The sequence below is a fragment of the Pelodiscus sinensis genome, chromosome 7 (assembly GCF_049634645.1).
Source record: "Pelodiscus sinensis isolate JC-2024 chromosome 7, ASM4963464v1, whole genome shotgun sequence".
NCBI classification, from domain to species: Eukaryota; Metazoa; Chordata; order Testudines; family Trionychidae; genus Pelodiscus; species Pelodiscus sinensis.
The window spans coordinates 8,536,514-8,780,306 of NC_134717.1; the positions used below are offsets into that span (position 1 = coordinate 8,536,514).

General features: G+C 44.3%; 2 protein-coding genes across 2 annotated transcripts; one reads left to right on the forward strand and one right to left on the reverse strand.

Annotated features, from left to right (window-relative positions):
- Positions 1-34,685: 34,685 nt before the first annotated feature.
- HSPBAP1 (HSPB1 associated protein 1) lies at positions 34,686-103,715 on the reverse strand. Its single transcript, XM_075933109.1, has 8 exons — positions 103,576-103,715; positions 79,021-79,206; positions 73,171-73,355; positions 68,526-68,662; positions 59,292-59,463; positions 48,063-48,146; positions 39,044-39,154; positions 34,686-38,860 (listed from the first exon to the last, which is right to left on the reverse strand). Exons 1-8 carry the CDS (start codon positions 103,604-103,606, stop codon positions 38,306-38,308), a joined length of 1,461 nt encoding a protein of 486 aa, XP_075789224.1. The 5' UTR covers positions 103,607-103,715; the 3' UTR covers positions 34,686-38,305.
- SLC49A4 (solute carrier family 49 member 4) lies at positions 103,642-228,118 on the forward strand. Its single transcript, XM_075933110.1, has 9 exons — positions 103,642-104,641; positions 130,354-130,447; positions 151,271-151,539; positions 174,013-174,142; positions 183,420-183,528; positions 184,174-184,241; positions 194,747-194,874; positions 220,209-220,391; positions 226,236-228,118. The coding sequence occupies exons 1-9, from the start codon at positions 104,281-104,283 to the stop codon at positions 226,349-226,351; spliced, it is 1,458 nt and encodes a 485-aa protein (XP_075789225.1). The 5' UTR covers positions 103,642-104,280; the 3' UTR covers positions 226,352-228,118.
- The last annotated feature ends 15,675 nt before the right edge of the window (positions 228,119-243,793 follow it).

Genomic DNA, 243,793 nt, shown 5'->3' on the forward strand with positions numbered 1-243,793 from the left:
GTTGTTTTAATAGTGGAGCATCATAGCTAGGGGAAAAAGCTGGTGGCTGTTGTGCTCTTGCATTGAGCATATTTTTGGTTGTCAGACTAAAGCCTTGTCTCCACTTACCAGAGGATTGATGCTCTGGTGATTGATCTTCCAGGATTCGATTTAGTGGGTCTAGTGGGACCTGCTAAATCAAATGCTGAGGGTGCCCGTCCCATTGACCATGGAACTCCTCACTGTCATGAGGAAGGGAAGTCAAGGGCAGTGTTTCATCCTATCAACTTCCCACTGTGGGGCTTTCCCAGAAAATCGATACAAAATACGTCATCTCTAGCTACACAATTCACATAGCTGAAGTTGTGTATCTTGCATTGATTTTTTCTGCCAGTGTAGACCAGGGCTGCGTCTAGACTGGCATGATTTTGCACAAATACTTTTAACGGAAAAGTTTTTCTGTTAAAAGTATTTGCGCAAGCGAGTGTCTACACTGGCACGGATGCTTTTGCACAAAAGCACATATTTTGTGCAAAAGCATCCATGCCAATGTAGATGCTCTTTTACGCAAGAAAGCTCCGATGGCCGTTTTAGCCATCGGGCTTTCTTGCGCAAGAAATTAACGTTGCTGTCTACACTGACCCTCTTGCGCAAGAATACTTGCACAAGAGGGCTTATCCCTGAGCGGGAGCATCAGAATATTTGCACAAGAAACACTGATTTTGGACAGTACAAGTTCAGTGTTCTTGCGCAAATACTCGCAGCCGGTGTAGACAGGTGGCAAGCTTTTACGCAAAAGCAGCCACTTTTGCACAAAATCTTGTCAGTCTAGATACAGCCCAGGTGTTTGACCTAGCTGGAGGACTGGACCAGCATTTGGGGAGTGGTGCTGAATGAGAGGGAGCTGCAGAAAAGACTTAGAGACACCTCTGCTGCTTGGAGCCGCACTAGGAGCATAGGGGCTGGACTGGATTAGAGGATGATGATGGATGTGCTGTTTGAGCCAATTGTAAAGGGTAAACTGTATCTACGACATCCAATTTTTGCTTTAAAATATGGAAATAACCTGTTATTTCTCAGGAAAGAAGGAGAAGTGTCTGCTCTGCTTTTATAACCTCTTGCTCTAAATTGTCTGTCCCGTGACACTTCTAGAAAGAGCAGTCCTAATCACACCTGTTTATAATACATACAAAGGTACCAGATGAAAGGCTACAGGGCCAATAACTCCTCTACTGGGTGCCCTTCCATCTAGCTTGATAAATGGTGATTTAGCACAAGATTTTTTCATGCACTAAAATAGCAACATCAGGCTATTTTCCTTCCTTACAACGTAAAGCAGAAGAGATGTGCTTTTCCATTCCATGGCAGTGGTCTTCATTTCCAGAGCAATCTCAAAGTAGGACAAGTGAGGGGACTGACTACAAAGAAATGGAAAAGAACTTTTACAAGTGGTTTGTGAGTTGCTCCACCCGCTTCTGATGCATCAGTCAAATCACTAGAGTATCAGGAGAACATGCTTACCTCGTTCTCATCTTGTCAGAAATCCTTGGCAAGGTTGTATCAATGGGAAGCACAGCTCCCTGGGAAACCGCTCCAATCTAGCAGGCTGCCAAAAACAAAAAAAAGTAGCCAGTCAATTAGCTGATTCTCTCCGAAGAAAGGATTCCAAACTGCTCTGAAGAGAAAACGTAAAAAGCTCTCGAAGTTTTTAATTTGATAAAGGGTTTGATGCCGTCTGGCCAGTTTAGTATTCTAGAGGCAGTACCACTCTGTGACAGTGGAAAATAGTGCCAGGGGGCTTCGTGTACTTATGGCTTCTCAGTGATTTCCATATGAAACATGCTTGGGATCAGAGTGATGCTCAAAACTGGGCAGTCATTTAACGGGGGCAATACCACGTATGGATCTTTGCTACTCCTTGTTGTAAATCTTTGTAAATCCTACCATCAATCTTGGTCACAGGGCTTGAAAGCAAAAAGAGTGGAGAGCCAGTGGGGAGCTCCGACTCCACGGCAAATACTCTCCTTCTAGTTATGCTCCTGACATGGCCCCCATCTCGATCACTGATTGTTGTGAGGATAACTAATCTCTTTAAGCTAGGCCAATGTTGTTATCCCCATTTTACAGATGGGGAACTGAGGCACTGAGAAGCTAAGTGGCTTGCCCAGGATCATGCTGGATGGAAGGTTGTGACACAGCAAGACCTTAAGCCAAGGTCTTCCAAATCTTAGAAGTCAAGTCACCAGGGCCTGATGAAATCCATCCTAGAATACTTAAGGACCTGATTGAGGAGGTATCTGAGCCATTAGCTATCATTGTTGAAAAGTCATGGAAGACAGGAGAGATTCTGGATGATAATATGGTGATAGATAACAGCGAGCATGGATTTGTAAAGAACAAATCATGTCAAACCAACATGATAGCTTTCTTTGATAGGATAACAAGCCTTGTGGATAAGGGGGGAGTGGTAGATGTGGCATACCTAGACTTCAGTAAAGCATTTGATACAGCTTCACAGGAGCTTCTTATCAATAAACTAGGAAATACAATGTAGATGGGGCTACTATAAGGTAGGTGCTTAACTCAGAGAATAATTATGCTGTAAGGGCATAACAAGTGGGATTTTGGGACCGGTTTTGTTTAATATCTTTATCAATGATTTAGATAGTACTCTTATAAAGTATGCTGATGATACAGTGATTGGAGGGGTTCTTTGGAGGATAGGATTATAATTCAAAATGATCTGGACTAATTGGAGAAACAGGATACAGTTCAATAAGGACAAACTCAAAGTACTCCTCTTAGGGAGGAATAATTCATTTCACACCTACAAAAGGGGGAAGTGACTGTCTAGGAAGGAGTACTATAAAAAAGGGCTAAGGGTCATAGTGGACCACAAGCTAAATATGAGTCAACAATATGTTGCAAAAAAAAAAAAAATTCATCCCAGAATGATGTTGGCTTAACAGGAGTATTGTAAGCAAGACATGAGAAGTAATGCTTCCACTCTGTTCTGTGCTGATAAGGCCTCAACTGAACTATAGTGCCCAGTTCTGGGCCCCACATTTCAGGAAAAATGTGGAGAAATTTGAGAAGGTCCAGAGAAGAGCAAAAAAAAAAAAAAAGATTAAAGATCTAGAAAGCATGACCTATGAGGGAAGACTGAAAGAGTTGGGTTTGTTTAGTCTGGAAAAGAGAAGACTGAGAGGGGACATAACAGTTTTCAAGTACCTAAAAGGTTGCTACAAGGAGGAGAGAGAAAAATTGTTCTCCTTGGCCTCTGATAATAGGACAAGAAACAATGGGCTTGAATTGCAGCAAGGGAGGTTTAGGTTGGACATTAGAAAAACTTCCTGTCAGGGTGGTTGAGCACTGGAATAAATTGCCTAGAGAGGTTGCAGAATCTCCATCACTGGAGAAATTTAAGAGCAGGTTGGATAGACATCTGTCTAGGATGATCTAAATGGTGTTTGGTCCTGCTACAAAGGCAGGTAACTGGACTTGGTGACCTCTCAAAGTTGGTCACCAAGGAAGCATGCAGCAGAGATAAGACTTACATGCAGATTTTCTGAACCCTAGTCTAATGTCTGAAGTACAGAGCCAAGGAGGCATAAATGCAGGCTGTAGATTATGCACAATCCATAGCAGAGCCAGGATCAGAACCCAGATCTCATGCCTTGCTTGAACACAGGAGCTTCCCTTTTCCTCTGACAGTTTCATGGCCCCTGCTGTTGTGCAATGCATTCCCAATGAATCTCAAGCCATCCTCATCTCCTTGGGTGTGTCTAGACTACAGGGTTTTGTCGACAAAAGTGGACTTTTGTCGACAAAACTGTACTTGCGTCCACACTGCCTTTGAGTTATGTCGACATAACGTCGACAAAACTCAGCAGTTTTGTCGACGTATGTAAACCTCATTCTACGAGGAATAACGCCTTTTGTCGACAGAGTTCTGTCAATAGAAGGCATTATTGCATCTACGCTGTCCTTTGCGTCCACACTGTTATGTCGAGAAAGCGGCTTGCTTTGTCGACAGAACTGCATGTAGTCTAGACGCTCTATGTCAACATAAGTTTTGTCAACAAATTCTGTCGACAAAACTTATGTCGACGTAAGCCTGTAGTCTAGACATACCCCTTGTAGGCACTGACAGTACAGTAAAGCCACTCCAGAACCTTCTCTTTGTTGAGCTTAAGTAGACCACTCTGAGTCTTTCACTTCGGTACTTGAGTCTATCACTCGTTAGATTGGATTGCTCAGGTGCCCGGAGCAGTACGAGTGATAGACTGAAGTACTGAAGTGAAAGACTCAGAGAAGTCTACTTAAGCTCTACTGTACTGTCAGAGCCTACAAGGAGAACAAATATTTAACATTGGGCTCTTTGGTCTAGCGGAGAAATGCGCAATGTGATTCAATGGCTAGAAATGGAATTCTGATGGAAATAAAGAACACATTTGAAACAGTGAGGGAAATTCATCTTTGGCACAATCTACCAAAGGTCATGGTGGGTTCTCCATCACCAGCCATATTTAAATCAAGATTGGATGATTTTCTAAAAGATCTGCTCTAGGAATTATGCTGGGGGAAGTTCTCTGGCCTGCATTATACAGGAGGTCAGACTTCATGATCTCCGTGATCCTTCCTGGCCTTGGAATCTATAAATCTTTGAAATCTGATTGCCTGTATCTACTCATGCCTCTGCCCTACAGGCCCTTCTTATGTCTGCTCCACTTCCTGTGTCCCGTATTGCTCCCTTTTACATATAAAACAAATGGGGATGAGCCACTCCTTGAAATAACTTGGATTAACTATCATGCTATATACTTCTATTACTATTTTAACCAAATCCTGGGCTCAGGTCTGAGCATTTGTTTGGCTCATCTTCTGTGATTTTGTTGGTGAGATTTCACATCACCTATTTCTCTGTCCCCTTGCAACATTCCCAGACTTGCTGTGGCTTAAAAAAACTATCCAGTTGCCCACTGAGGGATAAAGAACACAAAACAGTTAGTGGCAAATCAATTATCCTGGCTTGTTTTGCATAGATCTCTGTTGTCTACCTCCCCAGCCCTAAACCAATACACATAGCTATAGCTAAACATTTCCATGTTTCTGGAGTTCTGGGAGGAAAATGTTTTCCACTTCCGTTCTGCTATTTCCAAGCATAATAACTGGAGCATGTCAGCATAAGAGAATTCCAGAAGAGAGATTGGATCCTGAAAAGCTCAGACCCAAAGATCTTCAGAGACAGATCAAAAATCATGCCTGGTAACTTCCCCAGATCCCCCAGAGAAGGAGGCCTCAGGCCCCCAAAGCATCATCATATTATAAAAGCAACTACAATTTATTGGCACAAAAGGAGCAAAGATTATTTAAGTTAGCGATTAGCCAACAAAGCCTCACACCAAGCTGGAGTCTTCAGAAAATGTGTGCTCAGAAGTTTGTTTGCCAAGGTTAATGAAACTCTCTCGTGGCTGTGTGTGCACTCAAGTAGGATTAAATAAAAAACATATATCCCAACGGGACCCCAGGAGGGAAAGCAACAGAAAATTGAAAATATGCAAAACATTGCAAAGCAAAAGGCTGCAAGGGCCTGAACATTCTGCAGTGTTTCATGGCAGAAGATTCTAACTATGCCCTAGGAATTATTTTGTGGGGATTTCAATTCAACACTGAAGGTCAGAGGAGATGATCACAGTGGGCCCTCCTGGCCTTAGAATCAATGCAGCTTTATGGAAGTTAAATTAGAAGCAAGGCACACATTTTGAATAGCGTGGGGTGATTACCATGGGCACAAACTACCAAGTTGTAGATTATCTGTCACTTGAAGTTTTCAGATTAAAACTGGATGCCTTTCTGGAAAATATACTTTGGAACTTCTCTGGCTGCCCATGAGCCTAAGGTCCAACCAGATCCACCAGGGTCCCTTTTCAACTGGGCGTTCCAGTCGAATACCAGATACCTGGCAACCCTAGCTACTGGACTCATCAGAGAAGTAATCAGATGACATTCTAAGGCTTGTGTTATGCAGGAGCTCAGGCTAGATGAGCTAATGGTCCCTGCTGACATTAGACGCTAGTACTCTGGATAGGAGCAGGTCTCTGGTATGGAAAAGGCTGAGAACCACTGATCAGAAAGAAAAACAATCAAAGAATCCCAACAAAGTGTTGACAAGCAGGTCAAGAAGGGACTGCAAGCCAGTGCTACTGGGGTGTAGCCAGTAGTCTGTCACTGACATTCCATATAACTGTGGGCTAATCCATCAACATGACTGTGCTTTAGCTGACCCAGCTGTAAAATGGGAATTGTATTGGGTAACTATGGAGTATGTTGATGAAACTTTGCGAGGAAAATTCTCCCAAAGGGGTTGTATTGGGGCCATAAACCAGCACTGCACATTAATGAGATTTCAGTTTGCCATCACTGACCAGCTATACAAGGCATATTTGAAAATAGCAAAATGAAAACATCGCCTAACCTATTGCATGTCCTAGCCAACTCCAGTGCATGCTAGAGCTTCTTGGAGATGTAGCAGTGCCCCTGACACGGCTCTATATATGGGGAATAAGCCCCACGTCCTCTGGTCCTAAACACACATAGGATTGCCAGCTCACCAGACCAGACAGACCAGAAACCATTGTAGCAAATAATGTCTGGTCCATCCAGTCGAGTTGGAAACCTTCACACAAGTCCCTGCTGCAATGACAGGCAACCTAGGCTAGTGAGTGGGCCGCATGAGTGGCCGTCCTATATCTCAATGGGCTGCAAGACTGTTGTAATCAAGACAGTCTCCCGGGATAGGGTGGTTTTGCCAGCTGCACTTGCACACCTAGAATTTGCAGTGTGCGCTGATTGAACTGTTGCTGCACTTTGGATGGGGCTGGGGGGGAGCACAGTCAGTGCTGGGTGAAATCAGCATGCCGCTCCCTTCACATGCTTTGCTTTTCACTTTCATAATACTGGTAGGGAAAAAAACCTGTGTGGCTGGAAACCGGCAGAATCTGGCAACCCTGCGCATGGACAATGGTCACCAAAATATCTCATGGGCCCCACACAGAGCTCCCATGGGCATCATGTGGCCCGCAGATTGCCCACCAATGCTCTAATGATTGAGGCTCCAGTTTGTAAATGGGGGGCAAAGGGGGCAATAGCACATTGGTTGAGTTCCCCATCACAGTGGTCTAGAGTGCACAGCCTAGTGTAGATGCATGCCTGACTGCAGCTGTATGCTGCATAAGTGTAATCTGTAAAGTCAAAATGACTGAGCGTTTAAAAATTGCATAGTGACCGCTAGTGAACCCGAATGATGCTTCAGCCTGGTGATACTCTGGACAAAAAGAGCTCTCATCATCCTTTTAGCTGTTGCCACTGCTTCACACTGACTTAATGGACATCTTGGGGTGCCGCCAGGTGACAGTCCTGGAATCATCTTCTCTCTAGAGAGGGACTGACGAGGAAATTGCTGGTAGCATTACAACAGTGCTCAGGTAGGGCACATTAAGAGCCTGAGCTATGTAACCGTGGCTATCCACAATGTTGTCAGTCCCTGAAACTTTTAGTTTTCCTGAATGATCTCTTCTGAGGTAACAAGGCAGCCCCAACCCTGGTATTGCTCCCCCTGCACCTCTGGCATTATGCTGCTCATGCAAATGTGATGAAGGAGTTGCCAGTGGTTTCAGTGCCTATAGTGGCTTGGGATGGAGTTTGACCATCACAAAATAAATACTCCTAGCTCAGACTGGACACATTACATGGCTTTCAGGCCTGAGTTATTACAGCATGCAGACAGAGCTTTGGATCCCACCAGCTGTAATTATATGATTTTAGCTCATCCCCTAGAAGTGATACCATTAGCCTGAAACATAGTCAGTTTATAAGGACTTTGGGTACCACACCTTCCCCCCGTGTTTTGTTTTTCCAATCACACCCTACTTGTTTTTTAAAACTTTTTACCCTTGCTATGTGAAAAATCTATGTAAACAACAGGGAAAACTGACTATAAAGAGGCACATTTAAACTGACGGTTCTCAAAGTGCTGTGAAATGCACAAATCAATCAATATGCGGGGTGGGGAGGACAGAAGAGCCAAAGGCCATGTCTCCACTTATCAGAGGATTGACATTCAGACGATCAATCCTCCGGGGTTTGATTTAGCAGGTCTAGTAAACACTCACTAAATCGAACTCTGAGGGCATCTCTGTCATCACCAGAACTCCTTGCTGTCACGAGGGGTAAGAAAACACACTGGGAGCGTTTCTCCCTCCTGCTCTGGGGCCATCCCAGAATATCAGTGCAGGGTACGTTGACTCCAGTTATGCAATTCACGTAGTTGGAGTTGTGTGTCTTGCATTGATTTTCTCCACTAATGTAGACCAGGCCAAATTCTTTTCTCTACCTCTGCACTCTTTCTGCTACACTCATATCAGGCCTTACTTGTATTAAGAGTAGGTAAATCAAATGTGCAGAACAGAGTGTAGTTTTTATTCAGTTTCCTTTAATAAGACATTCATGTAGTTCAGTGTGAGCCCTTCATTAAGCTTGAGAGCTAATAAAGTTAAGTCTAGGGGTGTATGAGGTTACATTCCTGACATACTAAAAAGAGTGGAGAGTCTTGTGGTTAAGGCAACAGCTTGTGAATCAATAGGTTCTGTATTCAATTTTGAGCTCTGACATTTACTTCCTGTGTGAGCTTGGGAACGTAATTTAACCTCCCGGGCCTTAGTTCCACATCTTTTTTTTTAAAAAAAAAAACCCTACCAATAATGCTTTCTTTTGTGCATCTTTTGTGGGTCTTAGAATCTAAATAGACACACTCTTCCAGACAGGGACGGTCTCTTAGTATGTGTCTGTACAGAGCACACCACAATGGGCCCTGAGCTCAATTGCAAATAGAGAATAAATGATAAGAGCGAATACAGGTTCAGAATATAAGAACCGTTCTTCACTAGAAAAGCAGGCCCCTTTTCACAGTGCATTGGAAACAGATGCACCAGCCAAGTGTTTGTACAGAAAGTGAAAACAGATCTGTCCCGCGAGTATCTCTCTTGAGTGCCCTCCAGTTGCATGGTAACTGATGAGTCCCTGACCTAATCATTGATGCCCTAGGAGAACAGTAAAGTTTTATCACTGTTGTGTAAAGGGAATAAGCTGTTACCAGTACCCACTGTGTCTGATTGGTATGCATATTTAATAAACACAAGATGTAAATGAGGACTCGTGCTGGCATGGCCATCTGGGTAATGGCACCTCAGTTTTGAGTAAGTGATGTTAGTCTGTGGTTTCCTCATGATTGTTACTTCCATAATGATTTTCATTTTTCTGCTGCTTTCATTGTGGTAATTTTAACCTGGCCATGGAAATCAAGTTATTTTCTGCTTCGCTAGGCTACCACCAGTGAGCAGATCATGGGACATATTGTACGATTCCAAGGCAGCTGCCGCTAGCCTCAGATTTTCAACTGAAACCAATTTTTTAATGGCAGCAAATTGCTAATTTCACTCAATGGAGTTAGAGCTAAGGAGGTCTAAAACCCCCCAAACAACTGCACTTGTCAGTTTTAAGCTGTTCTGATCCTTGTGCTCCTTGTTGTCGGTTTCGTTTCTCTCTCTTGTCAATTTCACACCCAGGCACCTTGTGTACCTGGCAAAAGGCACATGGGCCTAGGCGTGCCACATAGCACACTGCAGCCCTGGGAGGGGGGCAGGAGAGAAGTACTCCTGGCTTGATGGCATCAAATCAAGAAGTAGAAGCGGACGCTATACAGGCAGTCCCCGGGTTACGTACAAGATAGGGACTGTAGGTTTGTTCTTAAGTTGAATTTGTATGCAAGTCGGAACTGGTACATATTGTAGGGGAAACTCTAGCCAAACATTTCTCCAGAGCTCAGTTTTATTCTCCCACACCTCACTTCCCTCCGTCCTTTATTCTCAAGCTGAGGTGTCTGCTGAGAAAAGCCGCTTCGCATCTCCCTGGTCTGCTGGGGGGAAGCAGCTAGTGCGGGGTTGCCTCACCCCGTTTGTAAGTAGGGATCCGATGTAAGTCGGATCCATGTAACCCGGGGACTGCCTGTATACAGACACAGACACAGATAACGGATATTGCTATTATTTTATGCTGCAGACCTGCAGCCCTAAGCTGTGAGGTACAATATGTCTGGCAAAGTGATTATGTTTGGCTGAGTTTGCCTGAAGGCCTGATCTGGCTCCAAAAGTGTTTCGTGATTAATGCAAAGACTTAATCCAGAAGCAGTTGGTGACGTGTATCATCCACAGGAAGAACTGCGCCTCAGAGAGTTCCCAGGCTGTTTTCTCCCCGACCTCAGGAAGGGTATGAAATGCGTTGCTTGTAACGCCAATAGACCCTGATCAGGCTGGATCAGAACTGGAGTCTCTGGAGCTAAATGAATGAACCTCTACTGCAGTGGTCTCCATTCTTTCATGCCCAAGATCATTTTCTGAATTTAAGGGCAACCCAAGGTCTATCTGCTCTTTCCCGAGGCCTCGCCCCTCCCCTGAAGCCCCACTCTACTTAGTCCATCTGCCCCTCTCTTGTCACTCTCTCTCCCCCACCCTCACTCACTTTTACCAAGCTGGGGATAGGGGATTGGGGTTCAGGATGGGGTGAGGGCTCTGGGCTGGGGTTAAGGGGTTCACAGTGTGGGAGGGTACTCAGGGCTGAGCCTGGAGCAGGGGAAATAGGGTGCAGGAAGTGGTGATGGGTGCAAGCTCCGGATGGGGGTTTGGGTGCAGGAGGGGGGTCTGGGCTGGAGCAGAGTGCTGTGGTGCAGGAGGATGTAGGGATGCTAGCTCTGGGAGGGGTCTGGCTGAGGCTGGGATTTGGGGTGCAGGCTCTGGGAGGGAGCTCAGGGCTTGGGGTTCAGGGTGCAAGGGGTGTGTGAAGGGGTCATGCTGGGGCAGGGGGGTTAGGAAGGGGTGTGGGGTTTTGGCTACAGCAGGGGGCGGTTGGCGTGTGCCCTCCTGCCCGGCAGCACTTATGGCCGGTGTTTCCTGTGCAGCAGAGCAGCAAGGCTATAGCAAGAGTCCTGCCAGCCCCACACCACTTCTGGAAGGGGCCAATATGCCCCTGTGGCCTCAAGGATGGGGAGAAGGCAGGTGACCCCATGAGCTGCCCCCTCTCTGCTGGCACCACCCCTCTTGTCTCATTGGCCATGGTAACCCGTTCCTGGCCAGCTGGAGCTGTGGGGGGTGGTGCTTGCCAGCAGGAGCAGCACACCAAGACACCTGCCTCCTCGGTCCCCTCAGCTCACATGTAGGACTGCATTGGCCACTTCCAGGAATGGTCTGGGGTCATGATCGACATGGAGACTCTCCAGGATCATCCAGTTGACCGTGATTGACCCATTGGTGACCTCAGCAGCACTGCATGAACTTGGCTCTTAAGTAAAGCTGTAGAGCAGCCTCATTGATCTCTCTCTAAGTGGTCTCTGAGCCACTAGATGGGACAGAACACCACTCCCAGGACATGCATGGGTCACGTAGGCCTCAGTTACAGGTTGGCTGTGCTGGCTTATGCATTGCAAGGGGTGGAGCCAAGCTCTGAACACTCCCAGCCCACCTGTTCTTCGGGCATTATTCTTCTGCTTATTGCTGCATGCCTAGACCCAAACACTGGGGAGCACAGATGCATCAGGGTGGAGGGTTTTACTTCCCCAAAGGCAAGAGAAACTCCTTGCACTCCGAGTCACACTTTAGCCCTGTGTCACCAGAGTTATCCCAATCAAATATGTTTTCCAGGAAAAGCCATTGGAAAAGGCACAAAGAATGCACTCTCCAGTGTTTAACTTGCTCAGTGTACTTACTTAGACAATTATAAATACAAGACGGAGTCTCTCACCAGATTTACAGCAGTAGCTTCTCACCCTGACATTGACCTTACAGTCATTTACTTTCCTGCTAATTCCCAGTGCAATCCCCAAAACATAGTCAATCAGTGGCACTGAAGAGCAGCCAGTATTTTCATCTGCACTCCATGAAAGCACTTGTTAATTCTCTATTCCTGCCTTAATTACGTTAATGCAATGACCATTTTATCAGTGCTTTACAACTCTGCAGGTAAATTTACTATTAAGGCAGGAATGCTCCAGCTCAGATATTTTAATTAACATGAGTGATCTCACCTTTGTCTGCACTGGGGTTTTTTAATGTTATTATTCCAGGTAATTGTTAAACTACTCACTGTTTTAGAGAGTTCTCCTCTTTTGCAAAATGTCAGAGCTTTTTGACTCAGGCTTTTTGCTCATTTTTTGTTAATGTAACATTTGCAGATTATTCAAGCTAAATCCAGTTAAATGAAATAAGAACATGGACTGTTTAAAGCAGGGCTGGGCCCAGCCTATGAAATTCTTGTTTGAATCAGAACTTCCTCAAAGTTCCAGCGGTTTTAGCTTTGGGATTTAGGTTCAGGCTCAACCCCAGACCTGGTAGAAGAAAAAGATAAATATATTTAGCAAAATACTTCAAAAGAAATAAATGGTAGTTTTTGTTTGGAATATTTAAATACATTCCATTTTATATGTTTCCTAATAAGTGAAATTGGGTTTGCAGGTAAAACTAAAGAACAAAATTGAAACTTTTAGAACTTTTATCAAAAATTACATTAAATTCTTTTTGTTTTGAAGTTTCAGTGAAAAACAGGAAATTTCAAAGAAATGGACATTCTTTTGTGAAATACTGTGATTTGGGTAAAATACCATTCTTGACCATTTTTTAAATTGAAAAAATATGAAGCAGCTCTACTCCTCTCTAGATCAGGGCAAAATGAAGCATTTTTGTTTGATCTGTTTAGACTTATTAAAATGCTGCTGTTTCTGCGTGCAACTTATGTTGTTGCCTTAAAAACCCATACCTAAGGGACCAATAGCTAGAAACCAATCACTCCCCTTTGCCCCCACCCATACACTTCACACTTTCATTTCCCCTCTGTGCAACCTTCCCCCACACACCGTAGCAATGCCAGAAAAGCAGTCAGGCCATTGAACATGAACTGAAGGTTTCCAAATTCAGTCTGTGATTAAACCAACTGTAGGTGCTCAGATACGATAGCGATGAACTACGTATCTAGGTACTAATAAGCTCTCCACTGTAGTAGCCGAGCACATTCAGGGTGTGTCTACACAGCACACCTACCTCGAAATAAGCTACGCCATTTGCACTATGTAAATTGTGTAGCCTATTTCAATGTAATAGCTTATTTTGAAATTTGGTGCTGTCTATACAGCATCAGATTTCAAAACAGAGCACTATTCCGAAACGTCCCTTATCCCATGTGCAATGAGGTTTACAGGGATGTCGGAATAGCAAGCCCATTGTATTCAGATATAAAGGGCTTGCTCTTAAGACACGGAATAGCTATTTCGAGATACCTCTGGTATCCCGAAATAGTTCCGTTGTATAGACGTAGCCTCAGTGCTTATGGATTAACTTCATAAACATCCCTGTGTGGAAAAGAAGTATTCTGTCACCCCAGTTTACAGATGGAAAAACTAAGCCTATATCTACAATATCGTGTTTGTCAATAAAACTTATGTCGACATCCAGAAGTTGGCAAAACAAAAATAATCAGCAAGTGTTCATGCTTGCTCCCTCTGTCTACAGATCATGTCCACATTGTGTCTGTCCCCTCCCCCTGCAGCTGCAGTTTGTCTGCAGCTGTGATTCTAGTGCAGGGCAGAACAGGAGCGTTCCAATGATTTGCTCTTTGTTTGTTCCAAAAACAGAGCAGCTCACTCAGCTGTCAGATATTTCCCAAAGTTTTGAAAGGGGGCGGGGGCACATGCCTCCAGGACAGCAAAGATCAAAACACTGAGCACAACCATCAGGGCAGGCATTCTGGGATACTGGTGGAAGCCAGTTCTGTAGACAAAACAAGCAGCAGTGTTCACATCGGCTCTTTGTTGATAATAAAGAGAGAAAAAGAAAAAAGTCTCTTGTTGGGGTGGAAGTTTTTGTAGCTGAAACTGGGCATTTTTCCCAACAAAAGTCTCAATGCAGTGTGTGCACTTTCAGAGTTTTTCACCAACCAACTGTAGTAGTATAGACACAGCCTAAGAGTCACGGAAAGATTAAGTGATTTGCTCAAGATTACATGGTTTGTGGCCAAGATGAGTGTTTAATTCAGAGTTTGCAAGCCCGAGCCCAGTGTCTTATCTACCAGAGCTTTCTTCCTGACACCGAGTTTTAGACAACACCGAAGCATGCATTCCAAAGCTGAGGACCTTTTATGGAGAATGTCCTTCCACCAGCCCTCTTTCTGGTTTAAAGAAGGGGGTTCTCAGTTCAGGCACCTTAGCTGATCACAGCTACTGTCTTTTCAGGCACGCTGGCCTCAAACCACTAGGAAAGAGAAAAAGAGGCCAAAATTAGAACTGCATATCTAAAGCCCTTCAAATTTCCAAGGAGCATGTGGCTAAATCTGAGTCCAAGCTGTAGTAAGATGAGGGTCTGTAACAAAAAGATGAGGGACTGGACTTGATCTCTCGAGGTCCCTTCTAGTGATTTAAATCGATTATTCAATTAACTGATATTTTATCAGTTACTTGACTATTCTGTAGTACCCGGGGGTGAGGTCAGCAGCTAGTGCACTCTGGCCCCACTCCTGAGGAGCTCCATGTCACTCCGCTCTGCTGCTTCTGTATCAGAGGCAGCAGCGTTGGGGTGCCAAGCGAGAACTGGTCCGCAAGGGGAGCCAATTTAAAAGCCACCTGCCCTTGCGGACCAGCTTCCTGTCACCCCGTGCTGCTGCCTTTGATACAAAGGCAGCAGAGTGGAGTGGCAAGGATGTGTGAGCTCCCGGACCCAGCACAAGCCGGGCTGCCTGCCTGCCTAGCTCCTCGTACACTTTAAATGCAGAGGTCCTGGACCCAGTGTGAGCCACGACTGAACCTGGCTGCTGGCCAGCCTGCTAAAAAAATTTCTGTTGTGGGGAGGGAGGAGAAATGTGAGTAGTTTATAGCATTAACCTATAAGCTTTTGTTTATGGGTTAAATAGTTAATCGACTGTACGATTACATCTCTAGTCCCTTCCAGTTCTAGTATTCTATGAAAAAATCGGCAGGCCTGAAATCTGGTGAGCAAAACTTTGGCTCAGTGACACTGCAACTTGTTGATAAGGGAGAAGCGGTACATGTGGTATAACTAGATTTCAGTAAGGCATTTGATACAGGCATGACCTTCTTATCAATAAACTAGGCAAATACTACTTAGATGAGGCTATTATAAGGTGGGTGTATAACTGGCTGGATAACTGTGCTCAGTGAGTAGTTATTAATGGTTCACAGTAATGCTGGAAGGGTATAACAAGTACGGTTCCGCAGGGGTCTGTTTTGGGACCGGTTATATTTAATATCGTCATCAATGATTTAGATAATGGCATAGAGAGTACGCTTATTAAGTTTGCAGATGATATGAAGCTGGGATGGGCTGCAAATGCTTTGAAGGAGAGGGTCAATTCAAAATGATATGGACAAAGTGGAGAAATGATGTGAGGTAAATAGTTTAATAAGGACAAATGCAAAGTACTGCACTTAGGAAGGAACAATCAATCTTACACATACAGAATGGGAAATGACTGTCTAGGAAGGAGTACCGCAGAAAGGGATATAGGGGTCATAATGGACCTCAAGCTAAATATGAGTCAACAGTGTAACACTGTTGTACAAAACACAAACATGATTCTGGGATGCATTAACAGGAGTGTTGTGAGCAAGACACGAGAAGTCATTCTTCCGCTCTACTCTGCGCTGATTAGGCCTCAATTGGAGTATTGTGTCCAACTCTGGGCACCACATTTCAAGAAAGATGTGGAGAAATTGGAGAAGGTCCAGAGAAGAGCAACAAAAATGATTAAAGGTCTTGAAAACATGACCTATGAGGGAAGACTGACAGAATTGGGTTTGTTTAGTCTGGAAAAGAGAAGACTGACAGAACATGATAGCAGCTTTCAAGTATAAAAGACTGTTACAAGGAGGAAGGAGAAAAATGGTTTTTACTGGCCTCTGGTGATAGGACAAGAAGCAATGGGCTTAAACTGCAGCAAGGGAGGTTTAGGTTGGACATTAGGAAAAACTTCCTCACTGTCAGGGTGGTTAAGCCCTGCAATAAATTGCCTAGGGAGCTTGTGGAATTTCCATCACTGGAGATATTTAAGAGCAGGTTAGACAGACACCTGTCAGGGATGATTTAGATGGTGCTTGGTCCTGATGTGAAGACAAGGGACTGAACTTGATGACCTAGCCAGGTCCCTTCCAGTTCTAGTGTTCTATGATTATATGAAAACATCATCAAGCCTGAAATCTAGTGAGCAAGACTTTGGCTCAGTGAAACTGCAAGCAAGAAAGAGGCTTGGCTAACAAGGAATAATACAAACAGGATCAAGCATAAAAAATGCCATAAGGTGCCAGGCACAGACCGTAAAACACATTCCAGAGGGGTTATAACAAAACACCTTGGTACCAACTACCACCCCATAAATAACATACTTACCAACCCAGGTTCAGGATCGGGTCTAAATTAACAGCATGATGGATAGTAATGGAAACCCCCCTTCTGTGAGGTAAGGGGGGTGGTAACTAGCTAAGGGTATGTCTACACTTGCACCCTTTTTCGAGAGAGGGATGCAAATGCAGCTGAGCGAAATTGCAAATGAAGTGGCGATTTTAATTTCCCGTGCTTTATTTGCATAATCGCGGACCGCTGCTATTTTGAAATACCCTATTTCGAAATAACAAACGCTGTGTAGACGTGGTTATTTTGAAAGAAACCCCTTCTTTCAAAATAACCCTTACTCCTCAAAAAATGAGGTTTACTGGTTATTTCGAAAGAAGGATTGCTTTCAAAATAACTGTGTCTACACAGTGTTTGTTTTTTCTAAATAGGGTATTTCAAAATAGTGGCGGTCCACGATTATGCAAATGAAGCACGGGAAATTCAAATCCACGCTTCATTTGCAATTTTGCTCAGCTGCATTTGCATTCCTCTCTCGAAAGAGGGTGCAAGTGTAGACATACCCTAACAGAGGTTGGCAACTTGAAACTTCAGGAGTGATGTGTAACTTGTTTGTACCTGTGTATAAAAGTGCACCCCAAAGGGTGGTTGTCAGCTGACCGAGGGGATAATGTTAAAATCCAGAGCGTTGATTGTCATAATGGACACCAAGGACAATCTAAGCAGACAATGGATAAAACAAGAGTGGGTAGTAAAAGCAGCTACAGATTGAAGGTTCAGGTTAGGCCTTGCCCTGTTTTTTATTTCTGTTGGCTTGCTTTGTTTTCGTGTGTTGTGTATGCACTTCTCTTTCCATGAGTTACGTGGATGGGTGGGATAGTGTTATACCAGCCTCCCTGACGAAAATTGTTTCACTTACATTGTAAGCTGATTGGGGCATAGATTGTCTTGTTGGTCTGTGTTTGAACAGCACCTAACACAAAGAGGTCCTAGTCCATGACGGAAACTTCCAGGCCATGTTCCCTCAAAGCTGAGCCCTTGGGCGGTTGAACAGAAGAGATTCAGGTGCCACCTAGCTGATTAACAGAGCTCCCACAGCTGGTAGCATGTGTTGTTGAGGGTGGTGCACATCCACCCAGGCCTTGGAGCACATAACAAAATTTATTCTGCTCATGGATGGAAAAAATTAGAGATAACACTACTCCCAGGTGCTGCCATCATACAAATAATCAATATGAAAGAACACAGGAGGGATGGGCGTCTCAGACAAGCTTGGGACAGGGCTTACAGGCATGAGTGTGGAAGAACATGGTGGTGGCCTTTAGTAATACAGCTGGAGTGTTGAAATCAATAGGACTGTTTGCCGGAGCAGGCCCAATGTAGCGATGCCAAGAACTGTCATTAAGTGGGTTAATCATATTCATGGTGCTAGGAACATTGTGAGTTATGTTAATAGGCGCATCTGGGGAAATTACATCTTCATTAATTGGTCCTGATTGCTTTTCGCTGGATGTGATGTTTTTGGCTTTAACATCCAGCGTAACAATTATTGTAATCAGCCCATGCAATAGATGCACAAACACTAAACCGTCCGCTAGCCAAGCTAATTAATTCTTGCAGGCACTAGACATGGCAAAGGCCTGTTAGGTCATCTTCACTCCTCTCCCTTCTGAGCCAGCCAGTGTTGGGTTGCTTCTGGTGCTGTGTCCTGGAGAGTTTTTAAACATTACCCTGACATTTAAAATGGCAACAGTGTGGCCCACAGCCATAGGGCAGAGGTGATGTCTGATCTCCGAGCCAGGGAGCACCGCGGGATGCTTTTGGGCCCAGATTTTGGTGGCAGTTCTACCTTGGTTCTCTTGGTTCAGTTACAGCAAGAGGGGCTGTATGTGAGCCCTGATTCTGCAAGGCACGCAAAACCCCTTAGCAGGCACTGCGACTGCTACACACCTGGCTAAAGTCAGAAAATACTTGAATAGTTTATGGCCACAAGTGACCATTAGATTATCTAGCCTGATCTCCAGCATATTAGAGATAGGGCTGTAAAATATTAAACAGTTAACTAGTTAGTATTAGCCTTACTGTTAATCCAGCCTAACTATTAGCCCGCTGTGTGTGGGCCTCATACTGGTTCTCTTGCAGCAGAGGCACTGTTTTGGGATGCAGGTAAGAGGTGCCTATGGCAACCAGGAAGGGGCTAACCTGACAGAAACCATTGGGAGCCCAGTCTCCTCCTAAAGGGGCAGGACCAATACTAATGCTCTACCCCGGGGGTTCTTTGCCCCCAGGGCTTTGTGGGGAGGTGGGGGGAGGCAGCCAGATGGGCAGAGGGAGCATGTTTAGGCTAGATTTGCCAGCTCTCCAGTTTTTGACTGGGACATCAAGCGGAAAAGGGACCCCTGTGGCTCCGGTCAGCGCTGCTGACCAGACTGTTAAAAATCCAGTTGGCAGGGCTGGCAAGCTCCCAACCGGGCTCTGCACAGCTCCCCAGAAGCAATGTGAGGAGGAGGGGTGGCCACATGGGTTCCACATGCTGCCCCCACCTCATGCATTGGCTGTGCGGCTCCCACCTGGCTGGGAACCGTGGCAGGTGGAAGCTGCGGAAAGGCAGCATGCTCTGTGCAGAGCCCCCTGGCTGTGCTCCCGCCTCAGAGCCGAGGGATATATCGCTGCTTTCTGGGAGCGGCCTGAGGTAAGCGCTGCCAGGAGCCTGCTCCCTGCACCCACTCCCACACTCCTTCCTATGCCTTAACCCCCTGCCCCAGCCTGGAGACCTCCCCTCCCCCGGACCAAAATTCCCTCCCAAAACTCACACCCTGCAACCGCTCCTGAACCCCAGCCCCCTCCCACACACTGAACCTCTCACTTCTGGCCCACCCGGAGCCCACACCTCCAGCTGCAGCCTTCACTCCCTCTTGCACCACAACCTACAGCCCCAGCCCGGTGAAAATGAGTGAGCGAGTGAGGGTGGGGAGGAGCGAGCGACAGAAGGAGGGGGGACGGAGTGAGCAGGGGCGGGGAAATGGTATTTGGTTTTGTGGGATTAGAAAGTTGGCAACCCAAGTCTAGGACTGGTGAAGCATGGGCTGCGGGCCCAGTGTGTAGGGGGGGTAAAGTAGTCCATGACCTTCCCCCAGTGCCTCTGGAAGGGGCAGGACTGAGGAGGTGGATGGCAGGCTGGTCAGTGAAGGGAAAAGAAGCTCTTTTTGGGGTGGCCTGTAATATCTGCAGAGGCCTCATTGGGACAAACTAGGTACCTGGGGCCCCTCTCCCTTGAATTGGGTGCATGACATGTTTAAATAGGTTGAACGGCTAGCTTTTTCAATGATATCTACATCCCTCATTAGAGCCCACTGAATTTCACCCAGAGCGCCCTATACGAAGCCCTGTGGCTTAAGTCAGTCCCAGGGAGACTAACCTGTTGTGTGCCACAGGCAAGAGCCAGGTAGCCTGCTGTGCCACCAGTGCCCCAAAGCCCTGTGATGGTAGGGAACTGATTAGGTGAGATTTACCCAGTTGATCCATACCCCATGCTGCAGAAGAAGATGAACATCCCCTCCCCCTATATCTTTGCCACCCGGATAAGGGTCAAAATTCCTTCCTAAACACAAATCAAGCAATTGGTTCGAACCTGTGTATATGAGCAAGATATACCAGCTAGTACTCAGGAAGAGGATTTTCTATACCACTGCATGGCCCTGCCCCACCCTGTCTACTGCCCAGCTCCGGCTATGGCAGTCTCTTATGCTTCAGAGGAAGGCAAAACAACCCATCCCCAAACAAAAATACCCAGAATACGTTTGACCAATTTTGCACTGGTGGGGGGTTTCCTTCCTGACCCCTGCAGGTGACCAGTTGAACACCTGCAGCATGAGATTTGATTAAGTCATTATCTTAATCCAGAGCTGCAAGTATTGTGCCTTTTGAAAAGATTCCAGGCAATTCCTTTCCTCCTAAGGCCTATGAAGGCTGGGGTGAACAGGGGATGGGTATGCCTACATTTACAAATGCCGAGGGCAGAAGAGACCACCCTACTCCTCCAACTTGAACCCCTGCAGACATCAGATCTATAATTTCTCCCAGAAGCTGGTTTAAAGCATAGCTTTACAAAAAATCCAATCTCCCCTTACACCTCTTAGAATGATGAGTCGACCACCTCCCTGATAAACTCTTCCCACTGTTAGAATAGTGATAGAAATGTAGCCATGTTAGTCTGGTGTATCTGAATCAAAAAACAGGACTATGTAGCACTTTAAAGACTAACAAGATGGTTTATTAGGTGATGAGCTTCCGTGGGCCAGATCCACTTCCTCAGATCAAAAAAAAAAAAAATCTGGCCCACGAAAGCTCATCACCTAATAAACCATCTTGTTAGTCTTTAAAGTGCTACATAGTCCTGTATTTTGATTCCCACTGTTAATTACACTTATTGCTAGGAAACTGCATCTTCTATCAAGGTGGAAAAACTCCCCACTATCAGATCTTTTTTCCATGTGTAAGTACCTATACTCAGTGATCAAATCACCTCTCAATTTCTTTTTGATAAACTGAATTAGTTGAGCTTCTTAAGCATCACATTATAAGGCTTGTTTTTCAGCCTCTGCTTTGTCTTTGGAACCCCCCCACTCAAATTCACTTCAAAATGTCCACATCCTTCTTGAAGTGTTGAATTGGAACATGGTGTTTTCATGGTGGTTTCACCAGTGTCGGGTCAGAGGCAAAATCACTTCTCGACTTCTGCTTGATAGTTACCTTTTCATACATCAGAAGGATTGCATCAGCTCTTTTGGCCCCAGCATTGCCCTGAGAGCTCATGTTGAGGAGATTGTCTAGGCTAGGGTGAACCCTAAATCCGTTGAGTCGTTGCTTTCCAAGGCAATCTCCCGCTTTGCTGGTATATCCTGCAATCTTAGTTTTCAGGTCTATTTCCTTGCATTTGGCAGTATTAAAACACGTGCTTTAGCACGTGTTTCTGAATTAGTCCAGCCCTGACCATGGTGGTGGGGTAAAGTAGTTCATGATCTCTCCCCAATGCCTGGAAGGGATACGGCTGCAGAGATGGATGGTGCACTGTCATGGCACGGAGTGTCTGTAGAGGCTGCATTGGGACAAATTGTCAGAGTAACTCAAAGGGTACTGACAAAGATTCTTTAAGCCGTTGTGTCCCCCCCGCCCCAGACCGTGTTAGCCCGATGATCTGCAGCTGGCCAGAAGGAGCTCTTTGATACAATGGCAATGATCTATGTACAAAGCAGCGCATGGATCTCAGCAACTGTTTTGCTTTCAATGTAGCTGCAAACACGGAATTAAACTGCATTGCCGGGAACTATTGCTGCCTGGCAGAAAGCCCCGTTTTCAGTGAGGGCAAGGAGACTAATTTCTTCGGGCAAGAGACAAAGCTCAAAGACAACAGCATGCCGGGCAGAGGTAATACATTACCACTCCCAAGGAAATAGGCTAATGCCCACTCAAGGCAGAGCTCCTCATAAGTTTTAAGGCAGATCATTCTGGGCTGGCAGTAAGTTGTCTTATGGCCCTGCTTGCTCTGCCTTTTATTTACACAACATCATTTTTCACTTTTAGTGGTGGTTCTTCAGTCAGCTTTGTAAAGGCTGTTACTAATTGGATTGGATTTGTATGCTTTGCCAGGAATCCGAACAAGGCCTGCATTGGTTAAATGAAAAAGGCAAATTTTGTCATCTAGCAATTCCAAGCATTTTGAATGGTGGTTTTCTGAGCTGAAGAGTGGTGTGGGGGAGACATGCCAAGAGAGAAATTTAGTACAGGAGTTTAACCCATTAGTTGCCCTAGAAATGTAGATATGCCCTATAGTTGTAGTGGTTCAATAGAATACCAGTGTATTAGAGGGTTAAGAAAGAGTAGCAGAAAGAGAGGAACAATACCCTACAGCTTTTTGCAACTACACTTCACAGCCTTCCTGGGGAGGAAAGATCTGCTTTCTTTTTAAGAACATGGGTTTAAAGATCAACATTTTCATTCTTTGGAAAAATGTGATTTTAATTGATTATTGAGGACTGTAATACCTATTGGAACGTCCTATAAAGATCCCCTTTTCCTAGGGCTTTTGGTAAAAAAAAGAACAACAAAGCAAAGTCTACCATCAAATGCTTCAGATTAGGTCGCACCGGGACATCACAGTACTTGTTTCATGTTCCTTTAAACAGGGACCTATCAGCTTATTTACCTGTGAGATGCCCAGTGTCATAGAATTATAGAATCACAGAACACTAAAAATGGATGGGACCTCTGCCCTCATGACAGGACCCAGTACCATCTAGACCATCCCTGATAGATGTCTCCCTAACCTGCTCTTAAGTATCTCACAGATGGAGATTCCACAACCTCTGGAGGCAACTTATTCCAGTGTTTAACCACCCTGACAATTTCTCCACATCTTTCTTGAAATGTGGTGCCCAGAACTGGACAAAATACTCCAACTGAGGCCTAATCAGTGCAGAGTAGAGCAGAAGAATGACTTCTCATGTCTTGCTACAACACTCCTGTAAATGCATCCCAGAATCATGTTTGCTTTTTTTGCAAGAGTGTCACACTGACGACTCATATTTAGCTTGTGGTCCACTATGACCCTTAGATCCCTCTCTGCCGTACTCCTTCCTAGACAGTCGCTTCCCATTCTGTATGTGTGAGATTGATTGTTCCTTCCTAAGTGGAGCACTTTGCATTTGTCCTTATTAAACTTCATCCTATTTACCTTAGACCATTTCTCCAGTTTGTCCAGACTATTTTTAATTATGACCCTATCCTTCAAAGCAGTTGCAGCAACCCCTCCCAGCTTCATATCATCTGCAAACTTAATAAGCGTACTCTCTATGCTAATATCTAAATCATTGATGAAGATATTGAACAGAACCGGTCCCAAAACAGCTCCCTGTGGAACCGCATTTGTTATGTCCTACCAGCAGGATTGTGAACCGTTAATCACTACTCTCTGAGCATGGTTATCCAGCCAGTTATGCACCCACCTAATAGTAGTCCCATCTAAGTTGTATTTGTCTAGTTTATTGATAAGATGATCATGCAAGGCCGTATCAAATGCCTTACTAAAGTCTAGGTATACCCTGTCCACCGCTTCTCCCTTATCCACAAGACTCATTAGCCTAACAAAGAAAGCTATCAGATTGGTTTGACATGATTTGTTCTTTACAAATTCATACTGGCTGTTCCCCATCACCTTATTATCTTTCAAGTATTTGCAGATGAATGCTTTAATTACTTGCTCCACTATGTTTCCTGGCACAGAAGTTAAACTGACTGGTCTGTAGTTTCCTGGGTTGTTCTTATTTCCCTTTTTATAGATGGGCACTAGATTTGCCCTTTTCCAGTCTTCTGGAATCTCTCCTGTCTTCCATGATTTTCCAAAGATGATAGCTAAAGGCTCAGATACCTCCTCTATCATCTCCTTGAGTATTGTAGGATACTTTTCATCAGGCCCTTGTGACTTGCAGATATCTAACTTTTCTAAGTGATTTTAACTTGTTCTTTTTTTATTTTATCTTTTAAACCTAACCCCATCCCACTAGCATTCACTATGTTAGGCGTTCCCTCATCATCAGACTTCTAGGTAAAGCCTGAAACAAAGAAGTAATTAAGCACCTCTGCCATTTCCAAGTTTCTTATTACTATTTCTCCCTCCTCACTGAGCAGTGGGCCTACCCTGTCCTTGGTCTTCCTTTTGCTTCTAATGTATTTATAGAATGTCTTATTGTTTCCTTTTATGTCTGTAGCTAGTTTGAACTCGTTTTGTGCCTTTGCCTTTCTAATCTTGCCCCTTCACACCTGTATTGTTTGCTTATATTCATCCTTTGTAATTTGTCCAGGTTTTCACTTTTTATAGGACTCCTTTTTAATTTTTAGATAATACAAGATCTCCTGGTTAAGCCAAGGTGGTCTTTTGCCATTCTTTCTATCTTTCGTACGCAGTGGAATAGTTTGCTTTTGGGCCCTTAATAATGTCCCTTTGAAAAGCTGCCAACTCTCTTCAGTTGTTTTCCCCTTAGTCTTGCTTCCCATGGGATCTTACCTACCAGCTCTCTGAGTTGACCAGAATCTAGCTTCCTGAAATCCATTGTCTATATTTTGCTGTTCTCCCTTCTACCATTCTTGAGAATCACAAACTCTATGATTTCACGATCACTTTCACCCAAGCTGCCTTCCACTTTCAAATGATCAACTAGTTCCTCCCTATTTGTTAAAATCAAATCTAGAATAGCTCCCCGCAGTAGCTTTTTCAACCTTCTGAAATAAAAAGTTGCCTTCAATGCAGTCCAAGAATTTATTGGATAATCTGTGCCCTGCTGTATTAGTTTCCCAACAGATGTCCGGATAGTTGAAGTCCCCCATCACCACCAAATCATGCGCTTTGGATGATTGTGTTTGTTGAAAAAAAGCCTCATCCGCCTCTTCCACCTGGGTTGGTGGCCTGTAGTAGACCCCTAGCCTGACATCACCCTTGTTTTTTACTCCTTTTTGCCTAACCAAGAGACTCTCAACACATCTGTCTCCTACGTCCTCTCCACCTCAGTCCAAGTGTATATATTTTAATATATAAGGCAACACCTCCTCCCTTTATTCCCTGCTTATCCTTCCTGAGCAAGCTATCCCCTTCTAAACCAATATCCCAATTGTGTGTATTATCCCATCAAGTGTGTGATACCAACAATGTCCTAGTTGTGTTTATTGATTAGACTTCCAGTTCTTCCCGCTTATTCCCCATACTTCTCGCATTCATATAGAGGCATCTCAGATACTGATTTGATCTTGCCTCCCAGTTCTGCCTTGTCCCTCCGTTTTCTTTGCTTTGTCCTCTTTAAATAAGTAAATAAGGGTTCTGAGAGCAGGCATATTAGAAGTTTTAAGAAGTCAGTGTAGGTGTCAGGCAAAGCTAGGTGCCTTAAATAGAGCTGTGAGTCTTTTACCTTACTGCTCAGTTTGAATGCTAGCTCAAAGTGCCCATTAATCTAGTAAACAAGACCTGGTGGCCCTGGGTTCCTAGTTTATCCAAACTAACCAACTCACTCGTGTGATATGGCATCTCATTCCCAGAACAACTTCAGCCCAGCTATTAAACCTCCCAACAGCGATATCACAATTTTAGTTTCATAAGAATAGTGATAGAAATGTAGCCGTGTTAGTCTGGTGTAGCTGAAACAAAAAACAGGACTATGTAGCCCTTTAAAGACTAACAAGATGGTTTATTAGGTGATGATCTTTCGTGGGCCAGACCCACTTCCTCAGATCAAATTGTGGAAGAATATATGGTTGTGACAATTTACCAAAGGATACAATTAAAAAAATGTTTTTAATTTCATAGTTTTAGTTTCATATGGATTGTCAAGACAGGAAAAAGGTTGAAGATAAGATGACTCAGACCTTTTCCCTAGCCCAGGTAAATGGTAATGCTTTTACCTCCATTGATGATTGAGGTCTACCCCAGCTGCCTCACTAGATAGGGTAATTCTCCTTTCATGCCCATTCAGATTTTGGATTCTGTGTTGAGACTGCCAAGGTATAAGCGACAGAAACACATAAGCAACAAATTCAATAAACAGGATGCTAATTTCATGAGGTGGCCCCTAAAAACAGCCCCATATTTTATTGATAACAAGAAGGTTTCTAACAACTATTGCAATGGGTCACACATTGAAAATTATTTCCTTGTGGACCCAGCCACCAAAATAGACTCATCTTATTTCCATTGACTCATCAGACCAAAGACATACTCATGTTCACAGGGGTCTGTGTGGAGCATTGTCTGCCTCTGATTGCAAGACCAGATTCCTAGTTAGAAGAAGACAAAAGTGAGAGGTAGAGAGACATCGTGATCCTTCTGACTAGAAATTCAAATGCAGTAGATGGCTGTGTGCATCACATTTGTGATAGTTTTCTTTTTAAGACAGTGTTGTAAAAAAAAAGGTCAGAAAAAAGCTATAAAGAAAGAGGCTGCCGTTACCATAAGCATACATGAGTCAAGCTTTTTGGTAAGAAACAGAACACATTAGCTTATTAGTAGGCTGGAATTATTGATAGATAGCACTATGTTTATCTTACACAGCAATTAGGGTTGTACAAGCATTCACATCGCCTCATCAATATGCCAAATTCATTAGTTGAAAATTTCAATAGCGGTCTAATGCTGAAGCATAACATATGCTGGAGTTCTTGAGCACAATTGCTTTATGACCTCAAATAAATAAAGATGAAAGTTACAAAAAATACAATGAGAACAAAATTAAAAAACGGGAACTAAGTAATGATGTAAAGTAGAATACTAACTTGTGAAATTATACTTCTGTAATGGAGAAAAAAGTTTACAAGAAGGGAGAAAAAATGCGTAAGAAACCTAATTGCTTCAGGACATTTTTCTCTAAAAGGTGCGACTATTTTTGCAGACATCCTAAATAAATTCAGCTCCCTTGCTGAGAAAATGAGTACTCCTGTGGCATATTAGGGTACGTCTACACTGCACCATTATTTCGGAATAATGGCCACTATTCCAAAATAACAATGTGAGTGTCTACATAGCAATTCTGTTATTTTGAAATATTGGATGGCTTATTCCAACTTCTGTAACCCTCATTCCATGAGGAATGACTCCTCTTCCGAAATAGCTATTTCGAAATAGGGTATGTGTGGATGCTCCACTGCTGCTATTTTGAAATAGCTCCTCCGCAGGGCCATTTTAAGTAATTTCTCCCCAGTGCTTCCTGTGGCTTTAAATCGAGGTAGCATGTCCACATTAGGGGAACTTACCTCGGACTAATTTTGAGCCTTCCCTGTAGCACAGACACTCTATTTCAAAATAACTCTTCTGGAATAGCTTATTCTGAAATAAGTGTGCAGTGTAGATTCACATATATGGTATCATGAGCTTTCATGGGCAAAACTCCCTTCATCAGATGAGCTGCTCATTTGGTGAAGTATGTTTTTGCCCATGAAAGCTCATGATACTACATATATTTGTTAGTCTCTAAGGTGCCACAAGAGTACTTGTTTTTAAAATTAGGGTATGTCTACACTACATTGTTTTTAAAAAAAAAAAACTGCCCTTTTTTTTCAAAAAAACCTGCGCCCGCACTGCAATCACGTTCGTTTGAAACTAAATCAAAAGAACACAGGTTTTTTTTTGACATTGGTAAACCTCACATTACAAGGAAGAACACCTTTTTTGAAAGAGTTCTTTCGAAAAAAGGCGTGTGTGGATGCAGAACAGGGACATTTTTCAAAAGAGGCGGCAATCAAAAAAAGCACAGATGCCTTGGTGGCCATTTTGTGAATAGCAATCAGGGTTTTCTTTCGAGAGAGCGTCCATGCAATCTGGATACCCTCTTTCAAAAAAGCAGATTGCTTTTTCAATCTGGTTTTGAGGTGTGGATGCTCTCTTTCGAAAGTAGCTTGCAGTCTAGATGTACCCTTAGAGACTAACACGGTGACCCATCTGAGACTTTTTCTCTTGCTGAGGTTTGTGTTCGATGACAGAAAGTTACTAGTGCTGGTATAAAGAGCCTGTGAGGGCAATGGGGAAATTTATCTTGCTTTGTTATATGACTTTTCAGCTCCAGCCATCTTGTGGTATGTTGAAAGCTCAATTCTCTCACTTAAGTATACAAAAGTTAGCTTGCGTTTGTCCAGGATTTCCAAAATGGCTTTAACATTGACCGAGCAAAGCTTCTGCATTTGACTGTGGTCAACAAGAGTAAGGAGTAAGAACTTTAATAGTATGGGTCTTTGGAGCCTATGTTTTACTGAAGATCAGTGATACATTCAGGTGTTTACGTGCCTAAGAATGGGATGTAGCCATATGAATCATATAGGACAGTGGTCCCCAACGCGGTGCCCGCAGGCGCCATGGCACCCGCCGGGGCATTCGTGTGCGCCCGCTGACAACCTGGGCCAGCCCCGCCCCCGGCGCACGGGAGGCGCCGGCCCCAGGCACGCGACATGCACTGGTGCTGGGTGCGCGGCGCTCGGGCGGCCCCAGCCCCGGGGCACACGTGGGCGCTCGGGCGCGTGGTGCTCGAGCTGTGCCGGTGCCAGCATCAGCCCCGGGCCCACGGCACAAGGCGCTCGGGTGGCCCCAACCCCGGCCCTAGGGCAGACGCTGGCGCTGGGTGCAAGGGCATCCCAGTCCCCTGGCATGCCCCCGGACACGCGGCCCTACCTCCCGGGCGCCCGGTGCGTGAGTGGCCCCACCTCCCGGGCGCCCAGGAGCCTCTAAAGGTTGGGGACCACTGATATAGGACTTGCAACTCTGAGTGGTGCAACATCTAAATACCTTTATAAATCATGACCTGTGTTCCTTTTGTGAAATCTCACTTCCTTTTACAGATCTTGGCTGTGCACAAAAGATGAAATCCTGCCCCCCAAAAACACAATGGGAGTTTTTGACATTGACTTTAATGGAGTTAGAATCATAGAATACTACGACTGGAAGGGACCTCGAGAGATCATCAAGTCCAGTCCCCTCATGGCAGGATCCAGTACAGTCTAGACCAGTGGTTCTAAACTTGTTTTAGTCCATGGACCACCAGGCCAATCAAAAAATGTTCGTGGACCACCTCCTTTTTGAGACATGATAAAAAAGAGCAGACAACAAACATTTTGGTTTGAAATGTATTTCTTACTAACAGATTTTTGGATTCTCTTCTCACTGACAAGCTTTTCAGTGTTTGGAGTGGTACTTGATAATGCACAACTGCAAGCCGATTCCACTGCAAGCCGATTCCTCTGTTTGGACTTAACGTGCAACAAACACAAAAAGCCAGTCTCACACATATAAGTTGATGCAAATGGCAAAAGAAATCTGACTGCACGTGTGCTGACAGATTTGGGTAACTCCCGGTCACGCTGGCCCAAAATTTCTCTATGGTAGCCTGCTGGTACATGTCTTGAGCTGCAAAATTATTTTTCAGATCCAAGAATTCCTCCTGCAGATCCTCTGGAACACTATTAACATCTGTTGTAAATGGATTCCTGATGAAAGATAATCCATCCCTTGTCCTGTCCACTTCCGGAAAGTATCGTTGGAATTTGGCTCGTAGCTTCTGTAAATGATCGAGAATTTGCTTCCGAATGGCTTCCTTTTCCCCGAGTATGGCATTCACACATGGAAATTGAACCAAATTATTGCCTTTGACTCTTACGATCCAGAGTTTCAATTTGTCAAGAAAAGCTTTGATGATGTTTTGGCGAGAGAACAGATTTGCACCTTTCCCTTGCAGCTGAAGATTCAGTTTGTTCAAGATTCCAAAAATATCGACAAGATACGCAAGATCTATATTTGACTGCGTCAGCACATTTAGGAATTCCTCTTTCCTGTGAGCCTGGAGAAATAAATTCAACTCCTCTCTCAGTTGAAAAACTCTCAGTACATTCCCTGCTGACAACCATCGTACAGAAGTGTAGAATAGCAACACATCAAAGTCGGAACCCATGTGCAGCCAAAATCCTTTGAACAGCCTGGTGTTCAGAGCCGATGATTTGATGTGATTCACCACTTTCACCAACCCTTTGAAAAGGGCATTCAGTTGATCAGGCAATGTTTTTGACACCAAAGCTTCCCTATGAATGAAGCAATGAACTCCGGTTACCATTGGAGCGCGCTGTTTCACCAGTGTTTGGAAGCCCGATCTTGAGCCCAGCATTGCAGGTGCACCATCAGTGGTGACACCCATAAGATTTACCCAATCCAGACCATGTACTTCAAAGAAATTGTTAACAATTTCCATCACATCCTGAGCCTTTGTGGTGGTATCAAGAGTCTTACAAAAAAGAAACTCATCTTTGAAGTCTCCCTCAACCATGTATTGTGCAAACACCAAAAGCTGAGAACACAATGTGACGTTGGTCGATACATCCAATTGTATGGCCAACAATGGAGACTTCTTTATTTCATCCACAACTTGTTCACTGATGTTCTGTGATACTTCATTTATCCGTCTTGATACTGTGTCGTTAGAAACAGATATATCATTCAGCTTCCTTGCTGCTTTCTTGCCAAGAACAAGCTGCACCATCTCTTATGCACAGGGGAGCACAAGTTGCTCTACAGTGGTATGAGGCTTCTTGGCCTGTGCAACTTTGTATGCAACAATGTAGGAAGCGCGCACTGCATTGCTTTCTTATTGTAAAATGCATTTGTTGAGTTGAGGCCCTGGTGTTTCAGACCTGATAACGGGCGCTTAAAACAATCTGCATCCTTTTGCAACGAGTTGAGGTGACACTTTTCAAGATGGAGTTTCAGCTTAACCAGCTTCACTGAGTCATTCCCCAAGACTTTGAAATAAATAACACATTGTGGCAAATCCACGCCACCTTTTTCTTGACAAGTGAAGCTGAATTTGATGTAGTCCTCTGAATACTTGCGCTTGACATTTCTTCCTGTTGTTGCCATTATAAACAAACTACACCACACCTGTAAAACAGCACATGTAGCACAGGACAAATGACACAGCAACCGCTCAGCATGACGGCAGCAGCTACACTGACACTCAGAGCCTCAGACAGAAGTTACTGGCAACACAACGTGTTTGTGTTCTAGATTACGCTATGGATGACATGCTGCATGCTTGTGAACATGGGGTAAAACAGCCTAATGGCGGCGCCTGTTCACACCGTGTGACTTTGGACAATGTTCCTGTGGACCACCGAAAAAGTCAGCATGGACCATCAGTGGTCCATGGACCCAGTTGAGAACCACAGGTCTAGACCATCCCTGATAGACATTTATCTAACCTACTCTTAAATATCTCAGAGATGGAGATTCCACAACCTCCCTAGCCAATTTATTCTATGTTTAACTACCCTGACAGTTAGGAACCTTTTCCTAATGTCCAACCTAAACCTCCCTTTCCAGCAGGATTGTGAACTGTTAATAACTACTCTCTGAGATTGGTTATCCAGCCAGTTATGCACTCACCTAATAGTAGCCCCATCTAAGTTGTATTTGCCTAGTTTATTGATAACAATATCATGCGAGACCGTATCAAATGCCTTACTAAAGTCTAGGTATACCACATCCACTGCTTTTTCCTTATCCACAAGACTCGTTATCCTATTAAAGAAAGCTATCAGATTGGTTTGACATGATTTGTTCTTTACAAATCCATGCTGTCTGTTCCCTATCACCTTATTATCTTCCTAGTGTTTGCAGATGATTTTCTTAATTACTTGCTCCATTATCTTTCCTGGCACAGAAGTTAAACTGACTGGTCTATAGTTTCGTGGTTTGTTCTTATTTCCCTTTTTATAGATTGGTCACTATATTTGCCCTTTTCCAGTCTTCTGGAATCTCCCCTGTCTTCCATGATTTTTGAAAGATGATAGCTAACAGCTCAGATACCTCCTCTATCAGCTCCTTGTGTATTTTATCAGGCCCTGGTGACTTGCAGACATCTAACTTTTCTAAGTGATTTTTAACTTGTTCTTTTTTATTTTATCTTTTAAACCTACCCCCTTTCTATTAGCATTCTCTGTGTTAGGCATTCCTTCATCAGACTTCTGGGTGAAGACCAAAACAAAGAAATCATTAAGCATCTCTGCCATTCCAAGTTTACTATTACTGTTTCTCCCTCCTCACTGAGCAATGGGCCTACCCTGTCCTTGGTCTTCCTCTTGCTTCTAATATATTTATAGAATGTCTTCTTCTTTCCCTTTATGCCTGTAGCTAGTTTGAGCTTGTTTTGTGCCTTTGCCTGTCTAATCTTGCCCCTGCATTCCTGTATTGTTTGCCTATATTCTTCCTTTGTAATTTGTTCTAGTTTCTATTTTTATATGACTCCTTTTTCATTTTTAAATCATGCACGATCTCCTGGTTAAGCCAAGGTGGTCTTTTGCCATATTTTCTATCTTTCCTAAGCAGCAGAATAGCTTGCTTTTAGGCCCTTAATAATGTCCATTTGAAAAACTGCTAACTCTCTTCAGTTGTTTTTCCCCTCAGTCCTCCCATGGGACCTTACTTACCAGCTCTCTGAGCTTACCAAAATCTGCCTTCCTGAAATCCATTGTCTCTAATTTGCTGTTCTCCCTTCTACCATACCATAGAATCACGAACTCTATGATTCCATGATCACTTTCACCCAAGCTGCCTTCCACTTTCAAATTTTGAACAAGTTCCTCCCTATTTGTTAAAATCAAATCTAGAACAGTTTCTACCCAGTAGCTTTTTCAACCTTCTGAAATAAAAAGTTGATTAATTAGGAATTAATGCAAAGTTACATGGACTTAACCAGAATCTATTTTTACATAGATTTAGTTAAATCAGTGCTAAGTCCTGCAAGTCCATTATTAAATTTGATTTCGGCCAGGTTTCCTGGCAATGTAGTGTCAGTTGGTAAGGGATCAAAACAAGCTAAATTGCTAGAAACCAGGCGGCAGTTAAGAGTGTGCATCCAGAAATTGGTATCAATATAAATATAAAAACACCACTTTAGTTACTCTTATGCAGCTTTGTGTGTAGACTGGGCCCTAGCAACATTTATTAAACATTGACCCTTCAGACACCACAGTGGTGTTACTCTTCAGGATACTGGCAGACCTGCTTGTCTGTTTCACTAGGCCAGAAAAGCTTCCATAATAGCTCCATCCTACTAGCCCTTTTTGCTGCTACTTTAGCCTCCCACAACCTACTGTAGTGGGACTGTCCTGCCAGTTTCTCTGACTCCCATCCTTGCAGCCAGCAAAGACTTCCTAGGACCTCCGTACCCCCTGCACCGTATTGGAAAAGTACCGTCTCCCTCCCCCATACTCAGAGAATTGCACCTCTCTATGAGCCTGCTTCCATATGCAGGGAGACATCCTGGCCCCATGCAGTCAAAGATAATGGCTCTAAGTGGGACTAGGCAGCTCGGGACTGGGGGGCTAAAGTGACTTTTTAAACCACTGTTTGTGCCTGCCCAATCCTGGGTTGTTCCAGATAAAGGCCCCTCAGCAGAACTTAGAGAGCCTTGGATCCTCTCTCAATGCTGGCAGCCTCCTTGGACTACCTTGTAGGCTACAGCACTGCTCAGAATCCCCATAATTCTGCACCCATGTCCTTGGTACCAGCCTCCTGCCTTAAAGGCCTGGCATGCTCCCAATGCCAGCGCTTTGTCTCATCGTGCCAGTGCTGAGGGAATTCTCCTCCAGCTGGAAAAAGTGGCTTTCAGAGCCCTTTTTGCTTATCTGGCCCTTCTGCCCAGGGAAAGGCTATAAGGAGTGAGCTCCTAAGTCATTGTCCTAACAGCCTGCCACTAAAGAGGTCAGAACTGTTTGTTTAAACAATCTGAATCTGTAGAAAGCTATCCAAACTCTTCTGTGCAGTGCCTAAAGCACATGCTGAGTCCGAAATCATGGTCTCCTGTATACTCTGAATTGGCTCATAGAACTATAAATTTCCTTCTTATTAGTCCATGGGCCATTTGCTATACATGACTCCATTCATCTGGTAGTAATTTCTCTCTCCATAACCACTTGCATTGAGTATATGACTGATTTTTATAGTATGTCTGTGAAGCACGCAACCCTTCTGGTGTTTTTACACAGCGTTGTAAACAGGTCTGCTTTGGCCTCCCCATCTCCTCAGATAACGATTTCTGGCTGTAACCTCATCTGTTAATCATGGCCCGCACCTGGCCAGATGTAAAAAACGCTACTCTCAGCAGACAGACTGAATGTTTATTTCAATGAGTGATGTCTCTCTCTGGTCTAATTCAGTGTTGTAATCATGGCTGCCTCTGTTATGCAGACTCTCAAAGGTAGGCTTGTGGATACTATAGGAGAAAGCTTGTTAGGATCTTTGAGGAGTCTATAGGCCTTCTCAAGGACAGACATTCTGCAACAGGAAAACTTTCACTGTAATACAAAATGCCCTGGTCTTGTAACATCTAAAGTTATCTTGGCTATAGAAAAAAAGGACGCTAAGCTTAGACTTTGCTGAATGTAGTAGCCCTGTGTCTCAGGATCTGCTTTTCCTTCCTACCCTCTGTGTACGTATCCTCTCCGGCTACGTCTACACTGCCGGCTTCTTGCGCAAGAAGCCTTTTGTGCAAGAGCTTTTGTGCAAAAACTTCTTGTGCAAGAGCATGTCCCCCCTCAAAGCGCATCGGAAAAGCGATGTGCTTTCGTGCAAGAGCGTGTCCACACTGCATGGATGCTTTTGCGCAAGAAAGCTCTGATGGCCACTCACAGAATAGCCATCAGAGCACCTGTGCTTTTTCCCCTGGAGCGTCCACACTTGCCTTTTTACGCAGTAGCTGTAGTGCAAAAGGGAGTTATGCCTCATATAAGGTTTACCTACACCAGCAAAAGTCCTCTCTTCTGCTGTTTTACTGTGATTTACTTGTGCAAAAGCACATTTGAGGTGTGGACGTTCCATACGTTTTTGCGCAAAAACGGCTATTTTTGCACAAAAACCTTGCAGTGTAGACATAGCCTCCTAGATAGCAAAGCTTTCTTCATGAGGATTTCTACTGAGTGTATATTTCAAGGAAACATTTACAGTATCCCTCACCTTATGTAAATATTCCCAGCAGCAGCCTCTGTCTGTGCTTTAACACCTGTGGTCAGGCTGAGAAGATGGCCAACAGAGCAATGGGGAATGACTTTCATTAGAGCATGGTTCCATTCTGAAAACTGACAATGTAAAAATGGTGCCTTCTTACTCTACAGCTCGGCATCTAGGGTGCAGGATGAGTCAGAAAGGCAGCAGATGCAACTACACTGACGTTTCTATTTTTTGCTTATACCCCACCGGCAGGGCACCGCCAAAACAGAGACAGGTAGATGATGTGGTCATTCATCAGTAGAACGATGTACTAACTTCCAGCCTGTCACTCTTGTGCAGTCTTACAGAAGCATAAACCAGATTGTACAGCTGTAACTGATGATTTAAGTTGGCCTGCAATCTTTGTGACTGGTAATGAGGCACAAGAAGAAAAGAACCATCTTGGGTTTGAGGCCATGGTTGAGTGTGCTGGACTGGGAATTAGATAAAGAGAAGTTTACTTGTTAACTGGGCACATTTAGGTCACAGGGAGACAGCAAATATTCCTTCCAGTGCAACAGAACCATATTCCAAACTTCTGAAATTTTCCACTGAGCGTGCTCAGAAGTTACTTTCCTGAACTTCTTATACTTTTATTCTTCATTTTTAATTCCCCCCACCCACCTATGTTAGTACACTAACCTTATTATGTCTCTAGCCAGGGCTGGCTAGCTCCAAGTTCAGACTGGAAAAATGTGGGTGACATATTCCTCTGTACATATTCTCCAGTCTTCTGTATCATTCTCCAGTCCAGTCCCATCAGGGGTTGAGGCCTGGGTTTCCCAAGCTGTGACTCAGAAAAAGGATCCCAATCCTGCAAAACTTTCTCATGTCAGTCGTGACAACTCTGACCCCCTAAATGCCCAGTGAGGACCTTATCTCTGCAACATTTCAACTTCAATTAATTTTTACTCTAACAAAACGGAGTTGATTTTTTGTTCATTTTTTATGACTGGAAAAGTCTCTCACCCAATAGTATTATTAATTATTTACATGGCTATTGCCTGGAACAGGCTTAGAATACAGCACAGATGAAGAGAATCTCTGACCTTACAATTTCCATAATTCAAAGATGGTTGGAAAGTGACTTGTGTGGAAATAGCACTATTGGGAAGAGATCTGGCCAAGAAAAATGTGGGACAAAAGGATGGATGCTTCAGAAAGTAATCAGTGAGTATAACTGGAAACAGATTTGCCATCTTAATAACTACAGATGTTATTAGGTGTCAGCAATAAAATTGTCTATGCAAAGGTTTCAAAAGTGGTCTAAAAAGACTCTGGCTGAAGCTATCATTAATTAGGACAACTGCCATTCTAAAGTTCTGAAGCAGGTAAAGCAAAGACATTAAGAGCATTTCAAGGGACTTTTAAAGTGACTTTCCAACTGTGTTTTATTGTAATGTTCTTGCAAAGATCTTCCAGCTAGACATATCATATCCTGTGGTGAAAACAGCACCGAGTTCACCATGTGTTAATCCCCCAAGACTATGCTTCAGGGATCAATATTGTAGCTTCAAAAAGATTCTGCATAGCTTCCAAACTTGGGAACAGACCCTTGCTGTGGATCAGAGGCTATACAGTATGCTTCTTGCAGGATACACAAAAATGGATTTCCTCCCAACTTGTCTAGCAACCCGCTGAAAACATAAATCAACGAATCAAAAATAGCCCTCTGGATTTGAATTTCCTATTATCTGAACAGCTGCTCAGAGGGTCTGGAGGAAGGACTGCAGAACTTGTAGCACTAACATTTTTTCATATTTCATATGGAGTAGCTGGTTTTCCTCATTGTAAAACTATCTTCTTCGTTATATTTCCATGTGCTACCTATTTCCAAACTACCTGAAGGCCACTTGATCCTCACTGCAGGTTCTTCTCCCACCCCACCACAAAACTACTTATTGTGGAGAAGGGAGGGACATGAATATTGCATTAGGTGTAGAACTTCTAAATTGGTATTAAGTATCTCCAAGTACTTATTTCTGTCTCAAGTGTTCTTTCCTGCTGAGAATATATCAATTTACAGTAGACCATTTGCTTTATATCCAGTTTGCTTAATGGCTTTTCTATATGGCTGTGTACACGGCCCCCAATCCTTTACACTGTGCACTATTATCTGGTAGAGGACAGCTGGTTTTCTTCTGAGATTAATCTTCTCTTCAGGTATAGCTATTGCTGTGTCTGCACAGGTGAATCAAGCCCAATATTCCACAAAATGCTGAAGTGGATTAATGACATCCACTTTGACATCCACTTGACTTTGGTATTAAGTACTAGGTGCTACAGGATCTTAACACCTTTCACAGGATTATGCCTGTTTCAGGTTAGCATGTACAGAAAATCTGTATCCAGGTATGCATCAGTCTCCACTCAAAGGCCAGAAGGGACTATCAGATTATCTAATCTGGCCTCCTGGGTATCACAGTCTACCAGCCTTAAGTATTACAGCCTCCAGGAAACTACAGATTCAACCTCTCAAATCTCAGAACTTTCTGGTCTGGCAACATCGAATTGCTGGGGATCCCCAGTCTAGGGATCCGCAACTGTGTCTAGGGCCTGTGGCAGCTGGGGATCCCCATGGCTGAGGATTCCCGGCTGTGCTGGTATTGGCTGGGGATCCCCAGCGGGGCAGCAGTAGGGACGGGCAGTAAGCTGGGAGGCCAGTGGCAGGGGATCTCCCCTGGTCCAGCAAAATCCCTCATTTGGGACTGGTCAGTTCCCAAGGGTGCCAGACCCGGGAGGTCCAACCTATAGGCTATTATGAGCCACGGGCAGAGAATAGGAGGCACTGAGGTACCCTAGTGGCTACTGTATGATTCATTCTCTCATCGGTCTGTGCATGATTTTGTTTGAACCCCATATAAATGGAGGTTCCACATACCTGTTACGGATTTAAACTAATTATTAGGTTATGGGACACTAAAGATACAAATTGGAACCATGTTGTAATCCAATCAGGGGACAATTGTGTAGTAGCTGAGTACAAGTCTGTTATATTTCTAATGCGGATGGATCCAAAAGGCACTGAGTACACATTCCCTTTGTTTTAGCTCTATTCGTTGATACTGACTATTGTTAGTTAGTTATTCTTGTTTGGGGTATTAATTTTTATACTACCACTTAATCATCTGAAATATGGAGTTGGTCTGGTGCCTTACATGCATTCCCAAGCATACTTGTCATATTTAAATATATGCAGTTTTTTAAAAATAGTAAAATATTCAATTACTAGTGAGTTTAAAAACCCAGAACAATCTTGCCAGTTTCTCTCTTTATTCTAGAAATAAAATAATAAAGTACACTGATATCAAACTTCCTCTCTCTCCAACAAGAGACCAGCCACTAAACTGATGACTTCTGGATTAACCAAACAATCTAGCAAGTCATTTGTAGAAATGGCCATTTGTGAAGAGTTTGCAGTGCTGTCTGATTCAGTTTGATCTGCCAATGTTTCGTAGTCACTGTTCATTACCGATTGCTTCCCAGTGCAGCGTAATTTTCCAAAATGTCGTCCTTCATTTTCACTGAGAAGGTCTCTAAAGTCACTTTCCACTGCTCCTGCTCCCACCATGCTTGCTTCTTGAGGCTGTGGTAATACTGGAAGAAGATGTACCCCGAAAGGTATTTTCTGCAATTTTTGTGCTTTAACCACTGTAAGTCCAGCTTCATGGGTCAATGATTTGCAATCCTCTGGTTTGGTGTTTACTTGCATTTTCCTTTTTTTACTTGAAGATGCCACCTTCTCTATATCACGAGTGCTGGGATCTCTGTCCTCTGATACAGTTGCCTTTTGGTAGTCTAAATATGCAGACGTTGCTTTATTTAAGTATTGAAGATTGGTTTCATGGGATGTTGCCTCAACCTAAACAAGCGAACAAAAATAAACCTAGTGAACAAGCTGTACGTTTCTATTCAGTGCTTATTCTTAGCTGCACGAAAGGCACTTAAAAAATTGTTTCACAGGAAGAAAAGACTCATAATAAGTTTAAAAGAAATGTCAGTAACTCCAGGCTATTGCTGCTAATGGAAACAAGAGGGAGCTTACTTCTGTGGGATTCAGCCAGGCAGCCACATGGCTGGGGTTTTCTGCAGATTTTATGGCACACACTAGCGTTCGAGTTATTGCCTCTTCTACCCGGGCTCTGTGGTCGGCATCCTGTCTCAAGAAAATAAAAGGTAAATGTAAAAAATGTGGCACTTCATATCCTTTAAAAAGCCCATGGACTTTGGAGAGGACCAAACCAACAGTCTTAACTTGAAAATCCTTCTTAACACAAGGATGACAAGCCAATGGGTCTGCTGAGTCCTTGCCATTCCTTACTCATGCAAGTAGTTGTTATTGGAATAGTCATGGGAGCTGACAGCCGTGCCAGGCCTCTGGGTATGTGGGGGGGGGGGGGACGGTGGCTCCGTGGTCACAGAAGGGGCAAGGCCGGGGACAGACAGCCCTGAGAGTGCCACCCAGACCATGGCATGGGCCCCCCCTCCTCTCTAGCCCTCAGGAGCACAGTGCTGGGTGCTCTGGCAGCAATTTAAAGGACCTGGAGCGACCGCTGGTGCAGAATGTGGGCGCCCCAAGCCCTTTAGAATCACCAGTCCTGGGACGACTGCCTCCTTTGCCTGCCCTGTTGACAGGTCTGCATGGGGCTATTCACATGAGGGAAGAGGCTGCAAGAGGGATCTTTTGTTCTTGTTTAAATCTGGTACCTCATCAACTATACAGCATAGGGATCCTGTTGAATTTCTATTGATATACATTTATACAATCCCTTTGATTTAGACAGACCACTATAGCATTTCACAAAATTATACATATAAATATTTTAAACACTTGAAACACAAAGGATTTGAGCACGAGACAGCAAATATCTTGGGGCTACCAAGACACAGGACTAAGTTCTATGAAAATTCAGGAAGCTCATTGTCATCTGACAGTAAAAGAACCTCACTGATGTGGGGTTGCAATTTTAAATAGCAACAGAAGGAAAAAGAAATGTTTCCTTTACTGAAAGATGCTGATATGCTTCTGCTGGAATAAAAAGCCAGTTATTGATAGAGCTTCACAAATGTGAAATAAAATGAAAAAGAACATATAAAGTGACATGCAACAAAACTTGCCACCTGCAGTAGCAACTCCTACTCCATGGGACCACTCCCAAATCTGAGTGGCACTATGGGCCTGTGTGCCAGGTTGCAATGGCTAGAATGGAGCAGGGATGTCAGTGTGTAGACAACTACACAACCCTGGACTTCAGAAAAGCAGACTTTGACTCCCTCAGAGAACTGACGGGCAGGATCTCCTGGGATGCTTACCTGAAGGGGAAAGGAGTCCAGGAGAGCTGGTAGTATTTTAAAGAAGCCTTATTAAAGGCACAGGAAGAAACCATCCCAATGCGCAGCAAGACAAGCAAATATGGTAGGCGACCAGATTGGCTTACTGGGAACATCCATGATGAACTTAAACACAAAAAGGAAGCTTACAAGAAGTGGAAAATTGGACAGATGACTGGGGAGGAGTATAAATATATTGCTCGAGAATGCAGGGGAATTATCAGGAAGGCGAAAGCACAATTGCAATTGCAGCTAGCAAGGGATGTGAAGGATAACAAGAAAGGTTTCTACAGGCATGTTAGCAAGAAGAGGGTGATCAGAGGGTGTACGGCCCTTACTGGATGAGGGAGGTAACATAGGGTACGTCTAAACTACATGCCTCCGTCGACGGAGGCATGTAGATTAGACAGATCGGCAGAGGGAAATGAAGCCGCGATTAAAATAATCGCGGCTTCATTTAAATTTAAATGGCTGCCCCGCTCTGCCGATCAGCTGTTTGTCGGCAGATTGGGGCAGTCTGGACGTGCCGCGTCGACAAAGAAGCCTTTCTTGATTGGCACAGGTATGCCTCGTGAAACCAGGTTTACCTGTGCCAATCAAGAAAGGCTTCTTTGTCGACGCGGCGCGTCCAGACTGCCCCGATCTGCCGACAAACAGCTGATCGGCAGAGCGGGGCAGCCATTTAAATTTAAATGAAGCCGCGATTATTTTAATCGCGGCTTCATTTCCCTCTGCTGATCTGTCTAATCTACATGCCTCCGTCGACAGAGGCATGTAGTCTAGACGCACCCCTAGTGACAGATGATGTGGGAAAAGCTGAAGTACTCAGTGCTTTCTTTGCCTCTGTCTTCATGGACGAGGTCAGCTCCCAGACAAATACACTAGGCAATGCAGTATGGGAAGGAGGTGGACAGCCCTTGGTGGGGAAAGTTCAAGTTAGGAACTATTTTAAAAAGCTAAACATACATAAATCCATGGGCCCAGATTTAATTCATCCAAGGATACTGAGGGAGTTGGCAAATGTCATTGTGGAGCCTTTGGCCATTATCTCTGAAAACTCATGGAGATCGGGAGAGATCCCGGATTATTGGAAAAAGGCAAATGCAGTGCCCATCTTTAAAAACGGGAAGAAGGACAATCCAGGGAGCTACAGACAAGTCAGCCTTACCTCAGTCCCCGGAAAAATCATGGAGGGGATCCTCAAGGAATCCATTTTGAAGCACTTGGAACAGGGGAAAGAGATCAGGAATAGTCAACATGGATTCACGAAGGGCAAGTTGTACCTTACCAATCTGATTAGCGTCTAAGATGAAGTAACTGGTTCTGTGGATATGGGAATGTCAGTGGACATGATATACCTTGACTTTAGTAGAGCTTGTGATATGGTCTCCCACAATATTCTTGCCAGCATGTTAAGGGAGTATGGATTGGATAAATGGACTGTAAGATGGATAGAAAGCTGGCTAGACTGTTGGGCCCAACAGGTAGTGATCAACGGCTCGATGTCAGGTTGGGGGTTGGTTTCTAGAGGAGTGCCCCAAGGATTGGTTCTTGGACTAGTTTTGTTCAACATCTTTATTAATGACCTGGATGAGGGGATGGATTGCACCCTCAACAAGTTTGCAGATGACACTAAGCTAGGGGGAAAGGTAGATACGCTGGAGGGCAGGGATAGGGTCCAGAGTGACCTGGACAGATTAGAGGATTGGGCCAAAAGAAAGCTGATGAGGTTCAACAAGGACAAGTGTAGAGTCCTGCACTTGGGATGGAAGAATCCCAAGCATTGTTACAGGCTGAGGACTGAATGGCTAAGTAGCAGTTCTGCAGAAAAGGACCTGGGGATTACAGTAGATGAGAAGCTGGATATGAGTCAACAGTGTGCCCTTGTAGCCAAGAATGCTAATGGCATATTAGGGTGCATTAGGAGGAGCACTGGCAGCAGATCCAGAGAAGTGATTATTCCCATTTATTTGGCTCTGGTGAGGCTACATCTGGAATATTGTGTCCAGTTCTGGGCCCCCCACTATAGAAAAGATGTGGACACATTGGAGAGTGTCCAGCGGAGGGCAACCAAAATGCTTAGGGGGCTGTAGCGTGTGACCTATGAGGAGAGACTGAGGGCGTTGGGTTTGTTTAGTCTGTAGAAAGAAGAGTGAGGGGGGATTTGATAGCAGCCTTCATCTTCTTGAAGGGAGGTTCCAAAGAGGATGGAGAAAGGCTGTTCACAGTAATGACCAGGGCTCGACAAATAATGCAATCTACTCACCCGTGGAGTAGACAAATAATGCAACCCGGAAGAGCCGGGTTTTGGCGATCTGCGCATGCGCAGAACGATCTGTGCGTGCACAGATCGCCGGACAGCTCGGCTAGAGAGCAGGACTTGCTGCGGTTCAGCAAGCCCTGGTAATGACGGATGGCAGAACAAGGAGCAATGGTCTCAAGTTACAGCAGGAGAGGTCTAGGTTGGATATTAGGAAAAACTATTTCACTAGGAGGGTGGTGGAGCATTGGAATGGGTTACCTAGGGAGGTGGTGGAATCTCCATCCCTAGAGGTTTTTAAGCCTTGGCTTGACAAAGCCCTGGCTTGGTTGATTTAGTTGGGATTGGTCTTGCTTTGGGAAGGGGGCTAGACTTGATGACCTTCTGAGGTCTCTTCCAGCTCTATGATTAATAGATAAGCTTATTGGTTAATCCTGTTGACTACATGCATTCCCCTTGCCCCCCTGCTGCCTCTGTATTAGGGCTGCCTCTTTTAAGCCAGCTCCCTATTAGCACTGGATCCATTTGCCTTCCCCATCCCTGTGCTGCTGCCTCTCATCAGGGGCACCATTTCAGATTGCGGGGGGGAGGGCAACCTATGCACATCAGGATACCAAAGTTCTGTCTAGCCCAGTATCCTGTGTTCCAACAGTGGCCAATGCCAGGTGCTTCAGAAGGAATAAACGGAAGAGGCAATCATCATGACCCATCCTCTGTTGCCCATTCCCAACTTCTGGCAAACAGAAGTAAAGGACACCATGCCTGTCCACTCTGGCTAATAGCCATTGATAGACCTATCCTCCTTGAACTTCTTTTGTACTTACTGTTAGGCTACGTCTAGACTGGCATGATTTTCCGCAAATGCTTTTAATGGAAAAGTTTTCCATTAAAAGCATTTGCGGAAAAGAGCGTCTAGATTGGCACGGATGCTTTTCCGCAAAAGTACTTTTTGCGGAAAAGTGTCCGTGCCAATCTAGACGCGCTTTTGCACAGAAAAGCCCCGATCGCCATTTTCGCAATCAGGGCTTTTTTGCGCAAAACAAATCTGAGCTGTCTACACTGGCCCTTTTGCCAAAAGCTTTGCACAAAAGGACTTTTGCCCGAACGGGAGCAGCGTAGCATTTCCGCAAGAAGCACTGATTTCAGACAGTAGGAAGTCAGTGTTCTTGCGGAAATTCAAGCTGCCAGTGTAGACAGCTGGCAAGTTTTTCCGCAAAAGCAGCTGCTTTTGTGGAAAAACTTGCCAGTCTAGACACAGCCTTATAGTTTGGGCTTTTCCACCATCTCCTGGCAAAGAGTTCCACAAGTCGATTGTAAAAAAAATAATTAATTTTGTTTTTTTTTAAATCTGTTGCCTATAAATTTAATTCCAGCAGCTTCTTGTGTTATGTTAGTGAAAGAATAAATAACATTTCCTTATTCTGCTTTTTTCCCCACCCTGTCCACAATGTTCTAGACATCTAACGTATCTGTGTCAGCAGCCTCTGTCCACAGAGGAAGGGAGGGGTCCAAGTTCTCTGTGGACTCAGGTGCCCCATGGACAGGGACTGCTGCTGCCTCTGATAGAGGCGCATCAGTGTGGAGTGGAAGGGGGCTTCCAGGGGGCTCCCTGTGCGGTTACACGACTATTCAATTACACGCTATCTTACATCCCTAGAATGGAGAGCGGGGCACAGCCCTGAGAGACAGAAGCTGCTGCTGTGAGGTAAGTGCAGGATGGGCTCACTCTGAAACATCGCAGGACCCCTCACTCTCCCAGCAGGCAGGATAACACAAAATAACATGACATTGCCTCAAAATAAAACTATATGAAACAATTCAGTTTCATGGGGCTCTTGTGAGGTACTTCGCTTCTCCCTTTTCCCCTTGGCCAGCTAGACATGGGCTACTTTGGGATTTCAGAACAGAGGAATGCAATTTTGTAACACTCCGTAGTCTTCCACTTTTTATTTAATGAATCACTTAGGGGCAGTGGAACGCAGCTAGAAAGTCAGGAGGCTGATCAGGGTGTGCAGTGTATAGCATTCTGGTATCACAGGGATGAATACACTAGAAATGTAAAGATAATCTAAGAGTCACTCATGCTCTTAGAAAGCAGGGTTTGGAAAAAAGGAAGATGTACAGTGCTCGGGTCTGCCGTGAGAGCAGGGGACTGGACTCGAGGACCTCGCAAGGTCCAGTCCAGTTCTAGGAGTCTGTGATAATAAAGCAGCATGTTCCCAGCCTGCAATCCTATGAGGAGACTTTTATTGCAGTGAGCAGTCCCTTTGCAAAACGATGTACATAAACAGTTAATATTTTTCAAGGTACACTTGAACCTCTTTAATCCAGCAACCCTGTGAAATGGAATGCTAAATTAAATATTTTTCTGGGCCAGAGAGGGTGCTGGGTGTGTGTGTCTTGGCATAAGCGAGATGGGGGTGGAGTGCTTACCTGGCATCCTGCTCCTGGGGACCCATTTGGCTCCTTGCCCCCTCACTCCCAGCCCTCAGCCCCCACTGCTATGGGAGCAGTGGGGAAAAGCCACAGGGGAATCACATCACTGTGCTGCTATTCCCCTAGCTGAGGGGTAGGGGGAGCAGCAGCATGCAGAACCGCTTCCTCCTCCATACTATAGGTGTTCCCAGATTAGGGACACCTGGAATAGGGAGGTTCAAGTATACTGTGATCTTGGGATTGATTTTACAGTGCTAAATCCTGGGGCTGCATTAATCACGTAACTTAGTTTGTTAGGAAGCAAGGTTTGAATCTGTCACATTATGTAGAAAGCAAATTACACTTCTCTTATTCTAAGAAGTTGGCAAAATAATTAATGGTATCACTAGGACAATGCTGGTATGACATGCATCTGTCAAAGTGAAAGCAGCTGGTTACAGCTCCAAGTGAGAGAAATGCTTGAATAGGTAATGGAAATGTTCTCAATATTATATTTTAGTGCCAGTGTCATTCATTATTTTCCTAGATGGATTGCCCACACGTGAAAACAATGTTGCTGTCATCTGCAGGGATAATAGGCTGTAATCAACTGTCACCTGTGCCACAATGATTACATGCAGTCCCTTCTAAGGTTAAACTGCTGTGCAATTTTCTTATTACTAAAGCCATTTATTTTGTTTGTGGGGCTTTTTCATTTCTGATATCTTATTAGGAAAATCCAACAGACTCTATTCAAATAGGACTCCCATTACGTTCAGCCAGAGCTTTACATTAGTAAAGGTTGTAGAATTTGGCTCTTTCTTATTGCAACCATGAACAAAATGAGAACAGAGAGAGGTCACAAAAGAACAATGGGCCCAATTCTGACCTACGTTCCTGAGTGGTGCCGTTCAAGAGGTGAAGCCCAGATAAGTGCTGCGGATGAGGGGAGCTTTAAGTGACCTTTGCATGCTCTGAATTTTAGAACCTGACACAGGCACCTCCAATTGCTGGCACACATCAGAACAGTCTCAGGGTCTGCACAAGTTTATGACAGCTTTGAATGGCTGTTTGTGGGCTGTATGGCTGACCCAGAATGGAGGGAATGCAGTGTGTTCCGAGTTGCCCGCTGTAGCCCTGACATGTTCCTCCCATGACACAGTGCAGGAGTCTGGTGTAAGGCTGCTACACATTGTTCTTATAACGGACTCTCCCTTACAATGAGGATTCTTTAATGGAGGAACCATCCACGTTTGAATCCCTCTGTTCTTCCAGGGTAACATAAAGGTACCAGAAGATGTCGGAGAAAAGGGGCGAGCACTATAATTCTTTGTTTGGATCATTTTAGCTCTCAACCTTCCCAGATTTCTGTCCTAGTAAAGCAAGTTTCTTTCTTTAGCTACTTCAATAGTATTTCATATTAAGATAGTATTAATAATAACGTGATGTGAGTTTGAGAACATCGTGGAGTACAGGTTGGACTTTCTTGGTCCAGCACCCTTGGGACCTGAGCTATCCTGAACCAGGGAAGATCAGTGCTCCCCTGCTGGCTACACTGCTCCCGGGCTCCAGCACAGGCTCTCCACTATGCTGCCCCAGGGTCTCGCAGGGTTCCTGGCAGGACCCTTGGCTGCTGCCAGCCCTGCTGCCACAGAGTGTTCCCCGGGTTACTGGCCGCTGCCAGCTCTGCTGGGGTTCCCCAGCTCGGGCCACCTAGCCATCCCGCCCTGCTGCTAGGGCCGCCCTGCTGCTGCTGGGGATTCCAGCCACCCTGCTTCAGTCAGGAGTGTTCCCCAGCAGAGCTGCCTGGTCACCCCGGCCCCAGTGCCACTGGGGGGTTCCTGGCTGGGGCCACCTGGCTGCCAACAGTCCCACTGTAACTGGAGAGTCCCCAGCTGGGGCTGGAACTCCCCAGTCACCTGGCCCAGCTGGGGTGGGAGCTCCCAGCTTACTGCCTGCCTCACTAATGCCAGGGCTTCCCCAGTTGGGAGGTTCAACCTGTACTGAGACTGTATCACTGAAATTATCACATACCTGTTGGTGAGCACAGTAAAAATCAACGCCTAGAGAAAAGGTAAATTAACAAACTCAAAAAATCCAATACAAGCACAATCTATGTCCTCAGGAAGATATGAATTAAAACATTCCAGGCAGCTCATGTTCTTTGTCATTCATTTTTTGTCTGTCATTTAGGGCCTGATTTAGAAAAGCACTTAAGCAGAGTCTTTGCTAGTCTGAACAGGCAAAGAATCAAGCTCACGCTTAACTTCAAGAAGCTCATAGAATCATAGAGCTGGAAGAGACCTCAGGAGGTCATCAAGTCCAGCCCCCTGCCCAAGGCAGGACCAATCCCAACCTCATACTTAAAATCCATCCATATTCATCAAAGCAATTAAACATGTGCTTAATATTAACCTGTTACTTCAAAGCATATTGCTTTTGTCCCATTGAAACCACAAGTTAACATTAAGCATGTATTTAATTACTTTGCTGAATAAATAGGGTGAATTTAAGGACTTGCTTGAGTTCAAATGCTTTGCTGAATCAGGGCCTGGAATTCTGAGTCTTCAAATCCTTATTCATGGGAAGTCTAACTGATCATGTGGTTAGGAGTAGAGCCTGCTTCCTTCCTTGCCAAACCCTAGACAGAGGACAAGATTAAGGGAGCCTTTATATGGCTTCCTGTAGCCCAGCTGTTTCCTCAAGAGCAGGCAGATGAGAACTCTCTGACCTGGTCAAATTCCCCTCTGTAGCATTAGAGAAGTTATTCTGCTTCCTGATTTTCCTTACTAAAAACATCCAGGCAAACACAAACCATTGTGCAATGTGTTGACCTACGTAGCTACATTCTAGTGATAGGTGATAAACGATCCTTGTTAGTCTCCCTCAGGATGCTATGTAAATATTAAATTATTATTATAAACCACTCTAATGTGGCTCATGATGTCATCAGATATGGGGCAGAATTATTTGTTTTTGGCTACTGAGCCTATCTTATAGGGCATACCTATGCTTTGTACCGTAAGACTTACATAATAATGGCTTAAAAGGAACATACCAGTTCAATCCAAGAGTTTATACTGACTGTGATGGGGTCAACACTTTCTACGTAGTGCCACCAGTGCCTGGGAACAAACAGGACCTGAAATGAAGGGACATTGTCGTTAAAATAGCAGCAGGAACCCCCCTTTTCCAAATATTTTAGCAAATGGTCAACAAAGCCTCTAGTGTAGCAGCAATATATCCTTTTTTTAAATGAAAGTTGGAAGAGTATTCCCAGTTTGAAACACTAAGGCAAAAATGATGATACGGTCTCATTAGCAAAGTACCATACTGTACCCAGAATCATTAAAAGAAAACAAATAGTTACTTGAATATATCGTTCATCCAAAGAGTTTAAACACTGTTACATTTCATCCGTGAGGCAACAGCATGCCTTTTATGTAGATGGGAACAGAGAGGTTAAATGATTAGCCCAAGGTCACATAAGAACACAGCCAGGTCTACAATGCAAGGGGTCTGGTCGGACTTTCATTTCTCCCTCAAGCTCAGCATAGTTCACTGTCTTAAAATATCAGTAGCTATTGTGCATGGCAAGGAATATAATCCTGTATTCTCTCTCATTCAGAGTCCTCTAACAGGGTTGTAACCTATAACTGTCTTAGTTGCAGGAGGTCCTGATGCATAAAAGGCTGCCAGCTGGCTTAGCAGGGCTTTAGAGAAAGCTCTAGCCATACCCTGCTGAGCAAGGACTCTATAGACTCTCCAGTTCAATAGGCTTTCCAGTTTCTTTATAAAGATTGCCAAGCTGGTCTCCCCAGAAAGGTAGTATTCTAATGTTCTTCTAGGTTATTAATAATGTGCAGCTCTAATTCTGGCAAATAACTGTCCTTTATTACACTTGTCAAATTCCGTGGACTATTTTAAAAATAAGCTGCCCTAAAAATCATGACCATCTAGTTTAGAACAGAGCTATATTACAATATTAGTGTTGTATTTTTGACATACAATTGATTTTAAACGTTGGCTTTATGGTACAAAGACATTAACGTTTTGATGATACAGTATTAGCTTATCAAGACCAGCATACAAGACTGCATTTGAATGAGCAAGAAATTGGTTGGGCTACAGAGAAGGTAAGAAGATGGATTCAATAAGGGGAAAAGAAGCAGTAATTTTTATCTGAACTATGGGCAGCTTTTTTCTTGCTAGATACAAATTATTTATAAGAATGTCCTCATCAAGAGAGCAACCTTTTTGGATAATACAATACTAATTTGACTAGAAAACGGTCTGGGAAAAGACCAATATACTATGCTACAAACACTCACACATTTAACTTTATGTACATGAGTTGTTTCCTTTAAGTCATTTAAGACCTACATAAATGAATGAGGTATCAGGGCTCATTGGCCCTGGTTAATTTTGATGATGAGCTGAAATACTGCTCACAAGTTTTTATTTAAGAACATAGAATGGTCATACTAGGTCAGACCAAAGGTTCATCTAGCCTAGTTTCCTGTCTTCTTACAGTGGCCAATGCCCGATGCTTCAGAAGGAATGAACAGAACAGGTAATCACTGTTTAAAGTAAGTGAGAGGCTGTAGATGTTTGAAGGTAAAAAATATTCAGAAAGTAACCATAACCTCATGCAGGAGCAGATCAAATCATAACTACCAGCACAATGTATACTTGCCATTAAACAAACTGAAGCAACTGTTAAATGGTAGGTACAGTGCACAAATCCAGACTCTTCCACCACTTGCTAGAGATGGACTCCAGTGGAGTTAAGTCAGGGAGTTAATTTAATTATTTGCCCTGCATTTTATAGGATATTAAACCAGATAATAATGGTCTGCTCTGGTCTTAGAATCTATAAGTGCAGTTCTCAGTTTTAAGACTTTGAACTTGATCCAACAAAGTCAATGGCAAAATTCTAAGGACTTAATACTCATATACATGAAGGCCCCTTCAATTTATACTTGCATTACACTACCTTGTACGGCATTTTGATTAGCACAATTGGACCAATATAAAATTAACATAGCACACTTTACGTGGATTAAAAGCTGGCTAGCTGACAGGTTTCAAATGTAATTGTAAACAGAAAATCATCACAGCATAGGGACAAATCACAAATACAGAGCTCCCAGTGGGCTGCTGTGCCCCAAAGAGCTAATGCTATTATTGGAAGAATTGCAAGGGAATCTAGCGTAGGAGTAGAGAAGTTATTTTACCCCTGCATTAGGGATGTTCAATATCAGTTAATTGAATAGTTTATTAACCTCGTGAATTCCTATTGGTTACTTGACTATTCTATAGTACCCAGTGGTGGGGTCAGCACCCAGTGCGCTCCGGCCCCACTCCTGAGGAGCCCCATGCCACACTGCTCTGCTGCCTCTGTATCAAAGGCAGCAGCATGGGGGCACCAGGCAGGAGCTGGTCCACAAGGGGAGCCAATTTAGAAGCCAGCTCCCCTTGTGTACCAGCTGCTGTTGCCCCATGCTGCTGCCTCTGATAGAGAGGCGGCAGCAGCACAGGGTGGCAGTAGCCCCTGTCCAGGGGAATGTGAGCTCCTAGACCCAGCGTGAGCAGGGACACCTGCCCGCCTAGCTCTTAATATACTTTCAATGCAGAGCTGCAGCAGCAATAGGTCGTGGACCCAGCATGAGCCAGGATTAAGCCAGGCTGCTGGCCAGCCTGCTAAAAAAAATTTCTAGTGGGGGGGAGGGAGGAGAAACGCGTGTAGTCAATAGCATTAACCTATAAGCTTTTGTTTATCAGTTAAACGGTTATGACTACACTTTTACATCCCTACTCTGTATTAGGCATTGATGTAATGGCTGTTGGAATACTGTGACCAGTTCTTGTGTTCGCAGTTCAAGAAGAATGTTGATAAACTGTAGAGGGTTCAGTGGAGAGATAGGTGCATGACAAAAGGAACAGAAAACATGCCTTATGGTGACAGCCTTGAGGGGCTCCCTCTATTTAGCCTAACAGAGTCCTAAGTACCTATGTGTTGAGCAAAAAAAATGGGGAATGTATAACACAATCCAATGGCTGGGAGCTAAAGCTAAGAAAATTCAGACCACAAAGACATAAATTTGTAATGGTGAGTAATTAACCAGTGAAACAATGTGTCATGGGTTGTGGCAGATGCTCCATCACTAGCAAGATTGGGTGTTTCCCCAAAAGATCCTAATAGGAATTATTTTGGGGAAGTACTATGGCAGCAATAGGCAACCAAGGTTACTGAGTGGGCTGCCTCAGTGGCCCTCCTTTATCTGAGTGGGCCACAAAATTGTTACGACAAAGACAATCTCCTAGGATAGAGCATTTATGCTAATTACGCTTGTGTACCTAGAATCTGTGGGGTGTTGTGACTGAATCCATAGCAGCGCTTTGATTGGCTGCAGAGGCAGAGCACAGCTCACACCGTCAATGTTGTGTGCCATCAGCTTGCAACTCACTTCATGTGCCCTTGTTTTATATGCATGTCACTTACGTAATACTAGTAGGAAAAAACCTATGCAGATGGAAGCCAATGGAATCTGGGAACCCTGCGCATGGGCAATGCTAAACAAAATGTCTCATGGGCCAGACTCTGAGCCCAAATGGGCAACATGAGGTCTGTTCTATGGCCTGTGGTATACAGGCAGTGACACTAGCTGATCACAATGGGTCCTTTAGGCCATTGTGATGTATGGGAAACATTGCTTCCAGTTAGAAGCCTGTTGCACTAGAAGAAAATGGAAGAGGATGAATGCAATACAATGCGGAGGAAGAGGATGGTATCTATAATACTTCTCATGTAGATCTTGAAGTGCTCTTACAAAGGAGGTCAGTCTTCTTATCCTCATTTTACAGATGGGAAAAAGAACCACAGGGTAGTGAAGAGACTTGCCTAATACGGTGTAGCACAGCTACGACTAGAACCCAGCTCTCCTTAGTCCCAAAGAAAGGGTTATGGCAGGGAAGCATAAGCAAGGTAACATAAATTGGTAAGTGCAGAAATGTTAAATGCAAGGTGCCGTTTGGAAAATGAATTCTATGCCAGGAACGGAAGAATGTGCAGGCAGTTTGCCCTTTTGGTGTGGTTGGTCTGTGGTTGCAGGAGCAGAAGAAGGGATTTCACTTGCCATCTCATCAAATGTAATCATTGTAAAGGATGTTTATATCTGGAGCCAGCCCTGTTTCCTTACCAAATGTATAGAACAGCTACAACGCTTTGATAGTAAGAGAAAAACTATGAATCATAAATAAGAAGCAGAGAGACAGCTGAGTTTAGTGAGCATATGATCATTAACATCAGAATTTATTCTAGAAAGAAATGTACAAGTTATCAAAAGGTAAATAGGCAAAGCTTTAGGGAAGTTGCAAGAAACAGAAAAAAAAAAAGACACTGGCACCCAAAAATAATGAGTATGGAGGCGTCCATAGATTACGTAACATTTTTCGAGTATTTTCAAGCCCTATCTACATCTCAGAACACTTCAACACTGAAACACAAAAAATGAAGGCCTACCTACCCCATAATGCAGGGATGCTGAACCTGTAGTCTGCAGGCCATACATAGCCCACCAGATCATTTCTTAAGACCCATAGCCTGCTTCAACACAGTGAACTAACAGCTGATTCATTAGAATTCTCTCATCATTTTCAAATTATTTTAGTTTATACAACTGTATAAACAGACAATACTGTATTTGGGAACAACGTATCTAAATACAAACATAACAAGCAAACAAAATATAAATCAATACAGGTGATTTTAAATCTTATTAAAATGTATGTAGAATCTGTTTGGTACACCCAAAATTGTGCTTAGGGTTATGCGGCTCTTTGGTGTAATAAGGGTGAGCACCACCTGCCCTAATGCGTTTCATAGATTATGGAATGTCCCTAAAAGAACAAAACTGGTTGAACGCTGGGAATATTTCAGGTGAGAGAGAAATGGAGAGGTAGGGATTTTACAGAAAGGAAAGAAAATATTTCATCAGATTGCCAACGGAAACAATAAGGAGTTCAATATGTTTGTGCTCCTTCAAAGTGGAGCATACATATTTAACCACATATGAAATTCAATGAGGAACATGCCAGTAAACCATGGAGAAATTGAAAGAATGGGGTAAAAGTTTAGCATACAGCTCTGTGGATGTTGGTGAAAGGTTATACCAAAAAACAAAGGACAGACAGAATAATTTCAAGCTGAGAAAGAATTCTCTGTTGTCATGCTTTTCATTCAAACCACTTGGTTTCAGAGGCTGGGAAAGAAAGATACAAACTTAAATAACAAATTGTCAGCCAGAAGCATCGTATAATTATATATTTTTGGGTAGTAGATGATAAATATAGCTCATCACGGAAAAAGGCAAACTAAAGCATTTGTAGAAATCTCCTGAAAACAAAATGAAAAGGCAAAACACTAGAGCCCAGATACAGAGGTAACATCTATGGAGTAAATGGAACAATACAGAGGGTTTCTACCTCCAGAGTGACATAATGGGATGAAACTTTCATGGAATACGATAAACTTAAATCTTGCTAAAATAATAAAATGCAAATATATGGTGGTAATAGCCTCGCTTTTTAAAGAAAAGGCTGAGCTTTCTGAGAAGTGAAGTATGTATACCCACGCTTGTCATAAAGAGATGCTCTAGAAAGTGATGCATAGCAGAACTTGAGCAGGGAAAGTGGATGGTGGCAAAAAAAAAAAAAAAAAAAAAAGTCTGCCATCTAATTTAAAAATTCCCAGGCCAGCTCAGCTTGTCACAGGAATCTTAGTTCTCTGTGTGCACCCACTATCACAGCAAACTGTGGCAGATGCTGAGAAGTATCTCATTCTTGCATCCTTTACCAGAGCCTCTAAGAATAGGTCTATACGATAATACAGGTTGAACCTCTTTAATCTGGTACGCTGTTCTGGAAACATCCATGGTCTGACATCATTGGGGACCCCTGGGTGCTCTGAGGTACTCATGGTGAAAATCTGGCACAACGGGACCACAGATGTTGCCACAACAGAGAGCCAGGCTGGCGGCCAGGAGCAGAACCCAGCGGCTGGTGCCCAGCAGCTGTAGGTCAATGGCCAGGATTGGAGCCCGGAGACTGGGAGTGTAGTCTGGAGGCTGGCTGCAGAAGGGCCAACATTGACCTCCCTGGCCTAGCAAACTCCTTGGTTCAGGACTGGTCAGGTCCAAGTGTGGAGGATCAGACATCCAACCTGCAACAGACCAAGGCACGACCACCGCTGACTCAGGGCAGTGGACATTGGCTTGTGGAGCTCAGGCTAAGAGCTAAAAATGGCAGTGTAAATACCTGGGCTGGGGTTTGGGCTCTGAACCTTATGAGGAGGGATGATCTCAACTCTCTACAGAGCTATTATTAGCCCTACCAGGCTCTGAGACTTGGTGCCCTTGGTTTTATTGCAATGTAAATGTACCCTAAGTGCATGTGGGGGCACCACAAAGTTCTACCCTCCCCCACCCACAATAGCTTGTCTTGTCTCCGTTCACTTGCAGCTACTGCAGGACACCTGGACTGCTACCACAGCAGTAGGCAAACAGCTATGAGGTAGGAGAGCCAGGCGCCTCTGTGAAACACCAGAGAGGGGTCAGCATAGTAGGTCAGGTGGTAGTAAGCAAGAGGATGGAAGGATTGAGGAAATGGGAGTACATAGTTTGTGGATTTCCTTTTTTGGTGAGTACAGGAAAAGAGTGGAGCTGATGGACGAGTAATTCAGACAGGGATTTTCACATGTTTTGCTAAGGTGGTAATTTTGTGAGGCAACCTACTTTGGCAGCTCATTGATAATGGCATAAATCCACTACCAGTTTCTCCACCTCATCCAAATGTATTGTACCAGATAGGATTGTTCTGATGTTTAACTGAGCCAACCAGATGCTCCATTGTATTAGCAAGAGCCCATATGACTTGCAGCCAGCCGCACATGCTGCTCCCCCAAGAGAGTTGTTTTATCCATGTTAATCTAATAGTATACTATGCCAGTTCTGACACTTCCGGATTCTTCTTTAGTTTCATTAAAATCCCTTTCGATATTTTAATACACCCTCTGAGCTTGAACATTTTACTGACTTTTCAGAAAAGCTTGAATATATTATGTTTCCTATATCCCTGGCCTGCACTTCATTTTCAAGAGTTTTTATGTCAAGATAGAACTTTTATTTATCAAGAATTTATCTGCTCTTGTTGCTTATTACTGGGGGCCAATCCGTGAAGTGCTAAATTGGTTTAAAAAATTGGTTATTCAGGTAAAATCGGTGGGAGTTTTGCTCTGCCTAAGGGTTGGGTAAGAACAAAGTAAAGGGTTCAAGACCTGGTTCCACTCAAAGTCAGTGTTGTGCTGGATTTTATTTTATTTATATTACAGTGGGGCCTAGGACACCAGTCATGGAGCAGGATTCCATGACGCTAGACACTGTACAAACAGAGAACTAAGACAGTCACTGCCCCACAGAGCTTAGCAGAATTACCAGCTGTGGAATGAGAGGTTGCGGGTGAGGACATGTATATTGTTAGTTTACAATTTTAGCAGGAAGCCAGATAAAGAGAGAAGTTGCAAAAGGTTCTAGGCAGAAGCCCCACAATGAAGCAGAGGGGGGAGAGAGAGAAAGATGAGGAGTTTTTCCTTATCCTGTTTTCCTCATTTCCAACACTGAAAAAGGAGCGTTATGAAAGACAGTGAATTTTTCTGTGATGCTTCCCTATTGATCACGTGACATAGAGGATATAATGACAGGAGCATCACAGCAGGAGGCGGCAGTAATAACAGGGGAGTGGGGTAAAGGGAAACAATGATCAATAATACTTTGCACTTCCATAGCATCTTAATGTATTTTACAGGCATTAAATTAAACCTCTTATTACTCTGGAAGGAGTCCAGGGAAAAGGTAGAGAAAGGCAGAGGAAGAATAGGATATGGCTCTGGCTTTTCTTTTTTTAAGCACATTTTTTGTATTTTTTTGGAAACATTAAATCATCTGTGAATAAAGAAACCAGAACAGCAGTGTTTTGAGTGAAAACATATAGGCTTGCTGAATGAATGCATCAGCAGTCACTCATTCAGTTTCTGGTTTGCCCTTGTGGTTCTCCCCTATCGAACAATCAAGTAGAAGGCTAGGGCCACATTTTTAAACACAGCCTCTCATTTTGCCCCTGACATTTTGTAAGTTTAAATGCAATTGCTTGAGCTTGCAGTTTTGTGATTCCAGTCACTTGCAGATGTACACACTTGATTTGAGACCTCCAGCTATTGGCCCTCTAAACAGCTAGCTGTTTATCATGTGCATCCAAAATGTATTGTGGGTGCAAAATTGGAAGTTGCATTGAGGAATTATTAGAAATTTAGCCCACAGACACAAGTCATGTTTAAATTGCAGTCCTTCTTAAAACGAATGCAGTCTGTATATAGCTAGCTAAATTGGGAATAGAATTCTTTTCTTCCTGTGATAAGTTAAAGAGCACAAACGTTATAATCAAAGCAAACTTAATATATAATGTAGCCTCAACATACTAATGAGGAATAGTGTTAAACTTTGCTATAAGCAATTTTCTATGTTTATTTGTAAACTGATGAAATTAAAGTCTCAGAGGGGCAGCTGTAACTTAGTCTGTAACTTTAAAAACAATGAGTAATCCTGTAGCACGTTAGACACACACACACACACACAGTATTATGAGCTTTCGTGGACAAACCGCACTTCCTCAGATGACCAGAGATGTCTCGGCTCATCTGAGAAAATGGGTTTTGCCCACAAAAGCTCATGATACTATATATATATATTTTTGTTAGTCTTTAAGGTCTACTCGTGATGAAATTAACACACTGGCCAGAAGGTGGCATTAGCAACATTACATTTATTTGATATTCAAAGCTGCACTCAACCTACATGCAATTGCTTTCCTGAATACCCAGAAACACCTTTGTCTTTATTTTTTTCAATCCCGTATTGTTACGTATCAAATACAAACCATTTTGTTCATTCTCGAAGGAGAAGTGGAGATTACTATAAATTACCACAAGATACTGCAAATTCTATTTGCAAAAGACTGCAAATCCTGAAGTAACTGTATTAATTCCCATCTGAAAGAGAGAGACTGAGTGGATATCAGAGTCTTTATTATTTAGGGATCTTCTCCATCACTATTAATGGCATCCTTCTAGGTTATTCCCTCCTTCTCACTGAAACAATAAAAGGTTCCAAGCCAGTAGCTATCATACTTGTGGGTGAGAAATGCTGGATGAGTAATACTGCCCTAAGAGTTGGCTGTTGAATGGCTGGAGGTACATCCTCACTAACCCAAATCACTGTACGGTTCTCTGTGCGTGTGGGGTGTGCGTGCATACACACAAACACACATTTTCTTCATGGCACCGACTACTACTGAACTGACCAAAGACGTTTATTCTTAAAGATTAATTTGTAATTGGTTTAAGCCTAATTAAGATGGTATTATAGAGTACAGGCAGTCCCCGGGTTACGTACAAGATAGGGACTGTAGGTTTGTTCTTAAGTTGAATCTGTATGTAAGTCGGAACTGGTGTCCAGATTCAGCTGCTGCTGAAACTGATCAGTAAGCAGTTATAAATACAGGCAGTCCCCGACTTACGTCAGATCCGCAGTTACGAACGGGGCCCGTCTCCCTGGTCTCCAGCAGACCAGGGAGAGGAAGCAAAGCAGCGCAGTGGACAGCCCAGACGTGTCTGGGCTGTCCGCTGCCCGCGTGCTCCGCCGCTTTGCTCCCCGTCCCCCTGGTCTGCAGACCAGGGAGACGGGGAGCAAAGCAGAGCAAAGCCGCGGAGCACGCGGGCAGCGGACAGCCCAGACGCGTCTGGGCTGTCCGCTGCCCGCGTGCTCCGCCGCTTTGCTTTCTCTCCCTGGTCTGCTGGAGACCAGGGAGACGGGCCCCGTTCGTAAATGCGGATCCGACCTAAGTCGGATCCGCGTAACTCTGGGACTGCCTGTATTTATAACTGCTTACTAAATGATTCAGTATGATAAATCACTATAGCAGTGTGTGGCACTGTGGATAATGGTATGCTAAACAAAACACACAGTTTTACTGATATTAAGGACAAATTAAAAATTTAGTAACACCCCTCCAATGCACTACTGCCCTAAGGCATTCATTCATTTCATTTTTGGCACTTAACGATTAACAGTGTAAACTATCAATATGCTATGCACACAATAAAATTACTTTGAAAAGGTCTAAGCTCTCTCTTTTCAGGAGCACTTTACCAGAATGTGCGTTGCTAAATATGAGAAAATGGATAACGAATGCAATAAATGGCTGAAAGCTGAAGCTAGACAAATTCAGACTGGAAATAAGACATACATTTTTTATGGTGACAAGAATTAACCACTGGAACAATTTCCCAAGGTCGTGATGGATTTTTCATCACTGACCACTTCAAAAAAAATCCAGCCTTGATTTAAAACAATCTGCTCCAGGAATTATTTTGGAGAAGATCTGTGACCTGTGGTATGCAGGAGACCAGATTAAATTATTACAACAGTCCCTTCCGGCAGCAGAATCTAGGAAAATCAGGACCATGTTGTACATACAGGAAAAATCATAGAGCTTAGAGCAAGAGATTAGGAATTGAAACTCATGGATTTTGGTCCTTTTCTGCTACTTACTGGCTGTGCGATATTGAACATCTCTCTTACAACTTGATTTTCAAAGAATCAGTCCATCAGTTCCCTCATCAGTAAAATAGGGTTACTAACACTAGAAAACCTTGTAAAATGCAACACCATCTTTCAATGAAATAAATGCACAATACGTGCAAACAGCATTATAAATGCTCCACTATGAAAGCAACAATTTGGGCAAATGTTTCCACAGTGAAAGTTATTCCTTACCATCATAACAAACATGTTTCCTTGCTAGTTCTGCCTACTCATTAATCAAGTACACTTCACACAACATCCTGGTTTCAGAGGAGAGAGCCTAGAGCACTTCTCTAATAAGTTTCACAACAACTTTTTAAAGAGGATATGTAAGTGTTTGCAAGGACTTTCTATGAAACTAGGCAGCCTTTTGAGCTAGTCCTCAAAGTGTCTGCAGTTCTTAGTTAAATGTCAGGTTGAAAAATGTTACTGAGCAAAGCAAGTTATAATTGTCTGGATACAGCATGAAATTCCAAGAATTGAGGGGGAGGGCAAGGGGAAAACTGATCTGTTGTCTTTTCCTAGCTCATTTTTAGCAGCATAAAGTATTTACAAAACGGTCCAAAGTAAAGTCTAAATGTAGGTGGTACCTGTCCTGGATTCAGTGTAATCACATGGGCGTGGGCTTTCCTGAACATAGGAAAGAGTTTCAGATCAGGGTTGACCACGTTGACTTTGCTGAATATGCTGGATTCTTCATAAGGGATCCTAGTGGGATAAAGGAAAGTGGTATCCCCAGGTGGGAAAAGGTGCCATCTTTTCCTGAAAGGAGAGAGAAGATAAAAGTGGATTCAGTACATGTCTATTATGATGGATGACTGAAAGCAGTCACATGGTTTTCAAATCTGCCTGCTGTTTGAGTCTCCTACACAGTAAGAACACGTGCCGTTCTTACAGTCTGTTCTACTAAAATGGTTTAAGAAAATTCGACAGATTTTTTTTAACCAAAAAGGAAGATTTACAGCTTCTCAACAACTTGTTTTGCAAGGGGAATAGGAAGTCTATAGCTCTTTCATTAGAGCACTTGAATAATCTACAAATACTCCGGGCAACTCTACACTACAAAATTAAGTCAACTTAAAGTATGTCAATGTATAGCCCACTGAAATAATTAAATCAGTTTTGCATGGTCACACTAGCTCCTTCTGTCAGTGGTGCATATCCTAATCGGGAGAGTTTGCACAGATTTAACTGTAATCATGGGGTACTGACAGCCTGAGCCCTGGGCAGTGGGTCTATGGCTGTCAGGTGGAACACTCTGAAGTAAGCAACATAGTGTCTACACAGACACTGCACCAACTACTCCTCCTCTCAGAAAGTGGAATTATTAAGTCAGTGTAGTGGGTGACTTATATTGACGGGAGTAACATTATAGTATAGATGCGTACAGAGTTCTGCCTCAAAATGTTCAATGCCCGATGTTTGTCCTATGAATCATGATCTATGGGTGAAGATTAAATTTTATTAGGAAAATATTTTTTGATTCACTAACTGTCTGCAATATCCCTGCTTGCTATAAGTAGAGGGCACAATACGTATGTGATGTTGATAGTAATACGAGTACAATATTGATATTCTAATATGTGTTGTCTACATTTCTTATATTCTTCTGTTAATCCCACAAAGTTAATTATTTAATTCACTATTCCATAACAACGTGGTACTCATCTACCATAGTTATAAATATGGCATAAAGACCAATAGGTTAGCTAGATATGCAATTAGCAAAACAAGATGGGAGAGGTAATATCTTTTACTGGATCAACATCTATTGCTGAGAGAGACAAGCTTTTAAGCTTCATGGAGCTCTTCTTCAGGTATGGGAAAGCTATACAGTGTCACAGTTAAATGTAAAGTGAAAAGGATTATTTAGCAGAGCTAGTTAGTTAGTTAATACCAGTGAAGTATCTAACTGGCCCTTGGCGGTGCACGAGGGGTCACACCAGGCATAGCGTCCAGCTCTTTATAGAAACGGCAAGTTTTGCATGCAGCACTAGAGCAACTGTTTGCCTCCATCTCTTTAAGGTCTGCCTGCCTCAGCTCCTTTATCTTCGATTTGTACTGCAGCGTATCCTGATCGTAGCCCTTTTAGCACAAGCCTTGAGAAACGTGCTCATAAGCATCCCTATAGGTCAAACGCAGCTGGGACTGCACAGCCTCTTCTCCCAATATACCAATCAGATCCAACAGCTCCACAGTGGTTCAAGCTGGAGAATACTTGGTGTGATAGCCAGATATGGTCACCTGGGAAGATGCAATGGAGGCAGTAAGAAATGGAATTTAAAAATTCCCAGGGCTTGCAAAGGGAGAGGCGGATGGTTGCTTACCTGGCTGCAGGGCAGAGCAGCAGAGTTCAAAGTGCTGACCAGGGAGGCCAGGAAAGGCATTGTGGAACACTTCCTTGAGGTCACATAAAGTGATTAAAGCAGCCATGATGTAGGGATGCGAATGTTTAACTGGTAAGCCCCTCTCTTAATAGGTGAAGTTTACCATTTAAGGAGCAGCTTTGGGCCCTGGCCGGAGCAGCCTCTGTCTGCTTGGTGCCCCGGAGGCAGCAGCTGCGCCAGCCCAGCCAATGCAGCACCTGCTTGTGGCGGGGGGCCAGTCCAGCCCCCCATCTACATCCACCCTTTAATCAGTTAACTGATTAACCAATTAAACAGGATTTACATCCCTAGCATGGGGTCTTCACTGGCTCTTTGTCTCTAAAAAAATGTATAGGAAAAAGACAAAAGTCTCTTGTGGGGGTGGAAGTATTTTGTCGTCAAAACTAGGCATTTTTCCTGACAAAAGTTACATTGCAGTGTGTATGTACTCACTGTTTTATCGCCAAGTATAGACAAAGCTGTACTGTTGTTCTGGTCATTGGGAACTTACTTCTGAAGATGAGCTTGGAGTGATAGTGTGGAGTTGTTTGACGGCCAGAAGAAATGGTTTAGGAAAGACTTATTTCAAGATGGGGGTCACAACTGAATATGGGTTGTAGTTGCTCAATGATACCCTGTATGGGGTGTTGTGTGAGGTGGCAGGTGAAGGCTAGGGGTGTGGTCAAAGGGGTTTTATTTCTGTGTTGAAGTAGATTCTCTCAGGGTAGGTGTTAATGAGACACTCATCCTTGAATGGTTCCTAGTGTGTAATATCTATGCTAAACAATCTTTTCCACTTTGTATTTAGCTGTGACACTCAGAGTATTTTTCTAAGACCTGAAGAAGAGCTCTATGTAGCTCAAAATCTTGTGTCTCCCTTCATCAGAAGCTGGTCCAACAAAAGATAATACCTCACCCCCCTCGTCTCTTTGATATCTCTAATATCTTGGGACCAATACAGCATATGCGATTAGTAGTTAGATCTATATTCAATGTTGTCGGCATAAGTGTCAGACATCTCTAATAGCTAGTTCATGTAGTGGATAAGAGCCTACTTCTGCTCCCAGCTAATGGAGCTAATATATTAACCTGAGTAGTAGAGAACTGTGCTTTGGAGTGCAAAGACCCAAGCTCAATCCCTATCTATGACCAGAGGTACAGGTACTTCTGCACAGCATTGTGCATGCTGATAAAATAACCTAGGAGATCTGAACCATATCCCGAGGAGTTTGCAATCTATTTAAACTGCACATGCTGCACTGAAAAATGTTGAGTTTGCCAGACTTTGGAGCATAAGTTTTATGTATAATATAAATAAATCTTCTTAGCAGGTAATTTCTACATATATTTTTCCATAATGCTGAATGGCTAATATATGAGGCGAAGTAAACAGGCACATAAATAACAATTTGTAAGGAGAGTACATTATGTGATGGAAATAACCAGAGCAGGAGTAATTAAAGTAACAGCCCAAATGGTGAATTTATGAAATGTTTTAAGAGTAGCCAACTAATCAATACAGCAGTGACCCGCATGTTTACTGACACCATGGACTGGAAAAACAGAAGGCAGCGCTATGAAGCAAGGTTAGAACAATCTGTGCTGCTCCCCTCTGACTTCCAGATTCTGGCTGCTTCCCCATTTCTTGCTCCTCTCCTATATTCCTGCTGCTCAGCTCTTACTTGCCTAGTGTATCTGGTTGTGAGTTCTAAGTCACAGATCTGAAAATGAGACATGAAGAAAGCCAAGTGGCACAAAACCAGAAGAGAGGGAAACAGAAAAGAAGCCAGAATGAGAAAGATCAGCACAGATGGGAGTACCACAGGTTGCTGACATTTCTTGGTACAGAAAATAAAAGCTACCGCTAAGCAGCTGGCACCAGAGAGAATTTTCAGTGTAAACAGTTTACCTGTGTCCCAAAACGCAATTACAGCAATATTTTGCACAAGCATAATGCCCTGATAAGGGACAGGAGAGTGAATAGTTTCGGAAGCCATGGGGCTCTATGCAGGAAGACAAGGTTTCTATGAGCAGGACCACAATACAGCAGTAAAGCCTGTTAACCTCTCGAGAAACAGTCTGAAACATATAGGAAGAAGCGTGTGTTAGCAACAAAGGCCCAGGGGAGCTGTGTGTCTGTACGGGAGAGGCAGCAGCACTAACTTCAGTGTAATCCTATTTTGGGAAATGAAGATTGAGTTGTTTGCCAGGGAGTTGAAAAGTTTTACTTTCTCTCTGATCTAAGAAGACAAGGGATTCACAAACTTAACATGCAGCCTATTTGAAAGCTTTAGGCCTTGTCTACACTGGCAAGTTTCAGCATGGTCAGTCAGCTCCCAGTTCTGTAATTCCCAAAGTGTCCACACTGGCAAGGCACTTAGTGTGCACTAACGCCGCAGCTGCAACGCTCTAGAAAAAGCACTTTGATGAGAAGCATACAGCTTTCTGCGCAGGGGCTACAGCACCACAGCGCGAGTGTAGATAGCTGGTCGATGACAGCGCTGTGACTGGCCTCCCAGACATCTCTCACAATGCCCGTTCTTGTCTGGTCATCGGATTAAACTCTACTGCTGTGCCCTCAAGTTGCCAACTGTCACACCCATCCTTTAAATTCCTTGGGAATTTTAAAGTCCTCTTCCTGTTTGCTCAGTGATGTGCTCTCAGCGCATATTTCCGGCTGGCTATGCCTGCTCCATGCACCAGGTGAACCCCTGCTTGGAGCCATGCCGAGGAGCTGGACCTCGTTAACATTTGGGGAGAGAAGGCTGTCTGGTCCTAGCTCTGCTCCAGCCACAGGAATGATGATACCTATGGCCAGATATCAAGAAGCATGATTGAATCAAGCCATGACTGGGATGCAATGCAGGGTCCACATGAAGGAGCTGCGGAACACATATCACAAGACGCGGGAGGCACACTGCTGCTCCAGTGCTGTGCCCACAAATTGCTGGTTTTACAAAGAGCTGGATGCAATACTTGGGAGTAACCACACATGCACTGTGAAGAGCCCTGTGGAAACTGCACCAGCTGAGACTGAGCCAGGAGGAGGAAATTGTGGACAAGGAAGCTGAGAGGGAGGGAGACCCAAAGCCAGAGGATGACTCAGCATCCAGAGTCAGAAGCCCTTTTTACCCTACAGAAGGTTAGCCAGAAACCTGTCAATGGAAGCTGCAAGAGTGTGATGAGGACAGGGGCAGTACACAAAGCCCCCCCCCCCCCCCATCCAGGCTTGCAGCTGTTTACAGAAAAACAGGGCCCTGCAGTCGCCTTTTCTAAGCAATGTGCAGAAGCAGGGCAGACAGGGAGCCTGACTGAGGCTCCCGCTATGCCCACGAGCCAGATCAAGTACCTTGGCAGGCCGGATTTGGCCTGAGACACATATTTTGCCCAGCCCTGCAATAAGGGACAGATAGGGTCTCCTAGCATCACAATGAACATTTTGACTTTCTCTACAATGATCTGCTGGTTCAGGAAGAAAGATTCTGCCTGCAGTTTCCTGAACATGCCTGTGTTCCAAAAGCTGCATGCACCACGCACCTTTCTGGACCAGCTTATTTTAATGTCAGTGAAATCTCCAGAGTGATCCCCAAGCACCTGAAGAACTATGGAAAAATAACCCTTCTAATAGATATACTAAAAGGGTAGGTGATCGGATGCCAGAATTGGAATGTGTGTGCCATCTATTGCCCCTCCACAGTTAGGAAAGCCATATGTGCAAAATGTCACGCACATTACCCAGAGCCATGGTCTTGTATAGCAGGATGCAATTAATGGCCCTGCACACTTACATCAGCATGAATCCAACAGCTGACTTTCTCTCTCTGAACTGATTAGTGACCAATCGGTAGCTGTCAGGAGTAACCAGCTTACTGGGGATGTTAGATATTGGTTAATTGAATAATCATGTAACCACATCACATTTTAGCAGTTACACAACTATTCAATAGTCCCCGGGGATGGAGCTAGCAGCTAGTGCACTCCCAGCCCCACTCCTGAGGAGTCTCCTACCAGCCCACACTGCTGCCTCTCTAACAGTGGCAGTAGTGTGGGGCGGCAGGAGGGAGCCAGTCTGCATCTGTAGCTGGTTATTAAACCAGCTTCCCTTGCAAACTGGCTCCCTCCTGCCACCCAACGCTGCTGCCTCTGATACACAGGGAACAGCACAGGGCAGCAGCAGCCCCTGTCTGTGGGGGGTCCAAGTGGGCAAGAGCTGCACCAGCATCCCACACAGGAGCCTCTGCCTGCAGTGAGCCTGGGCCTGCTTCCAGTAGAGGTTGCTCTGCGGCACCAGCCCCAGTCCACGGGGGAGGGGGGATGAGCTCCCTGTGAAGAGAGGCTGCACCAGTATCCCCTGGAGAAGCCTCTGTCCATAGTGAGCTTGGGCCCACCGTGGACAAAGGCTGCTCCACAGCAGCCTGCCCTGCTCCCCCGTCTCTGTGGGAGGTGGGAGCCTCCAGAGGATCCAGTGCTGTTGGGGAGCCTGTTTAAAAGCCGGTTCCCCTGGGCACCAGCTCCTGCCTCTCCACTCCTTGCTGCTTCTGATACAGAGGCAGCAAGCGGGGGAGAGGGGAAGTGTGTGTAGTCAATAGAATTAACTGATAAGCCCAGGCTTAATGGTTAATCGCATAGTCAACTACAAGTTGACATCCCTACAGCTTACATAGCGCAATCACCACGTGCTTCTCCATAAGCAGGGCAACTCTTGTTCTTGTGTCTTTATGCCACAGGGCAGGGGGCAGGCTCAACACACAGTCCCATGAAAGAGGCTTTCCTCATTCAAAAGTGTGCAGCCACCGCTCATCATCAAGACTTGCATGATGATGTGACCCCCCCCCCCCACTCCGTGCTTGTTTCCCAAGCCCAAAAGTGGCAACTACTGTGGTCAGCACCTCCGTGAGAGCGATAAGCAATCTCGTGGCCTAGCTACTATATGTGGCAAGATCAATCTCCAATCTCTGACTCCTCTTCTTCACTTTGTAGTATAAGGAATAACTCGATGGCCATTTGTGAAGTGTTAGTGAGAGTCACAACATATTCTTCAACAGTGTCCGATCCATGCCTGCAGACCAAAGAGGCAGAGCACACACTACAAAAGTCGTTGAAAGATGGTTCCAAATGTGAACCAAAGCTCAGGGATTGCTAGGATGAAACGTGATGCACTGTGGGGCTTTGGGACAGGACCCAGGATGCCCTATGACTCCCCTCCATTTTTCCACAATCCTCAGTGGCAGAAGAAGAAGAAATGCTCTTTGAGGAAGCTGCCCAGAATGCACTGCTCTGAATGATACTGCAAGTGCCACAAGTGTGGTCACGCTATTGCACTGGCAGGTGTCAGTGTGAGTATACGACAGCAGTTTCCCTGCAGCACTCTCCCAGAAGCACTGACTGCCAGCACTGTACATCTGCCAGTGTAGATAAGGCCTTACGTTCTTGTTCTGAGGAGCAAAACTTTGTCTCCAGCGTGCTTGGAAGTTTTATGTCTATCCTGTCATAGAAAGGAGCATGCAAGCAGAACCAGGGACTTTATTTTACCAGAGATAGAAATTAATTTGGGGAAGGCACACACATCTGCAGACTAAATTCAGAATCCTGTCTAATGCTCTACACTGGAGACTGGAACTCCAAACTGTAAAAGCCATAAGGACAGCTGGGAGGCAATTCTGTGTTGCTGTTGATCCCCCAAATAGGCACAAGTTGAACATCTCCAGTCTGGCATTCTCTGGTCTGGGAACATCCATGGTCTGGCATGATTTTAGTTAGCTGGATGTCCACTTATCATGGGTATAGTCAAATATCCTGCAGTCTCATAAAGTTTCTTTACAGCCACCAGTCCTGTCTCTGTGCTGTTATTTAGCTCTAATTTACCACTAAATGTCTTCTCAGAGCCCAGTAAGCAGTGGAAGTACTGGTAATGCTGCTAGACAATATTGATCTCCTGTGGTTCAGCAAATTCTCTGGTTTGGCACCGGTCAGGTCCAAGGGTGCCAGACTAGAGGCAGTAGCTGTACTAGCTGTTTACGACGGAACATAGTTCCTCTGAAGTCAGTAGGATTATTCATGGTAATAAGGACTATGGTCAATAGTATTTGTTGAACTGGGACCATAATGCCTTCCACATGAGGATCTCAAATTTCTTAACAAACATCCTTGAGCTAAATATAACTAACCTTGTTTAAAAGATGCAGGAACATTGAGGGGAAAAAATGCCTTGCAGCAATGGCAGAGGCAAAAAAGAAGTCTGAACTCCTGATTCCCAGTCCCATACCTTAATCTCAAGACTATCCTTCCCAAAACACAGTGGTTTAGTTAATGACATTAAAATCCACTGGCAAACCATTCTGCCTTACCCTCATAGAATACCAGAATGCCTCGCACAAATATACACAAACTGCTTTGTTAGTGGTGGGTTTCTAACTGATGTTAATAGTATTTTTTTTCTAAAGGAAATTGGAACAGATACCTATAGGGAAGGAAAAGAAGAATTGCATGAAATTTTCAAAAAGGAAGAATGAACAACAAAAAACAGGTCCAAAATTTGAATTTCAAGCCTTGAAGCGTTCCTTTTAATGTTTCTCAGAGCTGGCTGTTAACTGTCCTAATATTTCCTTTGTAAATTAATTCTAAGGGGTTATTAAGCCTAGACCAGTGGCTCTCAACCTCTCCACACCACTCCTTTCACAAGTCCAATTTGTCTCACAAACCTCAAGTTTCACTTCACTTAAAAACGTCTTGTTTACAAAATCAAACATAAAAATATAAAGGTGTCCCAGCACATTATTACTGAAAAACTGCTGACTTTCTTATTTTTATACATACAATTATTAAAAAAAATCAGTTGGAATATAAATACTGTGGTTATATTTCAGGGTATAGTGTAGAGAGCAGTATATGAAATTGTAGTTTGTACTGACTTTGTTAATGCTTTTTAGGTAGCCTGTTGTAAAACTAAGCACGTATATCCATGAGCTGATGCAGCACCTGGAAGACCTCTGTGTATCCCTGATTGAGAACCACTGGCCTGGAGCAGTCTATTTATCCTCACCTCTTTTATTTTTTTAAGAGAACAAAGAAATAAATAAACTTTCCTCTTAACCCCCAATCTGCTCAACTCATAACTATTCATGTTTTAAAATACGTATTTATTTTAGATGTATAAAATAGGCCCAATACAACCTGTTACCTGTATATTTTACAATGACTTTTTAAAGTAGGTAAACAAAGACTCTCCTTCCTTCAACACAACGAAATATAATTTATGAACCAAACATCCAATCAAAGGCTAACCCTCGAACCTTTCATCACTTCCCAAACAAAAACAAGCTCAGCTGTGCTGGCTGGATCTTTGAAGGGTACAGAAAATTAAAATGTGTGAAGAGTGAACAATTAACATAGTAAAGGCTGGTTTATAATAAAAGTCCCCTCTGTAAAATCTGCACAAACATAAATCTTTCTGGTTACCTTCCCTGTATCTGTAGTACTAAATTGCACCCATAGGAATCCAAATGACAAGGAGTGTTTGCTCCTGCTGAGCCAATCCACAATGTGCTCTCCTTTCCATTTCTTCCAGAGAAACCAAAATCAGACCATATTATATCCTGTGGCAGAGACAAAGTTATAGATGTGAGTGAGGACATCTTATTATCCTTTGACTTCTGAGGCCCTGTCCTCTTATGATTCTCTTTTCTCATTACCTTTGTGATCACCCTTTCCTTTTAATGTTTTGCTGTTCCTTCTATTCTGCTCTATATAAGGATCCTACAAACCTAATTCCATGGCCTGCTCCTCTTCTCCCTCTAAATGTTATCCTTGGGTGACCTGCTGTGCCGTGGCTAAGTAGAAGACTCAGAAATCCAGCGCTCCATGCCTGCCCTGTCCCTATATCTAAGGGTACGGCTACACTGTGAGGCTGTGTCCAGACTCAGGGGTTTTTTCGAAAAAAGTAGCCTTTTTTCGAAAAAACCTCACCTGCGTCTAGACTGCAGCCGCGTTCTTTCGAAATTAAATCGAAAGAACGCGGCTTTTCTTTCGATGGCGGTAAACCTCAATTTACGAGGAAGAACGCCTTCTTTCGAAAGTTCCTCTTTCGAAAGAAGGCGTTCTTGAATGTAAATAGGGCTTCTTCGAAAGAGAGCATCCAGACTCACTGGATGCTTTCTTTCGAAAAAGCAAGCTGCTTTTTCGAAAGTTCAACGTGCAGTCTAGACGCTCTCTTTCGAAAGAGGCTCTTTCGAAAGTATCTTTCGAAAGAGCCTCTTTCGAAAGAAGCTTGCAGTCTAGACATAGCCTGAGGGTTGTTTTTGAAGAAGGTATGGAAATTACACTCGCATTTGCATATCTTCCAATTTTTTTTCCGGAAGAGGATTTTCTGATATTTGGCCTATCTACATGGGGCTAAATGTCGGGGGGAAAAACCCCTATTTCGGAAGCCCCCTATACACCTCATTTTACAAGGAATAAGGGGGCTTTCGAAAAAGGGCTTTTTCTGACATTTGGCCCCAAGTAGACAGGCCAGATATCAGAAAATCCTCTTCTAGAAAAAAAAAAAAGGGAAGATATGAAAATGTGAGTGTAATTTCCATACCTTCTTCAAAAACAACCCTCACAGTGTCATCTGAGCTTTTCTTTTCTTCCTATACCCTCATCATCCTCCCATCTCTATTCCACTACCATCTGCTTCGGTTCAGAATTCCTGGTTGAAAGATGTCACAATCTGAAATTTCTACAAAAGAAAGGAACAAAATTGTCATAAAAACTCCACTGTCTTTTTCAACCAGGTCTGATTTGTGTGGCACCTTTGACATCTCTCTTTCTAAACACTGTCATGACTTCCCCCACAACTGCCAGAACATTCAGCCCTTCTTTCTTCTCTCTACCCAAATGACTAATGTTTGTGTGTCCTCAATTTCTGAAATTTCCTCCTTTTTTAAGATAATGGGGATAGTCCTGCTCCTGCTTTTGCAGCCATGGAGTCACCCTTAGCAGCTGACTCAGTGCAGTTCTGCTGCAAAGAAAGATGGGGAAGATGAAAGCATGCTATGGAGGGTGGCACAGGAATCTACAAGTGTTTGGATCCTCCCATCCTTCTTTCTTTGATGCCAAAGGCATATAATGATATACAGTGTGGTAGTGACATACCATGCATGGATGTGGGTGGTTCTAGGGCTGGATTAAGGGAGGGGCTAGCCGGGCAGCTGCCCGGGGCGCCAACATATGGGGGGGGCACCCGATTGAAGTGGTAAGGGGTGCCGCATGCCCGGGGGCGGAGCTGCGCATGCGTTACGCGCCCGGGGCGCAAGTATGGCTCGGTCTGGCACTGGTTGGTTCTCCCTAGTTTGGGGCAAAGTATTCCCATCTACACCCGCACCCTGCCCACCTGAACAAAATGCATCATAAATAGTCTGGCTAGCAGTTGGGTAGAGGATTTGTCCTTTAGAAAATATTTATCTGTAGGCAAGCAATATTGTCTACTGGGTAGAGCCCGAAACTGAGACTTTGGTGATCTGCGTTCTATTCCTAGTTCTGCCACTGGCCTGTTGGATGGTTTTGAGCAAGTCCATGTTCAGTTTCCCCATCTGTAAAATGGGGATAATGATACCTCCTTTGTAAAGTGCTTTGAGTTCTACAGATGAAAATTAATAGAGCTAGATGATTATTATGTAATAATCATTACTGCCATGACTCAATATCTTGAATCTTTCAAAACAAATGAAGTACTGTTAGGCACATCTTGATTTTAGAAATATAATAAAAAAATACAAAAGCTTAATAAACATTTGTCAAAATCAAGAAGAAATCAAAAAGAAAAAAAAATGTTCAGAGCTTTCCACAGTCAGAAAATTTAAAATCCAATGTAACTACTTTAGTGACAAAGTTAAGCATAATAACCTCTCTACACTTTAATCTCACACCTAAATAGTTTTTGTATTTTGTTACAATTTAAATGGAAAGATCAATCAATATTTGATTTAAAAAAACTTTTTGAAAATGCCGCAACTATAGTAAATACTTGAAGTGATTGTGGGTAAAATAGTTTTTAACCAATGACCTGAAAAGAAATTGGTAGGATTATTGAAATCTTGGCACAGTGGTCGTCTTTTTTACAATAAAAAGGCTACAAAAAGACAAAATGCACTCAAAAAGGTGTTCCAACCATAACAGATGGCACATTACTTGTGAATTACATTTATTTCATTTTCTGCCTATAATGAAGTTAATCTGTACCCGTATATCATTTTAAAAGGTCTCATTTCTATTTAAACTTCATGCATATATCTTGCTGCTGATTTATATCTCAAATGTTGTAATAAAATATCAACTGAACAAAAAAAAGTAAGAGGCTAGATACTGCTCAGAGATTAGAATAATGGAATCATTACCTTAACCCACACAACTGTAAATGATAAACAGTGCAATCTAAATTTCAAACAACTTCTAAATGGCCCTATTAATCACTATAAATAACAATGTAGTTAGCCTTCTTTTCCCCTTCAAGTCACCTTAAGCAAATCTAAATAAAATCTAAATGAAAAAGGTGTTATCAAATTCATAAGAGAACAGGAGAAAATTACTACAAATATTACTTTTGGGTGGCACTATAGTGCAGCTGTGGTTGGCAATTCCTGTCAGTCTGTAGCGGATCGCAAGATTTCACTCCCATGCTCGTACCAGAGCATATAAGTAGATAAGATTCTTAAACTCCAAATTATGTATTTGTGTGGGTGGGATGGCAGTTGCTTCCTTCAAGAAAATTTCTTACTGACCCAGTGAAATAGCATCTACTTAAAGATGTTCTGGATGTGGGTTTTTGGTGTTTTGGTTTTTTTTTTTAATTCTCCCGATCTTGTGTCGTAAACGAAGGGTTCATGGGGGCAAAATATACAGAGCCAAAATTTGAGACAGTCATGCGGGGAAAGCCTGAAATAGTGCTGAAGCAGTGTCCTCTGCAAGCTGTGTGCCTCTGCAGCCTCTCAGGCTGATTAGCAGAGCATCCACATCTAGGTTTTGTGTTTCTAGTGGTGATACACAGTCACACATGCCTCGGTGCACATAAAAATTTATTCCACACATGGATGTAAAAGATTAGAGATTGTACTGGAGCTTCAGATCTCATTTTAGCCAGAGAGAATTCCTCTTACGAATCATGCTGACATTTGCCGAGTCAATACCCCAATATTTAGAGCTGTGCAGCTGTATTATTTATTAAGCACTGGCAATGTGTACAACATGGTGCATAACAGATGTTATGAGAATCAAGCAGAGAAGGCCAGGAGAAAATATAAAATATGTCCAAAAACTTTGGCTTGGATGTATGCTCATCCTTGCAAGAGCAGGCAACTCCAGTGTATTCTAGCAATTTCATGGACAGTAAGGGCATAACCTTGCAAAGACTTGTGCATTGGGCATCAAGAATTATTTAAGGAGGAGCTGTGGGCTTCCTGAGCCAGCAAAATGGCAGAAAAATTGTATTATGGTCTGAGTCTATGTAGATGGGATCCTTGGGCCAGTGGAGTTCTATTGATGTTAATGGAGCTGGGTATAACAGCAGCATCCAACAGCAGCATCAGAGCTTATATTTGTAAACTATCATGCATGCCAACTGTTTATAATATTAGTGAGAAAAAAATCAAACCTCATACTCACATCTAAAAATAATAAAGAGTAGAGGTTTTCACTTGTATAAGTCACATAAATGGCAATTTAAGGGCCTAATCCAAAGCCCACAAAAGTGAGCGGAAATCCAAGTACTCAATAACTTCAACTGAGTTGAGATCAGACCCAAAATTATTTGTGGTTGGATGAGGAGGAAGTACAGCTGTTTTAGACAAGTTTTGTAACTCCTGTAGTGCTGTGTTTTTAAACATTTATCACACATTTTTGAAGCTTGAGATGGATGCTCTTTGATGAGAAGATATTTTTTGTTAGACTGAAATAGAAATAAATAAGTCAACAATAAAACTGAAAAATTGGTCAAAGGAATAGAGAAGTGAAAATGCTAGGTGGATTTCAAAAGCTACAATTCACTTAAATAATTAACCAATGCCTTTAGGATATTTTCCTGCATAGTTCTAAGTTTAAGGTAAAAAAGGTAAAGATAACCATTTACCTTGAATTTTTCTCTCTTGTCTTCAAATAGCCTAGCAATATATTTATAATCAGCATAAGCCCAATATTTGGAGGAATCGTAAAAACTGAATGGTCCAGAGAAACAAGTAGGCTGTCCACCACTCCAGGCCAAAAACTCTTCAAGTGTAGCTTCCACATAACTGCACTTGGTTTCAAATTGAGGAGCTGGAGTAATATAAGAAAAGACAACACTGCATGCATACTGAACACAAAGCCATAAAAAATAGATATAGGGTGAAGCAGTTTAGCACAAATCAACAATAACTTTCTGGCTCAGTTTGGACCATTGATTAAATGCAATATAAAACCCAAAGCAAAATTAGTTTGGTTGTCTCAGCCAACACACAACTAAAATAGACCATGCCACCATGCTCATGATTAATTTAACACAACTGATGGTTAATTTGTCCTTTAATTAGTATCCCTCCGTAAAGGTTCTCTCTTTTGCACATTTTCCCCTGCCCTCCCACCTGTATTGAAGTTCCTTTGATTTATGGAGCTGGACTCTATCTTTTCTCCTCTGATCTAAGGGAATAACTAAACCAGCACATAAACAGCAAATAGGGGTGGGGAACCTTTTTTGGGTTGGGGGCTGCTGACACCCAGAAAAATCAGTCCTGGGCCACACATAAGTGAAAAGCAAAAAAACAAAAACAAAAACCCAACCCCACTTTTCACTGACATGGTGCCCGACAGAGGCATTCCCCTTGCACACCAGTGCCTAGGAGGGGTTCAGGCCAGTAGATTTTGTGTGCTCCAGACCTTCAGGAGGGCGCTGATGGGGTGAAAGGGAGCTGGAGTGCTAGTGTGGGTTCCCCAGTGCTGGGTGGGGAGCCCTGAGCCTCAGCGGCCAGAACCAGGCAAGCCAGGGGCTGGATAGATTCCCCACCCCTGAAAGCAGATGCTTATATATGTCTAATAACCCATCTGAAAGGCTGTCACTATTTTTCAGCACTTATGGATAAAGCATCTTGCAGCATCCCTTGCCAGCCATAAAAGATTCACTAGGACAATTATCCCAAATGAAGTGAGCATTCTTTCCTCAGCAATATATTGACAAGATAGCTAATTTTAAATATAATTATCTTATAACTAAGCTCCATTCAGTCCAGCTATCTCCATCTCTGTGCTGGGAGAGAGACTGCACAGCTACATTATCTCGCCATCTCTACACAGGAGTCAAGAAGTGTGGTTGCAGCAGATGCAGACATACTAGGGATGTTATAATGTGGTGTGTGTCAGGAACCGGTTTTTAAGCCAGCTCGTACCTGCCACCCTGTGCTGCTGCCTCTGATACAGAAACAGAAGCGTGGGGCAGTAGTCAGTTTCCTGGGAGCCAGTTTTAAGTCAGTTCCTAGCAAGTATTGGCTCCTGCCTGCTGCCCTGCTCCCAGGGAGCTGGACCAGGAGCTGTGTGTAATCATTTGGAACAAAATACAGGACTATGTAGCACTTTAAAGACTAACAAGATGGTTTATTAGATGATGAGCTTTTGTGGGCCAGACCCACTTCCTCAGATCAAAAAAACCCTTTGGGTAACTGATAAGCACATGTTTATCAGTTACCCATTTAAACAGCTACACCTTTAAATGGCTACCCCTGATTGCAGTGCAGGCATATCCCATCAGAGACTAATCTTTAGCAGCTGCTACCTGCTCACTCCACCTTCCTGTGTAAGTGGCATGCTTTAATGGGTTAATGTCCCTTTCATCCTACACTTCGGGGTGGGGGGGAGCTGTGAATCTGGCTGGAAGCAGGCAGGTGGGCATTTCCTGATCAATAATCCCTCCAGCACCCTTGGTATTTTGTCTCTGGATGATTGTCATTGTTTTATCCTTGCTTCTTCCTGACAGCCTCCTTTTAAAAAAATGTTGTGTAGTCAGACAGAATATCATCAGCAGGTAAATGGAGGCCCCTATCATATTCATACACACAGTACAGATATCGCACTTGCTTTCCACATCTGGACTGTGGAACACAATCAAACCTGGAACCGCTGGAGTTTAGTGCATGAGCCTCTACTGCTTGAGCAAAGAGCCAGCTGGCTCTCAGCTAAAGTTGTAGAGCAGACTCATTCTTCTCTCTGTAAGTGGTCTCAGTGCCACTAGATGGAAAGCACGCTGGCTACTGGCTATTTTATATTAACAGTAAAAGCAAGTGCAGAGCCAGGGCCCGCACGGAGTACACCTTGCCAGCAGCTCCCTTTCTTTTATACTGAATGAATTTCAGTTTGAGGGCTTCCACAAGCTACAGCGTTGACTCTTGGAAGGTAATCGGCAGTCTCAGGTAGGCAGGGCCCAGGCCACTTAGGGCTTTATAGATCAAAATAACCAACTTAAACTCCTGCAAGAAACCAGTAGGCAGCCAGAACCATTTACAGCGATAACACTGTTGGCTTGCAACAAAATCCCCTTAACCATGCAATCTGTCTCACTCTGAGCCAGCTTCTGAACGGTTTTCAGGTGTAACTCCAGATGGAGTGCACAGCAATAGTCTAATCTTGAGACAATGAGCATTAACAAGATCTATATCTGAAATGAATGTTCGCAAGCTCCTACCCAGGCATGGATGGAAAAAGCCATCCTGGCTGCTGTTATCATGACCACTGATAGGATCATCTAACAACACCCTTAAATTGTAAACTCACCTTGACTAATGGCAGGTGAACACAATCAGAGGGGCCAATGTAAACTTTGCAATATCCTCTAGTTCCTTCCTATAATCACTATCAGCACCTCAATTTGTCTGGACAAAGATACTAGCTCTGGATAACAGTGATAGGAAAGAAAGCGCCAAGCACATCCTTCAGAAAAAATGTTAATGCGCAAGACAGCAAACAACCTACGTACATCTAGCAACACACACAGATATATTACATTGTTTTAGGCAGTGGTTTATGCAACAGACTCTTACAACGTAATGCTTTTTGTTAGAACAAGATCCTCATTTAGCGACAGTGCAGCCCCAAAGGCTCTTCTCATTTTCTTGAATACATTTGCAACCTGTATTAGTATAAAATGGTGTGATCCTAGAGACTGGCTGTCTTCAGGGGTGAGCAATGAAGGACAAAACATACAAGGGCTTTAATCTCAAAATATGAAAACTCTAAATGCTTTGAATCTAGTCCATATCCCTGGCGACTGAAAAGTTGTTATATGATGACTTATCAAGTAAGTAGGTGGCATCAGTCCAATTCTTGACAGGTGTTCACACAACTGGAACTCTAATTTCCAAATCTCAAGAAAGATGCTTAAGATTTGATAGACACTGAGGCTAAATTACCCTTTCACTCCTATTGGAGTTTCCTCCATGTTAAGGGGTAAAATGCATTAAGAGAGCATTGAGCTTCACCGCTGTTACATCCACTGGGCTTGTTTTCACTGGTATTGACATAGTACCATCTGTAAAATGAGGATAATTATAATGGCTGCTTATGTAGTGCTTTTTATCCATAGTCTTGAAGAGCTTAATGAAGTCAGTATCATTATCCCCATTTTACACCTGGGGAAACAGAGGCATGGGAGACTGACTTGCTGAAGGTCACCTAGCAGGTGGGCAGCAGAGTCAGGAATAGACTGATATCCAGATCTCCTGGGTATCAGTCCTGTGCTCTCGACATATGAAAAAGGGGCAAAGTGAGGATTGATTAATTCTTGTTTGTAAAATGCTTTGAAAATATAAAAGGCCAAATATTACATATCTGACAATATCTGCATTTCACAATAACCCAACATATACTTTATCAATTCGGTTGTTGTTAGTATCTCATAATACTGTTACATACTTTTATCTTTCTGGTTTTGCTTTGGCACATTCAAAAAAATATTAAATCTTCCTGATTAATTAGTGCACGTGTGTGTGTGAAACTGCCCTCTTCTGGTTAGACTCAGAACTGCATATTCATGTCCTATTGGATCAGATTGTCACCATAGACAGCAGCCTCTAAAGCAGCGATGGGCAACATCATTTACACTTCCTTTGCAATATTAACCCCCGACCAGCCTCTTTTCTGTCTCCTCTCCCAAGTGTAGGCTGTCTCTGCTCCTCCCCCTCTCTCCCAGTGTAACCTACACACCTAGGCTACATCTACACTGCAGGCTTCTTGTGCAAGAACTTTTTGCGCAAGAGTTCTTACGCAAAAGTTCTTGCGCAAGAACACGTCCACACTGCCATTTGCTTTTGTGCAAGAGAAGTGCTTTTGTGCAAGAGCGTCCATGGCACTGTGGAATGCTCTCTTGCGCAAGAAAGCTCTGATGGCCATTTTAGCCATAGGGTTTCTTGCCTTCTTGCACAGAGCTCTTGCACAAGAAGACGTTTCTGTTAAAAGCATTTGCGGAAAATCATGCCGGTCTAGATGTAGCCATGAAGATTGTCTCCATTTCACAGAAGAAGAAAAAGATTGGTTAATGGCATGATTTTCAAATATGATCAGCACCTTTCAATATCTAAATCATCACCTACAATCTAAATTAGTGGTCTCCAACCCTTTTAAGCATGAGGTTGCTTTTTTAATGCAAGTAAAATCCAAGAACTACCTCAAATTCAAATACCCGTGCCCCTTCTCCAAGGCCCTGCCTCTGCTCACTCCATCCTCACACACTTTCACCAGGATGGGGCACAGGGTTAAGGTGCAGGCTCTGGTCTTGGATTAAGGGATCTGGAGTGTGAGCTGCTCTTTGGGCAGGCAGTTGGAGTACAGGAGGGAGTTCTAGGTGCAGGCTTTGGGAGGGTGTTTGGATGCAAGAGTGCTCAGGGCTAGGGCAGGGGCTTGGGGTTCAGGATAGGGTTCATAACTGGGGTAGGATTTTGTGATGTGGGCTCCAGCTGGGCACTGCTTACCTCAGGTGGCTCCTTGGTGGTCGTGCAGTAGGGTAAAAGCAGGCTCACCCCTGCCCTGGCCCACTCCCAAAAGCAGCCAGAAAACTTCCTCTATCCCAAGTTCTGTTGTGCCCCCTCTCTGCTCTGTGAAGAAAGGATACAGAGTGGGAGGGGGCACCATGACATCAGCACCCTTCCTCTTCCTACCCTGCCCTGCACAGAAAGCAGGAGGCTCACGAGGGAGGGGCAGCTCCAAAGCAAAGGGCAAGAGATGCACGGCAATGGGAGGAAGGGCACCTGAAGTGCAAGACCTTGGCTGTGTCTACACTGGCCCCTTCTTTGGAATAGCCATGCTAATTTAGAACTTTGGAATAGGGAAATGCGCGGGGGATTTAAATATCCCCCGCGGGATTTAAATAAACATGGCCGCCGCTTTTTTCCCAGCTTGGGGAAAAGCTGGAAAAGAGCGTCCAGACTGGCGCGATCCTCCGGAATAAAGCTCTTGAAAGTAGGAATAAGAGATCCTCCGGAATAAATCCCCCGCGCATTTCCCTATTCCAAAGTTCTAAATTAGCATGGCTATTCCGAAGAAGGGGCCAGTGTAGACGTAGCCCCTGACAGCCTCTTGGCCAAACCACCTGTCAGAGGCTCCAAGAACTATCAGTAGATCCCAATCTACTGGTTGGTGACCACTGATCTAAATCATTAGGGATGACCTCATAGCAATTATGTAATAGAGCCAGGAAAAGAAACCAGGATTTAAGATGATCAGAAGTTAGCTCTCACTATTAGATTTACTGCTCTAAATGTTAAAAGTGGGAAAAGAGCAAGTGAGAGAGAAAGATGAGACATCACTGGCTAAAATAAACCTCCCATTTCACTCCTCTCACTCAAAGGCTTTGTTAGATGTAATTTACTGTGAAAAGAACATCTGGCATGAAAGCACTGCAGAGGATTAAGGAGGATATTAAACAGAGTTTCTAACTGTAACCTAATACCATCTAAAAACCTACCTGTGTCCTTTTTCTTTATTCCCATTCTAAACTGTATTGTCTTTCCATCCAAAGCCTCAGAAAGATATTTAGCATTCCAATGTAGTACTGGCCAATCGAAAACCATGTTACAAAAGATTGCAGGTTGTTGTAGAGACATCACAATTTCCTTGGCTTTCTCTGGAGTGAAAGGTTTGACAGCTTCACCTTTGGAAAGAAAGAAACAGTTGCAGAGAGATAATTTACAATATGTGAACAGTTATCTATCATCCCGCATATTGTGGAAAATACAAATTACTAATATCTCCCTCAATGATGGTTGATTTTTTTTCTACGTGCTTGCTATATTTGTTTAACGAAAATTCTATTGTAAGTCCAGAGAGGTCATTCCTTATCCTAAATTATAATTTAAAGAGGCACATTAAACATCCAGAATACAATACATTGGTAAATATTTATGATTTTCAGTTCCCTATTGTAGAATGTAGTCCATTGGTTTATAATTACTCTGACAATTAAGAGTTTTGTGATTAATGTTCAAAGTTTAAAGAATATCAATTTTATGACTAACATTGCTTCTGTGCAGGGCTCCTTATGAAAAGTGCAGTATACCATCAGAGATGGCAGACAGAATGCCTAATGCATCTGATTCTAACTAATGAATTAAACATTCCTTCCAGTGTAATCACAAGAGCAAATATATTAAAAGATAGATTTATATCTATTTTAAATTATTTTTGCCTATAGGATTTTAAAAGACAAACATAGTGCCAATACAAGGTCTATGATAATCCCAGATTTCAATTCAGTCTTTAGTTGTGGAGAGATTTATATATCCCACTGAAACTGTCAAGCTGTAACATTGGCAACCTTGAATAAACTCAGCAGTTTTACAACTTCTCTTTAGGGATGTGTTGAGAGGGAAAGCTTAAAAAAATAACTGGGGCAGTGGATTAAATGGATCATAAAAACCGTACGTTCATTATTCTAACCTCTAGTAAACTGTCTCGTGCCCATGCTGCAGAGTGCCTAAGCAGACCAAAAGGTGGCCCATTATTCCCTTGCACCAGTTTTCTCTATCACCACTTGAAGGCCTGATGTACACTAGGACTTTACATTGACTTTAGCACCATACAGTTGCTTTTCTAAGTGATGCATCCACACTACCACAACTACCCATTAGTTAACATCCCTAACAGAGAGACTGGTCTGATTCAGGTAATAAACAAGAGGTCCAGCATACTTACTGTATAACCATTTAGTAGGTGTTTGTAGGCAAGTTTTAAAGTAGAGGTCTGAAGAGGGATAGCAGAGTGGCCCTGGGGATTTTTACAAGGGCAACTCCTATTTGCAAAGTGTGGCCCGAGGAAATGCACAAAGATGCCTGATGGAAAATTTGACCAATAGACAATATAGACAGATATTGCATTACTGTAATTCACACTGAATATAAAGAAAAAATATCCTATCAGAGGCACTGGTACTGAATGATTAACAATAACTGCACAAAATGATAAAATTACATTTTGTAATTTTTACTTGGGAAAGAGAAAAGATTAGCAAAGACCAAGTTTCCGTTCCTTGGGGGATATTAGCAATGTGCAAGCTAACGTGGATCTGACTGATAAAACAAAAAAGGAACATTAAAAATATATTGTTTCCAGTGAAAACTAGGATCTCAAAGAATGCAATCACCTGAATTCAAAGTACAGATTGCGTAATCACCAGCATTAACCAAATGCCAACTTTCCATTTTGAAAATTACACTGCTGTTGGCAAAGACAAGAAAACCATAAATGCATGATGGGTTTAATATTGCAAGGTACTGAACTCACTGGCCCAAGTCAGCAAAGAGCTTAAAGATGTGAATAGTTCTACTGACACCAGTAGGTTTGCCTCCTTGCTTAAAGTTAAAAATGTGCTTAAGTGCTCTGCTGGGCTGGGGCCAGAGTGTTCAGTAGGTTGTAGGATTAAACCTTATATAAAAGCTTCTTTCCCTCATATATTATGCTTAATTTGAAGACTTCCATTCAGTTTCTTTACTCTGTCTAAGAGTTGTCTCTTAGAACAACAACATGGCATAATTTATTTGAGAACAATCAAAAGCCCTTGAACTTCTTAAATGAGCTGCAGAAGGGAACAATGTAATTCGGCTTCAAATCATGTAAAAGTGGAACAACATAAGTAAATATCTGATTTCGTAAGCCACACAATATTTCCATCCAAGAAAACAATGTTCATTAAAGAAAATTCTTCAGCGTATACAACAGTTTTAAAATCAATCTGTGTTTTGGAAAATACAAAATAACTGCAAACTCTAAATTTCTATATTCCTAGATGCTGTGAAAAGCGTAATTTTATCTGAGAAGAAACTGGTGTGTTAATAAAAGGAAGAAAAAACCAGAATGGATTTATTTAAATCAACAAGTAGAAAGCCTTGGAATAATTGATTTAAATCTTTTTCATTTGTGCACTAATTTTTAAATAAAGGTGCATTTTAATTGGTTAATATAACTATTAAAGCATATTGATTTTCAACTAAATAGTTTTCACTATAATAGCCTTTTCACTAGATTGGATACATCTTTTTGCTATCTAAGAGTAAACTGTAACTATATACATTTAGTTATACAATCACATAGCTTAATGTTATAAGACTTTTATTAATTGTACATTTTTAGTATGTTAGAAAATGGTGAATGATATATTGCTTATTTACTAGACAGTTAACTTTTTGCTCATGATGTGAGTCAAGTTGCATTAGGATGGTAACTGAAATTTAATTTAATTAAAAAACTGCATAGATTTTTGTTACACAAAACCACCATAAATGATATGGATACATTAACTTCTCTAATCAACACACATTTCACATTTACAAGTGAATGATTTATTAAACAGAGGGATTAACTGTTGTTAGAGAATTAAACTGATTACTTCAGGTCAGTCTGGGAAAATTTTCAAATAAGCTTAAGTGAAAGTGACAGGAGCTTTAACTTACTACCCAGCTAAGTCTCCGGAAAATGATACAGTATCTTAAATTACTGAGGCTGACCTATTGTAGCATATTTATAAATCTTAACCTCAAAAGTTAGACATTTTCTCTCAATGCTTTCTTTATATAGGAAACAAGGCTTTAATTCAACACTGGATTCAGAGTATTTATTTTTTATATAAATGTTTAAAGAGATAATAAATTTAGGCCTTATCATATTTTGTATTGAATTCAAATCTCATTTTTAACAGATTTATTTTTAAACAAAAAAAATCATGATTTAATTAACAAAATAAAAAAATCCAATTTAAATTTAAAAATCAGATTTTTTTTCTTCAAAAACGTATTTATTTTTGTCCACCTGAAGAAAAACGAATACATTCATTTTCTTCTAATAGAAAAGTTTAGACTAGTGGTTCTCAAACTTTTGTACTGGTGACCACTTTTACATAGCAAAGCCTCTGAATGCATCTAGACTCACTAAATCAAACTCTGGAAGATGAATTGCAGCAGCAACGATCTTCTGTTTAGAGAAGACATGGCCTAAGGGTGTTTGGTCCCTAAACCTCATTGAATTTCAATGAAAGTTGAATTTCTAACTTCATTTAGCTCTTATGAAAATTTCGGCATGTAAAGTTTAAGAATAAACCCGAGGCATCTCTGTTCATACATTTTTACCAAATTCATGGCCATGAAAAATGTGTCTCAGACTCTGAAATCTGGTCTGTTGTGTGCTTTTTTCCCTATTTTATACTGATTTCAAATCGGGGGTTCTGACCCAAATGGGAGTGGCGGCGGGGGGGAGGTCACAAGGCATTTTAGGGGGTTTATATTGCCATCCTTACTTCTGTTCTGCCTTCAAAACTGAATGGCTAAAGAGCTGTGGCTGTTGGCTGAGTGCTCAACTCTGAAGGCAGTGCACTGCTAGCAGCACAGTAGAAGAAAGGTTGGCAATATCTTATCAAGGCACGCTTACTTTTGCACTACTGCCTTCAGAGCTGGGCAGCTGGAGAGTGGGGGCTGCTGATGGCCCAGTTCTGTAGGCAGCAGCGCAGAAGTAAAGGTGACAGTATCATACCAGGCCATCTTTACTTCTGCGCTGCTTCTGGTGGCAACTCTGCCTTCAGAGCTGGGCCTCTGGTCAGCAGCCTCCACCCTCCAGCTGCTAAGCTCAGAAGGCAGCATCACAGCAGCAGTGCTCAAGCAAGGATAGCAGTATTGCAGCACCCATAGAATAACCCTGTGGACCCTCATTTCCCACAGCTCCTTTTTTTGGGTCACAACCCCTACAATTATATCATGGAGGCTACGTCTAGACTACACCCCTTTTTCGTAAAAGGGATGTAAATTAGACATATCGCAATTGCTAATGAAGCGGGGATTTAAATCTCCCCCGCTTCATTAGCATAAAAATGGCTGCCGCTTTTTTTCGGCACTGAGCTTTGCCGGAGAAAAGCGCCAGTCTAGACGCTGATCTTGCGGAAAATAAAGCCTTTTCCGAAAGATCCCTTATTTCATAGAGGGATAAGGGATCTTTCGGAAAAGGCTTTATTTTCCGCAAGATCAGTGTCTAGACTGGCGCTTTTCTCCGGCAAAGCTCAGTGCCGAAAAAAAGCGGCAGCCATTTTTATGCTAATGAAGCGGGGGAGATTTAAATCCCCGCTTCATTAGCAATTGCAATATGTCTAATTTACATCCCTTTTACGAAAAAGGGATGTAGTCTAGACATAGCTTATGAGTTTTCAGATTCAAATAGCTGACATCATGAAATTTACAATTTTTAAAATCTTATGACCATGAAATTGATCGTGGTCTTGGTAGAGCCTTACTCATTTTGAAGGATTAAAAAGTAATATTTTTAAAGCTGGCTGCTATTTCTTAATTCAGGTTTTTATAAGCTCTCCTCTTTTAAGCAGAACAAAACTCAACAACATGGTATTGCTCAGAGAGAGAGAAAAGAGATAAGGTTAAGTCCTGGCTTTCAACCTGACACACTCCATTACATTATACCCAAGCATATGAAGGTCTCATGGGGACCTTGCCATATGTTATCCTTTACCCCAGAGAGCAGCAGCTATGGGTTACCAAGCAGTAAATTTAATATACATGGAAAAAGTCCGTCCGAGAGCAAGACAACAGATACTGGTGTGGTCACAAGAAAGCTGGCTATCTTGTATGATTAACAGATTGCTGCTCAGCATGTTTTGGTGAGACACTAGGTCAAAGATTAAGGGCAAAGCTCAGACAGTGCTGGAGGGACAGACCGAACTCTGGGAGGAGAGACCTTTTAAAAAATTATACCACCCTTCACTGCTAATTCCTAGTGCAATTCATTGTGTTATAGAGCAAAGCTAGCTTTCCATGACTGGGCAGCTGTGCTGGACTTATTTATCTTTTCAGCTTTTCAAACACAGAGTAAAATAAAATTACTGCTAGACAGGCTAAATTTATCCCCCACACAGCTGTTCTTCTGCCTGGCTGGATCTTAAAAAGCTAGCAAAAGCCTGCAACATTTCATTTTTGAGTATAAATTCAAAGAGACGCAAACAATTAGGGCAGTATTCTTCCTTGTTAGATTTTTTTAAAACTGCATTTTAATGTGGAAATATCAGGTGTATTATATAGATTAAGATACTCAACGGTTGGGGGGGGTACTGCAAAAGCCCGTGTCTAGAGACTTTCCCCATAGGGTAAGTGGGAGGAATCATTACAGCATCCATTCAGCCAACTGTTGATTTTGTGTGTAGTTCCAAACTGATTTGTATATATGTCTTGTACTTTAGCAAAGTGTATTTTTTAAAAACCTAATGAATACACTCTTCTAGAAAGCTTGGGGCTTGAGCCAAGAGAGTTTGTGCTCATCTACTATCTATTTGAGAGTGTTTGTGCATCTGACTGCCTGTTCAAAAAGTCCTCCTATATGGTAAGAACTGGGACCACCAAATTCAGTACACCGCTTCCTCTTATCATAACTTAAAGCAAGGTAACGGGTTTGGTTTGCCAGGAAAATGAGATGTGCTTGAAATGGAAACCGTACAGAAAAGAGACAGAGTCACAAAGCATATGAAAAGGGCTGGTTGAAGGTGCTCATCCCGCACATTCGGGACTGCCCCAGACCCAGCTTCCCACCCCCAGGCGTCCTTTAGCTCTCCCACTTCAATTTGTATCGGAACTGGGCTGTTCCCCAGGGATCAAGGGGAAAGTGTATGGTTTGCTGCATTGCTCATTCTGATTAAGGAGTGCAGTGGAGATACAAATATGAACCTGTCCCAGCCAGGGGACATGCACCCCTCCCCTAGCTGTGCTCACTGGAGCTGCAACAGCTAGGGTTACCAGGTGTCTGGTTTTGAACCGGACTGTCCGGTATTTGAGGGTTCTGTCCGGGAAAAAAATTAAGAAAATACCGGACATATAAAATGTCCGGTGTTTTCTAATTAGGTAAGTTTTATTATTATTAGGAGTATCAGTACAGAGTTGCGTACTGCCTGGCTGGTAGACACGCTCAAACAGTGTCTACCAGCCAGGCAGCACGCAACTACGCAAGGGGAGGTGGGGCGGGGTGAGAGGGAATCCCCAGGGCTGGACTCACTCGTCCTTCACCAGGACTGTGCCCGGGATAGGCAGCGCCCCGGGATCTGTGTGCGCCTGGGTCAGTCCTGCTCTATGCTGGCTGCTTCTCCCCACCCCACAGCCAGCCCCGCTTCCCGTCAGCTGGTCCCTACACCACCGGATCTCCCCTGGCCAGCTCTGCTCCCCCTAATCCCCTCCAGGCCAAACCTGATTCCCGCTGGTCAGTCCCCACCCCATCTCCCCCAGCCAGCCCCACTGCCCCCAACCCCAGCCCCCGCCAGCCCTGCTTCCCACCAGCCAGTCCCCCCCCCCACATCCTCCCGACCAGCCTCCCCCCCCCCCATCTGAGATCAAATGTGTCTGACTTTTTTTGAAGCCACCTGGTAACTCTAGCAGCAGCCCCATGAAAAGGTGCTTCTCACCTGGCCCCAAGCTGCTGTGGAGAGAGAGGGCTGGGGGGTAGTCCTCTATCCCCAGGGCAGCCTGTATATTGAACCATTCATTTCCAGCCCCTCCCAGAGCAATGATTAAATGAATAAAAATTGAGTTAAGAACCCAAGCAACACCGGGTAAATCTTCTAGTGCCAAATCATTAAAAATCCTTTTTTATTTCAATTGCTCTAGTTTCTCTTGTGATATCAAAATCAAATATCTCCTCCAGTCACATGGGTGCATTGTATTGCAAATTTAAGTTCCGGTTAACTGGAAGGGGCTGGAACAGCTCCACACCCGCCCCGGGAGGGCTGCTTCAGCCCTGCAGGGATTACAGGAGCAGCCCCAGTTAACAGTGATAGAAATGTAGCCGTGTTAGTCTGGGGTAGTTGAAGCAAAATGCAGGACAATGTAGCACTTTAAAGACTAACAAGATGGTTTATTAGATGATGAAATATGAAAGGACAAATCACATTGCAGAACAGAAGGGGGATGCGGGGGGGGTGGGAAGGGGGAGGAAGGAAGGTAAGTGTCTGTGAATTGCTGATATTAAAGGTAGGGAGAGTGGGATGTTTGTGAGTTAATGGTATTACAGGTGATAATTGGGGAAACTGTCTTGGTAATGGGTGAGAAAGTTCAAAGTCTTGTTAAGTCCTTGTTACAGTTACCTACATGCATCCAGCTCCCATCCAGAACACACCACACGATCCATCGTCTATAGCCAAGCCCTTCGATACAACCGCATCTGCTCTAACCCCACTGACAGAGACCAGAAGCTTCAGGATCTCTACCAAGCATTTATAAATCTCAACTACCCACCCAGAGAAATAAAAAAGCAAATTGAAAGAGCCAGACGAATACCTAGAAACCATCTACTTCAAGACAGACCCAAGAAAACCAACAATAGAACACCACTTGTCATCACCTACAACCCCCAACTTAAACCTGTCCAACACATTATCAATAAACTACAGCCTATATTGGAACAGGATACCATACTCAAAGAGGCTCTGGGAGACAGACCCATAGTCTCCTATAGACAACCACCTAACCTCAAGATGATTCTTACCAACCACCACAGGACATACCACACTAATACCAACCCTGGTACCTTCCCTTGCAACAAACCCCGTTGCCAGCTTTCTCCACATATTCATTCTGCTGATACCATTATTGGACCTAACCAAGTGAGTTATAAGATCAAGAACACATATTCCTGCGCATCCAGAAATATAATCTATGCTATCATGTGCCGAAAGTGTCCGTCTGCTATGTACATTGGACAAACATCTCAGACACTTCGCCAAAGGATTAATGCCCACAAAACAGATATCAGACAAGATCACAAAGAGAAAACAGTTTCTTGCCACTTTAACCAGAAAGGACACTCTCTAAATGACTTAGCCACCTGCATTCTGCTACAAAGACCTTTTACATCTGCACTTGAAAGGGAATCCTCTGAACTGTCATTCATGTTAAAATTCGACACTTGCCAACAAGGACTTAACAAGACTTTGAACTTTCTCACCCATTACCAAGACAGTTTCCCCAATTATCACCTGTAATACCATTAACTCACAAACATCCCACTCTCCCTACCTTTAATATCAGCAATTCACAGACACTTACCTTCCTTCCTCCCCCTTCCCACCCCCCCCGCATCCCCCTTCTGTTCTGCAATGTGATTTGTCCTTTTCATATTTGTTCATTTTTTTTAATTGTATCCTTTGGTATATATGGTTGTGACTACTTTCTTCCACTATTTGATCTGAGGAAGTGGGTCTGGCCCACGAAAGCTCATCATCTAATAAACCATCTTGTTAGTCTTTAAAGTGCTACATTGTCCTGCATTTTGCTTCAACTACCCCAGTTAACACTGCTTCTGCTCCCGGGGAGGCAGTTTCACAGCAGCAGCATAGCCTCCTTCCCTGGAGCTGGCTTTGCTGTCTCCTCTGGAATGGGGCTGGCAGCAGCTTCTGCTGGTCCCACGCCTAGGCAGGCTTTGCTGCTGACTCTGCAATGTAAAGCTTAAACAAGGAGAGCCTGCAGCATGTGTAACTGTAAAACTGCTAGGATGTTTAGCAGTTACACAGTTACCTATTTAACCACATTTTTACATCCCTATTTAGCATCCAGAGACTTGTGTCAATTTGGGCTATAGACTCTCATCATAGCCTTTTTCGACAGATCCCTTATGCCTCCTGCAAGGAAGTTTACAGGAACTGTCGAAAAAGGCTTTCTTTCTCGACAGATCCCCCTCTAGACTGCCGCTTTTTGTTGACAAAGTGCTGAGTCGGCAAAATGCGGTGGCCATGTTTATGCAAATTAGGCACAGGATATTTAAATCCCTGACTCATTTGCAATGTCGACGCTGCCTAATCTGCATCCCTCTGCCAACAGAGAGATGCAATCTAGACATACCCCAATAGTATGAAGAGAAGAAGGAAGGGGAAGGGGAAAAAGCACTTCAGGTTCCAAGGAGCATCTCTGCACGCTCCTGCTCCTTCTCCTTCTATGCAGAAGGAGAAAGAGAGGAGAATGATTCACTAACCCAAGAGGTCTACAACAACACTAGATAATAACTATCTTGAGGAACACTGGATGGGAATGCTGAAAAATGTAATGGAGAATTCTGCTATTCTTTCCTACAAAACAACAGTCCAGTCTCAAGAGGGTACTGATCTGCATGATATAAATACCTCTCTTTTAGTTAGAACTAATATAGTCTCTACTCTCTCATTGCAAAGTTGCTGCCTGGATAGGTACTGAAATACTTTCTCCATTCAGTAACAAAGCAGCCTGTGAACTGTAAATAAGCAATTCTTTAATTAAAACAAACTTCCTACATAATTTTGTCCAAGAGAGAGTAGATGGTGTTTGTTTTTTGGCAAAAGAAAAAAGGCCTCTTTGGGGTGCAGCTTAAAGCTTCAGAGAACAGTCTGGCAGGAAGCCTTCTTCTGTTTAGGTAATTTGTATGATTTGGTAAAATCCAAAGAACAGAGAAATAGTTGTGACAGATACAGCAATTTTCTGCAGGATAGTTGGGAGATTTTACTTTATGTATCATTATGGGCCAGGGATTTTAAGTAGCTCCATGGGAGAAGGGATCCACGGCTTCACTCAGAACAAATTCACTCAGGCTATAACATTCCCCAAGAGATACCCCTAATCTGTACAGGCTCACATATACCGGTTCAAACTGGATTCTCTAGGGAATCAACAGACAAAGAGGACTTTGGGATAAACATCCTGAGTTTAAACTCTGATCTAGCCAAGAGATAGGCTTTCCGTCCAAAGGCCCCAATCCTTCCTGGAAAGAACTCACCTGCTCCTGGGGTGGGAGTTTGTTCTGGGACAAGGTAGTTATGAATTATATAAACACTCCCTGGTGGGATCTGAAGGACTGATCACCTGTCAGAGTCCTTGTTGGAGTTAGACATAACCTCTCTTTAGTTTGTTAGCATGCATGTAGGTGCTCTTCAAGGATTTTAAGTATCAGGAAATTGACCAAATGCATAGTCGATGCATTTTGCATCGACTATTCGATAGGGCGCCTCCGCCTTTGAAGTGTAGCAACAACCCTAGAGCTGTTGCTACACTTCAAAGGCAAAAAAGCATTGTGTGGAGCCTGGGGACAGCTAGCCCCAGGCTCCATGCAGCGCTGCCACTTTGAAATGTCGCAAGGAGCCAAATGCCGGGCTCCCCAGCATTTCAAAGAAGCAGCGCTGCACAGAGCCTGGGATGCCAGGCTCCACATGGCACTGTCTCTTTTAAGAACCCCCTCTTCTTCCCTCTCTTACTGCCTCTGATAGAGACAGCAAAGGGGGGGAGGAGGAAGCAACTAGTCGACTATCCTGTCAACTATCCAATAAGCATGTGCTTATCGGATAGTCGACTAGTCCTTCACATCCCCCCAGTTCTCTTATTGATGTAATATATCTTCTCTGTAACTTTCACCCTATGAATAAATGTGCTTGTTTAGAATACGTCTACACTACCAAGTTTTGTTGACGAAACTTATGTGAATACCCAAACGCGGACAAAAGAAAAATCGCCTGAGGGTGTTCATGCTTGCTCTGTCAACACATCATGTCCACCAGCGGGCACCATCAGAGGAAGTGTGAGCAGTGCACTGTGGGTATGTATCTCACAGTGAGTGTCGTGGGAAGGCACAGTTGATCCCTGTGCATCTTGGGATTCCCTCTAAGTTCTCCCACAGCATCCTCAGCCACTGAGAGCAGCATCCTGAATAGCTCTGTGAGCTCTTGGTCCTGAGGAATGTCAAAGCAGCACACCTTCTATCTCTCTCCTTGTTACCCAAACTAAGCAGCTCACTCAGCTGTCAGAAAGTACCCAGAGCTTTGAAAAGGGAGGGACGCATGTTTGTAGGGCAGCAGAGATCAAAACACAGAGCACAGCCATAAGGACAGGTACTGAGACACACTGCTGAAGCCAGTTCTGTAGACAAAAAACCCAGCAGAGTCTAGACTGTCTGTCGACAATAAAGGGTTGGGAAAAGAAAAAAGTCTCTTGCAGGACTGGAAGTTTTTTGTTGCCAACACTGGGAGTTTTTTCCCGACAAAAGTCACATTACAGTGTGAATGCTTTCAGTGATTTGTCACCAAAAAGCAGTTTTTGGCAACAAAATTCAGTAGTGTAGATGAAGGTATCACGTAGTGACTTATACGAATGGGCAATTATGCTACTGAGAGCCTCTGAGGTGAAGGCACAGCAGCCTCCATAGGTGTTTTTATTTTCTGGGGAATTCAAGGTAGACAGCCTAGAAAAAACCCAGTGAAGTGGGAGAGAGACACAGTCTCTGCCCACAAAATGAGACAGGTGGGGAGCTGGAAGCCTGAAAGTGGGTGCTCTTGGTGGACCACAGAGGAGGAATACTGGTACAATTATCCTGACCTGTGACATTTGCGTCAGGGGTTTTTGAGCGGTCAGTTATTTAGGAAGCTGAGGCTCTTCAGACTCCCTATATTCATCTAGTTCTAGTTTATCATTTTCCAGTATTATATCAGTCTCCTCCACAGCTTTCTAAAGAGTTGTAAGCAATGAAAATTAATAGGAAATAAGTAGTTTTATTTTGCTTCAAATCTTGCATCCTCCTTCCTTCCGCTGGGCTGACTATAGCACTGTCAAGAGGAAAAATGCCCTTTTCTGCACTTCTAAAGGTGCTGTGATAGGATGTGTCAACTTCTTTCCTGTGTAGCTCTTAATCAGGACGAGCTCCCTGGTGTAGTCCTCTTCATACCTCTTGGTAATTAGCAAGCAAAGGAGAATATTCATTTTTCAAAAAGTTCACCTAGGTCGAATTATTTCATTCCTCAAGCAAATTCATGGGCAACACCATGACACATACAGTATGTTAAGAAGGCTATTTAATCCAAGTAGATAATTATCAGTCAATTGCAAATAATATAGCCAGTAAATCCTGGCATAAAATAGAAGGTAAAACTTCCTGAATATTCAGGTCATATCATACCACTTAATAAAACATTTATATCACATTAAACTTTCACACAAAAATGTAATTATGTTTCTGTCATGTGAAAACAGTACAAAAGATCAGTTTTGAAAAGGTATAATTGGATTAATCATGTGCTACTTCATTTAAATTGTTTTATACTTCCAAGTGTATGTCAGTTGTAAACGAATGTCATGGATTTTTTGCTTTATTAACTGTGTGGCTGTGAGCTATGGATAAACACTTCTCTCTCAGAACTTCAGGTATCCAACATGAAATCTTATTCTCACTGCAGTGAAACAAGTCACTCCTCTAAGTTTATATTCTTTATCGCTAAGTAAGTGCAATCCTATAATTCTGTGCTCACATGAGTAAAATTAAGTGTATACTTGTAAGATCAAGGCTTTAGTGATTGTGAATAACTTGTCCAGACTGTAAATTGATGCAGATATGCAATCTGCTGCTTTAAAAAAAAAATTCCTTTCTTCTAATACTCCTGGGTTATCTTCAGTTTTACTTAAGCTCATTCCTAATTACCAAATTCTATACTGATTTATATCCTGTGCAAACTCCCTGTATTGCAGGGAGCAGAGATGCAGGTTCTCATTGAAGAGGAGAAACATTGAGTCTTCTGCTGCCCAGTTGTAATCTGATTTAAAAAGACACATTAGTATTAGCAAACTAATTCTTTCTGTCAGACCCAACAAGTGACGTATCTTCACAGCACAAAAGGCAAACAAATTATTTGTCCTACTTTTTTGACTTTGCACAAGACACACACAGACGCCAACCAAAAATTGTACTTTGTCAAGTTTCAACTCAAATTCTGTTACTGCAAATGATCTGGCACAGATGTTTTGTATTGTTTGGAATGGCACTTCATTGCTGCTACATTTCAAAATAATCTGCTAATTGAAAAGGCAGTCATTTTTAGAAAAGGTGCTTTAATATATGACAATAGATCCAGATTTTAGTACAGGAAGGGAGGTAAAATGTGTAGTGATGATTTCTGACAATCACTTTCCAGTCCTTTTGTGCTGCTAAAAGAAAGATCAATTTTTGATTTCTGATTTAAAAATTATTCTGAATAGTGTGCAGGGTTTGGGAATAGAGAGTTTAACACAGCAGGGAGTCTGCAGAAAAATGGGCTTGATCAAAGTTGTTCAGCAGTTAAATGTACAGTCATTAACGTAGAATAATGTAGCAAATTACAAGAATTCATTAGCGAACAGTAGTTGTCTCCTGCCAATGTATCCTGCTGTTTAAATAATGGAGTTTAATTGAGAGGTTTTAGAATTATTTTCTAAAGGAAGGAGAATAAATCCTATTGAAAATATTTGTAGAATAAGCCTCATTACACTGTTTTCCTTGCAAATGAGTAAGACTTTATTATCCTAAGTTCTTATAAAGAGAAAAAAAATGATAAAGAGTTAAAGGAGAACCCCCGATATTTTGAATACAGTACTGTGGAAGTGCCAATCCATTCAGGTCAAATACCCTCCATCTTCTCATGTGCCTGGCAATGAAGGGAAGGTAGTCAAGGCAGGGGAGCCAAAACCCTGAAAACTGAAAGTAAATGTAATGATGTGGGCAGGAACTTATTCTTAAAAATGTTCTCAATTACACCCAACAAAGAAATTTTTTTTAAATAGTTACCGTAATTTGCGTGTGGTTATACTGGTCTACAAATAACAAAACTACAACCAGTATATTTCATGTCAACAGGAGGCACTTAAATATATTTTGATAAGATTTTAGGGCACTGCATGATATGACTTCTCTGAGCAAGTGATTAAAATTCCACGGATCTCTGCAACTATTGGAGGAGTAGCCATAAAGACAAGAAATGGACCCCACCAACCAGCAGTGCTTTCCTAACATCCTTGAAGAATCCTACTAGCAAAGGGAATGATCAATCTGTAAAGTTATGCTCAAAGCCTGATGAAATAAATCACATTACCTACGGTTTATATTTCTTTCTCTGAAAAGTGATTTAAGTCATCAACTGAGAAGCCAGCATTATGCTCAAGCTGCATTTCATTATTACAAAGGAGAGGATGCAACTCTAGACTTCAGCTGGAGCACACTCTCATTTGGGCTAAAGGACAATATTTAACAGATGTTGGTAATCTTTGTGTATTTCTGTTTATTGGCCTTGGTGTCATGGGACACAGAATGTTTAGAGGATCAAGGGAGAGGTAGATATGCTGGAGGATAGGGATAGGGTCCAGAGTGACCTAGTCAAATTGGAGGATTGGGCCAAATGAAATCTGATGAGGTTCAACAAGGACAAGTGCAGAGTCCTGCACTTGGGATGGAAGAATCCCAAGCATTGTTACAGGCTGGTGATCGACTGGCTAAGAAGCAGTTCATCAGAAAAGGACCTCCGGATTATAGTGGATGAGAAGTTGGATATGAGTCAACAGTGTGCCCTTGTAGCAAGAAGGCTAAAGACATATTAGGGTGCATTAGGAGGAGCATTTCCAGCAGATCTAGAGAAGTTATTATTCCCCTTTATTCAGCATCGGTGAGGCCACATTTTGAGTGGAATCCCCCCACTAGAAAAAGGATGTGGATGCATTGGAGAGGGTCCAGCAGAGGGCAACCAAAATGAATAGGGGGCTGGAGCACATGACCTACAAGGAGAGGCTGAGGGATTTGGGCTTATTTAGTCTGCAGAAGAGAAGAGGGAGGGGGGATTTGATAGCAGCCTTCAACTTCCTGAAGGGAGGTTCCAAAGAGGATGGAGAGAGGCTGTTCTCAATAGTGACGGATGGCAGAACAAGGAGCAATGGTCTCAAGTTACAGTGGGGGAGGTCTAGGCTAGATAGTAGGAAAAAGTATTTCACTAGGAGGGTGGTAAAGTACTGGAATGAGTTATCTAGGGAGGTGGTAGAATCTCTATCCCTAGAGGTTTTTAAGTCCCAGCTTGACAAAGCCCTGACTGGAATGATTTAGTTAGGGTTGGTCCTGCTTTCGGCAGAGGGCTGGTCTTGATGACCTCCTGAGGTCTCTTTCAGCTCTATGATTCTATGATCTACAGAACCACAGGGCTGATGAATATTTGTTTGTTGTAGAGAGAAAAGATGATGGTGTTTGATCAAAAATCTCCAACAGGGCGGTGTACGGGGCGTGTATACGGTTAACACACCCGAGATGCTTTTGCCGCCAAAATCATTATCTGCACACAGTACATGACTGTGTACACTGCACTATGGTGCTGCACACAACACGAAAGTCTGCACCCGACTCTAGTTTTGCACCCAGCACTATGCCCTGCTTTGCACTAGAGACCCTTAGAGTTTTCCCGCCTTGAACTCTATAAAATCTAGAATCCTAAGGAGATCAGGTCAGCAGTTTTCTCGACCATCTTGGAGAAGGAGGTGTCCTGTCACAAGAGAAGACCATGGTGAAGGCCCAGTCTAGCTGACAGACCTACCTGATTCCATTCCTGCCACCCTCAGGGCGCTTCGGCCCACACTGTGGCAATAGCCCAGCATCGTGAGCCTTACCTACCTGATTTCTCCCTGCATCATCGGGACCAAAACAGAGCCTCAAACATTCTTCGGCACCTGCTATGGTGAAGGCCTTCACGGCGCTTAGAACCACTCTTTGCACAAACTGCGCATCTGTCCGTTGTGCAAGCAGAGACTTAACAGCAAACCAAGCGTCTCACCATATCCTCAGGGACGCCTCAGTGTTCCTCCCCGAACAGATACCTTAAGCTAAAGGGTTGAAGGTCCTGAACATCAAAGCTGCCTCTGACGGACTAAGTATAATATTCTGTTGCCAGTTATCTCTCTCCTATCTTCTTTTATTTCAGAGGGTGAGGGGCTGGGTTATCGATTCAGTGTTGTGTTGCTGTTACTTACTTGTTGTATCTTCAATATACCCTTTAACTTTGAATCTGAAACGTGTCCGTGTTTATTTAATGGGACTGGGGGGTAAATCCGACTGTGACAGATACGGTGGTTTCCAGGTCGGACCTCCTTCTGGGGACAAAGGCATTTTAACATCTAATCAGAGCGGGCCCCGTTAAATTTCGTTTACTAGTGCGCCTTTGCTGGTAACAATTTGGTCTAACATAAGGATGTAAAATTTAAATTAATCAGCTAATCGAATAGTTAATGGAATTTCCATCGACTACTCAATTAGTCGATAAAGAATAGGGTGGGGCGTTCGCTATCCCGGCTGCACCTCTGCCTTTTAAATATAGTAAGAGCTGCCCATTCCCTCTGCACCTCCTCTTTCTTTGCAATTTAGCAAGATTCCTGCAGGGCTCTTGCTACATTTAAAAGGCAGAGGCACAGCAGTTGGACTGGTGCAAATGGGGACTGCTTCAGTCCCTGCTGCTCCATTTCCCGCTGTGCCTCTGCCACCCCCTCCCCATGGAGACCAATCCAGCTTCTGCTCCCTCTCCCCTTGCTGCCTCTGACACAGGGGGAAGCGACTAGTCATCTCGACTACCTGATAAGCCTGTGCTTATTGGGTAGTTGACTAGTCGCTTAGGGTATGTCTACACTACCCTCCTAGTTTGAATTTCCCGGGCTTCATTTGCATAAGCGGGGAGCCGCCATTTTTAAAACCCCGCTGGTTCGAACCCCGTGAAATGAGGAGTAACAGTAGTTCGAACTAGGAAGCCTAGTTCGAACTACCTAGTTCGTGCCCCGTGTAGCCGCGCTGCACAGGGTTCGAACCAGCGGGGTTTTAAAAATGGCGGCTCCCCGCTTATGCAAATGAAGCCCGGGAAATTCAAATCCCGGGCTTCATTTGCAAGTGTGGTATGCCTACATTACACCGCTAGTTCGAAAAGCGGGGTAGTGTAGACATACCCTAACATCCCTAGTCTAAAGAGATTACACCCATTAGCTATAGTGTACAGCCTTTAACACACTTTTTGAACCCCTGGGTTGCAACCCACATTTTGAGTTACAACCTTATATAAGAACATAAGAATGGCCGTACTGGGTCAGACCAAAGGTCCACCTAGCCCAGTATCCTGTCTGCCGACAGTGGCCAGCACCACGTGCCCCAGAGGGGGCAGACCGAAGACAATGATCAAGCGATTTGTCTCGTGCCATCCATCTCCAGCCTCTGACAAACATAGGCCAGGGACACCATTCCTATCCCCTGGCTAATAGCCTTTTATGGATCTAATCTCCATGAATTTATCTAGCTTCTCTTTAAACTCTGTTATAGTTCTAGCCTTCACAGCCTCCTCTGGCAAGGAGTTCCACAGGTTGACTATGCGCTGTGTGAAGAAGAACTTTCGCTTATTAGTTTTAAACCTACTACCCATTAATTTCATTTGGTGTCCTCTAGTCCTTATATTATGGGAACTAATGAATAACTTTTCTTTATTCACCCTCTCCACACCACTCGTGATTTTATATACCTCTATCATATCCCCCCTCAATCTCCTCTTTTCCAAACTGAAAAGTCCCAGTCGCTTTAGCCTTTCCTCATATGGGACCCGTTCTAAACCCCTAATCATTTTAGTTGCCCTTTTCTGAACCCTTTCCAAGGCCAAAATATCTTTTTTGAGGTGAGGAGACCACATCTGTACACAGTATTCAAGATGTGGGTATACCATAGTTTTATACAGGGGAAGTAAGATATTCTGTCTTATTTTCTATCCCTTTCTTAATAATTCCTAGCATCCTATTTGCCTTTTTGACCGCCGCTGCACACTGCGTGGAAGTTTCCAGAGAACTATCCACGATAACTCCAAGATCTCTTTCCTGATTTGTCGTAGCCAAATTAGCCCCCACCATACTATATGTATAGTTGGTTTTTTTTCCAATGTGCATTACTTTACACTTATCCACATTAAACTTCATTTGCCATTTTGTTGCCCAATCACTCAGTTTTGTTAGATCTTTTTGAAGTTCTGCTTCTGTCTTGACTATCTTGAACAGTTTAGTATCATCCACAAACTCTACTACCTCACTATGTCAAAGGGTTGTGTGGAAGATCTATTGGGGTAAGGAGGAAATCAGGTCCCAAGCCCTGAGAGAGGGGGTCAAGTTCTGTACCCCGGGGATTGTGGGGCAGGGTTTCAGAACTCACCCTACACTTACCCTGCAGCAGTGGTTCCTGCAGCTCTGGTCCCATGGTGCTGGCTGGGCTTGAGTGTCCACTCCAGGAACTGTGAGGTTGCTGTGTTGCTCAAATATAATCTAGCTGCCCCTCCAGAATGATGATGGGGGGCCAGCCAGACCAAGATTGAATGGTACTGTGACACTAAGTACAAGGTCACAGTTTTACTCTCCAAATTTGGCCTGGCTATTCCTTCAATCAAAGAGGCTGGGCCAAATCTGACCAATTCTGCAACCCCAGAGGACAAAATGATCAGAGCAAGGAACTGAGCCCAACCAGTTTGATAGGACAGGAGCTGCTGCTAATGCCATACTACACACAAACAGACTCCAGTCAATAGTAAATAAAGCTAGCTGTACATCACCTATTTTGATATCTGCTGCTTATTTTTTGTTATGGTTGCTGTTTCTTGCTTAAAATATATCAGCTTTTACTGGTCAGTACAAGGCAAAATATATTCCAAAACAGATGATAAGATGGCATGAATTAATTGCTGGACATTTATTATGTTAATTATTTCACATGCATTTCAGAGTCTTCATTTTTACACTATGATAAAACAGGGCACTTACTAGACCAGTGATACTCAGACTCAGGCTTGGAGGCTGCAAGTGGCTCTTTCATGTGTTTCCTGCCACTCCTTGAAGTAGGGATGTGAACAGGTAATGGGTGATACTTGCCAGATAACAGTTAACTGTTATCATGGAAGCAGCCAGCTGCCCACCATAGGCAGAGGGTTGCTCTAGCCCTGCGAGGCTGCTGGCTCCTAGACCATAAGCCTGCACAGGTTAGGAGCCAGCACCTTCCACCTCCCCTCCTTCCCCCACCTCAGCTTCCGGCCCAGTGCTGGCAGCCCAATGTGGGGTTGGAAGCAGATGGGCTAAAGCAGCCCTTCCAGCCTAGCCCCATTTAATCAGTTAACCGGTTAATCTTAATGCTTAACTGGTTAACTAATTACACGGGATTTTATATCCCTTCTTTGAAGCACATGATATTAAAACACCGTGATTTAAATATTAACCATTTTAAGCTCCGAACCAATCAGGATGCTTTTACTGTGTTATTAATCAACTGTAGAATACTTAGTCATTTTGCTGTGACAATATATAAAAAAGTTTTCCTCACCGGGCCACAGAATGACATCATCATGCTCTCTGGCGATGAAAGCTGCCAGAGATAGGGGGATTGGAGGGCAGTGTTTCCTTTAACATTTTCTATCCTTGGGCAGGTTGAAAATTCTTATGTGCACCACCAACATTAAGGCAGTGTAGATGTGGCACCACCAATGCAAACAAAACACACACATTTTTTATATATATTTCTAACAACTCGAGCTAGTATTTGCTACTTCTGACTCATAAGAACTGTACCACATAGCAAAGATCTGGCCTTAATGCAATACAATATGCCATGTATTAATTAGTAACACAGGATTTTTTAAAAAAATCACTAAGATCAGAGTTTTAGATATCTGCAGCACTCCAGAAAATTCTCTTAAAAGAATATTTTTCTTTCTTACCTTAAGTCATTAACACCTATGTAAACTTTGTTTGAAATGTAATCATGCACATGTCATTCTGGCACACACACACACACACACATCATATACCATGCAACCTGCTCCCCCCCATTCCAGACAAAGACTGCAATGAGTCAGACACCCGAAACTACCACTTGCCTCCACCTCACTGCACAGATGCCAGCACCCACCCACCTCCTTTCCCCCACCGACACTATGCTGTGCACTCACACAGTCTCCTCGCAGAGACTGGACTCTCCAAACTCCCTTTCCCTCTGACTCCTCATCAGCCAATTACTTACTTACGCCCTTCCTCTCCTCTTCCTCTCCCTGCCATTTACTGTCTCCTTATCTCCGTTTACGTGCTCTGGAAGCTGCTCCATTTCAAGCAGGAGCAGCTCTGTTTAGCTGCTTGCTCAGCAAGATGACACTCTGCCTACCACTGGTCAGCTGAGCTCCCTGTCTACACGGGAGCTTTGAACTTCTGAGCACAGCTCAGAAAACAGCTGCACGACTGCACAGATGCGTAGCTTACAGGAAACTTAGTTGGTGAGCGTAGCAAGCAAGGGGCACAGCCCCTGAGAAAGTAGCCAGAGAGAGGGGGGGTTGGTGAGCATAGTGAGCAGGGGGCACAGCCCCCTAGTAAATATAAAAATATTAAATGAAATAATCAATTCACACTATTGTGGCTCTTTTGGGTAAAGCTGACTGCTAATTTGACTCCTGAACAACTGAGGTCTGAGTTTCACTGTACTAGACATTATAGAGCACTGAAAATTCACATTTCTGAACGAATTCTATTTTCTACTCATTAATGTAGCTAGGAATACCTAGGATTAATATAACTTAAAAAGGTTGGGGGGAGAGAATCTTTTTCCCCTCACTTAGTTTACTTTTTGCATTTGACAGCAATTTATCATTAATGCTACTTTAATAAGTCTGAAATTAGTAGCAGTGTAGTTGCACCAAACTGCAAGTTTTCAAGGGGCAGAGTTGAAATATTTTGAGGTGTTGGTGTTTGTAAAGGACCTCCCACTATAAGGCACTGATTTTGGTTGATACTAGGGAAATAAGATCCCATTTAACCGATTAAAGGGAGGGAGTAGGGGAACTTCTCCAGCTCAGTTGAAATGGAGCAGCCCATGCCTTGTGGAAAATCCACCTCGTGGATAAAGGCTGCTCCGGCCACTGAAGCAGCCCCTGTCCGCAGTGCCCACTTTCCCCCATGAGGCTGGAGCAGCCCCCTACCCACAGGAGGAGGGAAGCTGCTCTAGCCCTGACCAGTTAAACATTCACATCTCTAGTTGATACCTCTAAGCATTACTGAATATATACAATACATAACTGAGCCAGGCCTGAATTTAGATCATATTTAGTTTGGAAGCCATTTCACATTAAAGTTCAAATCTAATTTTCTCTCTTCTATTATCCATATGTCTCTCCTATTAAAGAATTGTGTGTGAAATATATTGTCCCAAGTGAGTTAGTCTGAATTAGACAATCTCATTTTCTTATTTTTTGCCCATATGTCTAATTATTTAGGCTGTTATAAATTTACTTCAGTCCACTTTAGTGCCTGCAATTCGTAGTTTAGGTCCTGTTCCTGCAGTCAGATTTGCATGGGCCATACCATTGTGCCAGTGTCCATCGTCTTTCATGGGGCTCCATTAGGGCATAAGGATCCACCAGCACAGATATGATTGCAGAAACAGGGGTTAAGTACCATGCATGCAAATGTCATTGGTGTGCTGCTTAGTGCATCAGTAATGCGATGTATTAGTGAGATAAATAACATTGAATCTAACAGTTATTTTGGTGCATGCACCCCATTACAAAGTTTACCCTCATTCAACATACTGCCATTTTATCAAGTTAAGTTCCAATCTTTGTGACAGAAATCCTATGCAAGCTCATTTGAAATAAATAATTTTTCAGAGGTATTGAAGTACTGTGAAACATTAACCACTAATTTTATTATGACAAATGCATGAGGTAAACAGAGTCTATTACCTATTGATACCTGTGTCATACAGAACTGATTATATTCTTCAATTTATTCAAATGATAATTTATAATGAGCTTAGCTCATGTGACAGACGACTAAATTAATCTAAGGTTTTCTAGTCTAAATGCAAATCATAGCAAAATTCAATGGGGATTTAATTTTGTTTTATTTAGACCACTGCTGATTTTTATCCACCTTATAAAACAATACGAACAGCCTAGAAGAGAAGCCCTGTGCCCATCCAAGTCATATCTAGCAGCACAGGCAACTGTTGCCTGTGGTGGGTGTATGTGTGCAGGCAGAGACACGCAGAAGAACAAGAAGGGGGCATGAGGAGGCATCCCATTTCACAATTAAAATTTTGGCAGGGGCACACTTGGAAATGCACTGAGGTCTACCACAAGTCACCTATTTCTAGCAGATAACATCAGAAACCAGATTTTTTCCCCACCTCTTTGTTTCCTAATCAAGTAGATAACCTATCACAACACCTCAACATCTCTTATAGAATCTCAAAACCAAACTTAATCCTGGATCCTGCATCTGAATCTGTGCACATGGATCACAACGAGTCTCGTTTAAATCAAGGAGAAGTGGTATCAGATCAGGGAGATTTATGCAGTGTACATATAATGAGGTTGCTTGATTAGTAAGTTACCTACATCCACTGAGGAGGTTCCTTTAAAGATTAAGTTATTTTAAGCATAGAGGCATGGATTATTATTTGGGAGGAAAGAGACTTTGAGTAGGGATATGAAGGAGCAGAGCAGGGAAGGGATGGGGCCTTTAAATAGAAATAAATGAAAGGGCTTCTGCTTCCCCTGTGGCAAGCTCTTTGAATTGCTTCTATTTAAAGAGCTTGAGCTTTAGCAGCCAGGGGAAGGTGAGAGCCCTTTAAATAGAAGCAGTTGAAAAGGGCTGCAGCTCCTGGCCCCCCTAATGCATTGCCTCGGAGCCTACGGGTAGGTGCAAACCCTTTAACAGAAACAGTTGAAAGGGCTCGCATGTCCCCGGTTCCCAGGCAATGCATTAGGGGGTGGGACTGGGAACTGCCACACGGGCCTGACAGAAGAACTAGGTGGGCTGGATGTGGCCTGCTGACAGGCTCTGCCCAGCCCTGGAGTAGAGGGAAGATGCATGGTACACAAAGTCCCAAGGATCAGCAGAGGATTAGCCACATACGAATTTACAGAAGAAAGATACAAAGAGTGAGTGAAGACACTGGGGCTACATCTACACTGCAGGCTTCTTGCGCAAGAACTGTTTTGTGCAAAAGTTCTTGTGCAAGAGTGCATCCACACTGCCATGTGCTTTTGCGCAGGAGATGTGCTTTTGCACAAGAGCGCCCATGGCAGTGTGGTGATGCAGCCATGTTACTCTGGTCTAGCTGAAAAAAAAAAGACAGAACTATGTAGCACTTTAAAGACTAAAAAGATGGTTTATTAGGTGATGAGCTTTCCTGGGCCAGACCCACTTCCTCAGATCAATGGCAGTGTGGATGCTCTCTTACACAAGAAAGCTCTGATGGCCATTTTAGCCATAGGGCTTTCTTGTGCAAGAAACCCCTGATGCCTGTCCACGCTACCTTCTTGTGGAAGAGCTCTTCCACAAAAGGGCTTATTCCTCATGGGAAAAGGACTAACTTTTGCACCAGAAGCCCTGTTTTCCCACGCTTTACTGTAAATTTACTTGCGCAAGAATGCATGTGCAGTGTAGACGCTCTGCAAGATTTTGCGCAAGAATGCATGTGCAGTGTAGACGCTCTGCAAGATTTTGCGCAAGAATGCATGTGCAGTGTAGACGCTCTGCAAGTTTTTGCGCAAGAATGCATGTGCAGTGTAGACGCTCTGCAAGTTTTTGCGCAAGAATGCATGTGCAGTGTAGACGCTCTGCAAGATTTTGCCCAAGAATGCATGTGCAGTGTAGACGCTCTGCAAGATTTTGCGTAAGAATGCATGTGCAGTGTAGACGCTCTGCACGATTTTGCGTAAGAATGCATGTGCAGTGTAGACGCTCTGCACGATTTTGCACAAGAATGCATGTGCAGTGTAGACGTAGCCAGAGAGTAGGATTGAACCTGTACCTTGTATCCTTGGAAAACAGCAAACAGAAACAGATTTATTTAAAAAAAAATACAAGACATTTCAATCTTAACTGGATACGAAGTGGATACGGGCAAGTTAACCTGAGGATGAGAACTTTTAACTTCTGTGTTTCCTGAGGTTGTACGGTTTTTAAATCCACGGCCATCCTGCCTTTCATGCCAGCGGGCCGCCAATCCCCTACTTCGCCCTTGGCTTTGAGACAGGGCGAGACCAGCACTGGGGTGTAAAGGCCCCCTGCGCCCGGCACGTTACGAGAGCCTTGCAGGCTGCAGCGCCAGGCGTGCTGGGAGCGGCGCAGCAGGCAGGACACCCCGCAAGCCCGAAGACTCTGCCGCCAGGGCAGAGCAGTGCACGCGCCAGCCGGCCGCGACCACCTACCAGGGAGCGGGGGGTCCGCGGCCACTGCCATGTTCGCGACGAGGCGAGGGGGGGGGAGGGGTTAGGCCTGGCTCAGGCTTTGCTCGTCACCGGCAGCCCCGCCTCCTCCGATCCCGCGCGAGCAGCGGAGCCCTCACGTGGGTTTGTTTGTGAGGCGGCCGAGCTGTCACGCGCGCCAGGCGGGGGGGTGGGGTCAGGACCCGGCTAAGGGCCCTCGCAGCCCTGGTCGCCAACCGCGCGCGCGGCTCCCCATGGGGGAAGCGACCGTTGCCCCAGGGGAGGGAGGCTCTGACTGAGGTGGTGACCCTGTCTCCCACAGCTCCCCCCCCCCCTGGAGTAATTGGGTCTGATAGAGGGAGGGGCCCCCTTACCCCAGGGAGTGACTGTGGTGGGGGGGAGCGGGAACTGCGTGGTAGCCCCCCCCCCAACGAGTGTCGGGGGGCAGGCTCTGACTGAGTGCCCCTCCCCCCACGGACTGACCGTTGCTGGACTGGGGTTTTCAGTTGAGGGGCTCCCCCGCCCCCTGCTAAGTGACCGTTGGGGGCGGGGGGGGGGGGAGGGAGGCGGTGGCTGGGCAGAGCCGCCCGGCTCGCGCATGCGGCTGGGCAGGGCCCGACAGAGCTGCTGTGATTGTGGCTCTGGCCTGGCATCGCTTTCCCGGGCCTCCTGGCCGCCCGCAGGCTGCTCCCTCGCCGCCCCGCGCACATGGGTCTCGGCTGGAGCAGCTCGGAGGAGCGGGAGTCCCTCCTGCCGCCGCAGCCCCGAGTGGCGGCCGGGGGTCCCCTAGCTCCCCAGCTCCGGCGGGACCTTGCTCCTGCGGCGGCGGCGGCGGTGCCCCGGCTGGCCCCGGCGCCGGGCCGGGTGTACGGGCGGCGCTGGCTCGTGCTGCTGCTCTTCTCGCTGCTGGGCTTCGCGCAGGGCCTGGTGTGGAACAGCTGGGGGCCCATCCAGAACTCGGCCCGCCTGGCCTTCGGCTTCTCCAGCTGGGACATCGCCTTGCTCGTCTTGTGGGGCCCCATCGGCTTCCTGCCCTGCTTCGCCTTCATGTGGCTCATGGACAAGAGAGGTGAGCGCGGCGGGGGGGCAAATGAACGGCCCTAGGAAAGGCTTTCGGGAAACATGAGGTTGCTAAGCGCACTGGTGGGGCCGGGGGATAGTGTGGGTCGCACCCCTAGGGCGCTGTATGAGGAGTGGAACTTGAGGGGCTGTGGCTGCCTGGCAAGGGGGTCTCATAACACCTCTGTTCTCCTTATCCCGCCTTTCCCATTGTCTTTTTCGTGTTCCCTACTCGCCCCTCAACATCTTTCACTCCTCTCAGCTCGTCTTCCCTTTGCCATTCCCTTCTCTCTCTCGGGGGGGTCAACTGAGGACTCTGACCTACTTTTTGTGTGTGTGTTCCATTTGTTTGAGTTTTGTTTGTGGATGGCTGTAGTTTGGCACTAAACCATATAGTATCTTTTTTTTTTGTCAACATAACTATATGATACTGCTGTTACCGATCTATAATGTACTATTTTTCATCCTTAAATCTCCTTATAACTCACCCATTCCTATTTGTGTTCAGAGTTGTCCATTAAGATAGTTTGAATGAGGTAATGTCTTTAAAAGGATTAAATGAATGATATTCTAAATACACAGTTGAAATAAATGACTAGCAAAAGACATTCATTATGAAGATGTTTAAAAATGTCTTTAATATTTTTTAAAATAAAAGGTTTTAGGGAATTTCCAACACCAAATCTGAAGACCTTTAGGTGAGGATTCAGAGGTGGCTTAATTTCTATAATCTGTCCATTTGAATTATTTGGAAGCACAATGGTCTTAAAGCCTTAACATGTTAGGCTTGTGAAACAGAGCTTAATGTTAGATGTTAGGCATCAAAAATGAAAATGTTATGACAAATTGGAGGACTTGAGGTATTTGCCGTGCCTTGAAAAACTTTAATTTTAAATGGATTATGTGTCAAATTGGTGGTATTTTTTAACCATTCTTTGTGAAAATTTAAGATATAAAACTGATTCTTGAAGTGGTAAATTAGATTATAAACTGTTTGAAACTTGTTTTCTTACCAGTATTTAAAGTAGCATATTTACCATGCAAAAAGTCTAAAATCTAGATTTTAGACTTTTTGCATGCTAAATACGCTATTTTAAATGCAAGGCCTGTTAGGAACATGAGTACTCCCACTGATGTGAATTGTGATTATTCATGGATTAAAGATGTTAAGTATCGGGTAATTGATTGATCAAATAGTTGATGTATTTCTGTATCAACTATTCAATTAGTCGATAGAGTGCCTAGTGCTGTTGCAACACTTCAAAGGCAAAAGAGCTTAAGCCTTGGGTCAGCTGGGGAGTCCCCTCCTGATCCTGGGCTCCAAGCAGCACTGCCGCTTTGAAACTCAGGATGTTGAATTGCGATTAATTGACTAGTGCTTGGAGGAGAACAAAACGGGAGAGGAAGGAGTGCAATCTTGGCCAGAAGGGGAGGGACCAGAGGCTAGCCTCCCCCTGTAGGCATTTCGCTTACTGCCCATGTGCCTACGGTTTACAAAAAAGTGACTTTTTGTGTGGCTTTTACGGTTCATGCTGCCATAACATTTAGAAATGCACTGTTGAGCAAGATGGCAGCGATTATCAGGTTTTTTTTCTTTCTATGTCATGCTTCCCCAATGGGAGGGAAGGAGGAGAGTTCAAGGCTTGAGGCTTCAGCTGCTGGGGGAAGGTAGGGGTCTTGGAGAGCTAGCTCTGTGGAGCTCAGGGCTTCAGGCACTGGATAGGTAGGGAGGAGGGGTCATCTTGTGCCCGGTCATAGTTTGACTTCTGTTTCAGAAGTGCAGGCCTGGTAGGGTTCAGGCCACATCTGCACAGCAGGGCATGGGGAGGGAGCAGCACATGGGGTCTGAGCATCAGCCACCAGCAGATGGAGGAAGAAATGTGGGTGTGCTATAGCTGCCTTCTCTCACACTGCTTGGCTCCTGCTTCCTCCTTCTGACCTGGTCAGGGTGCAGGGTCTCGGGTGCAAGGAGAAGAGGAAATAGGTCTTGGATATATGGAGCTGCCTCTGGAACTGCCCTAATTTGGCGTTGCAGTTTGGAGGGGCATCATCCCCCACTTCACACCTTATCTCTACCATGGGTTTGGGGCTTCTGCCCTACAGAGCACTAAGATGTGCAGACCCCCTGAAATTGGCATGGTCCCACAGGCGGGTGCAGACCCTCAATTGAGGACTGTTGCTGTCACGCACATAAGCTTCGTCAGAGCATTGACCTGGTTCTTTGGTGGTTGAAGCTCTCTTGGTTAAACATTTTCATTTAGAGCTATGTTTTGATTTCTCTTGAGGAATACAAATATGTTTGTAATTACTCTTAATTTGCTGTACTGCGGAAACATATTGAAAATACACCATTTTCTCTTATAGTATATTCACCCTTACTTGCTATCTTTAGCACAGAAAAGTACATTGAAAACTGTATTTGTCAAATTTCGTCATCTGAAATTAGTTGTTTTGTTACATATTACAATTCACGAGAGAAGAAAAACAGTTCCAGTTCAGTAATACTGCTGGTCCATATTCTGCCTTCAATATTTATGGACCTTTCAGAGGCCATAATATGGCTTATCATTAATTGTGTAGCTGGCCATGCTCTGTTTAGTCCGATTTTGTTTCATGATGATTCAGATTCTTTGACGTGAAAGTTATTCATTTTTTTAAAATCACTGTTGTGAATAGTTTCAAGCTTTTAAACTTAAGCTAGTTCCTCTTCAAAGTTGATTTGTCTTTATCACATACATGTATGTTACATTACTGTTTATAAACATTTGACTACTGGATTGATTTTTTTTTAAATCTTTTTAAAATCTGGAAATGAAAATGATCATTCTGCAATATGTGCTCAATCCCACTAATTAGGCTGAAAAGAATATTATGCATATAGACAACAGCATATTTTATTTTTTATTTTTGAAGGATTCATAAAATCATACTGGTGTACTCTAGTGCCCCCATATACTCTCATTTTATGACATTACAGTTGTCAAAGAACCCTGGACTGTGGAGTCAGCTTTAAAAGGGTCAGGTAAGTGGTGTTTCTTTTTAGTAAATCCTATCATTCTAAAATAAATACTACTTATCTGACCCATAGCCACATTCTTTCCTACCAACATCTGCATACGGAAGGGATATTTCATGCACATATCATAGAAATGTAAGGGACCCGGAGAGATCATTTAGTCCAGCTTCTTGTGCTGAGGCAGGACCAACCAACTAAATCTAGACTATCCCTAAATGGCATTTGTCCAGTCTGCCCTTAAAAACCTTCAGTCATGTGGATTACACATTCTCTCTTAGAAGCCTGTTCCAGGTTTTTTCCATTTCATGCTTTGTCATAGACATAGGCATGACTGAACCCTATCTCATTTAGTCCTAGCCATTTCCCCAGAGTCCTGGATCCTGTGGGAAGATTGGATTTTACATATGTGATAAGATTGGAGTCTGGGTGAGCTGTGGATGGGAGGAGTAGAGAGGCTGCAAGAGATGTGTATCATCCCATATTTGATTTTAAAAGATAATCTCCAGCATATAGTATAGCCTATCTGGCTTGTGGAGCCTTCCCAAAGAGTTCAGGGAGCACCTGCAGCCAAGGACAGGCTTATGGGAAGCGACTGTCTAGGAAGGAGTATAGCAGAAAGGGATCTAGGGGTTATAGTGGACCACAAGTTAAATATGAGTCAACAGTGTGATGCTGTTGCAAACATGATTTTGTGATGCATTAACAGGTGTGTTGTCAGCAAGACACGAGAAGTCATTCTTCCGCTCTACTCTGCACTGGTTAGGCCTCAGTTGGAGTATTGTGTCCAGTTCTGGGCACTGCATTTCAAGAAAGATGTGGAGAAATTAGAGAGGGTCCAGAGAAGAGCAACAAGAATGCTTAAAGGTCTTGAACATGACCTATGAAGGAAGGCTGAAAGAATTGGGTTTGTTTAGTTTAGAAAAGAGAAGATTGAGGGGGGACATGATAGCAGTTTTCAGGTATCTAAAAGGGTGTGATGAGGAGGAGGGAAAAAATTTGTTCACCTTGGCCTCTGAGGATAGGACAAGAAGCAATGGGCTTCAACTGCAGCAAGGGAGGTTTAGGTTGGACATTAGGAAAAAGGAGTGGTCAAGTACTGGAATAAATTGCACAGGGAGGTTGTGGAATCTCCATCTGTGGAGATATTTAAGAGTAGGTTAGATAAATGTCTATCAGGGATGGTCTAGTCAATATTTGGTCCTGCCATGAGGGCAGGGGACTGGACTTGATAACCTCTCGAGGTCCCTTCCAGTCCTAGTATTCTGTGATTCTAGTATTCTATGGTATGGCTTCTATGGAGCCAGAGTGGTTGCTGGGGTTAGAGCCAGTGTGAGTTCTGGGCCTAACTTCCTTCAGATTCTCAGGGATATCCTAGGTTTGAGGGTAGATCCTAGAGCTTTTGTCCTAATGGTGTTTGTGATAAAATCCTGATAAACGATGTGGAGAACTTCCATAAGGGACTCGCCATGGGGAGTCTCACTCTGCCTGGAAAAAAAAATCTTCCACTCCCACAAAGAAAGATGAAGTGGGTCCCTTTATGGGCTGATGTCATGCTCTAGTAGGGTTCTTTCATCCCTAATGCATTTGATTTTGGATGGTGAGTTGGGGAGAGATGTGAAGTTTCATAACAGAACTCTATCTAGTTAGTGTTATTTTGAGGCATCTGAGCTGACTGATATGTTTTGTTTGTGCAGCATATTGCTTAGGTAAATAAAAATGTATTGATTATGTTGTTAGAGCATAGTTAAGAAAATATACTGTGCAATATCTTTAATATTTGATTTCCAGAAAATAAACTAAAATATGTAGACTTGACAAACAAGTAAGAGTGAGTCAAGGGATGCTTTTCTGCTTAAATTTTTTTCTTCTGCGTTGAGAATAAGGTTTTTCTGACTTAATGTCATTTTACCAAACACTTGCTCTTCTATTAAAGGTCCACTTGTAGGATTTTATTTGAGAGGAAAGGTGCAAAGGAATGAGGGTTTTATTTTTTTTTTATTTTTTTTAAAACAAATGTATCTTCTTCAGTCAGAGAGTAGAAGTTATATCAATCTTAAAACCATTTTCTTCAGTTCTCTTAAAACATGAGCTATTGCTCATCAAAGTAAATGAGAATATTTTCACGGAGGTCCGTGAGCCTTGGATTAGGCTCTTGTTGTTTGAATGGTCCATATTGGCTAAAAATTTTAAGTAGGGATGTTAAAGTGCATTTAATTAAGTAACCATGTAACCGCTACAAATTTCCTAGAACCAGATATGCCTGTACTCACCTTCACTTGCCAGGCAGCCACTTACTGTGAGGAGGTGAAGAGCCTGACGTTCGCAGGCAGAGCTGTGAGACCCTGCTCTTGCAATCTATCCAATAATATCTTGTTCATGATTGCAAACAGTTCAGAGTTCTGAACAATGTCCCTTCCCGAGGTGTCCATGACTCTAAAGTTCTACTATATTGCTGTCTGTTAGATCATTCACTAGTCAGGAACAAGGGTAACTTCAGCTGAAGAAACCCAAGATGAGGCCAGGCTCCTACACTTCAAAAATTCTTGTAACTAGAGTCATGGTTAAAAGGGAAATTGAACACTTTCTGAAACTATCCATTCAGTTATTGCAATTTTTGTCAGGTCCGGTAAGATGTTGTGGTTCTTCTTCGAGTAGTGTCCCCGTGGGTGCTCCACTGTTGGTGTCATGCTTGTCTCGGTGCCGCAGATTGGAGAACTTTTAGCAGTTGCTTGCCAGACCATGCATGCGCGGTGGTCGTTTAGCAGCTTTTTGCACTGTTTCTGGTCAAATGGTCCGGCTCCCGCCAGTTCCTCCTGTCTTCGGGAGCAGATGGAGAGAGCTACCTCTCATGTTAATTCTGTTAGAAATCGAGAGACAAAATTTTTTTAAACGGTTAGCCGTTGTCACCTAGGGTATGTCCAGACTGCATCCCTCTGTTGACAGAGGGAAGCAAATTAGGCAGGTCGACATTGCAGATGAGGTGGGGATTTAAATATCCTGTGCCTAATTTGCATAAAAATGGCCACCACGTTTTGCCAACTCAGCACTTTGTCAGTAAAAAGCGGCAGTCTAGAGGGGGATCTGTCAAGAAAGAAAGCCTTTTTTGACAGATCCCTTATGCCTCCTGCAAGTGCCACGGCAGGAGGCAAGAGCGCCCCCCAGAGGCGAGTCTGTAATGCTACAGCGTTACAGACTCTCAGGCATTGGGCTACTATATACATGATAATTCAGTACGTTCGCTAAAAAAAACCCCAAAAGGCCCCCAAGGATGTTCTTCACGATGCCCTGCCAGGATCACGAGGCTTAAAAAAATGTGGCACATGCCGATGCCTGCATTTGACGGGCACGCATTGTCTATAAGGTGCTTGGGCGAGGGGCATATTCTGCAGAAATATCCCCAGTGCTCGAGCGTGACGAGACTGGGAGATACGGCTAAAAATGCTGCTCTTTGATAAAGCTCTCCAGTCACAAACATACTCCCCTGGCCCTTCACAATCGTTACCAGCAGCCAAGCGTCGACCTTCTCCGAAGGCGACGCATTCTAAAAGAAGGCCTGCTCCCTGCCATCAATTTGTGTGAGCACGGGAGACAAGCCAGGCACTTCGGGCACAACTACAGCCTGCCGACCTGACAAACAGAAACAGGTTCAGAGTGTGTCGGCACCAAGCCCGGCACCGACAGTACAGTCAGCAACGGTCGCACAGACCAAACAGGTGCTGAGTCTGGCAACAGCTTCCACACCAGCACTGGAACTCCATGTGTTGCCAACAGCACTACACACGTCGGCACTGACGAACCAGCCGGCACCGGCGCACTGCCCGACTGCGGCGCCGTCATCCTGCAAAACTCTCCAGACGGCACCAATTCCCACATTGACACCGCCCTCGTCACCAACGCAACACTCTCCAGCACCAACCAAAGCGCGTCGGAAAACACACAAGCTACCGACCCCATCGCCAAGTCCGGAACAGACTGTGTTCTCTCCTGAATCACCTTCACCTTCTCCGATTCCATCAGTCCATTCAGACCACTTTCCATCCAGAACTCACCGATACTCACCAAGTGCCTCTCCTTCTCCCAGATATTACTATTGGCACCATTATATGTCACCCTATCCGGTGTGCTCATGGGGTAGATCCTGTCAGCCGATGGTCAGGGCAGTGTGTGTGTCTGTTTCCGAGAAAAGGTTTAACGTCCGTGCCTTTACTGCTAGGACCGGGGTCCCATCGCAGAGGGTGGCCAGCAGGCCAACAGACGCCCCGTTATATAGGAAGAGCTTATTACACCTTAGATTTTAGCTGCTAGAACACAGGGATCCTTCGCAGAGGGCAGCCTTGGGGAAAGGCTGAAAGGTGCCCCAGTGGATTGTGCCACCTGGGTGTGACAAATCCAAACGCCCAAGCTCTCCCTATATCTGTCCCTTTATGACCGGCTGAAGTTCTTTTAAATTGTGCTTGGTTCTGTTACAGCAACTGAAGGAGTCAGGTTAAAGCTTAAACAGTTACAGGTTTATTTGAGGAAGCTTATAAATCATATGGTTGCAATGGCTATTGTTCTATTTCTTAACTACTAGCAAAATATAGATCTTAAAAATGGTTACAAAGAAGATAAAGATAGAAAAATAGAAATAATGGTACCAAGTAACAGCTTACTCTTTCTATGTGTACACTTAAGACAGAGGACCACATCCAGGTACCATTTTTACCCCCTTCTGTGCCTCTTGACTCCAGCATGTCAGGCCAGGGCCGGTCCCTCAATTCCTAGGAAAGACGAAAATACGAGGTGGGCGTCCCCATAGAACCTCGGGAGGTCAAACACCTAACCCGACCAGCAGGTAGAGGGTAGAATGACACTCAAAGTGAGTGTATGCTGGGCCCATCTTTTACACTCATGGGGTCACGTATTTCTCTTTCTTATCTGTCATGCCAAATGGGGCTGGTCTGTCTTTTGTGAGACCAGTTCTTACAAGGGAGCTGTGAACTTAATTTACACTTGTAAGAGAGATAACTAAATTGGAATTACTGGGGATTCTTTTCTCAGTGGGAAATTCCTCTTCCAGGGACTGTGTGTGTGTTCGAATCAACATAGGTGCCAGCCGGTGGCAGTTCTCGCAGCCTCAAGGCCAGCTTATTGCCTTAATCGCTCTCTTCTCATATCTATGTTTCAGCTTCTCAGGATCAGATGAGCCTGCATAGACTTTGCTGATTTTACTGCTCCTTCTCTGCCCTGTATGCTTCAGAGAGGCAAATAAGATGGATGTGATGGAGGTGGGCTGTCTGGCCACAGATCCAGATCACCTAGGTCCACCACACTTTCCACCAGCTCCAGGTACTGAGAGATTTGCAGACTCAGCCATCACCACAGATACTCCCAGCACTACTACAACCGTCAGCATAGACACAATCATCATGACCGTCATTACACTCACCGGATCATACTTCATGCTGGTCACCATCCGATCATCGGACACACGCGACCTGTGGCACAACTATCTCTTCTCTCCCTCTACAGTGAGGCCATCCACACATACAGGAAACCACCCAACCATAACACATCAGTCTGAGTCAGAAGACGGACAGCTGTCAGACAGAGATGAACCACGAGATCGTTCTCCTGCAGACATCTCTTCCTCTTCACTCTGATAACTCTGTCTTCCCTGGAGACTCCTCACCCATAGATGACCTAGGCCAATTTCAGGAGCTGTTTAGAAGGGTTGCCAACAGCCAAAAGGTGCAACTATCAGAGGTCCAGCAGAAGCATCACCATCTCCTAAGAAATCTACAGCCCTCGCAAACATCAAAGGTGGCTCTACCACTTGACGAGACAATCCTAGAAGTGGCAAATGACATATAGCAAACACCCGCCTCCACTCCAGCGTCAAAAAGACTGACAAAGTATTTTATACTGACAAAAGGCATGGAGTTTTTATTTAATCATCCACAGCCTAACTCCCTTGTTGTCGACACGGCGCAACAAAGAGCAAAGCGCTGCAATACAAGAACCTCTCTGGAGGCAAGGATAGTAAGCATCTGGACCTTTTGGGGAGGAAGGTCTATTCATCAGCCACTTTAACATTGAGACTGGCCAATTATGCAGCATTATTGGCCAACCACAGTTTTGATAATTATTCAAAATTAGTTCCCCTCCTCAAACATTTACTGGACACTAAGTGTCATGTACTCAAGGCTGTTGTACAAGAGGGTTACGCGGTCTCCCGATCGGCACTGCAGATCAGCCTTGATACAATGAATGCAGTGGCGTGGACCACAGCCACATCAGTGGTCATGCTCAGGGCCTTGTGGCAACAGTGCCAAAGGAGCTTCAATCAAAGGTAGAGGATCTGCCTTTTGATAGACACAGCCTGTTCACCGAGAAAACTGACTAGGTGTTACACTTGGGTAATGATTCTCGTACAATGCTTAGTATGCTAGGCATGTACATGCCGCCCTACTGTTGCAAGCAATATCCGTCTTACCAGAGACAAAGGCCTTTCCCTTACTCGACACCACAGTTCAGACACTACAAACAGCAGCGTTCCTGGCAGTGTCAACAGAGACTGAGGCCACAAGCCAACAAACAGGCCATCCAATCAGCAAAACACCAGGCTACAGGTTTGACACGTCAATCGAGGGGTTGCAAGCCATTCCAATATCAACTGGCCAAGACATCACCACCAGACTTTCACCGTCGTTTAAAGTCTGTTTTGACATCGCTGTCCCCCTATAACCACAAAGCGATGGGTCCTACAGCTGATCACATCAGGCTACACAATTCCATTCACTTTGCCCCCTCCTCCTACCCCTTCCTCCCCATCCTTCTTCAGGTACCCCTCTCACAAATTCCCTCTAAGACAAGAGATGGCTCATATGCTGGATATCGGCACAGTGGAGAGAGTACCAAATTAATTCAAAGGCAGGGGATTTTATTCCCACTATTTTCTAACTCAAAAGAAGTCGGGGGTTGGAGACCAATTTTGGTCCTTCGTCGGCTAAATCGGTACCTCTGCAAACAATGATTCAAGATGGTGACGTTAGCAACGATTATTCTGGCACTTGACCAAGGGGACTGGTTTTCATCCCTCGATTTACAGGACGCCTACTTCCATGTGACTATCCATCTGGCACACAGGCAATTCCTACGTTTCGTAGTAGGATCTGAGTACTTCAGTACAAAGTCTTACCATTCGGCCTCTCTTCAGCTCCCAGGGTTTTCTCAAAAACGCTTGGCAGTTGTAGCGGCATTTCTCCAATGGTCGGGAATCATAATATTCCCTTACCTAGATGATTGTCTCCTCAGAGAGTCTTCCTTCGACAAAGCACTCTGTGCCACCAACATGGCAAGGGCACTATTCAAGGCACTTGGCCTTATAATATATGTTCCCAAGTCATCCATGACACCTCAACAATCCATAGAATTTATAGGGGCTCGACTCTATTCAGACATGGCATGTACGTACATACTTGCCCACCACCAGATTCCACGCTATTCCAGACCTTATTCAAGTTCTCACCACCAGTCCAAGGGTTCCCATACTTACCTGCCGACACACTATAGCTGCCATGTGCCCCATGGTCTGTCGTGGCACATGCAAGACTGCACTTTCGATGCCTCTGACATTGGAGGACTGCAGTTTACGTGCCGCACAGACACGATGTACACAGGATGGTGATGGTGCCACGCATGGTCAAGGAGTCATTTAACATGGTGGACCATTCCCTGGAATATGTTGGCTGGGATACCTTACCACCGACCCCAACCAACCATGCAGACCCCAACCGATGCATCCCTACTTGGCAGGGGCGCCCATCTCCATGACAAACAGACCCAAGGACCGTGGTCTGCACAGGAGTCCATTCAACATATAAACTTTCTCGAGTTGAGAGCTGTCTTCGATGTCTGCAAACATTTCCTTCCTCTTATCCATGGCTATGTGGTGTGTATCCTCATGGACAACATGACAACAGTATACTATATAAATAGGCAAGCAGGGGCTTGGTCCCGTTCCTTGTGCATGGAAGCCATACGTTTATGGAACTGGTGCAACTGGTACGAAGTTGCCATTACGACAGAGTACCTCCCTGGCGAGGACAATATCACGGCAGATGCCCTCCGCAGGCATTTTACCCAGCAGCATGAATGGGAGCTACAGCCACACATCCTGCTCGTGCTATTCTACCGCTGGGGATATCCATCCATAGACCTCTTTGCCACTCCATAGAACGCGAAGTGCCCTCAATATTGTTCAAGAGCGGGCATCAGTCTGGCATCCAGGGTAGATGCTTTCCTCTTCAGTTGGAGTTGTCACCTCCTATACACGTATCTCCCCTCACCCCCATTCCTTTGATTCCAAGGGTTCTAGAGAAGATAGCTATGGATGGAGCCAGAGTGGTATTAGTGGCACCCTTCTGGCCGCGTCAAACGTGGTTTCCTTACCTGTTCCGCATGTCGCTCCATCCCCCGTTTCATCTTCCCAGACGACCCTATCTATTGACATAGGACTACGGGCACCTGCTACATCCTCAGCCAGATGGCCTCGCATTGACAGCATGGCTCCTATTTGGTTCAGACAAGGAGAAATGAGTTGTTTGCAGGCTGTCAGGCATGTTCTCTTACATACTAGAAAATCTAACACGCGCATCACTTACCTGCACAAATGGTGCCGGTTCTGTTCTTGGTGCTTGTACAGGAAGTTAGACCCTAGCATGCTACCCCTGCAGTCCATCTTGGGCTATATTCTTCACGTCAAACACCTGGGCCTCGCACTTTCTTCTCTGACGGTCCATTTAGCAGCAACCATGGTTTTTCGACACCTGTGAACAGCTATACTGTTTTCTCGCACCCTATCACAAGAAGATTCATGAAAGGGTTGGCCAATATCTTCGCATGCCACAAGCAACCCCTGGATCCATGGAATCTGGAATTGGTCCTAGATATCTTAATGTGACCACCATTTGACCATTAGCCATGTGTGATTTACTCACTGTAACCATGAAGGTTATATTTTTGCTGGCAATAACCTCAGCACGCAGGGTAGGAGAGTTGGCACGCAGGGTAGGAGAGTTGCTTAGGTAGTATGACTCCCTATCGGCAACATCTCCCTATACCGTCTTTACACCTCAGGGAGTCATACTATGACCTCAACCAGCATTCTTACCTAAAGTTAACTCGGAATTTCACATAAACAAGGCCATATTCCTTCCCATATTCTACCCAAAACCACATTCTTCAGAACAGCATGCTTGACTGCATTCCCTGGACGTCTGTTGAGCACTGGCCTTTTATATTGAAAGAACTTGGGCCTTCCGGAAATCTGTGTCTACTTCTTTCCATAGTCGACCGTTCCAAAGGTCTTCCATTATCCGTACAACATATATCGAAGTTAATCGTCTCCTGCATTACATGGTGCTATGCATTGCGAAACAAAACTCTTCCACATGCTGTTAGGGCCCATTCTTCCAGGGCAATGGTGTCCTCCACTGCTTTCCTCACTGGAGTTCCCCCTCAAGGATATTTGCCGTGTAGCCACATGGTCCTCAGACTTTACATTTGTGAAACACTATGCACTTTTTAACATTTTTATGACTGATGCAGCGGTTGCCTCCACTGTCCTCTCTATGGCGGCAACACATTGACTCTGAATCCCGCCTCCTTTACCAGGCTACTGCTGTGGAGTCACCAATAGTGGAGCACCCACGGGGACACTACTTGAAGAAGAAGAAGAAGAGGAAGTTACTCACCCTGTGCAGTAATGATGGTTCTTCGAGTAGTGTGTACCCATGGGTGCTCTACAACCTCCCCTCCTCGGGGTCTCTGATTATGTTTTTCAGACCTTGACGATCAGGAGGAACTGGCGGGAGCCATACCATGTGACCAGAAATGGCACGAAAAGCTGTGAGATGACCACCGCGCATGTGCAGTCCAGCTGACTGCTAAAAGATATCCAATCTGCGGCTCCAAGACAAGCCCGATACCAACAATGGAGCATCCACAGGGGGACACATCTCGAAGAACCATTATTATTGCACAGGGTGAGTAACTTCCTCTTCTCAGGGTATCCGGGACTGTGTGTCACACATGCCATGTCTACACTGCAGATAAGATCGAAGTGGCCACAGTTGATCTTCTGGGGGTTCGAATTAGCGAGTCTAGTGAAGACACACTAATTTGAACTGAGAGGGCACTCCTGTTAATGCTGGTAATCCTGCTTCTTAGAGGAATAAGGGAAGTCGAAGGGAGAGTGTGCTCCCTTCCACTTCCTGCAGTGTGATGGCACCAAAATTCAGGTTAAGATACTTCGACTTAAACTACGCAATTAACGTAGCTGAAGTTGCATATCTTAATTCGAACTGCTTCCCTAGTGTAGACCAGGCCAAAAAGAGTGTGTCTTGTAGTAGCTGGATATTGGTTTTCTTATATTTGCAGCCATCAAGCACTCTCCTCTGGTCTTACGCTAGCCTTTTCTTCATGTTGTTGGTTAACAATAAGTGCACCCCAATCTCCCTTAGAATTGTTTCCCTGTGATGATACAGTCTGGAGTTTGAGAGTACCCAATGTCACCAATCGTCTGCACCCAAAGGTGTTGTACCCCATATGTCAGTTTTACTTCAAACTGATGGTATTGTAAACCATAAAGCACTTTTGAGCACTTCATAAAACAAAGGTTTATTTATAAGAAGGAATAAAGATTTAATTAGATGTATGAAATGAGAGAAAAAGTGATGGAAACAATTAGTTAAACCAAATCATAAAACTCAAATCTGAGTCTACACTTAGTTACCTTTCTTGTATGAATATAAAATAGGTTTCTTCTCCAAAAGTTCAGTCTCTTGTAGAGCTGGCTGGTTTCACAAGAAGCAGGACCCAACTGTTCACGAAAGCAGCCTGGCTTCCCAAAGCATTTCTTCAGTGAATGGAATGCATCTCCCTTCTCTATGAACAGCCTTCTATTTTTGTTCATAGCCAGGGCAAAACTATTGTAATGTTTCCTTTTGCCTCTAGGAGATTTGGATTGTTGTTATTTCATGGTGTTTCTTTGATAGTTTGTGGAGGGAGTAAATATTGTGCCTTGCATAGCCTCACTGGCTGATGAGGGAGTTTTTTCCACTCCCTATTGCTTGAATGGACCACCATCATCACATCCTGGTGATAAATTTCTATTCCAAGTCCATAAAGCATATTTTCAGTATAAATATATTACTCCTTAGATTGGGGTGGGGAACCTTTTTTGGGTTGGGGCCACTGAACAACAGAAAAATCAGTTGAGGGTTGCACACAAGTGAGAAACAAAAAATCCCTTACTCCTCAATGCTGGGGAGGAGCCCTGAGCCTCAGAGGCCAGATCAAGGCAAACTGGGGGCTGCATCTGGCCCTTGGATCTTAGGTTCTCCACCCTGTCTTAGATATTAGTTTTATGTACATCTCACAATGATTAAATCTTGAGAAGTTATGAAATGAATGTAGATATCTCAAATGATATCCCTTTGGTATAATGAGTTTGTTAGGACTGAGGTAAGAGCTGTTTAGAAGGTACAGGGGACCCATTGCCAAGAGGTGTACATACATTAAAGAAACATTGACAGTAAAGCTCAGATTTGAGAACAAGGGTGGTTGGGGAGAGTAGCAAGAGAGTGAAATGCAATACTACAGCACTCAATTGAAATACCTTCAGATATAAACCTTTGTAAAAATTTACATAATACAGAGGTAAAAAGAAGTGTCTTTACATCTGGAGATAATGCATAGATTATGCACAAATACGAAGTTTGTTTTAGAAGTTATAAGATACATAAAGTACATAGTCAGCAATAACCCACATTTAGATGAATACATATAACTACCATTTAGATATTGGCATCTAATTATTTGGGTATATTACTAATGAAAAGTTATACATCATCTTTCTACAACTAACTCTTTGTATCAGTGAGAGAAGATGGACCTTCAGTAAACTAGAATTTAGGGTAAGTTGTTAGAAGACATAACCCATCAAGAAAGTATTTGAGTTACTTTCTCAACTGCATTTCTCATTAGTAGTCCAGCTCATTCCTTCGAGTCATGCTAATGTCTGGTGATGTGTTTTAGGTAGATGTCCCTCAACCACCTGACGACATTCGATACTGTAAGTTGCCACATTAGCCAGCCGTAGCATTTTAAGCTCTTACTTTGTCAACAGTGTTCTTTTAGTGATTTCTACATGCATGCTGTGGCGCCATAGTTAAATTGTAACCAACATTCCATTATACTGGCTTTTGACCAATCTTCCAACTTCCTCAAAAAAGCTGCAAATTAAGCATGTTCTGTAAACCAATGAAGGATTTTTTTTCCCTTTGTGAAGTTTGAGGTTAAACTGACTCAACATAACAGAGGGATGAGAGTTTTGAAAGTAAGAGGCCTTCTGCTTTTGTAATTTTTTTTTTTCCTTCTGGAATCTTATAGTTCAAGTATAGATGGAACTAAAAACTTCGCATATGTGTTTTTTGAGTTGCCTTCAACAACTAGCCCCTTGGATTACTTTTTCCTGTAGCTCTTGCTTTCGCAAGGGTCCTCCAGCAATTGTTGCAGTGGGTGGCCCAGAGCTTTCTCTTTCTGCTCTGTCCTGTATAACATGAGATCGCTGGGTTCTCCACATGATCAAAAGGGGATACTCCCTCCAATTCTCTGTACTCACCCTTCCATCTGTCATCCATGTACCTCTTCAAGGATGCTTCTCATGAGCAACTTCTCATATGCGAAGCGCACTTACTCTTACTGCTGGGAATAGTGAAAGAGTTATTTCCTAATACTGCAAGCCAAAGATGGCTCAGGCCCATCCTAGATCTGTACAAGCTCAGCATTCTCATGAAGAAACTGAAGTTCTTCTTAAGTGCTTGTTCATGTGAGCTCAGATCAGTTATATGTGCACATGCACGGTGATTAGAAGATTTTTTTTTTCCCATAAAGGCACCTGGAAACGTGCCTTCATAGTGCACTATTTAGAGACCTTCCAACCTGTCTCCTCCTCCATTTCTTCTTAATACCAGCAATGGTAGGCTGGAACCTTCCCTCTCTTACAGATTTCTTTCTGACCCCCGAAGTTGTAGCATGCTGCAGTCTCACGAGTTAAAAAACTGTGTGTCTGTGCAAAGTGCAAAACAACCGTCTCCATGCTTAAGGTACCTTGGTGAGGGTCACCAGCGGGATTGTTGTCGCGTCTGTCATGAGTTTTAGCCCAGAACTCTCAAAGACAAGGAACAAGGCTTAAAGTACTCCTGATGGAGGCAGTTCTATGCTTCCATTCAGACCCAGGGCCAGGGGACCTGGCACCAAGCACCTCCTCAGCGGTGCGGAGCATTGTGGCACCATTGTCTAGTTCAACACAAGAGACTTTTTGCAGCACTGAAATTTACTAGAACCTCAGAAAAGAAAGAGGCTGGAGGGGCAGAGCTCTGTAAAACAGCAGGGCGGGACGACACAACCCTTGGGGATCCCGCCCCCCCCACTTCCCCATGCAGGGATTGCAGCCCGAGAATGCCTTACCTCCATGAGGAGGGCCCTGACAGTGGACTTCCCCACACTGAACTGATTGCCCACTGACTGGTAACTGTCTGGGGTGGTGAGCTTCCAGTCAGTGATTGCAACCTGCTTCTCCAGGGGGATGGTGGGCTGCAGGTGGGTGTTGCATTATTGGAGGGCAGGGTAAGGCAAGCACACAGCTCCAAAAAGGTAGCTTTCTGCATGCGGAAGTTTTGGAGCCACTATTGGTCATCCCACCACTCCATGACCAGCCAGTTCCACCAGTCGGAACTTGTGTTCAGACTCCAGAAAAGCCTTTTCACTGTGGGTTGTGGTTGTGGTTGCATGGGTGTTGCTCCTGCACACAGGGAGAGGGTCCCAAGAATGAGCTCTTGTGCAGGACCAGGAAGGCAGCCTGCCAGAAACTGCATCATGGCCGTGTGGGGCCATCGCATGCCCAGAGGCAGCTCCGGCTCCGTGGTACAAAGACAAAAGCTGTGGCATTCAAAAAAGCTGGGCAACCACAGCACACACTGCAAGAACTTTGCTATCCTTCGAAGAGGTAGGCAAGCACACAGCAGAAGCAGAGAAACGGCTGTCCGGGGGACCCCTTTAAGCGCATGTCTCAGCTAGGCTCTGGCACCAGCACTCAGAAGCAATGGGTGACCTAAAGCCTGACTGAACAGGTTCCAGGTAGCCTTATATGCAAGATAGAAAGTGTAGAAAAATGTGAATTTATCCAAAAAGATTCAAGGAGTTCCAAACATTTTCCAGTTGATGTTCTTAGATCTTTGCAAGCATATTACCTGAATATTTTTTATATTAATAAGCTGCACTCAGAAATGTTTGCTGTGTATAACTTATAATAGCAACAAGGGAAAAATGAATTTGTCTTGTATAGAACTAGTCATGTGTGGATTTACATATTGTGCTTGTCCAAGGTCAACAAGTCAGATGCCTTAATTCTGACTATTCCCTTCTCTATTGCCACAATGGAGCAGTCTTTTTAACTTCAAAGAACATTAAGACTTTCACATACAACACTCAACACAGCAAATGCTTGTCCAATTTGGCTTTAGCAATAATCAGAAGGGAATTACTTATGTATTTGTGCAGCTTACCAAATGTCTACACACTGGAGTTTCTTAAAGATAGAAGAGGGGATTTTCAGTTTCAGTAGAATGGTTAGATAAAATATTCCTCTATTTTCACCTTTCATTGTATTTGATTACTAATATTTGTCAAATTATGTATCTGATTTATTAAGTGCTAGGTGTAGGTTTTTAGATAAATAAACAATTTAATCTGTTATCTAAAAGGTTGCTTTATGCCTTAATTTCACTGAACACCAGTGAATAGCACCCATATCTGATAACTGTTGCCAGCTCCCGCTAATTTTCCTCATATACACCAGATTCCACAACACATGACCATTTTAGGTGTGACCACAATTAGCATCTTAAGCATTACTAAACTGCATACAGGCAGTCCCCGAGTTACGCGGATCCGACTTACGTCGGATCCGCAGTTACGAACGGGGCACTTCCTCTCCCTGGTCTCGAGCAGACCAGGGAGAGGAAGCAAAGGGGCGGCGGAACGCGAGGCCAGCTGACAGCCCAGACGCGTCTGGGCTGTCAGCTGGCCGCGCGCTCCGCTTTGCTCCCCCCCCCCCCTCTGCAGACCAGGGGGAGCAGAGCGGAGCAGAGCAGAGCGGCGGAACGCACAGCCAGCTGACAGCCCAGATGTGTCTGGGCTGTCAGCTGGCCGCGCGTTCCGCCGCTCTGCTCTACTCTGCTCCCCCTCCCCCTGGTCTGCAGACCTGGGGGACGGGGAGCAGAGCAGAGCAAAGCCACGGAGCCCGAGGGCAGCAGGATAGCCACGGCGCGTCTGGGCTGTCCCGCTGCCCCCGTGCTCCGCGGCTTTGCTCCGGACGCCTGTGGTACAGCAGCTGGGGCGCTGCCGGTTGGTCCCGTAGCGCCGCTCTGGATGCCACTGGACCAACCCAGCAGCACCCCAGCTGCTCTGCCCCAGGTGTCCCCTAGTCAGCAGCTGCTGAAAATGACCAGTGGCTGACTACAGGAAGCCCCTGCCCCGGGCTTCCTGGAATCAGCCGCTGATCAGTTTCAGCAGCAGCTGACTTGGGGATGCCTGGGGTTCTTAAGTTGAATCTGTATGTAAGTCAGAACTGGCGTCCAGATTCAGCCACTGTTGAAACTGATCAGTTTCAGCAGCGGCTGAATCTGGACGCCAGTTCCGACTTACATACAGATTCAACTTAAGAACAAACCTACAGTCCCTATCTTGTACGTAACCCGGGGACTGCCTGTATATTATATGATACTATAATACTGGCAGTCTGCTCAGGACTGTAAAAGGCAGCAAAAGACACAGGCCCACCCCTCAAAGAGCTTATACGGTAAAGGCCCTGCCAATGTACAACTTTTAGCTGAGTTACTAGCATGGCTGATGCTTGATACTCTCAGACTACCTGATTAAAATAATATTAATAACCATAGCAGCAAACAGTTCCTTGCCTGTGCCAAGAACATGGCTATCTTCATGTAATGGACTCAGCAAACTTTGTTTTCTTTGTGCAACACAAATAGGACCGCTATATTTTATAAGCAGTTTAACTAAGTGGCCTTCTAACCAGCTTTTGTTACCTTGCCATCTTTGATGACATTGCCTCATGTGATGCTGATGCCCTGTAGCTTGTGGATTGAATATATGAAGGCTAGGGCACTACTGGATAAGTACCCATACTCTTAGGGCAGGGTTGGCCAACCCGCGGCTCACAAGCCACACGCAGCTCTTGGATGAAAAAATTGCAGCTCCTGAGTAAATTTTTTTTATTAAAAAATTATGGTCAGGCTGGCCGCTCTGCACAAGGTTGCTCACAGCCAGGCCACTCTGAGCCGCATTCCAGTGCGTGCTCGCTGCTCTGCTCATGCTCCCCCTCTCCCCGCCCCTCATGCTTGTCATCCCAGCCAGAGCGTGCTCACGGTCAGCCCTCTGCGCTCAGCGTCCCAGCCCGCATGTGCTAAAGGCTGGCCACTCGGCTCATGTGCCCACACGCTTCCTGAGAAATTGGAGCTGGCTTGCAGTCCCAGGACACTCTCACACCCCCACCCTGCACAGGCAGGCAGCAGGGGGGAGGAAGTCCCCAGCCCAGCAACAGACCCAGTGTTTCAGGAAGCGTGCCAGCTGTTTATGGGAGGGGAACGGAGGAGAGAAGAGGGGAATGGAAGAGCAGCCAGCGCTCTTCCTTAGGCCTTGGATCCCCAGGTACCGGCTGAGCTGTCGCTGTCCCTTCCCCCTGGCCAAACCTCACCACCACCAGCCCCCTACCCCAGAACCTTGCCCAAGCACTCTGTCCCCTGCCTCCACCAGCACACTTGGGGCCACGTGAGTGAGGCTTGGGGGTTTTCGGAGGGGGTGTTTTTTGCATCTCACTTCTGTGGCCTTAACTGACTTTTTATTTAAAAATGTAGCCTTGCTAACAAGTCCCAATTGGGGCCAAAGCCCCATCTGGCCGCAGCATCATAACACTTCTGCACCCCCCCCCAGACTCCAAACCTGAGCCTATCAAGCACTGGGAACCCCCTGTCCTGAGCCTCTCATCCCCAATCTTTTGCCACAACACTCCTGCACCATCCACATACTGAAAATCTGTCTCTTGAGCCCATCATACTCCCAGCCTCCCTGCCCTGAGCCCCTCATGCACCCCAGCCCAAACTCCTGCACCCTCACAGCCACAAGTCTGCGGTTTGCTCAGCTCCCCAACCCTCCACCTGACCCCAATGCTGTCCAGCCTGGAGCCCCCTCTCTGAGCCAGCATGCTGTTCTCTACTTCCTCCTGCACCCAAATTCCCTCCCAGAGCTTGCCCCTCTCACCCTTTCCCAGTGCTTTTTTTGTGATGTTATGCCCCGGGATGGTGTACCGGCACCTATTTTCCCCCAGCGTGGCTTTTTTTCCCCCCCTCAACAACTACGCCGTCCCCCCCAGGTACGTGACTCTTTGCACTCTATCCACTGCTTTTTTGGCTCTTCGTCGCTAACTGGTTGTCCACCCCTGCTCTACAGCAATGCTAATCAACTTTGAAAGCCCAGGGGCCACAATGATACAGCACATGCCGAAGACCGCAACTTAAGTGTGATTGCATATACGTGCAAAGTATATGCAAAAAGGTTCTTTCACATAATGCCCCGGAGCTCCTGGCACCACCTCCCTGGATGCTAAAAATGCTGACACCCTGTACCCATCTGTAACAGCCAGCCCATCCACTTTCATCTTTCAGTGCTCACCCCACCTGGGAGATGCTCCACAACAGCAAGGCATGTTGACAGACAACTGAGCTGGAGCAGCATGAAAACTGCAGTTTTTCAGAACCCTGTGCGCACAGTGACACTAACAGAATCACATGTATCTGAGCCATTTTTGGGCCAATTCATGCTCAATATTTAGACAAATGTCTTCAGTGTATAGTCAAAGACACTATTACAGTACCCTAGCTACACAATAAAGAGTTCTCAGCTGGAGATTTATCAATATGCATCTACAGTTAATTCAAGGGGTCTTCTTAAGGAATAAGCAGACTCAACATTACACTAATATATAAAGGAGAATGTTTGTATATTTGTGCTCTAATAACGTGGACACTATAAGATTTACTGCAACCAAACATTCCATGGGATAACCTTTCCTCCAGGAAAAGGTTTTAAGGTACTTTTGGACCCGAGTGAGCCTGATCTCAAACTATAAAAATAAAAAATAACCCGCTGTGCCACGCTGCAGAGGCAGCCCCGCCCACCCTAGGTTATGTGCCTGCCACCCCAAAGTGCCATCCAAGACTTGCCCTATCCCTACGCACAGAGCAGCTCGGGCATCTGCCCTGCCCCTGTGGCTACGGTTACCAGGTAGTCTAAAACAAAGGCAATACTTGATGAAGGGGGAGGGGAGGAACTGGCCGTGAGGGGTGTGGATCTGGCCAGGAGGAAGCGGGGAGGGGGGCAGGAAGCGGGGCTGGTTGTGGGGGGAGCAGAGCTGGCCGGGGGAGATTGGGAGGGGGTGGCCGGTGGGAAGCAGAGCTGGTGGGGGGGGGGGGGGATGGCCAGGGGATATTGGGGGGAGGCGGATGGCGGGAGCGGGGCTGGCTGGGGGAGATCGTGAGGAGGAGAACCAGCTGGCAGGAAGCAGGGCTCGCCGGGAGTGGGAAGCAAATCAGCCGGCAGGGAGCAGGACCGAGCAACGCCGGGTAACTCCAGATAGTGTAATATAGGACTTATTTTACTTACTATAGCTGTAGAGGAAAGTGAAATACATCGTCTGGATTGTATTGGGAAAAGTAACCAGAAATGATTACTATTAACGATACATGTAATTTATGGCAAAAGCACAAGAAGCTTTTGGTAAGCTGGTAAATAATGTTTGTACCAGTACTAGGAGATGAAGGATGCATTTGACAATAGTTTGTTGCATTTTGTAGAAAAAATTTCACTGTCAGTACTTTCACAGAGAGCACCAAGCAAATAATAATTTCAGATTAAATAAGGTTTCAAGGAAAAATACAAAGGAAGAGTTGCACAGCATTCCTCCTAGCTGTGCTGTTATTGTTACTATTAAAAGCACAACCAGCAGCTTCTGGTTTGTTATTCAAAATCAGACAACTTTTATCCTCACCCCAACACTTTAAGGCTGTGTCTACATTGGCACCCTTTTCCGTAATAGGGATGCTAATGAGACAAGTCAGAATTGCAAATGCCGCGGGGGATTTAAATATCCCCCGCGGCACTTGCATGAACATGGCTGCCGCTTTTTTCCGGCTCGGGGCTTTGCCGGAGAAAAGCGCCAGTCTAGACGGGATCTTTCGGAAAATAAAGCCTTTTCCGGAAGATCCCTTATTCCTCTTAAAATCAGGATTAAGGGATCTTCCGGAAAAGGGACTAAAGCCTGTGACTCAACCAGGGGGGCTGTATAGGGTTGCCAGATGGTTTAACCAAAAATACCGAACCCCTCCAACTCCCCTTCGCCCCCCCCAAAAAATGGGGAAAAAATTCTGTTGAGGAAAAAGGAGGGAGACCCCAAGAGTGGTTAAGCTCAATAAATAAATAAATAAAAGCGCATCCCCTTTAAGAAATGCTTTTGAGGGTTTTTTTGCCCCTAACAGGTTGCTGGTGGCCGTCCGCCATCTCGTTTCCCTGCTCCGGGCTGGACAGTTCCCCTGCAGAACCTGGTAAGCACCTAGGATTTTTGCTTCCTGGCCAGGAAAAAAATCAGAAAATACCAGACAGTTTAGATGTCTGGTATTTTCTGATTTCTTTTTACCGGACAGGAGGAAAAAATACCGGACTCTCTGGGTCAATACCAGACAGCTGGAAATCCTAGGCCTGTAACCTGAGCCCCATTGTCCAGGGCTTTAACCTTATGCCCCAGCAAGTCTAAGCCAGTCCTCACAGCCCCATTAAATAACCACTTTGGAGTCCTAACAGTTTGAAAACCACTGATGTTACACAATCACACTAAATTATCAAATTCTGCACTAAACTGAGTTTATGCCACTAGCTTTCTTCTATCACAGATGATTAATATGTACACTTGCATGCCTTGTGTATTCAATTTTACATTTGCACTGGCTTGTCTCAGCTATAGGATGGCACTGGTGAGGTAAACACAATAACAATGATCTCTTCCATGCCCTTTCTAGGCATACTTGGTATCCTCTTTATTTTCTGATTAATTAGACTGTATTTCAAACTGAGGTTTATATACAATGTGGCACTTTAATCTATGCCTTAAGCTCTCACAGAGAAATAGTGTTTTGCAAAGTGTTGGCTAGTCTGAGAGTATATGGTACAGACCAGAAAATAGAGGAACATATGAAACAAAATTGTATAAAACATTTTTCAAGGATTCATTTAAAAGAATCAGGTATACTAATGAAGTAGACACAATAGCATCTACCTCTTGGCTTTTAAGCTCTTAAAATATTTAAGTACTGTTTTCTAAAACAAAATCTAAAGTTTCAATGTAATTAAGTTTATAACTATCTAAGGGCTTTGTTTAACATGGCAATTTTAGTATGCATATTCTCTATAGTGTACTATATAAGGTTATATTTTCTCCTGTATATAAATTTAACAGAACTTGAGCTGACTGCAGCTTATCTTAGTCCGATTTTCCAGGGCATACGTGGAGTATTCAGTTTCACACTTGTATGTCTACCATTCCGCAAAATGGTGTCCTCCACGCAGTGTGACCTTGCATGCGTAGGGTGAGCTAGGTCGTACTGTGTGGTCATGATTTTCAAATAGCACCCTCCTCTGTGCTCATTTGGGTAAGGGCATTGGACAGAATGGGACCACAGTCAGATAGTTTTTCTTGTGCACACAGTAGATAATGTTGCATGCATGGGTAGCACAACATTGGTGCAACCTGGGCTGGGCTTAATTGCATTTGTACATAAAAACTAGGGTTGCCAACACTCCAGGATTGTCCTGGAGTCTCCCAGAATTAAAGATTATGTTATGGGATGAAAGCTCCAGAAAAATTGGAAAGCCTAATAAGTTCATTTGGAGGTCAGAAATGGTGGTAAATCCCAGAATCTATGAATGATAGGAAGTTTAGAACAAGAAACGTTAAGATTTCTTATTTGTCTATTAATACTTAAGTTTTATATAATTTTTTTTATTCCACTAGTCTCTGCACCTCGAGGGACACACATCTTGCTACATGCAATGTTTTCTTTTGCTGTGCATTAACTTCAAGTTGTATTGCCATGTAGATATTAAATTTATGGTCACATAAATATACAATGTACAAGTGCTGTCAAGGTATATCAGCACTTCTATTCGTTGATGATAAACACATCATTAGTAGTAAGTAAATTGTTGGTAAATTAAATTACAGCACTAAAGATGAAGTTGTTTCCTGTCTAGCATGGGGTTGGGCAATAATTTTTGGTAGGAGGCTATGCCAAGATTTTGGAAAGTGGTCAAGGGCCACACTTCTCTGTAGAGGAGATGTGGGATTTAGGATGGAGGCTAGGTACAGAAAGATGCACAGGGTAAGGGACTGAGATGCAGGAGACAGTGGGAAGTGTGAGAGGGAGTTTGGGTGAAAGAGGGGATTGTGACTTGGTTCAGGAGATTGGGGTGCAGGTCTGGGAGTGTGTTTGGGTGCAGGATAAGGATGTTAAGGACTAGTTGCGTTGACTGGTTGCTTCCCCTCCTTTGCTGATCCCGGGTTCTGCAGAAATGCTGCATGGAGTCCTGGATCAGCTGGAGAATCCCCAGCTGATCCCAGGTTCCATGAAAATGCTGCATGGAACATTGTTGTTTCTGGCCAATGGGAGCTGAGGATTGGGCTGGAGGTAGGTGGAGAGATCACAGGAAATCTCCCCCCTCCCTCCAGAGCAGAGAGCTTCTAGACTGTGCTTTAAACCTGCAGCAGGTGTGTGCTTGAGGGTTCTGGCAGGATGGTCCACAGGCTGGATCCAGTGGCTTTGAGGGCCATATTCGCGTCATGGGCCGTATTTTGCCCAGCCCTGATCTAGCAGTTTCTCAATTCTGAATCATAGATTTGGAGGGGAAAATGTATAAACAGTATGTCAATTGTAACTTTTAAAAATGTATTATATACATAACTTCTGACAACTTGATCTGAATACATCAAAAACTTGTCTTAATTTCAAGTACTTCAAAGGAAGCAATTTTTTCCAGCAAATAAAGTAGATTTACTTTTCATCTTGAAATAAATATGAAAGAATGCAGCAAACCCTCCCCTTTCCAAGATCTCACTATTTCATTTAGTGTTCAGAAAAGAGCATGTGTGGGGTACATTTCTCTTTTTGCATATGTAGTACAGAGATTTTTTTAGATTGTATGTTGTTGTAATACTTCAGTTGTGCATAATAAGGAAACTTCAGCATGAGTACCTGTGAAACTATAGTATTTTTCTCTTTTAAAGGTCCGGCATAAAGTTTTAAAAGGTTGGAGCTTGAATCTTGAAGTGTTTCGTATTTTATAATGTGAAGTCATGGTTGATATACAATATGCAATAGCAAAGGCTTCATGATTGTGTAGATATTTATTAAAATTATGGTGTGTGTCAGTTGATTTCATGTTACATGTATGTATATGTATTCAGTTTCATTCTTAGCAATATTGCTGCTTTATTTCTAAAAATTGTAACACATTGCAATTTTTGTTTGTCTTAGGTCTCAGGGTAACAATGTTGTTAACATCCTCCCTCATGGTATTAGGAGCTGGCCTAAGATGTGTACCACTGTCAGACATAACAATAAGGAAAAGGTAAGTGGAGAAAATATATACACTTTTTGCTCGTTTTAATTGTTCTTGTTTATGCTGCTATTCTAATGCAGAGTAGTGCACTACGATATATGGAAACACCTATTCAGTTTAAACTAGCTGTAATATTTCTTTCTTTGCTTCTCAGAATGTATTTTATTATAATTCTTTTACATGGTATCTGAGGAAAGGACATCAGTTAATTTAATCTTACCACACACCTATGAAAATAAGCATTAATCTTAGTCGTACTATGTATTTTAGAAATTTGCATCTGTCTGTCAATTTGTTCAAGAACTCCTCCTAAATGGTAAGAGCTAGGATCACCAAATTTGGTATGCAGCTTCCTTTTATCATAATTTAAAGCAAAGTCAGGATTTGTTGTGCCAGGACAATGGAATGTGCCCGGAATTCAGTTTTCTCATAACATGGAAAGGGAGGGGTCTGGTAGGAGGGAGTTAAACTACAGAATGACCAAAGAGGGCAGCAGCAAAGGACCAGAGAAGGGGACCAGAACAGCAATAACCCCATTGGGGCAGGGGTGGAGAAAGAGACTATCTGCTATATATTTCAGATAGTGAGTTTGTATGTGTCTGTCTGTCTGTCCCCCAGCTGGTTGACATGCACCCTTCCAACGGCTATGCTTACCAGAGCTGCAGCAGCCATGGACAGGCACTTCTCACTGTGTCCCAATCTAATGTGGTGAGAGGAGGGCTGCAGTTGTCCTCTCTCTCTGGGGCAGCTCACATACTGAATCCTTTAGCTCCACCCAAGAACAATGATTTAAATGAAAAAACAAAATTTGAGCTAAGGACACTAGCAACACCAGGTAATCCTTGGAGTTTTACAAATAAGAAAACTGAAGTATAGAGAAACTTATCCAAGATCACACAATCATCCCTCATGAAACAAAAATGTTGTTTGCAAATATTGAATAAATAATTTACATTGTATACACTGGATTTTTTATATCAAACATTGAGGAAAATGAGCTAACGTGCAAGGGGGTCCTTTCATTCATATAGTAGGTTACAATCCTAATTCCTAGACAATATATATTTTAAAATTACTTGCTTTCTATGTAGTTGAAATGTGTCCTTAGCGCATAGGCTGTGATGGAGATGGGAATAGAAAGTAGAACTGTAATAATGTCAAAGTGTTCAGACTTTCTTTAGAATGTCTTCAATTTGGTTACAGCATAAACTCTTGTTTTTATGGTCATAATAAATTACCGCTTGTTGTTCAGCCATTTCGTCTTTCTTTTTGCACTCTTGTCAATAGGAGGCAGCATGGTAATAGAGCTCTATTTTTTCCTCCAGAAAAGTATAGTAGCATCAACTCCTGATTATTTATGTATGTATATATGTATCTCATTATCTAGACATGGACTTCATTTTAAAAGTTCTTTTGGTCTGTGTTTGTAAGGCAAGGAGAGATTTCCAATGGTGTATTTAACCTCACGTCTTTCTGCTTTCAGTAATAGGAGCAGGATTGAATTGCTCTAGGACCAAATGTACAGGCAGTCCCCGACTTACGCGGATCCGACTTATGTCGGATCTGCACTTACGAAAGGGGCTTTCTCCCCCTGGAGCTCGCAGGCAGCGATCCGCCACCTCGACCTCCGGGGCGAGAAAAGCTGTTCCCGGTGCCCCTGGTCTGCTGGAGACCATCTCCAGCAGATCAGGGGCACCGGGAGCGAAGCCACAGCAGCGGCGGGTTCCCGCGCTTCTGAGGCTTTGCTCCGGCAAAGCCTCAGAGGCGCGGGACCCCGCCGCGGCTGCGGCTTCGCTCCCGGTGTCCATGGTCTGCTGGAGACGGTCTCCAGGAGACCAGAGACACCGGGAGCAAAGCCTCAGCGGCGGCGGGTTCCCGCACTTCTGAGGCTTTGCTCTGGCAAAGCCTTAGAGGCGCGGGACCCCGCCGCGGCTGCGGCTTCGCTCCCGGTGTCCCTGGTCTGTTGGAGACGGTCCCTAGCAGACCAGAGACACCGGGAGCAAAGCCGCAGCAGCTGAAAAAGCTACTGGGGGGAAGCTGTTCTAGATTTGATTTTAACAAATAGGGAGGAACTGGTTGAGAATTTGAAAGTGGAAGGCAGCTTGGATGAAAGTGATCACAAAATCATAGAGTTCATGATTCTAAGGAATGATAGAAGGGAGAACAGCAAAATAGACACAATGGATTTCAGGAAGGCAGATTTTAGTAAACTCGGGGAGCTGGTAGGTGAGGTCCCATGGGAAGCAAGACTAAGAGGAAAAGCAACTGAAAAGAGTTGGCAGTTTTTCAAAGGGGCATTATTTAGGGCTCGGAAGCAACCCATTCCACTGTGTAGGAAAGATAGAAAGTATGGCAAAAGACCACCTTGGCTTATCCAGGAGATCTTGTATGATTTCAAAATCGAAAAGGAGTTCTATTAAAAAATGGAAAGTAGGACAAATTACAAAGGATGAATATAAGCAAACAATACAGGTATGCGGGGCAAGATTAGAAAGGCAAAGGCACAAAACGAGTTCAAACTAGCTACAGACATAAAGGACAACAAGAAGACTTTCTATACATATTTTAGAAGCAAAAGGAAGACCCAAGGACAGGGTAAGCCCATTGCTCAGTGAGGAGGGAGAAACAATAACAGGAAACTTGGAAACGGCAGAGGTGCTTAATGTCGTCTTTGTTTCAGTCTTCACTAAGAAGTCTGATGAGGGAATGCCTAACATAGTGAATGTTAGTGGGAAGGTAGTAGGTTTAGAAGATAAAATAAAATAAAAAAAGAAACAAGTTAAAAATTACTTAAAAAGTGATATGTCTGCAAGTCATCAGGGCCTGATGAAATGCATCCTAGAATACTGAAGGAACTATCTTTGAAAAATCATGGAAGACAGGATTCCAGAAGACTGGAATAGGTCAAATATAGTGCCCATCTATAAAAAGGAAATAAGAACAACCCATGAAACTACAGACCAGTCAGTTTAACTTGTGTGCAGGGAAGATAATGGAGCAAGTAGTTAAGGAATTCATCTGCAAATATCTGGAAGGAAGTAAGGTAATAGGTAACTGCCAGCATGGACTTGTAAAGAACTAATCATGTCAAACCAATCTGATAGCTTTCCTTAATAGGAGAACAAGTCTTGTGGATACAGGAGAAGTAGTGGACGTGGTGTTCCTAGACTTTAGTAATGTATTTGATATGGTCTCACATGATCTTATTAATAAACTGGGCAAATACAACTTAGATGGGGCTACTATGAAGTGGGTGCATAACTGGCTGGATAACCATTCTCCGAGAGTAATTATTAACAGTTCCCAGTCCTGCTGGAAGGGCGTAACAAGTGGGGTTCTGCAGGGGTCTGTTTTGCGACTGGTTCTATTCGATATTTTCATCAATGATTTAGATATTGGCATAGAGCAGGGCTACTCAACTTTGGAAGTCCCAGGGGCTACAATGACACTCTCAGCACATGCCGAGTGCTGCAAGTTAAGTGTGGTTGCATATACATGCAAATATATATGCAACTAGCTTATTTCACACTGACGGGAATGAATACAAAGCACTTCCCACAATGCCCCGGCGCTCCCGGCACCTCCTCCCTGGGGGTTAGTAATGCTGACACCCTGTATCTGTCTGTTCCAGCCACCCCGTCCGCTTGCATCTTTCAATACTCACCCCTCCTGGGAGATGCCTCACCATTGTGGAGCATGTTCCCAGTGGAGGTCTTGTTCAAAGTATCCCACCTGCGGGCCTTATATTGAGCCACACATAAACCTAAACCTCACCGCAAGCCGAAAATAAATGAGCTGCGGTCCACGTGTTCGGTAGGCCTGGCAGAGAGTATGCTTAATAAGTTTGCAGGTGATACGAAGCTGGAAAGGGTTGCAAGTGCTTTGAGGATAGGGTCATAATTCCAAATGATCTGGACAAACTAGAGAAATGGTCTGAGATAAATAGGATAATAAGTTTAATAAGGACATTTTCAAAGTACTCCACTTAGGAAGGAACAATCTGTTTCACAAATACAGAATGGGAAGTGACTGTCTAGGAAGGAGTACTAGAGAAAGGGATTTAGGGGTCATAGTGGACCACAAGCTAAATAAGTCAACAGTATGATGCTGTTGCAAAAAAAGCAAACATGATTCTGGGATGCATTAACAGGAGTGTTGTGAGCAAGACATGAGAAGTCATTCTTCCGCTCTACTCTGTGCTGATTAGGCCTCAATTGGAGTATCGTATCCAATTCTGGGCAACACATTTCAAGGAAGATGTGGAGAAATTGGAGAAGGTCCAGAGAAGAGCAACAAGAATGATTATAGGTCCAGAGCACATGAGCTATGAGGGAAGACTGAAAGAACTGGGCTTGTTTAGTTTAGAAAGGAGAAGACTGAGAGGGGACATGATAGCACTTTTTGAGTATCTAAAAGGGTATCACAAAGAGGGAGACAAATTGTTCTCCTTGGCCTTTAAGGATAGGACAAGAAGCAGTGAACTTAAACTACAGCAAGGGAGGTTTAGGTTGGACATTAGGAAAAACTTCCTAACTGTCAGGGTGATTAAACACTGGAATTAATTGTCTAGGGAGGTTGTGGCATCTCTATCTCTGGAGATTAAGAGCAGGTTAGGTAGACATCTATCAGGAATGGTAGATAGTTCTTGGTCCTGCTGTGAGGGCAGGGGACTGAACTCAATGACCTCTCGAGGTCCCTTCCATTTCTAGTGTTCTATGATTCTATGCAAGTGAGATTATCAATTCAGCGGTCTCTGAATCGAATCTAAGTGCTTAAGTGACTTCCACCAGCTCACTGGTGTGACTGCCTTTAAAATATCTTCAGCAAACATATATATGCTGAATGGTTCACCCTTAGCTCTGAAGTTTATTATAACTGGTATTATGATGGGATGGTGGTTGGATGCAACTCCTCTTCTTCAGTAGTTAAAGTTTGACCCTGGTACCTAGTATTGAGACGAGTTTCAAGGAAATGAGCGTGGCGATAGTGCTTATCCCATTCTCTTTTTTTTTTTTAATGTTTGTAATTACGCTCTGTCATTGAATATTTCTCTCTTTATATTCTGACTCAGTTCCTTCCAAATTTAAACAGTATCAGAAATAAAACAAATATTCTGTTTTGAGCAGTGTACCTGTGGGTGCTCTACTGTAGGAGTCTTGGCACTCTTGCGCTTCTATCTGGAACTTTTTAGCAGCAATATCCCTCCCCCAGTGTTGGTGCGCACACATGGCACTGCTTGCAACATAGCGAACATGCCAATGCACACTGTCAGCCGCCAGATAGTTGCTTCTCAACCACTCCTGATTTGGTCAGAACACAGCAGCGCTCAGTGTGTTACCTTAGAGAATTATTGGTGGTCATTGTAGTTGTTGTTAGATAGTTACATTTCCCTTCCTTGAATGAGTTAGTTTAAAAATATATTGTTTATACTCTCTTCATAGTTCATGGATAGGATAAGGTAAGCATGCCAGGCTCACCAGTGTTTAAATGGTGCCTGACATGCAGATTGTCTGTACTTGTCTCTGACAAGCATGCCCAGTGTATCCATTGCTTGGGCCAGGAACATTCACCGAATAGCTGCCACTGTTGCAAGCAGCTCTCATCCAGATCACTAAAGGCAAGAGAACTCCAGTTAAAGCTACTCACCATGGAAGAATTGAGGCCAGCCTCGAAATTGGCACCTCAAAGTTCCCTGGCTTGTATCTTGCCAAAGGTGGCTTTGGATCAAGGCCCGTTGGCTCCAAGAGAGGTTCCAGCCAAGAAAATGCCCAAAAGAAAGCACTCTTCACTCTCGGCAGAGAGGGCAATGAAGAGATCTTCTCCCCAAAGTAAGCCTCCATCACTAAAGGGGAAAGCTACTGGGCATGCAAAAGTACAGGGAAGTCTGGTACCAGCAAACCCTGAGGGGCAGTATCTCCCAGAGAATCATAACCTTCAGTGTCGGCGCTTAAGCTGAAGAAAATTGCCACTGCGCTGTTGGTACTGACAGCGATGGTAATGATGAAAATGGTAGCTAAACCACTTCACGGTCCCACAGACAAGAGGCCTTCTGAACTGCTGGTATGGGCACTGGCCAAGTCCGTACCAGCCCTGAGTACAGATGTCTTCCCCGGTACCGTCTGCAGCCTGGAAATGGGCAGGCTCTCTGACACATGGAGAACTTGTGATACTGACCTTTGCTTCTCCAAGACCTTTGACTACCCAGCAAGAGCTAGCAATAGCATCAGTACTAAGCACACCCTTATTCGGTACCAATGCCACACTGACACTGGAAGGAACAAACAGGCTTGCACACACTATCAAGCTTGGCGCGCCCCCCCCTTCTCCAGCGTCAGAACACGAGGCCGTCCAATCCACTGCAGAGATAGTCCATCTACTCACATCTCTAGGTCTCCAGATAAATGCATAAATATTACACACCGCTCCATCCCAGAAGCTGGAATTCATAGGAGCCACATTGAATTGCATGAACACACAGGTGCGACTACCATTACATGGTTCCAAACTCTGTATACACTAGCAAAAACTATTATAGACAGTCCCACAGTGTCGGCCAGATAATGCCTTCAGCTTCTAGGCCACATGTTGGCAACCAAAGGCATGGTTCCCCACTCCAGGCTACGCATGAGAGATCTCCAGATGTGGCTTCATATGTGCTTTTGAACTCACAAGCACCATATGCAGAAAATGCTCAGCCCCACAAAGAGGGTCAGAGAATCATTTCTACGGTGGTTACAGGTTGACAAGCTATGTTCAGGTATCCCTTGCCAGCAGATGCCCCTGTTCATAAGCATAACCACGGATGCATCATTAGAAGGCTGGGGCGTGCACAGCGACGAGCACAGCACCCAGGGAAGATGGACACCGACAGAGTCAACCCTGCACATCAACATTCCCGAACTTTGCGCAGTGCGAAGAGCATGCAAGCACTTTCTACCATTGATACGCAGCAAGTCTGTGAGGATACTCAGACGACACTGCCTACATGTTTTACATAAATCACCAAGGGGGAAGGGGGAGATCATATCCCCTCTGCAGGAAGGGAGCAACACTATGCCAGTGGTGCAATCACCACCACATCACCCTATCAGCAGTGTATCTCCCAGGCAACTGAAACATCACTACGGACCATCTAAGCCACATATTTCATCAGACATATGAATGGGAAATACATCCTCGAGCCCTACATTCCATCTACCTAAAGTGCGGTTTTGCAGAAAGACTTATTCATCACATTGCACAACACCAAATTCCCCAAGTATTGTTCCAGGTCGGGGCTGGGTGAGGACTCCAAGGGGGATGCCATGATGATCTGCTGGTCTCAATCTCCTATACGCCTGTTTACCACTTACCCTTCTTGGCAAGGTCATACACAAAAGAAAGCTGGACAAAGCTGGAATTGTTGTCAGCACCAGCATGTCCCAGACAAACCTGGTTTTCTTACCAGTCACAGCTGACAGCTGTGACATTGATTCCTCTTCCACTGTGGTCAGACATACTATTTCAGGATCAGGGTCGAGTTCTCCAGCCACATATTCACAAACTCCATCTCCAGGCATGGCTCGGCTCCTTCAGGAGTGAATACTCCATACCTGGTTTGAGGAAGTCCCCATTACAATACTAATTGTCACAAATGCATTACAAGAAAGACCTTTTGCAGAAATGGAGCCATTTCTCTGAGTGGGCAGATCAAAGAACACACATCCTCGCTCTGCACAGTTGAGAATAATCTTAGAATATCTTCTTTCATTAAAAAACCAGAACCTTTCCAATTCATCCTTAAAGGAACACCTAGTAGCTATCTAAAGCAAGCACGAGGTCGTGGATGGCCACACTGTATTTTCTCACCACACCACAAAGAAATTTCTGAAAGGCCTCAACAGTAATTTTCCCCCTATAAAGCTGGCAGTGCCACCTTGGGATCTCAACTTTATTCTTAACACCTTGACCCACCCACCCTTGAAGTCCACGGCAACATGTTCCCTCACTCATCTTTCTACAATAGTGGCCTTCTAGCAATCACGACAGCAAGAAGAGTAGGTGAACTGGTCATGCTTATGGTGAAGTCACCATCATCTACAAGGATAAATTAGTTTTAAAACCACGTCCCAAATTTCTCCCAAAAGTAGTTTCACAATTCCATCTTAACAAACCTATATACTTAACCTGTTTTCCGCCAAAAACCGCATTTGGACACCAACACAGCATGGCTCCACTCCTTATACATTTGAGCACTTGCCTTCTACCTAGATAGAATGAAATGGCATGTTTTCCATAAATCACCAAGGCGGAGGGAAGAGATCATATCCCCTCTGGAGTTCTCCTAGAAATTATTCATTTCTATAGCAGAGCGTTCTAAAGGAGCTGCAATCTCAAAACAGAATCTTTTGAGATGGATAACAAACTGTATTAAAGAATGCTACCATGTCTATAAGATGCTGTTACCAACCCCTTTGCGGGCACATTCCGCCAGGATGGTAACCACTTCTACGGCCTTCCTACGTAATATGCCCATCAAGGACATCTGTAGGCCAGCAACTTGGGCATCAGTCCATACATTTACAAAACATTATGCTATAGAGACTTACACTTCACAGAATACCATTTTTGGACAGGCAGTCCTCACCGCTGACTACCATCCACATCTGAAGCCCCTCTTCCACAGACTGAGGGCACTGCTCCGTAGTCATTTACAGTGGAGTGTCCACAGGGACACTCCTCGAAAAAGAAAAGAGGTGGTTCTTCAAGTGATGTCCCCATGTGTTCTCCGTTGTTGGTGATGGGTCACCCAGAGCTGCAAATTGGAGCATTGCAAAGCAGTTCCCTTCCCCCCACAGTGGTGGGTGCATGCACAGGAGGCATCTTGTGCCACTGCCTCCAGAGTGCCTGACATGCGTGGCCTGGCTCTTCCCTTTCAATTCCTCGTCAACCACCCTCAGCTGCAGATGGAGCTTTAACACTCTCACTCTCCTTACCTCAGATAGTTATTTAGTGTTTGGACCGTTCCTTTTATAGAGTTAGTGTTAGAAATTCATGTAAATAGTTTCCCTCCATGTTTACCTTAAGAAAACAAAACAAAACAAAACAAAATTATTTCCCTCAGGGGATTTGAATGCGGCATTAGCCGCTCAATCGCGGCAGACCAGGTGCCTCTTGGTTCTCTGACCAGGTGCCTCTTGGGTCTCTGCTTCTGTGGGAGCGGAAGAGTCAAATCAACAAATATTAACAAACTGATAGAATAATATTAACTAACATGTCTGCCTCCTCCGGCTTTAAGAAATATACTGACTGCTGAGAGCCCATGCCAGTGTCTGATGGTCATTCCCTCTGTATATGCAGTTTGGGTGAAGCCCTCAACTTGCAAAAATGCAAGCACTGTTCAAGCCTGATGGCAAGAGCAAGAAAAGATAGAGAGCTTTGCCATAGATGAGGCAATTATGGAGACATCTGAGAAACTGTGGCAAATGCCTGTATTTATCCAACCTACCTGTAAAAGGACAGAGAGAAAATACTTTGTCCCCGTCCCCCCCCCCCCAAGACACTGAATTCCTATTCTCACACCCACAACTGAACTCTTTGGTTGTAGAGTCGGCTCAGCACAGATCTAAACTGCCCCTGTATAAAACTGCTAACCAAGACAAGGATCATAAGAAGCTAGATCTTTTCGGTAGTAAGGTCTACTCTTCCTCCACGCTGGCAAATCATGATTTTAATAATTACTCAAAACTGGGAGAGCTCTTGGAACACCTTCCCAAATCAAAGAGCCCTATCTTGAAAGCAATAGTCCATGAGGGCCAAACTATTACATGTACTGCCCTACAAATTAGTCTAGATGTGGCTGACACTGCAGCCAGAGCAATGGCCACAGTGGTCATGATGTGAAGAGCATTCTGGTTACAAGCTGTGGGGGCTCCCTTTCCCTGTGCGCAGATGCCATCCGCTAATGGAACTGGTGCATTTGCAACCATGTTACACTAGTAGCATCATTCCTACCTGGGGTCACCAACACCACTGTGGACTTTGAGCCGCAATTTTTCTGAGGACAATGTATAGGAGCTGCATCCCGAGGTCACGAACTTGATCTTCCCTTAATGAGGTTGGCCAACAATGGACCTTTTTGCCTCTCCCCACAACACCAAATGCCCCTGATTCTGCTCCAGAGTGGAACCCAGCAAGGGCTCGCTCCTGATCTAATGGAGGGCTCCTCTGTTCTATGCCTTCTCCCCCCATACCACTCCTTCCCATAGTACTCCACAAGATCCGCACAGAGGAGCTCCAGTCATTCTGATAGCTCCATCTTGCCAAATGTGGTTTCCATTCCTGCACAGGCTGTCTACTCAACCTACATACCCATTACCAGGGCTCGCCAACCGCGCAGTTCTGCAAGTAGATTACATGATTTGTTAAGGCGAGTAGATTACATGATTTGTTAAGCCCTGCCCATTACCACATCAATGCGACTTTCTCTACCAGAATCGTGGAATGATGCTACATCCTTAGCCGCATGTCTTCACCTCCATAAGTGGCTCCTATCTAGTTTGGGGAAATAGAGGCCCGGTGCTCTCAACAGGTGAAGGATGTTCTCCTACACAGTAGGAGACCTACCACTCAAAACTTACTTGGACTCGTTTCTCTCACTGGTGTCAGAGAGCAATGATGGACCTTCGTACATCCCCACTAAATGTCATCCTCGACTACATAATAGAACTTAAGACATCTGGACTTTCACTTTCTTCCATAAGAGTCCACCTTTCAGCTATAACAGCTTTCCATACCCCAATGGATGGCCTCTCCATTTTTGCTCACCCAGTCACAAAAAGGTTCCTTAGGAGTCTCCAGATTATATACTCACCCTACACAGACCTCCTCCTCCAGCATGGGACTTGAACCTTGTTTTGGACTATTTGACTAGGCCTCTGTTCAAGCCCTTGGCCACATGAAGGTCTGCTTTCTATTGGCTATTACCTCAGCGAGGAGGGTTGGGGAGCTTAGGACCCTTACAGCTGAGTGCTCCAACACTATTTTTGTCTCCTCTAGCATTGCTCCAAAAAGTATGTACAATGTTCTATATTAATGAACCCATCATATTACCTACTTTCTTTCCAAAGCCACATGCTTCACCAAGGGATGCCATGATGCACACCCTCGATATTCAACTGGCATTGGCTGTCTCTTTAGATAGAACCAGTCCCTTTCATGAATCTCTGACTGTGAAGAACTCCAAAAAGATCTCAACAAATGAAGTGATTGGGCAACAACATGGCAAATGAAATTTAATGTTGATAAATGTAAAGTAATGCACATTGGAAAAAATAACCCCAACTATACATATAATATGATGGGGGCTATTTTAGCTACAACTAATCAGGAAAGAGATCTTGGAGTCACTGTGGATAGTTCTCTGAAGACATCCACGCAGTGCGCAGCGTCAGTCAAAAAAGCAAACAGGATGTTAGGAATCATTAAAAAAGGGATAGAGAATAAGACAGAGAATATCTTATTGTCCTTATACAAATCCATGGTATGCCCACATCTTGAATACTGCGTACAGATGTGGTCTCCTCATCTCAAAAAAGATATACTGGCATTAGAAAAGGTTAAGAGAAGGACAACTAAAATGATTAGGGGATTGGAATGAGTCCTTCACTGTTTACCCCTTTCTCCAGATCATTTATAAATATGTTGAATAGGATTGGTCCTAGGACTGACCCTTGGGGAACACCACTAGTTACCCCTCTCCATTCTGAAAATTTACCATTTATTCAGCTTGGAAAAGAGGAGACTAAGGGAGGGATATGATAGAGGTATATAAAATTATGAGTGGTGTGGAAAAAGTAAATAAGGAAAAATTATTTACTTGTTCCCATAATATAAGAACTAGGGGCCACCAAATGAAACTAATGGGCAGCAGGTTTAAAACAAATAAAAGGAAGTTCTTCTTCACACAGCACATAGTCAATCTGTGGAACTCCTTGCCTGTGAAGGCTAGAACTATAACAGAGTTTAAAAGAGAACTCGATAAATTCATGGAGGTTAAGTCCATTAATGGCTATTAGCCAGTATGGGTAAGGAATGATGTCCCTAGCTTCTGTTTGTCAGACGATGGAGATGGATGGCAGGAGAGAGATCGCTTGATGTTCACACCTCCAGATCAGCTGCTAGAAGTGTGCCTCACCCTCCCTGACTGAATTAACCTCATTATCTCTAGTCTTATTCTGGCCTGAATATTTATACCTGCCTCTGGAAATGTCTATTACATGCATCTGACAAAGTGGGTCTTTGCCCACGAAAGCTTATGCTCCAATACATCTGTTAGTCTATAAGGTGCCACAGGATTCCTTGTTGCTTTTGCAGATCCAGACTAACACGGCAACCCCTCTGTTACTTATTGCATTCAGTGACACTCAGTACCACTTTAAAGATGGAGTTGTAAAAGGAAGATCATCATCTGCCTAGATCAGGAATTTATTTTTATCACAACTGCATCAAAAAATGATAGCACCATAGAGTAACAACAATTTTTTGTTCCAACATGAGAATTCAAAAATAGTTCAGAAGGCAGACAGGCTTAAAAAAGAAGTATGAAATAAGTTTACCAACCTGAAGATCCTGCATGTACATATATATTTCTTTCAACATCTTCATTGGAGCTTCCTCCTGAGAAGGAATACATCTCATGATATTGTTTCATTTGGACAGCAAGTCCTTGCAATTTTTTTTTTTTTTGGTGGCACTGTTTGCATTTTGTATGCATGCCTGTCTTTTTGTTTCTGTCCCTCCTTCCTCACATTTATCTCCAGACTTCTCTTTGTCCAGATCTATTCCACTCCCAACAATCTTCTATTCATTGAACTTTTTGAAATGGCACTTTTAGGGAAAGGTAAGGGATTGAGTCGGTGTACACATTTGCAGAGAAACAATGGAGTGCGGTCTCTATTTCTTATCTCTCTCTATTATTTATTTTAAAACATTTTTGCTGTCAACAAGCATGTCATCTCTGGAGACACAAATCCACAGTTTGAGAACTGCAAAACTAAGCACTTGATGGTATCTTCTAGACAAGTGTTTCTCAATTGGTGCTTCATGGAACCCTGGGGTTCTGCGAAGTGAAAGTAGGGGTTCCGCGAGGAGCCGGCACTCCCCCGCCCCCCTCTGAAAGAGAGAGCACTGGCTAGCCAGCTTCTTAAAGAAGCAGCACACTTTCCCCTTCGTCCCTGGCGACGCAGAGGTATAGCGAGGCAGGGGCAGAGGGGAACAGTTGCTCCCAGCCAGCACACTTTGGGGGTGCAGGACAAGGGTGACACCATGTGACCCATAGCGGGGAGGGAAGCATTTCCCCTCCCCAAAGGAGCTGGTGCGCGCTGCCTGAACAGCTGTGGCTATGGCACCCAGTAACTTAGTTCCACGGCCTTTCTGCGCGATGAGGGGAGGGGAAGGTCAGGAAACCCGGGTCTGCGCAACTCCAGCTGTGCAGGCAGAGGTCTTTGCCCTGGGACTCCCCCCCCTCCCAGCAGAACGACATCGTGGAAGTAAAGCCCCTGCTGTTCAGGGGAGGGGAAGTGCAGTTGCACATGTCCTGGAACTCAAAGGTGCTGCAGGATTGCTAGGTACTGGTCCCAGCTGCCCCGTCCCCTGCCCAGACCCCCCACGAGTACCCTGTCCCCTGCCCTCACCAGCACTGTCCCCAGCACCACCTTCTCCCCGGCCCCAGCACCCACTAGCACCCTGTCTCCTGCCCCCACCAGCACAGTTGAGACCACATTAGTGAGATTTGGCGGTTTTGGAGGGGTTTTTTGCATCTCACTTGTGTGGCCCCAGCTGACTTTTCTGTGGGTCAGTGACCCTTGACTCAAAACAGGTTCCCTGCCCCTCCCATAAATTGACAATACTAAAACCTTTCGAGTTTGACATATTTTATTTAAAAATGAAGCCTAGCAAAAATGCCCCCAAGGCCAAATCCCCATCTCACTGCAGCATCATAACACTCCTGTGCCACCCCAAATCTGAGCCTGTTCTACACTGGAACCCTGTGTCCTGAGCCTCTTACATCCCCAAACTCCTGTATCCCCACATCTTTAGTCTTTTGTCACAACACTCCAGCACTATCCTCACATCACAAATCTGTGTCCTGAGCCCATCATACTCACAGCCTCCTTGTCCTGAGTCCCTCACATATCCAACCCAAACTCCTGCACCCTCACATCCACAAGCCTGTGACTTGCTCAGCACCCCAACCTTCCACCTGAGCCTAACACTTCCCAGCCTGGAGCCTCCTCCCCAAGTCAGCATCCCCTTCTGCATCCAAATTCCCTCCCAGAGCTTGCACGTCTCACCCCTTCCTACACCCAAATCCCCATTCCCACCCCAGAGCCCACATCTCCTGTCTCTACCTAGAGAGAGTGTATAAGGGCTAGGGATAGCAAGAGGGAAGCAAGAGCATATAAGGGCTAGGGCTAGGGAGAGGAGGGGAACAGAGAGGATGGTGCCTCAAAGGGGTGGGGTCTTGGAAAAGGAATGTGATTTTCATGCATTGGTGGGTCCCCCTCCGTGTGTGTGTGCGTGCGCGCGCACGTGTGCTTGACAAACCTAGGGGTTCCTTGAAAAACTGAAAAGGGTTCCATGGCCAAATAAAATTGGGAAACACTGTTCTAGACTGAGCACTGAGTCCATTGGTAGAAAGAGAGATTAACCTAAATTATCTAGACCGAAGACTCTGGAAAATTGGACCCCTAATCCCTGTACTATTGGAACGGTTTTGCAACATTTTAAAAATATACAGTAATTCCTCATTTAACACGGTAGACGCATTGCAGAAAATGATCGTGTTAAGTGAAAACGTGTTATGTGGAGTCAATTTTCCCATTGAAAATAATGGAAAAGGTGGGGGTTTCAAGCGGTGGGGAATGGGGAAACCCAGCCGCCGGCCTGCAAGCTGGGTCGAAGGAGAGGGAGCAAGGCGTCCGGCGAGAGGGGGTCTCCGGGGAACGGCTCGGTGAGCAGCAACCCCCCTGCCGCTTTGAAAGGAGGCGGGGGAAGCCCCACGCAACTGCCGATGACCGGCCGGCTGGGGAAACCGTGTTATTTTGGGGATGGTCATGTTGTTCAAAAAACGTTCCCCAAAAAAATCGTGCTGTCGCGAAAACGTGTTAAGCGAGTAATTACAGTATTGTCTCATACTATAGAATTAGTATTTATAATCTGTATTCCATGGTGAGATATTTTTGAGCTATAATGTACCTTAATTAAAACCTGAGAGCTTTTTTCCTCAAAAAGCATTTTATAAAAGAATTCTCATTTAAATAAAAAAAATCTAGTGTTTTTTAATCCACACTAGTATGCACTCACTTCCATTATAAGGATTTCCCTTTTGTAATTTTTTGTGTATTATTGATGAAAAGCCTCACACTCTTGGGTATTTTCTGTTATTTGGGCTCAATACTTGCTGCATTGCTTGGTACCTGAAAATACTTTCCCAGTATTAATCTAGTTAATGTAGAAAATCTGAGAGCAGAACAGAGATAAACACAGGATCAATTAAAATTCAGCAGTTAGTGTGTCAGGTCTTAAAAATGTTTTGAATAGGGTTTAGAACTCAACTAAAATTCTTTTACAGTCCTTGCCTTTCTTGTATTACAGAATCAAACTTAAATTACAGTGTAAGGCTGTGGAGAAAAAAATGGGGTTGCTCTTTGCTCCTTTTGGATAACAAAAACCAGAAGAAAATGGGGAAAAAATAGGAACAAATGCTTCTAATCTTAGAGCAATTTTCTAGTGCTGGTGATGGTCTGTCGGAAATAGATCTTGATAGTCTTTTAGACTGAAATCTAGTTAATGACTAGCAAAACAGCAAAAGCCCTGATACTATTGTGTTCATATTTCTCTGTCAGCTGCTATATATTTGTCTCCTAGTGTATATTACTAGATAACTACTGAATGTATTGGATCATATTTTGAATATCTTTTCCGTCTCCTTTTGGAGATAAGCTAGAGATATGTAGAGGAACAAAGAAGATCTCTTTCCCTTGAAAAGTAAGTTAATTCAAACAAGTTTATGAATGAAGGATAACATGAAACTAACAATGCAAACACATGCAGAGACATTAGAAGCAGGCAATACTCAGGAAGCTGAAATAGTTGAGAGAATAAAGTTTGAAATTTAAAAACCTAAAATATTGTTATTTGAAAAAAATATGCAAATATTTAAAAGAAATAGGCTGTGTACAATGGATAACACCAGGTTTTATAGAAGACTAAGAGGCAAATAGAGCAGGTATGATGTACAGGCAGTCCCCGGGTTACGTACAAGATAGGGACTGTAGGTTTGTTCTTAAGTTGAATTTGTATGTAAGTCGGAACTGGTACATATTGTAGGGGAAACTCTAGCCAAACATTTCTCCAGAGCTCAGTTTTATTCTCCCACATCTCACTTCCCTCAGTCCTTTATTCTCAAGCTGAGGTGTCTGCTGAGAAAAGCCGCTCCGCGTTTCCCTGGTCTGCTGGGGGGAAGCAGCTAGTGCAGGGTTGCCTCACCCCGTTTGTAAGTAGGGATCCGATGTAAGTCGGATCCATGTAACCCGGGGACTGCCTGTACTATAAGAGTTCTCAAATGGGGAATCATGATTCCACCCGGTGGTCGTGAGGTTATTACACCGAGAGTTGTAAGCTGTCATACTGCAACTCTTATTCCAGTTTGCCTCTAACATATATAATGATAAAGTGTTTTTAATTTATAAAGGGGGATTGCACTTAGGCTTGCTGCATGAAAGGATTCACCAGTACAAAAGTTTGTGAACCACTGATATATAGTCAAAAATATGTTTGTAGCATATAGTGCTAACTTGTTAGCTTCCTGAGACATATATTTTTCTTATAGATTTCTTATTTCCTTATGGCTTGATTATATGTTTATTATAATAGGTTACAATAGTTTATATTAAAGTAGCTTGGCTGTAACACAAAGGACCAACCTGCATGTTGAGCTAAGACAAAATTAGTATATCTGTGCCTGGGATTTTCAGCCGGATAACATAGTGGGCTTATATATGTCTGACCCCTTTCACCTAGACAAGAGAGTCACCATGCATGTATTTAGGACCTTTCACCTGGATAGGGTTGAGATAAAGCAATCTTTAATGGCATAGTGGCTTCCAAGTATTCCCCTCAAACTTAACAGGTACTCCACAACTTGGAAAAACCTGAAATAGGTTGAGACCAGACCGAATAACCAATTAGGACATAACTACGAAAGGGGCCAGAGTAACAAATTGATGTATATAATAAGTTACACTGATCTATAGTAAAAAAATATTCACCATTAATAAGGTGAGAAAATGCAATTATAGAGAAAGGGATACATCTACTGAATATTCATCACACATGACATCAGCATAAAGTTTTACAAAAGTGACATCCCAGCCTAGGGTCAGTCGGAGAAGGAGATGTAGTCCTTGGGAGATGCCAGAATGATGGCCCCTAGTGATGGTGGAGAAGATGATGGTAATGAGGAAGATGATGATTAATGCCTCATGTTATTCTACAAGGAATTGAGTGAATTTATGAAAGAGTAGATGTATATTCCGTATCTATCCTGTTAAGTTTGGGTGTTTGTGACTGTGCTAAATGTGTTAAAGTATATTTGTAAATATACAAGAATTCCTATAGCGTGAGTGTTGCAAACTATGCATATCAGGGTTCCCAACTATGGAATAATTTAAATACTGTGCCTGATCCTGGGACAAGAACCTATCAGTCCTCCAAGTGGTAACTGGAAGTTCTGAAGTAATTGATATAATTATACATAATCTAAAGATAACAGGTCTTAATTTTGCAACTTTCTCAAAGACAGCACGTTACTACTTAAGCCATTCTGGAGCATTATTTCAGTACTGATTTAAGCTCTCTGCTGAATCACAAGCTTGATCATATCCATTCCACAGGTGCATGTGTGCTGCATGCACTGTTGCCTGATATTTTTCCCTCAGCCCTATCCCTTTGACCAGCTCTCGCACTCTTTAGTGCTACATGCTTCTGTGCGTGGTGGTACCATTTGCCCTTCACCCTTTTTTGGTTCCTTACCTCTCCTCATGGTAGCTAGAACAACTCTTCACTTTGGCAAGGAGTTTTTCAGTGGTTTTATCTCTGTATCCTAGTTTTAATTTTAGCATAGTTTTAATATTTATAAATATAATGTAAATATTGTAAATAATATTAATAGAGATAGCTGGAACCCCTCTTTGATTGTTGAAGGACTCCCTTCATCCCTGAGACTAGCTTCAAACTTTATATCTTCTGTGCAAGACTGTGCCTGCGAGTGACCCATACTCCACCTGTGTGGAGTGTTTAGGAGGCTCACATAAGAAAGCGCTGTCAGCTTTAGCAGTTCTTTTAAGCAACATGTGAAGAAAGAGAGACAAGACTGAGGGCGTTACTAATAGAAGCTGCTCTTAAACCAGCTATGGAGCTAAGACTTGGATTCGGCACTGAGCACTTTGGTCTTGGTGCGAAGTGGTCCTCTGGTACCATGCATATCCTGGCATCGTTTGCCATCTCTAGTGCTGAGGAAAAAATATAAAAAAGCATTGCTCTGAGAGAGAGTGCTTACTGGTGCAGAAGAAAGGTGGGTAAGGGGAAGGCAATGGAGTTAAATTTTCATTGGGCCACATCGCCATCCCTAGTGCTGTGGTGGCTCTACGTATGCCCTGCCCTGGGCTGCTTCCTCTCCCCCCTTTCCTAGGTTTTGGGCCTCACCTACCCCTTTTCACTCCCGTCTCCTTACTTAAAGCTCCAGCGCTCCCGTCAGGTGACCCCCTGCCCCTTTCCTCTTCCTCCCTCTTACGACGTCGGGTAAGGCCCATGTCACTCTGGACATCCTCCCCCTCCGCTGATTGGCAGCCTGCGGACACACTGTGCCTGCACTCACTCACTCACTCACCGCTCCCCCTCCAGATCTGGCATGCCGCCTTACCTCTCTCCCTCCCACCGGTTTGGCGGCATCTGAGTATGCCGCGCATGCACGTACCCCCACTCACTGCCCTCCATACCGGGCCAGCGTGGGGGGGTTTAAAGTGCAGGGCTGTGGCGCTCCTTCACAGGCCAGCGTGGGGGGTTTTTAAAGTGTGGGGCCATGGTGCACCATCACAATCATCCTCCATGACTTCCTGTGTTCAGGCATGCTATATGCAAGCAAATATTCCACTGTCTGCCATCTTGAGTGCTCATTCCACGAGAGTTCAGGACTCTTCAGTAGCATTTCTGGCCCAAATTCCAATCCAAGACATTTGCAGGGCTGCAACATGAGCAACAGTTATGGAAGGCCAATAACTATTTGGAATTATCTCGGAACCTCCAATCTAAGAATTGAACTTGCTTGATCTTGTTTAACCTGTGATATCTGTTAAATCACAGCATGAAATAGTATAGCTTCAGTTCTATATTACAAAGAAAGGATAACACTTCTAATAGTTAGTTTTTATAGAAGATATGTTTACTTTTATTTAATAGTTAATATAATTTAACTCCCATGTACAGTGTCAGTAAAATATTTCCTTTGAATATGTGGCGGTGTGTTTTTTATTTTTTTGTGTGCTCTGAATTATTTTTCATACATTTCTAGTTTGGATTGAAATTATTGCTAAATGAGTGACATTTCTATTGACATCTGTTTCAATAGATTTTTGTCTAGTGACATTTCACTGAGATTTTTTTTCCTTTGTACATTTTAAAGCTCATGCCACAAACTGACATTTCGCCATTTGTGGCTTGAAGTGTTGCCTAACTCCTGATTTAGCTTGGCTTGTGTTTCCCATTTTTAGACCATGTCTTTGTGTCTTATGACTTCTTGCAGAAGTAACAGAGGGTTCACGTTTCATGTTTTAAAAAACTCCTCAAAATGAATCTTTAAATCACCTTTGCTCTCATCTGAAAGTACAAAGGGTGTATCCCATTTGGAGATTAAAAATGATTTTGAGTGGTTTGCTATAACTAGCTTGACTCTGGCTGATTTTTAGATCTCAGGTATTTTATAAATTCTAAAAGGTCTTAGCATCTTAAGTCTGATTACATTTGTAAAAGTGAAAATGGAAGGTTTTTGGCTTGAATTCCATGTTTACAAGTGACCTCAAAAACTCCTCCGTGTATGCTGACTGTGCCCATGCTCTCTGTGTATGGTCAGTGTCTATAGGACTACCGCCTCCTTTTTGTTATTTCCAGTCTTTATCTGTTAAACTGAGGTGAGAGTGTACCAGAGGATGGGGGAAATGAAAGGGAATTTGTATTTTGCTACTTCACTGTTCTAAATAGTAGAATAAGATGATTCTGAGTCAGAACAACTAAGGGCCAAATCTTACCTGCCTTTTAGAGTAAAGCTGTAGTGTGGAAATGTATATTGTACTGAAAACATGCAAAGGGGCTTTGAGAGAGATCCAAAATTAAAACCCACTAAAGGGTTTAAAACTCTGTGGGACTCATGCCTGCATAACACACATGGAGTTAGGGTTAACATTTTGGAGCTTGACTGTCACTAAGACTCTTTCTTCCTTCATACCCCATCATGTTATCCTTTCTCCAAAACAGTCTCCCATTCTTATTCTCTTCACCGTTCCTTCTTTGAAGAGAACATTTAACTTCTCCATTCACTTCAATGCTAATAAGTACAAAGTAGCTTCTGTATTCTTCATGAATGTAGCCCTGCTTCTCTTAGTATAGAATATTCCTTTTCTGCTAATGATTTCGGCATCCCTTCTGTGGAGTAACACATATTGGCACATTCTATATCTTACATAATGGTTAAGTAATTACTTTGTAAATGTCTGCATATTCTTTTCTCCTTTCTAGATTGATTCATGGAGGGCAGCTGTTAAATGGATTGGCAGGTCCAACTGTAATGAATGCTGCTCCATTTCTCTCCACTACCTGGTTTTCTCCGGATGAACGTGCTACTGCAACAGCTATTGCATCATTGCTTAATTATCTTGGTGCAGCATGTGCATTTTTAGTAGGACCTCTGGTGGTTCCATCTCCAAATGGTACATCTCATCTTCCACTTGCATCAGAAAGTAATTCTGAGCACATCAAGGACCGCATTGAGGCTGTGTTATATGCAGGTATCTTAAAACTAAATTACTTTTATTGTGTGTAAAGTGTGAGCTACCACCCTCCAGTGCAGTGGTTTTCAAATTTTGGGTAGTGGGCCTGCAACACTTTATGTGAGTATCTGTAGCCATGGACCCTCACAACCCCCATTGGCTGCGGTTTGCCGTTTCCAGCCAAGCAGAGCTACAGGAAGCGGTGACTTGGGCCACATAGCATCCCACAGCTTCCCTTGACTGGAAACAGCAAACTGCAACAAATAGGAGCTGGGAGGCTCTGTGGCTGTGGGTGCTTTGTCTAAGTGTTGTGGGCCCAGGCCGATCCACAAGGCAGTGTTTACCTAGGCAGGTCCACAAGCCAACTTTGAAAACCACTGCTCTAGTGGCTTGCTTGCAGATGATAAAACTGTTGATAGCTTAAAGAGCTTTTGTCCGGTTTCTCAAGTGGTACAATTCTGTGTTCAAGGGTAGTGGTTTTCAAACTCTGTTTCATGATCCAGCACAGGGTCACAGAATGTAAAGCACCAAGGATCCCGGTAGCCAGCTAAATCTCGGTCACAACCCACACTTTAAAAAACACTTGTCCGTACCTGATCTGACATTATGCTGCGCTCCAAAAGTGCCAGTAAGTCCAGCTCCTAGGCAGAGGAGCCCTGGGTTTCTGCGCGCTAGCCCCACCTTGAGCATGAACTCCACACGCCAATTGAATGGGTGAGATGGCTCACAGAGCCACTTGTGCACCTTTATCTAGAAGGTGGACCTGCTGCTGGCTGCTCTCCAGACGCAGTAGTCTATGGTTCCAGGACTGGTCAGAAGTCTGCGTTAGCATCTCTGCTACGCTGCTGACCAGGAAATGCCTGAGCTAAGCCCATGCCCCACTCCCTGCTCCAGCACTGAGCCCCTCCCCAAACCTGGAGCTACTTCCTGCACCACAAATGCCTAATTCCCGGTCCAGTGCCCTAACCCCTTGCTCATACCCAGAGCCTTTTCCTGTCCCCCAAACACAGCCTCACCCCAGAGCCTGTACCCTTAGCTAAGAGCCCTAAGCCTCTCCTGCCCTCCCCCATGCACTGCTTCAGTTTATAGCCCTCTTCAACAGTCCAAACCCCTCATCCCCTGATCAGTTGGGTTGAAGGCATCAGCAGTTTTCTTTAACCAGGAACAAAGTTTGAAAACCACTGTTATAGAAGAAGCTAAATTCTGTTCCCTTTGTCACACGTGTAGGGTAACCAATTGAGCTATGTCTCTGAATGCAGACACAGATCCATTCCAAATAGAGTATCTGGTCTAGCTTTTCATGTGTTCTGATTTCCCAGGAGAAATATCTTCCACTAGGACTTTGTGTTTTAATGCAGAACTTCAAAACTCTGCTTGTTTTGTTGAAAAAAACCCCTCTCCCTACCAATTCATGTTTCTCTTTAACAATGATAGTGGAAATACAACAATCTCTCTACATTTAATGTTTAACTTTTATGTTAAATCAGTACTCACTTAAGGGTACGTCTACACTAGTTCGTTAGTTCGAGCTAGGTAGGATAATGAGGGCAAGCGGAGTTGCAAATGAAGCCCGGGATTTAAATATCCCGGGCTTCATTTGCATGTTCCTGGGTGCCACCATTTTTAAATTCCCCTTAGTCCAAACTCCGTGCCCGCGGTTACACGCGGCACAGAGTAGGTAGTTCAAATTAAAGATCCTAATTTGAACTACCATTACTCCACGCGGAATGAGAAATAACGGTGGTTTGAATTAGGATCTTTAATTCGAACTACCCTATTCCGTGCCGCGTATAGCCATGGGCACGGAGTTCCGACTAAGGGGGATTTAAAAATGGCAGCACCCGGGAACATGCAAATGAAGCCTGGGATATTTAAATCCTGGGCTTAATTTGCAACTTCGCTTGCCCTCATTACCCAACCTAGCTCAAACTAACGAGCTAGTGTAGACGTACCCTTAGAGCTTAAATGTGTAAGTCTTTCAAAAGTGATTTGTTAAATAATTATTTAAGAATATAATTGTGGAATAAAATCACACTAGATTTTGCCGCCTTAACCAAAAAGTACTTAATGCTGTTCTTTATAAATTTATTAATAGTTATCACTCAGAAGCAACAATTAACTGATAATAGTAATGTATGAAAATGAACACTGTAAAATATTTGCTTTATTTACCCATGCTTTTCCTTGTGATGGTTTCATCAGCACAGCTGGATAATTCAGTAGCTGCCCTAAGAAACTTACTCTAATCCTGTTCATGGCAAATTGTTTTCTTTAAAGACGTGGCAGAACCATTGATATATTGGCCATGGCTGCCCCATCAAAAGTGGCCATACCTCTCAATGAGACTCTTACGGGTCTGGTCAGAGCATTGTGGCTGATCCCATCCTAGCCTCTCCTCAAAGAAAGCAAAGAAAAAAAATTATGTACTGGCCAATGAGTCTGAATATCTGTACTCCTACCCTTCTGCTAGGTCTTTGGTGCTTACTGCGGCGCATGAGAGAGTCAGATATGAGTAGTTATGTATGACTCCAGAGCAAAAGGACTTTAAGAAGCTAGACCTGTTCAGTAAGAAGATTTATTCAGTGAATGGGTTACAGTTTTGCATTCCAACAAACGTGTCTTTTTGGGAAGGTACAACTACAACTTTTGGGACTCTAGGGGAGTGTCTAGACTACAAGGTTTGTTCAACAAAAGTGGACTTTTGTTGTCAAAACTATACCTGCATCTACACTACTGCCGAGTTCTGTCAACATAATGTCCACAGAACTCAGCAGTTTTGTCGACGGAGGTAAGCCTCATTCTACAAGGAATAACACCTTTTGTCAACAGAGTTCTGTTGACAGAAGGTGTTATTGCATCTATGCTGTCCTTTGCGTCTACACTCCTCATGTCGACAGAGCGGCTTGCTTTGTTGACAGAACTGGATGTAGTCTAGATGCTCTTTGTCAACAGAAGCTTTGTTGACAGTATCTGTCAACAGAGCCTCTGTCGACAAAAGCCTGTAGTCTAGACGTACTCTAGTACACAAGCACACAATTCACAGGAAACACTGATTAGGATTACCACTGAAAGTCAAGCAGTCAGTCCAGGATCTTCTCTTGAAGGGTGCATCCCTGTTTTCAGAACAGACCAACCCACCCATTCCATTGTCTGAAAAACTCCAGAACTCCTGAACTGGAAAAGGTTTCTAGGAGCATCCCTCCTTCAGACTTATGAGTGGTATTGTCATGGGTGCAGAAATATTGTAGTGCATCTTCTGAATTTCCTGTGTGGGCAACATTTCATAAGGCCACTGTAAGTTTTTACTTTATTCAGCATACTTTAAACACACAGCTTGATTTTTCTGTTTGATTGCATATGTTATGTTAATGAGGTATTCTAGGTGGGTGAGATTTCTATTTTGAGGTATAACTCCTTTATACCACTCATGCAGTGAAAGGAAGATGGATTCAGATAGGGATGTAAGTGACTACTCGATCACTCGATAAGCATATGCTTCTTGGGTAATCTAGTAGTGACTCCCAACTAGTTGCTTCTCCTCTGTCCCCTCCCCTTCCCCCCGTCCCTTGCTGCCTTTATCAGAGAGAGGCAGCAAGGAGGAGCCAATGCCGGGGGAACCAACTTAAAAGCCAATTTTCCCCCAGCACCATCTCCACAGGGGGGCAGGGAAACTCCGTGAGTGGGGACTAAAGCAGTCTCCACTTGGCTGGGTCCCGACTTCTGCGCTTCTGCCTTTGAAATGTAGCAAGAGCCCTGCATGACCCTTGCTACATTTCAAAGGCAGAAGCACAACAGTCAGAACCAGGGCGAGCGAGGTCTGCCTGAGTCCCTGCTTGCCCAGGGTTCCCCATTGCTCTTCTTCCTTTTAAATCTAGTAAAAGCCATGGGCAGCTCTTACTACATTTAAAAGGTAGAGGTGCAGCCAGGATAGCGAGCGCTCCAACTTCCCCTTATCAACTAATTGAGTAGTTGATGGAAATTCCACTGACTTCTCGATTAGCTGATTAATTGAAATTTAACATCCCTAATCCAGGATATAATTTGCCCAGCAAAAAATTCCACTGGTTGTGGGGAAACTGTCAGCTAGTTAAAAGCTTGCAGAGTTGGCTTAAGACACTGTCACCCAGGACTGGATAGGAAAGGGACTGGGATGAGATCTTGTAGTCCACAGAATAAGAAAGCTGTAACTTGATCCCTAATGGTCCCATACCCACTCTTCTATATCCTGTGGAGCTCAGATATGGGAGAGAATCTGTCCCATACTGTGTCATACTGTGTAACAATAATGCTTAGCAACTATATAACTGTACTAGCTTGGGTCATTGAGGGGCTCAGTACAGGGGTTTATGGGTGTGAGGGGTGCAGGAGTCAGGGCAGGGCCTTGGGCCTTGCAGCTAATCGAGGAAGGGGGGAGGGGAAGGGGTTGGGAGTCTCCAAAAGCTGTCCCTGGACTGCACCTGCTCCCTCCAGCCATGTAATTGGTTGGGGGAAAGAGAGGCTCTAAGGGCTGGTTCCAGCCTGCCTCCTCTAGTCCTGTAGCTGATCTGCGACCTCTCCAGGGCCAGGTTATGGTTCCAGGCCCTGGCCTCTCGTCCGGGGGGGTCTGGACATGGTTCTTGGCCTCTCCTCAGGGAGTGAGCAGGTCTCCTGGGTGATGGTTGAGAGGTAGGAAACTCTCCCCCTGTTATTTGGGGCAGAGAGGCCACTTACCTGCTGTGTGTCCGCAGCTAACCAGTGACTTATTAGTGTGGCTCCCCACATTGGTCACTCTGAAGTATAGCTGTCCCCTGCGCTCGCTGTCCACAGTGGTCATTGTGAATAATGCGTCCCTCTTCTCTGCTTGTCCCTTTCCATGTTTTGGAAAACAGTCCCTTTCTCAGAGCTTCCTGTTTTTCTGGCACAGCCAAATCATTACCTTGCTTTTAGCTGCTATAAGAGGAAGCTGCATACCAAATTTGGTGTTCATAGCTCTTACCATTTAGGAGCAAATCTTGAACAGACTGACTTGCAGGCACATGGACTCACAGACACACTCTAACATAGGGGCACCTAAGAATGGAACTTGAGCCTCTTAACACCTATTTCTTTGGCATAGCCATGATGAAGCTCTTGCTTTGAGAATTTGGATATAGTACAAGAGTTATTGACTTAGTATTGGTGACATGGCAAAAGCTTATTTTTCCAAAGAATATTTTGTGTACTGATGGATAAAGTTGTAAGTGTACATCTACTTTATAGCCTTTCTCTGAACCATTCCCTTTCCTGTCTCTGTTTAATTATAGTGAGAGTTTCTTGCATTGAGAGCTCACTGAATTATCATAGCATGCCTGAAATAGCAGGAAAGTTCATATCAAAATCAAGTTGTATTACCAGAATTGCATGGAGAAGTTTGCTTTGCTGTTGGCTCTAACCAAAGCTGTTAGCCATTCATTGAATATTCAAATAATATTGAAGATTATTTCCTTATTGCCTCGCAATTTAGTACAGGATTAGGGCTTTTCAAATCTAGATATACCTTTTCAAAAGCAGATATACCTTTCACCAAAAAAAAGTATACCTCTGAATATAAAACTTTCCTTTTCCCATTTAGAGCCTATCCAACCAGCAAAGTGCCCATTTCTCAGGCTGTGCAGGGGCATCTCTTTACGTCAATATTTACAGGTCATTGTGGCACAGTGCTCACATTGCTTCCATGAGGCATTAGAAATCCACGCTTCAGGAAAAGATATACAGCTCTGTACTCAGTGTAGCATTTCCTGCCCATTAGTTGGTTGATTGTTCTTGTTCTCCATTCATGTTTCAAGTGCTTTGGTGGATCTATCCAGTGTTGCTGAAAGAACTGTCAGGAGGAAGACATTTACTGTTGAGGCGCTCTTGTCTCTGACTGCAATTCCCTTGGCTCTTACTGTACATGACTTATATCTTCCTTTTTTCCATTACTTGCTCTTGCTCATTAATCTCGAATAATAAGCTGGTGAACTTGGCCTAGGCTTTTACTTTTCTTCTTTATCTATGGTATGGTATAATGAATGACTGTAGAGACAAAGGTAAACCTGTTAGTCTTAAGCTTCAGAGAGGTAGCCGAATTAGTCTGTAACTGGCAAAATTTTAAAACAAAAAGTCTTGCAACACCTTTGAGACTAACAAAACGTCGATGATATGGGTTTTTGTGGGCACAACCCACTTCTTCAGATGGAAGTGGGTTCTGCTCATGATGCCATCTACATATTTTGTTAGTCTCTAAGGTTCTGCAAGACTATTTGTTGTTTTTTAAGTTTTTCCTGTTGTTCTTAGGCCTCCTAGTGGGGACAGAACTGCATCTGCTTTGTGACGTGAGAATCTGATTCTGTTCTGCATTTCTAAACTTCAGATCAGTGTTTCCCAACTGGCGTTCCGTGGAAACCTGGGGTTCCGCAGACTATTGTCAGGGGTTCCACAAGAAATCGTGGAATAAATAAATAAAAATTTTGAAATACCATGAACAATTCCAAATATCCCTGGAAATATTGCCAAGCAAACATTTTCATAGGTAGGGGTTCCTCGGGATATGAAAAATTATTCTAGGGGTTCCTCCATGGGAAAAAGGTTGGGAATCACTGCCTCAGATAGTGCTGCAATTGTGAGGCACAAAAGGCTAAGCTGATATGAGGGTCATTTATTACCTAATAGCAGTGACCCCTTTATTTTTGGCTAGATTTCAAATGAGTTCTGCCCTTTTTTATGTGTAAGGGCAGTGACCACAAGGCAGATTCATCAGAGTAGCAGGTGGAAGGTGGAAAAATACTAAAGGTTTCAGGGAAACACTTCAGAGACTACCAGGTTAATTGAATAATTTAAAAAATGACCTAAGCTTTACTTGGTCATGTTCTTTAGAGAAGTTGTCACTGGTGAAAAGGACCTTGAGGTAAATCTCAGCAGTTGCTCCAAATGAGAGTAGGCACTTGTAAAAGTATTGCACTGCTCTTGAAAATATTAAATCAACATACTTTACATTTTAAAAAGAGTAAATTTGTAGTTACAGTACGAATAGCTAAGTATTTTAGCCAGTCTCCAAATTTGTCTCTAATCAGACAATCTTTTGGATGTGTCCACAAATATTGGAAGTTTTTTTCCCTTAGTGGTACCCGTTAGGCTAGCCAGGGAACCCCCTGCAATGGCGCCGCTATATAAGTGCATATATACCGCTGCTGGACCTCCATCTCCTGAGTTCCTTCTTACCACCCATGATGGTTGTTGGAATGCTCTTGGCTTGGTTTTCAAGTCCACCCTCAGTTCATTTTGTAGATAGTTCTTGTTGGTGTTTGGTAGTTCTCAGTGTTTACAGTAGTTAGTAAGTAGTTAGCGTAGTCACAGTGGGAATTCTCACTTTGTCTCCCCTCCTGGGGGGGAGGAACGTCTGGGCTGCATGGCTTCAAGCCCTGTACTAAGTGCTTGAAACCTATGCCATGTGGCAATGCCTGTGCTTTCCGGGTCGGAGCTGTGGGGTTTTAAAAATGGCGCCCAAGATGGTAGCCGTCTTAAAAGGGCAGTCTCCTTTAAAAAATTTGTTTTTATTTTTTTGTTTTTGCTCGACAATTCTGTTCTGGGGAGCTTCCCTTCCCGCCCCCACGTGACAATTCTGGTGTGGCTCTTCGCATTTTTTCTGCCACTGTTTTGTCTCTCTCTGTTAAATGGGTTGGCAACCTCTGCCATAGGGCCAGCAGCCCTCAACACCAGACACTTTTGACGCGGCTTGGGACCTCGTAGAGCTGACATCGCTGCTGGCACTGCCCTTGTCAGCCTCCGATTACTCATCTGAGTTGGAGTGGATTTGGTGCAGTGGAGGGCCTTGTCTACTTGGTTCTGATCTCAGCACTACTTATATTATAGGCCCCTCTCCCAGCACCATAGTCCAACAGTGCAGCAGATATGGACCCCAGCAATGGCAGCAGCTCATGCAGTAGCCCTTCTGGACACCGTGGGCCTACCAACAGGCCCAGGGCCCTATACCTATGAGACCAGGCTCTACTGGCACCTGTTCCAGGGGCACTCCCTTGACCATGCCGCTTCTAAGGGTACTGGCATTGGAAAGCAGGCATAGCCCCCAGAAGCAGTCAGACCACCTTCAGAGGATGAGAGGGCTGCAAATTGGGGCAGCTCGAGACCCGTCACAATGGGTGGATAAGTGGCAGGAGCACTTGCCTATCAGGGACTTTTCCTCGTCATCTCCTGATTAGGCCCTAGCTGACCCTTCACTGCCCATGACTGCCATGGTCTTGAGGACTCACCAAGAGTTGGTCTGTAGGTTGGCGAGCAACAAGGGTGTCCAGGCCAAGGAGGCCACGGAGGATACAGACCTAATGATGTTGACATCCTCACAGTGGAGCCCTGGCCAGAGTCGTATTGGCCTCAAACAAGACAGTGGCTAAGATATGTAAGCCACTGTGACTGATCCCAGTATCCATCCCACCATGCCAGAAAGGGGTGGAGCAGCATTACTTTATCTCCTAGTCGGGGCATAAGCATCTTTATGCACCTTCTCCCCCTCCTCCCTCGGTTCCTCTTCAGGGATCCGTCTCATGAGTACCTTTTAAGACAGAAGGTGTCGTTGCTCCTGTAGCTTTGGGTGGTGGAATTGGTTCTAGAAGAGTTATGGGGAATGGGATTTACTCCATTATTTCCTTATCCCAAAATCCAAGGGAGGTCCCCACCCCATTCTGGCTCTCTGAGGCTTGAATGCCTTACTAAAAAAGATGAGGTTCAGAATGATAACACTGGCCTCCATTATCCCCTCTCTGGAAAGGGGGACTGGTAGAATCGTAGAATCACAGGCTACGTCTAGACTGCACTCCTTTTTCAACAGAGGCTTTTTAGACAGTATCTTTTGAAAAAGCCTCTGTCGAAAAAGAGCGTCTAGATTACATTATGCGGATCGAAAAATCAATCTGCTTTTTCAAAAAAGAGTGTCCAGACTGCCGGACGCTCTGTCGAAAAAAGAAGGCACCCGGAAGTGCTTCTGGCAGGGCATGGGGGCAGCCTTTATTTCCAGGTGCTGTTGCATGCCCTTTGCAGAGACGTGTGCTTAAAGGGATCCCCCTGGGCAGCCGTTGCTATACTCCTGCTTCTGGCTTGCCTACCTCCTAGAGGGAAACAAAGCTTTCTCTGGTTGCCCCGCTCTGGCTGCCCTGCTTCCTCTGCTTGCTCTGGTTGCCCTGCTTTCTCAGACAACAAAGCAGTTTATTTTCTGTTTTTTTTTTTCTGCTTTTCACTCTTTTTGGCCATGGAGCCTGAGCTGCCCGTGGGCAGGCGATGGCCCCACACTGCAGCTTCTGCTGCATCTTCATGGCTCTGTCATGAAGCTCCTGCCCCATGTGGACAAGGACCACACTGAGGAGACCCTCCTCTGGGATGCAGGAGCTCTGTCCTTGCCCCCAAAATTTTTTGGGGACAGGCAGATTTGGAGGCACGAGACGAGTTCGGACTGGTGGGACCAGCTCATCATGCCGCTCTGGGACACTGGCTCTGCAACTTCCAGATGAGGAAGGCCACATTCCTGGAGCTGTATGCCTGGCTTGCCCCTGCTCTGGAACACCGGGACACCCACCTGCGGCCCGTCATCTCCCTGCAAAAGCGGGTCGCTAGCACTCTGTGGGACACCAGTTTGGCGTGGGGAGGTCTATCGTCGGGGCTACTTTGATGGAGGTAAGTCACTTTCAGGGGATAGGCCCTGCTGAGTGGGGGGGGGGGGGGGGGGTTAAGAAAGGGGGACTACCAGGCTAGGGCAAGAGGGAGTGGGGGGATGGAGTGGCACTTGGAAGCCGCTCCTCAGCCACCCCTGCACTGATGCGGGGGAGGGGGGCATCCTGAGAAAGTATGGGGAGGGTTGGGGAGAGGAGGGTTCTCCTCCCAAGCTCTTAGGTAACTTGTCTAGCTCCCTGGTTTCTGTCTATTTGTCTCATGCTGCAGGTGGAGAGAGCCATCATTGCGGAACTGCTGAAGAGGCTCGTCCGTCTCGGGGACCTGGACAACATCATTGACGGGTTTGCCGCCCTTGGCTTCCCGAATTGCGGAGGAGCTCTCGATGGGACACACATCGCAATCCGCACACCGCCCCATCAAGCAGCCCAGTTTATAAACAGGAAGGGCTAATATTCCATGGTGCTGCAGGTCCTCGTCGACCACTGGGGATACTTTATGGACATTTGCGTTGGGTGGTCAGGGCGGGCACATGATGCCCGCATATTCCATAACTCCTACCTTTACTGAAGGTTGCAGGCAGGAACATTGTTTCCCCAGCAGCACCTCGGGGACGTGCAGATGCCGTTGTGCACAGTGGCCAAAGCAACCTACCCCCGATGCCGTGGCTCATGAAGCCCTACACCAGCCACCTGGATGCGAGCAAGGAGCTTTTCAACACGCATCTTAGCCAGGTTTGCATCCAGGTGGAATGCACCTTCGACCGTCTGAAAGGGAGGTGGTTCTTTGGGTGATGTCCCCATGGGTGCTCCACGTATGGTGTCAGGTTCATCCCAGCACCACAGATTGGAGCTTTTTCTAAGCAGTTGCTAGTTGGGCTGCACATGTGCAGCAGGTGTCTCACGCTGCCGGCAGTTTGACAGTTGAGTGCGGCCCGACCCTCTCCTCTCTGTTCCTCTTCTACCACCGGTAGACGGAGTTGTCCTGCTGCTTCAGGCACTTTTCTCCTCATAGATAAAACCTTCAACCTTTTGACCTCAATTCATCTTGGATCCTTGATACTTTATTACCACTTCAAAGGCAAACAAATCAAGCCAGGGAACACTCTGTTCCCTCACCGCTTCAGCGGCAATCGCTGCTCTCGGTCAGCTGGCTCAAAAAAAACCCCACACCTTCACAACCTGACACCCTCACATCAACAGGGAGTCAGCAGCTTCACTAACCTCCCCTGCCTCCAGCCCAACCACCAACAGATGGAATATAATTGCATCACAAGGCTTTAAAAAGTGCGGTGGCTGCAGCGATCCTAGATGGACACAGCTGCTGTGTGAAATGCTTGGGGGAGGCACACAGTCCTCAGGAATGTGACCATTGTAAAACCCTGCCTGCAAGAGCGAGAGAGGACAGAGAGCTTAGGCTCCATGTGTCCCGTATGGAGAGGGCTTTATAGCCCCAGGCAAAGGCTGCGCAGGATCAAAGGACACAGATCCCGAAGCGCAAATCAGCCTCTTCAACACCGAAGGCACATCAAAGGAGCAGGATTTCCCCTGCCAGATGCCTGCCACCCTCTGTCCCCCAGAATGAATGGGAAGGACGTGGCAGCCTCAGATTCATCTGCCTGAGCACCGGCCAGATCTCTCCCCGCACCGGGAGAAACTCACAGGCAGCCTCCAGCATGGAAACAGGCACAGGCACATGCAGCACTGCATGAAGCAGCAGAGCTGGCTTCAAAGCTGCCCTGCAAACCCTCGGTGCCACCGCTCAACTTGGCACCGGCTAGAGAGGCGGTGCTGCCTACACAGCGGACATGCAAAGCCTCGGTGCCGCTGCTTAGTGCACCCACCTCTTCACTGCCTTCATTACAGTAGGACTTTAGCCTGCAGGCTAAGCATATGGGCTTTGAACAGATGCAGACTGCACGGGGCTTAGCGGAAACTATACCAAGCACAGATGACTCCCCTCCCCCGCCTACATCAAGGGAACAGTCCCCAGCACTGTACCCACCCTACTCACTACCAAAGCAGGGATGGGGTGCTCAACAGAGATCTGTGATGAGAGGAGTGCATTCTCCTCCCAGCAGGCATCCCTCACTTCATCTCTACAAGGGCATCACTACACCCCATGACCATATCACCCACAGTGGCACCCAAGCTGGTATTACCCACAGCCACATTATCAGCCACAGTGGGCACCTTTGGATTGCTGGGCTGCAGCACCCAAATACCACTCTACTGCCCCATCCTCAGGAAAAAGGCAACCACCAGTTTCGCCATCCCATGCTATGGTAGCCATACCCGACTCAGAGGAGGAGGGAGGCCAGTTAGCTGATGATCAGGATGACACTCAGCTGGCACAGTCACAAGATAGTCCCACTTCCCCTCCATAGGAAGCCATAGTCCCGGATGATGATCATATGATAGTGGATCTGAAACAATTCCAGGACCTTTTTAAGAGGGTTGCTACATGACAAGAAATAAAATGTCAGGAGGCTAAGCAGAAACAGCACGATCTCCTGAAGAATATCCACCCATTATCACAGGGCAGAATCGCATTGCCCATAGATGAAGCAATTATGGAGGTCTCTGGAGACATCTGGCAAACACTAGCATTGGCTCAACTGACCTGCAAAAGGCGGACAAGAAATATCTCATCCCACCTAAAGATCTAGATATCCCTTTCTCCCATCCTCAGCTAAACTCACTGGCCATCACTGCGGCAAGCCAACAGCCCCTCACCTTAGATCAAATAATGACAACAAAGAGCACAAGAGGCTAGACCAATTCAGAAAGATCTAGAAAGAAGCTGTCTACCACCCTGCAGCTTAGGATAGCCAATTACTCAGCACATCTGGCAAATCACAACTCTTACAGCTACTCCAAACTAGCAGACCTAATGGAGCATTTGCCTGATACTAAGAAGCCCATACTCAGGGCAGCCATACGTGAGAGCCACACAATTGCCCGTACAGCACCGCTGTCTGTGATTGATGTGGTGGACACAGCAGTGAGAACAATGGCTACAGCAGTCATGATGAGAAGAACATCATGGCTTCAGGCCATGGGGGTGCCAAAAGAGCTGTAGTCCAAAGATAGAAGATCTCCCCTTCAACGAGCACAAACTCATCCAGCAACACAGATAAGATTCAGCACAACAGCAAAAACACGCACACCACCTTGCGTGCTCTGGGAATGTACACACAACTGTACAGGTGCAGGTGCTACACCCCCTAAAATAAAAGCAGAGACTTCTACTACAGCCGTACTCAATACAAACCAAATGAGTGCAGTCACACCAGGCAGTGCACCCAGAGAACATCAGCACAATCAGCATGGACCACTTTCAGTTTTCAGTTCTTCCATTTGGGCTCTCTGCAGCCCCCAGTGTTTTCACAGAATTTATGGCAGTCATGGCAGCCTTTCTCAGGACGTGCAGAGTTCAGGTCTTTCCATAGATGGACAACTGGTTGATTGGGGCACGTTCAGGACCCACATACTTCAGCTTATAGACTTAGTCAAGCATTCTTTTACTCAACTGTGTCTTTTAATAAATGAGAAATCAACCCTTGTTTCCACACAGACTGTCGAGTTTGTAGGGGCCCGTTTGCACTCCACAAGAGTTATGGCCTCCTTTCCAGGGTCCAGGGTTTGTGGCCATACAGGAGATCATCACAGAGCTGAAGGTGTCACCCCTCACAATGGCCAGAAATTGTATGAGGCTGTTAGGCCACGTGGCAGTGTGTATGTTTGTGGTGCAGCACGCCAGGTTACGCCTCCACCCCTACAGGCATGGCTAGCATTTGTGCACAACCCAGCAGAATTTCTGTCATAGCCTGAGAAGCTGTCACAGGGAGGGACCAAGCAGGCAGAGCAGAGGGGGATGAGAAGTCAGGGAATACTCTGCAACCTTCCCTCTATTGTGTCTGTCTGAACAAACATGGCTGGCTCTCTATGAGTGGGGAAGTGCTCTGTTTAAGGACACAGCTCCTTTGCCCAGTTCCTGGTTCTAGCTGCCTGGGACAGACAGCTCACCCCTGGGGAAGTGCACAGCACGGGCGGAAGGCAACTGGGGAGGGTTGGAGATGTTGCGAGGGGTAAGCCCAGTCACCTTCCCTTCCCATGCAGCATCCTGCGACACAGCCAGTCTGCCCCGTCGGGCTGCGGCCATCAACTCTGCGGTTCATCTCCCGCGGGCTATACACATGCGTGGGTTATTTCAGACTTTTTGTACACAGGCAGGAAAAACTGCGGGTTATGCACAGGGTTTATATATACTAATTTACGGTAGTCTATGTGGGCATCCCCTTCACTGGACAGAGCCCATCAGTGCAGCTGGTCACAGATGCCTCAGACACAGGTTGGGGGGCACACCTCTTGGATCTATAGACTCAAGGTATGTGGTTGCAGGCAGAATGGTTGCTTCACATAAATGCTTCACATAAGGGCAATTCGCCTAGCTTGTCAGGTGTTTCTACCTCATCTAAGAAACAGGTGTGTTTCAGTACTGACAGACAATACAGTAGCTATATTTTATAGGGACAGACAGGATGTAGCCCATTCTTCTCTCCTGTGTTAGGAAGCCCTTTCCCTATGGCTGTGTCTACACTGGCATGAATTTCTGGAAATGCTTAAAACGGAATACTATTCCATTTTCAGTTTTTCCGGAAAAGGAGCGTCTACATTGGCAGGCTGCTTTTCCGGAAAAGCCCTTTTTCCGGAAAAGCGTCTGTGGCCAATGTAGACGCACTTTTCCGGAAACGAGCCCCGATCGCCATTTTTGCGATCGGGGCTTTTTTCCGGAAAAGACTACTGGGCTGTCTACACTGGCCCTTTTCCAGAACAGTGTTCTGGAATAAGGACTTATGCCCGAGCAGGAGCAGAATAGTTTTTCCGGAATAGCGGCTGATTTTGTACAGTAGAGCATCGTTGCTTTTCCGGAAATTCAAGGGCCAGTGTAGACAGCTCGCAGCTTATTCCGGAAAAGCGGCTGATTTTCCGGAATAAGTGGCCCAGTGTAGACACAGCCTATGTGAGTTCGCTCATGAGATTCACCTAGAGGCTGCATAACTTCCAGGAACCCACAACATCCTGGAGGACTGGCTCAGCAGTCCTTGAAGGTACATGAGTGGTCCCTCAGGGGACATGGCCCGGGACATTTTCCACAGGTGGGGCTGTTCTTATCTAGACCTGTTGGCCACACATAGCAACATGAAGTGTCAGGAATTCTACTCCTACCTGAGTAACAACCCAGGGTTACTGGGGGATGCGATCCACACAGAGTGGCCTTCCTAGTTCCTCTACACAATCCCCCCCACTTTCCGTTGATACAGAAGGTTTCACTCAGATAGCAGAGGTAGAAGGCCTTAATGATTTTGGTGGCAAAAGCATGGCCCCACCATGTGGACAAGGGGGATCCAGTGGATATAGTATACTTAGATTTCCAGAAAGCCTTTGACAAGATCCCTCACCAAAGACTCTTAAGTAAATTAAGATGTAATGGGATAAGAGGGAAGATCCTTTAATGGACTGAGAACTGGTTAAAAGACAGTAAACAAAGGGTAGGAATAAATGGTAAATTTTCAGAATGGAGAGGGGTAACTAGTGGTGTTCCCCAAGGGTCAGTCCTAGCACCAATCCTATTGGCAGTAAAGTACAGCAGCTTAGAACTTACTGTTTATATAACCTGAAGGCAATGGGTTTAAGTAAAGTGTCCTTCACCATCACAGACAATCCATTTATGATGAAACTGCAGTAAGAAAAGGAAACATGACTTCATCCAGAGTGAATCGTGTAATATTTGATGCTGGAGAACAAAATGGTCAGATCTACAGTTGGCAAAGTACCTTCTCTATATTGACTTAAACAGCATTTAGAGAGGAGGAAGCTAAAACAATCCAATGCCCAGCACTACTAGATTTCTAGGTAATACTGGTGAATTATTTCATTTTAATAAGATCCCTGGTACTCCTCTAAGAGGATATAATCCATTGCTTTAGGATTGTCTATACAGCACTAAGAATCCTGTTTAAGAGTTTAGGAAAACTAACATATTAGGGTTAAGCCTGTAGAAGGGAGACTACTGTGTAAATTGTAAATGAATATATATATCAAATTGGCTGGGGATTGTTAAACAACCGTGGCTTTCTCTCAAAAAATCTGCTCATGAGACTTGCTGAGTGTCTACTAAAGATTCAGGATGAAGTTGCCAGGCTGAAATTTCTGACAGACATACTGCTATTGAGTAAAAGCAGCATCTATAAACATCTGTTTCTTCATTTCTCTCCCATTGTATCCGGTCTCTCATTGGGGCACGACTGTCTGTGCTTTCTTTTTTATGCTGTAAATCTGTCTGTTGCCACAGTAACACACTCTGAGTGTGCTGTTACTTGACTCCCCTTTTGCTGAAACCTTTTTTCATGCCTTCATCTCTCTCTGCTGTGATTATTGTTATTCATTACTCGAGGGCTTCCCCACATCATAAGAACAGCCATACTGGGTCAAACCAAAGGACCATCCTGTCTGCCGAAAGTGGCCAATACCAGATGCCCCAGAGGGAGGGATCACAACAGGTAATCCTCAGTAATCCCTCCCCTGTTACCCACCTCCAGAGAAACAGTGGCTAGGGATACCATTTCTAACCATCCTGGCTAGTCATTGATGGACCTAACCTCCATGAATCTATCTAGCTCTTTTTTTAACCCTGTTAAAGTTCTAGCCTTCACCGTAACCTCTGGAAAGGAGTTCCACAGGTTGACTGTGCGCAGAGTGGAAAAAAACCTTGCTTTTGTTTGTTTTAAACCTGCTGCCTATTAATTTCATTTGGTGACCCCTAGTTCTTTTATTGTGGGAACAAGTAAATAACTTTTCCTTATTCACTTTTTTCATACCATTCATGATTTTATAGACCTCAATTATATCCCCCTGTGGTCTTTTCTTTTCTAAGCTGAAAAGTCCAAGTCTTTTTAATTTCTCTTCATATGGAACCCGTTCCAAACCCCTAATAATTTTTGTTGCCCTTTTCTGAATCTTTTCCAGTGTCACTATATCTTTTTTGAGATGAGAGAACCACATTTGTACACAGTGTTCAAGATGTGGGCATACCATGGTTTTATATAGAGGCATTACAATATTTTCTGTCTTATTCTCTATCCCTTTTTAATGACTTCTGACATTCTATTTGCTTTTTTGAGTGCCGCTGCACACTGAGTGGATGATTTCAGAGCACTATCCACAATGACTCCAAGATCTCTCTCGTGAGTGGTTGTAGCGAAATTAGTCCCCATCATATTGTGTATATATAGCTGGGATTATTGTTTCCAATGTGCATTACTTTACATTTATCAACATTCAATTTCATTTGCCATTTTGTTGCCCAGTCACTTCGTTTGTTGAGATCTTTTTGAAGCTCTTCACAGTCTACTTTGGTCTTAACTATCTTGAGCAGTTTGGTCTCATCTGCAAATTTTGCCACCTCACTGTTTATTCCTTTCTCTAAATCCTTTATAAATAAGTTGAATAGGATAGGTCCCAGGACAGACACTTGGGAGACCCCACTAGTTACCTCTTTCCACTCGGAAAACTTATTTATTCCTATCATTTGTTTTCTGTCTTTTAACCAGTTATCAGTCCATGAAAGGATCTTCCTTCTTATCCCATGACAACTTACTTTACTTAACAACCTTTGGTGAGAGATCTTGCCAAAGACTTTCTGGAAATCTAAGTATACTGTATCCACTGGATCTCCCTTGTCCACATGTTTGTTGACTCCCTCAAAGAACTCTAATAGATTAGTAAGGCACGATTTCCCTTTGCAGAAACCATGTTGATTTCCCCCAACAAATGATGATGATTTTCCATGTGTCTGACAATTTTATTTTTCACTATAGTTTCCGCTAATTTGCCTGGTACTGATGTTAGACTTACCAGTCTTTAATTGCCATGATCACCTCTAGCACTCTTTTTAAATATTGGTGTCATGTTAGCTATCTTCCAGTTATTAGGTACGGAAGCTGATTTAAAGGATAGGTTACAAACCACAGTTAATAGTTCCACAATTTCCCATTTGAGCTCTTTCAGAACTCCTGGGTGAATGCCGTCTGGTCCTGGTGATTTGTTACTGTTAAGTTTATCAATTTGTTCCAAAACCTTCTGTAATGGCACCTTAATCTGGGACAATTCCTCAGATTTGTCACCTAAAAAGAATTGCCCAGGTTTGGGAATCTCCCCAATAGCCTCAACCATTAAGACTGAAGGAAAGAAGTCATTTAGCTTTTCTGCTATGACTTTATCATCTTTGAGTGCTTCTTTAGCATCTGAATCGTCCAAAGGCCCACTGGTTGTTTAGCTATAGACAACCACCTAACCTCAAGATGATTCTTACCAACCACCACAGGACATACCACACTAATACCAACCCTGGTACCTTCCCTTGCAACAAACCCCGTTGCCAGCTTTGTCCACATATTCATTCTGCTGATACCATTATTGGACCTAACCAAGTGAGTTATAAGTTCAAGAACACATATTCCTGCGCATCCAGAAATATAATCTATGCTATCATGTGCCGAAAGTGTCCGTCTGCTATGTACATTGGACAAACATCTCAGACACTTCGCCAAAGGATTAATGCCCACAAAACAGATACCAGACAAGATCACAAAGAGAAAACAGTTTCTTGCCACTTTAACCAGAAAGGACACTCTCTAAGGGTATGTCTACACTACCCTCCTAGTTCGAACTAGGAGGGTAATGTATGCATACCGCACTTGCTAATGAAGCCCGGGATTTGAATTTCCCGGGCTTCATTAGCATAAGCGGGGAGCCGCCATTTTTAAATCCCCGCTGCTTCGAACCCCGTGTAGCGCGGCTACACGGGGCTCGAACTAGGTAGTTCGGACTAGGGTGCCTATTCCGAACTACCGGTACACCTCGTTTCACGAGGAGTACCGGTAGTTCGGAATAGGACCCTAGTCCGAACTACCTAGTTCGAGCCCCGTGTAGCCGCGCTACACGGGGTTCGAAGCAGCGGGGATTTAAAAATGGCGGCTCCCCGCTTATGCTAATGAAGCCCGGGAAATTCAAATCCCGGGCTTCATTAGCAAGTGCGGTATGCATACATTACCCCGCTAGTTCGAACTAGCGGGGTAGTGTAGACATACCCTAAATGACTTAGCCACCTGCATTCTGCTACAAAGACCTTTTACATCTGCACTTGAAAGGGAATCCTCTGAACTGTCATTCATGTTAAAATTCGACACTTGCCAACAAGGACTTAACAAGAATTTGAACTATCTCACCCATTACCAAGACAGTTTCCCCAATTATCACCTGTAATACCATTAACTCACAAACATCCCACTCTCCCTACCTTTAATATCATCAATTCACAGACACTTACCTTCCTTCCTCCCCTTCTCCCCCCCCCCCCCCCCCCCCGCATCCCCCTTCTGTTCTGCAATGTGATTTGTCCTTTTCATATTTGTTCATTTTTTTAATTGTATCCTTTGGTATATATGGTTGTGACTACTTTCTTCCACTATTTGATCTGAGGAAGTGGGTCTGGCCCACGAAAGCTCATCATCTAATAAACCATCTTGTTAGTCTTTAAAGTGCTACATTGTCCTGCATTTTGGTTGTTTAGCTGGCTTCCTGCTTCTGATGTACTTAAACATTTTACTATTGCTTTTTGAGTTTTTTGCTATCTGTTCTTCAAACTCCTTTTTGGCTTTTCTTATTGTATTTTTGCACTTAATTTGACAAAGATTATGGTCCTTTCTGTTTTCCTCACTAGGATTTGACTTCCACTTTTTAAAATATCTTTTTATCTGTCACTGCTTCTTTTACTTGGTTGTTAAGCCACAGTGGCATTTTTTGGTCCCCTAATGTGTTTTTTAATTTGGGGTGTACATATAAGTTGGGCCTCTGTTATGGTGTCTTTGAAAAGTTTCCATGCAGCTTTCAGAGATTTTCCTTTTTTCACTATACCTTTTAATTCCTATTTAACTAACTTCCTCATTGTTGTGTAGTTCCCCTTTCTAAAATTAAATGCCACAGTGTTGGGCTGCTGAGGTGTTTTGCCCCCACAGGGATGTTAAATTTTATTATATTATGGTCACTATTTCCAAGTGGTTTAGTTATATTTACCTCTTGAACCAGATCCTGCGCTCCACTTAGGACTAAATCAAGAATTGCCTCTCCCCTTGTGGGTTCCAGAATCAGCTGATCCAAGAAGCAGTCATTTAAGATACCATGAAATTTTATTTCTGCATCCAGTCCTGAGGTGATGTTTACCCAAGTCAGTATGGGGATAGTTGAAATCCCCCACTATTATTGAGTTTTTTAATTTGATAGCCTTTCTAATCTCCCTTATCATTTCATAGTCACTGTCATTGTCCTGACTAGGTGGTCGATAATATATCCCTACTGCTATATTCTTATTATTGGAGCATGGAATTACTATCCGTACAGATTCTGTAGAATACTTTGACTCTTTTAAGATTTTTACTTAATTTGATTCTGCATTTTCTTTCACGTATAATGCCGCTCCCTCACCAGCATGACCTGTTGTATCCTTCTGATATACAGGCAGTCCCCGGGTTACATGGATCCGATTTACATCGGATCCCTACTTACAAACGGCATGAGGTAACCCCGCACTAGCTGCTTCCCCCCAGCAGACCGGAGAGACACGAAGCTAGCGCCCTCTCCCCCCCAGCAGACCAGGGAGGCGCGGAGCGGCTTTTCTCAACAGACACCTCAGCTTGAGAATAAAGGACTGAGGGAAGTGAGGTGTGGGAGAATAAAACTGAGCTCTGGAGAAATGTTTGGCTAGAGTTTCCCCTACAATATGTACCAGTTCCGACTTACATACAAATTCAACTTAAGAACAAACCTACAGTCCCTATCTTGTACGTAACCCGGGGACTGCCTGTATTTTGTACCCTGGTATAACTGTGTCTTTGATTATCATTCTACCAAGTTTCCATGATGCCTATTATATCAATATTCTCCTTTAAAACTAGGCACTCTAGTTCACCCATGTTACTATTTAGACTTCTAGCATTTGTGTATAAGCACTTTAATAATTTGTCACTATTTATCTGTCTGCCATTTCTTGATGTGTTAGACTCTCATTTTGATTGTGTCTCATCTGATCTGACCCATACTTCCATCTTCTACTCCTGACTGAAACATAGAGCATCTCTGTTAATAGAGCCTCTCCTAATATATGTCTAGTATGTACTTCTACCACCTAGTATGTACTTCTACCTGGCTTTTCTCACAATGAAAAGTAACCTCATCATTGCTCTCATGCCTTCAGAATTATCCAATAGTAAGTCCAGTTTGATATTATTCTTGGAGCTCTGTGTGGATACACAATTGATATCCACATCTGCAAAAATGATCTATACATATCTGCATTCACATCCGTGGACGTGGATATCTGGATACATAGTGGATATTTGCAAGACTCTAGATATGAAATTCATGCTGCATCTGTTATGCTTATAAGAAACACATAGGATCTTTTTAGAGGAGAAGGCAATATTGTTTATTGAGAATTCAGACAGACACACCAGTCCTTCAAACATTGTTATAGTTATCAGTTTGTTGCTCACATTATCCTCGGGGCCATTGAGGCTGAGATAAAGGGAGGAGCTGGGCTTTGTCGGTTCAGACTGATGCTCCAGATCTTGGTAGGATAGAACCAAAGCTTCATGGCAAGGCACGGCATCTTTTATAAGAATCCCTTATGTAAACTTATGGATTTTGCTGCATTATATTGTAATTAGTCACTTTGCTGCATACGTTTATTTGGAGATTGTTTTTATTATTGTTTAGTATTTGTCTGCTGATGATATTTTGGGGTGTTGTCCCACTTTTGGTTTTAACAGAATTTCTTATTATCACACATTGTGAGTGCTTGCTTCTAACTTTAGGTTCCTCAAACTGGCCCTCAGTCATCAAATACAGTGGGTACATAAACACTCAGATTCCTTACTTATACTTACAGGAATTGCTTAGTGCAAAACATTTTAAGATTAAAAATAACGATTACAGTTTTTTCCATAATTCAAAAAACATTTGTACCCTCTTAAATTAAAGACCAGTCCTAAAGGTAAAGGGGTGACCATAGTGATTCAAGAGGACTATTCTGGTCTGTTCCTGCCGTAACATCAGTGGCCGTCAAAAGCAGCCTGTTGAATGCATCTTTACAAACAGCAGTAAGCTGTTTCTTCATGCTAGTTAGAAAGGGTGGCTGTTAGGGTACACTGAAGCACATTACATTGTGTAAAGCTACATTTCAGTTACATGGCTACACATCCATATCCTCAAAAAATGAGCTACGGAGAACTGAAGATTTGCAGGGGTCTAATTATCATCCTTGTGCTTAAAACCACAGACAGACCTTTTCAGTCTCTTCATTAGCCTCCCCTCTCACAATACAGCATGGATTGTGTCCTCTAGAAGTACCTGGGATCTTATTCGTAAAAAATGATTCACCAGTACAACCTGAAAATATTGCCGAGAAATTGAGTAGTCTCTTCAGGAAGTGTTATAAGTATTGATACACAAGCTTTTATCTCTGCAACTCTTGCCATTGCAAATGAACTGTGCCTGTATCTATCTAGGTAATTGACTCTCAATCTTACTTGAAAATATATTCCCTTAATTTCTCTTCCTATTGTTTTAGATCTATAGTTTTATTATTGTATGAAAGAGGCGAGATAAATAATTTTAGCATATTAAAATAAGTTCTCTCTGCTACAATCCATCACACTGTTATGTCTTACTGTGGTTTTTCTTAATTGTCTCATAGAATTTGGAATGGTCTCCCTGATATTTGCTGCAGCACTAGCCTACTTCCCATCACGCCCTCCATTTCCTCCCAGTGTGGCTGCAGCTAGTCAACGGCTGAGCTATAGGAGAAGTTTTTGTAGGCTATTAAGGTAGGTGCTCCTGGAAACAGCTTGCGTTTACAGTTCAAGGCAAATTCAGCTTTTTTTAAACCTAAATTTAAAAAAGCAAAACAGACTATGCGCTATAATCTTCTCACTGAAGAACAAATAAGTTAATTTGCAATGCTTTGTAACCAAATTAAATATTCATATGTAGATATGAAAGAACACTTAAATGTTAAAAAATAAAGTCTTTAAATATTAACCATGTTCAGAATATCGCAAATGTGTCAGAGCCCCTCAGTATCATTACTGCTATGGTCAGTTAAGACAACCTCTAAGTCAGTGGTGGGGAACTTTTCTTGGGTCAGGGGTCACTGACCCACAGAAAAATCAGTAGGAGCCCATGTGAGAAGGAGAAGAAAAAATCCTCAGTTGTGGTCCCCAATTAACAAACAGGAAAAAAGACACCTTTCCTCAGCCCCTTTAAGCTCCATCCCCACAGGGCGGGGAAAGGTGCCAAGGCTTAGCGCTTACCCCCAAAGCTGGATTAAGTCTTCTGTCTCAGCTCCCAGGGGAACATAAGTATCTCTGCAGGGCTCTGCGCACTGCAGGGCAGGGCTCCTTGGAGGCACCACCCCCATATCGCTCCCATTAGTTGCAATTCCCAGCCAATGGGAGTGACAGAGGGCAGCGCTTGCAGGGACCACTTCTCTGCAGTGTGCAGAGATTCTTCCTGCCCCCTTCCAGGCAGATCCCAGGGGCCCAGTCCAGCCCCAGTTTGCCTAGATTGGGTCCCCAAATTTTGTCGTCCTCTCTTCTCTTCCTGCCACCCAGCATCGTGAGCCAACTGGCGCTGGCACTCTAGCCACAGTGCCCCTTATGTGGCTGGAATGCCAGCATCAGCTCGTGTCACTGAGAGAGGGAAGGCAAGCCTCGAGCCTCATGAACTGGATCAAGGCAAACCATGGTCTGGGTCATAAATTCCATACCTCTGCTCTAAATAATAATTTTGTTGCACTGAATACAAGATGATTAAAGGGGTGTGTGCTGTAAAGTGGTGAAGTAATTAATTGAACACTGTGAATAACTGACCATTAAATTGCTTTTTTCATTTTCTTAATCTATTAACATTGCAGATTGCTCTTTGTTGGAATAACTTGGGGTCCAGTTTCTCGTTCACATGTGAGCCCCACAGTCCATGGGGGTAAATGTGCAAATGCACCTAAGGCAGATTTTAGCCCATCTGAGTCCTGTTAATTGCATGTGGTGTTAAAGTGAAAAATGGGGGAATGAAAAATAAGTCATATTGCTGGGCAAGGTCTCAGATCAAACATTTATGTTTTTTTAACTTTGCTATAAAGAAAATGTGCAAATAGTGCTATTACTGGTGTTTTCAGAACCCCTAACGGGCAAATTAACTATTTCATTCCAGGTGGCATAAGGAATAAATCAACAACAACTCAGCAATTCTGTCTGATTGAGGAGTAATGCAAATAAGCATGCTTTTGTCTGACACTGTAGTAAATTAGATTTAAGCACACATGGACATAAGCAATATGTTTAGAACATCCTAGATATTTACCTAAAATCTGGAACGGTATTGAGTAATTATTAGCAAGTTTGCAGTGACCAGTTGCTCACTCACTGGGAAGAAAAATGTCAGGAAAAATGTGTCTCAAAGTGACTTCAGAGGTCTTCTTCAAAGTACATTCCATTAACTAATCATTTATAAATAAAACACATAGGTCATAATGACCGCTGCTGGATCATCCCTTTTTTGAATAATCTTGTACTATCACAGGCATCTAGACTCAAGATTTTCCAGCTACCAAGGTTTTCAGACAGATTAGTAGAAACTAGCTACTGTTGAGTTTGCTTCTGAAAACCTATTTCCAAATTAGACTTTAATTATGTGGTGTTCTGTTTTACTGATTTATGGTGGATGAATGCAAGTAATATGGTTGCAATTAGTTTAGTCACATTCTGGGGTATACTCACCCCTCAAATCCAAGGCAATAGTGCTTCCTTTCTCCCACATTTTATCTGTCCTGTGTATTTAAACTGCAAGCTCTTCAGGGCAGGGACTATTTCTTTTTATATACTCATAGCACCTAACACAATGGCATCCTGATATCAATTGGGTCCTCTTGGAGCTGCTTGAATATAAATAAAAAGTATGCTTAAAGGCCAGAATCCCATAACTGATGCATATAGAGTTGGTTGACTTCAGTAGAGCTCTGCTTATGCAGCAATCTGTCACCATGATCTCAGTAGCAGGAATGCAATCAGTGTGTAAAAGGAACTATCTGGGGCTTGGAATATTTGTGAAGTGTTTTTAACTAAGCAATTATGAGAGAGCAATTAAATTCATACTTGTAATACATTCTTTGCCTTCTTTATTTGTATTTAAAGCCATCAAAATTATTCTTCTCTTGTTCTTAGGGAAATAATTTCTGATCAGAAATGCTCAATTTCTGCTATTTGAAACCTAGCTAAGGCTATGTCCACACTGTAGTTAGACACCCATAGTTGGCCTGTGTCAGCTAACTCTGGCTCAGACTAAGGGGCTATTGAATTGCAGTGTAGATCTTAAAACTGAGCTACAGCCCAAGACCACATGTATTGGGCTTCACTGCTATTAAATCAGTGGTCCCCAACCTTTTGAGGTTGTCGGGCACCAGGGGGCGTGGCCGTTTGCCTGCCGGGCGCCAGGGGGCGGGGACACTTGCGCGCCCGGGGGCGGGCCTCCCCATAGCTGCGCGCCCGGGGCCGGCGCTCCCCTCCGCCCCCTCCCGCCGAGTGCCGCGCGCCCGGCGCTCCCCCCGCAAGCACCCGTGCGCCATGTGCCCGGGGCCAGGCCAGCCCCGAGCACCTGGCGGGCGCATTGAAATGCCCCTGCGGGCACCGTGTTGGAGACCACGGTATTAAATAAACCCTTAGCCTGAGCCCCAAAAGCACAAGTCAGCTGACACAGGGCAGCTGCAAGTTTTTAATTGTAGTGTAGACATACTCAGTTACCAGAAAGTGCAGGGCAAGTTAATCACCAAAGTATGTCCTTTTGGGAGAAGGTTGGCAGTGGGGGAGGAGAAGCATTGGTGAATTAATCTGTAGTGTGACCGACTTGCGGTATTAAAAAGTAGTTCTCATGAGGGCACTGAGCATACTTATTAATGCTGCATTATGGAGCCTAAACTGCTGTTAGGAGAGATCTTGCCTGAGGGATGAGTTGTAAAAACGTTGCTGTCAAATAAAACCCCAAACTACAACTGACTTGGCAGGTGAAATATAAAATTTCTGTTGACAGTACTCCATTTGGCCACCTTATAACTAATTGGTATTCACAGTACAGTAAACACTAGATCTGGGATATTTGTAGAGTCAGCTGGTGAACTGCAAAACTCTGAATTACCAAGTCACTAAACTTTTCTTAAAAAAAATCTTGCAGTTAACTATTTAACATATCTCCATCAAGACTCAGGATTGTCTATTGCCTTTAAATAAAACATTGCCTCTTCCTTCCCTTATACATTCTTCCATGCTATCCCATCCACAAAGCACACTCGTTTCCTTTGTACACCAATCACCATTTCATCATTCAATAAACGCTTCTCTTGGGGAACCTTTCAGCAATAATCAAAGAAATGGGATTTATAAAAGAATGGAATCTGCTGTGCTCTGAGAGATCCATCATTGGACATCTAAACTGTTGCTTGTCTAATCTACATGTTATAATCTTTGAGACTGGGACTATTTCTTCTGAAAGTGCTGTGTAAATTACTTAATTGATGAGCCCAGGAAAATCCTGACACCCTAGATTACAATTTTAATGTCTGTGTTTTGAGATTGCTTTCATATGTTACTGATATGCACTGCTGTAGTTGATAAATGTATGCCTGTGGGCTAACTCACAAGTACATACACCAAAAAACACATCAGCCATGAATTTGTATTTTTTTTTCTTCTTCAGGGCTTCAGTTTTATTTCTTCAAAATAAAACTGTTTAGCTTAAGTTCAACATTTCAGTCATGACTTTTACCCCGATCTGGTATCAACTTCAGGAGCCTGTGTATCTTTATAGGTCTTATAGTCCACCTACTTGGTTCTCCTTTGTAACCTGCTTTCTGCAGATTACCTGGGAGTCGCACATGATCTAGCTTCCTTCCCCTAACATGAGGACTCCTCCTGGAGCCTACCTAAACCCCGAAGCCCTCAATAATAACTGAGTTGCTTGCTGACTTTTATGGAGACAACCTGATCTTCAATTTATCACCTGATCCCAGTCTCTCATCATCAGCTGGGAGGCATAGTTTTACAAGGCATCTCCATCAAGAAAGGAGGCCACTGAATAAGCTTGGTGCTAAATAGACATTGTCAAGATTATTGCCAGGAAGCTGATTGTTCAGATGGGAGCCCTGTCAAAATCAGTCTTATGGGTTCTCATAGTGTGCAATAGCTTTTTCTGTGTGGTTTTTTTTAAAAGCTGATACATATTTCTGCAGAATATTTTAATAAAAAAGGTTTATGCTAACTTAGGCGCATATGTAAAATGCTGGGAAATAGTGTGGTTGATGCAGAGGTTGATAGTGTGACAGGCAGCAATATGCTTGCTTTTTCTGTAAAAATTTTCAAATTGTGCAATTGCAAAGATAAATATGCATGACCATATTCTCAGCTATGTTCACCTGTGCTTTACTGTGTAATGCCGGGGCTTCTGAAAACATGGCGACTCCCCAGTTGTCAGTTAAAATAGCCCAAAGCCTGCAGTAACTAATATTGGCTATTTATAGCCAGTATTTGTCTCCAAGGAAACAAAATGGCAGCTAAAGAAATTAAGGAGAAAATTCCCCCCCCCCCCTTTGCTCCTTGTAATAATCTGTTAGATACATGAAAACTCTCTTCTCTTTTCCAAACTAAACAAACCCATTTTTTTTCCAGTCTTCCCTCTGAGGATGTTAAAATGTGATTATCTGGCTAATCGTATAGCCGATACAATTTGTATCAACTATATATGATTAGTCTGTAAGTGCTGATCTGCAGAGCTGCAGTGGGGGTAGCTCCAGAAGCTGACTCAAGCCGGGACTGAGCAGTACTGGCACCTGCTGGCTCTGGAGCCACCCGACTGCAGCTCTGCATTTTAAATGTAGTAAGAACTGCTGGGCTCTTATTGCATTTAAAATGTAGAGGTGCAACGATCGGCGCGAGCTGAGACTGCTCGGTCCCAGCTCGTGCTGAGTCCAGCAGCCCTGTCAGCTGCGAACAGAGGCTGGTCCTGGAGCAGCTCCCTCTTCACAGCAGCTAGGGCTGGCCGCTGGCAGGGGCTGCTGCCTAAACTGCCCTGCCCACAGCTAGCTCTGGCCACTGTGAACAAGGATTGTTTGGTGGCAACAGCCCCTGTCTGCAGGGGCAGACAAGGGCTGCTTTGCAGCAGTGACCCCTGTCCTCCCTCCCCCTGCTGTCTCTGTCAGGAGGCACCCCAGAGACGGTGATGAGGGGAACCAGCTTTTAAGCTGGCTCTCCCCAGCACTGTCTCCTGTCTCCCCTTGCTGCCTTATAGAGGCAGCAAGGGGGGGGAGGGGTGCCACAGAGCACAGGACAAGTGGGGACTGCTTGAGTCCCTGTTCGCACCATGCTCCCTGCGGCATTTCTACTTTTGAAATGTAGAAGAGCCCCACAGGGCTATTGTATGTTTCAAAATTAGAAGCACTTACAGTGGAAACTGGCATGAGCAGGGACTGCTTGAGTCCTCGCCTCCCCTGTGGAGATGGTGCTGGGGGGAAACCAGCTTAGAGCTAGTTCCCCCCAGCACCAGCTCCCCCTTTTTGCCTCTCTCAGATAGAGGCAGCAAGGGGAAAGCAGGGCAGCAATTAGTCACTTACATCCCTACTTCCCTCATATGTCATGTTTTTTAGATCTTTAATCATTTTTGTTGCTCTTCTCTGGACTTTCTCTAATTTGTCCACATCTTTAATATATGGAGATATACCTATCTCATAGAGCTGGAAGGAACCTTGAGAGGTCATTGAGTCCAGTCCCCTGCCCTCATGGCAGGACCAAGTACCATCCCTGACAGATTTGCCCCAGATCCCTAAATGGTCCCCTCAAGGATTGAATTCACAACCCTGGGTTTAGCAGGCCAATGCTCAAACCACTGAGCTATCCTTCCCTCCCCCTCTTCCTGCAGAGTGGTACTCCGAATTGGACATGCTATTCCAGTTCAGACCTAATCAGCATAGAGTAGAGCAGAATTACTTCTCCTGTTTTGCTTTCAACACTCCTGCTCATACATTCCAGAATTATGTTGGCTTTTTTGCAGCAATGTTACATTATCTCTCTAGCTTGTGATCCACTATAACTCCCAGAGCCCTTTTTTCAGTATTCCTTCCTAGGAAGTCATTTCCCATTTTGTATGTGTGAACTGACTGTTCCAAAGTGGAGTACTTTGCATTTGTCCTCATTGAATATGAGGAACATATGAGGAGGTTCTGAAATGTTTATTACTTGCATTATTGACTTTTTCACTGTACTTTTCTATGGTTCTGCAACTGAAAATGGGAACAGTAACATTTAAACAAGTGAGATTTCAAATAACAGGACTGTATTGTAGGAGGAAAGGTAGTGTTATGAGCCAAGGACTTTTAGGTTCTCTTCCTCTTTCTGCCACAAACTGTCACTTTGAGGGAAATGTTGCTGAATATTTTCAAATAAAAGTACCTAAATTGTACCAACACAGGACACGTGTGCAAGCAGAAATGCTAATTAGCGAGTTTAAAATATGTATTTACATGTGCAAAAATGACTACCGTATATACTCGAGTATAAGCCGACCCGAATATAAGCCGAGGCACCTAATTTTACCCCAAAGAACTGGGAAAAAATATTGACTCGAGTATAAGCCTAGGGTAGGAAATGAGGCAGCTACTGGTAAATGTAAAAAATGAAGATAGATACCAATAAAATTACATGAATATTTATTTCAAAGAAAAACAATAACCTAGCTCTGTAAGGGGAAAAGGGGGTCAACAAAAACAATATGGTTCTGCAGGCACGGCCACAGCTCAGCCCCCGCCGCCCCCGCCCCGCAGTCCCCACGTTCCGGCCCCCTCACCTGCCAACGAGCCCCCTCTAAACGAGCCAGCGGGGGGGGGGGGGGCTGTGAGAGACCAGAGCCGGGCATCGATGGGCCAATGAGCCAGCGGGGGGGGGGGGGGGGGGCTGTGCGAGACCCGGGCCGGGCGTCGATGGGCCAGTGAGCCAGCAGGGGGAGCGGGTGCCGGTGCTGGCTGGATTTTACCACGGGAGGGGAGGGGAGGGGAGGGGGAGCAGGGAGCAGCAGCTGGTCCTTGTGCACCTGCCCCAGAATCGGGCCCAAGCTCGTGATCAGGGCTCCCGGGCGCTTCCAGAACAGACGCCCACGGTGCCGAGTCGGCTCCTGGCCCAGCTGTTCCCGAGCTCAGCGCTGCACCCGAGCGTCATGGCGAACGGCCCCAAACGCCCTTCCTCCCACGCGGCAAGGGCCCATGGTGCCGGGCAGGCAGGGGCTGGGGGGCCAGGAGAGCCAGGAGGGCAGGGGCTGGGGGGCTGAGGGGGCAGGGACTGGGTGGGCCAGGAGGGCAGGGGCTCGGGGGGACAAGGGGACAGGGGGGCCGGGAGGGCCAGGAGGGCAGGGGCTGGGGGGGACGAGGAGACAGGGGCTGGGGGGGATGAGGAGACAGGGACTGGGGGGGACAAGGGGACAGGGGGGCTGAGAGGGTCAGGAGGGCAGGGGCTGGGGGGCCGGAGCTCCGGGCTCACGCGTCTAGACCCGGCCGGCGGCAGAGACGCGCTGAGCCCGCCCGCGAGCAGGAGGCTGACTCGAGTATAAGCTGAGGGGGGCATTTTTCAGCACAAAAACTGTGCTGAAAAACTCGGCTTATACTCGAGTATATACAGTAATTATGTATTCTCAGCCAGTGTCTGCCTCAAAATGTGTGGCAGAGTTTCCTTTTATATGTGCATATTTTGTGAATTTAACTTAGGATCTTATGAAGGAAACATGTCCCTTAAGTAAAAATACTTGCCTATTTCACCAGTGAGGTTTGTTTGCCTGAGTATATTTCACTAATAGACTTGCATAAAAGTTCACATATAATTGTAAATTGTTTTTTACATTCTGTATGTGTATTCCAAAGAGTTGATTTATAGTATTTTTGTTTAAGTACAAAATAGTTTTACGTTTAGAAGGGCAAGGAGAGAATACAGTAAATGTCCTTTTTTCCAAAAAAAGTAAACAGCAAGATAATTTGAAGAATATGAATCTCTGAATTTTTATACATGAAATATGCTTTTTCATTCTGAATTTATGCTTATTAGTTTTTAATGATAACATTGCATAGACCATAATATAATAAAATAGCATAAAAACACTTAATTTCTTGTGAAGAAAAGGAAAGTCTGAGAGACTAGCATGTTCCAAAAATCAAGATGATGCCATTGATATACAGAGAATATGCTTTTTCTTTAATATCATGACCCTGGGTAGGGATGTAAGCGACTAGTCGAGTAGTGAAATACCTGATGAGCCTAAGCTAACCGGGTCTTGCCCCCTTCCCTTGCTGCCTCTGCATCAAAGGCAGCAAGGGGGAGGAAAGCAGGAACCAGTGCTAGGAGGAGAGCTGGCTTTAAAAGCTGGTTCCCCCCAGCACCATCTCTGTGGTGGTGGGGGGGCATGGGAGGTATAGGCACAGTGGGGTTAGGTCCAGGACCTGGCACGATCTGGGACTGCTCAGCCCCAGCTTGTGCCAGGTCCCAAACCTACCCCGATACAGCTCTGCCTTTTAAACATAATAAGAACCAGACGGCTCTTACTACATTTTAAAGGCAGAGGCACAGCAGTCCGGGACCCGGCGTTAGCTGGAACTGCTCATTCCCAGCTCACATTGGGTATGGGACCTACCCCATTGTGGCTCTGCAGTTTAAATGTAGTAGGAGGTGGGCTGCCTGCGGGCCCGGCTCCTACTACATTTAAACTGCAGAGCCACTGCAGGGGTAGCTCCTGGACCCCACCTCCTCTTACAATTTGCATCGACTACACGATTAGTCAGTATCAACACACAGTTAGTTACCCACTTCTTAACATCCTTAGTCCTAGGCAGTAACATCACAGCACTTGGAATTTCAGTGAACTAGACAAATACTATACTTGTATTTTCTTACTCACTCTTTAGATTTCAACTTTCATTCTCAATTGGTAGGAATATAGATTCTAGGATACAGTTTACTCTAGAGTTAATCTCAGAGCTATTTCTAACACATACAGCAGCTAACTGCATATTTGTTGTCTTAACAGCAATTTCCGGTTTTTGATGATTGCATTAGCCTATGCTATACCACTGGGTGTTTTCTCTGGCTGGTCTGGTGTTCTGGACTTGATATTAACGCCAGTACATGTCAACCAAGTAAGTATTTACATGTAGCAGCTGCTATATTTCATAAGTATTTTGTTAGATTTGTAATGCTGTTTGAGCTGATATACATGTTCCCTACCTTTAACTTTTCTCAGTATTTTTTTGGAACTCAATATATATGCACCACTTCTCTGCTGAGACATTTAAAAAAAAAACCATTATCATTGACATACCAAAAATAATTGTGGCTCCCCCTGCGGATTGTACTGTGGCAGTTCATATTTTCAGACCTGTAGACACCTATTGATGTTAATAAAGAGTCAAATAAATAAAAGGGAGTACTGTTGGCTGCTATACCTTCACACACAGAGAAGGAAAAGAGAACCAGTGTTTGCCAAATTAAAAGATTAAAATCAGTAGAAGATGAAAATTTTATTTTTAAGCCTCTAATTAATAGGGTATTATAGAAATCCAGATGACAGTCCCTAGTGGATTTCAATATAGAGAGAGGTCATATTCAGGGCATAGACTAGGTGACCTTGTTCTTTTAACTGATTATATTTCCTTTGAATTTGTTGGAAAAATCTGTCAATTTTTTGCTGGGAGTTTTCAGTACCCCTCCACCTCCTTTTTTCAAAGTAGTGTCTTGTTTTCTCGTCTTTAACACTTTCATTCCCCGTTGCTGTTTTCCATCAGGTAGATGCAGGTTGGATTGGATTCTGGTCCATAGTTGGAGGCTGTGTGGTTGGCATAGCCATGGCAAGGTAGGAATAATGATCTCTCCTTTAGCTCTTAATTTTTCCTCACCTGTAATGATCACTTGGGCTTTTAATACTATACAGGCAGTCCCCGACTTACGCGGATCCGCACTTACGAACGGGGCTTTTCTCGCCCCGGAGCTCATGGGCGGCGGGTCGCCACCCGTGTCCTCCGGGCCAGAAAAGCTTCTCCCTGTCTCCCTGGTCTGCTGGGGGGGTCCATCAAAGCCGCTGGACCCCCCAGCAGACCAGGGACACCCGAGCAAAGCCGCCACCTGGGCGGCTTTGCTCGTTTGCCTGGGAGCAAAGCCGCCCAGGCAGTGGGACCCCCGCTGCCTGGTAGGCTTTGCTCCTGTCCCCCTGGTCTGCTGGGGGGGTCCAGCAAAGCCGCCAGACCCCCCCAGCAGACCAGGGAGACAGGAGCAAAGCCACACGGGCGGCGGGGTTCCTCCGTCTGTGCGGCTTTGCTCGGGTCTCCCTGGTCTGTTGGGGGGGGGGCGCAGCTAGTGCGCCCCCCCCCTCCCCCCAGCAGACCAGGCTTTTGTTGCGGGACGCCTCGGGTAGAGCAGCTGGGGTGCTGCCAGGTTGGTCCTGTGGGAACCTACCGGGCAGTGCCCCAGCTGTTCTGTCCCAGGCTCCAGATTCATCAGCTGTTGAAACTGATCAGGCTGATTCCAGGAAGCTGGGGGCAGAGCAACTCTGCCTCCGGCTTTCTGTAGTCAGCCCCTGGTCAGTTTCAGTGGCAGCAGCTGAATCTGGAGCCCGTTCCGACTTGCATATAAATTCAACTTAAGAACAAAACTATAGTCCCTATCTTGTACGTAATCCGGGGACTGCCTGTAAACTGAATTTATGTCTGATCATTAGTGAAATGTATAAATGGCAAATGTGAATCTCCAAGATGATCATGTATTGTTTCCTCTACTGCAATAATTTGTACATTACATTTATTGGACTACATGAGTTGAAAACATTTGCTTACTCATCAAGTTGAACAAGTCATATTGCTGTGTTTGAGAGTGCTTCCTATCCACTCCTTTTCAGAGTAGCCTTGTGAGAATGGTCTTGGAAAGAACCAGGTTAGCGCCTTTGAAAAAGCATCAAACAGCTAGGGATGTAATAGTGTAGGCGATTAACTGATAGTTAACTACACGCATTCCTGCCCCCCTCCCCCCCAGTAAATTTTTTAGCCGGCTGACCAGCAGCCCGGCTCAGTCATGGCCTGTGATGGGTCTGGGACCTGCCTCAGCTCTGCATTTAAAGTGTATTAGGAGCCAGGCAGGCAGGTAGCCTGGCTCAGTTCTGGCTCATTCTGGGTCTGAGAGCTCAGACACCCTTCCTCCCCAGACAGGGATGTGGAGTGGCAGAGGGCTCCTCAGGAGTGGGGCCGGAGCACACTGGCTGCTGGCCCCACCCTGAGGTACTATAGAATAGTTGAGTAACTGATAAGAATTCATGAGGTTACTTGACTATTCAATAACTAATATTTAACATCCTTGCAAAGAACATCAAGGTCTGTTTCCTGCCAGCTGCTGTCTAGCATTCTGATTCACTGAGTGTTTGATGCTGAGAGTATAACACGTTTCCCACATGCCTGGATACAGAGTGTCCTTAGCATCTCTCCTCTTGACTACCATAGGTGTGGAGTACATTAGCACCAACCATCAGAGAAAATGTGGATTTATGTGTGAAAGAGTGGGAAAAGGAATGTGTTTCCCAAACCAGGCTATCCAACTCTTTCCATCCTAGCTTCTTTAAAAACAAAACAAAAACCATCACCTTCCTTAAGGCCCTGATAGAAAAATAAAATAGAAACTCGATACATTACACTTATCTCTGTGATTTCCAAATGCAGTTTTCTTTCTATTCACTGCTAAGTCCCTAATTCTTCAATGAGCACTGCACAGAGTCTGCACAAAGGTGGTTGCAGGAGTAGGCCCCAAAACTGTAACACGCTCTTTGGGGCAGAGGCTGTTTTCTTGTACTGTACACCAAGAATGTGCATAACTAATAAATAACAAACGATTTCTCCTCTTTCACTTATTCCACTTACTAGCTAAAAAGGAGAAAGAGGAAAGCTCACTCTCAGACATGGAAAAGAGAAAAAGACATTTGACTGCCCACATCCCAGCACACCAAATACCAAACTAGACAGAGCTAATCCTACTAATCAAGAGTCGGATCCAGTTGGATCCCATTGTTTGTTAGCTATTGTTAGACTTGACTGTGATTTTTTTTCTCCATAGGGAGAAGTTTAAAGCCCTCCTGGCATTGTAAAAGTGGTTTGATAAATACAGACCCGTTAATATATGTCCATGAAGGAAAAGCAATGTGCTAGAGAACCTAGAGTGACTTGACTATTCATGCAGAATTCTCTCACTCGCTAGCCTATGTCCTGCAGTTGAAGCCCTTCAACACTAGATGGGCACCCTTTCTAGCCTTAAACTTCTCTATCAAGAGCTTACCGATTCAGACCCATAATGCAAATCTCAGCCTTTATAGTAAATTAATTTATTTAATATATAGCCTAGTTTTAGTTCCGGAAAATGCTTAATAGCTCTGTAAATAGTGCAAAATTGACTGTAGAATTTATAGCAAGGTCAGTATTTTGTAGAGTTCAAAACTTTGCTTTTGAGTAAATTAAAAGAATGCTACTAGTCTGCTTCCAAATATCTCTCTCCAATTCAGGCAATATTTAGTTTAAACAATAGTGTTTGCATAAACACACACAAAGTGGCCAAGGGTGATTTGTCACTTCTGATAGACGACTCCCTCCTGATCAGCAAGTATCTGTGTAGATTTGAACCAGTGATGACTTTGACTGCTGAAAGTTATAATTATGAAAATTAGGTAATGATTCTGGGCAAGTGTGCCAAGTTGATGTATTTCGCTGTCAGAACTGTGACTTACCAGGCAAGCATCTTTGTCTTAACAGCCTCTGATAAAGTGGGATTTTTGTTTTTGCTCTACCAACTGCTAATTTGTAAAACTAAAAATGTTATAATTTATGTGATAGTGTTGCTTTACTTTATTCTTCTCACCATAAGTTCAGGCCTAATTTTACTTTATTGTGAACGTGGTTTAGTTCTTTCACTGCATGAAAAAGGCCTAATTTTCAAACCTGGTTTCAGTTTTTGATAATGTAAATGCAACCATTTAGATATCTTAATTTCTTGCTGACTGTAATGTAAAGTCTATACCTAGACTTTAGTAAGGCGTTTGATACGGTCTCGCATGATATTCTTATCAATAAACTAGGTAAATACCACTTAGATGGGGCTACTATAAGGTGGGTGCATAACTGGCTGGATAACTGTACTCAGAGAGTAGTTATTAATGGTTCACAATCCTGCTAGAAAGGCATAACAAGTGGGGTTCCGCAGGGGTCTGTTTTGGGACCGGCTCTATTCAATATCTTCATCAACGATTTAGATATTGGTATAGAAAGTACGCTTATTAAGTTTGCAGATGATACCAAGATGGGAGGGATTGCGACTAATCTGGAGGATAGGGTCATAATTCTAAATGACCTGGACAAATGGTCTGAGATAGATAGGATGAAGTTTAATAAAGACAAATGCAAAGTGCTCCACTTAGAAAGGAACACTCAGTTTCACACATACAGAATGGGAAGCGATGGTCTGGTCTGGAAAGGAGTACGGCAGAAAGGGATCGAGGGGTTATAGTGGACCACAAGTTAAATATGAGTCAGCAGTGTGATGCTGTTGCAAAGAAAGCAAACGTGATTCTGGGATGTATTAACAGGTGTGTTGTGAGCAAGACACGAGAAGTCATTCTTCCGCTCTACTCTGCGCTGGTTAGGCCTCAGTTGGAGTATTGTGTCCAGTTCTGGGCACCACATTTCAAAAAAGATGTGGAAAAATTGGAGAGGGTCTAGAGAAGAGCAACTAGAATGATTAAAGGTCTAAAGAACATGATCTATGAGGGAAGGCTGAAGGAACTGGGTTTGTTTAGTTTAGAAAAGAGAAGTTTGAGGGGGGACATGATAGCAGTTTTCAAATATCTAAAAGGGTGTCATGAGGAGGGAGAAAACTTGTTCATCTTGGCCTCTGAGGATAGAACAAGAAGCAACGGGCTTAAACTGCAGCAAGGGAGGTTTAGGTTGGACATTAGGAAAAAGTTCCTAACTGTCAGGGTGGTCAAACACTGGAATAAATTGCCCAGGGAGGTTGTGGAATCCCCATCTCTGGAGATATTTAAGAGTAGGTTAGATAAATGTCTATCAGGGATGGTCTAGATGGTATTTGATCCTGCCATGAGGACAGGGGACTGGACTCGATGACCTCTCGAGGTCCCTTCCAGTCCTAGTATTCTATGATTTTATGGTAGCATTTGTGTCTGCAGTTCACTGTAAGTATTAAATTGTGCCCCTTTATAAGAAAAGCTCTAGATTGAAAATCAGGACCCCAAATCTTTTTATCTCGCTTTCAGTTGCATGATGTGCTTTTGGCCACAAGACATATAAATCCCACTTCTTTCTAATCCCCCACAATCTTGAACTAGCCATATTTGGATAATTTGTGTGATGCATTTTAATGATTAAAGAGCTTTGGGGTATTTTGGGCAGTTGGCAGATGATGTACCCTTTGCTAGCAGAGGTAGAATGAGACTGGTTTGAAGCAAAAAAAAAAACAACTTTAAAAAGTGACATTCATGTTTTATCTTGCTGAAACATAAATCTATCTCCTTTCCCCAAGAATTTTTCTTGTCATGTTAGCTAATGATCACAGATATTTCTGAGTTTTTGTCCTTTGCAGCCTAGCATTTCCTTCTGCTTTTATCCTGCAATGAAGTCAAAATGCTGAACTGTTGTGACTTGGTGATAATTTCCTTAGCAACAGACAGCGTTCTCGGGAACATACATTTAGACCATAACTGCAGGATCCAGCACATGTGGATTTGCTTGGTCATGAAATATTATGCCACAAAGTAGAGAGCACACTGATACATCTTGCCCCCTCATTACAGGCAGGTACTCACCTACCATCCTGGACTACCTCTTCTTAAGGGTATGCACGCATCCACCCATAAGGGCTGGTTTTGGCTGATAAATTATTGTAGAATAAGAAGTTATGGGTGTAAAATGGTGTTGGTGTGTTCCAGCATGGTTACAAGTGACAGAGCTGCTGGGACTAAGGAACAAAAACATTCTTCCTGATCATTGGACTGAAACTAGTGCTGTGAAAAGTGTACAAATCTTGGAAGCATTTATACTAGTCATACTAAGTTTTTCTCTGCCCAGAGATAAAATACAGGTACTAAAAGGACTGAGTATGACCTAGTGTGTTATGTATTCTTCATTTCTGTTAAATTTAACAGCTTTGTGAAACTTAGAGCCAAATATGGGTCAATTGTCAACTTTAACTCCCAGCAAAATCTGAGATACCTGTTTCTGCTACTAATTTCAACAGCTTCTCTTTCTGCATTAAAATACAGCTGCAACTGCCACTACAGGAAAGTGGAAAAAATATCTGACTCCATTTTCTTTCCTCAACCTCCCACCCCTAGTCTGATATTTCATACACCTTCTCATTCGGCAGCATATGTAGCTCCTCTCAACTTTAGAAATGGAAAACTGATGTTGGCAGCAAGATAACCCCTCAGACTTTTTTAGGGGGGGCCAAATATGAAATTTGTGTTTTTGTGACACTTCTGAGAAGTTTCACATAATTAATGTTTATTGACAAAAATACAGAAAATAATAAACTGATTGTCATGATTTTTAAAGTATGATCATTATTATTTTCTTCCTCCTAACTTCAAATCTAGCATGAGCAATTAAACTTCTGCAGTTAGAAGTTAATGCTCTATGCCATTTGAAATCTGGGATTACAAGCTTTAAGGTGATATACAGCATTGATTCTAGCTCTACCAGTTATTGACTTTTAAGTGCAGTGTAGAATTGAATTAGAGCGAAGGTCAAAGTAAAAGGAAAGATGAGGTCTTAAGAGCCAGTATTTCATAAAACTCCCATACTAGATAAACTGCTAAACATTACTTCAAGTTGGCATTCCCAGCTTTCAAGCTATATAGAGTGTTACCTTCTATATCAGATGGCCCATGTAGGATTGGGCCTTAAAATACCCTCCCATCTTTTTTTTTTTATCAGGGGGCAATAATATAATTGGAAGATAAAGTAGAGTGTCTTCATCATTCAAACCCCAATCCAACAGGAGGAGAAAAACTGAGCCATGAGAGGAGAAATTCTTCAGACAGAACTTTAATAATAGCAAGGGAACCAAAAAAAAGTACTAGCTAATTGAATAACACCTGCCTCTCCAATGGTTTTCTAAGTTTGCACCAGTGTTACAATCCCTTTTTGAAAAGTGTATTTGCAGTATTAATTGTGTTGTTCAGTGCTCAGCTGGATATTTTTTTAAATAAATGCAGTGTGTGCAAAAAAATTGATTGCACCAGCAAACTGTTTAATAGATCATCTTTGGTTTTGTATCAAGGTACAAGTGTCTGAGCATAGGGTTTCTGCTTCCCCCATCTACTGAGACTTCCATCATTGATTCATGTGCATTTGCAAGACCCAACTTATCCTCTTGTTATATCAAGTATGATGTTAGGGTATGTCTACACTACCCCGCTAGTTCGAACTAGCGGGGTAATGTATGCATACCGAACTTGCTAATGAAGCCCGGGATTTGAATTTCCCGGGCTTCATTAGCATAAAGCCGGCTCCGCCATTTTTAAAAGCCGGCTAGTGCGAACCCCGTGCCGCGCAGCTACACGCGGCACGGGCTAGATAGTTCGAACTACGTAGCCATTCCGATCTATCTGTACGCCTCGTTCCACGAGGCATACAGATAGTTCGGAATAACTACGTAGTTCGAACTATCTAGCCCGTGCCGCGTGTAACCGCGCGGCATGGGGTTCGCACTAGCCGGCTTTTAAAAATGGCGGAGCCGGCTTTATGCTAATGAAGCCCGGGAAATTCAAATCCCGGGCTTCATTAGCAAGTTCGGTATGCATACATTACCCCGCTAGTTCAAACTAGCGGGGTAGTGTAGACATACCCTTATATATTACAATGACTTCATAGTGATACTGTTATTGGAGGTTTGAGAATAATCAGAATGGTTTGATTTTTTTCACAAGATGGATCTTAGTTCTTTAATCTAATTTGAATGAAATAAATATATATCTATTCTTGTACAGTAAACTTCTGATAATCCGGCACCTTTAGGACCCAGGGGGTGCCGGATTATCAGATATGCCGGACTATCAGAAGCAGGGGCTATGAGGGGTCTAGAGTGGGGTGGGAGGGGATGCCACCCCAGGCCCCTCATAGCACCCCCTTACGATAGTCCGGCTCTGCCCCAGGTGTCCCTGATTCAGCTGCTGCTGGTCAGTTTCAGCAGCAGCTGAATCTGGGATGCCTGCAATAGAGCAGCTGGGGTGCTGCCGGGTTGGTCCCGCAGCGCTGAGGGGCGGCGCTATGGCACCAATCCAGCTGCACTCCAGCTGCTCTTGGGGACGCCTGGGACAGAGCAGCTGGAGTGCTGCCGGGTTGGTCCCGCAGCGCCAAAGGACGACGCTGCGGGACCAACCTGGCAGGACCCCAGCTGCTCTGCCCCAGGGGTCCCCGATTCAGCCGCTGCTGAAACAGATCAGCGGCTGATTCCAGGAAGCCCCGGGCAGAGCTGCTCTGCCCGGGGCTTCCTGGAATCAGCCGCTGATCTGTTTCAGCAGCGGCTGACTTGGGGACCCCTGGGGCAGAGCAGCTGGGGTCCTGCCGGGTTGGTCCCGCAGTGCCGAGGGGCAGCGCTACAAGACCAACCCCGCAGCACCCCAGCTGCTCTGCCCCAGGCGTCCGGATTCAGCCTGCTGGTGAAACTGACGCTGCTGGTCAGTTTCAGCAGCGGCTGAATCCCGATGCCTGGGGCAAAGTAGCTGGGGTGCTGCCGGGTTGGTCCCATAGCGCCGCCCCTCGGCGCTGCGGGACCAACCCGGCAGCACCCCAGCTGCTCTGCCCCAGGGGTCCCCAAGAGCAGCTGGGGTGCTGCCAGGTTGGTCCCGCAGCCCCGAGGGGCAGCGCTACGAGACCAACCCGGCAGCACCCCAGCTGCTCTGCTCCCGGCTTCCCCGATTCAGCTGCTGGTCAGTTTCAGCAGCAGCTGAATGGGGGAAGCCTGTCTGGCTGCCCCAGCACTTCCGGGTTCCTGATGGTGCCGGACCATCAGGAGTCCCGGAGCATTGGATGCCGGACTAATGGAGTTTTACTGTATATAATGAAACAAGTGACCCTAAAGTAATTGGTCTATGCACCCTCAAGTCTAAATTCCACTGACTGGAAAGCAATCATGCAAGTAAGGGTGTGATTTTTTTTTCTGAGACCCCTGCTTTTTTTGTGGGGGGAGGGTATATAATATTTTCTCTTAACTTATGTTTAGCTGCCAAAATCACTCTGAGAGCTATCTTAAGTTTCCTTTTTAAATATCTAAAATGAGACAGTGTCCCCAATGACTGAATTGTTTTGAATTATTGTGATTAGTTTTTATATGAATTACTGTATTGTTTAGGAGTTATGGCCATGAACCATGTACTCATTGTGCTGATTGCTGTAAAACTAAAACAAAAACACTGTTCTTGTCCCAAAGAGCTTACAATCAAAGAATAAAATGAGGTGACAGGACAACAGACACAAATGGAGGGAGTAAAAGTAAAGTGACGTAGTACTGGTGAGCATGATAGGTTGTCAACAAAAATGATTAAGGGTTTGGAATGGGTGCCATATGAAGAAAGATTAAAAAGACTGTTCAGCTTAGAAAAGAGGAGACTAAGGGGGGTATGCTAGAAGTCTATAAAATCATGACAGGTATGGAGAAAGTGAATAAGAAAAAATTATTTACGTGTTCCCATAACATAAGAATTAGAGGTTACCAAATGAAATTAAGAGGTAGCAGGTTTAAAACAAACAGAAGGAGGTTTTTCTTCATGTAGCGCCCAGTCAACCTGTAGAACTCCTTGCCAGAGGATGTTGTGAAGCCTAGGACTTTAACAGGGTAGATAATTTCATGGAGATTAGGTCCATCAATATTTATTAGCCAGGATAGGTAGGAATGATGTTCTGTTTATCAGAGGCTAGAAATGGATGACAGGAGAGGGAATGATTACCTATTCTGTTCACTCCCTGTGGGGCATCTGGCATTGGCCACTTTCAGAAGACAGGATATTGGGCTAAATGGATCTTTATTCTGATCCAGTATGGTACTTCTTATGTTTCCTGCATACCAACATGATAAATATTATCAAGGTTTTTGTAGGTATCATAGCAAACTAGGGTTGTCAAGGAGGATAATGTTATTTTTGCAGATGCTTAAAGCTGAGGGAGAGCATAAAAGAAAGTACAAAAGTACTTATTTGAAAATTTAACAAATGGATGATTGACTGGCCCATAAAGTCAGAGTCTAAGATGGGAGTCAACATCTTGATAGTATATGAAAGATGATTGGATGGGAAAGTGAAGACAAGTAGTTAATTTAATAGAGAAGAAACAAGTAAGGTGATGCAAAGAGGGGTTATATGGTCAAAGCAATAGGCTAGGTCAGTTATCTATGTAGCACCATTCTACGGGAATATGAACAGGAGCAAGATTGTATTTATCAAGGCCAGAGAATCAGATGTTGCAATAATTGAGACATGATATGGTAAAAGCCTGGATTAGAGTTTGAGCTGTGGATGAATGGGAAAGGCCATGTCTTACAGATGTTAGACAGAAAGAATATAGACATAACCTGGATATCAGGACATAGGGGAAGGTCCAATCTGAAGATGGTGCTCAAGTTATGGGCTTGAGTGACACATGGCATGGAGATGGTATCATATTGATTAAGAAAGGAGGTAGAGGGGCTAGCTTGATGGGGAAGATTAAGAGCTTCATTTTAGCTGTGTTGATCTTTAGCTATCAGGTAATGTCCACAAGAAGATATCAGAGAATGGTAGTACCAGGTTAATTTTCAAATGTTTTATAATGTTAGAGATTATTCTTATGATAACTGTGATTTGGCAAAAATACATAGGAGTCAAGTATAAGAAAGGGGCAGTAGTGTGTTTACTGTTTAATGAAGTTTTGTATACTGGATCTGTGAAGATACTTTTAAAACAGCAATGAAATCTTGAATTGTGGTTGTGAGACTTGAAAGAAAAATTTCAAAGCAGATGTTAAACAGTTATTTTCCAGCATGATGGCTTTCAGACATTTAAAAATATGATCCCTGCTGAAGAGGATTTACAGTCTAAGTATTAAAAACAAGAAACCTTCCTGTATACCAATGATCCTGAATTGATGACACAAGATTTTTTTAGCTGTTGTAGAATAAAAGCGGGCTATGACAATTTTAACCATGACAAAAATTGCCAATAGCAGTTTCAGAATAATGTGTAGGGTTTTTTTCTAGTTTTTGGATTAATTTCACTGTGAAGTGTAATGCTTAAATACCTTGAAAAAATATTTGAGTTTGAGATTTGTACTTTTATTTCAGGTTTGCAGATTTTATCAGGGGCATGCTGAAACTTATTCTTCTGCTTCTGCTATTTGGCGCAACACTGTCATCCACTTGGTTCACTCTCACCTGCCTTACTAGTGTCACTCACCTGCCTTTAACCACAGGTACCTAGAACAATGTCTAACTGTAAAATAGATTGTTTATTGTTCGTTAGGACTGTTCTATAAACATCTGATATTGTAGACAAATATTTGCAATCTTAATTAAACTTTTTATTATACCTGTTTTGAGACACCAGTCCTGATGATAAATACATTAAGCTTTTGTAATTTGCAGATGGAGTCTTGTAACTGGAATGGGTTTCATGGTAAGCCATCCTGATGGGTAAACTGAAAGGAGCCAGGTTAATTTGAGGGGAAGGTAGAGAAGCAGATTTAACAGCATTTTGTAATTTTGGTCCCCTTTGTATACCACAAAGTGCATTAGTAATAATGGCATTGAAGTTGAAAAGTGCTTTGAGTCTAATTTTGAATGAAGCATCAACTTGTGCAAATTCAAGCATCAGTACACAAATATGATAGATCCCATCTCTGTGCATGCCTCTGGTTGAATTTTTGTGGGCAAAATGTGTTGGCTTACGCATACCAGAAATAGTTCATATATACATAGAAAAGTACACAAGTGGAGGCCATATATAACCTGACCGTCTCCAATCCTCATTGTATACTTGTGGTCTGGAGTAGGAATGTGACTGGTTAACTGGTAAGCATCACCCTTACTGGATGATGCGTTCTGGTTAACAGGAAGCCTGGCTGAGCTGGAGCAGCTCCCTGCTTGCCTGCAGTGTGGTGGGCCCAGCAGAAACAGCTCCCAACTTCAGTGGGAGTTGCTTCAGCCTGGCTGGTCCACCACACTATGCTGCAAGTGGGGAGCACTCCAGCCCAATTGCAGCAGTCCCTACCCATGGCAACCTGGCCTGACCAGAGCAGCCCCTGCCTGCCCAGCTGAAGTGGTTAACCTGATGAATCTAACATTTAACGGTTAACTAATTAAACGATCAGTCTAATTCACAGATAAGGAAAATTGCTTCAACTGGTGGTAACTTCACCAGTGTCCAGAGTATACAGCAATCGTGGGCAATCTGCATTGGGGTTCTATGTGTGGTGTACGAGACATTTTGTTTACTGTTGGGTATGCGCAGGTTTGCCAGATTTCACTGGTTTCCATCTGCAAAGTTTTTTTCCTACTGGTGTTAAGTGACATGCACAAAAAGCAAGGTCACATGAAATTTGGTGTGTATGGACTCCATGCAATATTGACTGAGAGAGCCATGTGCCTTCTCAGTATCTAGTCTAAGTGCTACTATGGTTCAGTTGGCACACCCTGCAAATTCTAGGTATGCAAGCGCAGTTAGCAAAACTACTTTATTTCGGGAGACTGTCTCGGTTACAACAGTCTTGCGACCCCCTGAGATAGAAGGCCAATTATGCAGCCCCCTCGCTAGCCTAGGTTGCCCATTGCTGATTTATAGAGCCCTTCATAGATACAAAATTTATATCCACATTTGTATCTGCACAAATGAGCTGCAGATATCCACATTAATATTTGCTAATTTGCAGGTTTCTAGATACAAAATTTGTGTATGCATCCATGTCCACAAAAATGAGCTGCAGATATCTGGATTTGCAGAGGTCTATTTATTTAACTAATATAAAATAAATGCAATATGCCTGCTTAATTTAGGTCTTTTGTATATTAAATATCAGTGACACATCTTTATAAAATACATTCTCATGGATGAAAATGCACAAGCTATTTAAAGTAATAATTTATAGGGCTTCATGCTACATTATTCCTAACTGTAATTATGCAATATGGTTATGACCTCTGTGCTTCACAGTAAGTGGGATAAACTGCTTATTTAAATAGGTTTGGTTGAAGTTTTTTGTTTAATTAAAAGTTTGAGGGTATAGAATATAACTGAGCCAAAGTATAGAAGGTCAAATGCAAGCCACTGCCTAGTGGCACTTGGGCTTAAGAGAAGAATTGTGATATTGCTATTTAACATGGAAGCATCTCTGGGTACTCAGTCAGTGGAGCAACACTGACCTTGGAGGTCAAGGATGTGATTTGAACTTTTTTGTATTTGGAAGAAGATGAACACTATGTATAACTGAAACAATTTATCTTAAGAATTTTTGTAGCAATTACTATGTAGTGTTTTATTTCTTCTAGATACTTTGGGTTCATTAACTAATCTTCACAACAGCACTGGGAAGCAAGCATTGTTATTCCTATATTAGTGTGAGGATTCTAAGGCATAGAGATCAAGGTCCAAAAATAATTGTCTCAGAAACTAGCATAAAAGGTACGTGTAGTGGAGTTCTTTGCTCCCTACACAGGTTTCTCTTTCAAGATTTGTGTGTTCATTTCCACTCCACTCACTTCCCAGGGAGCTTCAGTGGTGTCAAGTTTCTTTTCTTGGATGCTCCATCTGCCCATTAGTATCTGCAGACATCTTTCTCCTGAGCTAGAGTTGGGCAATTTTCATTGGGAGGCCACATAATGAACGTTGGTATGAGGTCACGGGTTGGCTCCACCCCTGAAAGGGGCAGGACTTGGGTGGAAGGCGTGGGGCTGAGAACTAGCCTCCCCACAGGGTTGTCTGGGCTGGAGTCTTTGATGTTAAAAATACGGCAAAGGGCTCACGGCTCCCAGCCCTGCATTGCTTGGCAGCCTCCAAATTTTTCTGAATGTTCCACTTAAACTGTCCTTGCTGCCCGCTGCTTATTGTCCTATCCTCAGAGGCTAAGGAGAAATTTTTTTCTCCCCTCTCTCTCTAAAGCCTTTCATGTACTTATAATCATAGGGTTGGAAGAGGCCTCAGGAGGTCATTGAGTCCAACACCTTGCTCAAAGCAAGACCAACCCCAACTAAATCATCCCAGCCAGGACTTTGTCAAGCTGGGACTTAAAAAATCTCTTGATGGAGATTCAACCACCTCCCTAGGTAACCCATTTCAGTGCTTCATCAGCCTTCTAGTGAAATAGTTTTTTTCCTAATATCCCTCCTAGACCTCCTCTACTGCAGCTTGAGACCATCACTCTTTGTTCTGTCATCTGTCACCACTGAGAACAGCCTCTCTCCATCTCCTTTAGAATCCTCCTTCAGGTAGTTGAAAGCTGCCATCAAATCCCCCCTCAATCTCTTCTGTAGACTAAATAAACCCAAATCCCTCAGTCTTTCCTCATAAGTCATGTGCTCCAGCCCCCTAATCACTTTTGGTGCCCTCTGATGGATTTCTCCAATGCATCCACATCTTTTCTGTAATGGGAGTCCCAGAATTGGATGCAATACTCCAGATGTGGCCTCATCAATGCCGAATAAAGGGGAATAATAACTTCTCTAGATCTGCTAGCAGTGATTCTCCCAATGCACCCTAAAATGCCATTAATCTTCATGGCTACCAGGGCACACTGTTGACTCATAGCCAGCTTCTCATCCACTGTAATCCCAAGGTCTTTTTCTGCCAAACTGTTGCTTAGCCAGTCAATCCCCAATCTGTAACAGTGCTTGGGATTCTTCCATCCCAAGTGCAGGACTCTGCACTTCTCCTTGTTGAACCACATCAGATTTCTTTTATCCCAATCCTCTAATTTGTCTAGGTCACTCTGGACTCTCTCCCTACCCTCCAATTTATCTACCTCTCCCCCTATCTTCGTGTCATCTACAAACTTGCTGAGGTGCAATCTGTCCCCTCATCCAGGTCATTGTTAAAGATGTTGAACAAAACCAGCCCCAGAACCAACCTCTGGGTCACTCTGCTTGATGCTGACCACCAACCAGACATCGAGCCATTGATCACTTGGGATTACAGTGGACCCATGGAGTCCAACAATCTAGACCGCTTTCTATCCACCTTATCTAATCCATACTTCCTTAACTTGCTGGCAAGAACACTGTTGGAGACCGTATCAAAAGCTTTGCTAAAGTCAAGATCTATCATGTCCACCACCTTCTCCCATCCACAGAGCCAGTTACCTTGTCATAGAAGGCAATCAGGTTGGTCAGGCATGACTTGTTCTTGGTGAATCCATGTTGTCTATTCCTGATCACTTCCCCCCTTTCAAGTACTCCAAAATGGATTCCTTGAGGATCCCCTCCATGATTTTTCTGGGGACTGAGGTGCAGATGACTGGTTTGTAGTTCCCTGGATTGTCATCCTTTCCTTTTTTTTTTTTTAAAGATGGGCACTACTGTTGCCTTTTTCCAAGCCTCCGGGACCTCTCCCAATCGCCACAAGTTTTCAAAGATAATGGCCAATGGCTCTTCAGTCACTTTAGCCAATTCCCTCAGGCCCCCTTGGATGCATTAGATCTGGCCCCATGGGTATGTGTATGTCCAACTTTTCTAAATAGTTTTTAACCTGTTCTTTCTCCATTAAGGGCTGCCCACCTCTTTCCCCATACTGTGTTGCCTAGTGCAGTAGTCTGGGAGCTGACCTTGACTGTGAAGACAGAGGCAAAAAAAGCATTGAGTTACTTCACCTTTTCCCACATCATTTGTCACTAGGTTACTTCCCTCATCCAGTAAGGGTGCCATATCTTCCCTGACCACTCTCATATTACTAACATGCCTGTAGAAACCTTTATTACCCTTCACATCCCTTGCTAGTTGTAAGTCCAGTTGCGCTTTGGCCTTCCTGATTACACCCCTGCATGCTTGAGCAATATATTTATACTCTTCCCTTGTCATCTATCTAAGTTTATACTTCCTTTTTGTCTTTAGGCTTACCAAGGATTTAACTGCTAAGCTAAGCTGGTTTCCCACCTTATTTGTTTTTCTTACTGCGTATTGGGATGGTTTGTTCTTCGAGTAGCATCCCCGTGGGTGCTCCACTGAAGGTGTCAGGCTTGTCCCAGCGCTGCAGATCGAAGACGTTCAACAGCCGAAGTCAGCCAGACAAACCGGGAATGTCCAGCACTGTCTCTATAGCCACAAAGTGCCAAACCCTCCATCCTGGAATCTGGACTTGGTGCTGGACACACTAACGCGTCCTCCCTTCAAGCCTTTGGCCATGACGCCACTCCACATGTTAATGCTTAAATTGGTCTTTTTGCTGGCCATAACATCAGCCCGCAGAGTCAGCGAACTCACAGCCCTGATGTCATCACCGCTGTACAGAACATTCAGCAGAGATTCGGTGGTGCTATGGCCTCTCCAAAGTCTGCTCCGAGTTCCACATTAATGAACCAATTATACTTCCTTCCTTCTATCTTAAACCACACGCCTCATCTTGGGAGGCAGTTCTCCATACCCTCGACGTACGTCGAGCACTCGCATTTTATATCAACAGATCGCGAGACTGGCATAAAACGGACCATTTGATAATATCGCTCACGGAGCAATCTAAGGGCCAGACATTCTCTGCCCAGTTTATTGCTAGACTTATAGTTTTATGAATCACCACCTGCTACTCCATTTGTAACAGACCACTTCCATCCCAATCGAAGGCCCATTCTACAAGGGCAATAGCCACGTCTATGGGTTTCCCATGAGGGGTTCCCTTTTGTGACATTTGTCGAGCAGCCACGTAGTCATCCAACAGCACATTCATGAAGCACTATGTGATCTTGCAATGTTTTGTTGCAGACTCCTCAGTGGCCTCGGCAATACTCGCAGTTCATGACAAACCTTGATTCTTCGTCGAGTAGTGTCCCTGAGGGTGCTGGGCTCATCCCGGTGCCGCAAACCGGAGGATTTTTGGTAGCAGTAACCCTACCGGACCGTGCATGCACGACTGCTGCCTCGCACTACTCAACTGAGCGTGGTCCGGTCTTGTCAGTTTCCTTTTAACTGTCCACAGCTGCAGATGGAGTTAGGACGAGCTCCCCCTCCTGTCTGAGGAGAACGGGAGAATAGCTTTAGAAATAGGGTTTTTCTCAGTTTACTGTTTATTAGAGTTAGCTTAGTTGTTTTCTTGGTAGTTACAGTTCTATTTAAAAAAAAAAAAATCCTCCTCATAGTTCAAGTTTTATGTTTCAGTCAATAGATAAAGACTATGCCAGGATCACCTGGCTTTAAGAAATGCACCCAGTGCCAGGATGCCATGCTGGCATCGGACGGGCACTCGCGGTGTATAAAATGCCTTGGAGAGGGACATGTGCCGCTTAAGTGCAGTCACTGCACTAAATTGACCACCCATGCCAGGCGGGACCGGGAGCTGAGGCTGAGGGTGCTTTTATTTAATAAAGCTCTTCAGACCTCTGAAAGAACTGAGCCGTCTTCCACTGCCTCAGGACGGTCTCCTCACAGGACCTCTAACCCCTCTAAGATGGGGAGCGTCGGAGACAGACCGGGCATCTCTGATGTTCTGCCAAGGTGTCCCATTGACAGGACGGGCAAGGGCCGCAGCTCATCAGCCCCAAACTCTGCCCACATCGAAGACCCAGTATCAGCACTTGGGAAAGGGCCACGAGCTGACTCGGCACCAGGACCAGCTACAACGGCCGGTTTGAAGCCGGCAATGGCCGCCCCAGCACCAGCTTATCCGGCGCATGTGCAGATGAGCGCAATTGTGCCGGCACCCACAACAGCGGTGCAGGCAACTGCACCTCTGCTTTCCTCAGTGCCAGAGGCGCCGGCACCGGCGCCGCAGGTAGGCACTATAACTCCACATCCCTCAGCACCAACACTGCCTCCTCGGGTCCCGCAACTAACTACATCTGCGACACCTATTCCAGCGGCATCGGTGCTTCAACTGAACTACAGCCATAGAATCGTAGAGCTGGAAGAGACATCAGAAGGTCATCAAGTCCAGCCCCCTGCTCTAGGCAGGACCAATCCCAACTAAATCAAGCCATCCAGGGGCTTGATCAAGTCAAACCGAGGCTTAAACACCTCTAGGGATGGAGACTCCACTACTTCCCTCGGTAACCCATTCCAGTGCTTCACCACCCTCCTAGTGAAATAGTTTTTCCTAATATACAAACTGGATCTCTCCCACCACAATGTGAGACCATTGCTCCTTGTTCTGCCATCTGTCACTACTGAGAACAGCTTTTCTCCATCCTCTTTGGAACCTCCCTTCAAGAAGTTGAAGGCTACTATCAAATCCCCCCCTCACTCTTCTCTTCTGCAGACTAAATAAGCCCAAATCCCTCAGCCTCTCCTCATAAGTCATATGCTCCAGCCCCCTAATCATTTTGGTTGCCCTCCGCAGGACCCTCTCCAGTGCGTCCAAATCCTTTTTGTAGTGGGGGGGTCCAGAACTGGACACAATACTCCAGATGTGGCCTCACCAGAGCCGAATAAAGGGGAATAATGACATATCTGGATTTGCTGGCAATGCTCCTCTTAATGCAACCTAATATGCCATTAGCCTTCTTGGCTATAAGGGTACACTGTTGACTCATATCCAGCTTCTCATCCACTGTAACCCCCAGGTCCTTTTCCGCAGAACTACTACTTAGCTGGTTGGTCCCCAGCCTGTAACAGTGCTTGGGATTCTTCCGTCCCAAGTGCAGGACTCTGCACTTGTCCTTGTTGAACCTCATCAGATTTCTTGTGGCCCAATCCTCCAATTTGTCTAAGTCACTCTGTAACCTATCTCTGCCCTCAAGGGTATATACCTCTCCCCCTAGCTTAGTGTCATCCACAAACTTGCTGAGGGTGCAATCCATCCCCTTATCCAGGTCATTAATAAAGATATTGAACAAAACCGGTCCTAGAACCGAACCTTGGGGCACTCCACTAGAAACCGACTGCCATCCTGACATCGTGCCGTTGATCACTACCTGCTGGGCCTGTCCTTCTAGCCAATTTTCTATCCATCTTACTGTCCACATCCCCTTAACTTGCTGGCAAGAATATTGTGGGAGACTGTATCAAAAGCCTTGCTAAAGTCCAGGTATATCACATCCACTGACTTTCCCACGTCCACAGAGCCAGTTCCCTCATCATAGAAGCTAATCAGATTGGTCAGACACGCCTTTCCCTTTGTGAATCCATGCTGACTATTCCTAATCGCTTTCCTCTCTTCCAAGTGCCTCAAAATGGATTCCTTAAGGATCCCTTCCAAGATTTTTCCAGGAACTGAGGTAAGACTGACCGGCCTATAGTTCCCTGGATCGTCCTTCTTCCCTTTTTTGAAGATAGGCATTACATTTGCTTTTTTCCAATCATCCGGGATTTCTCCCGATCTCCATGACTTTTCAAAGATAATGTCCAAAGGCTCCTCAATGACATTTGCCAACTCCCTCAGTATTCTCGGATGCATTAAGTCCGGACCCATGGATTGGTGTACGTTTAGCTTTTCTAAATAGTTCCTAACCTGTTCTTTACCCACCAAGGGCTATCCGTCTTCATCCCATCTTGTGTCACTTAGCACATTAGTCCTGGAGCCCATTTGCGCTTTCGCCTTCCTGATAACCCCCCGGCATTCTCGAGCTATACATTTAAACCCCTCCCTGGTCATTTGTCCAAGTTTCCACTTTTTGTAAAGCTTCCTTTTTGTGCTTAAGTTCACCAAGGATTTCCCCTGTAAGCCAATCCTGTCTCCTACCATGTTTGCCTCTCTTGCTACGCATCTGGATGGTTTCTTTCTGTGCCTTCAATAAGGCTTCTTTAAAATACTGCCAGCTGTCCTGGACTCCTTTCCCCTTCATGTTAGCATTGCAGGGGATTCTGCCCATCAGATCTCTCTTTTTTTCCTTTGGTCAGGATCCTGAAATCTACCATCTCATGATCACTGCTTCTCAGGTTGTCATCCACCTCTACTTCCCCTATTAGTTCCTCCCTGTTTGTGAGCAGAAGGTCAAGCTGCGCACAGCCCCTGGTCAGGTCCTTCAGCACTTGTGCCAAGAAGTTATCCCCAACATTCTCCAAAAACTTCCTTGATTGCCTGTGTACTGCCGTATTGGTTTCCCAACAGATGTCAAGGTGATTAAAGTCCCCTGCGAGAACCAGGGCCTGCGATCTGGAAGCTTCTCTCAGTTGTCCGAAGAAAGCCTCATCTACCTCATCCACCTGATTCAGTGGCCTGTAGCAGACACTAACCACAACATCACTGCTGTTGTTTGCTCCTTTAAACTTAACCCACAGACTCTCAACAGGTTTTTCTCCCTCTTTATACTGGAGTTGAGAGCAATCATAGTGCTCTCTTACATATAGTGCAACTCCTCCTCCTTTTCTCCCCGTCTGTTCTTCCTGAACAGTCTATACCCTTCCATGACAGCGCTCCAGTCATGCGAGTCATCCCACCGAGTCTGTTATCCCAATTAAATCATATTTCTTGGACTGGGCCAGAGCCTCCAGTTCTTCCTGTTTGTTGCCCAGGCTTCTCGCATTAGTATACAAACACCTCAGATAACCAGTTGATGGCCCTATCTTCTCCATTCAAATCAGGGGTCCTCCTTTGTTGCTTGTTCCCCTTTGCATTTCTTCCAGGTATCCGACTTTCCCACTCCCCTCGGGGTTTTGGTCACCGTCCCCTGACGAGCCTAGTTTAAAGTCCTCCTTATTAGGTTTGCTAGCCTGCCTGTGAAGATGCTCCTTCCTCTCTTGATTAGGTGGATCCCATCTCTTCCTAACAATCCTTGTGCCTGGAACAGAGTCCCATGGTCGAAGAAACCAAAGCCCTCTCTGCGACACCACCTGCACAACCACGCATTTACTTCCTCAATTCAACGATCCCTGCCCAGTCCTTTCCCTTCAACAGGGAGGATGGACGAGAACACCACTTGCGCTCCGAATTCTTGGATCCTCCTTCCCAGCACTACATAATCCGCAGGAACCCGCTCAAGGTCATTCTTGACCGTATCATTAGTTCCCATGTGGAGAAGCAGGAAGGGGTAGCGATCCGAAGGTTTGATCATTTTGGTAAGCCTCTCAGTCACCTCCTGAATGCGAGCTTGCAGTAAGCAGCACACCTCTTGAGATTCCGGGTCCAGACGGCAGATGGATGGCTCAGTCCCTCTTAGGAGGGAGTCCCCAACCACCACCACCCGTCGTTTCCTTTTGAGGGTGGTGGCCGTGGAACCCCCCATCCTTAGGACTGTGTATCCCATGCCTTCCAGTAGATGGTGTTCCCTTCCAGTTTCCTCCTTGTGAGGTCCCTTCCAAAGCATTCAGCACTGCAGAGCCTGTGGAGAGAGCCTGAAAGCGATTACTTACCTCTATAGCATTGGGGGATTCCCGTGCTGGCCTTTTTCCCCTTCTAGAAGTTACATGCTGCCAGTTCTCTTCCTGGTCCAATATTGCCCTCTCTGGCTCTTCCGCCTGCCGTGCTTGAAGGATCAAACACTGCCTTCTTTCGAGGAAGTCTTCATCCTCTCTGATCGAGCGTAGGGTCGACACTTGGGCCTCCAGTCCTCTAATTTTTTTCTTCCCAAATGGCAACCAGCTTGCACTTAGTGTAGATGAAATCCGTTCTTTCTTCCGGGAGGAAGACAAACATGGCACATTCCATGCAGGTAACAACAACTGACCTATCACCATCCATCGCTGCTGTCCTGGAGAAGGGATTTAAAAAGAAAGGCAAGAGAACCTCATGCCCTTCCCTCTGCCCTTCCCAACTCCCTTTCTAAACTCCCTGTTAGCACTCACCTGTTCGCAAGCTCCTTGGTTGCTTGCCCACTGCCTTATAAAGCCCTGGACTGCCTGAAAGTCACTCCCCCTACCAAGGGTCAGCCAATCAGCAGAGGCTTCTAGAATTCAAACTTTAATTAGAAGCCAACAGTTTCCACCTGCCAATCACAGCACACACATGAAGGGGAGAAGGAGGGCAAAGGGGAAGTGGAGAAGAAAAAAGAAAAAAAAAGCCTCACTCGCAAACACAGGGGAAAAAACAAACAAAACCAAAAAAGAACACATACCAACCCTCACTGACAAACACAAGCTCAGCACACAGCAAGAAAGCCCCAAACACAACACACACTTCCCTCAAGAGTCCTCTATCTGCTTCTCCTCTACCTGGAGAACTCCCCCTCTAAACTCCCTGTTAGCACTCACCTGTTCGCAAGCTCCTTGGTCACTTGCCCACTGCCTTATAAAGCCCTGGACTGCCTGAAAGTCCCTCCCCTTCATGGAGTGTGTACACAGCCCTCGGCACCGACACTGCTTCCTCCGGTCCCGCAACTAACTACATCTGCGACACCTATTCCAGTGGCATCGGTGCTTCAACTGAGCTACAGCCAGCCTATGGAAACTGTTTCTTTACCACTCACCTCACTGCAGATAGCAACCTCTTCCCCTCTCAACTGCTCCATGCAGACCAAGGCACAACACAAGTCAAGATGGGTCCAAACACCATCACTCACTCCAGACCGTGCTGTTTTTTCTCCTGGACCTTTGTCACCGACCTCGTCATACACTGGCAGCCATCACCGCGCTCCTCGTTATAGATCAACCAGGGACCATTACTACAGGTCACCTCATCACTCACCGCCACAAAGATATTATTGAGCACATTAATCTTGATCTCCCACCCGCTACTCCATGAGGTCTATTTCACCAAGATCTTCAAGACCCTCAGGATATTCACGTTGAAACAGAATACAAAGGGGATATTCTCTGAGATGCTCACTGGGCTTATATAATCGCACATGGTACTACGACCGTTACTACCAAGAACGTCATTCCTCACCTGGCAGGAGGTAACCGCGTTCATGATCCCTGTGCTCCAGTAGACCGGTGTCTCCACGTCTTGCATCATTAGAATCCCACCCTCTAACGGTTCCACCAACTCCTGAGGAGGACAGTGCCTCGATCCAAACTCATGAGGAATAGCAAGACAACCACACTCCAAGCCGGGAACCTCAGAGCCCTAATTCCCCTTCCAACCACTCATCTTCATCACCAGACAATGCAGTTTTCCCCGGAGATTTATCTCCAGCTGAAGACCATGAGCAATTTCAAGAACTCTTTAAGAGGGTTGCTCAATCTCAGAACATTCAAACTACGGATGTTCAACAAAAACTTAAGAACTTGCAACCTTCCCAGAAATTGAAGTTGGTGCATCCCTTTGATGACGCCATTTTGGAAATTGCCAACGACATCTGGCAAACTCCAGCTACATCCTTGCCGACCAACAAACGATCGGCTAAGAAATATTTCATAAACCAGAAGTGTATGGAGTTCTTATTTACTCACCCCCAGCCCAGTTCCCTTGTCATGGACGCCGCACAACAAAGGTCCGAGACAGCACAGGCTAAAAATGCTGCAAATGACAAGGAGGCCAAACGCCTTGACCTCTTGGGCAGGAAAGTGTACTCTTCCGCCACTTCAGCGCTGAGAATTTGTAATTACGCTGAAGTGACGGAAAAGTACGCTGTAATTAGGCTCCCCTCACAAATCACGATTTTGACAATTATGCAAAATTAGTTCTCCTTTTAGAACATTTACTGGGCTCAAAGCATCAAATTCTAAAGGCGGCAATACAGGAAGGCTACACAATGGCCCGAACAGCATTGCAGATCGCTCTCGACACTGCCGACACAGCGGCTCGTGCTACAGCTACTGCCGTAATCATGCGTCGTGCTTCCTGGTTACATCAAGCTGCTGCCCCGAAAGATCTACTAAACAAGGTAGAAGACTTACCTTTTGATCGCCAGTCACTCTTCGCTCAATCAACCGATCAGGTATTCCACTCGGGCAAGGATTCCTGCACGACTTTGTGAACACTGGGGATGTACACACCTCCCTATAGACGCAAGAGATACATGCCGTATAACAAACAGAGGCCCTTCTCTTATGCGACACCTTGAGCCAGACCATTTGAATAGCAGAGGCCGAGACAGCGTCCGCAAAAGCAACGACAACAACCTAACAAAGTGCCCGTCCACCAACAAGGTCGGCAGCAGGTTTGACATGCTGATCGAGGGACTGTGTACCACCCCTTTGATGGAGGCTCCAGACAACGTGCAATGTTTATTCCATCATCGCCCGAGACCTTATCAATACTGTTGGTCTCTTATAACCACCGACCGTTGGGTCCATGACATAGTTGCTTCATGATACGTCATCCCTTTCAATTCCATCCCTCCTTCCTCCCTACTTCCCCGTCCCCTTTCAGGGACCCCTCTCACGAGACTCTTCTACAACAAGAGGTCTCTCGTTTGCTTACCATATGAGCAGTGGAGAGGGTGCCACCTCAATTTTGCGGGAGAGGTTTTTACTCTTGTTACTTCCTCACCCAGAAGAAATCGGGGAGTTGGAGGCCTATCCTGGACCTACGTCGGCTCAACCACCACTTCTTGAAACAAAAGTTCAAGATGATCACATTAGCCTCTATCCTCCCAGCACTCGACAAAGGAGATTGGTTTGCGTCCCTCGATCTACAGGACACCTATTTTCGTATAACAATACATCCTGCCCACAGGCAGTTTCTTTGGTTCGTAGTAGGAGCCAACCATTACCAATACCGAGTGTTACCTTTCAGACTTTCAGCAGTGATACGAGTCTTTTCCAAGACCCTGGCAGTGGTAGTGGCCTACTTTCATTGCCTCGACATCATGATCTTTCCATATTTGGACAATTGCCTAATAAAGGCCCCTGCACTCGACGAAGCTACATGGGCAGTTACCACTACTGTGACAGTGTTTGAGACTCTCAGGCTCATAATCAATTTCGAGAAGTCCTCCTTGAAACCGACTTACGATGTAGAGTTCATCAGCGCAAGACTCAATTCTCTGACCGCAAGGGCCTACTTACCCATGAAGAGGTTCCAACTAATCCGGGATTTGGTGCAGACTGTTTCAGTTTCTCTCAGATCCTGCATACTTACCTATCTACAGCTGCTCAGCCATATGGCAGCCACCACATATGTGGTACCACGCACGAGACTCCACCTGCGCAGCCTTCAACATTGGCTGTTCACTGTTTACAAGCTTAGTACACACGGCACAAACAAGACAGTTTCTATTCCCAAATAGGTCAGGACCTCGCTGGCATGGTGGGACAACCCCAGAAATATGTTAACAGGGGTCCCCTTTCACAGCCAGAAGCCTTCACTGCAGATCACAACGGTTGCTTCCCTACTCGGCTGGGGAGCCCATTTGCAGCAGAATTGAGCTCAGGGTCTCTGGACATCCCAAGAATCCTTGCAACACATACATTTCCTTGAGTTACGAGCAGTATTCAACACTTGCAAACACTTTCTCCACATCATCCGAGGCCTTACGATCCAGATTCTCATGGACAACATATGCACGGTGTATTATATCAATTGGCAAGGAGGCACACATTCACGCCCCCTCTGTGCAGAAGCGGTACATTTGTGGAACTGGGTGAATCAGCAGGGTATTACCCTGACCGCATCGTACCTTCCTGGCAAGGACAATGTTATCGCCGATACCCTCAGCAGGCACTTCCTTCCTCAACATGAATGGGAGTTGCACAACAAAGTCGTTCACAACCTATTCCATCTCTGGGGCTTTCCCGATATAGACCTCTTCGCCACCCGTCACAACAGGAAGTTCCATCAGTATTGCTCATGGGTGGGCATTGGCAGAAGTTTGTTGGGGGATGCTTTCCTCCTCAACTGGAGTCATCACCAACTGCTCTACGCCTTTCCTCCTCTCCCACTCATTTCAAAGGTGCTGGAGAAAATAACATTGGAGGGGGCAGTAATTTTGATAGCACCCTTTTGGACCCGACAAATGTGGCTAACACAGTTGTCAAGCATGTCGATGGCCCAGCCACGACGACTACCGAGGCTGTTCAATTTACTGTCTTAGCAATGAGGTACAATGATCCACCCAGCTAGGCGTGGCTCCTAGCTGGTTCCAAGAGCATGAGTTAATCTGTTCTCAGGAGATGAGGCATGTGCTGATTAACAGCAGACGACACACTACTCGCAAGACTTACCTTCAGAAATGGTATCGGTTCCAGTCCTGGTGTTCAGCAAGATACCTTGATCCTCTCTCCTCAGCTATCCAACATTGCTAGATTATATTCTGCACCTACAATCGGCCGGGTTGACGATTCCTTCCCTTCAAGTGCATTTGGCGGCAATTCTGCCTTCCATCTCTCTTCTGACGGTTATTCGGTATTTGCACATCCTCTCGCCAAAAGGTTTTTAAAGGGGCTCGACAACCTATAGCTGCCTCTCAGAACCCCACCGGAACCATGGGACTTGTCCTTAGTCTTGGACACTCTGATTTGCCCCCCTCCCGTTGAACCACTTGCAACATGTGACCTATGAATGCTCACAATGAAGGTAGTGTTCCTACTTGCCATGACGTCAGTGCGCCGAGTGAGTGAATTAGCGGCTCTCTCTGCTGATCCGCCGAACACAATATTCTCTGACCATGGTGTGGTTCTTTGCATACACCCCACCATCGTACCGAAGGTGAATTCTGCCTTCCATATAAATGAACAAGTCTACGGACATTCTACCCCAAATCTCACTCCTCCCAGGAAGAGTCACGACTGCACACACTAGATGTCAGGTGAGCGTTGGCTTTTTACCTTGACAGGACACATTCCTTTAGGAAGTCTCAGCGCTTGTTCCTGTCTACAGCCGAGCATTCCAAAGGCAAACAACTTTCCACACAACGCATCTCCAGCTTGATTGTCGCGTGCATCACACGACGTTATGCTCTACGTAACAAATCGCTTCTGATGCGACCTCGTGCCCACTCTACCAGAGGTCCACTGCCTACCTTAGGGGTGTGCCATTGCGGGATATATGCCATGCAGCAACCTGGTCGTCTGCTCTTACCTTTGCTAGACACTATGCCCTGGCGAGCACACTGAAGACCAATTCAGCGGTGGCCCAAGCTGTCCTGTCCACAGCGCAGAGGCAATAAGTCCGAAGCACGTGTGTAGCATTGGACCTCAAGTGGAGCATCCTTGGGAACACTACTCGACGAAGAAGAGAGAGTTACTCACCGTGTGCAGTAACATCTGTTCTTTAAGATGTGTCCCCCCGTGGGTGCTCCATGTTCCTCCCTGCTTCGGAGCTTCTGTTTTCTCTTTTTCAGACGCTTCCGGTTGGGAGGAAACTGACAAGACCAGACCGCGTTCAGCTGAGCGGTTCGAGGCAGCACTCACGCATGCGTGGTCCAGTAGGGCTACTGCTACCAAAAATCCACCAGTTTGCAGTGCCGGGACGAGCCCAGCACCTTGAGTGGAGCACCCACGGGGGGACACATCTCAAAGAACAGACGTTACTGCACAAGGTGAGTAACTCTCTCTTCCGGAGCCTACATCTGAACATTCCAAGTATTGCTATATAGTCACCTAGGATGTGAGACACCCCTACAGTGGAACACCCATGGGGACACTACTTGAAGAAGTAGTAGTAGTAGTTACTCACCTTGGTGCAGTAATGATGGTTCTTCAATATGTGTCCCCCCCGTAGGTGCTCCACTACCCACCCTTTCCTGGAAAATACCTGAATTCATTCTTGCTGTGTTCTAAGCTCAGCTGAGAATAGATAAATGGCTACCACTGCGTAACCTTTTCCTTTAATACAGAGATCCCCAAATTATGGGGCACGCACCCAAGAGGAGCATGGAAGAATGTTTGGGGGAATGATGGGCCCCAGTGCAGTGCCCCCAGTGCATTGGGCATGGGGGTTTGTGAGGGAGTGCCACCTAGCCCTATTCCACGTACAGCTCTGCCCCTAGCCAGACCCTCAGCCTCTGTTCCATTCATGACACCATCTCCAGTTGCATTTGCAGCCTCAGCCCCCTTATCACATCTTCAGTGCCCTGCCCAGGAACTGCAGCCTTGCTCCCAGCTCTGCAGATGGTAGGGGCACAGTCAGTGATAAGGAGGGCACAGCTGAGACTAGTCTGGGGATCACTGCTGTATTCCAGTTCTTTCTTCTTGTCAGGGAAATTTGTAATAATGGATATCCAAATAAGCTCATATATCTGCCCTAACCAATATTCCCACACCATTTCTGAAACCAAACCTCGGGCCCTATTTTTTACCTTTTATGCTGAACCACCTGAGAGATGTCAATCTCTAATCATAGTTGTCCTTTGAACAGCTGACTTTGTGATGCTATCACGAATGCTTATCATTCTCTCCTCCCTAGCAGATGTGTTTGGAATGGACACTGGAGTGTAGTCTAGCCTGGTGATGTCTGAAACGTAAATATGACATGGTTCAAACAAGAATCTTGATTTGGGCTTCCACCCACTGAGGCAGTGCCATGAGGAAGAGTGCCCAACTAAAGGCAGCCCAAGAACCAGTGCTTTAGATCAGTGTTTCCCATCCTTTTTTATGCCACGGACAGGCCAACCCATCCACAAACTTTTGGTGGACTGGTAAGATTTTATTTGCATATCTGCGTATTTGTTATGCAAATATTACCAGTCTGCCTAGTCACAATCCAGCCCCTTGCTCCCCAGTGCCTAACACCCTTTGACCCCCCCACGCCTGATTCCCCCTGAGCCTCTGACTCCTACAGTTCATGCCAACACCCTCTTGCCCCATGATCCCACAATGCTCTTACCCAACACCCCTTTGCCCCCACCCCATCCGCACACTCCCCAGAGTGAGGCTGGCCCCTCTAGGAAGCATGGCCGTTACTGCCGTGCATGCAGAGTGGCTCTCCCTCCCTCCATGGGTAGAGGTAGGGAGTGCGGAGCCCCGGCCAGCTGCCATTATCAATGGTGGAGGAGGGAGGAAAGGCACCTTCTACTCTGACTCCTTCTGCTGCCACCTCAGCTCCAGCAAAAGCGGCCTGGGGAGCTGCCTCCTGCTCCACCACCTCCTGTTGCTGCCAGCAAAAGTGGCCATGCAGGCAGAGGGGGGAGCACGGAGCCCTGGGGATTTGCCTCCTGCTCTGCTGCCTCCTGTTGCTGCAGGCAAAAGCAGCTGTGCGGGCAGAGGGAGTGACCGTTGGTGGCACATGCACCTCCTTCCTTCCTTTGTGCCCTTTCCCTCTCCAAGCACATCTTCCCAAGCGTGGAAGAGGCAGGAGAGAGGGGAGGCACCTCCTGCTCCACCTTCTCCTGCTGTTGCTGCCTTAGCCACCATGGCTGCCAGAACTGAACCCCCGGGGACAGCCGGTTTGAGTTCTGACGGCCGCCACGGCCCAGCAACTGGCAGTTGGTGACCTGGCAGTGGGCCATGGCCCAGCAGTTGGGAACCACTGCTTTGGATGAATGTTCTGCCAACACTATTCATACTGCAGTAGCAGATCTGCAGTCTCCTTGAAAAACACGAGAACTGTGGAAAGCACAACCATGTGTGCCACACATACAGTAAGTGTCAAAGCTTCAGGTGCTGCAGTTAATGGCTGTTTAACATACACTGAAATCTATAGAGATCCTAAAAATACCAAGTACTCTATCACAGTTGTTTTAAAAAAACCTGCTTCCATTATTTCTTAATGACTAGAAATAGCTAATGTGAGTGGCTTGGGCACATGTCTCAGCACACTGCTCTTTTCCCAGCTAATTGCCTTTCACAGAAAAGGGCAAGTGCTCTTCTGATATAATATATGTCATGCAGCTGAAGTACAGTTCTGGTGTGTATTTTTATCCAAGCAGACATGAATTAGTTGTTTACACTGTTCTTAGAGTAAGGGATAGAGGAAGAAATGTTAGCTTTTCTCCTGGCACTTGCACTTGTATATTCTGCACCATTGAGAGTAGTCAGAGTTTCTTAATTGAAAAAGTGGAATTTTAAAAGCAGTTCTTTTAAACTATAAAATATCATAGGACTCTAATGAACACCCCTGTTGTGAGAAATAAATAGACTCCATTTAATAGGTGGCACTCACCCAGCCATAAGCAGCTTTTTCACCCCTTTAGATGGTATTTTAGCTACTATATTAACTACAGTAGGTTAATTAAAAGGCCAAAGCCTCTTTTGGACTACCATTGATGAGACTTCTTCCAATATATTTTTCTTGCACTGTATATTTTATTTATGACTTTCTACATAGTCAGACAGATTGGATTTGTTACTTTTAAATGCTGAATTGATTTAGTAAAATCATTTATAATATTTTCAGCGCTTAACACTTTTAGATGCTTTCACTACCATGAGATGAAAATATTTTTCTTGTCGGAGTATGATTACAGTTAGAGATGTGATTATAAATATGTTATTAGAGGCGGACAGATTTTAAATACAGGTTATACCCTCTCTTAACTGGGACTGTCTGGTCTAGCAACATTGGACCACAGATGTTCCTGTACCAGAGAGCCCAAGTTTAGGGAGGTCAGGCCACAGGCCAAGAGCAGCAAGCGAGGTGCAGAGACTCAGCCGGGTGGTGCAGCAGTGAGCTTGGCCCCTGCTTCCAGGTGATAGCAGCAGCCACGGAACTCTGCCGTAGAGCTTGGGGACAGTAGCAGTGGCCGCAGAGGTCCAGCAGCAATGGCAGCCATGGTGCTCTATCCCTGGCTGTGGAATTCTGGCAGCGGCAGCGGCCAGGGAGCTTTATCCCCAGCTAAATAGCTCCGATCCCAGCGGCAGCCATGGCCAGGTAGGCAGCCGAGGGTCTAGGCTGGAGCCCTAGCTGGGGGCAGCAGGACAACAAGGGCCATGCTGGGAGGGACCTCCTCTTGTCCAGCAAATCCCCTCATGCCGGACCTGTCGGGTCCTGATGGTGCTGAATTAGAGATGTGAATAACTGACTATCCGATAAGCAAAAGTTGACTAGTTGCTTCCCTTCCCTCTCTTTGCTGCCTCTATCAGAAAGAGGTGGGGTGCTTCAGAGCAGCAGCATGCAGCGCCTGGGGCCAGATCCTGGGCTCCACGCAGCGCTCTACTTTGAAATGCTGTATGCAGCCCAGGGTCCCCAACTGGCCCCGAGCTGCACGCGGCGTTTCAAAGCAGCAGCTCTGCATGGAGCCCTGGGTCAATTGGGGACTGCCGCTTTGAAACGCTGTGGGAGTACGGGACCAGTGGGGGACTGCTGCACTTTTGCCTTTGAAGGGTGGAAGTGCCCTTATTGACTAATTGAAATTTTATATCCCTATGCCAGATGAGGGAGGTCCAACATGTACTGACATGTCAATATTCATTTTTTTTCTTAGTTTACAAGTTAAGATTTATTTTTTTAATGCAAGTCCTATAAATTCATCCTGAGATCTACAATTAGCCCTATTCTTTCCGCCTTCAACATTGATCCTCTTGATTTGGCATTTTTAGTGTTTTCTTAGCTTTTAAAATGTGTGTACGTGTTATATGATGTTGTTTTTAAGTATTTAGCTATCACCTTTGGAAAATCATGGAAGACAGGAGAGATTCCAGAAGACTGGAAAAGGGCAAAAATAGTGCCCATCTATAAAAAGGGAAATAAGAACAACTCAGGAAACTACAGACCAGTCAGTTTAACTTCTGTGCCAGGAAAGATAATGGAGCAAGTAATTAAGGAAATCATCTGCAAACACTTGGAAGATAATAAGGTGATAGGGAACAGCCAGCATGGATTTGTAAAGAACAAATCATGTCAAACCAATCTGATAGCTTTCTTTGATAGGATAACGAGTCTTGTGGATAAGGGAGAAGCGGTGGACGTGGCATACCTAGACTTCAGTAAGGCATTTGATACTGTCTCACATGATGTTATCAATAAACTAGGCAAGTACAATTTAGATGGGGCTACTATAAGGTGGGTGCATAACTGCCTGGATAACAGTTCTCAGAGAGGAGTTGTTAATGGTTCACAATCCTGCTGGAAAGGTATAACAAGTGGGGTTCCTCAAGAGTCTGTTTTGGGGCTGGTTCTGTTCAATATCTGCATCAACGATTTAGATATCGGCATAGAGTAGGGGTTCCCAAACTTTTTGACATGGAGACCAGTAAATCCATTCACGAACTTTTGGAGGACCAGTAATGTTCATTTGCATATTTGCATATTCATTAATCAAATGATGAATATTCATATAAGTTGTTTCTGGTCTTCCCAAATCTCCCAGTGCCAGCTTTAGCACAGCTTTTGATATGGTCACTGACAATATTCTTGCCAGCAAGTTAAGGAATATGGATTGGATAAATGGGCTGTAAGAGACAGAAAGCTGGTTAGACCAGGGTTTCCCAAACTTTTTACTTTAATTGGAACCCTTTTTTTTTTCAGTTCTGCTTTTTGCAGACCAAAAATATAAACACATGAAAAACAAACTGAGAAAATACCAGACATACAATATGTCTGGTATTTTCTCTGTAGGTAAGTTGTATTATTACTAGATGTATCAGTTTGTAGTTTTGAACTGCCTGGCTGGTAAATGTGCTCAGGCTGCATGAGGGTATGTCTACACTACCACCCTAGTTCAAACTAGGGTGGTAGTGTAGACATACCCTGAGTGTGTCTACCAGCCAGATAGTTCGCAACTACTTGAGAGGTGTGTGTGTGTGGGGGGGGGGGGCAGTAGAATCCCTGTGCCAGACTAACTCGTGCTTTGTGGGTGGGGAGGGGGGAACGAGGTCGGGTCAGTCCCACTCCCTGCAGGCCGATTCATTCTCCCCCTGCTCCCCTTGCTGCGCCTCTGGCCAGCCCCACTTCCCCCAACCCCCTCCCGGGCAGCCAGTTCTCTTCCGCTTCTCCTCCCAATTTCCCTTGGCCAGCCCCGCTGCCTGCGTCCAGCCCTCCTTCCAGCGTCCGCTTCCCCCCCCCCCTCCGCCCACATCTTCCCCGGCCAGCTCCCTGCCCCCAACCTCACACCCCCCGGCAGCCCTGCTTCCACCAGCCCCCCAATCTCCCCAGCCTGCCCTGATTCCCCTGTCCAGTTCTGCTTCCGGTGGCCAGCTCTCCCCTCCTCGTCACCCCAGAATCCCCTGGCACCTGCACCTTTCCTTAGCCCTCCACCCTCCTGGTGTCTCCCTTTGCCCACTTTTTCCCTAATACCCGCCCCCTCACCAGTCTCTGCCCCATTCCCCTCCTGCCCCTCTGTGCCCTCACACACGATTTTCTCCATCCTGACCTTCCTCATGGCCACCCCTTCTTTCAAGCCTTCTCCCCCTCCAGCCCCCAGTGCCCTTCCCCTCTCCTCTCCCAGCATCAACCTGTCCCCCCTCCCACTGACACCTCCCCTCCTGTCCTTTCCCTCATGGTCTGCAGTTGGCCCCCCCTGGCATTTGTCTCTCTCCTGCACCCCTGTCCCTTGGTTCCTTCCCCTTCCCCGCTCAAGTCCCTCCTTCTTTCTCCCGCCCCCAGCCTCTCCTCGCCTCTGCTGCCGCGTGAGCCGGTTCCCTACCTTCTCCTTCCACGTTGCGGGGCCGGAGGCCGCACTCAGGCCCCGGAGGCCGAACCCGGAGCCAGCCAGGCCCCACAACGTGCCTCCCGCGGGTTTCAAAACCCCGGGCCGTCATGTCACGTCACGCCCGGGCCTCCTCCCCGCCCACGTGCAACGCTGCGCATGGGCGGCAGGCGGTGAGAAGGAGCTGTGTGCAACAGGGACGGTGCGGGGCTGAGGGGAAAGCTCTGGGGGCGGGGTGGGAGGACGCGCGGGGGATCTGGTGGAGCAGGGCCCCGGCTCTTAACTCGCTGGCACTTCTGGGTGCAAGGGCGCAGGGCCCAATTCGACCGAATGGGTCGAATCGGCCTAAGGGCCGGCAGCCACCAGGCACGCTGAGGCCCGGCATTTTTTTGGGAAATGCTGGCATAGAGAGTACGCTTATTAAGTTTGCAGATGATACCAATCTGGGAGGGGTTGCGACTGCTTTGGAGGACAGGGTCATAATTCAAAATGATCTGGACAAATTGGAGAAATAGTCTGAGGTAAACAGGATGAAGTTTAATAAGGACAAATGCAAAGTGCTCTACTTAGGAAGGAACAATCAGTTTCACACATACAGAATGGGAAGCGACTGTCTACGAAGGAGTATGGCAAAAAAGGATCTAGGGGTTATAGTGGACCACAAGCTAAATATGAGTCAACAGTGTGACGCTGTTGCAAAAAAAGCAAACATGATTCTAGGATGCATTAACAGGTGTATTGTAAGCAAGACATGAGAAGTCATTCTTCCGCTCTACTCTGTGCTGGTTAGGCCTCAGTTGGAGTATTGTGTCCAGTTCTGGGCACCACATTTCAAGAAAGATGTGCAGAAATTGGAGAAGGTCCAGAGAAGAGCAACAAAAATGATTAAAGGTCTAGAGAACATGACCTATGAAGGAAGACTGAAAGAACTGGACTTGTTTAGTTTGGAAAAGAGACGATTGAGAGGAGACATGATAGAGGTATCTAAAAGGGTGTCACAAGAAGATGGGAGAAAAAAAATTCTTCCTGGCCCCTGAGGATAGAACAAGAAGCAATGGTCTTAAACTGAAGCAAGGGAGGTTTAGGTTGGACATTAGGAAAAAATTCCTAACTGTCAGGGTGGTTAAAAATTGGAATAAATTGCCTGGAGAGGTTGTGGAATCTCCATCTCTGGAGATGTTTAAGAGTAGGTTAGATAAATATCTATCAGGGATGGTCTAGACAGTATTGGGTCCTGCCATGAGGGCAGGGGACTGGACTTGATGACCTCTCAAGGTCCCTTCCAGTCATGGTATTCTGAGATTCTATGATGTGTGCAGTGTTCTGAAAGTTTTGTGATTCAGAGGAAATATATAAATATGATCTATAACTATTAGCCTGCGAGCTCCTGCCTGCCTTTCCCTCCCCCCCTCACGCTGCTGCCTCTGTATCAGAAGCAGCAGGGACAGGAGGCGGCTCCGTGGGAGCTGATACGCGTGGGGAGCCGACTTAGATTTATCCAGCTGAATTTTTGAGGGATTAAAAATCTGTCTCTGTTGTCTTCTATTCTGATATTACAGCATCAGAAACCAATAGCAGGTCTCCCTTTTTGCCTCTGTACCAAAATGATTCAAATAGCTAGCTACAAATTAGAAAACTGAATCAGTGATTGCTGCTTATTTAAGAGGGATTAGGGAACTGTGAAAGCAAGAGACTGTAATGCTGTATGTAACTAGGACTTGTGCGAGAGATTTACTGACTTCAAAATGTCAATGAGAGCTTGCAGGAGAATTACTCTATTTCAGATACAAGAGCCTGTTGGCTTCAGGATACTAAATTTTGTTTTCACCTTTTTAGAACTCTGAACTTACCTTGGAACAGTTCCTCTCACTTTCATCATTCAGCTGATTATAAAAGAATTTATAGGAGCTGGAAAAGCTTTCATGTCTTCTCATATTTAAAAAGAGAGAGAGAGAATCATAACCAGGCTTGTTTAAAAACAATTGTAGAGTCCAGCCTGAAGAGTCCCTTTCCAAAGTTTTGCCACTGTATAATTTTCTTGGCAGCCTTTTCTGCTCTTTCTACCCCACCCCTACGTTTCCAGGCAAAACGCCTACTCTGTGTTTTGGCAGAGATCCACATCAACTGATTAAGTTAATGAATGGGCATTTCTACTGTATCTCTTACGGACTTGTTTTTTGCCTTTTTATACCTCATATATTGATGCTGATTTTTTTAAGCCAAAAGTCTCCTGCTTACTTTCAGCTTCTAAGCTGAGAGATTGAACAATGCTTAATTTAAGGTGAAGCATAGCTTTTTCAATTCTCAACTTTCCATGATGGATTTTTTAATATAGTATAGAAAGTAGACTTTCATCCTGTTCAGATTTCATATATCATCCTTCTGCCATTGTACAGGGTTAAAGATGACTTCACATTTTAAATCCTTTGCAAGCAATTGGTTGACTTTTTGCATTCTAAGGATGTTTTTCACCATGTCACCAGAGCTTTTACAGAATCTTCAAGAAATATTCTAGACATTTTATTTATTCTTTTCAGTCTTAATATTTCTTCAGGCTAATTCTTTCCCTTATGTTTTTGTTTTTCCTTTGATGGGTCTCATCATTGTCAGAGATACTCTAGTACAGAAAATCTTTATTATTGAGTACTGCTCTTAAACAAGATTTAGATTTCCTAGCAAAAATATGTGTACTAGTATGGAACTGGAAAGAAATGTGATGATATTAAGTCACAGAACAAAATAACCCAGCCAATTATCAAAATTGCCGTATTTTAATATTACATAACCAGATGAAAAATCAGAATCCTGAAGTGATGACATCTACTTTTTTCAACTAGAGGTTAATATCACAATGCCTGGGTAATTGGTAGATCATTAGTATTATTTGTCTGAAAAGTGAAAGTAAAAATTAGTTGGGACCTTTGGAACTGAGAGTCAAAATATTAATTTCCAGTTCTTTTCTGATTCAGCACAATAATTGTTTTGCTGTAATAGAACACTTATTGGTCATTTAGGAGGTAAGTCAAGGTGTAAGATGTCTCTTTGTGTAAATATTTTTTCCGGTGTTTTCTAATATTTGGTAAACATACCCCCAGCTCCATCAATGTTGTCTTCAGGAAATCTGTATAGATCCAAATAAAAATTATTGAAATGATCATACTAATAATAAATGCTGACTTGCTATCCGAGAGACATTATACAATTTATGATGCACAGAGGGTAAAAATAGGTCTAATTCTCCTTTGTATTGAAGTTACTTAATTAAGCCTTTTGTTTGAAATATGACAACAAAATACTACTATGAAACTAAAACACTTTTTTTGTTGTTGTAGCTACCTTATACACGTCTTGTATCTTGCTGGGAATATTTCTGAATAGTAGCATACCTATATTCTTTGAGCTTTTCGTGGAGACGGTCTACCCTGTTCCAGAAGGAATTACGTGTGGTGTTGTCACCTTTTTAAGTAACATGTTTATGGGAGTGCTTTTGTTTTTTCTCACATTTTACCATACAGGTAAGAAATATGAGTTACTTACTGAATGTAATTCTCTGTGAAGGCATTCTATAAGAGGTCTATTTTGGCGCCAGTGGGAGGAGGGTTTACATACAGAACTCACATTGATGTTTATTCTGTGCATAAATCTCTTGCACATCAGTGGGAGAAAAGACCTAATTGTTTGTCTTTATGTGCATGCTAATCAAATAATGAAATTCTTTAGTTCGAAAACAGATATTGAGACTTTGCGTAGAAGTCACTGCAGCAGGAAGCTATTGAGATAAACATGATGGCTGGATTTTTACAAAGAACTGGATAATGTTCTGGCCATTAATAACATTTGTAGCTATGCTAGTTAAAACAACAATAAAGCTAATCCAATCTCATGCTTCAGGGTATAAACTGCTTGCCAGTAGTGGGCAGAAAATATTTTCTCCTCCCTCCCTACAATGTCCATGAAACACATGCTGGGTACAGTACTGATGATGGGAGAGAGTTACCTCCACAAGATACTGAACATTGCTCTGAGTCATACTTCTGCATTAACTGATGTGTAGAGTCATCTAATATGCTAAGGCGGTCCTTTGTGTTGATATTTCCAACAAATTATTTGTAGAGCCTTTTCTTTTTTATCTCTTGTGTATTATTTATTTGCTCACATAATATGTTGTAATTTTGAGTGATGTTTCTTTGTAGATTATATTTGCATTTAGATACTGAGTTACTATGGTAACAATATGAGAACCTAGATAAGTTCAGAATAAAACCCTGCAACCTCTCTGATTCTTTTTAAAGTTATAAATTGCTATTTTTATATGTAGAAATCAGCTAAACAAGAAGAGTACTTTCAAGCAAAGTGTCAGTACTACGCTTTTTAAATATATAACCTTATATTAATTCTAAGTATTATTGTCATAATATCTCTTAATTAAAATCGTATGTTCCCAGCCAAGAGGACAGTAGTAAACATCACAGTAATCTTTTGAAATAAAGAATATTCCAGACTTTCAGATGCCTCAACATATAATTGAAAATTGTATGAAATGATTGAAAATGTATTCTAATTATTGTTTTGTAGATGCAAGATAATAGAAATCTAAGCTCTTATTTGTGACCTGAAAATTAAAAACCAGTTTAAATCAAATCTATTTTGAGAAAATTAGTGGATGTGAAGTTCATTAATACAAATATGATTTTTCCAATGGTCAGAAATGAGCTGGCAAAATGAAACAAACCAAACTTGAAATAATTTCAATGTACTTCTAAATGACTGAAAAAATTCAGTGTTATGAATTCATTTTCCATTAACTGTTAGGATAGAGTACAATATACTAAATCAGTATTTGATAGTAATACGTCAAAATATGGCAGTAGTATGTTGTAAAAATCAGTTTGACCATTATTTATAATACGTAAGCAAATTTTTCCATAAAGGATGTCAATAAATATATGTGAATGCAAACTTGAAAAAAGCATAAACCTATAGTCTTTTTTTCCAAAGAAAGAAGCAGAGAGTCACACTGTTTTCTTCAAGATAAGACATTCTCAATGATGCAGTGTCTTAAATTATTAAAAGCATGACCATTATATGATCTGTAAGCATTGATCAATGTTCATCTGGTGAAATTAGGACTAGGTTACCAAAAGAAAAATTCATTGAAGATGGAAAATGATTGTGTAATAAAAATACTTCCTTATAAAATCAGTCTTTTTTCCCCCTTCTTTTTCATACACCTTTTATGATCATTCAAATTAGGGTGTGTCTAGACTACAGGGTTTGTTTGGTTTTTTTCAAAAAAAGTAACACCTCCGCCCCAAACAACCTCCCTAGGCAATTTTCCAGTGCTTAACCACCCTGACAGGAAGTTTTTCCTAATGTCCGATCTAAACCTCCCTTACTGCAATTTAAACATGCTTTATAGCAAGAGACTCAACGAGCTCTATCCATTTAGTTTAAAAAAGAGAAGGTTAAGGTGACTTGATTAGTCTGAAAGTGCCTACATAAGGAACAAATATTTAATAATGGCCTCTTCAGTTTAGCAGAGAAATGCATAACATGATCCAATCGCTGGAAGCTAAAGCTACACAAATCCAGACCATGAATAAAGAGTAATTAACCATTGGAAAAGATTATCAAGAATCATAGTGTATTCTCCATCACTAACTGTTTTTAAATCAATATTGATTTTTCAAATGATGGCCCCTATAGAATTTCATTCAAGGTTATACACATGCACCCAGAGTCAGGTTTTCTGAATAGCATCTGTTGATCCACCCGTGCGCCTTTGCTGCATCTTGTGGTTTCAGCTGCAATAAAGGTTAACCAACCACACCCTCAGTTCTTTTTCACCACTGCATGGTCTGAGTTAGTCTCTTCTATTCTCTTGTCTCTTGTGATGCACTTTTCTAAAGATTATTTTATTCTTGTTGTTAGTGTTTTGTTAATTTTGTAGTAGTTTTAGCAGTAGTTTAGGACTTAAACTACTTTGGGATGCTGTTTTTGCCAGATTCCTCCCCTTTCTTCTGTCATTACCCACATATGGATACTGGATTATTCTGAAGATGCAGGGTTCAAGATCTGCACTTCCTGCCCTTGCTTGTTTTCCATTAGTGACTAGCACCAGCAGTGCCTTTGCTCCTTGGAGTGGCCAACGTTACATTCAAGTGCAGTATCTGCCTCTCCTTCCTAGCCCATACCCAGAAAGGCCATGCTTTTCACCTCAAGAAACACCTCACAGAGGTCACCATGAGACCACAGTCAGATCCAAGTTTGGGATCCCACCCCTCCATGTCATACATTGGCCTGAGCATGGAGAAGTGTGCCTCCTACCACAGCACTCCAGTCTGGTTCTGCTAGTATAGCACTGCAGATCCCATGCTGGGGTCTAGCCATGAGGTAAGGAAACTTGTTGCAGAGAACATGAGACTTTTCTCAAGACCCATGAAAGACATTATGTCCTCCCTAGGTTCTAGCCATGGAGAAGCGCTGTGTTCCAAGGCATGTAAATATGACAGGAAGTTGCATAGAACACTGGATCCTCAAGTCCTGCTTACCAAACTGTATACCCCTTCTGGATCAATACCCCCAAAGTCATGAGCATGTTGGGTTCTGAGGCAGTCCTCCATTCCAGCTCCCATTCTGGCTCTGACTTTGTGGAGTGTATGTCACTGGCACCAAGGAGGCTCAAGTCAGCTCCTTGTACTCATGAACTGTTTAACTTGGATGAGGTGAGGTCTCCATGTCACCTGTTACATTCATCTCATCAGAGACGCCCACTTCTCCTTCGAGTGGTCCCTGTGGGTGCTGCACTCTGGGTGCTGGTGCGTCCTCACGCTGGCGACCGGAGACTTTTCTAGCAGTTTCTGCCGTGGCGCGCAGGCGCCGTGACGTCCTCTAGTGTCGTTGGAATTGTTGGGCGCGGCGCGGCTCCTCAGTTCCTTCTCTACCATGCTTGGCAGCAGACGGAGCCGATTGTTCTCCTCATTTCTTTAAAAAAATAGTTAAATTCCCAGTTTTAACCCTCATTTTCCAAGTTTTTAGCCCTATTCTCCTTCCCTGTCAAGTTTAAAAAAAAAAAATTCCCGTTGCAGTTCGCCACTTTTCTCCAACCTCTCATGCCTGGCTCTCCGGGCTTTAAAAGATGCAAGTCATGTCGTGATGCCATGCCCACCTTGGATGGGCACTCTAAATATATTAAGTGCTAGGGGGAGGAGCACCAAACTCAAAAATGCCTCCACTGCTCCAAATTGACAGTGAGGGTGCACCGGGACACAGCCAACAGGCTAAGGACACTTTTATATGAAAAGTCCCTCCGTCCTTCCTCAGAGGACTCTCCCGCGACTTCAAGATCAGTGCAATTGAGTAAGGGTATGGAAAAGAATCAACCCTCTACCTACTCTGCTCCTACTACCTCTATATCAGGTCTTTCTCCAACTCCGTTGCTACCCTCAGCACCATCAGCCGTACAGGTCAGGACTGAGAATAGGCCGGGAACCTCCGGTACGGTGCACTCAAAAGCATCGGCACCTCACAAAAGAGCTCATTCAGAGCCAAAGCAGAGGTCAGCGGCACCGACTGGTGTGGCAGCAGAGCTGCCCCCAGCGCCGACGGCACCAGCGAAAGGTCGCTCAGCACCGAAGCACCACATCAAAACGGCACCAAGTCTGGCGCCGAAGAAGGCATGTGCCGACAGACCACCACCGAGTGCCACAGCGCCGGAACGATCCTTGGCACTGCCGCTCCCTGCACCGCCACCATCCAAACCGCATCATCCCGCACCAACCGAGCAACGTTCCCCGGTACGGAGCCACACATCATCGGCACCGCCTTCCTCGCGCTCCTCCATCCGTTCCGTGTGGTCTCGACACTCCTCCATCGCTTCTCGCTCGGCCAGTGACATTGGCACTGAGCCAAGGAGCAGGTTCTCCTCCCAGCACTTCAGCCCGGCACATAGACCTCCATCTTGGCAGCCAGCCCCGGTCCAATATGCATACCCTCCCCCTCCGCACCCTTGGTATGCACAACAATACGCCTACTCACCTCCACCATATGCCACCCAATGGCAACCATGGGAGCCACCACCAGGCCTCTTCGACTACTTGTAGGCCACCAGCCCCCTCAGAGGCACATGACTCTCTATCTGAAGGGGAGACCAGATCACCTCTCCATAACTCCTCCTCTTCCCCAGATGAAGAAGCGGTTACAACGGAAGCCCCACCATCCGGTGATGACGCTAAAAAATTCCAGGACTTGTTCAAGAGAGTGGCCCAACAATTCCAACGACATTAGAGGGTGCCCCACTACAGGGCGCCATGGCACCTGCGCGGCGCAGCAGAAACTGCTAGAAAAGTCGCCGGCGTGAGGACGCATCAGCACCCACGGGGACACATCTCGGAGAAGCACCGTTACTGCACAAGGTGAGTAACTCTTTCTTCCCAGCTTTGGACCTGTTGCCTTCAGGTCATGTTCCTGAGCATTCTTTTGAGACTTATGTGATTCTGACTGACATAAATAGGGCAGCCATGTGGAATTCAGTATATATCTTTTCTTCCCATTATACCTTAGCACATGACTCTGCAATCGATGCCTCCATCAGTGCAGCTGCTCTCTGTTCCATGTTGCCGTCTTCCTTGCACTCTCCTAAGTTCTACACATCAGTCATCCTCAATGGAATACAATAGGGACCATCACTCGAAGAAAAAGAGGACTTCCATCTACCTGTTCTTTGAAATATGTTCTCCCTATCTTTATTTCAGTCCCACTCTTCTTCCCCTCTGCTGTGGATCTGTTTAGTTTGCAGTGGAAAAAGAACTGAGGGCATGATTAGTCCACCCCACACTTAATCACCTTGGTCAAATCCATGACACATAGCAAGGGCACAGGCATAGACCAATGGACACTTTTAAAAATACTCCATCTCTGGATACATGGCACATGCATTTAACTCTTAGCAGAGTACAGATAGGAACCACACATCTTAAAACTTCCTGGTATGGGTAAGTAACCTTTTCATATTTTTCTATAAATTCTGCTTTAGGAATTATTTTGGGGAAGTGTTGTGGCCTATGTTATACCCAACGTCCAACTAGATGATCATTAATGGTGCCTTTTGTCCTTTGAATCTATGAAAGGTGAATAAGTAAATAAATTAATGGTATTGAGGGTTTTTAAAAAATTCTTAATGTCTCACAAATACTTTCTGTCTCTTAATCCTATGCATTGTTATTGTTTTGCTGTTAGAGCAGAGTGAGCTTAAAGCCATCAGTTAAATTTCTAGTTTTGAGTGTTTACGTCCAGATTACTTTGTGACAGTAGAAATGTTATATGAACTTCTGAAACTGCATTTTTTGTTTGTTTTACAGAGTTGTCCTGGTTCAACTGGTGCCTCCCAGGATCATGTTTGCTCAGCCTACTCCTTATTCTTTGTTTCAGAGAATCCTATGATAGACTTTATCTTGATGTCGTAGTCTCAGTTTAATAGTACAGAACTGACAGTTTAGAGAGAGACTGAAAATCGATACTGCATTCTACACATTGCCTGGAATTGCACACTTGTTTGACAGAAAAAGCAAAGAAGCTGCAACATTTTAAATGTGGTTTGACCAACTACAAAGATATTTTTTTTAAATACCTCTTGACTTGATTTTTATTACAGACTTGATAAATGTGTGGGATTTCAGTTGGGAATAATAATATCCTAAAATACACAAGTGAAATGTATCTGATGTGTATATTCTAAAGTCAGAACTGTGATGTCTTATTTAAAAAACAATACTTGTAACTGTAAAGTGTATAGATTTTCTATGCCAACTCAAACCACTTAAAGATTGCATGAGGTACTCATAGGATGCCGAGGTACCAGTAATCTTTCCATCTTCTGTTAGAATACAAATAGTGAATAACATTTTAAAAAAATCTATATTAGCCAAATAGGTATCACATTTAAATATTAAAAGGCCAGTATACATCCAAGCTAAAATAATGTGGATTTTTGCATTATATTAGCCTTTAATAAAGCCATTTGTGTTAAGACTTCGATACTTGGGTTTTCAACCGACTAATCTTAACAGTCCTTGTACTGTTGTTGGAAATCATTTAACATTCACTCCAGAATAAGTGTGCACTGAATGATAAGTGCAGTTTTAGTCATACAGTACTTGCCACTAAAAATCACTTTAGCTGACAGTGCCATCTGAAATTCTGCGGTTTTCCCATATGCTTAGAATAGGAAAGAACTGTGGTATCACGGATGTCTCTGTTGATGCTGTAGTGGCCACCATAATACTTCTCATTCATCTCCAATTAATGCTGTGAAATCCAATTTAATGTTACTAAATAATGTGGGTGTATAGGGCCAAATCCCCTGTAGATTTAGCTTTAGTTAAAGGTTTCAGGGTTTGGTCTATAGTGAATGTATGTTTTTAAGATTAGTTTACGATTATGGGTACCTAAGTAATGCTTTTTAAATACACAGTTCTTTAAATGTGGCACTTTATAGAAATGTCTTTGTGCTATGTGAGGTGCTCTTGTTAGCATTAAAATAATAAATCATATGGAATATTTTTGTTTCATGAGTCCATGAATTTTGGCATAACCTCAAAAGTACAGTGCAAAGCAGTAAATTTTGGTCAGTCTGGCCCTCACTGGAACAAAGGTATTTTAGACATTTTGAGTAGTTTTTAACTCAATTTTAAACTGTTTAGTAACTTTTCAATTATATTCTTTTAATTTGGTTCAGATACATTTATGGCATTTCCATTCTGAGTGTGTTCCTGTACTTCGCGGTGTGTGTGTGTGTGTGTGTGTGTGCGCGCGCATATATATATATATATATATATATATATATATATATATATATATATATATATATATGTATAGGTGTGTGTAATATTTATATGTTGTATATAATTATATAATATATAAATATTGTATGTAGAGTATGTTTATAGGTTTATTTAAATCATGTCTTTTGAGTGGTTGTATGCCACTGTTTGTAACTAAAATTATTTTAGTGAATTAAGTTGCACACGTTTACTAACCATGACATTGATTTTATTTCACTGGGTGAATGTCTTTTCTTAATGTAGCTATTTGATATAGAGGGATATATACATGTTTGAGAGTATTGGCATGTAATGTTCTGTGTCAGTGAGAACTCTGAATCAAACTCACACCACTCCTGTGAGGGGTTGATTAATACAGCCACTATAACTCAAAAATAAAATAAAAGCTGAATTGTGCACTATCCTTCAGCTATGTATGCATTCATTCGGTCTGCTCTCTGTAGAGAGCAAATATTTCATTGACGCTTTAAATTTAAAATTGTATTCATGTACTAAAATGAAATAAGATATCACACATCGTCTACTTTTATTGTTTTCAATGAAATGGGCATATTTACCATAGCAGATAATGGGATGTTGTGACTTCGTTTATTGGCTACATGAGTTATTACAAGATCAGTGTTATTCCTTGAAAGGCACTAGTCAGACAATGAAGCTACCTGTATTGAGATACCCAAAATAAATCTAAAGAACATGTTCAAGCTGCTGAAGAAAACTGGCAAAATGTAGTTGGTCGTATCCTTTTACTGTCTTCATTATTTGATTGGTACAAAGGTTATTAACCCTTCAACTATCTTGGTTAAGTTCTACTAAATTTAACTAAAGCCACTTACCTACCAGACCTTACTCAATCAGCATTCCCCTGTTGATCCTGATGAAGCTTTTGCCTGAGGAAGAACTACAAGAGCAAATCCCAATTATGTAAAGGAGTTCACCCATAGGTAGGAGTCTGCTGCAATGATAAGTAGAAAATAATTTTCAGACTTAAGGACTTTATCAGATCAACATATTTTTGAATGGTGGAGGAGAATGTGTTGGAGGACAGAGGATGAGGAAAATATAAAATAGTGTGGGTTTGTTAGCGTACACGTTGAGATTATCTTTTAAATAGCTCACATCTTCATTTAACTTCACAAAAAAATATTCTTCCCCAAAGAATCCAAGCCAGCAATCCTTAGGTAGAAATCTAGCCAATGAGAGTTTTGCCTGTAACAATTACCAGATCAGGCTAGCTGTTAGTATTTTTGACTTTGTAAAAGTCATCTTGGTTAATTGTGTTTTACTGAAAGAGACTGCATATTGCATTGGGAGGGTTTAAAGTATTGCTTATATATTAATAGTAAGTAGTTCCAGAAAAGATTTAGAAATTAAATATAATATGTTTCTAATTGATTACTGAATAGCAGAAAAGCACATCTGTTTTTAGAAGTGCAATTTAATTTTAATTGTCCCTATGTAATTTTCAGTGAGTATGGACATGATTGAAATAAACAATTTTTGACCATAACCATAATGGATTTTAACAGGAAAATACACGACAATATTCCCTTTCTTCTCTTGGCTCTTGAGTTAGTTCCTGTAGAAATCTAGAAGAGCCATTTTCCCTAGCCCTATCTGCAAAGCTACTAGAATATGGGCAAGTATGCTGCATTTTTGTGTTGAAAATGAGAGCAATGAGGCTGTGCAGTTCCTATTTCTCTCTTGTAATAGATCTTTGTTTTAAATGGCTGGGTATATTCTAGGCTGCTCCTCTGTTTTCCACTTGGTTCTATAGTAACTGTAAATTCAACTTCCAACTATGCTTCTTTTTTCTTTTGGCTCACTTGTGAGCTGAGCTATTTCTCTTGCTGCTAATGAGGCAGATAAGATTTAGAAGGAATGGGCTTTGCCTCTATCCCTATTTTCTATCTCTCTTCAGTCTCTTCCCTCTCATTTTACTTCTCCTTCTTGTATGGACTTTTTGCTCTTAAATGTGTGACCATACAAGTACCATGGAAGCAAAACTTTCTGAATTCCCAGTTTAATTCTAGAGAGGAGAGTTGGGCAATCACCTGTGCAATAGTCAAAAAAAATGTCAGTGTTAAATGATCACTCAACATAAAATGCAGAATCCAAGGACCTCAGGTACTGTATTATACTGAACTGTAGGGGTTCTCAACATTTTTCATGCTGAGCCATCCCCAACATCCTATAAAAGCTCCACTGCCCCCTTATGCCACAACTGTTTTTCTGTATATAAAAGCCAGGACCAGAGTTAGGAGGTACTAACCAGGACAACTTCCTGGGGCCCCAAGCCACAGGAGGCCCCATATAGCTAAGTTACTTCAGCTTCAGCCTTGTGGCAGGGCTCAGAACCCTTGGCTTCAGCCCCAACTTTCTGTCCTGTGCTCCAGCAAGTCTGCCACTGGCCCTGCCTGGCAGACCCCCGAAACCTGTTCACAGCCTTCCCACCTTCCAGTGTGCCTCGGACTCCTGGTTGAGAACCAATGCTATGCAAAATATAGAGCCTATACAGGTTGTGTGTGTGTGAAGAAATAAATCTGGTGGACTATTTAATGTGTACAGCTATATGCTACAGCTGAGATTTTCAAAATGACCTTTTGGAAATGGGCTGGAGATATTGTCTGTCTCTGTAGGACACTTGAAAATCGAAGTACCAGATTATATTTGTCAAATACAATTAAAAGTTGGTTTCTTGTTTTTGAGAGCGGTACCTGAGTGTAGAACCATGTTAATAATCATGATTTAATTTGTGACTAGATTCCAAAAAGTGGTTCCACTAGCAGCTCTCATCAAACCCAGTGAGGAATGCATTCAGTATGTGACCTGCTGATTTTCAGCACTTCTTAGAACCAGACTCCTACAGATTTCTCAGATACACTGTCTTCTGTGCTGTAGAGACATGAATAAATTACAAAGCAGCTTTGAAATAATTGGCATTATTTTGTTGTAACTATGTTGGAAAACACTAGTCACTACATGGTAACTTTTATTAGCAGCATCATGTTTCTATCCTAGAAACTTGGAAATTTGCCACATGCCACTATTGCATGTAAGAAAGTGACTATTGCTGTCTGGGATATTTTGAAGGAGCTCTAATACTTGAAGTGTGTGTTTTAGAAAACATTTGAATTAAAGAGTGAATACATAGTCTTACATTGTAAAAAGGGGTAAACATGAGATTGCAGGAAATACTGTGTAGCAAGACTTTGGCAGATATTGGTCCAGAAGGGATGGTGAACAGATGCAATGGCCAAGGATGGATTTGAAGTGTTCTCACCACAGTTGTCCCCTCAATCACAAGGGGCAGATGCAACCAGACCTTCTCAGAGCACAAATGGCCCCAGGGGCTTCTTATCTATGGATGTCCCCACTTGTGGCATACCCCCCACAGTGGCAAATGTGGAACCATCCTCCACATCAGCGCACAGAGAGATTATGCAAGACTGAACACATAGAGAAGCCTCTCTCACGCTCCACTGAATCTCCTCAGAGACACAAGGAGTGATAATGACAGCCAATACTCCCCCAGGTCAGCCACAGGTTCTTTGGCTCACATATCATCACTAGTGGATATAGGAGAAGCAATGTTACCTCCCTCCGGTAATACTTCAGAGGACGTCTCCTCTTTTCAGGATGCGCAGATCGCCCAAACCCGGCTCTTCCAGGTTACAATCTATTCGTGGCAAGTAGATTGTATTATTTGTTGAGCCCAGCTTACAGTTCAGTTAATTCTCTAAAATTGCTCTCCCTATCAACTCAGCCATTCTCCAACTGCAAAAACCTTATGGCAAACACCTGCCTCGATTTCCCCCTACTAGCAGGAAGGTGGACCGGAAGTATTTTCTGCCACCCAAAGGATCTTTTTCGTCACACGTTTCCCCCCACTTCCCAATTCTCTTGTGGATGCTGCACAGCAGAGAAACAAGCAAAAAAATTGCTCAACCCCATCTGGTAAGGAGAACAAAAGACTAGATGCATTTGGCAAAAGAGTATGCACTTTAGCCACAATCCAGCTGAGGGTAACAAACTATTCAGCCCTACTTAGTAAATACGACTACAACAATAATACGAAAATGAACACATTTATTGATCATCTGCCAGAGAGCAAAAAAGTACATTTTAAGGCCATTGTCTCTGAAGGACAGGCAATTTCACGTATAGCGCTACAAGCGGCGCTTGACACAGCAGACACAGCCACAAGATCGATGGCTACAGCTGTTACTATGCAACAGGCCTCTTGGTACAACTGCAACTTCCCGAGACAGCTATAACTCGGCCTTCCTGAGACAACTGTGGAAGATCTGCCTTTTGAGGGGGAGAACCTTTTCTCCTCAAAGACCAATGAGCTTCTTCAATCCTTGAAGGACTCCAGAGCCATTCTTCGATCCTAGGATATTAAGGCCCCTACAAAGAGCACAAGACAATACAGACATCAACTGTACCACAGACCAAGGTACCAACAGGCCCCTTTCCAGTACCATAGGCAGGAACAACTCCTTTACCAACAGCGGGGTCGAAACAGACAACAGAGATGACGGTCTCAGACCAACACCCCCAATCGCTGGTGCAATCCAATAAGCAAATTTGAAAATACAGTCGAGAGATCACTACTTGCCACAGTGCCATCTCCAGAATGTCAAAATCCTTCCAATCTCGTTCAGTTTAGTTTACTCCCCTTCTGTCACCCATGGGAATTAATTATCTCCGATAAATGGATACTTCAGACTATCTCCCAGGGGTACACCATCCCCTTTCTTTCCCTCCCCCACTCCCACCCTCCTATCCCGTCCCTCTTTAGAGACCCATCTCATGAGATCATCTTACAACAAGAGATAGATCACCTGTTACACATAGGAGCCATAGAATCTGTTCCACCACAATTCCACAGAACAGGTTTCTATTCCCATTATTTTCTAATAGAAAAGAAGACTGGCAGGTGGAGACCTATCCTAGACCTCAGATACCTAAATAGCTTCATGAAGCAGACATTTAAGATGGTTACTTTAATACAATCATTCCAACTCTGGAGACAAGTAACTGGTTTTCTTCTCTCAACCATCTCATAGACATTTTCTCCATTTTAGTTTAGGTTCAAACCGTTTTCAATACATGGTCCTACCCTTCGGACTCTCTACAGCTCCGAGAGTATTTTCCAAGATCCTAGCGGCAGTCACTGCCCACCTGAGGAGACAAGGAACAACCATATACCCCTACCTGGACGACTGCCTAGTAAAAGCAAGTTCCAGACGAGTGCCACCAGCATATTCACATGGTGCTAGACTGTTTTCACAATCTAGCCCTAATCAGGTGAACCACCCCTAATCAATGCTTACATCCTCGCAGACCATCAATTTATTGGGGCACACCTTAATTCTGTCACAGCCAAAGCCTCCCCCCTCCTGACAGAGCTACTCTCATCAGGCACATGGCATTATCCCTCCAGAACATTCCTACAGCCACCACACTCAACTGCCTCCAACTTCTAGGCCATATGGCTTCTTGCAACCCGGTGGTATCCAACGCAAGACTATTTATGAGGTGTCTCCAAGGTTGGCTCCTAACCCAGTACAAATGAAACATTCATTCACTGACAAAGAGGCTAACTATGCGTCTATCAGTCAAGGCATCATTAAAATGGTGGACAGAGGTGTCCAAACTAATTATAGGCATGCCCTTCCAATCCACAGAGCCCACAGTGGTCATCACCACGGATGTCTCAAGTGGGTCTGGCCCACGAAAGCTCATCATCTAATAAACCATCTTTTTATAGACTCATAGACTTTAAGGTCAGAAGGGACCATTATGATCATCTAGTCTGACACCCTGCACAGTGCAGGCCACAGAATCTCGCCCACCCCTCTTAGAATAATCCTCTCACCTATGTCTCAGATATTGAAGCCTTCAAATACTTTGAAGGCCCCAACATGCAGAGAGTCCTTCAGCTGTGATCTGTGCCCAATGCTACAGAGGAAGGCGAAAAACCTCCAGGGCCTCTGCCAATCTACCCTGGAGGAAAATTCCTTCCTGACCCCAAATATGGCGATCAGCTAAACCCTGAGCATGTGGGCAAGACTCACCAGCCAGACACCCAGAAAGTTCCCTATAATGAATGGTCAATTAGTTACCAAGATCATGTTATTTCATCCAACCATCCCCTTATCATAGAATCATAGAACTGGAAGAGACCTCAGAAGGTCGTCAAGTCCAGCCCTCCGCTCTAGGCAGGACCAATCCCATCTAAATCAACCCGGCCAGGGCTTTGTCAAGCCGAGACTTAAACACCTCTAGGGATGGAGACTCCACTACTTCCCTAGGTAACCCATTCCAATGCTTCACTACCTTCCTAGTAAAATAGTTTTTCCTAATATCCAATCTGGACCTCTCCCACCACAACTTGAGACCATTGCTCCTTGTTCTGCCATCTGTCACTACTGAGAACAGCCTCTCTCCATCCTCTTTGGAACCTCCCTTCAGGAAGTTGAAGGCTGCTATCAAGTCCCCCCTCACTCTTCGCTTCTGCAGACTAAACAGACCCAAGTCCCTCAGCCTCTCCTCGTAGGTCATATGCTCTAGGCCCCTAATCATTTTGGTTGCCCTCCGCTGGACCCTCTCCAATGCGTCCGCATCCTTTTTGTAGTGGGGGGCCCAGAACTGGACACAGTACTCCAGATGTGGCCTCACCAAAGCCGAATAAAGGGGAATAATGACATCTCTGGATCTGCTGGCAATGCTCCTCTTAATGCATCCTAATATGCCATTAGCCTTCTTGGCTACAAGGGCACACTGTTGACTCATATCTAGCTTCTCATCCACTGTAACCCCCAGGTCCTTTTCTGCAGAACTACTACTTAACTGGTTGATCCCCAGCCTGTAACTATGCTTGGGATTCTTCCGTCCCAAGTGCAGGACTCTACACTTGTCTTTGTTGAATCTCATGAGATTTCTAGTGGCCCAATCCTCCAATTTGTCTAAGTCACTCTGGACCCTATCTCTGCCCTTAAGCGTATCTACCTCTCCCCCTAGCTTAGTGTCATCTGCAAACTTGCTGAGGGTGCAATCTATCCCCTCATCCAGGTCATTAATAAAGATATTGAACAAAACCGGTCCTAGAACCGAACCTTGGGGCACTCCACTAGAAACCGACCGCCATCCTGACATGGAGCCATTGATCACTACCCGCTGGGCCCGGCCTTCTAGCCATCTTTCTATCCATCTTACCGTCCATTTATCCAATCCGCATTCCCTTAACTTGCTGGCAAGAATATTGTGGGAGACCGTATCAAAAGCCTTGCTAAAGTCAAGGTATATAACATCCACTGACTTTCCCATGTCCACTGAGCCAGTTACCTCATCATAGAAGCTAATCAGATTGGTCAAGCACGACTTGCCCTTTGTGAATCCATGCTGACTATTCCTGATCACTTTCCTCTCATTCAAGTGTCTCAAAATGGATTCCTTTAGGATCCCTTCCATGATTTTTCCAGGAACCGAGGTAAGACTGACCGGCCTATAGTTCCCTGGATCGTCCTTCTTCCCTTTTTTGAAGATGGGCACTACATTTGCCTTTTTCCAATCATCCGGGATTTCGCCCGATCTCCACGACTTTTCAAAGATAATGGCCAAAGGCTCCTCAATGACATTTGCCAACTCCTTCAGTACCATCTTGTTAGTCTTTAAAGTGCTACATAGTCCTGTATTTTGTTTCACAGGCTGGGGCGCTCACATGGAAGAAAGAACAGTTAAACGACTGTGGTCTTCTGTGGAGAGGGCTCTGCAAAGAAATATCTTAGAACTCAGAGCTGTCTGCCTATCACGTCAAAAACTGCTCCCTGAAGTGAAAGGGATACACGTCCGTATCTTCATGAACAACACGGCATGCATGTTCTATGTAAACTGACAAGGCGGAGCACGGTCACAGCCCCTGTGCAGAGAAGCCATAGCCCTTTGGAACTGGGCAATAGCATGGAATATCCGATTATCCACATGCCATATACCTGGGGCGCTCAATACAACAGCAGACACCCTAAGCAGAGCCCTCTCCCAGGAACACGAATGGGAGATGGACCATGCAATCTTAAAAGAAAAATTCAGCCAATGGGGCCACCCTTGTCTAGATCTGTTTGCCACCAGATCCAACAGAAAATGCAAAATATATTGCTCCAGAGCAGGCATGGGCAAACACTCCCTAAGAGACGCTCTGATTCTGACATGGAATGCACCTCTGCTATATGCATTCCCCCCCTTTCCCCTCCTCAACAGAATCACCATAAAGATACAGAGGGACAAAGCAAAGATCATCCTCATAGCTCCGTGCTAACTGCGACAACCTTGGTTTCCCTTACTACTCAGGATGACAAAGAGCCATCCAATCACATTACCGCCATTACCTCACATCCTCTATCACCTGCAAATCAGGACATCTCACCCTCAACTCCCGATGCTCCTTCTACAAGCATGGCACCTCAATGGTTCACTGGCATAGAACTCCAGTGCTCCCAACAACTCCGGGAAGTTCTCCTACACAGCAGAGCTCCTGCAAGAAAAACATATATCAGTAAATGGACACGTTTTACATACTTGGCAAGCGAGCGCAATCTATTGCCGTAAACAGCCCAACTCCCAGTAATTTTGGAATACTTGCTGCACCTGAAGCAGTCTCATCTCTCCTTAGCCTCAGTCAGAGTGCACCTATAATAGCAGCTATAACAACATACTATGGGCCACTGGATGACACCACTTTATTTGCACACCCCACAACTAAATGGTTTCTGAAGGGTCTGCAAGCTCTATACCCTGACGTGTCACCTCCACAAGAACCATGGGGACCTCCACCTAGTCCTGACAACATTAACAAAACCACCCTTTGAACCTATGGCCACACGCTTCTTACTCCACTTAACGCTTAAAACAGCGTTTCTAGTGGCTAGCACCTCAGCACACAGAGTAAGTGAACTGGCTGCTCTCATGTCCAGTCCACCATTTGCTATTTTTCTTAAAGACAGTGTGTCCATGCAGCTACACCCCACATTTTTACCTATGGTCCGCACAGCCTTTCATAGCAAACAATACACTTCCCTGTGTTTTTCCCAAAGCCCCATTCCAATGCCTCTGAAGCACACTCGATGTCAAAAGAGCTCTCTCTTTCTATATTGAGAACAAAATCATTCAGATCCTCTCCACACCTGTTTGTTTCTATTGCAAACCGTAACATGGGGGACAAAATATCATCTCAAAGACTATCCCATTGAATATCGGAGTGCATTAATACCTGCTACTCACTTAATGACTTACCTCCACCTGCTCCAATCCAAGCACACTCTACGAGGGCAGTGGCAACCTCAGTCGCATACCTCAGGAAAGTTCCACGGGAGGACATTTGTGCAGCAGCAACGTGGTCCACGGATCACACTTTCGCAAACCACTACTCTCTTGCCTCGGGTCCTTTACACCACACTAAATTAGTGAAAGTTATCCTGCAGACAGCATACTTACCTGATCCGAAGTCCCTACCTCCATAGGATAGACTGCTTGTAGTCACCTGAGGTGGAGCACCCCCAGAGGCTCCTCTTGAAAGAGAAGAGGAGGTTACTCACCTCCTGTAACTGACGTTCTTCGAGATGAGTGTCCCTGGGGGTACTCCACTACCCTCTTTTCCTCCCCTCTACTTCAGAAACCTAATACATAAACAAACATTAAAAACAATCATATTGATCACGCTCCTCCGCCGGGTTCCGGATAGAGAAGGAACTGAAGGGAGGCGGGGGCTGTTCCCGCGCATAGCTAGAGAGGGAGCCCATGTGCTTCGCGCACCGCACATGCACAGCCCCCTCTGAGGCACTGCTGAAGAAACTCCATCCAGAGGCGCTGGGACACTCTATACCTGATGTGGAGCACCCCCAGGGACGCTCATCTTGAAGAACATCAGTTACAGAAGGTGAATAACCTCCTCTTCTCCTGGAGTTTGTATGCATTTTATAGCTTTTACAATTTTTAAAATTAATTTTTATATTATGGTAAATTCTACTTTCTATGCAATATTCTGATGTGATTATTTTTTAAAATTGATTTTAATTTATTTTTAAATAAAGTTTAAATCATTGTACACTTTTAAACATAATATAGCTGCTACATCATTTTATTTTATGTTACTTTCTGTACTGCTTGTTTGACATTAAAATGGGTTCCTTGTGTTTGTTGCTAGTATTTTTCAGTAACTTGGAAAATCTAAATAAATATTAATTTTGGTTATCATATTGATATTTTGACATTGTCAAAGACACTGCATTAAAAGGAAGTTTAGTTTGCTTGCCCTCGGAACTTACATGGGCTTTAGGGTGCTATATTCACTGCAGAGGGCACACTCTACAGAGCCAATGCTCCATCCCGTGGTTGTACAGTTTTTCCACCCCCCTACGAACCTCAGCATCCTCTTCATGACTCAGCCCTCTGGCCAGGTCACTGTGTGGTTTCCCCTTCTTAAGGGAAGAGGCATATAAAAGTTCCAGCTTACCAGCAGTCTCAGGCAGTCCTCCAATTCACTGGCCTGAGTACCACATCCTCAGAGACTACTAGAGGAGCTCATGTGTGTCCTTTGCTCCTGGTTTTGGCTCTGGGATCGTCTAACAGTAGCCAAGTTATGGCTCCCTCCTGCACCTTCCTGCCTTTTCCTGAGCCTCTTCCTTATCTTCTGGCTCTTCCCACTCCTCTGGGTTTGCCAGCCTCTCAACTTCCTTCTCCCAGAGATGGACTGCAGACTACCTCCCTGAAGCATCCTCTGCATGTAATTTCCTGGCTTTTATAGAAGTCCTGTCTGTCCCGCATAAATGAGCTGCCTTCTTCAAGAGATGTCCCTAACACATCAGGTGTCAGGGCGCCCCCTGTGACCATGCATGTTCAGATCCTAAGCCACACACTCCAGGTGTGCTAGTATCGCACATGCACAAGCCCCTCCCAGTTGGATAGTGCTGGTAGCACAGATCCAAGAAACATATAACAGTAACGCCACGGAAAGGCTCTCATCACGGTGTGTTCTAAACCAGCTTAGGACTGGTCAGGGCAGGTATGATTATCTACTGCATAAGTAAATTTGTTGCAATCTCCACTTTGTGATTGTGGCAGTCCATAAACTATGCCCCACATTCTTGCGTAATGCCCAACATGAAAATTTATTGGCTCACTGGAGGATATCCACAATCTAACCAGTGACGCTGTTCGCTGGCTGGAGAGTTTGGACATCGAACTTTGACAAAGAAATACAGTGCTGAACATGACATTTGAAAGAAGTTTCCTGCCTCACATACAATGGCATCACCAAGCACCGATAATGCCACAATGTCATCACAGGCACTTCTGGTGCTGATCACTACTCCTGTGATGGCTACCTGTACCATGGCAACACTACCAACATCTTCAGCTTGCTCGGTGCCAAGATTACACCCATCACTGCAAGTTACCTTGGTACAGCCAACCACGGCACCATCAGTACCTGACCTGCAGTACATGCAGCCCAGAGATTTGCTCATTTCCTCCACATTAAATTTGCCTTTTCCTTGGGTCCAACTGTTGCTCAGGCACCCCAGTATTGCACCAAATGCTTTTCCAATAACAATTCTCAAGTAAGGACGATGATGATCATGTGGAGGTAGTTTTCTCACCACAGACCTCTCCCCGTACGGATCACTCCATCTATTCCACCAGAACTCATCCAGCATACACCTGACATGGAGACATGCCACCCTGGTATGGAAACCTATGGATGCTACCTCCAATGCTCTATCCACCACTGTGGCACTACTGGAATCCATATCAGTCACATCATAGACACCAAAATACCAGGAAACATGCCATGATACCTTAACTGTCTCCTCAGTGCCAACAGGACATATACAACAATGACCCATCTCTGGATACTTATGACACAAACACATCTTCCTTGCCAGAGGAAGCTGTCATGCCTCCTCTGCCTACCACTCTGGTTTCCATTTCACACTTTCAGGACCTCTTTAAGTGGGTCTCTGGAACTCAACAACCCATTGCAAGAGGTTACAGAGAACCAACACGAACTTACAGACATCCTATAATTGGTAACATCCTTGAAAATAGCCTGCCCTATGAGGGAAGACTGAAAAAGTTGGGTTTGTTTAGTCTGGAAAAGAGAAAACTGAGAGGGGACATAACATCTTTTGTGTACCTAAAAGGATGTTACAAAGAGGAAGGAGAAAACGTATTTGACTTAACCTCTGATGATAGACTTAAAAAACAAAAACTGGTCTGGTAGCACTTTATAGACTAGCAACGGCTATCTCCTGAAGCCTCTAATGATAGGACAAGAAACAATGGGCTTAAATTGCAGCAAGGGAGATTTAGGTTGGACATTAAGAAAAACTTACTATCAGGGTGGTTAAACACTGGAATAAATTGCCTAGGGATGTTGACGAATCTCCATCATTGGAGATTTTTAAGAACAGGTTAGACAAACATTTGTCAGGATTTAGATGGTGTTTGGTCCTGCCATGAGAGCACCGGACTGGGCTTGATGATCTCTAGGTCCTTTCCAAGTCTAGTATTTATGGTCCTGTGATGTTCAACCTTCCCTATGTGCAATTGCAGATTCTGTTATATCACAGTCTACATCTATAGCCATAATCAAGGATGTTTCTGTTGCTGAGATCTGCAAGTCTGCGACGTAGTCTTCAGTGCATACTTGACCCAGTCATTGTGCATTGGTTCATGTTGCTAGATTGGATGTTGCTATAGGCAATTCAGATTTCTTTTAAATGCTGGATTCTGTTCTGAATTTCCTGCCTCCTTAAGGAGATTGATACTGGGAGTCACCTGAAGTGGAACAGCCATAGGAATGCTACTTGGAGGAGGTAAAGAGGCTATTCTCCTTGGGCAGTAACTGGAGTTTTTTGAGATTTTGACCTTATGGATGCTTCACTACCTGCCGTCCTTCCCCTCTGCTTTGGAGATTTCACTGTATGAATGTGGTAGAAAAGGAACTCAGTGCTAAGGTAAATGCGCCTGAGGTGAGGGTTGAAGTTCCATCTGTGACCAAGGGTGGTTAGCGAGGAACCAAATGGGGGAGAGGTTGGAGGGTGCATGCATGAGGTACTAATGCACAAATGCCACAAGGTGCCTTTCGCGCATAAGTGGCCCAACAGGAAACTGGTTTGCAAGGCTCTGGTCTGTAGCTTTGGGACGACCCATCACCAACAGTGGAGCACCCACGGGGACATCACTCAAAGAAGAACAGCCTTGGCATGGTGGCAGCTCTGATGGGATCATTTTGAACCAGGAACACAGACCTCAGGATTTTAAAAGGACACTTTTCCCCCCTCTTTTTCTGTTTGGAAGTTTTGTGATTTTTTTTCTTCTTTTGCTGCCGGGGTGGGGAAGGCACACAGAAGGCTAAACCTGTAAAGCCAGAGAGTCCAAACCAAACTGTTATATTGTGGGGGAGAGGGGGAGTTCTAGCTTTCAGTGTAACTGGATAGCTACGCAAGAGTAAGGCAGGGAAGAAGCCCAGTGCACGCGTTTGCAGTCAGACAGAGTACCCTTGGAGCAACCAGTCTTCCTTAAGCGACACACCAAGGTGAAAACAGTCTCGATCAGGGTGAGATGTTTACCTCCCCCGAAGATTCATACAAGAAGCGGGGACAGGAGACTGTCTCTGTGAGGCCGGAGGGATTACCTAGTAGGGGCAGAAGCAGAAGGTGACAGCCATGCCACTCCCTTATCACCGTCTTCAGGGGATGAGAGTATCCTTAAGGCAGTCAGACCTCTAGCTAAGGATGAAGCATTTGGAAGTGGAGAGGGAAAAGCAGCGGCACTTCGAGCTAGAGAAAGCTGAGAAACTTGGCACTCCAACTACACCAACCACCTTGCTACAGTTAATGTTCTGCAACTCAAGAAATACCCAGTGTACAAGGTAGGAGATGATGCAGAGGCTTTCTTAGTGAATTTTGAGAGGGCCTGTCTTGGGTACAACATCCCCAAAGACCTGTACATGATGGAGCTGAGACCACAACTCGGTGGACCCTTAGCAGAAGTGGCGGTTGAAATGCTTAGGGAACACATGAATGATTATGAACTTTTTAAACAAGAGGCCAGAATTAAGGATGGAGCTTACCACTGAACATGCCCATCACCATTTCAGAGCCCTAAGGTAGAAACCAGATGTGGCATTGCCCCAGCATACCTACCAGATTAAAAAAATACTTTGTATGTGTCTGTTCAGCTTGGCATACACAGACCTCCTATTACTTCCCAAGACACAAGAATCAAATCATAGCCTTAAAAAGGTGATTTTATTAAAACAAAAAGATATACTTGGTAAAGCATACTTGGTTGCTAGGTGTTTTAAAGCAAGTCAGAAAATAACAATTTAAAAACAAAGGAGCACTAAATTCCATCCCTGGGATACAACTTAAAATACAGCGTATGGGGAGCGTACATGGACTTAGCACAGAGCAGTTTAACTGAACAACAACAAAAAAGACAACGACATGATCATGTCTAAATAGACATTTCCCTTTCTACTCACAATCCGTCCTTCAAGGTCCAGTCCGTTTCCATGCCCAGAATTTTTTGCAGGCATGGTAGTTCTGCCTGGTTCAATTCATCTAGTTCCCCCAGCTCCTGGCTTAAACTTTCACAAAGAAAAACAGCAGGCAGGTGTCTCTTCCATTTCAAATCTCAACACCTTTCCCCATTGACTCTCCTGGCTCCCTGCCAGCATCTCCTAGCTATCTGAGTTTAACCCTTTGTTTACTGAATGCTGGGATGTTCAGAAAAAGCCAGCCCTCCTCCAATCCAACATACCGGTGCAACCCTTTATAGCATTGGTACAGGGCACGAAGATGTGTAGGATGCATGCCTGGGCTAAGAAGGCATTGATCTCTGGACAAAGGCACAAGGTGCATGCATACTTGAAGCGGAGCACCCGTGTAGGCACACTTCTCAGAACTTCAGTTAACACACAAGGTTGAATAACTTGTTACCCCTCTGTTTGGAGTTTTGTCTGTGCTCTGAAGGTAGGTAACTGGCCACTGGCGTGCAAAAGACTACAACAAAGTGCCCCTTGAAATTATTGACTGGCAGTTGCCATATTTACCATGGACATTTCTTTCACTCTCTTTTTTCTCAGCACAACTTTGCAGACCCGGAGAGCCGTACAGCATTGTCCATGTCATGTACTTCCACTGAGCCCAGCCTGGTCACATTCCTGCGTATGATGTCCTACCGTCTATTGTCAGCCTGTAGGTCAGACTGATCTTGGTTATGCTTGCACTATTAATTGTGGCACCCTAATATGTTTGTATACATAAATAGGAAATATTAACCAAAAGACCGATGTCTAGGGCATGGTGCCAAGGGGCAGAGAGAGAGCATTAAGGAGAGTGGGAGTGGAGGGGAACTGTTGTGTGACAGTAACTGGTATATATTCAGTAGCAGCAGAGGGCTGGTCCAAAGAGCAGCTGTGTATTGCAGGGGAGTGCCATAATAGCTGTTCAGGTGGGAAATAAAACCTGAGTGAGCTTGTGAAAAGGGCTGCAGAAGTAGTTGTATGAAGAAAAGGATTGGTAATTTAGCACAGCCCTTGTATGTCTTTGTTGTTGTGTTGGTGCATTGGTATTGACAGGCTGTATGTAGAGTGGTCACTTTAGTTTAGCACTCCTGCATGTCCATGGGTTGATCTGACCCAGAGGAAGCCATCCATGCATTAGCTCCCCATACTTACTGTAAAGCAGAATAGCAAAACAATGTAACAACTCCACAGTTGTGTAACAAATATGTAACAATCCAACTGCTAAGTATTGTAACCCAATGAAAGCAGATGCAATATCCAATGTATCACCATGTATAATGTATGTAAGATACAGGACTGATGTTATTCTAAGTCTGTATATGTCAATTCACCCATTCACAATGCATGTAAACTTGAAATATGGAAAATTCTGCAATATCTCAAAATGGAGTCTGAAGCTCCATTTTGAAAACCACAGAACTTTCTTTGGGCATCCATTTGAGGTTTGAATTCTATCACGTCCACAGGTAGCAGTTAGAGTTTA

Excerpts from the sequence above, each read along its gene's own strand:
- SLC49A4 (XM_075933110.1), top strand. The coding sequence starts at position 104,281 with ATGGGTCTCGGCTGGAGCAGCTCGGAGGAGCGGGAGTCCCTCCTGCCG. Across the intron at positions 174,143-183,419 it reads AGTTTTTGTAGGCTATTAAG|CAATTTCCGGTTTTTGATGA; the intron begins GTAGGTGCTCCT and ends TTGTCTTAACAG. Across the intron at positions 183,529-184,173 it reads CGCCAGTACATGTCAACCAA|GTAGATGCAGGTTGGATTGG; the intron begins GTAAGTATTTAC and ends GTTTTCCATCAG.
- HSPBAP1 (XM_075933109.1), bottom strand. The coding sequence starts at position 103,606 with ATGGCAGTGGCCGCGGACCCCCCGCTCCCTG. Across the intron at positions 73,356-79,020 it reads AATAAAGAAAAAGGACACAG|CTCCTCAATTTGAAACCAAG; the intron begins GTAGGTTTTTAG and ends ATATTACTCCAG. Across the intron at positions 48,147-59,291 it reads TTACACTGAATCCAGGACAG|GTCCTGTTTGTTCCCAGGCA; the intron begins GTACCACCTACA and ends CCTTCATTTCAG.